General features: G+C 36.2%; 6 protein-coding genes across 13 annotated transcripts; 3 read left to right on the top strand and 3 right to left on the bottom strand.

The window, feature by feature from the left end:
- Positions 1-8,042: 8,042 nt before the first annotated feature.
- On the bottom strand, positions 8,043-18,907 carry RNF112 (ring finger protein 112). The gene is made up of 14 exons (XM_074281724.1): positions 18,789-18,907; positions 17,735-17,778; positions 16,757-17,063; positions 16,277-16,492; positions 15,917-16,051; positions 15,557-15,661; positions 14,762-14,812; positions 14,047-14,103; positions 13,859-13,945; positions 13,057-13,174; positions 12,768-12,898; positions 12,621-12,677; positions 11,765-11,839; positions 8,043-10,360 (listed from the first exon to the last, which is right to left on the bottom strand). The coding sequence occupies exons 2-14, from the start codon at positions 17,755-17,757 to the stop codon at positions 9,869-9,871; spliced, it is 1,854 nt and encodes a 617-aa protein (XP_074137825.1). The 5' UTR covers positions 17,758-17,778; positions 18,789-18,907; the 3' UTR covers positions 8,043-9,868.
- A 57,636-nt stretch (positions 18,908-76,543) lies between these two features.
- Positions 76,544-80,663, top strand: MFAP4 (microfibril associated protein 4). Its single transcript, XM_074281723.1, has 6 exons — positions 76,544-76,659; positions 77,078-77,153; positions 77,558-77,712; positions 78,059-78,155; positions 78,299-78,481; positions 78,965-80,663. Exons 1-6 carry the CDS (start codon positions 76,654-76,656, stop codon positions 79,210-79,212), a joined length of 765 nt encoding a protein of 254 aa, XP_074137824.1. The 5' UTR covers positions 76,544-76,653; the 3' UTR covers positions 79,213-80,663.
- Positions 80,664-80,802: 139 nt separating this feature from the next.
- On the bottom strand, positions 80,803-88,500 carry MAPK7 (mitogen-activated protein kinase 7). 3 transcript variants are annotated; one of them, XM_074281721.1, is made up of 7 exons: positions 88,362-88,500; positions 87,542-87,797; positions 86,237-86,402; positions 84,783-85,861; positions 84,069-84,637; positions 83,628-83,761; positions 80,803-81,295 (listed from the first exon to the last, which is right to left on the bottom strand). In XM_074281721.1, the coding sequence occupies exons 2-7, from the start codon at positions 87,777-87,779 to the stop codon at positions 81,142-81,144; spliced, it is 2,340 nt and encodes a 779-aa protein (XP_074137822.1). In that variant the 5' UTR covers positions 87,780-87,797; positions 88,362-88,500; the 3' UTR covers positions 80,803-81,141. The 3 variants fall into 3 exon arrangements, with proteins under 3 accessions (XP_074137822.1, XP_074137821.1, XP_074137823.1); XM_074281720.1 differs by lacking the exon at positions 88,362-88,500 and adding an exon at positions 88,116-88,351; XM_074281722.1 differs by lacking the exon at positions 88,362-88,500 and adding an exon at positions 88,094-88,135.
- A 29,851-nt stretch (positions 88,501-118,351) lies between these two features.
- On the top strand, positions 118,352-125,954 carry LOC141550756 (serine protease 33-like). Its single transcript, XM_074281712.1, has 5 exons — positions 118,352-118,506; positions 121,716-121,863; positions 123,065-123,324; positions 124,487-124,653; positions 124,799-125,954. Exons 1-5 carry the CDS (start codon positions 118,449-118,451, stop codon positions 124,997-124,999), a joined length of 834 nt encoding a protein of 277 aa, XP_074137813.1. The 5' UTR covers positions 118,352-118,448; the 3' UTR covers positions 125,000-125,954.
- Positions 125,955-128,759: 2,805 nt separating this feature from the next.
- Positions 128,760-169,776, top strand: B9D1 (B9 domain containing 1). 2 transcript variants are annotated; one of them, XM_074281719.1, is made up of 8 exons: positions 128,760-130,525; positions 132,304-132,372; positions 134,247-134,358; positions 138,104-138,200; positions 142,946-143,008; positions 154,993-155,060; positions 167,898-167,970; positions 169,352-169,776. In XM_074281719.1, exons 1-8 carry the CDS (start codon positions 130,463-130,465, stop codon positions 169,410-169,412), a joined length of 606 nt encoding a protein of 201 aa, XP_074137820.1. In that variant the 5' UTR covers positions 128,760-130,462; the 3' UTR covers positions 169,413-169,776. The 2 variants fall into 2 exon arrangements, with proteins under 2 accessions (XP_074137820.1, XP_074137819.1); XM_074281718.1 differs by lacking the exons at positions 167,898-167,970; positions 169,352-169,776 and adding an exon at positions 158,801-159,156.
- Positions 169,777-173,797: 4,021 nt separating this feature from the next.
- On the bottom strand, positions 173,798-258,149 carry EPN2 (epsin 2). Of its 5 annotated transcripts, none has more exons than XM_074281713.1 (10): positions 257,945-258,149; positions 230,843-231,600; positions 228,855-229,028; positions 204,208-204,320; positions 201,496-201,588; positions 200,965-201,127; positions 187,938-188,111; positions 187,125-187,211; positions 184,127-184,342; positions 173,798-177,893 (listed from the first exon to the last, which is right to left on the bottom strand). In XM_074281713.1, the coding sequence occupies exons 2-10, from the start codon at positions 231,435-231,437 to the stop codon at positions 177,568-177,570; spliced, it is 1,941 nt and encodes a 646-aa protein (XP_074137814.1). In that variant the 5' UTR covers positions 231,438-231,600; positions 257,945-258,149; the 3' UTR covers positions 173,798-177,567. The 5 variants fall into 5 exon arrangements, with proteins under 5 accessions (XP_074137814.1, XP_074137815.1, XP_074137816.1 ...); XM_074281714.1 differs by lacking the exon at positions 257,945-258,149 and adding an exon at positions 257,318-257,904; XM_074281715.1 differs by lacking the exon at positions 228,855-229,028 and having other exon boundaries at positions 257,945-258,147.
- Positions 258,150-258,417: the final 268 nt, after the last annotated feature.

The raw sequence follows: 258,417 nt of genomic DNA, 5'->3' as shown, positions 1-258,417 counted from the left end.
TAACACTTTACCTTTTCATCCTTATTTAGCAACATTCTCCTTCATGTACTCCATATTCCAAAGGCAAGGAAGTATTATCTGCTCCCTGGGCTGAAGATGTGTCTTTGCTTTGATCTGTTTCCTCTATTTGTTTAGAGTAGGAATGTCCTCCCACTACTTCTTGACATATTGAATTTCTACCAACCCCTTAAACCCAACTCAAACATTGCCTCACCTGGGATCCACAAGTCTATAAAGACCTTATTCCTTGGCTCAATGGTGAGTACTTTGAGAACAGACACTGGGGGTTGAGCTTTTTTTTTTTTTTTTTTTTTTTGTATTCTTGCTGCTTATCATAGTGTCAGACACATGATGGGCACTTAATAAATGCTTGTTGCTTTATTGAAAATTTTCATTTTGTATCTCTCTAATGTACTTGCTATTCCATGATTTGACAATTGCCTACCTTTCCAGATGTTTCGTATCACTCTCTTTCATTTACATTATAATAACAGAGAGCAAGAAGAGAGAGATGGGGAAAAGAATAACAGGCCAAGGGCAAAGTCCAGAGGAGGACCATCTGGCATTTACACATTGTAGAAGGATGTCCAAGAGACTCGAAAGGTAGGTAAAAGAGGAGAAAGATTAGTCTAAATGGGAAATGTCCAAGAAGAAAGTTGATAACAGAAAAGCAAAAGAAAAGATGAAGTTAGCGAAGAGGAAGTGAGAGAGCTTACCGGTTAACATAGGGCTCCCTAAGATGAGAGGGTGTCATATTCCATATGACCACTAGATGGTAAAGGAAGACCATGGTTGAACTCTCAGACAGCCACTCTGGGAAGACAAATCATGAATCTTCATAGAAACTTAATAGAAACTAATAGGAAATCTAAAGATTATATATTCCAGTGTTTCTCAAATTATGGTCCAAAGAATCCTGGGGAGGGAGGGAGATCTCTGAAATCTTTTCAGAGGGTCTACAAGTTCAAAATTAAATTTTATTTCTAATAGTTTAAGTTTCCCTCAAGAGTTTGAATCCAATCTTACCTTTGTATCTATAAAGCCTAGGACAGTACCTGTACTTAACATATATTTAATACATATTGAATTAAGCTGGTCATCAACTTTTTTTTTTTTTTAGCTCTTTACTCATTTCCTTTCTCTATAATTAGGGGAACATAATAGGCTCTTTTCACCGAATTCAACTGAACTCAGTTAAATTGGATAAACATTTTTTAAACTCTTACCATATGCCAGGTGCTATGCTAGATCCTGAGAATACAAAAAGAAAAATGAGATGGGAGCTTATGTTTTCCTGAATCTCCTGAACCTGACATCCCCTTGCATCCCACTGCTTTCCTTTGGCTTTTCCCCACTACCCACTTCAGAACCCCTGACAACAAAGTCATTTGCATCCCCTCTGCTTCCTTCACAGTTCCCTCTTTCTTTGCCATCAGTATGGCACATTGGACTTTCCTTGGCAAGAACCCCTTGGTCATGTGAGACAGGGATGAAGAAGAGAGTATTGCAGTGGTGTGAAATGAAGCAGGGAGAATAGGGAGCTCTTTGCAAATGATCTCAATATTTTTTCAGTGAAGTGAAAGCTGAGAAGGTGGAGGGGGCGAAGAGAAGTCATGGAAGATTTGAGAATGGATGAAAAGTTTTGGAAAAGCTACTGTGGTGAATGGAATACTGATTCAATCAAGGAGGCTTATATAAAAGAATTGTCTTGTTACAGTGTGGTCTCAGTTGATATAATGTAACAAATTTGTAGTTGGACTCAGTCAGCTGGAGAAGGAAATGGAAAATCACAGCAATATCTTTGCCAAGAAAACCACAAATGGAGTCTCAAAGAGTTGGATATGACAAAACAAAAACAGTCAGCATAGCTTTGTGATTTTCTCCAGTTTAATTGTTCAGTCATGTCCAGTTCCTCATTCGGGGTTTCTCAGAAAAGATACTTTGCTGTATGGTTTGCCATTTCCTTTTCCAGCTCATTTTACAGATGAGGAAACTGAGGCAAACAAGTTAGGTGACTTCCCAGCGAGGGACAAAGGCAGAAAATTGTGGGAGTTATTCAAGGCTAAGGTTTTGTAAGTCAAAATCAGTGATAGGATGAAGGGGGCAAGGGACTTGAGAGAAGAAAATAGTCTGGAGTTGAATTGATCCATTAAGATGTCAATAGGAGGATTGGAGGAAATATGGCTAATTCATGAGTGATAGTACAGTAAAGAATTGAGAGGTAAAAGGATTGGAGGTCATGGTGAGAATGAAAAATAATTTGGGATTACAATGAAGAGGGAGAAGGGTTTTGACAACAGATTTCCAGCAAATAAGGGAATTTCAGAGTTCATGAACATGAAAGTAGACCCCAAACACTTGTGGGTAGTTTTCTAAGGCTCAGCAAACTTGGGGAAAATTTATATTTTAAAGTTCATTAATTTCTAACTGGAATTTAATTCTTTCCTTCAAATATGATTTTTTAATAAGTTATTTTGAGAAAAAGTTTTCATTAGATAACCAAAGCAATTCATGACATACAAAAGGGAAAAAGCCCATGCTTTTGGATCTGGAGACTGGTTCAGGAGATTTGAAGTGAATCAAAATTCAGGCCATGAAGAAACTTTAATACTTTTGCTCCTTGTGTGAGCTCATGATTATCTGTGGAGAAGTTTCTCATTATCCAATAGAAGCCATGAGAGTTAACTTTGGTCTCTATCTTTATGAGAACAGATCCAAAATCAGGCATGGAAGTAAATCAGATTGTCTTCCCCTTTCCTTTTCTCTCCTTTGCTTCCTAATCCAATTACAATGTTAAAAGATGGCAAAACATAGGCCTAGAATCAGACATAATGTGTAATGACTTGATTTTCCATCAAATACATTTTGGTGTCTCTAATATAGTCCAATTTACCAAAGATAGTGCCTCTTCTATATAGTAGGGGGAAGATAGAAAACCATCTTTGTGAACTGCAACACTCTGCCACCCCAATTTCCCCCCCCATACTCATTGTAATGAATACAGACTTGGAAATTTGCAGAATCCCTGTTTCTACACCTAAAAATAGGAGACCATAGGTTGGCTATTTAAAAAAATAACTTTAAGTGAAATGAGTGGGTTGAACTAGTTAGCTTCTTGGGTCCCTCCCAAATCTATATTTGTGATCTCATTTGGATAAATAAGTTTTGTGTGTCAGATCTTTGTCCTTTTCCAGAAACATTCACTTGGAGAGGTATTTGCCACCAAATATAGGAATTAAAATGAACAGAACTTAACCAATTCTTCTGTTCCTTTTATGCATAGTATCCCTTTTAAAGAAATCAGACAGTTGCAATTCAGACAAACTTGGCTAGCTTTTGGGTTCAAGTTGGCATTGAGAAACATAATGATGATCAAAGACTTGACTTTGAGGGTGCTTGAGAATGAAGCAATAGGGGAGAGTGCAGCATCCCAGTGGGTGTCTTCCTCATGCTGAACTTTTCCATACTTTGAGCTATTGGCCAGTGGCTTTTCCTCAATAATAGGGGAGCCAGAAGATCTGGATCAGAGGATCTGGAAATTCCAGCATCTTTCTAAGATGTAAGATCAGAATTTGTTGATGAGGTTGACTTGGAATTTTCAAGCACAGGCATACACACACACACACACACACACACACACACACACACACATTTCCCAATCTTATAGGGAGAAGTTCACTCCCTGATCGTTCATTTCAACTGCTCTCTGTCTTAACTGATCCCTTATGTAAAAGATGGGACAAAATGGAAATCAACCATTTGTCTCTTTTTCCAATAAATCCCTTTGCTGAGAGGACTCCTTCCTTCCAATAGAACTCTAATTTCTTTACATAGTATTGTTTTAAGATTTTTCAGTGTTCATGAGAAACTATATTAATGTGAGGAAAAGTGCCCCAGTGAGACTTCAGCAAAATCTCAAGGCCTAGGGAGGGTAAAAGATATATTTTGGAAGGTAAAAAAGAAAGCTTTCTGTTACAAAATAAATATTTCCCATGCTAGAAAGAGTCTGAGAGGTCAACAAGAAAATGAATCCACATCTAGGGCAGGGGTTAGAAAACTATGATCAAGAGACAATTAGGTTCTTTTATACCTATTATTTTTGTACAGCTCACAAGCCACTATTTTTTACATTTTAAAATATAACAAAACTTTACTCACCTCTTTGTCTCTTAATACACACACACACACACACACACACTCACACACACACACACACACACGATTTTCAAAGACAGCTAAGAGGTAAAAAATGACAAATTAAAACTAATTACCCTAAAGCATCTTAGAATGGCATAAAAGGGAATGAAATTTTGAGAAGGAAGGATTTGCCAAAAGGAGAGGCAAGCTTCTCTCATCTTTTCTGCATGGAGATGACAAACAGTTTTAAATCTGAGGCTCTGAGAGAGGCAAATGAAAGAAATCTCTCTCAGTTCCTTACTAAGAGTGACTGCCCTAGCTGAAAGATATAAGTAACACTCCAACTAAAGAGAGCACAATCTCTCCACCAGCTTAGTGACTGAAGGGAAAGTTGTTCCTTGAAAAACAAGCCTCCATGTGCTTTGTGAGGACCCTCTGAAAAGAGAAAGGAGATAAAAGCCTTGTAATATTGCAGTCATGAATTGGTTTGGTCCTATTCATCCACTCTATGTAATGCCTCACTTAACATTGTACTTTTAAATTTAGACCCACTCTTGCCAGTATTGGTCTCTAAGTGAGTTTATGGGAGAATATGTTTTTGGGGTAAATGCTTTATAACTACAGGGTTTGTTAAGGCCCCTAGATAAAAATGCAAAAGAATTAAACCTACTGGCTAATTAAGAGAAAGTCTTTGAGTTGCGGCTGGAAAGCTAATGTTTAGCAAGATAGTTACCCACAGAGTTAGGCCAAATCAAATATGTATTAGTTCTGCTCATTTAAATGTGAAGGGTGAGATTGAGTGAGGTGGAGAACAAACAGAGAAAGAAAGCTGATTTAAATTATAGAAGCCTTATTCTCCAATTGATAAATGGTCAAAGGATATGAACAAATTTTCAGATGAAGAAATTAAAATTATTTGTAGTCATGAAAAAATACTCTAAATCACTATTGATCAGAAAAATGTAAATTAAGACAACTCTGAGGTACCACTACACACTTCTATGATTGGCTAAGAAGACAGGAAAAGATAATGATGAATATTGGAGGGGATGTGGGAAAACTGGGACACTGATGCATTGTTGGTATAGTTATGAACTGATTCAACCATTCTGGAGATCAATATGGAACTGTACCCAAAAGGTTATCAAATTGTGCATACTCTTTGATCCAGCAGTGTCTCTATTGGGCTTGTATTCTAAAGAGATTATAGAGAAGAAAAAAAGAGACCCACATGTGCAAAAATGTTTGTAGTAGCTCTTTTTGTAGTATCAAGGAACTGAAAACTGAGTGGATACCCATCATTTGGAGAATGGCTGAATAAGTTATGGCATATGAATGTTATGGAATATTATTGTTCTGTAAGAAATGATCAGGAGGATGATTTCAAAGAGGACTTGAGAGACTTACATGAACTGATGCTAAGTGAACTGAGTAGAACCAAGAAAATATTGCTCACAGCAACAACAAGATTATACAATAATCAGTTCTGATGAATATGGCTCTTTTCAACAATGAAATGATTCAGGCCAGTTCCAAAGATCTTGTGATGGAGAGAGCCATCTTGCACCCAGAGAGGGGATTGTGGGAACTGAGTATGGATCACAACATAATACTTTTACTTTTTTGGTTATTGTTTGCTTGCATTTTGTTTTTTCTCATTTTTGTCCTTTTTTTCTCAAAAAGGATTTTTATTGTGCAGCATGATAATTGTGGAACTATGTATAGAAGAACTGCACATGTTTAACATATATTGGCTTACTTATTGTCTAGGGGAGAAGAGAGGAAGAAGGTCTTGCAAAGGTAAATGTTGAACATTATCTATGCATATGTTTTGAAAATAAAAAGCTTTTAACAATAAAAAATTTAAATAAAATAAACTATAGAGACTTTATTAACTCATTTTGAATGACCAATTAAAACTTTTATGAAGTAGGAACTTTTTAATTAATACATTTAGAAGAAAAGAAAATGTTCAGGGACAGATTCCTTAAAGACAAGAGTCTGATAAAAAGCCTTCAGCAATGAAATGTAGGTGAAATGGTTATGTAGGTGAAATGCAGTTTTTACTTTCCTTTTCAAATCTTAGAGCTATGCTTAAGGGAGGAATGGAAATAGAAGGAAAACAAAGTTCTCCCAACTCCTCTCTTTTGGAGCTGGAGTGAGTTAATGGGAAAAGTAAAGCAAAGAACTTGAAATAGAAACTAACTGAGAGTCAGGCCTCAATCTAGGGAGGTGAAAGGTTCTTTTTTGCCTAATAGGTAAGCCTATCTTGCTCACTTGGGCCAACCAGTCAGCCTACATAAAGATGAAAAAACTAATGGGAAATTCTATCCCTTTATAATAGAGTCATTTTGGTTATTGGAAAGGAGGAAGAAAATTAACATTTGTGTGAAGAACAAAATTTGCTTGAGAAGAAACAAAGATCTGGAGCAGCTAGGTGGTGTAATGGCTAGAGTACCAGCCCTGAAATCAGGAGGAGCTGAATTCACATCTGGTCTCAGACACTTTTTTTTTTTTTTTTTTGCGGAGGCTGGGGTTAAGTGACTTGCCCAGGGTCACACAGCTAGGAAGTGTTAAGTTTCTGAGACTAGATTTGAACTCTGGTCCTCCCGAGTTCAAGCCTGGCACTCTATCCACTGCGCCACCTAGCTGCCCCATGGCCTCAGACACTTAACACTTCCTAGCTGTGTGACCCTGGGCAAGTCATTTAACTCCAATTGCCTCAGCAAACAAACAAGGAAAAAAAAGAAAAGGAAAGGAAAAAGAGAAGAAATAAAGATTTGAGGAAGACACAGACTTGTCTAAGGATTTGAAAGACACTGGTTTTATTTATTTCACTGTGCATCAGTCCATGTAAGTTTTTTCTAAGTGTTTCTGGAATCCATTTGCTTGTTATTTTTTATAGCACAGAAATGTTCTATTAAATTCCCAACTTGTTCATCCATTCCCCAATCGATGGACATCTCAACTTCCAACTCTTTGCTACCACAAAAAGAGCTGCTATAAATATTTTAGTACATGTAGGATCTCTTCTTTTTTTTGTGATCTCTTTAGAACACAGACCTAGAGTGGTATTGTATGCACAATTAGATTGCTCTTTGGGCATAGTTCCAAATAGCTCTCCAAAATGGTTGGATCAGTTCATAGCACCATCAGCTGCTTTAGAACTATTTTTTAGGAACTGTGCAGATATTTTTGCTAAACAAGCATACTACTTGTGAAATCCTGTCGAATTTGATCATGTGCCAAAAGAATGTGACACAGCTTCAGTGACCCATGAGAAGCAAAGAAGTAACTGCCCAGCAGAATAGTTGTGAAGAATAAAAAGGGAACAGCTAGGAGAGAAATGATTTTGGTTTTATTCAGGAGGTATTGGGTTAGTGCACTATTCCCTAAAGAGATATAGGTGATCAAAGCCCCAGCTATAAGTTGCCCATGCATATAAGCTCATCTATATAAATATGTGCCAACTCCCACTGTGGACACTATTTGCATTGGTTGGAGAGGATCATCCAGGTTAAAAGGTAGACTATTATATTTGGCTTACTCTTGCTGTTGATTTTTAAAATAAATGTTATGATTATTGTTACTCTTGCTTTCTCATTTAGTAAATATCTCATGTTTAATAACCAAGAGTTATTTTGTGCAAATGAAAAGAACATTAGTGGGGGCTAAGGAACTTTAATGATGAATGAACATGAGCGTCTTTACTGTATACCAAAGTTACTCTTAGTTTCCTTTCCCTGAAAGTGAACCTAGCAATGTAGTGGAGGCCATGGCTAGCCTTCTCATTTTGGGAAAACAAAACAAATCTGCCAGTATGAAAGCATATTGGGAAGAGTGAGCAAGCACAGAGAAAGTGTGAATGCCAGTACACTGAGAATCTAAAGAAATAGCACTAATTCTTTTTTTTTAAAGCTTTACCAATATTTATTTTTTAAAATAGTATATTATTTTAAAATAGCATATTATTTTTCCATATACAAAGAAAGGTAATTTTTCAACATTCTTTTTTATAAGACTTTGTTTCCAAAATTTTCCCCTCCTTTCCTTCCCCAAAACAGCAAATACGTTGACATGGTTTAAATATATGCAATCCTTTTAAAAAATATTTCCAAACTTGTCATGTTGAGTAGCACTAATTATTTTTTTGCTTTTTGCTGAGGCAATTGGGATTAAGTGACTTGCCTAGGATCACACAGTTAGGAAGTGTCTGAGACCAGAATTAAACTCAGGTCTTCCTGGTTTCAGGGATGGTGCTCTATCCACTGTGCCACCTAGCTGCCTCAGTAGGACTAATTCTTGACACTATAGCCTATTTCAATAAATGCAAGCCTTTCTTGCTTTTCTGTTTCTAATCCTAAAACATAGCACAGCATTTTGCATGTAATAAGTACTGCTTTTAAATTTATTCATTCATATCATAGACATCCAGTTCAATGTTGAATATAGAATAAAAGATCTAGAGTTGGAAGGAATCTTAGAAAGCCGTCTATCCCAATCTCTTAATTTTACTATTAAGAAAATTTAGAGAAGTCAAATAACTCTTGCTAAAATTACAGATAAGTATCAGAAGTGGAATTTGATCTCAGATCTCTTGAATCCAAAGTCATCTTTTCCCCCTACTGTATCATTTTGTTTCTATTTATATTTAACACACAAATTACTTATCAATTCCTTGCAGATCAAAACTCAGTCCATTATTCTTTGATCTCTAATACCGGCCAATAGCTATTGTTCCTAGTTGAATTAACCCCAACCTGAAAAATCCACCAAAGTGGATTTGACACTTCCTTAGAATGCTACAGTTTATAAAGCTCTTTCATATTTGTTCTTTACAATAGTCTTGTGAAGCAGATAAGAGAAGGATCCTCATTTGTCATTTAAGAAAAATAAAGAGCTTTGTTCAAAGTCACACAGTTGATTAATGACAAAGATGGGATTTGAAACCAAGGATTTTAGCCTCCCTATGTGCTACTTTAATGCTAAGGAGAAGGAGCTGGAATGGTCCTCTGGCAGTTACTATGTAGGAGGAGGCACCCTCTCTCTATAATTTGGCCCATCATTTTTGTCTTTCCTCTCTCTTAAATAGACATCCCACTTTAGTCCATTGTAGGTTTCATTCACTCTTCAGTGAGCTAAATGCTATAGATTCCCTGATCCCTCAGCAATGAAATTTAGATTGGGGATTTTATCTGATCTAGGCTAATGGTGATCAGTAAATTTCCCTGGGATTTGGGGGCTAGTCTCTATCTTGTACTTTTAGGAATCATTCAGCTCAGACCAAGCTCATCCAGCTGGATGTCAGGTGGACCATTCATACATTCCTGTTTCAGTCAAGACCTATCTGGCCTCAGGGAGTCAAGTTGATACAGGACAATGTTCTGTGGTCAGTTTCTGAGGAGAGGTGAACTCGTCTCCTGAGTTTGGAGGAGGAAGGATCAATTATCAGTAAATAATAGGAGGGGAGACCAAGGAAGACCAAATCTAGAAGTCATAAAATCAGTGACAGACCACGCAGGCCCATGAAATGGGCCCTAAAACTATCTTATCTTATGTGGCCTAAGCACTGCTTCCTTCTGCTATGTCATTAAAACTGGGTCCACTTCTTATTTGCTGATTCAAATACCCAAAAGTACCTTAGACACCATCCCATTTCCCTAATTCTATTAAACAAGATACTGCATTGCTCGCTCTCTCTCCCTCCTTTCTTCTATCTGGTTTTCAGGGTTCATTCATCATCATCCTTGAGAAGAAGATCTTTCTCTTCCTCTTCAGGAGCTATTCCCCTACCCTCGGCCTTACCCACAGCAGCCCCAATGCCAGCCCCTATGCCACCTCCAGCCACTGTGGCACCTACAGTGGCTCCTGTGGCCACAGCTGCAGCCTCCACACTCAAAACACTGGCTGCCACACCAACTCCCACTATACCACCAGCCAATGCCAAAATTCCAGCCCCCACAAGTCCACCCAGGGCAGTAGTATGCCCACAGAAACGCTTTTTATAGGAATCCTGGAAATCCTTGACTTTCTTCTGAATCTCTTCCTCAAAGTTTTTTAAAACTTGACTCTTTGCTGGGCTTTTCAAAGTTTCTTTGAGATTATCCAAGATTGTATTTTTCTTAGTTGAGAGGCGTTTCCACATCATTGTAGGAAGAGTCTTTACAGAAGCAAACATGCGCTTTGTGAAGAATCCTGAAAGTGAAAGAGGAAACTGAGACTGCTGGCTAAGCACCCAGATTCTTCAAGTCTTTGCTATTCATACCTCTGATTCTGAGAATTCGGGTAACCTTTACCCTCTGCCAGTCCAGATGAACTCAACTATGCTTTTAAAAAAATTTTTGTTATATATATATGTATGTAAATATACATATATAATATATACATATATGTGTATAAACACACATGTATATATATGTGTGTATACACACACAAACATATATGTCTCACTTCTTTTTACAAGTATGCCCTTCTCCTGAAACCCAACACATCAATTTTATTAGATAATTTATGCAATATCCCACACCTATACTTCCAATGTCTTCAATGAAAGGTAGAAGCCAAGTTTGGTCATTACAACTGTAGACAAGAATTCAGTCTAGGTGGGTAGAAGCCACCGATTTTGTGTCCCTTTTTTTTTTTTTCCCCTTTTTCTGAGGCTGGGGTTAAGTGACTTGCCCAGGGTCACACAGCTAGGAAGTGTTAAGTGTCTGAGACCAAATTTGAACTCGGGTCCTCCTGAATTCAGGGTTGGTGCTCTGTCCACTGCGCCACCTAGCTGCCCCTGATTTTGTTTCTTTAGCCTGCCTTTGTTTCTGACCCAATTCATTTGAAGTGAGGTCAGAAAGGATATTGGAAGTGTATTAAACTGAATCTGAAGCTCGATAATTATCTGATAAATAATCTAGATAATTAATTATAATTACTAATTATGATTAACAGAAAACTCTGATTCCCAATCCATAAGGTCAAAAAAATAAAGACTTAGTTTTAAACAATTTTTATCTTTATAGTGAAGTCTTCTTGGCTTTTGTTACCTAGTGGCGATGGTTTGTCAAGAATCATGGCTAAATACTATCAGTCTGCTTTATGAGGCAGAAGATTAACCGTTCTACCCTATTAGACTTAATCTGAAATGGCTGAGCTGGCTCTGAAGCAATGAGGTTACCAGGGGAGACTGTGAATCTAGTAGAAAAGTGCCCATAAGGAGGAACTCTGACTCATTGAAACGAGTAGAACTCAACAGGGGGCATCAGTGATCACTTTAGAATAAATACAGAAGGGTAACTAAATGCCACTGATGCTTTAGGACCCCTGATGTCCCATGGTGAACTCATATGTAATAATAATAATAGTAGTACATGTTCACTGAGGTGAGCGTATTTGGTGTGTATATTTGTAGGATAAAATACCTTACATTCATGGAGAGAATGTTCTATTGCAAATGTTCTAATTCTATGATGTCATTAAGTATCTTTGTTTTGAACTAATTGTATCTCCTGGATGATTGGAGAAAAAGTAGAATTTATGAGTTGTGAGATGTGGATCCACAGTGTATCCTGAACTTAGAGTAGTTCTGTGGGGTAGAACATATATGGGAGGGATAATGAAAAGTTTGAGGGCTTACCTGTTCTTCAACAAAGTTCTCCAATTCTTTTCTAGCAGCTTCAATCGCCTTCATATCATGGAGCTGAGTTACTATCTGTCCAAGGAGAAGAAGATATTTGTTGTTCTTTACTCTCTCCATTTTGAAATTATGTCCCAAGCCCCATAGCTTCCTCCTTTCCTAGTCAACCCTAGTCCAATCCTGGCTTTGGCTGGTGGTATAGTGGGAGTTGGTGTGGCAGCCAGTGTTTTGAGTGTGGAGGCTGCAGCTGTGGCCACAGGAGTCACAGTAGGTGCTACAGTGGCTGGGAATGGCATTGGGTCTGGCATTGGGGCTGCTGTGGATAAGGTTGAGGGTAAGGAAATAGCTCCTGAAGAGGAAGAGGAAAATACTCTTCTCAGGGATGATGAATGAAAGTAAAAGAAAGGAGGAAGAGAGAGCAAAAAAGTTCCCTTTTTTCTCTCTTTTTTTTTCTTTCGTGTGTGTGTATGTGTGTGTGTGTGTGTGTGTGAGAGAGAGAGAGACAGAGACAGAGAGAGAGAGACAGAGAGAGAGAGAGAGAGAGACAGAGAGAGAGAGAGAGACAGAGAGACTGAGAGAGAGAGAGAGACAGAGAAAGAGAAAGAGAGAGACAGAGGCAGGGAGAAAAAGAGAGAATGAGAGACAGATAGAGACAAAGACAGAAAAAGAGAGAGAATGAGAGAGAAGGGGGGGGCAGGCAATTGGGGTTAAGTGACTTGTCCAGAGTCACACAGCTAGGAAGTGTTAAGTGTCTAAGGCTGCCCATGTTCCCTCGAAGACAGATGTTCTGACTCCCTGGGCTTGGTCCTCTACCCAAAGTCAACTTCTTTCCCAGAACTATTAGGCAGGACTGTACCGAATCATATGAGGAAGAGAATCCGAATTCTGTCTTCTTTAAGAGGTTGAAGAGTTTCTGCAGACAAATTTAAAGGGATTATGAGAGATTACAAGAGAATGGACAAATAGGTATAAGATTCAAGGAAAGTGGGGAAGTTACCCATACCGTAATGTTCTCATATAATTCTCCTCCGGTGAGAATATGTCCATCTGAATGCTTTTTCATATGCTGGGTGGCTGAACTGCAAACGTCTGTGATGTAGTCATGTAGATGGTGATAGAAATCTGGATCCATGTCTGAAAAAGAGAAAATCTGTGATCCTGGGAAATTTGAGGAGTGGGGGGATAGGGTTGCTGGAGTTTAGAAGGGAAACAGGATTTTTTTTGGGGGGGAGACAAGATTAGTTAAATTTTAAGAAGGAATTATAGGGACTTTTGGCTAGAGGAACAGTCACCTTCTGGATCTCCATTGCCTCCGCTTGCCACTTTTATCCCGGGAAATGGCAAAAGATAGCAGCACACTTGTTTATTCTTAAAAGTCTTCTGAATTCTGGGATATCTATCAGAAATTTTCTGAGAAGACAACAAGACCTCAAGACAGGTTCTACACTTCAGGTGATAGCTTCTTTCTCCCACCCAATGTTCCTGTGACCCTCTTTCACTTTGAATGTACACACTCCAGGACTACCGGTTTTTTTTCCTCCTAAACTCAGGCTTCATATCCTTTTCCCACCACCCTCCAAACAGTTGCCAAATTGATATTCTTAAAGTATAAATTCAATAAGTCAGTCCTCTGCTCAAGAAGCTTCAATGGCTTTTTATTGCCTTTGGAATGAAATATAAACTTGTTTGTTGGGTATCTACAGTCCGTCATCATAATCTGCATAATCTCCATACATTCTTATGATCCAGCCAAATTGATCTGCTATTTGCTGCTCCTTGACTTAAACGTGTCTTTCACTCCTTAACTCCAACCTCAAAGCTCATCTCAAATGACTCCTGACAAATGAATTCTTTTCTGATTCTCCCCAGTTGCTAGTGCCCTCCCCACAATTGATTTTGCAACTACTTATATGTATACACATGGGTACCTATTTATCCCCACCATCATCACCAAGAAAGAATAAGTTCTTTGAGGACAGACTGTTTTGCTTTAGACTCAGTATTCCCAGGACCTATCACAATACCTTCTCAATAGTAGGCAATTATTTAACGCTTATTAAATTAATGAATAAATCAATCAATGTTCCTACTTGCCTGGAATACATCAATCATGTGTTTTTGGCCTGCCTCCTTTCCGAATATAGCTGGGTAAAACCAATCACGAACTAAGAGATCCAGATGCTGGAAAAGAAGAAAAGGTAAGACAGTTTGACAAATGGATTCTGGGGGGGAGGGGGAGATAAGAGTGTCAGGACAAATATACTAGGCAAAAAGTGCCTCACCTGTATTGATTCCATCTTAAAATATTCTCCTATCTCTTCAGCAATGTGGAGGAACATCTGGTAAACAGATATAAGTTACGATTCTTCTTGTCATGGGACCAAGCTATTTCTGTCTCTCCCTTTCTGTCACTGTCTCTCTCTGTGTCTCTGTCTTTTTCTCTGTGTATGTGTGTATGTCTCTCTGACTCTGGTTCTTTGTCTCTCTATGTCTCTGTTTCTCTCTGTCTCTTTATCAGTCTTTCTGTCTCTATTTCTCTGTCTCTCTTGCACTGTCTCTCTGTTTATCTCTCTGTCACTGTCTCTATGTCTCTCCTCTGTCTTTGTATTTGTCTATCTCTCTGTCTTTTTCCTTCTCTCTCTTTCTCTCCTCTCTCCCTTTCTCTTCCTTCTTTTCTATCTCCTTTCCTCCCTCTCTCTCTTTCTTCTTCTCTCTCTCTCCATCTCTCTAAATCTCTCTCCCCTTCCTTTCATTCTCTATTTCTCTGTCTCTTCCCTCCCCTTCTCTATCTCTTTCTCTCTGTGTATGTCTGTCTTTCTTTCCTTTCCCTCTCTTAGTCTCTCGAAGTTCCTTACACTCTACCAGAAATTTTCCTACTAGTTCTCATGACCATACTCTGAAACCAGATGTCTTATATCCCAAACTTGTTCTTTACTTCATACCATTTCTTCTCTTCCCCCCCCCCAATCCCCAGCAGAAGTTTAAATGTCTGCTCACCTCCAGATGCTCCAAATCAGTATCCTTCAGCAACCGAGAGACATTGAGAATCTAGGGAACAAGGAGGACAGGGAACTGGAAAGGCAAACCAGGAGCAGAAGAGCCTAGGAAACTTGATCCCTCCTTTTCAGGATTATCACATTCTTATAATGGGATTATTACATTTTATGAGAGGAAGAGAACTTACTTTCCAAGGCAATATCAAGGACCTTGTGGCTAGTAGATCTTCTGACAGATCTTCTGTGCAGAAATCAAACCTAATCTAGCCTATTTAGTATTAGGGGCTAGGGTGAAGGTAGAATAAATTTTCTTACCTACTTTTAAAATATTGCTTCAGGGACTACTTAGGGATAGGAAATATTAAACACAAACATAGAAGCTAGTGAGAATTGAGTTATCATTTTTACTAAGAACACAGTAGCCAGTCCATAATCAATTTCTCAGGTATAGAAATTTCATTCATTTTAGATTTATACAGAAAACAGATCAACAAACAATGATTTAAAAATACAAATCATATGCCCTTTAAATATGACCTTACAGATTAAAAAAATAAATACTCAACATTCATTCCCAATTACAATAATATCAATAGCAGTCCCATCCTATTAAGGCAGTATATTGAGATATCTTTTTTTTTTTTTTTAAGATGATATAAGGCATTTTCATCATTCGTCTTTGGTTCCTGAGTTATAATTCAAATCTGGCCTACAAATCCTACAATAAGCTAGAAGGGAAGCTGTCTTAGAGAACCCATAGGCTAGGGAACAAAACACCTGAGTTCCAGGCTATCACCTGATGAGAGCTGAGCAGCATGCTGAGGGCAATGAGTTTGGCATTCATTTCCTTGTCCTGTTCTATACTTATGGACCCTTCTGTATCCACAAGAAACACAGCCACCTGGAGGGGAAAGAAGAAAGACGAAATATAAGGTCAAAACTTCCTTTCATCCTTCTGCCCCTTCTTCCCTTAGAACTTCCTCAATTCTTCTAACCTTTCACTGACTTAATTTCCCTCAGTTTCTCTTCTCTCTTCTTTTATTTTCTCTATTCCCCTATACTCACCCTCTTTTTTCTTTTCCATTGTCCATTCTTTGCCTCTCTGTTTTTTGCCTTCCACTTTCCAGTCTCTCTATTCCCTATTCTGCACTCTTACCTTCATCCCCTCCTTCTCCAGAACAAATGGCTGGCTCCATATCCACAGGCCCTTGGTGATGCTTTCCGCTCCTGGTTCACACTGGAACCTCTGTAAAGCTCTTCCACTTTTCATCCATTGGAGATCCTTGGCTTCCTAAAGAAGGTAGAATTAATTATTTCTTTCAGGGCCCATATATCACATATACAAAATCTCTCCTTTAGAATTTATTATTCCCTTCTCAAAATCCAGGTCTGAGCCTTCCATCACTAAACTCCCTTCAGAATCTTTTTGTCTCACCTTATTTCTCTTCTTCCACAGTTCCTGCCCTTCCCTCCCCTTCACCTGTCTAGGTCATGGAATCCCAACCCCAAGTCTTACCAGACCCTGCATTCCTCGGATTAGATAGTTGAGAAGGAAAGACTTTCCTGTTCTCTGTTCTCCCAGGACAGAGATGATACAGACTGGATTGTCCTTAGCTTGAGGGTGATTCAGACATTGATTCAGAGACTCTAGACAGAGGGTGAAATCCCTTCTGGAGTTGGTCCGAACCAGCTGCAGAGGCTTTGCCTCTGTACTGTGATCATCATAGAGTTTCTAAAGAAAAAAAAAAGAAAATGCACCATAAACTTCCTAATTTTGGATCTGATCCTGGAATACTTACCTCTATTTTGTAATGAAGGAATTCCCCATCTTTCACCCTAATCATTCTAGACTTAACCCAAAGTTCACAACCTCCTCCTGAATCAGGAAAACAATTTATTAAGTGCTTTCTATATGCTAAACACTAGGATAATCAAACCCAGAAACTGATTTTTTTTTTCCTTCTTTACATGAGACTGTGAAACCCCAATCCCTGACCTGGTTTGAGCCTGCAGTCTGCTGAAGAAAATTCATGTTCTCTGACAAACTGCGGAGTCGAGTGTCTGGAACTAGCTGCCTCCTATCACATCTCCTCCGGCACTCAGGGCAGCAAGGTGGTTGAGAACCTGGAACTCGGGAGTCCCAATGATGGGTGATACACTGAGCACAGAAGTTGTGACCACATTCAAGAGAAACAGGATCCCAGAACAGCTCCCAGCAGATGGAGCACGTAAGATCAGACGTCAATAAATCCAGTGTGTCAATTGAAGTTCTTAGTGAGGGGCTTCTTGGAACGAAGCTGGATCTAAAGATGCAAAGCAAAGTGATGGAAAGAGGGATATCTAGATCTGGGAAGGATAGAAGGAGCTAATTAGGGGAGCTAAGATCTGTTCATTTAAGAGAGGAAGAGGGTGAAAGGAATGGGAACTTGCAATTGTATATTTTGATTTAATTTCTTTTTCTAATACCTCTTTGGATTTCTCTGTTAATCACTATGGGAAGAAAAGACTGCTAAAGAAGTGGGGGGAGGGAATTTTAATTTTTTTAAATCCCAGACTGATTTGTTCATTATAAAATTTTAGAATTAGAAGGAATATTATAGATTTTCCAGGCTTTTTTGTCATCCAGTGCAGGAATGCCCTCTAGCATCACTATTTGGATACTTCCAGTGATAAGGAATTCTCTACAGGTTGAAATAGAGTGTTCTTTTGTTGGCTAAAATTAATTTTTAGGAAGTTCTTCTTTACATAGATCTTAAATCTCTGCCTTATTGTAAACTTCAGTGACTGGTAGTAATTTTGCCCTCCATAAGAGGGGCAACAAAAAACAAGATTGTTTCTTCTCCACAATATCCCTTCAGATGTCAGAAGATTAACTATCAAGTCCCCTCTTAAGTCTAGATTTTTCCAGGCTAAATATGCCCCAGTCCTTCTAACCATGACTCATGCTTGGATATTAATCATTACTTCTACTTACAAATGGTCGTTTCTGTTTTCCATCAAGAAGGATTTTTATATGTCCTTGAGAAGATGAAATAAAAAGATGACAGAGAAATGATAGAACATTGTACTGAATCTTGGCATCCCGAGCTCCCCCCATTTCTGCTCCCTTCCCATCCACTTGTCTTTCCCTCAACCGCATTTCTTTCCCCTTTTTACTGTCGTCTTTTTAGTCTTGTCCCACTCACCTTTCTTGTCCCCAATTCTATTTACCATTCACTTTCTACTAGCCAGGAAGGCTGTTTAGTAGATAGAGTACTGGGTCTGGAATCCAGTAAGACTTAAATTAAAACCCTATCTCAGACACTTACTAGTTGTGTGTGGCCTTGAATAAATCATTTAACTTCTTTCTGCCTCTGTTTTCTTAACTTAAAATGAGTTTAATAATAGTATCTACCAAGATTGTTGTGAGTCAAATTGTAAAGAGCTTAGAACAATGTCTGGCACATAGATGATGCTTAATAAACACTTGTTCCCTTCCCCCTTTACTGATTACCTTCTCCTTAATCTTAGTTCCCATTCTTTTCCACTCTGATGTGCCAATTCTATTGCTCTCTTCCTCTCACTCTCTGGTCCTATTGCTTTCCAAATCCCAGTATTGTACCTACTCAGCCCCTGGCCCTATACTTCCTACTATCTTCACTTGAGGGTCAGTTTGCTTCTAAACTATTGCCTCCCCCCGCCCAAAACCATTTCCCTCCCATCCCACAATCCTCCCTTCAACCCCATTCTCCTCCCATCTCATTGTTCTCAACCCATTCTCCTTCCTCAATCCTCCTCTCATCCCCTTTCCCCTCCCACCCCACAGTGTTTACACCATTCCCTTTTCACTATCCTCCCCCCTACTCATTTCTTTCCCTTCAAGGACAAAGTCTAGTTTGTCAGGTCCACAAATATGAAATAAACAGGATAAACAAGTTCTGTTCTTGGAAGTGACTAGATGGAGAATGGAGTTGAGGGCGGAGATGAAACCAGGAAAGAGTCAGGGATTCGAGGAGAAAGAAGACCAGAGACTAAGGGAATGTACTTACCTGCCTTAAGGATGTACCTTCACTGAGAAAGGAAACAGTGGAGGCTTTCACTTCGGTCTTCAATCAGTTTCAGTTCAAGCTGGAAAATGAAAGTACTGTAAGCTATCTTGGAGGAGGAGTCTTTAACCAGGAAATGGAAAGAAGGCAGTGACAGGCTCAACCTCCAGAGAAGGGGCAGGGAGAGCAGGCAGAAACAGGATTCAGACATAGAAAAAAGGACACTGAACAAGAAAATAAAAAGTGGAAAGATAGACTTTTTCAAGCAAATGAAACACAGCAAGTTACTGCACTTTTTCATTCAATGGACAAGCCTTTTCAATAAGAAATTAATTTAATTTTAGTAAGAAAATAATTGCTTACAATGAGGTGATTCAGGCCAATTCCAATAGACTAATGATGAAGAGAGCCATCTGCACCCTGAGATAGGCCTGTGGGACTGAGTGTGGATCACAACATAATGCTTTCACCTTTTTTGTTGTTGTTTGCTTGCTTTTTATTTTCTTTCTCATTTTCTTTCCTTTTTGATCTGATTTTTTTGTGTGCTATCATGCCACAGTTCCCTTCTAATTGTCCTGCCTCTGTTTCCGTTAATTGTTCTGCCTCAATCTCCCTGGTTGCACCACCACCATTCCCTCCTGATCATTAGAACTGATATAATTAAAATAAGAGCCCATGTGTTCCCATGAATGTGTTTACCTTAAACAGTTTGCAAAAGGCCACAATTAAAACAAAGACATTTAGATATTGGTATAATATGAACAGTTGTGATAAAATATTTGTTCCATAAACCTGGGCTATCTCTCCCCCAAATGCACACAGCATCAATGAGAAGACTGGGCACAAAGTTTTAAAGTTTTAAAAGATAAAATAGACATTAATAAATGTTTTTGGCAGGATGATGATATATTGGAGAAATGCTTCTTCCTTCTCTTAATGATTACAATTTGTTCCTAACACTGGTGATAGCAAGATGGAATTCCTCTGGTGCAAGATAAGCATTTTAATGACTCTTCCTTGTAGATAGTTCTGTTTCAAGTACTATTTGGCTAGGAAGATCACATTCTTCATTTTTAGAAAGTTAATAGTTTAATGCAGAAACCTATGCAAAGTATCCCAAAAGTCTGAGTGAAGTTTTAGCCTATCTTTAATGTCTTAAAAACAGATACAGAGATGATGAAGAACAGGCCAGAACTCAGTTGAACTCTCTCAGCATTGCCTTCCAAACAATTTTAAAATAAAATCTTTAATTAAATTGTGGAACAGCAGAGCCACCAACAGGACAGAAAGAGACATTTTTCCAGCCTAAGTCAAGCCACGGGGGAGATCTAACATACCAAGTGGGCAAGGCCAAGAGCATGGTGGCAACATCTATAGTGGGCCTTGGAGGTGCCACAGCAGGAGCACCTGAAACTCTTACCCCACAGATGATAAATGGTTGAATAACTGGTCAGAAAGAAGCATACTAGATGCTGATAGTGCTAATGGGCAATTCTATTGCCCATAAGCAGTTCTGAGTCACAATTCCAGGTCCAAGAAGAGCACTAGTATGAGTAGCACAAGGGAGTAGGAGCCTTTCTTGGGTAAATATTAAAGCACATACCAGGAGAACAGTGATTATATCTGTCCCAGAATAGGACCATCTTGGAAGCACCAAAAACTTATAGATTCCCCCTAAAACTAGCAGCATAAAAAATTCTGAAGCTTGGCATAGTGTCTCCCTAATCCCAGGTGAACAGAGCCCAACTTTAACATAAAGTACAAAGTCAAGAAATAGGAAAAAGAAAAAATAGCACAAAAAAGAATTTGACTATAAAAAGCTACTATGATGGCAGGGAAGACCAAGGCATAAACTTAGGAAAAGACAGTTACAAGCAAAGCCTCAAAGAAAAATGCTAATTGGGACTTGGGCTAACTTCTTTACTTCTTAAAAGAGTTAAAGAAAAAGATAAGAGAAGTAGAGGAAAAATTGGGAAAACAAAGGTGAGTGATGCCAGAAGATTAGGGGGAAAAGAATTAACAGATTGGTTAAAAAAAAAAATTGGCCTAATGGTAAATGAGGCATTAAAATTCACTGAAGAAAAGAATTCCTTAAAAAGCAGAACTGGTCAAATGGAAAAAAGGCACAAAAACTTAAATAATTCCTTTAAAACTAAAATTGGTCCAGGAGAAGCTAATGACTCTATGAAACTTCAATAAACAATAAAAAGTCAAAAGCATGAAAAGATAGAACATTTGAACTATCTTATCAGAACAAATAAGTTACCTAAGAAAGTTAACTAAGAAATAGATCAAGGAGAGATAATTTTTTAAAAGTCATGGTCAAAAAAAAAAAAAAAAAAAGAGCTTAGACATCAAAATTCAAAAATTATCAAAGAAAATTGCCTGAGATGATTAAGGCCAGTTCCAATGATCTTGTGATAAAGAGAGCCATCTACATCCAGAGAGAGGACTGTGGGAACTGAATGTGAATCACAACATAGCATTTTCACTCTTTTTGTTGTTTGCTTGCATTTTGTTTTCTTTCTCAATTTTTTTCCTTTTTGATCTGATTTTTCTTGTGCAGCAAAATTATTGTATAAATATGTATACATATATTGTATTTAACATATATTTTAACATGTTTAGCATATATTGGATTGCCATCTAAGGGAGAGGGTGGGGAGAAAGAAGGAAAAATTTGGAACACATGGTTTTGTAAAGTCAATGTTGAAAAATTACCATGCATGTGTTTTGAAAATAAAAAGTTTAAAAAAAAAAAAAAAGGAAATTGCCTCCAAAAATCTTAAGTCCAAAGGGTAAAATAGGAATTGGAAGAATCCACCAATCATCTTCTGAAGGATATACTGAAATGAAAATTACCAGGAATATTATAACTAAATTCCAAATCTCTCATGTCAAGGAGAAAATATTGCAAACAGCTAGAATAAAGCAATCTAAATATCATGGATCCATAGTTAGAATTACATAAACTTCCATAATAACTTCCATAATAAAAGATTGGAAGATTTGGAATATAATATTCCAGAAGGAAAATGAAATAGTATTATAATCAAAAATACCTACAAAGCAAAATTGAGTATAATCCTTCAGGGAAAGAATGGATATTGAATGAAATAGGGAAGCTTCAGGAATTCCTGATGAAGAGACCAGAGATGAATAGAAAATTTGACATTTGAACAGAAGATTCAAGAGAAGTATAAAAAGGTAAACATCAATCATCATAAGGAACTCAGTGTAGTTAAACTGTTTATATTCCTACATGGAAAGATGGCATCTGTAACTACTAAGAACTTCATCATTATTAGAGGATTTAAAAGGAGTCTGAATAGATAGAGGACATGGTTATGAATTGATTATGTTAAGAAGATCTCTAAAAGAAAATGTAGAGGTGAAAAAGAGGGATGTATTGGGATAAGGAGAAAAGAAAAGATAGAATGGGGCAAATTTTCTCATATAAAAAAGGGTGTCATTGCAAACAATGTATGTAATATAAAACTTAATTGTCCTTTGAATCATAGTTGTTCTTGTTGCAGATTTTTTTTTCTTTGAATGTCAACTCTGAATCTTGTTTATAGCATTCCTCGATATGTTCAGGATAAGATTTCTTTTAGGAGATTACTTGTGGATTTCTTTTATTTTCATTTTATTCTCTGGTATTAATTTATTTATGTTATTTTCTTCCATAGTTTCTTATAATATAATGCAATATTTTCAATAAACCTAGTAATTCTTTTTTTCTAAGTTATTTGCATTTGATAAGATATGTCTTATAGTTATTTGGAGTTGGTTTTTTTTGTTTGTTTGTTTGTTTTTTCCCAGTTGTTTGACTTAGTCCTTGAGTTCTATTTGTTGCAATCTTTTTTGACCAAGCAGCTCATTGAAAATGAGTCATGCTTTCTGCTTTCTGTTTTCCTTTTGATTTTTTCCTTCCTGATTTCTCAATTTATTTCAATCTAATTTTTTAAAAATTCCACTTAATTTCTTTCAGTCATTCCCAGAGACCATGTGGCCAAAACATTTTTTCTTCTGAGGTCCTTATATAATTGTGAGGTTACTTTGTTCTTCTGGGTTTACCTCTTGGCCCTCAATAGTGATTTTGTGTTCAGACCAGGCCCCTAGGATGCCCTCAAATGAAAAGGACTTTATATGATTGGGCCATTTTATGTCTTTAAATGATCAGGAAGTCCCCAGTAAGTCTGGGGTGAGGATGGGGGAAAAAAGAGGGGAAAACATTTGAATTGAGGCTTACATTAATAGCATTACCAGAATGATATTCCCAATTCTTAGGATAACTCCTAGCACTCTGAGAGCAAAATATAGCCAATATTTCTCTGGAAGAGTTAGTCTAAGTTAAAAGTCAGTTTGAATTAGTTTTTTTTTTTGAATGTTTGATAGCATTAACATAAATCAATTCAGTACTGGGAATTTTCTCCCTTGGGAATTCAGTTATGACTTATTAAATTTTTTTCTCCCTGATATTGGAAATCCATTTTTCTTTTGTTAATATGGGTATTTTACATTTTTTTGTAAATATTTATGCATGTTATTTGATATCAATATTGTTGGCAAATAACTGGATAAAATTGTTTCTAACAATTTCCTTTATTTTCTTTTCATTTGCTAATTGCCCTTTTTTATTTTTGATATTCATAATTTGAGTTTTCTCTTTCTTTTTACAAAATCAAATTAGTTCAAAACCCAGATTTTAGTTTTATCATTAGTTCAATTTTTTTTTTTTTGCTTTGAATTTTGTTAGTCTCTTTTTTGATTTTAAGAATTTATGTTTTTGTTTAGATGGCATTTTTTTTTATTTATTGGGGATTTTTTAGTTGCCTGCCCAATCATTTTTCTATCCTTTCTTTTGTTAATTAAACTGTTCAGTAATATGAATTTTCCCTTAAGTACTCCTTTGGTTGAGTTCCAAAAGTTTTGGTATATTGTCTCTTTGTTAACTCTTTGAAGAAATTATATTTTGTTTCTCTGATTTATTCTTTTGACTTATGTGTTCATTAGGCTTATATTATTTAATCTACATTTGAATTTGAATCCTTTCTTCAAATATTCTTTATTGATTATGCTTTTTCTTTCATTATGGTCATGAAATTATGAATTTTCTACTTCTGCTTTTTTGCATTTGTTTCTGAGATTTTTATATTCTTAGCAATTTTGGTTTTTGTTTTTTTTATGGTTCCAAGCACAACTGATCAATGTGTTTATTCTTTTATTTTTCCATTGAGTAATTCATGTTAAAGTTCAGCTCTGCTTCTGGGGTGGAGGGGGAACTATCTCAAGCTTCAAGTTTTTTGTACTTTGGGGGTCTGAAAGTTTTCAGTTTTTTCAAGGGTGTATGATATAGAGAGAGGTATGATAACTGCTCTTTTGGCCTGTGCTTTGACTCATGAGGTTTCCTTTAAGCCCCAGAACCACAACCAGGGCCCCTGTTTCCCTGTGACCACAAGAGCTCTTGCTCTATCTTGTCCTATAAATGCAATTCAAGCAAGTGATATTCCTCCTCTCTATCCTAAACTTGAGACAAGGTCCTTGACTCTCTTTTGGTGACCAGAAGCATGTCTCTTTGCCCTGGAACTGTGACCATGGCTGCTGCTCCCCTAGGCAAATACCAGAGCTAATATTCCTTTTTTATTTTGGGACTGTGATTCTTCACTATGTATGGACCATGCCATAAGGTCCTATATCAGGACTAACAAAGGGTTTCCAGTAATTCCCTTCTGATTACTGGTCCAATTCTTCTAGGGTCTGAGTGCTGAGAGCTCTCAAAGCAGCTGAGTCATTTGTCCACTCCACTAGACCCACTCCAAGACCCAGCATTTGCAACACAGACTTGCTGGGGACTACCACCACCCCAAAGAAACAAATTTTTTCCACTGATCTCAAAAGTTGTTTGGGGATGGAAAACTGTTTCATTCTGTCCTTTTGTTGATTCTACTACTCCAAAATTCAATTTCAGGTGTTATTTTAAAGTTTTTTGGAGAGGAATTTAGGAGTGTTTAAGTAAGTTGCTGCTACCCACCATTTTGGCACTATCCTCTCACCAGATTTAATAATTCAAAGAGATCTTTTATATTTATCTAAAGTTCTATTTAGGTACTTAACATCTTTCTTGTTCATTTTTTAGTTAAATTTGTCTAGATATTAGAAAGAAACATTAAAGACTCTTCTAGTTATATTTTGCTAAATCTTTCTCCCTGTAATTTGATTAACTTTGCTTTTAGATACTTAGATACAACATCATTGGGTGCATGTTCTAAGTATTGATATTTTATAGTCTATGGTGCATTCAGTGCCTTTATAAGTAATGTTATTATTTCATTATTTTATGCTTTCCCTGTTTATCACTTTTAATCATGGGGTTTTGTTTCTCCACTGTTGCCTTGTCTGAGATTATGATTAGGACCCTTGAGTTTTCCTAAAGCATAATCAATTCAATTCCAGACCTAACTTTTTTATAAAGCTTTTTATTTTCAAAACATATGCTTAGTTTTCAACATTCACCCTTGTAAACCTTGTGTTCCAAATCTTTTTCTCCCTCCCTTCCACCACTCCTCCCCTAGACAGCAAATAATCCAATATATGTTAAACATGTGCAACATATTTCCACAATCATCATGCTGCACATGAAAAATCAGATCAAAAAGGAAAAAATGAGAAAGAAAACAAAGAACAAGCAAACCACAACAAAAAGAGTGAAAATACTATGTTGTGATCCACACTCAGTCCCCACAATCCTCTCTTTGGGAGCAGATGGCTCTCTTCATCACAAGACTATTGTAACTGGCCTGAATCATCTTGACAAAAAGAACCATGTCCATCAGAATTGATCATCATATAATCTTACTGTTGACTTGTGCAATGATCTCCTGGTTCTGCTCATTTCATTCAGCATTGGTTCATGTAAATCTCTCCAGGCCTTTCTGAAGTCATCCTGCTGGTCGTTTCTTATAGAACAATAATATTCCATAATATTCATTTATCATAACTTATTCAGCCATTCCCTAAACTGATGGGCATCCACTCAATTTCCAGTTCCTTGACACTACAAAAAGGGCTGCTACAAATATTTTTGCACATGTGGGTCCTTGTCCCTTTTTTAATGATCTCTTTGGGATATAGATCCAGTAGAGACACTGCTGGATCAAAGCATATGCACTTTGATAACCCTTTGGACATAGTTCCAAATTGCTCTCCAGAATTGTTGGATCAGTTCACAACTCCACCTACAATGTATTAATGTTCAACATTCATCATTATCTTTTTTCTGTCATCTTAGCCAATCTGATAGCTGTATAGTGGTACTTCAGACTTGTCTTAATTTGTATTTCTCTAATCAATAGTAATTTAGAGAATTTTTCATATGACTAGAAAGGATTTTAATTTCTTCATCTGAAAATTGTTTATATCCTTTGACCATTTATCAATTGGAGAATGGCTTGAATTCTTATAAATTTGAGTTAATTTTCTATATATTTTAGAAATGAGGCCTTTATCAGAATCCTTGGACGTAAAAATTTTTCCCCAGTTTACTGCTTCCCTTTTAATCTTGTCTGCATTGGTTTGTTTACATAAAAACTTTTTAATTTAATATAATCAAAGTTACCCATTTTGTATTCCATAATGTACTCTTGCTCTTCTTTGGCCACAAATTCCTTCCTTCTCCCCAGATATGAGAGGCAGGCTATCTTTTTGTTCTTTTAATTTGCTTTATAACTCTTTATGTCTAAATCATGAACCCATTTTGACATTATCTTAGTATAGGGTGTTAGGTGTGGGTCAATGCCTTATTTCTGTCATACTAATTTCTAATTTTCCTAGCAATTTTTATCTAATAGTAAGTTTTTATCCCAAAAGCTGGGGTCTTTGGATTTATTAAGCACTAGATTACTATAGTCATTAAGTACTGTGGCTTGTGAATCTAACCTATTCCACTAATTGACTTCTTTATTTCTTAGCCAGTACCAAGTGGTTTTGATGACTGCCACTTTATTATAGTTATAGATCTGGTACAGCTAGGTTAGCTTCATTTGGATTTGTTTTTTTCATTAATTCTCTTGAAATTCTTGACCTTTTGTTTTTCTAGATGAACTTTCTTATTATTTTTTTCTAGCTCTGTAAAATAATTTCTTGGGAGTTTGAATGGTATCACACTGAATAAGTAGATTAGTTTAGATAGAATTGTCATTTTTACTATATTAGCTTGATCTACCCATGAGCAGTTGATATTCTTCCAATTGATAAGATCTGACTTTATGTGCAAAGTGTTTTATAATTGTGTTTATGTAGTTCCTGAGTTTGTCTTGTCAGGTAGACTCCCAAATATTTTATATTATCAGCCCTTCATCTTTTAAATTTTATTTTTTTATTTAATAGGAATTTAGTTTTTCTAATTACATGTAAAGATAGCTTTCAACTTTCATTTTTGTAAGACTTTGAGCCCCAGATTTTCTTTTCTCCTTCCCTCCCCTATCTCACTTTTCCCCAATACAGCAAACAATTTGACATAACATTCTTTCATTTTTAATTTTATGTAAAATCTTCTATTTCAAAATGCTTCTTATAAGTAACATATTGGTGAATTCTGTTTTGTAATTCATCTTGCTACTCTATACTGTTGTTTTGTGGGTGAGATCACATTTGTGGTTATGGTAGCTAACTTTATTTCCTTTTCCTTTAATCATATCCTCTTATATTCTTTTTTTTTTTCCTACCACCTCCATCTTTACATAGGTGAAGAAATCAGTGAAGATGAAAAAAGGATGTGATTAATACTAGAAGCCTTTAGCTGAAGGTAGTTAAATGCCACAGTGGATAGAGTACTGGACTTGAAGTCAGGAAGAGGTCTGAATTCAAATTGCATCTCAGACACTTGCTATGTGACTCTCTGGGCAAGTCATTTCCTGTTTGCCTCAATTTTCTCATCTGTAAAATGATCTGGAGAAGATAATGGCAAACTATTCCAGCATCTTTTTTAAAAATTTTCAATAGTGTTTTACTTTTCCAAATACATGTAAAGAGTTTTCAACATTCATTTTTGTAAGACTTTGTGTTCCAATTTTTCTCCCTCCCTTCCTTACCTCTCCTTTTTCCAGCAAGCAATCTGACATAGGTTAAATATGTGCAATTTTAAAAAATATATTTCTGTATTTGTCATGTTTTGCAAGAAAAATCAGGCCAAAAGGGGGAAAAAATTATGAGAAAAAGCGAACAAGCAAACAAAAAAAGTGAAAATACTATGCTTTCCATACTCAGAATCCATAGTTCTCTCTCTGGATGCAGAGGGCATTTTCACCCCAAGTCTGTTGTTTTCCAGTATCTTTTGCCAAGAAAACCCTAAAAAAAGCAGGTCATGAAGATTTGGACATGATTGAAATGATTTAACAACAATCTTCAACTAAAGTGCTCTGAATCTATTCCAATGCCTGTCCCTTCTTCCTCTTGTTTAGACCTCCATCAATACTCTCACATTGTGATTTTTTTTTTTTCACTCACCCCTTACAATCTATACTCAGTTGAAGTTTGTTTTTCTTCTGACTATTCCCTCCACAGCTCTACTCTTAATCTTAAATGTTTCTAGGGGCAGCTGGGTGGTGCAATAAAGAGAGGGCTGGGTCTGAAATCAGACCTGAGTTCAAATTTGACCTCAGAAACTTATTAGCTGCATGACCATGGACAAGTCTTTTAAGTGCTGCCTGACTCAGTTTCCTCATCTGTAAAATTGGGATAATAATAATATCTACAAGATTGTAGTAAGGATAGAATAGATAATAATTGTAAAGCACTTTATAGTGCTTAATATAGAACTTTATATAGTGCCTAGCACATAAGTGAGTGCTATATAAATTTTGATTATTACTATTATTATCTCTTTCTCCTCTTCCTGTTGATACCTTTTCCCCTGTTGTGTTTAAGGCATTTCTATACCAACTTCTTTGTGTATGTATTCAACCTTCTCTTTCCATTCAGATGATAATAATAGTAGTAATAATAACTAACATTTGGGCTTTTTTAGGAGCCAGGAACTATGCTAAATGCTTTACAATTATTATCTCATTTGATCCTCACAACATTTTTGTGTCATGGATTCCTCTGGAAGTCTGGGGAAATCCACGGACCTCTTCATAGAATGATATTTTAAATGCATAAAATTAAATATATAGCATTGCCAAGAAGACACTGATATTGAAACACAGCTCTGAACTTTTTTTTAAAAGTTTATGAATTTCAGGTTAAGAATCCTTGTAACAACACGATTCAGATCCATATTCCCTACTTCTCCCTCTTTCTTCAGTGTTTGTATACTTCTCTGTATACTATGCAATTAATTAAATGTTAGAGTGGATAAAGCACTCTATCCACTGAGTCCAAATCCAAGCTCAGATACTTCCTGGTTGTGTGATTTGGACACTTAACCACTGCTGGACTCATTTTCCTTAACTGTAAAATGGGGATAATAATTATAAATTTTCCACTCCTGTCCCTCATTTCTTTCCTAGTGAATTCTTTTTTTTTTTTCACTCACTTTTTTTCCTCTCTCTTAAGACCAACAAAACTCAACAAAACCATTTTTATCTTATTTAATGCCATCTTTGACTCTTGAAGACATTAGGATTCTGAAAGCACCTTGTTTCTTCTCCAGCTATTGCAATGTAATCACTTCATCATCATTTAGACCCTTCTCAAATATATTTGCCTGTTTAGGTTTCTCTTTACTACTGTGTTTACATTTCAAGGTTTCTATTCAACTCCAATCTTCTTATTAGAAAGGCTTTAAAAGAACTCTATTTCATTTAATGTCTATATTTTTCATATAGGATTCTTCTCACTCTTGCAAGCTAAATTATTCTGTTTCTATGCCTTTATTTTCTTTTGGGAAATACCATATTGTAAGATTTTTTTCTTCTTTAAAATACTCTAGTTGTAATTGATGGGGATTGAGGTCTCTTTAAGCTAGGATCTTTTGATTCACAAATCCTGGTCAAAAAACACCCTTTTGAATTCTGAAGATATCCAGGCTTTCCCCAGCCCCCACCAATCTGAGCTAACTTGGGTTTTCCCAACCCCCACAAACAGTTTCTTCCTTATCTAAAAAACTCATTGAATTCTATTCAATGCTGACCCTGGCTGAAAACCAGCCAGGAGCTTGGGACTCCACCCACCTTCAAGATTATAAAAAGGGAGCTCTGGGGCCCAGTCTCTTTGCAGGAGCCCCCCAAACATAGTATCCTTCCAGCCATGTAAGGGTTCCTGTCTTCCTGGCGACCACCTCTGGCCCTGGCATCTTTCTATCTTTACCCTTACTTCCAAACCCCAAATAAACCTTTTTTAAATCAATCTAGGTTTTCGTGCCTGTTGCGCCACCACTGGACTATCCTTGTGCCGACCCAAAAGGGGTACCCCCTTTCCTTAACTCTCATCATTATCAAGTCTTATATGATCCTGACTGTGGTCTTTTGGTACTGTACTCTTTTTTTTTTTTTTTTTTTTTTTTACTATTTGCAGTACTTTTTTTCTTTTTTTTTTCTTCCTTCCTTCCTTCCTTCCTTCCTTCCTTCCTTCCTTCCTTCCTTCCTTCCTTCCTTCCTTCCTTCCTTCCTTCCTTCCTCCCTTCCTTCTTCCCTCTCTCCCACCTTCTTTCTTTTCTTTCCTTCCTTCCTTCCTTTCTCTTTCTTTCTTTCTTTCTTTCTTTCTTTCTTTCTTTCTTTCTTTCTTTCTTTCTTTCTTTCTTTCTTTCTTTCTTTCTTTCTTTCTTTTTCAAAGTATTTTATTTTTTCAAATACATGCAAATGTAGTTTTCAATATTCACCTTTGCAAAAACCCATTGTTCCAAATTTTTCTTCCTCTGTCTTTCTCCCACTTACACCAAGATAGCAAACAATCCAATATAGGCTAAACATGTACACTTCTTCTAAACATATTATTCATCATGTTTGTAGTACTTCTGACCTGGAAGCTAGGTAATACAGTGGACAGAGTACTATATGTGGAGTCCAACGACCTGAGTTTGAATCCTGCCTCAAACACTAGCTGTTTGATTCTGGGTAAGTCACTTTATCTCCATGTGAGTTTCATTTTCCTCATATATAAAACAAGCATAACAATAGAATCTACTTCCAGAGTTATTGTGAAAATAAAATGAATTAACATTTGTAAGTCTTTGCAAACTAGCTATGATTATTATGACAATCCTTAGATTTAAATTAAAATTTCCCTCAGGGTATTACTAATGATTTTTTCTATTTTTCTTTTATCCTCTAGTTTGATTAGATCTGAACAGGTCTGGGTTTTTTTTGTTTTTGTTTTTGTTTTTTTTTAATGATTGCTTCAAATACAACAATTAACAATGGCTTTCAGGAAATTAAATGATTCTTAAACCATCTCTTTACTTAGTCCATAAAGCCACTAAATGGATCTAATAATATTACCATGAGGCCTATAACCTAAAAAAAGATATAAAATATTTATAGCTTTGTTTTGTTTTGGAAAAATATAAAAGGGTATTTATTATTTTTAAAAGAACTAAGAATGTGAGCATATAGGGTCAAATGTAAATAGATTATGAAATATTGCAGTAAGAGAAAGAAGAATAAACATTTATCCTAGGCATTAGTTTTATTCATGGCAAATTAGAAGCATGATATATAATATATAACCATCTCTGATACTATTGCGGGGAAAAAAAAGCAACATAATTATATTGACCAGTTTAATTGGATTATGAATGTTTAAAGATAGTGATACTTTTTATAGAGGCAAAGAATTGTAAATTGTGAGAGCATCCATCATTTGGGGAATGACTGAGGAATGAGATAGGAGTGCAAAGGAATATTATTGCCCCATAAGAAGTGACAAAAGGGATGGTTTTAGAGAAACCTGGGAATAATTATATGAATTAATACAGATTAAAGTGAGCAAAACAGGAGAAAAACTTAATTCAAGGACAGCAGCACTATAAAGAAAAACAACTTTAAAAAACTTAAGAATTCTGTTCAATATAATTATCAAATATAACTTTAGAGGACTGATAATGAAGCATGCTGCCTACCTGTTAACAGAGCAGGGATAGACGTAAAATACAGAATGATATATTTTTGGACATGGATAATATCAGATTTTGTTTTACTTGGCTATGTATATTTGTTACAAGGATTTTGTTTTTTGTTTGTTTATTTTGGGGGGTATTTTTTATTGTTCTTTAGTCGGTGAGGGAAAAAAGGAACTTGGGGAATTTGGGGAATAGTATTCCCCTCTGCAAAAAATGAAAAGAGGTAAGGACAAAAGCCAGAAGGATAGCTTTGGTAGTTATAATAAAAGAGTTTGATAGTTAAAATTAAGCACTACATAATAGAGAACTTCAGTGTTATGTGCAATTTTTCCCTCTGTTCTATAATGTATATGGAAATGTCCATTTTATTTGGTGTTTGTAAAGTTTAGAATTTTAAAAATAAAATGAAATTTTAAAAGTTTCTTCACCTATTTTCCTTGCCAATAATTTTAACAGACAATGCCTTACCTTTTATTCTTTTTGTTTAATCTTTTCATTTTGTTCTAATATTTCTTCTTATCTCATAGAGTCACTGAGTTCGGTTTTGCTTCTTTCTAATTTTCAAGATGTCTGCTATTTGAGGAATATATTTTTTAATCTTTTCTTCTAGGTTATTTATTTTCCTTCCACTTTTTTCCTCTCCACAGCTCTTCTTTCAGTTCTTATTTCATTTAAAAATCTCTGGCTTCATTTCTTCTTGGTACTCTTGTAGTCCTTGTGGCAGGTTAGGGGGATAAGAGAAACTAATCAGGGAATTTTGTCTTTATCCTTCCCATTATTCTCATAAAGCACGTCAGCAATTGCTAGAAGGATCTTACCCAGAAGTCTTACCTAGACAATCTGGAAAATTAATGTACCGGCTGTAGTCCAAGCACACATCCTGAATTTTAAGTTCCTAGTTTTGCCTATTCAGATGAAGTTATCCCTTCAGAGTCCTGAGTCTTTTCTCTTTTTCCTCCCATCAATCCTATGATTCCCATCTATCCCCTTCTCTTCCTGAGTCAGAATTACTGGATAATGTCCCATGTCAAAAAATTTTAAGTTCCTTACCTCTGACCTCAGAGGTCTGGATTTGGAAGAGGGAGAAATGACAGGGTTATAGTGCATATCTCATATCTAATCTTAAGTAGCAGACTCTGAGTCCTTAGTACTCAGTCTAGTTCATATTTTGGGTAACTGAGGACAGACAGTGTCTGTGATTAACATTCATGAAACATCTGCTTTGTGGAATAATGTGCTGGGCTCTAGGGGAGACCTTACACTTAGAAAAGACCCTGCCCTAGTCTAAGGATGAGAAAAATGGTTGACTTTGGGATCAGTCTAGAGAGAAATAATAGAAAAAAAAAAGTTCTGAGAATACCAGTAAAACTAGAGGTAGTGGAGAAAACTCTTAGAAGGGAATTCAGGAACAATTAAATACAGAGGAAATTGGGATTTATCAAGAAATACTTACTGATGATTTTAAAAAGACATGAAGAGACCATTGCAGACTGGAATGAATAGAGTCAGAAGAAAAATTTATATCATAACATCAATATAATGTTATGGTATAACATCAATATTCTAAAAATGAAAAAGTTTGAGAACTTTCATAAATTGATGAAGAATGAAATGAATGGGCAGCTAGGTGGCGCAGTGGATAAAGCACCAGCCCTGAATTCAGGAGGACCCGAGTTCAAATTTGATCTCAGACACTTAACACTTCCTAGCTGTGACCTTGGGCAAGTCACTTAACCCCAGCCTCAGGAAAAAAAAAAAAAAAAAAAAAAAGAATGAAATGAACAATTTACACAATAGCAATAACTCTGAATTCAACCTCTCAAAAAAACCAAATAACTTTGAAAACTGTAAAAAACTATGATATATTACAATGGACCACTTGTGATTCTAGAAGAGTAATGTTGAAACTTGCTATCCAGGATAGAAAAGTGATGGATTTAGGATTTTATAAACATCCATTGAGGGAGTTTGTTTAGCTTGAAAATGAAGATTTAATGGCATATAGGATAAGAGGAAGTTCTAGAAAATAGCTCATTCGTAATTTTTTAAATTGAGAGGTAGGGGGTTTTATAGATGTGAAATGTTTCATGTACTTGCATCACTTTTTGATGAAATCACTGTGCTGTTTTACTTTATTGCTTCACTTTGTTACAAGAGCCTTCTCAAAAGGGAAGAATGATCTAAAAATGATCTGTAAATCTGATCATTTAAGAGCAAAGTACTTCAATAAAAATTAAAAAAAAGAAATAAATATAAGTTCATTATATGTAGAGTTAGGCTTTTGTTTGTTTTTGGTTTTGTTTTTTGGTATCTGTATCCTCAGGTCTAGCACAAGGTGTGATAGGTACTTAATAATACTTGTTGATTCTGTGAATGCCTTAGCTAATTCTCAGCAATACAATGATCCATGACAGCTCCAAAGGACTGGATGAAAAGTGTGATCCACTTCCAGAGAAAGAACTGGTGGAATATAAATGCAGATTGAAGCATACTATTTTTCTTTTCTTGTTTTTTGGTCTCTTTTTCTTTTACATGATTAAAATGGAAATTTGTTTTATATAATTACACATGTATAACCTGCATCAAACTGCTTCTTTTTTCAAGGAGAAGGGAGGAGAGGGAGAGAATTTGGAAATCAAAAATTTAAAAATGAATATTAAAAAAATTTTATATGTAATTGGAAAGAATAAAATATTTTTAGAAATAATATTTGTTGACTTTGGGAGGGGGGAAAGAAATCTTTTCTGAGAGTTATATTCATGGCACTGTCCTAGACAAAGCAAGAGAAGCAAAGGTGTGCAAGCCCCAGTCCCTGTCCTCAGGAACCCTACATATGGTATCACTAAAAATACATATGAAAAGTCAACTAAAACTAGGAAAAATTATATGATAAACATAATGAGTCATAGGGTTATTCTATAGGGGACTTAGGGTAACTGGGTGAGGACTAAATACTATAGGGAAGATGACCTAAAGGGAGAATACCTGGATCTGGTCCAATCTTCCTCAGAATTTATTCTCTTCAATTAATTATGTGTTTACTCACTGGTGTATAGGTACTTGGGCAATAATTCCCCAAAAGTGCTAATATGACTTCACAGGGCACATGGTAAAGACTTTTAGGGTTTCCAAGACTTTCCAAGGAAGAAAAATCAATGTTCAAGGTGGAATAATGGTAACTGGATACATGATTCTGAAGACAGGAAAAGTGGGTGACAGTCCTGGATAAAGAAAAGAACGCTTCTCTTTCAGCAAGTTGAGTGGGAAGGAATCTGGAATAAAGAGCTAGAAGCCAGAAGGGAAAGCCTCTGGATTCTGGAGAAGAATGAAACTTGGGCTGTGAAGGAAAGTAGAATTATAGAATCATAGGCTCCCAGATGGGCAGTTAGATGGTTAAATAGTTTGAGAATTGAGTCTAGAGTAAAAAATATGAAATAAAATCTGGCCACATATAGTACCTATGTGACCCTGAGCAAGTCACTTAACTCTGCCTCAGTTTCCCCATCTGTAAAATGAGCTGAAAAAGGAAATAGCAAACCACTCCAGCATCTTTGTCAAAAAAAACCCAAATGGGGATACAAAGAGTCAGACATAACTGAACAGCAATGAAAACAAACCTTACTTCATATATAAAGTAACTGAGGCCTAGAGATATTAAGAATCCAGCCTCTGAAGCTTATTATCCAGTCAACTTTGTTCAACCAACTCACCTTCTCTGAGGCTCAGTTTCCTCATCTGTAAAAACAAAAAACAAACAAACAAACAAACAAAAAAACCCCTATACTAATTAGCCTCTGAAGACTTCTAGTTCTGTATCCATGACACCGTAAAACTATGTGCATAGGTTGTAGGTATAATAAATTTGGGGTATCAAAGGAGAGACTTAGAAGAACAGTGTTTGGATTCTGAAAGGAAAGTGGAGTCTTTTAGCCAGAGATGAGAATCACGCAATATTCACCATTTCTTTCCCTCCCACAAATGTCCAGCACAAACCAGGAAATTCTGGTATTCTTCCAAAGGAATTTGTAATTAGGGAGAGGCAAATACTGATTCAGTACTAATGGGAGAATTTCCTCTTCCTGCTTTAAAAGATTAAATCGAAGTCACTCCGCCCTGTATGATCTTCCTTCCCAAACTCAAACCTATTGTCTCCCCAAGCCAACTGCTTTCTCCTCCCAGGTTTCAGTTGCCAAGAGTTCTTTCCTCCCCATGCTTCACTTCCCTTGCTGATCTGGCTTCTGGCTAACTCTCCTTTTGACCTTTGATCCTCACTTGGCTGATGATCACTTTTGAAGTAACTGGTCTCAGAAAGAAAATATATTATTCAAAATCAGCCTCTGAGGGCTGATGTTCTCTGGGTACTAGTTACATAGATTGACAAACAGGCACTAACTTTTCCAAGACCCAATTGCCCTCAAATCTAGTCCCTTCCCAGAGCCCCACTATATGGTCTCCTAAGTCTCTTCACTTACCTTCAATCTATCACATTTCTTTTCCTTTAAAAAATCTTCATTTCTCCTTTTAGCTCCAATAAAAAGATACCTGGATGTAGAGAGAGGACTGTGGGAACTGAGTGTGGATCACAACATAGTATTTTCACTCTTTTTTTTGTTGTTTGCTTGCATTTTGTTTTCTTTCTCATGTTTCCTTTTTGATATGATTTTTATTGTGCTGCATAATATTTGTGGAAATATGTATAGAATGATTGGATTATTTGCCCATCTAGGAGAGGGGGTGAAAGGAAGGAGGGAAAAAATTTAGAACACAAGGTTTTGTAAGGGTGAATGCTGAAAATTATCCATGTATATATTTTGAAAATAAAAAGCTTTTAATTTAAAAAAAAAAAAAGAAAAGAAAAGATCCTTGGATGTGACCAAGAATCACTGGAGGGCATTACAGGAACAAAAGTCATCTGAACCACAGGGAATGATGGTGGTCAGGAAACAAGGTGCAAGAAGGAAAGGAGGCGAGAAGGTAGGACCTCATTGAGGTATGCCCATGGGAAGGGCCCAAGCTGAGATACATCTTGAGAGTCCTGATCCTAATAAATCCTATCTTAGGGAGTAGCAAAGAATGGAGCATCAGTGGAGAACATCTGTGAGACTGGTCCTGGGTACGTGTCATAGCGCCCGATTCCTTTCTTTAGAACATGAAGCCCTTGTCTGCAGAGCATCTTGGTACCTTGCCTTTTTCCCTTTTCTCTCTCCTGTTAGCATTCCCCTCGAATGTTATTTTCTTAGAAGCTGTCTTTCTCAGATCCAATTGTCAGAACTATAGTTAAGTGTTTTCAGCTCCCACAAAAAGCATGAACCATGCACCAGGTAAGGAAATGATTGTGGGAAAGGACTGTTTCATGATATTTTCCCCTTCATAGAGACCATGGTCCTTTCAATGACTACTGCTTCTCATATGGATACTAGACCCCACAATGGTTCTCCCATCAAACAAAAACAGAAATCCCCCTGGAATTCAGGTAAAGCAATGTGACTCAATTTGGAAAAGAATTGCAAATCTATAGATAAGAGTTGAAAAACAGAGAGTAGGATAGAATGGGTGTTTAGATGAGAGGACCTGGGTTTATAGGGCAGCATTTCTCTGAAGAAGAAGAGGGAAGAAAGGAGTGATTCAGCTTCTGAGGGGGAGCTCTCAAGTATGGACAAGAATGTATTTAGGTTCTGTATGTATTTGGTGCTGAATGTTGAAATGTTTAAGACCTGTCATAATTCTTCACCAAGGTCCTCCCAACTCCCCTGTGGCTAACCTTCCCTTTCTCTTCAGTTGGCTAGGGATGAGGATGCCAGGGAGGGTACATGGTTCTAGCATGCCAACCTCTGACAGTTTAAACAGCACATCTGTGGTGCCATTTTAATCTCCCACAGCTGGCTGCTCACTGCAGCTCACTGCAATTCCAGGTAAGTCCCAGAAGGAACCACTTTGGGGACATAATGATGTAGAAAGAGATGGGACTAGGAAAGGAAAATTAGAGGGGAGAAGATCCATCAAAACTGGGGATTTTAGGAACAAAAAGAAAGGACAGGGATTTTTTAGCTGTGGCAAGGAGGAAGAGTGCTAGTGCAGAAAGTCACAGGTTGTTTTTTAAATAATGGCTTTTTATATTTCAAAATACATGCAAAGATAATTTTCAGCATTCACCCTTGTAAAATCTTGTGTTCCATATTTTTCTCCCTCCCTCCCTCCTCTCCTAAATAGCAAGTAACACAAGATAGGCTAAACATGCACAATTCTTCTAAATATATTTCCACATTTATCATGCTTGAAAAATCAAACCAAAAAGGAAAAAAAAAATGAGAGAAAAAAACAAACAAACAAACAAGCAAGTAACAACAACAATAACAAAAAAGGTAAAAATACTATGCTGTGAGACACATTCATTCTCCATAGTTCTCTCTCTGGATTCAGATGGTTCTCTCTGTTAACAAGTCTATTGGAATTGGTCTAAACCATCTTATTGCTGAAAAGAGCCATGTCCATCCCAGCTGATCATCACAAAATCTTGTTGTTGGTGTGAACAATGTTCTTTTGGTTCTACTACTTCACTTCACTCATCAGTTCACATAAGTCTTTCCAGGCCTCTCTGAAATCTTCCTGCTAATCATTTCTTATAGAACAATAATATTCTATTACATTCATATACCGTAACTTATTTAGCCATTCCCCAACTGATGGGCATCCACTCAATTTCCAGTTTCTGGCCACTACAAAAAGGGCTGCTACAAACATTTTTGCACATATGGGTCCTTTTCCCTTTTCTATGAACTCTTTGGGATACAGGCCCAGTAGAGATATGCTAGATCAAAGGGTGTGCACATTTTGATAGTCCTTTGGGCATAGTTCCAAATTGTTCTCCAGAATGGTTGGATCAGTTCACAACTCCACCAAAAATGTGTTAAGGGCCCAGTCTTCCCACATCCTCTACAACATTTATTTTTATATTTTCCTGTCATGTTAGCCAATCTGAGGGGTGTGTGAAGTGGTGCCTCAGAGTTGTCTTAATTTGCATTTCTCTAATCTATAGTGATTTAGAGCATTTCTCCTAAAGTCACAGGTAATTTAAAATTTCTGGGAAACTCTTAAGGGAAGAAAAAAGCAGGAAAAGAACAGAAACTATTGGAGATTTATTTGCAATTTGGAATGAAAATTCACTCATCAGTAAATAAAGTTTGCTGAGCCTTAATCAAATGTCCAGCTTTGGTTATCTAGTTTTGATTATCTAGTTGTCTCCTTTCTCAACAACCATCTGAATCCCTCCAGGGTCACAGTCCTCCTGAGTTCTCACCACCTGGACTTCTCAAGTCCCCAGGCCTTGGAGCAGATCGTTAGGCATCCTGCATAAACCAGCCTGGATGAATCTGGTGGTGACTTAAGCTATGGTGAAACCCATCTGTCTTCCTAGAGCCTCTTCCCCAATTCCTTCTGGGACCTTGTGTTGGGTGACAGGCTAAGAAAATATTAAAGAAGGAGATAAACCTGTTAGAAGTCTAGATCACTATATGAGCTGCCTCCCCATCCTGGCCTCTCTATACATATTTTTTAGTCCAAACTCCTTTTCAGAGCTATACAACCATTACTTGTATATTAGGTATGCCCAGGTATGTCTCCAAACCCCAATCTGCTATGTATGTTCCAGGAATCTTCCCTACTAATCCATAATTCCTTTTTGTTAACTCTGAACAGACCCCAAACTCTAAACTTCATAGTCTTTCTAGTCCTCTATCAGAACTTCTTTCCTAGTCACTTCCCATTCTTGATTCTTTCCTTAGTTTCCCACTACCAGCTCCTCAAACCTTGTAGCAGGCTAATGTTTCTCTCCTGTCCTAGGAGACCCACGATCCTCTACCACCAGAACTCCCACCCAGAACTCTTAAGGTCTCTATCATTGAGCATGACATGGTCTGTGCTAACAATGCAGAGGGCACTGCAGACTTCTGCCAAGTAAATAGGAAATCTCTTAACTTTTTGCTCACTTCCCCCTAGTTTGGTTCTCTCTAGGGGTGTTGCCCTTTCCCCCAGAGCCAGTCACATGTCAACAATGTATTCTCGTTCCAGGAGGATTCTGGAGGCCCTTTATCTTGCCAAATGAAAGTTGGATGGATGCTTGGAAGTATGGTAAGCTGGGGAGAGATCTTGGAGCCCCCAACTGCCCTGACGTCTATGCCAACATAGCTCTTCACCCTTTGGATCATTACCCTTGTTCCTGAAGTACAGCAGAGCCTCATCCCCTCATCTGCCTCATTTACCGGCCATTTTGGATCATCTATTCTTATTGGTATATCCCTACTGATAGCAGAGTTTCTGTTTATAGGGCTTGTAAAAGGAAGGAAGGAGAGAGGAAAGATTCTCTCTTCTTAAAACAAAGTTGTTTAGCCTAGGAAAGACAGGTTAAAAGAAAGAATTCAACTTGATTTAATAATCATCTATAAAATATTAATTCTGTACAAGGTTTTGGAAATAAAGAAGCAAAAATAAGAGAGTTCTTGCTTACAACCCTGCACTGGAGAGAGAGAGACAGAGAGACCAAGATGGAGAGAGTTCAATATAAAAACCTCCATCAGAGGTTTATTTATTAATTGTGATACTCCTGACAAGTCATTTAATATCTGTGAGCCTCAGTTTACTCCTCTGTAAAACTGTTGTGAGACTCAAATGAGATAATGTAAATATCTTGCAAAACTTGAAGTTCTAGATGTGCCAAATGTGATCTATTATTACACTACTAAAATAAAGAGCTTTAATGGGAGGATAAATGGATTGATCCTTTATCAAGCATTTATTATGTGCCAGGCACTGTGCTTAATACTGTAGATACAAATGCAAACAAAAAGATAGTCCTGCCCTCTAGGAACTTACATTCTTTTTTTTTTTTTTTCTTTTTTTTTTTATGATTTGTTGTCTTTTTATTTATTTATTTTTTATTTTTAAGTAGCATTTCCCCCAAAATACATGGTTTTGAACATTCACCTTTGCAAAACTTTGTGTCCAAATTTTTCTCTCTCTTTTCTTCTCTTCCTCTTTCCCAAGACAGCAAACATGGGAATATAGGTTAAAATTGTGCAATTTTTCTTTCTTTTTAAAAAATTTTATTAAAGCTTTTTATTTACAAAACATATGCATAGATAATTTTTCAGCATTAACCCTTGCAAAATTTTCTGTTCCAAATTTTTCCCTCTTTCCTCCCACCCACTCCCCTAGATGACAGGTAGTCTAATACATGTTAAATATGTTAAAAATATATGTTAAATCCAATATCTATATCTATATATTTATACAGTTATGTTGCTGCACAAGAAAAATTGGGTAAAGAAGGAAAAAATACCTGAGAAAGAAAACAAAATGCAAGCAAATATAAACAGAAAAAGTAAAGATGCTATGTTGTGTTCCATAGTCAGTTCCCATAGTCCTCCCTCTGAGTGTAGATGGCTCTCTTCATTACTGACCAATTGGAACTGGCTTGAATCATCTCACTGTTGAAGAGAGACATGTCCCAAAGAATTGATCATCATATAGTTTTGTTGTTGCCATGAACAATGATCTCCTGGTTCTGCTCATTTCATTTAGCATCAGTTCATGTAAGTCTCTCCAGGCCTTTCTGAAATCATTCTGCTGGTCGTTTCTTACAGAACAATAATATTCCATAATATTCATATATCACAATTTATTCAGCCATTCTCCAATTGATGGGCATCCATTCAATTTCCAGTTTCTGGCCACTACAAAAAGGGCTGCCACAAACATGTGGGTCTCTTTCCTTCCTTTAAGATCTCTTTGGGATACAGGCCCAGTAGAGACACTGCTGGGTCAAAGGGTATCCATAGTTTAATAGCCCTTTGGGGTATATTGCTCTCCAAAATGGTTGAATCATTTCACAATCATTCCACCAACAATGCATTAATGAAGGAGCTTACATTCTAATAGGAAAAGGCAACATTTAAAAGAAGAATTGGAAAGGGAGGGGTTTCAGTGGTAGCATAGCTGGAAAGCAGGACAAGAAGTGGAAGAGAAGCCTGTCCCCCATTCACAATATAAGGTTTATTTCTCAGAGCCAAAGGACTCAAGGACAGAATCCAAGCTACCTGAAAAAAGAAAATAGAGGAATAAAGGAAATAAAGTAAATAAGGAAGGCATGGCATGGAATAGGACTAGAAAGGCTATCCTCAGAAAAGAAGTGATGGGGTACAGGTTTTAGGGGAAATAGCAGTGAGTTCAGGGACCTTAAGAGTGCTTCTGTTCTAACAATTTGCCAATGATCCTAAAGTCTTCTGACTTTAGAATCAGTGATCCTGAGGTCCCCTAATCTTAGAGTGCTGTTGTTCTAACAAACTGTCAATGATTCTAAAATCTTCTGGCCTTAAAATAGTCCTATAAACATTACTGTCAGATAGATAATCTGTTCCTGTTACTGAGTTCCATGTTCCTGAGACAATGATGAATAGACTACCCCTCAAAGCTATCTGAAAGCCATAAAATTAGCAAATAAGTCCCTTTTGAATCTCAGCATTTAGTGGCCCCATATGGGGAGAGTCTTGCCTCCTCTGGCTTGATTCCCTCCTTGTCAAAGTAAGCCTCCCTTTTTTTCTCCCTCAATTCTATCACTGGAACATCCCAAAAACCTGGAAGAAGGCTTATCTGTGTCATCGTGAATTCCACACTCAGCAGATTTCCCTTGACTGGGGATGCTCAGATTTGGAGGATGGCTTTTGGGAAAGAAAGTTTATGACCTTGTCAAAGTTTCTGTTTTATGTCATTTTGCCTGTGTCTGCATCTCTATGTAGAATGTCTGTGTCATGTTTGTTCTGTGAACTATATTTTGTAGCCTAGAAAGATTCAAAACTTACCAGAGAGAAAAAACTTCTATGTTTTAGTTAGAATGCTGGGAAAGATTTCTTTGATTCCTTGATTCCCACATTAAAAAGGTAAAAACCTAACTTTCCTGTGCACGTTTGCTCTGGCCAAGCTGGGGGCTACAGAAATCAAGTTAGCTAATTAAAATTAAAATAACATCTTAGCAGATTCTCAAAGTTTTGAGAACAATGATTAAGAAGTTTGGTTATTAGTCATTTTAAGATTGCATGAAAAATTCCTGAAACACCGAGGATAATTCTAGGAATTTACCCCATTCTGAAATAGAAAGAAAGGAAGAAAGAAAGAAAGAAAGAAAGAAAGAAAGAAAGAAAGAAAGAAAGAAAGAAAGAAAGAAAGAAAGAAAGAAAGAAAGAAAGAAAGAAAGAAAGAAAGAAAGAAAGAAAGAAAGAAAGAAAGAAAGAAAGAAAGAAAGAAAGAAAGAAAGAAAGAAAGAAAGAAAGAAAGAAAGAAAGAAAGAATAGCAACTTTTTGTTAACACTTCCTTGACTCCTATATTTTCTGGAGTTTCCTTCTGCTCCTTTGAGAAAGTACCCCAGAAGGTATTAAGGGGCCCTCTCCACTCCACTCTCTGAAGTCCTGAGTTCACCTCAGTTTTGGGGATTGCTAACAAGTTGGGGTGGGTGATAGTAAGCTCAGCCTCTTCTCTGGGGTTTCTGTCAATTCTCCGTAATTTTTAAGCTTGCCAATTTTCCTGAAACCATCAGGATAAGAAGCAAGGTGATCAGCCCTGAGAAATGAGCCTGTTTAGGATGTATAGTCCCTAAACAAGGAATGTGTTTACTGAGAATCTATAAGCTTGTTTAATGATTGATCCTTTGCACTAGGATAAATTTAAATATATAAAACTTGTTAAACAAAATCTCCTATTGTGTAAATCCTGATAAACTTTTAAAAATAATATTATCTAGCCCTAAGCTGCGATTAATAGAATTTGATATTAGAGACAAAATCTCTTGGATTGTAATTGATATATTCTTTTGAGTTTTGAATTTGATTGCCTGATCATTGTCAGCAACCCACCATTCAAGAGAAATATCATAAGTTCCTCAGAGGAATGCCTTCCTGAAATGTCATAAGTAGATGTCTTATCTGGGTAAGAGCTGGGAGGACAACCTTAGCCTCTGTATAAGGTGGGATCTTTCTGACTCAATTTCCCAGTTCTGTTTCTTTGTTTCCCACCTAATTATTCCTGAGCCTAGCTATGAGGTGGAATTGTTACTGCATGATTGGTTGTAAAACAGAGCTAAGGAAACTTTATTTTGTCTTATTGTGCTCTCAGGCTGAAACCTGAAGGACCTGTTTTGATGCTGTTATAATCATGTTCCTGCTTTTTCCTTTTATAGCAAGTTTCTATAATCAGAGCAAATGGTCAATAGCAGCCATGAGCCCAATACAAGTATTCCAGGGGGCATGATGGTTTTCTACCTTAGATCTTAAAAATGCTTTCTTTTGCATATTATTGCGTAAAGACTCACAATTTCTTTTAGCCTTTGAAGAGACAGATCCAGGAGAATATAACACCTACCAATTAACATGGACAGTCATGTCCATAGCATGGAGGTAGCTCAGGGCTTCCGTGGCACTCCCCACATGTTTGGACAGGGTCTGTCTATCCAGTATGTAGATGAAATCTTGATCTTCAGCTCCACCTGATAGGTTTCTCTGACTGCAGTCATAAAGACCATTAACTTTTTGGCTTCCTGAGGAGATATAGGTAACCCACATTACCTATCAGTCTGTTGTGTTTGGGCCATGAATTAATCCCCACCTCCCTTTTATTCACAGTGGAGAGGAAGCAATCTTATCATTGAACCTTCCTCAAAGAAACAGTGTGTACTTTCCTGAGCATACCTACAAGACTCCGACACAATTCCCCTTGAATGAAGTTCTGATCAAACCAAGATTTTTAAGACCCTGAAAGCTAATATACTCTTTTACCCCAGCCTTAACTCTGCCTAAATGCTGTATGTTGATGGAAGGTGGGATTAGGTCCTAGGGGTCTCCACTCAGTCTCTGGAACCCTATCCCAGACTCCTTACTTCTTAAAGAAACTGTGTTTTGGGACCCTCCTACCTTAAAAGTCTCTAAGTTCAATCCTAGACCAACCACTGGAGATTCTAACTCCCCACCAGGTTCAGAATCAGAGTTTTAGAAGTGAAGAAAAGAATGAGAGTGACTCCAAATATGCCTTTCATGTTTTGAATGCTCATGGGGGTTATATAAAAAGAAAGGGGACTTTTGACAACAAAAGCAAATAAATAAATAATTCCCCCATTAAATATATGCAGAGGTAATTCTACAATTATTGCAAGCTGTCCATGAGGTTTCTGTTATGTTTTGTAAAAGATACCATAAGGGGGATTCACTTAAGGCCAAGGGAAACAGTCTTGCAGATTCACTTGCCCATGCTTCTGCCTGTTTGCCCCCCGCCATGGCACCTTTATTCTCCAACTCCCTAACTCCTACACTCCCTCATAGCTCCCAGAAACAAGCCTTTGTTTAAAAAGGGGGTACACTCTTTCTCCTCTGGAAGGTTTCAAACACCTTCAGGCCAATTTCTAATCCCAGGTGCCAGCCAGTGTAAACTTTTCTTTGGCCCAGACTAAGCTACTCACTTGGGAAAACATGCTCTCCAATCCCTTGTGAAACTTATTTTCACTGGTCACAAGCTAGGAGAAACAGGTCTGTCAGGCCTGCCCAGTAGGTGCCCAAGTTAATTCTGAAAGGGCTATTAAACCCCCCATCCTGCAGCCTATCTGGAGGAGGGGTACATACTTAGGGGAGGACTGGCAGATGGATTTTATGCATATGCCGTCTTGCAGGGGCTTCAAACTGCTTTTGGTTTTCGTTGACACTTTTATTAATTGGGTAAAAGCCTTCTCTTGTAAGACTGAAAAGACTCAGAGGTTTTTGCTAAAGGAGAAAAAAAAATTAAATTATTATCTCCACTCTGCAAGTAATCCTCTCTACCCAAGGCTTAATGCCTTTTAAAAATTATGGTTCTTGTACCCTAGGTCACCTGAGCATTCCTTTCACTGTGTAAAATGATACTGTTCTACCCATTTTCCTTACTCCTTTGAGGAGACAAAAGCAGGGATTTGGGGGAAATGTTCTTTGGTTTTTATCCTAGGAAAAGCTGTCTGGATGTGAGACATTAATAATACCCCCCCACCCCAAGTGTTCCTCTGGGTGGGGTTCCTGGTTACTATTCTTAGTAACTCCCATACTAACTCCACTTTTAATTATTCTTTTTTTGCTCATATTTGGCCCCTGCATTTTTAACCTGCTTATGAGATTTGTGTCCTCCAGACTCCAAGCTATGAATTTTCAACTACTTGTTCAACCTGAATACCATGGGCTAACTGATTCTGACACTCAGCACTCCCACAAATCTGCTCCCACTAGATTCAAATTATGTCTGAACACCACTAGGCAGGGAGAGCTCTATATCCCTTATCAGCATGAAGCAGCGGCAGAAGATGAGATGTTTGTCCCTTTGTCCCAAATGAATTTTGGGTTCAAACCACCTAAGAGCGGGAAAATGATGGGGTACAGCTTCTAGGGGAAACATAGCAGTGAAAAGGTCCCCTAACCTTAAAGTGCTTCTGTTCTAACAATCTGTCTCAATGATTTTAAAATCTTCTAGTCTTAAAATAGTTCTATAACATTACTGACTATCAGATAATCTGTTGGTCAGTGATAATCAAGTTCAAATAGTGACTAGACCACCCTGCAAACATACCTGTAAGCCATAAAATTAGCAAATAAGTAATATGAAACGCTGGTCTAACTCTGTCCTATAAATCTATCTTCTTTCTCTTGGTCCCTTGCTAAATTCTTTTGGAACTTAGCCCACTTCAATTGGCATTACAATTACATTAAACTTTGCCCCTTGACTTGGATATGGGTTCAAGCCTGCAAATTCTTTTGAGATACCTCATGACAGCAGTCTGAGACCCCCAACCCTTTGGGGTCCCTTCTGAACCTCAACAGAAGTACTTATTAACATCAATCCCTCATTCCTAGCTTCTCTGCAACTTCTCTCAATTTGATGATTATTTGAAGGACAGAGGTACAGAGGCACACACACACACACACACACACACACACACACACACACACACACACACAATTTCTCTCTTCAATAAATTAAGAGAAATTGGGCTGAATTATTTCTAATGTCCTTTACTACTACTAATGTCCTCTATGGTTCCATGAATGTCACTTTTGCCATGAAGCCTTCTCAGATCCCTGTTGTTGTTCAGTTGTTTTTCAGTCATGGCCCCATTCTTAATCCCATTTGGAGTTTCCTTGGCAAAGATACTGGAGTGATTTGTTGTTTCCTTCTACATCTATTTTACAGATAAGAAAACTAAGGCAAGCAGGATTAAGTGATTTGCCTAAAGTCACACAGCTTGTAAATATTTGAAACCAGATTTCAACTCAAGAAGTCTTCCTGACTGTAATGCAGGAACCCTTTTCCCCAAGATCCCTTAGCTAAAAGTATTTATCCTGCCTATGGACTGACATAATTCATTGGACCATAAGTTTAGAACTAGAAGAGACCTTAGAAATAATTTGTCCAGGGGTTCTTAAAACCTTTTGAAATCTATAGATTACTCAGAATTATGTTTTTAATTGCATCAAATAAAATATATGGGATTACAAAACTAAATTTCCTTAAGGGCATCTTTGACCTCTTCACAGTCAAGATTAAACACCTTGCAGGCATTTAATAAAGGTCTATAAACTGAAGGAGTTAAGTAGATCTTATGCAGAGAACAGTGGTAAATTAGGGTCCAGAACCTCAGTCTTGAAAACCCCCAGGCCAGTTTTCTCTCCTGTTGCACCACACTGCCATTTTGGAATTAGAGCCTAGATTGGAGGTGGTTCCTTCTTAGAGTGTTCAAACAGTCTATTGATATTTTAAAAATTAAATTCCATAGAATAGAGAACTAAAATGATATGGAGAAATGTAGAGGCAAAAGTAACTAGTCTTTGATGAATCAATGAATTATTAATTAATCAACAATTATTTCTTAATCTTAATTATTTCTTAAGAGCCTATTATGTTCCAGTCACTGTACTAGGCTCTGGGGCAGTAGTGTAAATAGAAACAGGAATCTCCAAATCATATACTGTTATGGGCTGTTAATTGATTTAGAAAATCACATTTATTTATGCATTCATTCATTTATTTGGGGAAGAGCAAGGTAATTGGAATTAAGTGACTTACCCAAGATCACACAGCTAGTAGGTATTGTGTCTGAGGGAAGATTTGAACTCAGTTTCTCCTGACTCCTGGACTGATGCTCTATTCTCTCTGCCATCTACCTGTCCTTTTATTTTTTTATTAATACATCAACAGACTAAAATAATATACATTTTAATTTGGCTCAAGTTGCACTAAAAATATTGGGGGTCTCTTGCATACAGGTCTATAAATATAGTTACAAAGAACATTGCTTTCTCTGGATATGGATAGCATTTACTATCATAAGTATTTTTGCTATTGTCCTAGATTATTTTATTTTATTTTTTTTGGTAGCCTTTTATTTTTTTATTTTATTTTATTTTATTTTATTTTTTATTTTTTATTTTTTTTTTAATTTTTATTTTATTTTATAATTATAACATTTTTTTGACAGTACATATGCATGGGTAATTTTTTACAACATTATCCCTTGCACTTACTTCTATTCAGATTTTTTCCCTTCCTCCCCCAACCCCCTCCCCCAGATGGCAAGCAGTCTTATATATGTTAAATATATTACAGTATATTCTAGATACAATATATGTGTGTAGAACCGAATTTTTTGTTGCACAGGAAGAATTGGATTCAGAAGGTAAAAATAACAGTTTACACTCATTTCCCAGTGTTCCTTTTCTGGATGCAGCTGGTTCTGTCCATCATTAATCAATTGGAATTGGATTAGCTCTTCTCTATGTTGAAGAAATCCACTTCCATCAGCATACATCCTCATACAGTATCATTGTTGAAGTGTATAATGATCTTCTGGTTCTGCTCGTTTCACTCAGCATCAGTTGATGTAAGTCTCTCCAAGCCTCTCTGTATTTCTCCTGTTGGTCATTTCTTATAGAACAATAATATTCCATAACATTCATATACCATAGTTTACCCAACCATTCTCCAATTGATGGACATCCATTCATCTTCCAGCTTCTAGCCACTATGAAAAGGGCTGCCACAAACATCCTAGCACATACAGGTCCCTTTCCCTTCTTTAGCAGTTCCTTGGGGTATAAGCCCAGTAGTAGTATGGCTGGGTCAAAGGGTATGCACATTTTGATAACTTTTTGGGCATAATTCCAGATTGCTCTCCAGAATAGTTGGATTCTTTCACAACTCCACCAACAATGCATCAGTGTCCCAGTTTTCCCACAACCCCTCCAACATTCATCGTTATTTGTTCCTGTCATCTTAGCCAATCTGACAGGTGTGTAATGATACCTCAGAGTTGTCTTAATTTGCATTTCTCTGATCAATAGTGATTTGGAACACTCTTTCATATGAGTGGAAATAGTTTTAATTTCATCATCTGAAAATTGTCTGTTCATATCCTTTGACCATTTATCAATTGGAGAATGGCTTGATTTCTTATAAATTAAAGTCAATTCTCTGTATATTTTGGAGATGAGGCCTTTATCAGAACCTTTAACTGTAAAAATTTTTTCCCAATTTGTTACTTCCCTTCTAATCTTGTTTGCATTAGTTTTGTTTGTGCAGAAACTTTTTAATTTGGTGTAATCAAAATGTTCTATTTTGTGATCAATAATGGTCTCTAGTTCTCCCTTGGACACAAACTCCTTCCTCCTCCACAAGTCTGAGAGGTAAACCATCCCATGTTCCTCCAATTTATTTATGATTTCGTTCTTTATGCCTAAATCTTGGACCCATTTTGATCTAATCTTAGTATGTGGTGTTAAATGTGGGTCCATGCCTAGTTTCTGCCATACTAATTTCCAGTTTTCCCAGCAGTTTTTGTCAAATAATGAATTCTTATCCCAAAATTTGGGATCTTTGGGTTTGTCAAAGATTAAATTGCTATTTTTATTCACTATCTTGCCCTGTGAACCTAACCTATGCCACTGATCAACTAGTCTATTTCTTAGCCAATAACAAATGGTTTTGGTGACTGTTGCTTTATAATATAGCTTTAAATCAGGTACACTTAGACCACTTTCCTCTGACTTTTTTTTTCATTAGTTCCCTTGCAATTCTCGACCTTTTATTCTTCCATATGAATTTTGTTGTTATTTTTTCTAGGTCATTAAAATAGTTTCTTGGGAGTCTGATTGGTATAGCACTAAATAAATAGATTAGTTTGGGGAGTATTGTCATCTTTATTATATTCGCTTGGCCTATCCAAGAACACTGAATGTCTTTCCAATTATTTAAATCTGACTTTATTTTTGTGGCAAGTGTTTTGTAATTTTGCTCATATAATTCCTGACTCTCCTTTGGTAGATATATTCCCAAATATTTTATACTATCGACTGTTATTTTGAATGGAATTTCTCTTTGTATCTCTTGCTGTTGGATTGTGTTGGTAATGTATAAAAATCCTGAGGATTTATGTGGATTTATTTTGTATCCTGCGACTTTGCTAAAATTCTGAATTATTTCTAATAGCTTTTTAGCAGAGTCTTTGGGGTTCTCTAAGTATACCATCATGTCATCTGCGAAAAGTGATAATTTGATTTCTTCATTTCCTACTCTAATTCCTTGAATCTCTTTCTCGGCTCTTATTGCCGAGGCTAGAGTTTCTAGTACTATATTGAATAGTAATGGTGATAGTGGGCAACCTTGTTTCACTCCTGATCTTACAGGGAAAGGTTCTAGTTTATCACCATTACATATGATGTTTACTGAAGGTTTTAAATATATGCTCCTTATTATTTTAAGGAATAGTCCATTTATTCCTATACTCTCAAGCGTTTTTAGTAGGAATGGATGTTGGATTTTATCAAATGCTTTTTCTGCATCTATTGAGATGATCATATGGTTTTTATTAATTTGATTATTAATATGGTCAATTATACTAATAGTTTTCCTAATATTAAACCAGCCCTGCATTCCTGGTATAAATCCCACTTGGTCATAGTGTATTATCCTGGGGATGATTTTCTGAAGTCTATTTGCTAATATCTTATTTAAGATTTTAGCATCAATATTCATTAAGGAAATTGGTCTATAGTTTTCTTTCTCAGTTTTCGATCTACCTGGTTTAGGTATCAGTACCATGTCTGTGTCATAGAAGGAATTTGGTAGGATTCCTTCAATCCCTATTTTTTCAAATAGTTTACATAGCATTGGAGTTAGTTGTTCTTTAAATGTTTGGTAGAATTCACCTGTAAATCCATCTGGTCCTGGGGACTTTTTCTTAGGAAGTTGGTTAATAGCTTGGTCTATTTCTTTTTCTGAGATGGGATTATTTAGACTACTTACTTCTTCCTCTGTTAATCTGGGCAAGCTATATTTTTGAAGGTATTCTTCCATTTCATTTAAGTTATCGAATTTATCGGCATAAAGTTGAGCAAAGTAGCTCCTAACTATTGTTCTAATTTCCTCTTCATTAGTGGTGAGTTCACCCTTTTCATTTTCAAGACTATCAATTTGCTTTTTCTCTTTCCTTTTTTTAATCAGGTTTACTAAGGGTTTGTCTATTTTGTTGGTTTTTTCATAAAACCAACTCTTAGTTTTATTAATTAATTCAATAGTTTTTTTACTTTCAATTTTATTAATCTCACCTTTTATTTTTTGAATTTCAAGTTTTGTGTTTGTCTGGGGGTTTTTAATTTGTTCTTTTTCTAGCAATTTTAGTTGTAAGCCCAATTCGTTGGCCCTCTCTTTCTCTATTTTATGCAAGTAGGCCTGTAGAGATATAAAACTTCCCCTTATTACTGCTTTGGCTGTATCCCACACATTTTGGTATGATGTCTCATTATTGTCATTTTCTTGGGTGAAGTTATTAATTATGTCTATGATTTGCTGTTTTACCCAATCATTCTTTAGTATAAGATTATTTAGTTTCCAATTATTTTTTGGTCTATTTTCCCCTGGCTTTTTATTAAATGTTATTTTGATTGCATTATGGTCTGAAAAGGATGCATTTACTATTTCTGCCTTACTGCATTTGATTTTGAGGTTTTTATGCCCTAGTATATGATCAATTTTTGTATAGGTTCCATGAACTGCTGAGAAGAAAGTATATTCCTTTCTGTCTCCATTTAGCTTTCGCCAAAGATCTATCATATCAAACTTTTCTAGTATTCTATTTATCTCTTTGACTTCTTTCTTATTTATTTTGTGGTTTGATTTATCTAATTCTGAGAGTGCAAGGTTGAGATCTCCCGCTATTATAGTTTTGCTATCTATTTCCTCTTGCAGCTCTCTTAATTTCTCTTTTAAGAATTTAGATGCTGCACCACTTGGTGCATATATATTTAATATTGATACTGCTTCACTATTGATGCTTCCCTTTAGCAGGATATAATGCCCTTCCTTATCTCTTTTAATTAGATCAATTTTTGTTTTTGCTTGGTCTGAGATGAGGATGGCTACTCCTGCTTTTTTGGTTTTGCCTGAAGCATAATAGATTCTGCTCCACCCTTTTACTTTTAGTTTGAATGTCTCACCCTGTTTCAGGTGTGTTTCCTGTAAACAACATATAGTAGGATTCTGACTTTTAATCCAGTCTGCTAACTGCTTCCTCTTTATGAGGCAGTTTGCCCCATTCACATTTATGGTTAGAAGGACTAATTCTATATTGCTTGCCATCCTATTAACCCCTGCTTATGCTTTTCCCCTTTCCTTCCCTTTTACCCTCCTACCCAGTATTAAACTGGTGAACACCACTTGCTTTTCACAGCCCTCCCTTTTTAGGATCCCTCCCCCACCTTAAAGATCCTCCCCTTATTTTACCCCTTTTCCTCCAAATTTCTGTATTCCCTTCCCCTTAGCTTACTCCTTCCCTTTCACTTTTCAATGAAGTGGAAGAAATTTCACCATAAATCGAATATGTGTATTGATACACGCTATGTTCATCTCCCTCCTTTCTTTCTCTCAGATACAATAGGTTACCTTTGCCTCTTCATGAGATGTAGTACCACCACTTTACACTTTTTTATGATATAATCTCCTTTCCACCTCTAGTTTCTAAGACAAATTGTACATATGTTCTTTACATATTTTTTTGACAGAAGTATAGTTCTCAAGATTTCTTTTTACCTTTTTAGAAATCTCTTGAGTTCTGTATTTGGAGATCAAACCTTTTATGTAGGTCTGGTTTTTTCATCAAAAATAGATGGAATTAATTTATTTCGTTAAATGTCCATCTTCTTCCCTGGAAAACGATGCTCATTCTTGCTGGGTAAGTTATTCTTGGCTGCATACCAAGTTCCTTAGCCTTTCGGAATATCATGTTCCAGGCCCTTCGTTCTTTTAATGTGGACGCTGCTAGATCCTGTGTTATCCTTATTGTGGATCCTCCATATCTGAATTGCTTTTTTCTAGCAGCTTCCAATATCTTTTCCTTTGTCTGATGGTTCTTGAACTTGGCCACTATATTTCTTGGCGTTTTGATTTTAGGGTCCCTTTCAGTAGGTGATCGATGAATTTTTTCAATGTCTGTTTTACCCTCTGTTTCCAGAATGTCTGGGCAGTTCTCTTTGATAATTTCCTCAAAAATGGTGTCCAAGCTCTTTTTTTCCTCCCATTTTTCAGGGAGTCTGATTATTCTCAAATTGTCTCTCCTGGATCTGTTTTCCAGGTCTGTTGTCTTTCTGGTAAAGTACTTGACATTCTTTTCAATTGTTTCATTTCTCTGGTTTTGCTTGACTCCCTCTTGGTTTCTCCTTGAGTCATTCATTTCTACTTGTTCCAGTCTAATTTTCAATGATGTATTTTCTTCACTCACTTTTTTTATATCTCTTTGTAATTGTCCAATTGAGTTTTTATCTTCTATGGAATTTTTTTCCATTGTATCCATTTTATTTTTTAGAGAGCTGTTTTCTTTTTCCAGCTTACTAATCCTGTTTTCCTTGGAGTTGTTTACCTTTTTCAGCTCACTAATCCTGTTTTCCTTGGAGTTGTTTACCTTTTCCAGCTCACTAATCCTGTTTTCCTTGGAGTTGTTTACCTTTTCCAGCTCACTAATCTTGTTTCTCCATGATTTGATTTCTTTATCCATTCTGTCTTTGAATGCATGGGATGACTTCTCCAGGCTCTCTTGCCAAGCTTCCCTTTCCTTTTCCCATTTCTCTTCCAGCTCTCTTGTGAGAGCCTTTTTGATTTCCTCTATGAGGTTCTTTTGTATTGAGGAGCAGCTTATATCCCTCCCAGGGGATACATCTGGGGACAATCTGTTCCTAGTCTCCTCAGCATTTGAAGTCTGCTCCCTCTCCACACAGAAGCTGTCAATGGTTAGAGCCCTTTTGAATTTTTTGTTCATTTTGTCAGAGTAGGAATCAAAGAAAACAATCTGACAAGAGAAACAATTGGTCTGTTTTGCGGGGGATGGGGCTGGATGGTATTAATGGGCTTCCTCTACAGATGGGGGTAGGGCAGCAAAGAGCTACTAACAGAACAGCAATGACTGTACTGAGTCTGCGCTCTGAGGCTCTGAGAACGCACCGAGTCAGTCCAGGTGGGGGTTGGGGGTGGCCGGGCTCTGAGAGACGCTGGCTTTCTGGGGTTTTAATCTTCACCTCCGGTGTTTACACCCTCTCCGCTGCTCCTGGCTTGCTGCCAAGACAGAGCAGAAACGGCAGAGATCACACCCCTCCCCCTCCGGTCTGAGCTGCGTTAGCTGCCTGTCTTGCTCTGGCTGCCTGCCCTCAGTCTGCGCCCAGTCTGATTGACCCTCCCCCGAGCAAACACAGACCTTTTCTGGTGACTTTCAAGGATGTCTTCTCTTGGTGATAATTTGTGGATTTCTTTCTAGGTCAAGCATTAAGTCAGAGGCTTGTGATGAAGTAAGTTCTGAGAGAAAACGAGGAGCTCAAGCAGCTGTCTGCCTCCACGCCGCCATCTTGGCCGGAAGTCCCTAGATTATTTTATTGCTGAGAAGAAAAAAGTTTATCAAAATTGATCATTGTACTTTGTTGCTGTTACTGTATACAATGTTCTCTTGGTTCTGCTAACTTCATTTAGCATCAGTTCATGTAACATCTTTCCAGGTTTTTCTGAAGTCAGCCTGCTCATCATTTCTTATAGAACAATAGCATTACCTTACATTCATAAACCACAATTTGTTCAGCCATTTCCCAATTGATGGGCATCCCCTCACTTTCCAATTCTTTGCCACCACAAGAGAACTGCTATAAATATTTTTGTACATGTGGGCCCTTTGCTCTTTTTTTTGATGTCTTCAAGATGCCGACCTAGTAGTGGTATTGCTGGGTCAAAAAGTACACACAGCTTTGTATTTTTGGACTTAGTTCCAAACTGCTCTCCAGAATGGTTGGGTCAGTTCACAAGTCCATCAACAAAGCATCAGTGTTCCAATTTTCCCATATTACTCTCTAACCTTTATCATCTTCTTTTTGTGTCATATTAACCAATCCCCAAAAAAAGCCCAACAGGGCCTTTAAAATCTATATGTATCTTCCTTCTGATTGGCTTGACTGTATAATATTTGGATCACACCTGGCAAAAATCCCCAGTGGACATTTTTATGAGGAAATGAGCTAATAGTTCAGGAGGGGGAAGGAGGCAGAATTAATCCTCAGGTGAAAGCATTAGTCTGCAGGCCCTCCATATGAAGAAGTGTTGCTTTCAGAGAAAGGAAAAGAGAGGGAAATGTGCTGGCTTTAAGAGGCAGATGATTATACCCCCTCTCTTACATTTAAGGAATGCTAGGTTATGACACCCAGATGCCTCTACCAGCTCCCTCTTGTGAGCCAGGTTTCCCCCAACTTTGACGAAGGAAAAGTAAGGACAAGGGATATATCCCCTGAGGAGGGACTATCTCAGTTAGCTTTTTTATTTCATGGTAAACAAAATCAAGGGTTCCATTTGGGCCCAGCCCAAGCTGGTTAGTAACAGATGTCTTGATCCAGAAGTGCTCACAGGATTTGATCACCCCTTCAGAAACTGCCTGCCTTTCAGAAATGAAGTCTACCAAAATTAGAAAAAAGATGGATCAGAATGATATTGGTTATTAAATAATACAGCATGATATTAATTTTCCTCAGATCTCAACAATCCCAAACTCCTTTCCAAGACTAGCTTGGGAAATGTTCTGATGATACTAATCTTATCTCCTCAGTATATCAGTATATAACATCAGAGTCTTATTTCATGGCTAAACGTACTTGTGACCCGGCACAAAGATCACCAACTAAAGCAAATAGCATAAAGTAACTCCTTAAATTGAGTTAATAATTCATGATGTGAAAATAATACAAAAAGGAATTAAGGTAAATTCAGGTGGATGACAAGGAGAATCAGTTTCTCTAGTAGTTTAGAGGATAGACTCTCAAAGTTGCAAAGGATGTCAGAGTCCAGCTGACAGAAAAAGGAATTTCATACTCATTGCGAGAAAAGTCTCTTTGATGCTTTTTCCCACATTTCTGGAGAGAGGGAAGGTAGCCATGTGTTACTTGCCCCCCATGTGAAGAAGTATTGCTTTCAGAGAGAGGGAAAGTAGGAAAGAGGTTGGTTCATCTCAAAAGGACAGAGAAAAGTGGATGATGCAATATAGGGTTGGAGAAATTAAAGGGTTTCTTTATGGGAGGGAGAAAACAAAGAGACTGCATGGATTAGATTTTATTCTGATGAAATACTCTTTCACTATGCTCTATTGCCCTCAGGAGGCAGCTGGGTACCACAGTAGATAAAATGCTGGGCCTGAAGTCCAAAAGATTTGAGTTCAAATCCAATCTCAGATACTTCCTAACTATGTGATCCTGAGAAAGTCACCCAAACTTTATATTTTTCTTAATTGTAAAATGGGAATAATACAATTTACCATCAAGGGATATTATGAGGATAAAATGAGATAATATTTGTATAAAGTGCTTAGCATAGTGCCTGGCATTTAGTTGGTGTTATATAAATTTTTATTTTCTCTTTCCCCTTTCCTTTTTAGAGCAAGAAGTTTCTCTTTAAAGTGCTGGAGTTATGGCAGGAATGGGGATTGGATTTCCTACTATTTATAGAATATGAGAGCCAAAAGGTACAAAATCATCATTCTTAAAGATGAAAAGGACCCAGAGACCCAGAATGGGAAAGTGATTTTACCTAAGGCCACCTAACCCAAAAGCTTAAACTTTTTCTACTCATTCACCAAAGAAATTGTTTTCACCCCTGGTATGTAGGAATATAAAATAGGTATATAAATCAAACATTTACTAATAATAAATCACAATTTCATGACTTCCACATTCAATTACAAGACCCCATATGGAATCTTGACCCACAAAAGATGAAGCTAGGATCTAGCCAGTGATGAGGTAAACCAGGATTAAACCAGGATTCAAATGGATCTACTGTTCTTTCTTACTACTACATCTTTTTCTTTTTCTTTTTCTTTTTTTTTTTTGAGGGACAAGTTTCTTGAGATTTTCTTTTCAAGGTATGAGATTAGCTAAAATATAAAATAGCTTGCTTGATTACTAATTGAAAGTCATTTCTCCAGTCCAATCATATTACCTCCATTTTTAATATGGATATCTCTGCTTTACCATCCCATTTAAATAACATGTCCTCTGTGCTTGGGACCCAACAAAGAAGAAATGTCCTCCAAGGATAGTTGGTAGCTGAGAGAGGTTCGACTTTAGGTATATAAGATAAGGGGAGGAGTCATTTGACAGTGAAAGGGAGAAGGAGAGCCAGCGATTTAATCAGTACACAGGGTCCCAGGCCAAAATTCACCAGGGACAAGCAAACTCTTGGGAAAACAGCCAAGACAAGTTTCCATTAGGTCTTTAGAGAGCTCACAAGGCATTGAAACAAGAAATTCTTCAGCTAAATTCCAAGTCCAGGTAAACCACCACAAGTTAGCAACAACATTTGCAGACCTCCCTCTTTTTTTCAAACAAAGGGGAAAATGGGTGTGGTATATTGCCTGTCCTATTAGCCATTGTTGATGTGTTGCTTGCAAAATTGCCTTTTTCCCACTCTTTTTAAATTTTCATTACACCAGATAAGGAGGGAAAGACATACTTGGAAAGGAAGATAATGTAAAAACAAAAGAAATCAATGAAATATTTTTTTAGGAAAAGAAAAAGAGAACATAACAGAGAGTTATGTTTAAAGGGTGGAGGATCACTGAATTCAGTAATTTTGGTTATCACCAGGACCTAGACTGAACTAGTGACAGAGCTTCTAATCACCATTGTTCTTTAATTTCTCTTCTCAATATGATGACCTTTAGCTGGGATATACTAAACTAGATGTTTTGTTTTTTCTCCTCCAAATCAGTTGGATGAATTTTTAATCAAATCAATTAAATTAAAGGACATTTATTAAGCATTTACTGTGTGTAAATGCTAAGCCCTGGGGAGATATAAAATTCAAGTAAAACAAAGTCATTGACTTAATGAAACCTAGAAAACTAACCATATTATTTTGAGCTTCAGTTTACTCACCTGGATTGTGGGAAAATAGCTCTTCCTCATTCAACATATATTAGGGGGAAATATCCAGAAATAAAATGGACTTCCTTAGGAGATAATGAGGTGTTCAAAAAGGGGCTGGAGGACCACTTGTAGGGAATATTGGGGATGAAAAGGTGAGAGAGGTTTTGGAGGGAAGATGAGTTCAGTTTAGAATCTGTTGAGTTTGAAGTCTTGGTGCAATAAGCAGGAGGAAAGCTTCAGGAGGTAGTTGAAAATAAAAGATGGGGAGTGGTTGGATGTAGGTACATAGGCTAGGAAACATCTGATAAAAACCATAATTAAAATCTTAAGAATGGATGAGTTTATTGAAGGAGGGAGCACAGAAGGGGAAAAAAATAGGACTAAGGAGACAGAACCTGTCCCCTCCTGAATTGTCTCTTCCTTCTTTCTGACTTCAAAGACACCATGCTCTCTCTCTTGTTGAGTATATATAGTTTGACAGAGGAAAGGTGAGGGGTTCCATGTCTCTTTAAGAGTTTCTTCTCAGTGTCCTTTGCTGGCTTCTTAATTGATCTATAATTTCTTAAGGTGAATATTCTTCAAGGTTCTATCCATTGCTTTCTTCTCTTCTCCTTGTAGACTCTCTCCCTTGTTAATTCTCACTCTCATGGCTTCAGCTGACATCTTTGTACAGATAACTACCAAGTAAACCTGGAAAAACTTTATGAATTGATGCAAAGTAAAATGAACAGAATTAGGAAGTCATTGTATACAATCACAGTAATAATGTAAAGATAAACATTTTTCAAAGACTTAGGACCTCTGATCAATACAATCACCAGCCACAATTCCAAAAGACTCATGAAATATTCTATCTACCTTCAGAAAGAAAACTAAAGGACTCAGTGCAGATTCAAGCAGAATTACTTTTCTTTTTTTTTACATGGCAAATGTGGAAATTTGGTTTGTTTGATTATACATAATTGTAATGAAGTGCTTTTTTTTTTTTTTTTGCTTTGTTAATGAATGTGGGAGAGAGAAGTAGAAAATACAAAACTGAAGAGAAAGTTTTAAAGTTGAATTTTAAAAAACAGATGACCACCATATAGAGATATTTAACCCCAACTTTTATTTTGAATTCTAGATCTGTTTCCTACCACCTATAGGTCATCTCCACTGGTACCTCAGATTCAACAGACTATGGGGATTATAATTGCCCAATTTGCTAGAAAAATCACTGAGATAGAGCTCTGAAACAATGGCACTTTATTAAAAGGTCCATGATCCCTTCTAACAAAGGAGACTTAAGATCTTCCTCATGATCTGAGATGTCCCCTTCCTCTAGGGACTTACTTTTATAAAGTTTGATACTAGGTTTGAAACCTGAACACTCTAGAAGGGGGCTACACAAAATATAGAATCCCATTGGTTGATAGACCTTGCCGTTAGGGGCAAAAACAATATATCAGCAAATAAATGATATTTCAGCAAGGAGTCGCAGGTTGGGCAAAGAATGGGCATCTCCACTGACTAAGTGGTCATAACATGGTCATAAGATGTTCACCTGCTCATGTTGGATAAGAGGAAGTGAAGCAGGTTGTGGTCCCTTTAAGAAACTGTATTTCCTATTGATTTGTGATTCCTTTCAGATTATTCTCAGCCCCTCCTGAGGCATTATCAGTTCAGGAAGCCAGGACCTTTGATTCACAAATCCTGGACAAAAGCACCCCTTTGAATTCCAATAGGAGATCCAGGCTTGTCTCAGCCCCCATCAGATCTGAGCCAACTTGAGACTCCACACACAGGTCCCCTTTAGCTAAATCTCTCATTATAAAAAGAGCCAAACTAAAATCTCTCTTTGCAGAGGTTCCAAAAATGCTATCTATACAATGCTTGGCATCCCAAGGAGCCTCTGCCCACTGAATACTCTTTTCCAGTGCCATCCTCTATTTATCCTCACCTATTTCCCTAAATAGACTTTAACCTTACTTCCAATCCCCATAATAAACCTCTTTTATCAATCTAGATGGTTTTCAGGTCTGTAAATTCCTTTATAGAGAACTTCTTGTGCCACCAGAAGGGGATTTCCCCAAAACTCCCTACCCTTGTGCTGAATCCCAAGGGGTACAAGGGAACCAAACCTACCCTGAACCCCTAACCTGCCACTAGACCTCATTTAACTCCCTGACCACCAAAAACTCTAATTTCATTTCAGTTCCCCAAATCTAAACCTCATCACAAGTGGCCCAGAGGTACAAAAATAAGTTGAGGGACTTTCCAAGAATGGAGATATCCGTCAGCATTCTTATGGTTATATAAGTGAGTTTTATAACTGGTAAATAAGTATTACATTACATTAAAATTTGAGGTCTGCTCTAAAAATTGACTATAAGAACTTATTTTACCTAATTATCTATATATGATTTACATAACCTATCAAACTGATTAATACCGATTCAAATAGAGTAAGGGTCTTAATGAATCATCTCTCACAAAACACAACATGAAATTCAGCATCTTATCTCCTAAACTTGTTCTTTAGACTGATTTCACTTTCTGCCTATGACATCATTATTCATTCAGCCTCCTACATTTATTATGTAGACTCTCTTCTCCCTCAACTCTCACCCAATCTTTTGCTTGTGATTTTGTTGAGTCTTGGTCTTCAAAATCTCTTGAAATCATCACCTGGTACAGGGCCTTATGTCACTCACCTTGATTATCATAATAGATTCCTTTTTTTTTTTTTTTTTTTAACATTCACTTTAAAATTTTGAGTTCTAAATTCTCCGTCCCTCCAGCCATTTCCCTATCCATTGAAGCGGCAAGCAATATTACATTTACATTATATGCCATAGAAGCCATAGAAAACATTCTAATTTTTGATAAATGGTCAAAGGATATGAACAGACAATTTTCAGATGATGAAATTAAAACTATTTCCACTCATATGAAAGAGTGTTCCAAATCACTATTGATCTGAGAAATGCAAATTAAGACAACTCTGAGATATCATTACACACCTGTCAGATTGGCTAAGATGACAGAACAAATAATGATGAATGTTGGAGGGCTGTGGGAAAACTGGCACACTAATACATTGTTGGTGGAGTTGTGAAAGAATCCAACCATTCTGGAGAGCAATCTGGAATTATGCCCAAAAAGTTATCAAAATGTGCATACCCTTTGACCCAGCCATACTACTACTGGGCTTATATCCCAAGGAAATACTAAAGAGGGGAAAGGGATCTGTATGTGCCAAAATGTTTGTGGCAGCCCTTTTTGTAGTGGCTAGAAGCTGGAAAATGAATGGATGTCCATCAATTGGAGAATGGTTGGGTAAATTATGGCATATGAATGTTATGGAATATTATTGTTCAGTAAGAAATGACCAACTGGAGGAATACAGAGAGGCTTGGAGAGACTTACATCAACTGATGCTGAGTGAAATGAGCAGAACTAGGAGATCATTATACACTTCAACAATGATACTGTACCAGGATGTATGCTGATGGAAGTGGATATCTTCAACATAGGGAAGAGCTAATCCAATTCCAATTGATCAATGATGGACAGAATCAGCTACATCCAGAAAAGGAACACTCGGAAATGAGTGTAAACTGTGAGCATTTTTTTGTTTTGTTTTGTTTTGTTTCTCTTCCCAGATTATTTTTACCTTCCGAATACAATTCTTCCTTTGCAACAACAACAACAAAATTCCGTTCTGCACATATATATTGTACCTAGGATATACTATAAGATATTTAATATGTATGGGAATGCCTGCCATCTAGGGGAGGGGGTGGAGGGAAGGAGGGGAAAAACTCAGAACAGAAGGGAATACAAGGGATAATGTTGTAAAAAAAAAAAAAAAAAAACTACCTATACATATGTACTGTCAAAGAAAATGTTATAATAATAAAAATTAATTAAAAAAAAGAAAAAAAAGAAAACATTCTAATTTTGTTTTTCATTTACCTATTTGTTTATCTAATAAATTCTTAATAGGTGAGTTCTCATTTTCACTCTTTTCCTACTTTACTCTTATTTACTTATAATGAAAGGCATTATACTGCTGATTTAAATAAAAAAACAAAACAAAAACCAGTTCCTGTCCTCTTGTCACTGAGAAGATACAACAAAGAAACAGATAATTAAAAACATGAAAACTTGAGGAGGGAAAGAGTCCTAACAACTAAAGAGATAAGGAAGAGCTTCCCATAAAAGATGACACATCTATTGAACCTAGAAGGAAACCAGAGATTACAAGAAAGAAGAGAATTTATTCCAATTTTGAAGGACAACCTCTATGAAAGTATGGAGGAGTTAGGAGATAGAGAAACAGGGAACAATGTTAGGTAGCTGGCTTCAATCATAGAGCACATAAGAGAGAGGGATAGGGAATAAATTTGAAAAACCAGGATAGGGCCAAGTTGTGAAAGGCTTTAAATGTCAATGTGAGGAAATTGGTTTTCTAGGCCATATAAACGGAATAAAGTCTCTTGGTGATCAATTATTGTGTTTAAGGATCATGTATATGTAAATGACCTCTTTTGGACTCCTCCACTGAATGTCCTGACAAAATCTCAAGTACATTCAAAACATAGCTCATTATCTTTCTCTCTAAGCTGGCCTTCTTCCAAACTTCTCTATTTCTTCCTGCATCCAATCAGTTGCTATAGCATATCCATTCTGCCCCATTAGCATCACTCACATTTGTCCCCCTTTTTCCACTTGTTTGACACACCACTTTAGTACAAGTACCTTTTACCTGGACTATTGCAACAGTTAAATAGAGCATCCATCCATTCCTTCTTTTGTTCTGTGGAGCATCCAGGTGATTCAGCTAGGCCTGGACCCAAGAAGACTTGAATTCAAATTCAGGCTTAGATACTAGTTCTGTGACCCTAGGCAAGTCATTTAACTTCTTCCTCTCTCAGTTTTCTCAACTGTAAAATAGGAATAATAATAGTACCAACACCTCAGGGTTGTTGTGGGAATAAAAGGAGATAATAACTGCAAATTAGCTTAGTGTCTGGCACATAGTAGGCACTTAAAATCAATTCCTTCTTTCTTTTTTTTTCTTACTTCCTTCCTGTCCAATATGCCCTTCACAGAGTTGCCAAAACAATCTTTCTAAAGCACAAATCTGACTATGCTATTCCCTGGCATTTTCAGTGCCAAGAAATTTCAATTGCCTCCAAGCTGAAATGCATGCTCCTCAACTTGGCCAAATTAATCATTAGTATGTATAGCTATAGTAATGTTACTACTTTGATCAAAAATTTGGCTACTTATTTGGCTCTCTAGCAAATTTCAAAGGCTGTGAAGAATTCTGATGGAATTTGGAACATCCCCAGCTCTACTTAATAATTTCAGAATCATTGTATACAAACATGAAACTAAGCAGAATTTATACAATTCATTTATTTTAGAGCCAAATAGCATTAGCAAGTCTTTTTTTTTTAATTTAAGCCAAGTCATTATATTATTATTATTGTTGTTATTATTAAAGCTTTTTATTTTCAAAACATATGCAAAGAAATTTTTCAATATTCACCCTTGCAAAACCTTGTGTTGCAAATTTTTCTCCCTCCTTTCCCTCCATCCTCTCTCCTAGATGGCAAGTAATCTATGTTAACATGTGCAATTCTTCTATACATATTTCCACAATTATCATAGTGCACAAGAAAAATCAGATCAAAAAGGAAAAAACGAGAAAGAAAACAAAGAACAAGCAAACAACAACAAAAAGAGTGAAAATGCTATGTTGTGATCCACACATTCCCCACAGTCAGTCTCTGGGTGCAGATGGCTTTCATCACCACAAGACCATTGGAACTGGCCTTAATCATCTCACTGTTGAAAAGAGCCACATCCATCAGAATTGATCATTGTATAGTCTTATTGTTTTTGTGTACAATGATCTCCTGGTTCTGCTCATTTCACTCAGCATCAGTTCATGTAAGTCTCTCCAGGCGTCTTTGAAATCACCCTGTTGGTGTTTCTTACAAAACAATAATATTCCATAACATTCATAGACCATAACTTATTTAGCCATTCTCCAATTGATGGGCATCCACTTAGTCTCCAGTTTCTTGCCAAGCCCTTTTTTAAAAAAAAAAACCTCTTATTCCTCAAGATTGAGTAGTGCCTGAAATCACAGAAAGGAAGACTCATTTTTTTTATGCTAAAAGAATCAAACCAGACTGACCTAGTAAAGAAATTGTCATACATAAATTGCCCTTATTTTTTTTCTAGACCTGTCATATTACTGTGGGAAGACCTCCTGGTAAGGAAAGTCCTTCCACTGATGCAGATGTTCTATAATCTATAATTTTAGACAGTTGCTTGGTGGGCACTGGGAGGTTAAGAAATTTTACTAAGGTCAACACAACTTTGATTGCTGCAATGAATTCCATAATGTCTTATCTCTCTGTTTATGATATATAACAATAATTCACGTCTACTATTTAGGATTTTTGTAGTCTCAGATTTTATGAGTCAACCAACAATAAATTTAAATGAATTGGTGTAAATTTATAGGAAATACGTATCATATACATCTCTATATAGCTATATTGTCAAATTGAGATCTTTTCTCCTTACTATTAGAATCTTGGTGATGTCTCTTCCTCCCCTTGCCCAGATCAGTATTTATATATAGAATCCAAAGAGAAAGTTCTAAGCAAAGGCTCCATTGTTCACTGCCTCTGATTATGCCTCCTACTCATTTCCCTTGGCAGTGGAAAGGGATATTTAGAAAGAAAAGAAAACTCAAGATTATTCAATTATTAACTATGTGTTTTACTCCAATTTCATTATTTGACCCTATGCTTCTAAATTATTGGGAAGATCTGTTCCTGCTTCCAAAACTGTGATAGTGTTGAGCTCAACGCATATGAAATAGGATGTTTTGTTGTGTTTCTTTTTTGTTTTGTTTTATGGAGGGTTATAGGACTTTTTGGTAGCATTTTCATATCTGTAGATAACAAATCCTAAGTAGAGAAGCTTTTGATTATAGGATTTCCATCCCATTCAATCAATAACTGCCAGAGCATCCTTAGGAACTATAAAACAAAAACATTCTTCAAGTTTTTCAGAGACCTAAGACTAATGGAGGCATGGGTACTCTGAGATTTGTCCAGATAGATGAAAAAACAAGACCACCTGACAGCTACCTAAGGAGCACAGAGTATAGGCTCCAGCCTTCCTGAACCCTCCAATAGCAGCAAAGAATATTCCCAAAAATAATCCTCTGTAGATCAAGAAAGTTCATAGGTTCATAGGATAATAGATTTATAGTTGATAAATGTGGAAATATGCTTAGAAGAATTGTACATGTTTAACCTATAGTTGTCTAGGGAAGAGGGGTAGGAGGAAGGAAGGGAGAAAAATTTGGAACACAAGGTTTTGCAAGGGTGAATATTGAAATCTATCTTTGCATGTATTTTGAAAATAAAAAACTATTATTAAAATACCTTTTATTTAAGCATGATGTTAGAGTATTATTAATGAAGATTGTTTACCACCTGGTTAAGGAGATAATATTCAATATAAAGAATGAGACATGCATTTTGTGTCCAATGTAAGACCTCCTGTGCTTGACTATGAACATTTGTTAAAAGAGTTTTGCTTTTCTTTTTTCAAAAGAGAAGGAGATAGGAAGAAAACAAAATAAATATTTGTAATATTTGTAAAGTGCTTAATACAATACCTGGTACAGAGTAGATGTTCAATAAATGCTTATTTTCTTCCCCAACTTGTCAATTAGGGGAAAAAAAAAGAAAGAAAAGAAACCTCAGCAAATTTTATTTAGAAATAAAAATACATACTTTATTGGTTGGTTCATTAAAAAAATAGATTCACAGCTGGAAGGAATAGTAGAGATCATCAAGTCCAGCAGCAGCTCCTCACCTCCCCATTTTACAACTGGGAAAATTGAGGCATAGGTAGGTCAAGTGACTTGTCCAGGGTCATAAAGCTAGAAAGTGTTTGGGTAGGATTTTAACCCAGGTCCCCTTAACTCTAAGTTTCTTGCCCTCTGCCCTGGGTCCCGTCTCTATCTGTATACCTGTTTGCTTCTTCCCTGCATGTGGCAATTAGCTTATCGCAAAAATATTCATTTAGAAGGTAATTGCCCTAATGAAGTAATATAATTGAAGCATTTGATCAGTTCCTCTTTTCAATTATTTTCTGACACACCAAAAGTAATTGTGACTTGATTAGAAAAAAGAGTAGGATATCAAAACAGTGTTTTGTCCAGAGTTACAGAGCTTTCTATACATCATGCCATCTGCTTCTCACATTAGTCTCAGATGAGGGAATATGATGAGATTTTAATTTGTCTTAGAAAGAGATAGTGTCTTAGAGGAAGGAAGTCTGAATTTGGAAACACAAAAGTAAATCTGAGAATCTGTTCAATCGAGGAATTAGGGAAAGCCATTTCCCTTCTTCCTCATTTATAAAAGAAGGACAGCAGATTAGCTCATCGATAAGATTCTTATAATCTTGACATTCTATAATTCTAAGAATTATAACAATGACAAACTCTACCTGAAGCCACATTTGAACTCAGGTCTTTGTAATTCCAGGCTTGGTGGTCTACCTACTGTGTCCTCTAGCTGATATAAAAATATATATAAAACCAGGGGCAGCTAGGTGGCGCAGTGGATAGAGCACCAACCTTGAATTCATGAGGACCAGAGTTCAAATCTAGTCTCAGACACTTAACACTTCCTAGCTGTGTGATCCTGGGCAAGTCACTTAACCCCAGCCTCAGAAAGAAAGAAAAAAAAATTACATATATATATATAAATTTATATAAACTATAAACTATCAAGAATGTATTAGAAAACAAAGCAAACCATCCTTTATCAATTTTAAGGGAGAAAGAAAGGGCAAAAGATATCTCTCAGGAGGATTCCTGTAATGAGATAATACAAGCAGAATATGATATTTTAAAAATAACCTTCCCCTAATCCTTCTACACTGTGAGCCATTAGACCAGGTCTCTATTTCTTCAGTATCTCAAATCCTTGCCTTTTCCCCTCTAGAGCTAGAGACTATGAAGAGTAGATTTGATCTTATCTTGGAAGCTTCTGCAAGCTTTGCTGGTTATTTAGCTGGTACAGTGCCTCATAGCCCTAGGCTGCACACTAAAAGGGCTTCCATTTGCCAAGAGAGGATCATTAGAGGCTATATCCTAGCAGAAGGTAATAAAGAAAAGAAGGAGGCTCTGAAGAAGCCGCAGGTGGTAGCAGAAGGCAGCCTGGTAAATACAAAACTTGCAAAAAAATCTAGAGAGAGGACATGATGTCCAGTGATGGAGAAGAAATGTAATACATGACACACCCAGCAGAGAGCAGCATGATGATATCATTAGATAATATCAGCAGTTCTGTAGCATTGGAGGGATGAGGAACCCCAATCATATGTAAAATCTGATTATATGTCTCTCCACATATATTCTCCATGGTTCCTAGCCCATGTTTCCTAGCCACATATTTCTCAAGGATCCTTCCATGTGTATCCCTTGTTCAATCTGTAATCTTCCTCATTCATGGTATGGCAAATCATGGGAATATATACAATGGGTATGCATATGGAAAAAAAATTTTTGTCACTGAATTTTTGAGGGGTTTTGTTTGTTTTTGCTTTGAACTTTTTGCTTTGGACTTAAGTGTCTGGTTGGCTGATAAAAGGACATGATGAGGGCTTTGAGGGCCATGTTTTAAGGGATCCTTGGGTGGTATACTTCCTTTGAAAAAATTTTATTTTATTTATATTTATTTATTTTTGGTGGTATATTTCTTTATGCATAAATATGATGTCTCTCTTCAAAAACTCCATTCACTAAATAAAAGTTCAGATTCTACATGCACCTTCAAGTTCACTAATGTTTATCTACATGAATTTTGGAAAACTGCAGGACTATGAATGAAAGCTCAGCTTCCCCTACAATCTTTTTTTTTTTTAGAATTACAATCTATAATTTTTATTTTACCCTTTGCAACTAATACAGTGCTATGCTTTGATGACTTGTAAAACTTGTCCTTGGTATAGAGGGAAATCCTAATATTAAAAAAGGATTTTCAGAGGTCAATCAAGTTGAATTTCATTTTATAGATCAGGGCTTCTTAACTTTTTTGCACTCAAGATTCATTTTTACCTGAGAAATTTTTATGTGATTTCGAGTATATAAGTATATACAATAGGCATTCAAATCAAATATTCACTGATAATATACGATAACTTCACAACCCCCACATTTTCATGACCCCATGTGGAGTTGTGAACTACAATTTAAGAAGTTTTGTTATAGGTGATAAAACAGGTTCTGAGAGATTTGGTATCTTTCCTGAAGTTATTCAGCCTGTACAATTAAGTGGCAGTCAATCCTTAAAATCAATCTCATCTTACCCAAATCCAGGTAGATGATTTCATGATTTATATCACAATAATAATATCAGTGACATACAAAGGGTAAGTTTAGAAAAAACAAGATTCTCATAATTAACAAGCTTCATAATCTAGTATTTAGAATTTAGATCTAGAACATAGAATTTAGTATTGGAATGTGCCTTTAAACAGTAGAGAAAGATAGGGAGGTATTATGTTGATAGAAGATAGAATATGGATGGACACTATTCAAGTGCCACTTGGATGACTTTTCTACTTGGCCCCAGAGGTTACCTTAGGAGAAGAGAGTAGAGATTACCCTAAGTATAAAGAAGGAAATTTAGGTGTTATGTAAAGACATACTTCCCAAGAATCAGAGCTCTCCACATTGCCTACTAAGATCATGAGTTGCCTATCATTCATTTTCTTTAAGCAACAATTAAATGACCACTTGTCAGGTTTGATGTAGAAAGGAATGTAGTGGTTTGTTCATCATTTGAAATCTTTGGATTTATCAGTGATTACCATTAGTTGTGGAAAGCAATCTTATTCAAGTATACTTTTCAAGTAGGGACTTAGGGGGTTGCCTCCAAGTTTGAGTTTCTGCCTTAGGGTACAACCTGAGAAGACTCCCTATTTTGTCAGCAATTTTCTTTTCTAGAAAGCTACTGTCCCTCTTCTATTTTAATGGAAAAAGATCAAGAGACCACTCAGAAGAATGGCATCAGAAAAAGTGAGTTGATTCAAGCAATGTTTGTGAGTGGCATGTGAGTACATGACCACTTCTCATTTTTAAAATATATGGAGAATTGACTCAAATTTATAAGAATACAATCCATTCCCCAAATGATAAATCCCCAAAGGATATGAACAGACTATTTTCAGGTGAAATTAAAGCCATCAATGGTCATGAAAAAAAATGCTCTAAATCACTATTGATTAGAAAAATGCAAATTCACACCTCTCAAATTGACTAAAGTGACAGGAAAAGATAATAAAAAATATTTGAGGAGATATGGAAAAACTGGGACACTAATGGATTCTTGGTGGAATTGTGAAATAATACAACCATGCTGTAGAGTAATTTGGAACTGTGCCCAAAGGGCTATAAAATTGTGCATACCTTTTGATCCAGCAGTTTCTGTTGAATCTATAATCCAAAGAGATCATGAAAAAGGGAAAAGGACCCACATGTACAAAAATGTTTGTGACAGTCCTTTTTGTAGTGGCAAGGAACAGCCCATCAATTGGGGAATGGCTAAAAAAGTTATGGGATATGAATGTAATAGAATATTATTGTTCTGTAAGAAATGACCAGCAGGATGATGTCAGAAAGGTCTGGAAAGACTCACATGAACTGATGCTAAGTGAAGTGAGTAGACCCAAAGGAACACTGTAGAGAGCAACAAGAATGTGATGATCAACTCTAATGGATTTGGCTCTTTTCAACAGTGAGGTAGCCAACTTCAATAGACATATGATGGAGAGGATTGTAGGGACTGAATGTGGATCACATTTTTGTTAGATGACTTTTTTGTTGTTTGTTTGCTTTTTTTTCTTTCTCATTTTTTTTCCTATTTGGTCTGGTTATTCTTGTACATCATGATAAATGTGGAGATATGTTTAGAAGAATTGCACATGTTTAATCTATATTGAATTACTAGCTATTGAGGGAAAGGAGTGGAGGAAGGGGAAGGAGAAAAATTTGGAAAACAAGGTTTTACAAAGATGAAATGTTGAAATTTTTATTTGTATGTATTTAGGAAAATATTATTTTTAAAAAAGCACTTGGCCATTGCAAAACAAAAAACTACATTCTCAGATGGTAAGTGGAGATAAAGAATCATTTATCAGTTTATACCATAATGTAAAACCCAGCATATTAGATTAAAGGGACAAACAGAGAAGGAATGAGAAAGAGCTTGCTCAGCACTGTTGCTTCAATAGGGGTAAGATAAAAAGACTGTAGCCAAGCCAGACAAGACTATTGGGAGTCAACAAAGTGTAGCTGTCCCCATTGGTTGAGAATTATGATGCCGCACTGGGACAACATGTATCTATTCCGAAATTTATCTCTGCTTCTTTAGAGTCTATTTTGTATTTCTTTCCACCTGGTGAATAGAATATTAAGATAAAACTATGATTAACTCAATGCATTCCTGATGTGTATTTCATTAGCTCCAAGGAAGAAAAGACTATAAGATACACAAAGGAGACTCTCTTTCCAATGGATGTCTAATTTTTCTCTTGGATTCCTAACACCTAGAGACTCAAAATAGCCCAAAGAACTTTTGGGTTTTTTGGGGTTTTTTTAAGTGATAGCACTTTATTAACCACCCCATCCTCCAAAGAAGGTATCAAAATAAATCAAAATTACCCTGAGCACAAATGAAACTAGGATGTTGGGAGGAGGTTTAGTAAATAGAAGCCAGGATAAGCTTCCATTGTTCTCTTCAAACCAGACAACAAGCCCCATTCTTCTCCAATACTTCCTCTCAAACCCAGGAACACTTTAAGATATGATATAGGAAAAAATTAGCCTTCCTAACAGGAGGGTGAGAGGCAGATGGAAAGGGAGTATCTAATTTTACTCAGATGACTACATACTGCTTCTGTTAGATGAATCAAGTTCAAACTATTTTGACATCCAAGTCCTTCCATAATTTGCATTTTTAGCTTTGTCTCACAACCTATGCTCCATTCTCAGCATGGAGGTAAAGAATCATCTTCCAGTTTCTACCATAGCGTAAAAACTCAGCCTTGAAAGGACGAACTGAGAAAGAAGAGAGAGGGAAAAAGGTTACTCACATTATTGTCCTTAGGGCTCCTATGCTCCAACCAGAATGGACCATTTGCTGTTCTCTATTTGTTTGACTTCTTTGACTTAATTCAGCCTATTCCCTCTATTTCCACTTTTGTCTCCTATTCTACCTATCCTTTAAGGTGCAGCTCAAATTTCATTTCTTTCATGAAGCTTTTTCTCATCTCCCCACCTTTCATCTTTCAGCACTCCACAGCGCTGGTTTTTCATTTCACATCTACTGATCCTATCTCATTTTGTATCACAATTTATGTATATGCCTTGTCTCTATTAGATTGTGAGTTCCATTAGGGTAGGAACTATTACTTATTTAATTATATCTTTCTCAGCACCTAGCACAATGTTCTGCCAATAGGAGATGCTTAATAAATGTTTGTTGAAGTAAAAGGAGACAGAAAAGGGAGAGTTAGGAGTGGGAAAATGAAGAATTAGAAAAAAAGAAAGGAAAATAAGAATAAGAACTAAAGAAAAACCTCAGAGATTACCTAATTTAATTTACATATTTTGTGGTTGGGGAAACTGAGGCAAAGATTATGACAATCCAGATCATCCAATATTAAGTGAAAGAGCTAAGATTCAAACTTGAGTTTTCTGACTTCAAATCCAGTGTCTTTCCCTTTAAGAAAGAAAAGAAAGAGGAGGTAAGGATATAAGGGATAAGAGAGATAGCCAGCATAACTATGTTTCCATATATTAAATTATTCTCTCCTTCTTCAGAACAACATTTACATCTGCTTCTTTAGAGTCTATTTTCTGTCCACCTAGTCTCTAAAACTGAGTACTAAGAGAAAACTGTGGTTAACTCAATGCATTATTGATCTGTATTTCCTTTGCTCAAAGGTAAGAGAGGAAGACTATGGAAAACTACATAAAAGAGAAACTTTTCTGTAACTTGGATTTCTAACAACTGGAGGGTTCAAGATAACCTGAAGTTTTGTTTTCATAATTTTTTTGATAGAATATTGTTAAATTCTCCCAAAGCAAGTATCAAAATGAATGTGAACCATCTGGTTTTCTGCCTCAGCCCCTAATCCCATCTTCCCTGGCACACATGTAAACAGAAGCAATTGGAAGAGATCTCATTTGTGTAGAGCTTCTAGGGTCAGGGACCAAAAATCAGTATTTTTGTGATGATCCTCTTCAAATTTATGTGGGCTAGTCCTTGAACAATGAACATATAGTGGTCTCAAAAGACTTAGTGTGGTTTTAAACTTTTGTTGTTTAGTAGTTTTTCAGTCATGTCCAACTCTTTGTGAGGAAGAGGAGGAAATTGAAGCAAACAAAGTTAAGGGATCTGTCCAGAATCACACACTAGTAAGAGTCTGAGGCTGGATTTGAATCCAGGTTTTCCTGACTTCAAAGGTGGATGCTTTATCCACTGTAACACCTAGCTGTGGTTTTAAGCTACTAAAACTAAAAACTGCATTAAGCTTGCCAAAGTTTAAAACCATACCAAGACTTCTGAGGACATGTTCTATTATCAATCTCAAAGCTTTTAAAGAGATTTATCAAACCACAGCACTCTCTGGGAATAGCTTTCCCCTCCCAAACTGTCTCTCTCTCTCCCTCCTTTTCCTCTCCCTTCCTTGAGAAGGCAAGCAACTTGATATAGATTAAACATATGCAGTCAGGTAAAACATATTTCCCTATTAACTATGTTTTGAAAGAAAACAAAGACAAAAAAAAGTGAGTTTCAACTGTATTCAGAGTCCATCAGTTCTTTCTCTGGAGATGAACAGCATTTTTCATCATAAGTCCTTTGGAATTGTCGTGCATTATTGTGTATTACTGAGAATAGTTAAGTTATTCAGTTATTGAATAGCCTAAGAACCCAAGGTCACTGATGAGAAATCCAGATTAAGAATAGGACTTTAGAGGAGAAACAGTGGTTCAAATGATTCCAAATAGGCAAGAGTTCAAAAGTCTTTCATGGCTGAGTTTTAGAATGTATAATGTTTTGAGCAGTAGCTTACCTTCCTAATTGTGTTTTCTTAGATTTGCACTAAACTTAGCCTGCATTTCCGGAATCTAGAACAATTAATATTGAAAAAATATCATCCTGAATATTCAGACACAGATTAACATGGAGAAATTACACACTATCTTATAAGTCCAGATAGAAAAGGCCAAGGAAAGATAGATTTCTGGGTATGAGAAGACCTCCATTTTCATCCCTCTCATTTCCTGAAGCCAGTTTAATCACATTTAGCTTTTGGCATACCAATACCACAATAATTTCCCAAGTATATCCAGATTCAAGTATGCATCCAATGGTTTCAGAAAAATTTGTAAAGTATGTGACTAATACAAAATGAATGAGCAGAACCAGGAAAACATTGTATACAGTAACAGCAATGACCGATTGTGAAAAAATTAATTGTTTTCAGTAATACAATGATCCAAGACACTGCCTAAGGTCTTATAATAAAAAATGTTATCCCCTTCAGAGTAAGAACTGACAGAATCTAAATGCAGATAGAAGCATGCTTTTTAAACCTTTTTTCCCCCTTTATTAAAGCTTTTTAATTTTCAAACATATAGCATGGACAATTCTTCCACATTAGCCTTTGCAAAATCTTATGTTCCAATTTTCCCCCCTTCCCCCATGCCCTTCCCTAGATAGCAAGTAGTCCAATAAATGTTAAACATGGTAGAAATGCATGTTAAGTCCAATATATGCATACATATTTATACAATTATTGTGCTGCACAAGAAAAATCAAATCAAACCAGTAAAAAAAAAAAAAAGAAAAAGAGAGAGAGAGAGAGAGAGAGAGAGAGAGAAGCAAAATAAATGCAAGCAAACAACAACAAAAAAAAGTGAAAATGCTATGTTGTGAACCATATTCAGTTCACACAGTCCTCTCTCTGGGTGTAAAGGGCTGTCTTTGTCACGAGTTTGAATCATCTCATTGCTGAAGAGAGACACATCCATCAGAATTGATCATTGTATAGTCTTGTTGTTGTCATGTATCATGATCTCCTAGTTCTGCTCATTTCACTCAGCATCAGTTCATTTAAGTCTCTCCAGGCCTTTCTGAAATCATCCTGCTGGTCATTTCTTACAGAACAATAATATTCCATATTATTCATAGACCACAATTTATTCAGACATTCTCCAATGGGCATCCATGTAGTTTCCAGTTCCTTGCCACTACAAAGAGGGCTGCCACAAACATTTTTGCACATAAAAGTCCCTTTCCCTTCTTTAAGATCTCTTTGGGATATAAGCCCAGTAGTTAACACTGCTGGATCATAGATTATGCACAATTTGATAATTTTTGAGCATAGTTCCAAACTGCTCTCCATAATGGTTGGATCCGTTCACAGTTCCACCAACAATGTATTAGTGTCCCACTAGAAGCATGCCTTAAAAAAACAAAAACAAAAACAAAACCACTTTTTTGTTTGTTTGTTTTTGTTTTTGTTTATTTTGGTCTGTTTTTTCTTTCACAACTTGGCTAACATGGAGATATTTTGCATGATTGTATACATATAATCTATATAAAATTACTTTCCTTCTCAAAGAAGGAGGAGGAGAGAGAGGGAGAGAGAATTTGAAGTTCAAATTTTTTTAGAAAACAAATGTTAAAAATTTAGTTTACATGTAACTGGAAAATCAAGTATGCTTCTAGGGCACAATTATTGCAGAATGCAGCCCTGTGTTTCCAGGCGTTTTCCTGGAGTGGATTGCTTTGATTTCCAATCCTACACTTCAGTGCCTTTCCCGGAATGATTCTGCTCACCACCAGACCTGCCTTGAATTTCTGCAGTGGGAGTTCCAAAGTAGGTTCTTGTTTGGCCTCGATGACCCTAGTTCTGTTTTGGGACCAGTTTTATACAAAGCCAACCTTTCTTTTTCTGCTATCTTCATCTCAATCTCTCACACAGCTCTGCAAACTTGAGACTGACCTTGCTGTTCAGGTGTCCTCACACATCCTTGCCATATACCATCCCCTCTGTCATTTTGCCCTTCAAAAGGCAAAAGTTCCTGAAAGCTATGGGGAAGAATTTCTCTGAAAGAAGAAATCCTCTTTAAAGTAATTTAGAGAAACCAAGAGACTGAGAAAAAACACAGGAGAGACTAAGACTGATACTGATCTGAGGTAACAAGACATCATTATGTATAGAAATGGAGGAATCATGTGAACTGGGATTGACTGGGATAAACTGAGTGAAAAGCCGTGAGAAAGAGACTGGGCACAAAAAGGAGACGGAGGTGGGGGTGCTGCTGGCTCAAACTGGGGACAGACAGAGAGGCTGGAGTGGGGACAGAGTCTGTGCTCACAGCTCAGAAATGTCCCAGCTTAGCCAGCAAACACGACTCAGCCCCCTTTACCCCTCCTCACTCACCCTCTAACCTCCGGCAATCTGTTCCCCCTCACGACATCCTTACTAGATTCCCAAGAGACAGAGTTAAGTCCTAAGACAGGGATTCACAAATTAGGTATCTTGTCTTTTTCCAATCTCCACTCCCCTCATATAACCTTGGCACCTTGCCTTCCACTCTCCAATTGTTTTCCCTTTTTAGAATTCAGGCATACTACCTCAAAACCCTCATTTCTCCCTATTGGACTCCATTCCCTTCCAACTCCCCCCCCCCCCGGGGGGGGGGATGACTGATTAAATGCAGATCAGAAAAAAAGAAGAGAAAATAAACAGATGTCTGTAAGGGGAACCATTGGGAAAAGGAATATGGAGAGGACTAAAATAGGGTAGCCGAGAGCAAGAGAAGAAAGTGGGAACTGCAATGATAAGCTGAGAACAAGATCAGAGCATCTCTAACTTGAGAGGGAAGTAGAGTCTCACAAGGGAACACATAGGTTGGGGGGCTAGATCGCTGGGTCCAGCAATGAGTTAACGTCTGCTGTGGTTTTTCTCAGACAGCCTGTAATGAGAGCCAGGTGTCCCACTGGCCCTATTCCCATTCACCCCCACCCCTGACCCCCTCCTCCTTCTAGTGTAAACTGATCCTGTTTCAGTAAGGGAAGGGGGAGGGGGAGATTGCAGACAAGGGGATGGGGGGAGGGATCTGGGAAGACCTGGCTGGTGCTCAGACAAATAACTCTGTCCTGTCCCAGCACTGCAGAGAGAGAACAGCCTCCGAGCTGAGCGGACAACATGAAGGTATTGGGAGAAAACTTGGCCCCAGACAGGAATCTCCTACCACACAGGCCACTATTACGGCCTAGCATGAATCTGTCACCCAAGGGAGACTCTTACACAATTAGAAATGACTACCTTTTTATGTGGGTACAATAAACTGAGAGGATGCAGAGGATGCTGGAGGGAGATAAAACTAAGGAATGGAAAGTAGTTGTTTTCCATTATGATTTGGGATGGAAGGAGGCCTTATCATGTAGGGGCACTATTAAGTTGGTCAGGGGTATTAGATTTTTGGAAATTAGTCAAAGGAAGGAAATTTGGGGGGGGGGATTCTAAAATACTGTCTCTCAAGTAAGAATCTTAATACACCAAATTGACTTTAGGGCTGATGTTGGAAACTTCCGGGGATCTGTATATGTGACTCTCTTATGCTCTCCAGGTCGCTCTGTTGCTATTCTTCCTCTTCCTTCATACTCCCTGCTGCTCCTCTCAGTCTTCTGGAATCCGGGGAGACGGTAAGTTCATTCACACCCCAATCCCTTGACAGAAGGGGCTAAGGTGATGCCGGGAAAAGCATTCCTTTGAATCAGAGGGATAGGATGGGTGGAGAGAGTTCTGAACCAAGGACATCAAAAGCATCTAGTTAGGGGTAGAGAGGTTAGTTGTGAGAATAGAGAGATAGTGCACTAAACAGGCAATCAGGAGACGTAAATGCAAATCCCAGTTCTGTCCCTGACTTGCTGAGGAACTTTGTACCTCGGTATGTCAGCAAAATGGCAAGTTTGGAAAACATGATCTCTTTTAGCTTCTTGGATCTATAAAACAGCAAGATTTCCCACCCCTGTAGAAAATCAGGATGGGAGTCGAGAATTCATTCACCCCAGAGAATAACTGATGTTCCTTCTTCTCTTTCTCTTAGCTCTGGAAAAACCCTGCGCTCAGCAGCCCCTGGACTGTGATGACATCTATGCGCAAGGTTACCGAGCTGATGGGGTTTACCTTATCTATCCGTCAGGACCTAGTGTTCCCGTGCCAGTCTTCTGTGATATGAACACTGATGAGGGCAAATGGACGGTAAGACACATAAGAGTGCTACTAAGCAGTCGCAAGGCAGGGAGACTAGACAGCCATCTAAGCTGTATGATTGATTGCTTTAGATCCCTATGCCTCCATCTATAAAATGAGTATTGTACTAGATGAGCTCTAAGATCACTTTTGGTTGACTTTTGGATTCTATAAAAAGGAGGATCAGAGAAAGTGGGTAACAAGAACATGCTGATTGAGGAGAGACTAGTAAGTGAAGGAAAACCTGAAAACAAAAATTGATTCAAGGGATACCAGGATCAATTTCAAACAAAACTCATACTCTCTACCTCCATCAGGCTTTACCCAGTTCAGTTTCCTACTTTCTTGGCTCTAGGTTTTCCAGAAGAGATTCAATGGTTCTGTCAGCTTCTTCAGAGGCTGGAATGACTACAAGCTGGGTTTTGGTCGAGCTGATGGGGAGTACTGGCTAGGTAAGGTGAAAGGAACCGGGGCCTGGAGGGCAGACGTCTAGCAAGGGTGTGGAGGCTGAGAGACAGCCAGGGACTGATGACTTGAATTCTGGGGTGGGAGCATTGGGAGACTGACGGGCTCCTAACCTCCCTTGGCCTTCTAGGGCTGCAGAATATCCACCTCCTCACTCTGAAGCAAAAGTATGAGCTGCGTGTAGACTTGGAAGACTTTGAGAACAATACAGCCCATGCCAAGTACACAGAATTCTCTATTTCCCCCAATGCTATCAACGCAGAGGAAGATGGCTACACTCTCTATGTAACTGGTTTTGAAGATGGGGGAGCAGGTAATACTCCACTCTGTCTCCATTCCTCTTGGCTATTTCCCCGCCATTCACCAGTTTTGGTCATTTGGAGATGAGGGCCCTGGGGAAGGAGAGGTGATTAGACGCTGGCACTACCAGACTGGTCCCCAAGCCTGAGGCCCTCACATTCCCTCTGAGGTCCCACCCACCTTCCCCTCCCACATCTGGCAGAATCCACAGCTGAAGCAGGGCCAAACTTCAGCCTCAGCCTTGGCACCAAAAGGAAGCTAGTCCGTTTTGCTCCAAGTCTTCAGCTTCCCTCTCCCCATCACAGATGTTTCCCTTAATTTCAGAAGCACATTTGTCTAACATCTGGCAAGGGTGGGGGAGGCAGCTATCTTCCCTTGCCCGCAATGTGCCATATAGTTCTGGTCATATTCTACTGCAGTCACTCTCCACCCACAGCCATTCAATCTTTACAATCAATTCTCCAACCTGTACTCTCCTCTCTTCCCTTCTTCCCAGGTGACTCTCTTTCCTACCACAGTGGCCAGAAATTCTCCACCTTTGACCAGGACCAGGACCAATTTGTGCAGAACTGTGCAGTACTCTCATCTGGAGCCTTCTGGTTCCGGAGTTGTCACTTTGCCAATCTCAATGGCTTCTATTTGGGGGGGAACCATGTTTCCTATGCCAATGGTATCAACTGGGCCCAGTGGAAAGGATTCTATTATTCCCTTAAGCGTACTGAGATGAAAATTCGTCGTATCTGAGAGTAGCATCCCTTTATATAACGATTATAATCCTCGTTCTTTTCTTTCACCTGGCTATTTAGCTACTGACTTGTGTGGCTATTCATTTTTCTATCAACTCCCTTGTCTTTGTATTTTTGTTATTTGTCAGCTAACACTTATTCCTGGATCCTGAGCTAATGACCTTTGGCTTTACTCAGCTAGTATCTATCCCACCTAGTTCTAATTCATTTTTATGCCCAGATAACACTGAGGAAAGTGGTATACTGGATACAAGGCAGCCTTGGAGTTAGGACGAACTGGATGCAAGTTCTCCAATACAGATTACTTAAACTATGCTAGTGACATCATGTAATCTGTGTCCAATGACAACTACAGATAAATTATCTGACCTACAGGAATGGGATTTTTTTTACACGAAATTTCCCTTATCAATTAAATCACTCATCTAAACCAAACAAAAAACCCAAACCCAACAAAACTTTGCTATTATTTAGTTGTTAAATGCCTTACCCCAGATCTAATTTATTTTTATGTCCAGTAATACCACTATCTCCAACCTAAAGCCAAATTACATAGTGTTTCTCTTTCCCTAAAGAGGCTAAATGAACCATTAACCTCTGTCATCCGAGTAGAGATGCTTCCTAACTGTGCTCCTGGATTTTATAATGAGCTGTGCCCTTAGACTACCCAAGGAATCAGCTTAGTTTGGCTATCATACTCAGCTGCAAACTACATACTCACTCCTGAAATGGTTGGTTTGCCACATATGATTATGATTGTCATTGGATCACCAAAGAGTCAGTAGTTCATTAACTGTGGTCTCTTAAATTCCAACCTGGAGCCAGCTGCCTTTGGCCGTCTTCCTCAGTTGTCAATTCTTTACTCCAGGGCCTAATATCGTGCTGTTGCAATGAGCTGTTGCTATGTCCCACTGCAGATCCAACTCCACTCTAATGTTTATCTATAATGGCTGCCAATTCTCCTACCCTAGAACTCTACTAGTGTCATCATATCCTTTCCTGAAACCTCATTCTACTTCAGAGGTGAGTATAAGAAATGGCCACACTCCAATACCAGCTGTTCCTAACCTTTATTACTTCCAAAGCTAGTTAGTTGCTTTCTGTTCTATTTCCCAGTTTATATTGTATACTATGTATTAGATCCAGTCACCCCACCCCATCCAATCAAGTACATTTTAGTGGCAAGTATAAGGAAAGGTGGAAGGGAAATGATTCGTTGATGGGATAAAACTATCTTACTACAGTACCTTAAGTCTACTCCTAGTCAGCAGAAACTACATTCCTTCAGATTGAGTTCTTCAGGAAAGAAAACAGAACCCATCACTACAGCAGTTTACTGGGAGCATGAAGTAGAGAAGAAATAGGATGAAGAGTAGACCAGCTAAGAACACAGCAAAGTGAAAACCACAATTTGTCAATAAACCTAAAGGAATACCTAATCTAAAGAAACCGTTTCTTCTGTTGACAGCTTGAAAGAACTTGGCTATAGACTTTCAAATGACTCATAACACTAGGCAACCTGCTCTCTCAATGTTCTCCCTTTCAAATGTTTCCCTCAATTCCCAAAATGACACTTTAGAGACAGAAGTAAGGATCATCTTATATTTCACTGTTCCCACAACAATAGGAATATAAAAACAAACAAACAATTCAATACTGGAAGTGGCAGCTCTGAGAGGTGATAGGGAACAGAATTTCCTGAAGACCTCTTAATTTCCCCAGAGTTTTATAGATACTGAGGTTTCCACCTAAGGTTGCAGGGTGAATTTGAGATGAACCTGAAGAATACATTGATGCTCTTATTCTCCCGATCAAAACATGGATTCTCAGTCTTTTGAAGCTTCCTTTCTAGACCTTGTCTTTGACCTAAAATGAAGAATCTAGTTCCCCTGTCCCCAGTTTGAGCCTGGTTTGTAATATCTTGTCCTCAAGGCTCCTGAAGGTCAGGGAGATCAGCCAGCAGCATAGGAGAGTCCATCTGGATCTCACGTTGTAGAGACTCGATATCAGCTGGATTCATCCCATGCCCTTCTAACCAATCAGTAAGCAGAGAGGCTGATAGTGGGGCTGAGTCAGTTTGGCTACAGGAAGAGAAAAGAACAGAGAAGGGAAAAGAACGTTAATTAATCAGCAAGGTCAAATTGTATCCCATGACTTAAGAGTAAGGGTCCTTAACCTGGGATCAGTGAACATTTTTTTTTTTTACATGTTGATAATTATCAATATAATTGGTTTCCTTTGTAACATATTTTTACTTTATGTACAAACAGTTCTCACTGATGGAGGTAGATTGTTCCATAGATCTCTATGTAAATTGATTTTTAGGTAATGTGAATTTGCCCCAGCCACCCAAATCACTTAACCTACATAACAAAGAAATACATAAATACCTTTACAAATGTCATAAAATGAATACATATTAAATACTGCACCAAGATAATAAACAGAATTATGAAATGAAAGGTAAAGATCATAAAGTATGCACAGAATTATACTGTAAAATTAACATAACTATTCAGTCTGCTGCTCCTTCCCTACCCACTGCACTTAGCTTTATCACTAGTGGCTGTTCAACCTTTTTTATGAAGCTATCAAGATATTTGAATAGTGGATCTCTTTATTTCCTTGTATACTGACAATAGTCAAGTACTATTCTCTTCAACAGGTCTTTGAACTTTTAAAAATCTTGACGTATCTTTTCAATATAAGAAAAAAATTCACTCAAATAATGAAATGTTTCTGCCAACAAATTCAGTTGGCAATTGGCAACAGGTTAGACTTCTTTTCTTCTATAATAGTTGCAGCTAGTAGCTCAATCATATTCTCAATTGACAGTTCTCCATGAAACTCAACAAACAGGAATGCCCAACTCCTTATCATATACATCCACTTCTAGCTCCAATTCTTGTGCTTATTTTATAATCCTATTTCTCACTTCTTCAAATTCACAAAAATCAGGAAATGAATTATAGTCACGCTTTTTCCAAACTCTCTTCATACATATTTCTGTTATATCTTACCTGCAATATTCATGCAATAATAAATATTATAGGACTCCCAGAAATCTCTCCTTGTCAAATCCCAATCCATATCCAAAGTTTTAATTGCTTGGGTAAAATTTAAATTTAAATCAATTAGATGGGAAGGATGACCTAGGGCATTATCCAAAATAAGGAGAATCTTGAAAGAAAGTATTGTTATCATTATATAACTTGACTTAGAGAATGAAACAGTATATAAACAATTATTCAAAGATGATAGGGATTATATTGTTTAGGTCTAGTGAAATAATGCACAGTTGATGTTGCTTAGCTAATTTCTCTTAATGTTCTGGGATATTCTGAGTAGTACACAAGAAGAGGTTTTAATTTGCAATTCCCAGATGTATTCAATCCAAGCATAAGAGTTACTCTATTTTTCAAAGTTCTATGCCTCAGCATCATTTTTCCTCCATCAAAATGTAGGTTCAAAATGGCATTCTTTGATAAAATAAACCAGTTTATGTATAATAAAGATTTGCTTCATGCAAGTAGAGTCTTCATTCATTATTTTTTGCAAGAGCTTTGGGACCTTCTTTGCTTCTTCAGTATCTGCACTAGCAGCTACTTCTGACACATGAACATTATGAAATTCTACAATTGTGCAAACAAGCCACTACTTACTGCAAATGCCTATGATCCTTCAGGTTACTTTACCTTTAAATCTTCAAAAAAGCATCTAGTCTTAGCATGAATTTTTATTGAGTCTGGTCTTCTATCCACAGTTAAATTTCTCCATTTCTAGAATAGCACCTTCTTTTTGTTTTGATAGACATGTCAACTTAATGCAAAGCACCTTTTTTGTGTTCCTTTATTGGAAAGCAGCTTTAACAATGATGTTCACACACACACACTGCATGACTAAGTTCATATGCTATTGATGACAATTTTTGTCCCCTTTCATATTTTCTAGTTATTCTCATTCTATATCTATTGGCTTACATTTATAAGATGGCTCATTCTTTCCCTCAAGGGTATGTTTACTGCCAGCTGTGGGAAACATAGGGAGCATTGAGCATAGGCCTAAAGGCACAGTATCACTTAACTCTTGGCAGATTTAAGTCAGGAACTGACTTAAAGATGCTTCTCAGCTCCCCACTACAATTTATGTTGCCCATAACATACAGTATCTAATTGTACGGCATCTGTTTTGCATAGGGTATTTTTATAATTTTTGGAATGCAAATTTCTTTCAGAATTTTTATAAGTTGAATTTGTATAATATGAATATATATAAGGCAAGACCTAATTATATCGAAAACCTTATTCCAAAAAGGTGGTCTGTGCACAAAACAGATTAAGAATCTTTGCCACCAAGATTCCTTCTCTTAGCTTTGTTCCCTTCAATTCTCTCTTAAGCCACATCATCACTCACCTGTCATGAGATCCATCAGCCACACCCATATCAAAAGACTGATTGAGGAATTCTTCCAAATCAAAGCCAACTCCATACCCAGCACCACTGCCCTTCGGGGTTCCCGAGAAAACAGGGGGCAATAGATCATCCACCTGTGGAATGGGAGACAGAATGGTTATAATTCAGGTGGTTATTATAAACTATTCTCTTTTTAAGAGTAGTGTGAAGAGTACATGTCCATCTCTATTCCTGAACTAACTAGAATATATGAATCTCTATAGACATTCCCAGTGAATCTTCCTTTATCTTCACTGTAACTTTCCAAAAAACCCCAAAGGACCCCTAAATCCTACCTTTAAATTTATTCTCTTTCTACTAGGCTTAAATAACACTCAAGGTGTGACTTAGCTGCCATGGCCTTAACCAAGATACTTCCACGTACAAAATCTTTCTCCTCACCTGTGACTTAGATAGCTGTTGTGTCACCAGGTTCACATCCGGTGACTCTGAAGTGGGAGCCTGATGGGATCCCCCTAGATCTGATGGGGGTGGACCAGATGGAAAGTAAGGCAAGGTTCCTGTAGGGGGGGGACCAGGAAGGCTAGGAGGTAGAACCAATGATTGGGGGACTGGAAGAGGTGTAACTGGGGCCTGGAGGGCAGATGAAATAGTAGCTGGGAGTTGTGAGGGTCCAGTAAGTTGAGGGGCAGGTCCAGGAGGAGGAGCAGGAGGTGGCGGGGTAGGTGCTGCTGGTCCAGGGGGTGGAGCTGGAGGCTGGGCCATTCGAGTCCAACGTTCTAATAAGCTTCTGTCATTGTCACTCAACACCAGCCCAGCCAGGGGATCACCAGAGGGACCACCCCCTGCCAATACACCCCTTTCTTTGCGTTCTCTCTCCTTCTGTCTTTTCTCTCTCTCCTTGGCTCGCTCCTGCCGCCGCCTTCTCTTCTCTTCCCGCTCCCTCTGCCGCTCTTGAGCTGTAACTGGCTTCCGTGGTTCAGGGGCCTCCAGGGGTGCACTGGGACCATCTGCATGAGAGTAGGGGAAAAGATAAGGAGTTTGATGCACCTAGCTGTACCTAATACCACCACCAAATTCTGCAGCTGATTCTCCTGCCCCTTTGCTTATTTTTATTCAATCACCCTCCTTCTACCCATGCTTTCCTACTTTCACCTTTAAGCCGATTCCTTAGGGACTTGAGCAAGGCAGCCTTGAGAGCAGCTTTGGTATTGTCTGAGATGGCCCCTTCTTTTTTAGGTGGGGCTGGATCTCCAGTGGGTACAGAAGGCTGAGAGGAGGTCAAGTCTATGGTGTTGGATGTAGGTCCAGGGGGAGGTAGGGCTGGAGGTGGTGACTCCATGGCACAATCCGAACCAGGTCCTCGGGGACTGGGCATCTCAACATCAGGGCAACATTGTTCTCCAGCCACAGGCTGCAATATAGGCTGGAAACGGATCTGCTGGCGAATTCCCTCACGTCGGGCATGAAAGTCACCTATCTCAGCCACAATGGCCTCTTTGATTCGTTCACGAGTTAGGGCCTCCCGGTCAAAGGCAAAATCAAAAGGTGGGGCACAGTCTGGCTCATCATCAGGGTCATGGTACTTGGCTAAAAAGGGATGGCGCAAGGCAGCTGCAGCTGAGATTCGAGCACCAGGCTCAAAGCGCAGCATGGAGCCTAGAAGTGACAGTGCTTGCCTATCAGCCCCTGGGTATACTGTCTCCCAGGGCACTGGTTGGCGTGGAGGCAAACTCTGGATGTAGGCACGTACCCGCTCCGCTCCTACAGCCTGGATCACAGATGGTGATGGAGTCCCCAACACTGTCATGATCAGCTGAAGCTGATGGACATAGTTCTTGCCTGGAAAAAGCTGTCGTCGAGCGAGCATCTCTCCAAAGATGCATCCCACAGACCACAGGTCAATGGCCTGTGTGTACTCATGCAGGGAGAGCATGAGCTCAGGGGCACGGTACCAGCGTGTAGCAACATATTCTGTCATGAAGTACTGATGCTCAGCTGGAGAAGTACAAAGGCCCCGTGCCATGCCAAAGTCACCGATTTTCAGCTCACAGTTTTCATTCACCAGCAGGTTGGAGGGCTTGAGGTCACGATGGATCACCTGGGCTGAGTGCATATATTTAAGTCCTCTAAGTAGCTGGTATAAGAAGTAGCGTACATGCTCCAAGGTGAGTGGCTGGGAGGAGTGGATAATCTGGTGTAGGTCACTCTCCATCAAGTCCAGGACAACATAACTGAGATAGAGAGTAAAAAGACTTAGGCAGAACAGCACTTAGCTCCCCTTTCCCAATCCATCATTCTACCTCAGGCCTTATCCCCAGGATCTCTGATTCCCCCAAGAGCAACTGGCTATTTTCTCAATGGACTTGTAGTAGGATCTACATTAACTCTTCCTAGGACCATCAGGAACTTGTTTCCTTGGAAAATGCCTCACAGGCTATCATAGGAATCTCTCTCCTTCAACTATCATTTGTTGTGTTAAGGTGATCTGACAACCCGTACTCCATGAAACTCATCTATTCATTTATAACTCAGGTGCTACCATCCCACTTCAGGACACTACATTGACTCTACCCTCAAAAAGCCACACTACTGATTCTATTCCTTACACAGATTTGAATTCCCCATACGGCACAGTGGGCTTCAGAATGTCCTTGATGGCAATGATATTGTCATGCTTAAAGTGTTTAAGGATCTTCAGCTCCCTCAGGGTCCGCTTGGCATTGGTTACTACATCAAAAGCATTGGGGATCTTCTTGATGGCTACCTGCTGGCCTTGAGAGAAAAAAAAAAGAAAAATCAACTATACTGCTTTCAAATAAAGTCTGATTTATCTATAGAGAAGAGGCTAGAGTTTTCCAACAATATAACTCCATCCAGTGACTCAGCTTATCTCTGTTGAGTTACTAACTTTTTTTTCAGCCAGGTAGTACAACAGATTGAGCACTGAACCTGGAGTTAAAACCTCCTTTCAAATCCAGCCTTAAATACTTGTTAGCTGCCACCCTATGCAAGTCACATAATTCCTGCCTGCTTCAGTTTCTTCAACTGACAAAAATATCTACAAAAGGCTCAGCACAATGGCCAGCCCAGAACAGACGCTTAATAAGTGCTTGTCTTCTTCCTTCCTTCCTTTTCCTAGGTTCCCACTTTCTCCAGTGATTTACACCCTAGTGTAAGGGTTAGGAGGCTTGTTCCTGAGCTGCCATTTACTAGACATGATCTCCAGACAAGTCACATTTCTCTGGAAATCAACTTCCCACCTAGGGAAAGATATTTATATGTATATATACACATCATATTAGATATAAGTATGTGTGCATACACACATGTATATAGAAATATATGTATGCATTTGTATATACTACATAAACACACATATCTTACTTATTTCAAAGGAAATTGTGAAGAAAGAAATCTCGGAGAAGCAGAAAGAGCTAAATAAGTTGGCCAAGAATAAATCTGTGATTTCATTGGTCCATTCTACGAGCACTTACTACTCACAAAGCAGAGTAGGCATGGGGGGGAGGGGGATAGAGAAAGTACAGTAACAGATACAAAAGGATCCCCGGCTCTCCAGGACCTCACATTCTGAAAGTTAGAGTTCTCATAGAACTGTTGGGAGATTGAAGGTAGAGGAATCCCTCCCCAGGGATGAATGAATGAAGGAATGGATAGACGGACGGATAGACGGCAGGCTGGCCGGCGGAGGATGTTTGGGTAGACAGCTGGACAGGTGATGGATGACTGGGTGATTAGGTGGATGAGGGATGGGTGGACAGACCTGCTGGATTGGTGATGGATGGATGGATACATGGATAGGGGAATGGATAGATGGGCAGGTGGATGAATGGACGATGGGGGATGAGCAACTGGCCAAGGCGGCGCCGGGCGTCACAGGTAACAGAGCTCACCTGTGAGGCGGCGGCGGGCAGAAGAGACCACCCCATAGGCTCCGGTACCGATGGTCTCGATGATCTCGTATTCATCCCCCACCTCAAAAGTCACGTCGAAGGAGCGGGCTTTGAGCAGCGCCAGATTCTTGGCCACCACTGAGGCTGCGGGGTTGGGGGGCTCTGCCTTCCCGGCCTCAGGGCGACCCCCGGTGCCCCCTTCCTCATCGTCGTCCTCCTCCTTTCGGGGCTCGGCCATGGCGGCCGGGGGTCAGGGCTGAAGAGAAGCAGGGAAGATAAGAAGGGGGAGGCTGGGGCGGGGACGCCCCGGGTATCGGTCCAGAGCAGAGGTGGGGGTCGAGCCCGATGCGGAAGGGCGTTCTCCGGAGAGGGGCAAAATCATCAGGGACTGAGGGGAGGGAGCTCCCATAGGCTGCCCTCCCCACCTCCGGCTGCCCTCACGCGCGGTACAGGCCATCTCCACGCCCTCCCCTGGGACCTAAAATACCGAGCAGTCCCATATCGTCAAATAAAAGGGGAAAATGGAGGTGGGAAGGTGGGGAAAAGGTTCACCTGGGGTCACCCGCACACTTACTCACAGCAGCCGCCACCTCAAGGCTGCGCTCCTTCCCCACCCCCTCTGGCCACGCCCATTGCCTAAAACCCAATCGAAGACCTGTCCTCTCCAAGTCCCCTCCTACTCAGTTCGCTTTATCCTATCGGAGGCCGGCAGAGGAAAGGGAAGTGGGGCGGAGAACTTAGCTCCTGGAGCGGGCTGAGGGATCCGCCCAAGGGGTTCACGCAGCTTCGAATGGGCGCGCGCACCCCCAAGACTACCCACCTCAGAGATCTGCACGAGCTGCTCTGGGCCCACGAATGAGAAACGTCTCAGGAAGATGTAGCTCGAGCTTCTAACAGCCAATCAGAGCTTGTTCTTGGGGCCAGAGAAAAGGGAAGGTTGAGGAGGAGGGAAATTGAACAATGTGGTCAGTCTGTCAATCACAGTCCTGGAGACTGGAGCCGCTGGGAAGACGCGACGCAAAGCTAAGCTAAGCCAATCACAAACTGCTCCCAGAGGCGGATGGGCGGGGCATTAAGGAAGGACCCAAGGGGCGCTCAATCCGTTTCCTTAGTTACAGTTAAGAAGCCCCGCCTCCTGCTTCTTGTGGACCTATCAGAACCTCTGCTTTGCGCAGCCACTCAACGAGAGTTGGAGAGCTTGGGGGCGGGGCGAAAGTGAATGAAAAAGCCCGGCTAGTTGTGGAATTAGGAAGAAAGAGGAAAGGAGTCGGGCAGGAAGGGAGTAGGCGTGAATGGAGAAGGGAAAGGAAGGGAAGGGTGAGCTTGTTTTTCCGCCTGAGCTTGCGCATGCTCTGAGTTGCTCGAATTCTCAGCAGCTGGAGTGGTGCTTGCAGTGTGCTGCGCGGAGAGGGGTTTTTTTAGTAGAGTGGTTCGCAGTGAAGGTTCAGATCGGAACCAGGGTTCTGGAGTTGAGTTCGTCCTGGACCATTTCTTCTGTTTCAACTTCTCCCTAATATGAGATGCTAATTGCTAATTATGTGAGAAATGAAATGGGAGAATATTGGTGGCTGGCCCAGTCCATAGAGGATCATTCGATCTAGATCCATCATTTTACAGAGGAAGCCCCAAGACAACGTGTGACAGTCGCATAACTGCATTAGAACGTAGATCTATTTGACTCTCAGATCAACGCCATGGGAGGTACAGCACGTTTCTCTCTCTGTACTTCCGTAGTGTACGGGTGCGTTAGCATCAGTAACAGTGTGTGATAGCTGAGATAGGCATCCAAAAGGCAGTGGTGTAGCCCGCAGCCTCCCGAATGTGGGCGGGATGGAAAACCTAAATAAGAATAGTTTCTCTCAGTCTTAAATATTTCTCCTTTCCCTGAAGTTGTTAGTGGGCTCCTCTGTTAGCATTGGGATTCTTGCTCGTAGTGAAAGAGGGTATTTCTTAAGGGGCCTGGGAAATTAGCTTAGGAATATAAAGCATTTGTTTAGGCATTGATTTAGAACAGGGGTCCTCAAACTACGGCCGGCCTGCTGAGGACATTTATGTGGCCCACCCGGTTATGGCAAAATCAGACCGGAAGTGATGTTGAAGCACACTTCCAGTGCTGGGCTGAGAGGGCGGAGACAGTGTGAGGCGCTCCCACTGTCTGAGGCCCCCTATTTAAAAAGTTTGAGGACCACTGATTTAGAAGGTAAATTCTCTTGGGGAAGAAAAAGAGAGCAATTACCCCAAGAATAAGATATTTGGTATATCAAGGAAATTCCCCTCGGTACATTTGAATTTTTCTTTCCTTCCAAGGAACCGAAAGGAAGCAAATTCTGTGAGTGGGGGAACAGAAATATAATGGGCATTTTTTTTTTTTTGAAACTTTATCCATGAAAGCCTTGGGAGTAGAGAAAGAGGCAGTTATAAGAAGGTAGATACCCTAGAGCCCAGCTTCTTAAAACTGCAGTTCATCATCCCATATGAGGTCTTGTAACAGACTGTAGGGATTAGGAAGTTATTATTTATTATCAGTAAATGTTTGATTTGTAAACCTGTTTTGTATACCTTTATCCCCAGAATTATGTAAAAATTTCCAAGGCAAAAAAAAAAAAGCCCTTCCCTAGATCAGGACATTTAGGATTATAGCTCCTTGGGTGGGGCAAAAGGATATATTCTTTGGAGGAAAGAAACGAATGTAGAGTCAAGTAGAGAGCTAGCTATTAGCTCATTTTTAACTGATCTGGCATTTAGTGAGAAAAGAAAGAGAGGGAAAGACCTAGATTCTGAATCTAACTAATGTCAATAGACAGATCCTACACATACCAAAATAAATACAAGTGGGTCCTCCATGGTGACCTCTCCCAAATGTCCTTCATTTCCCCAAATTCCTTTACCTATTAAAATCTTGTCATTATATGTCTTGTCTTTTCATTAGACTGTCAGATATACTGCTCTGACCCCCCACTTTCCCTCTCTCCATCGGATATGTATAACCTGAAGAGGGAGTAGAGAAGAAGTTGAATTGACTGGCAGTGTCCTTCATAAATTCTTTAAAGAGAGGTAGATTTTGAAAGAAGATTCTGAAGGGTATGAGGGTTTCAAGAAGGAAAATAAAAGATGCCAGAAAATCCAGGAAAAGAGGAAAAATCACATGATTGAAGAAGAGAGCAAGACTGTAAGAAATGACCAGCAGGAGGAATACAGAGAGGCTTGGAGAGACTTACATCAACTGATGCTGAGTGAAATGAGCAGAACCAGGAGATCGCTGTACAATTCAACGCTGTATGAAGAGGTATTCTGATGGAAGTGGATATCTTCAACATAAAGAAGATTCAACTCACTTCCAGTTGATCAATGATGGACAGAATCAGCTACACCCAGAGAAGGAACACTGGGAAGTGAATGTAAACTGTTTGTACTACTGTCTTTCTACCCAGGTTACTTATACCTTCGGAATCTAATACTTAATGTGCAACAAGAAATTCGGTTCTGCACACATATATTGTATCTAGGATATGCTGTAACACATTTAACATATATGGGATTGCCTGTCACCTAGGGGAGGGAGTAGAGGGAGGGAGGGGAAAATTTAAGAAGTGAATACAAGGCATAGTGTAAAAAAATTACCCATGCATATGTACTGTCAAAAAAAAATTATAAAATTAATTTTTAAAAAATAGGACAAAAAAAAACCACTATAAAAAAAAAAGGGGGAGCAAGAGATGTAACAAACTTTGAAAGAACCTTTGAGTACATTTTGGGGGGGTTATAGGGGGAACCCTGAAACTGTCCTCCCTGATTATGGGGGGAAGCCATAGGGATGAACTCTTAGAAACTCCTCTGGGAGAGGCCCGCCTCTGGGACAAGATAAAGTGGTTTCATTCTGTTATCTTGGTGGTGACTAGCTGCACCCTCTATTGAGTTGAAAATTAGTCCAGGACTACTCCTACTTAGCTTGAACTTGTGGTCTCATTCAACTGAAAATCTAGGCCTGGGGGCAGTGACAACATTGAAGGAATCTCATTCAATTGAAACCCCAGTCTCAGATCTCTTATTAAAAAGGCAATTTTAAACTCATTTTCTTGCAGAACGTCAGAAGCAGGATTATGCCTAGTCAAGTAACCTCTCTCCTTGGCATAGCTGCCTGCCAGGACTCCTGCCCGCTGTGAAGAGACCCTCTTCTCAGTAAACCTTTTGTTATTTTTCTGCCAGAACTTTGTCACTGAGGAAGTCAGTCTTCCTAGCAAAGCTGACTCCTCAATGCCAATAAAACTTCCCTTTGCTGTTCAAACTTTTCAGGTACGTGAATTCTCTTCACGTTCTTTACAAGTCCGATCAAAGAAGGGGATTTTCACAACTCTTTGCACTGTCACTAACCACATCAGATTGAGGTTCTGAGTAAGATATGGAGTGGACTGAGCTTGGCATTCAGCAGCAGAAACTGATTCCAGAAGATCTTGAACGTTTTCTTAAGTTTAGCACTAGGATGGTAGATGCATGCATAGAAAGAAAAAAGATGATAACAAATGTTGGGCAGTGAAATCAGCAAGATGTAGCAACTGTATGGATATGGTGGATGAGGAAAAAGGAACAAGGATGATTTTTGTGTTTATGTAACTCAACCAAAAGGATTGTAGTTTCTCTAGAATGCAAGGGGTTTAGTGAAAAGACAAATGGTTCTATTTTGGACTGCAAGAAAGACATATTCAGTACATACTTGATGAAATGTAATTACAACACAGAAAAATTGATGCTGGATATAGAGATTTGGGGATTATTTGTAGAGATATTATAAGCCTAAGGAAACCAGAGAAGTATCAAAAAGAAAAAAAAGTAAAATCTTAGTGAATACCACACTAAGGGAGAAGGACATTTATGTGAGGGACCTCACATTGGATGACTTCTGTCTTCTCAGTAAATAATGAGCACATCTGAGTTAAAGAGATGTGAGGGAGGCATTATACACTTTTTGAGAAGAGAAGAAAAGGTTCGGAAAAACCATTGAGAGTCAGATGGGCAATGAAGAAAAAATAAGTTTTTCCTGTAACAATGAAGTACCCAGTTGAAATGAGATAATATTCATTAATAGTTGAACAGGTCCCCACAATAACATGACTTCCTTTAATAATTTAGGAGAAAGAGCACAGAACTTATTCAAATTTGAAGATTATCTGGACAAGAATGATGATTGGAGGAGAGAATCAAGGATCAAAGACAGATATATAGTTATATATAACTATATGGTCAAGACTGAAGAAAGGAAAGTCAGGGCAAAGCAGAGATGATAATCTGTTAGAATAGGGAGAAATAGAGGAACTGAAGGTCACAGTGAGGACAGAAAATTGATTTAAGAGTGCATCAATGGAAAACATGGAAGAGCTTGTTTATGGTCATAAAAGGAAATTTCAAAGTATAAGATCATAAAATTGGAATAATTCTTGATAATGATGAAGTCTAATGTATAACTATTCCTGGGTGGCTAAGATAGAATAAGCCATAATAAGTCATGGGACTTGAAGAGGTTGATAAATTGGAAGTCAGAGCATTAACAGAGACATCAGTCCCAAAATATAAAACTAAGGATTGGATTAGAAAGCCTAGGTGCTGTCTTAGATACAAAACTCCTTTAAAAGAGAGGGAGATCAACCTTGAAGCCAGTAGACTAGCATCAAGGATCTCACTCAGATAATGTAGATTGAATGAGTTCAAGGAAGAAAGGGATGGGGATAGAGAAATTATCTGGAAATATTGATGGAGAGCAAGAGATATGCCTACTGCTACTTTTGGCCCATATGTGATCATAGGATCATAGAGTTAAACCTAGAAGAGCTTTAGGTCATTGAGACTAACCTCATTTTAGTAATGAGAAAAATCATTCAAGTTTAGTGCCTTGCCAGGGTCTCACAACTAGTAAGTATCTGAGAGAGAATTCAGATTTAGGAGTTACTGGCTTCAAATCCAGTACCCTATAACTTCCTGTCATGCTGATTTATATTTGAAATTTAAAGGCAAACTGAAAGACAATGGGCTGAGCTTGATCAATATATTAGTTTGGCTAGAAATAACCAATAGAATGGGTCAATGACTTCTCTCAATGATCAAAGTCCAAGAGGTAAAACTTATTAGCCTTTATACAGTTTTGGAAAGTATGAGAGAACAAAGAATGGAGTTGGGTAGGAGGGGAAAACAATGTGATTGCTTTCAGATTATTTTACAAGCTTATAGATTGCTTACATGGGAATGGAGACAACATGATTGTTTGGAAATTGGGAATAAGGAGCTAGCTACAACTTCCTTTTTCCATTCTGTAACTAAGAATCATTGCTTGAATTGTTTGAATCTACATTCAAGGTTGGAGATAGTAGCCTGGACTTCTTTGGATACCAAACTAGACATCCTTGAAGGATAGCTTGGTGATAGGAAGATACAAGACCATCCTCCCTAATGTCTACCTGCACCCCTTAATAGTAATGGATTTCTTTGACACAAAAATAGTACAGTGATTAACAAGTGAATTGGATTTCTAAACTTTAGTCATTATAAAACAGCTGAATTTCTTAACTAAGTTCAGAATCTAAAGAATCTTGACTTAGGGAGTTGCAGGACAAAAACAATTAATTGTAAATAGGATCAATTTGAGAAAAAAAAAAACAGAATCTGATAAATTCAAACCCAAATTACTTTGTCTCCCAGTATTTCTGCACTGTATAATTCCTGATAATTCCACATCTGTCTCCTCTGCAAAGATGCAAGCCTAGCCCTACCCCCATCTGCCATCTGGTGGCCCAGATATAACACAGCACTCTTGGACTGAGCTCTGCAGCATCTTCTGGACAAAGGGCACAGTATCTGATGGAGACCTACTTTTTCAGGGAGTGGTACACAGCAGGCATTGGACAGCTGTAAAAGAATGGAATAGAACAACAAAGAATAGCACAGGTCTGGACTTGGGGCACCCATTTTTTTGAGTATAAAGCCTAACGTTGGAAATGTAAGGGGTCTGATACTCTGAGCAACTCCCTTTGGTCTCCACCAGTGAGGTCCTTAACATAAGCCAGTTGTCATGGGGGCATAACCAGCAATCTGAAATGACTACCTGGAGCCTCCTCCTTTATTTGCTTGAGGAATAAGGAAGCCCATTCTCTTTCTGTTGCAAGTTGTCTATAATTAGTTTTTGGAGATCATACAACTCAGTCCCTCCTGATTCAGACTATAGTACAGAGGTAAATGACACTGCTAATTGGACATTTTTATATTTCACCCTGGCTTAGCACTATATATTCCAATAGCCAAGTTTGGGTCAGTCTTACAATGGCTGCTTTCTGATGTAGAAACTTCCCTTGCTGCTAGCCTATTCCTACTGATGCTGAACCATAATTAACTGCTCCAGTGGACCCTGGGCTCAGAGAACTTCAGCTTCTATGCCTATTCTCATAGCCCTTTTGAATTCACAAACTTACTTACACAAGGAAAAGAAACAGAAAAGAAGGGAAGTCCAATACCAACCTCATATTTGCATAGGCTGGATATGTGATCATGGTCACATGGAAACCAAGGGCAATCTTTTCCTTACTTGATACTTTATATGCAGTTCAAAAACAATTCTCTAAAGAAGGAAAACAAGAGAGCTGGAGAGGCAGGTCAATCATTTTTGTTAGTCCACTGAATTATCAGCTCCTCTAGCTCAGCAGACAATTAGAGAACTCCTAATGTCTGAGATTAAGCTTGTTAGCCCTGAGTCATAGATGGCCAGAAGCCATCTTCAGAATTCCTTTGTGGTCAAACAGAAGCAAATAGAGAATCTCTGTGAATATTCTGTAAAGTCCAAGTTACATTAGCATTCAAGGTCCTCCTAGATCTGACTTTTATTTATTCAATGCTATTTCTCACTATTCTCCAGTGTTTAGCTCATTGCTTGTAAGATGCAGAAGAACAGAGACCTGCTGCATGTTCAGAGACCTCAGTAAAATTCAGATGTTCGCAGTGACAGTGGCGAAAAGGGCTGCCACAAACATTTTTGCACATGTGGGTCCCTTTCCCTTCTTTAAGATCTCTTTGGGATAGAAGACCAGTAGAAACACTGCTGGGTCAAAAGATATACACAGTTTGATAACTTTTTAAGCATAGTTCCAATTTGCTCTCCAGAATGGTTGGATTTGTTCACAGTTCCAACAACAATGTATCAGTGTCCCAATTTTCCCACATCCCCTCCAACATTCGTTATTATCATCTAAGCCAATCTGAGAGGTGCTGTGGTATCTCAGGGTTGTCTTAATTTGCATTTCTCTGATCAATAATGATTTGGAACACCTTTTCATATGACTAGATATAGTTTCAATTTCTTCATCTGAAAATTATCTGTTCATATCCTTTGACCATTTATCAATTGGAGAATGGCTTGATTTCTTATAAATTTGAGTCAATTCTCCATCTATTTTAGAAATGAGGCCTTTATCAGATCCTTTGGATGTAAAAATATTTTCCCAGTTTATTGCTTCCCTTCTAATCTTGTCTGTATTAGTTTGGTTTGTACAAAAACTTTTTAACTTAATATAATCAAAATTATCTATTTTGTGATCAATAATGATCTCTAGTTCTTCTTTGATCTCAAATTCCTTTCTCCTCCAAATTCCTCATCTGAAAGATAAACTGTCCTATGTTCTTCTAATTTATTTATACTATCATTCTTTATGTCTAGATTATGAACCCATTTTGACCTTATCTTGGTATACAGTGTTAAGTGTAAGTCAATGCCTAGTTTCTGCCATACTAGTTTCCAATTTTCCCAGCAGTTTTTGTCAAACAGTGAAGGTGGTGTCTTTAGCTTTGTCAAATACTAGGTTGCTATAGTTATTGACTATTTTGTCCTGTGAACTTAACCTATTCCACTGATCAACTAGTCTATTTCTTAGCCAGTACCAAGTGGTTTTGATGACCACTGCTTTATAATATAATTTAAAATCTGGTCCAGCCAGATCACCTTCATTTGATTTTTTTTCTCATTAGTTCCCTTAAAATTCTTGACCTTTTGTTCTTCCAAATGAATTTTGATGTTATTTTTTTCTAGGTCAGTAAAATAGTTTTTTGGGGAATTTGATTGGTATAGCACTAAATAAATAGATTAGTTTAGGTAGTATTGTCATCTTTATTATATTCTCTTGACCTGTGCAAGAACACTTGATATTTTTCCAGTTGTTTAGATCTGAATTTATTTGTGTGGAAAGTGTTTTGTAGTTTCGCTCATATAGTTCCTGACTTTCCCTTGGCAGATAGAATCCCAAATATTTTATACTATCAACAGTTATTTTAAATGGAATTTCTCTTTGTATCTCTTGCTGTTGGATTTTGTTAATGATTATAAAAATGCTGAGGATTTATGTGGATTTATTTTGTATCCTGCAACTTTGATAAAGTTGTAGATTATTTATAATAGCTTTTTTAGTTGATTCTTTGGAGTTCTCTAAGTATACCACTATATCATCTGCAAAGAGTGATTCCTTTCATCTCTTTCATCTTTTATTGCCAAAGGTAGCATTTCCAATACAATATTGAATAATAATGGTGATAGTGGGCAACCTTGTTTCACTCCTGATCTTATTGGTTATTATCTTAATGGTTCCAGTTTATCCCCATTACATATGATGCTTATTGATAGTCTGACAGTGATATTTGAAAGGATGGAATAAGGGAGGAATTGGGAGCAAGAAGATGAGTTAGAAGAAAAGCTATTAAAGTAGTCTAGGAAAGAGGAAATGAGGTACTAAAGTTATAGCAGTGAGAAAGCAAAGGAAAAAAGAATATGAGAAAAATAGTACGAAGAAAGAATCAACTGAACTTGAATAGAAATTGGAATAGCAGAATAAAAAGGAGAGTGGGAAGAGTCAAAGATGACTGAGATTTTGAGCAAAAATGACTGGAAGAAAGAAGGAGCATCTTATATCATCAACCCTCTGACTTTCAAATAGTTACCTATTTAGAATGAAAGGTCAGATTCTAATACAATACAGTCTTTTGCCTCATGTTCACACTACAGGTTTTTTCCCAAGGAGTATTGACTAGATCTCCACAACAAAAGATAAAAGATTTGAATCCCCTTCAAGCATTCAGATTAACAATAAACCAAACAGAATGGTTTTTAAATGCAGATTCATTCTGGAACCTTCTAACAGCCAAGACAACCCTCCAACCCTCTTTGATGGGTTTCACTCTCCCTAAACACCTAAATAACTATGTGTTTTTATGTTCTTTCTCTGAGATTAAGGCTCACCTTCAAGAGTTGAAAGAAAATGCTTGAACTAGCTAAAGCCAAGAAACTCACTGCTTCATTGAGCCTTCCTTCTCCCAAGAGTGCTCTAGATTTAATTGAAATCTCCTTGCAAGAAGAAAGTGTTCATGGCATCATCAATATTGTAGGTGATCAATTCTGATGAACATGACTCTTTCCAACAATGAGATGATTAATTCTAGTTCCAATGATCTTGTAAACAGAGAGCCATCTACACCCAGAGAGATCTGAATGTGGATCACAACATAACGTTCTCATTCTTTTTGTTGTTATTTACTTGCATTTTGTTTTCTTACTCATTTACTTTCCTTTTTGATCTGCTTTTTCTTGTGCAGCAAGAGAATTGTATAAATATGTTTACACATATTAGATTTAACACATTTTAACATGTATAACATTTTGGATTGCTTGCCATTTAGGGGGAGGGGTAGGGAAAAGGAGGGAAAAATCTGAAACACAAGACTATGCAAAGGTCAGTGTTGAAAATTATCTGTGCATATATTTTGAAAATAAAAAGCTTTTAAAAAAAAAAGAGAAAGAAAAAATGTTCAGCATTTATCTGCACAGATTAAGTAATTCACAGTACCAGTGAATAGAATGTTCTAGGTTGGCTCCTCCACACTGTGGTTCAATTCCTTGCTATTCTTCTATCCTGGCTCCCATTCAGTCCCCCCCCACAGCTGCTATTTCTCCACTGTTACTATACTGCTTCTTCTCCTGAGATAAGATGTTTCCTAGAAAGAGATAAATAGGCTCTCCTTCCAAGGAATTAATCTGAATCTGTGTAAAGTCCTTCCTCTCACTCCATGTCTCTCAACTTTGGTTCTATCCATCAATCTCTCTCTGGAGACCATGTCTAAAGGGTGGAGCTCAGGGTGGACTATGAGTAAATTAGTCATCCTAAATGTGATGTTAAAGGAGCAAGGGAAGAAAGCAGGGCCAGGTCAATTTGATGAGAGTTACAGAAGGGGGGAACCCCCTTTGGGTTGGCACAAAGATAGTCTCGTGATGGTGCAGAGTCCCCTGTAAAAGGAATTTACAGGCCAAAAAACCTAGATTGATAAAAAGGTTTATTGTAGGGATTTGGAAGTAAAATTAAAGGTGGAAAGACGCCAGGGCCAAAGGTAGTCGCTGGGAGGGCAGAAACCCTTACATGGCTGGAAAGATACCATGTTTGTGGGGAAGGCTCCTGCAAAGAGAGATTTCCAGTTTGACTCTTTTATACCTAAAGGGGCTTGTGGGTAGAGTCGAAGGCTCCTGGAGGATTTTCAGCCAGGGTCAGCATTGAATAGAATTCAATGGGTTTAAACTGTGGGGGTTGGGAAAACTCAAATTAGTTCAGATCTGGTGGGGGATGGAGAAAACCCACTGACTAGGATTTGTAAATCAAAGGTCAGCCATGGGGGCAGCTAGGTGGCGAAGTGGATAGAGCACCAAGCTTGAATTCAGGAGGACCAGAATTCAAATCTGGTCTCAGACACTTAACACTTCCTAGCTGTGTGACCCTGGGCAAGTCACTTAACCTCAGCCTCAGGGGAAAAAAAAAAAAAAAAGGTCAGCCATGGTGGGGGGAGGTTCTTAAAGGGACCTCAATCCCCATCAAATTCATAGTTTATTAAAGAACTAACCTTATGAAAGGAAATTAATGCTGCTTTAAGAGAAGGAAAAAGGGGGATTAGTTCTAAGTAAAACAAATTTAAGGATATGCAAAAATATCTACAACTTCTTAAGAGATGACAAAGAATGGGAATGTGAGAAGTGCCTACAAATTGGGGAACAGTTAAACATATTATAGTATGTAATACTATTGTGCTAAACTCTTTGAACTCTTATCAACATAATGAACAATTAGGATTCCAGAAGATTAATGATGAACCACAATGCTCATCATCTGTTAAAGAGGTAAAGGTTCCAGCTTGCAGAATGAGACAAATATTTTTGGACATAGCCAATGTGAACATTTGTATTGGTTGACTATATGTGTTTGCAGTGGTTGGTTTTCTCGTGTTCTCAATTTCAGAAAGAGATTGGGGCAAGATTGGAATGGAAGGTTGAGAAAGTAAATCTTTCTGATTAAACAAAAATGTGTGTGTGTGTGTGTGTTTATGGAGACAAGGGAAATTCATAAGGGTCTTACCAGTGGTTATACCTAGCACAGAAATATAAAGATTGGACTGGAACCCCTATTCCATTGTAATTAAAGCCCAAATTAGGTAATGATTAGGTTTAGAGTGGTCTAGATTCCTGGTGGTCTAGAGGTTAGTGACTATAAGATAGTTATTAAGAATCCCCTTTAAATTGGTCGCAGGTTTTAGGAGTGAAAGAATTCACTCATTCCCGAATATTAGTTGCAAAATGAAAATTTATTGTTAGATAGAAATCAGTTTAAGCAGAGACTGATTTCTATAATGGCAGATCTATGAAAAATGGAGTTTTGCACTGAGAATGCAATTCTCATTAGACAGAAAGTCCTGGCAGCAAAAAGGGAGCTACCAAGATCCATCTGCACAGACTTTAGTTGATGGAAGCTTATTATATTGAGTGTCTTAGTGGGGGTTGGGAAGCCCAAGCAGATCAGAACCAGTCAGCGCTGGGCAGACCAAGCAAGTCAGAATGGAGGCTGGGACAAACCCCTGGAATGACCCCTTTCACATATAGTCAGTGAACTTGATCCCACTTTTCCCCTGAACTCTATATATTTGTGGAAGAGGGTATCAAACTTTTAGGGTTACTTATCCCAACTATTCTTGTTGTGCTAATTTACTAAATATTCCTTATTTAAAGCTAATTGACTAAAGTTTATTTTCAAATGGTAATGTTAGAGGATTAAGCACCCAGGTAGGAATTCAAGCCAATGGCTTTAATCACCCCCTATCTCTTAAGATTGCCCTCTTAGAACCTTTGGGGGGGAAGTGTACATAGTCAAACTCTTAATACCTGACTTATCAGTGGAATTAAGAATTAAGGTACAGATACTCAGCTATATACTATATATCTAATCCTCAAGTATCACTATCTAAAGATATTGATCTATCTCCCTGATCTCTATAAGCTTTAGAACATGGAGTTTAGATACCAGATTTTTAAAAAGTGATAATTTATTTTTGTCTAGGAAATATAAGGCGTTACAGTAAAGTCAAAAACACATGGGGCAGGGGGTAGTGGTGAAGAGGAGATTTGGGAAAAGATCCAAATCTTACATCAGCAGAAGGATCAGGATTAGAAGAACTATCTGTTCCTTTCATCTCTCCTTGTTTTGTATATTGTTCTAGGAATGGGGAGGTGGTGCTGTGGTTTCTGTCGGAGGGTGGGGTGGCAAGAGAAGAACAATTGTGCAACAAGCAGTTTGTCTTCAACACCACCATCACCACCACCCTTTTCAGCACCCTAACTCCTCAGGCATCCAGGGCCCTCATGTTCCTGGCTTTATTCCCAGATTCCCAGGATCTCCCACTGGGAATGTTTTGGGGCCTCTCCTCCTGAACAGTGCCTCCTGCTTTGGACCTTTCTTGATTCATTCCCCTCATCAAAACTTTGAATTATAAAAGACCCTTTAGACGCCATCAATCCATCTTACAAAATTCTGCAAAGAAGGAACCAGAAACCCAGAAAAGATTTCCCCAATATCACATAGCTAGTTGTAATCTTGGTCAAGTTATTTAGCCTCTAAACTCCAGTGGTATTATGGAAATGTGGGTTAGATCCATGCCTGAATCAGAGGAGGTACTTAAAAATGCTTGTGTACTGGCTGTTGGAATGGCTAAGTGGCACAGTGGATAGAGCCAAATTTGGAGTCGTTGAAATCTGACCTTAAACCCTTACTAGCTGACCCTGGACACATAACTTCACCCTGTTTGCCTCAATTTCCTCATCTGTAAAAAGCTGTAAAAAATGGCAAATCCCTCCAGTATTTCTACCCAGAAAATCCCAAATGAGGTCACAAAGACTACAACATAACTGAAATAACCGAATAACCACAGTATTATCTAGTATATGACTACGGACAAATGCTATATAAAAGTCAGCTATCATTATTATGTAGCAGAACTGAAACTAGGAACTTAATATCCAGTCTCATGATCTTACATGTTCTGTGACCCATTTTCTTAGGAACTTGTAAAGTAACAGAATCAAATCTGAGAAACTAATTCTAAATGATAAGTGTTAGTGCATTGCTATAGCATCTTTTTGGTAAGATAGAGATGGGAACAACTAGGATAGGAACAAAACCTGTGCTTTAATTGGTGTAGTAAGCTTCTGATGAGAAACCACATCTAACAATACAGGTGAATAGTTTCTCTGATATTTATATTTATAGCCTTTGAAAGTTGCTTTGTGGGACAGCTAGGTGGCACAGTGGATAGAACACCAGCCCTGAAGTCAGGAGGACCTGAGTTCAAATGTGATCTCTTAGCACTTAGCACTTCCTAGCTGTGTGACCCTGGGCAAGTCACTTAACCCCAATTACCTCAGGGAAAAACAAACAAACAAAAAAAGTTGCTTTGAGCACTGAAATGACTTGTCCAGCTTCACATAGTCTATATATTATTAGAGGTTGGATCTGAACCTAATTCCTAACTCCATCTATATCCCACACTGCCTAAAGTTCTCTTTAGGAACTTCCTGAAGACATCTTGTCCTCTGTGGAGAAATTACTTTATATACATTTTGAATATTATTATGTTCTATTTTAAATGGTTATGTAATTAAAATGTTGCTTTCAGGACAACTGTAAAAGTAACATTGAATTTATGATATGCTTTTTAAATAATAACAATAATAGCTTTTATTTTTCAAAATACATGCAAAGATAGTTTTCATCATTCACTCCTGCAAAATCTTGTGTTTCAAATTTTTCTTCCTCCCTTTCCTCCTACACAGCAAGTAATACAATATAGATTAAACATGTGCAATTCTTCTAAACATATTTCCATATTTACCATGCTGCACAAGAAAAATCAGATTTAAAAAAAAAAACCCACAAAAATATACTTAAAAAAAAAAAAAGGCAATCTCTATGGTAATAGAGTTTGGGCAGATAGGTGGCACAGTGGATAGTGCTCTGTCCTGGAATCAGAAAGACCTGAATTCAAGTCTTGACCTTAGACACTTACTAGCTATGCAACCCTGGGCAAATCAATTCACTCTATTTGCCTTAGTTTCCTCAACTGTAAACTGAGTTGGAAAAGAAAATACCAAACACTTCAGTTCTTTGCCAAGAAAACTCCAAATGGGATCACAAAGAATCACACATACTAAAACAACTGAACAACAAAATTATTATAGATGTTTGTGTTTTCATGCACAATCCTTTTCTATTTTATTTTGTATAAAGGTTTTTAAATCTTCATTAAATTAAGAATAAAAATTGGAAAAATATTGTATTGTGTATCATGTCTATACATATTAATTTCTCTCTGATAAATGCTATGCTTTAATAGAGTTCTGTTTGAGGAGAAAAAAAACTTAAAATGAAATTTAGATAACTCTTTCAACTTCTCAGGAATTCAATTTTCCCATGAGAAAATTGAACTAGATGAGTTCAAAATCACTCTAACATTCAATGCTACTATTTCAGTTAAATACTCTGGACTTTGTTCTCCCAGTCCACATGGAAAATAGCAGGTTATTTCACCAGATTCTGACTACATCTTCTGTTTAAGATTCTAGGGATGAGTAGCTAGTTTGCACATTGGATACAGCATTGATCTTTCAAATCTAGCCTAAAACACTTGACATTTACTAGGCACACTTAACTCTGATTAACTTGAAAAAAAATATTCTAGGAGTACTCCAAGGGACAGTAAGGTTTTCTTTAATGCCAATGTTAATTGCTAATGATTAGTGCCCTGATATCTTTTCATTCTAGATAGCATCAATTAATTTTTACAAAAGGAAATTTACTGAGAAGGTATAACATGAAGAATACAAATCATTCCCCTGGACTGGAGGCACATTTTACTCCCTATCAATCACCTCTATTTCTGGTAAGAGTGGATTCAATTTTAAAGCAATTCCTACAAGTCATTTGCCCCCTCAAGTTCACAGTCTGAATGTAGTATAGGGGCTTGGTGAGTAGTATCCTTGCCTACCTTTGTGCTCCTGTTACTGGCACCTTATCCAGATTAAATGCTAATAAAAACTGGCCTGGATTCTGGATTCTGAGCTTTTAACAACTTGTCATTATAACCTTTTGAAGCACACAAGGTTATAGTGATTTCTAAGATTTTTTTTTTCCATCTAAAATGAAAAATCAGAAGCAGAAAAGAGCCCTGTATGCAGGAGTCACATGTTGCCCCAGTTGTGTAGGCCCTGAGGCCTCTCTAGTTACTCAGAAGTTTATAGCACATTTTTCTCACTTGAAACAGTCAGGGAAAACGGGGAAAGAGGCTTACTTTAGACACTTAGTACCTTTTGAGTGGACTTTAGTTCTAATTCAGTAGCCACTCAAAAGTCCATTCTTTTATCACATGGTTAGTGGACCAAAAATAGTTAAAAAAAATGTTTGTGTATTTTACAAAGTCCTCTTGGGAATTGCATCTGCCAATGCTCATAAGGGTTGGGTTTGGTATGTCTCTTATTACGCTATGCTTTTTTTTTCCAACTAAATACACATATGGAAAGCAGAGCTGTTTGGATCATGAAACTGTAGCCCAGACACTTGTTTACCAGGTGACAGATAACCTAGACTGGGCAAAGAACCGTGAATAAAATACCAGAAATAATTACCTTGAAAATCTGAAGTGATAAATCATGCTTGTTTGCCAAAGCTACACACCTAGTTTGGTGGCTAATGCTTATTTTGTATTTTTTCCCCCAAGTATTCAACTTACTTGTACACCTTAAGAATGGCTAAATATGATGGGATGAATTGTGGTATTTTGTTTAGGAGAAGCACTTCACTATAGTGGAAAGAGCAATTGCTGACTTGTTTACTTTTTTAATACTTAGGGGAAACTTCATATCTTTAAACATTTGCATCATCAAAAAAAGAGGAAAAAGAGCAAAAAGTAGGCAAGCAACTAAAAAAGTTTAGAAAACCAATAAACAAAAAGAGAAACAGATAAAAGAAAAAACAGAAATTTTAAGTGAGCCATCAACTAGGAGTTTCTAACAACAAAAAGACATGTACTGGTATAAGGACTCACTAATTTTTTTTTTAACTTCTAGGAAAACTGGAGGATAGTTTGGCAGAAATTAGATACAGACCAAGATCTCACACAATCTACCACAATAAGGCTAAGTAGATACACATCCTAGATAGAAAAGATTAAATCATAAACAAATTAGAGGGAGTAAGAAAGAAAATGAATTCTTCAGCTATGGATAATGGAAGAGTTTGTGACTAAAGAAGGGATAGGAAGACTCACAAAAAAGAAAATTTATTGTTTTGATTACTTAAATTGAAAAGTACTATAAAAATTAATGTAATTAAAATTAGAAGGAAAAAGGCTAAATGAAGGGGAAATTTCTGCAGCAAATCTCTGTGATAAAGACCTGATATCCAAGAGATATAAAGAATTGATCCAAATATTCAGGATATTTTAAAAGTCTTAGTGAAGATTTAAACTATTAAAGGTTTTTAAAATTTCATTTTTATTTTCAGTTCCACATTTTCTCTCTCCTTCCACCCTGCCAACCCACTGAAAAAAGCAAGAAATATGATAACCACTATATATATGAAGTTACAGAAAACATATTTTGGTATTCTGAAAAAGACCAAAAAACAAGGAAAGAAAAAATCCTCTTCAGTCTGTACTCTGACTCCATTACTTTTCTGTCTGGAGATGGATAGCATTTTACATTATGATTCTTTTGAAATTGAGGTAGATCACTGTATTAATTAAAGTTACTAAGTCCTTCACAGTTAATTATTTTCACAATATTATTGTTATTCTATAGATTATTCTCCTGGTTCTGCTCACTTCACTTTTCATCAGTAATTTAAGTCTTCTCAAGTTTTTCTAAAACTATCCATTTTATCATTTCTTACAGCACAATAAGTATTCCATCCTAATTCATATACCATAATTTGTTTAATTATTCCCTAATTGATGAACATCTCCTCAATTTCCAATTCTTTGCCACCACAAAAAGAGCTGCTATAGATGATATATATGGGTATTTTTTTTCCCTTTTTTTATTGTTCTTCTTGAGGAATTGTAGTTAGGAGATAGTATTAAGAGATAGTTGTCCTAGTAGTGGTATTGCTGGGTCAAAGGGTATGCATAGTTTTATTGCACTTTGGGCATAGTTCTGAATCATTCTCCAGAATGGTTTATCACTCTATCAACAGCTCTTCTTTTCCCTTATCTCCTCCAACACTTATCATTTCTTTTCTGTCATGTTAGCCAATCTGATGTGAGTGAGGGGATAATTCAGATAAGCTTTTTGAAAAATAGCTTTTATTTTCAAAACACATGCAAAGATAGTATTCAACATTCACCCTTGCAAAACTTTGTGTTCCAAATTTTTCTCCCTGCCCCTCCCCTTCCCCCTTAAATAGCAAATAATCCAATATATTTTAATCATGTGCAATTCTTCCATACATATTTCCACATTTATTATGCTACATAAGAAAAATCAGATAAAAAAGAAAAAAATGAGAAGAAAAAAAAAGGCAAGCAAACAATAACAACAAAAGTGAAAATACTATTCACATTCATTCCCCAGTTTCTCTATACAGATGGCTCTCTACCTCTACCTATTGGAATTGGTCTGAATCACCTTATTGTTGAAAAGAACTACATCCATCAGAGTTGATCAGAAAAACTTTTAAAGCTTAAATCTACACTAAGACTTTTGAACCATTACACAAAAAAAGAGAGCCATTCTCCAATAAATAAGTGGTCAAAAGATATGAATAGGCAGTTCTCAAAAAAGGGAACCCAACAGTCATAAGAAAAATGCTCAAAATCTAATTAAAAAAAAATAAATAAAACAATTCTGAGGTCAAGCTTCATATCCATCAGATTGACAAAGATAACCAAAAAGAAAAGTGACAATCATTGGAGGAACTGTGAAAATATAGGCACATAGGCACATTATTAATAGAATTGTGAATTGGTCCCAACTTGAATCATTGATTGGCCTGCATCAAGTGTGATCTACAATATTAATAGGATTTTAAGTCTGGTATTTCTGGTCTTCATTCTCCTGACATTTCTTCAGGGGACAAGTGCACTGCTTTTGTTTGTTTGTTTGTTTGTTTGTTTGTTTGTTTGTTTGTTTGTTTGTTTTTGCTGTTTAGGAAGGGGAAGTGTTAATTGACTGGTTGGTTAACTTGCTTCAGTTTTTTTTCCCCTATCTCTTACAGTGCTGTTTATCCTAGGCTTTTCACATCCTCAGTTCAGGGTTATCCAGTAATCGTTCTGAGATAATTAAGAAATGGAAGATTTTCTAGAAGATCTCTAGAATATTGTTGCAAAGGACCAATGTATCATAGAAGAATCATCTACCCCATATAGATTAGGATAGTTTTTTCAAAGGACTAAGATTCAAACCACTGATATAACTTTTCAGTTGCCTAAGTGTAAAAGTCATCATGGGGTAATGAACAGATGAGATGATGAAGAGTCAGTAGCCTCCTTCAGGCTTCACAAAAGCCTCTGTGGCCAACATAAAAGTAGAAAAGCTGCACTCAAATAAATCAAACTGCCTTCTGGGAAATGACTAAGTACTTTTTGTTGACTGTTAGATGATCTAAAAGTATCTCCTTTTATTCCAAATCAGAACCTGTATCATAGGGCTGGTCTGATTCAGTCATGGCCTACTGCCGAGAGCATTATTGAACTTTTTTCCAGTGGGAGATAACCTACATGTAGCTTCACATTGCTCAGGAAACTCTTCTTATATTTACACTATTAAACATAAGTGAAGTATTATTGTTAATGGTGGAAATTCAAGTGTTTAAAACAGTCTGGTTGTTAATATCTTCAGTCAATCCCAAAGACCTCTCATTTTTAGTCTTCCAAATGCCTCTCATTTTGCACAAGGCCAATCCTTCAGTTTATACATAATGTAAATGATGTTTTCTTTCTACCATCAGATGGCTGCAAATCAGTGTTTCAACCATTATCTGTCCTATCTGCCACCCAAACCAGCAACACAAGAAGTGCTTCTACAATTAGGACTTTTTGGAGACTGCATGTAAATTAACACATGCTATGTTTATTTTTTTTTCCTTTCTCTTCTGTTTTTATTTTCTCTCATGATTTTTCCCTTTTGTTCTGATTTTTCATCCAATGTGATTCATAAAGAAGTGTGTATTTAAAATTTTTAATGTACATGTATAACCAGGGGAAAGAAAGAAAACAATAAAAAAAAAAAAAACAATGAGGACTTCTGGGATAATCATTTGATGAGGTGAATTGCAGAATTTCCACTGTAATCATAACCATCCTTGGCTGGGATTAAGGAGACTTAAGAGTTTAATTTTGATTTGCGCCTAAAAGGTTATATGGCATTAGGTAAGTCTCTTATTTTCTCTGAAACTCAGTTTTTTCATCTATTAAGTGAGATGGAAAAGGAAATGGCAAATCACTACAGTATCTTTGCCAAGAAAACAGCAAATTGGGTCATGAAAAGTTGGACACAACTGAAATTTAGAACAACAATTTAGAAATAGCTAGGTAGTACAGTGAACAAAGTGCTGAGCTTAAAATGAGGAAGATTCATTTTCTTGAATCTAAATCTGTCCTCAAAGAATTATTAGCTTGTGACCCTGGGCAAATCACTTAACCCTATTTGTCTTAGTTTCTTCATCTACAAAATGAGCTGGAGAAGGAAATGGCAAACTACTCAGTATTTTTTGCCAAAAAAAACCCAAAAACAAAAAAACCCACCCAAATGAGGTCAGGAAGAGTCCAACAAGATTGAAATGACCAAACAACAACAACAAAATGGGGATAATTAGTTATTTACCTTTTTTTAAAGAAAATTGGAGTTAAGTGACTTGCCTAGGGTTACACAACTAGCAAGCATGGTAGGCTAGATTTGAACTCAGATTCTCTTGATTCCAGAGTTGGCACTCTGTCCATAGTACCACCTACTGTCCCTATTAGCTATTTACCTAAACAGGTTTTCTAAGGGTTATATGAAATAATTTGTGTAAATTTGTAACAGTGGAATGACAGAAATGATGAGTTGGTATTTGAATTTCAGTGATATAGCGACTAAAGAAATATAAATGGAAATTTTTTTTGTAAGAGAAAATTGATGTTGTTTAATTTTAACTAAGCTTGGTCTTAAAGAAGAGATGAAATAAATGCTTCTTGTAGTGTTGGGGAAACATTGGAATACTGCTTATATTTCAGAATTAGTTGATGCTTTGGTTAGTTTTGTTTAATTCCTTTGTTCCCTTTTTTGTTTAAAAACAGATTTTCTTAATCTCTTTTATTTTTATATAACTTATACTTCCCCCTATATCCTTCCCCTCTTTCCTTCAAAGATTTGTCCCTTATAACAAAGACATTTGAGAGAGAGAGAGAGAGAGAGAGAGAGAGAGAGAGAGAGAGAGAGAGAGAGAGAGAGAGAGAGAGAGAGAGAGAGAGAGAGAGAGAGAGAGAGAGAGAGAGAAGAGGGAAGGAAATAGGAGGGATAAAGGGAGGGAGGAAGGGAGATTGGGGAGAAATCAATAAAAATCAATCAACACTTTGGAAAAATTTAATGTTATATAAGCTGTTCCATACTCATGAATCTCAGCCTCTGACAAAGGAAGAAAGTTGAGATAGGAAAAGTGTCTTCTTAGATATTTTCTGTATAATTTAACAACATTGACTTTAAGTTGCTTTGTAGTAGTTGTTCTTTTCATCCACATTGTTTTACTTATTATGTATATTGTTTTCCTCACTCTGCTTGCCTCATTTTTTATCATTTCATGTGTTTCTATGTTTCTTTGAATTCTTTATGTTCATTTCTTACAGTACGGTAAAATCCTTACAATACAGTAATAAGATACCACAATTATTTGGTCATTCCCCAATCTCTTCTTGTTTTATTTCCTTGTTTCAAAGGATGGTTTGCTGTATAGGGGAGTGGGAAGGGTCATATTTAGAAATGAAGATAATATAGAAATAAAATATATCAATAAAATTTTTTTTAAAAAGAATGTCAAAGACAATAATCATGTCATCTATTTAATGGACCCATAGCTGGGAACATAGAAAATTGTCTTAAAAAAAAATCTTGCTGATTGTTATATCGTAGTAACATCTGGGCTAGCTTATTTGATTCACTTCCCCTCAGAGACACCAGCTGAAGCCCCTTGCCACACATTGGCTGAGTTGTGTCTTTTGTGGTAGAGTGGGTACATTAAGGATCCTGACCAGGAAATGTTTTTTGTCTGCATCTATGAACACTGGGTGTGGTCAGCTGATCTCAGAGCCAGATGGCTCAGGTTTGAGCACCATTTGTGTTTTCCTCCATGTCCCTCCCCTCCTTTTCCTTTAATAAGCACCAGCTTTAGTTGTGGGAAGAACCAATATTGTATGGTTTTGAAAGGTGCCAAAAGTTTGTCCAGTCTCCACCCAAAATTGTCTCCCCCACTTCCTGTCATGGTGCTTGAGATTTCACCACTAGATCTGCCAGAAAAAAGTCCAAAAGGCTTTTCAGCTCCCTAGAATTTTTTGTTATAATAATACAAAAACACCTTGAGCTATCAGTTAAAATTCATCTAATAAACATTAACTAGATTTGTCATGCATTCATTGAATAGCTGCTATGATGCTGTTAGCTCACCTGTGGATGGGCAGATTATAGAATAAAAGACTGAAATAAAGAGTAAGGACTTGAAAAGCCAAAAGTTATCCACTTGGTTAGGAGCAGAGCCAAGACTGGATAAAATCCAGATCTCTTGACTCAATTTTTTTTCTGAAACTCAACACTCCTAAAGAACTGATAGAGTTAAGGTGATTGTTGACCTTAATGTTTCTTCTCCCAGTCACTGCCTTCAGGCACTCCACAACCCCTCAGCCATGTCCACTTTATTTTTGAAATTCTAACCAAAGAATCTGGTTTGCTGGCTAGGACTCAATTTTATTTCATTCTCTTCAAGTGTCAGCTATTGAAAAATTTACCTGATTCAGTCAGGAGGTTTTTTCTTACATGACTGAGAGACATAGTGATGCTTTGGATAGAGTATCGAACTCAAAGTCAGGAAGACCTGGATTCAAATCCTTATGTCCAAAAGTTATAACCATGAACAAATTACTAAAATTCTCTTCATGTATGAAATGGAGGAGAAATACCTTCCTTGTAAGTTATAAATAAAATTATGTACATTAAATACTTTGCAAATTTAAATTTAAATCTATATATCAGTTATTATTATGAAGCAGATATATAACCTTAGGCAAGTGACTTCATATTTCTGAAGCTTGGTTTCCTCATTTTTAAATGAGGCAAGTAGATTAGATGTTCCACATAACCAATCTGAACTGACAATGCACAGGACACCTCAGGCTTCAAACAGGGCCACACGTAGGGCCAAATCAGGGAATAAAGTCAGGAAATGTCATACTCTGAAACTGAAGCTAATAAGAATGAACAAAAAAGAATGGGATTAGCCAACCATAGAAACAACCCACTCTTGGAGATGTTTGTGAATAGCGATAAGAATAGGGTGCTTTCCAAATGTAGGGTGTCAGCTAAACCCCACCAAGAATTAGATACCAATTTGCATTTATATTAAGTATATAAAACAAAATGTAATCTTGGAAAGAATGATGTGTGAAAAATAACAACAGGAAAAGAGGGGGTGTGGTTGGATAGCAAGTAGTCTGGAAGAAAGAAAGTCAAAGAATAAGAATTTGTTAGTGTATATCTAACATTGTTCAGGGAACATCGTGCTCTTGTTCTAGAGACATGAGAGCTAATTATCTAAACACAAAGAATGGAAACCTGGATTTGAATCTTTCCTCTATTTAGCATGTGACTATGGGATAGCTACTCAACCCTTTCCATAGCTTCAGTCTCTTCTGTAAAATGGATTCCAACGTTACTTCTAGTCTGGTGGTGGGTGGGTAGAGAAAGTAGGGGGTTACTAAGGAGAACTTGTTGACTCCTTTTGTATGTGAGAGGGATATGATATGGTTGTAAGTCTCTTTAGGAGTGTTGATGATCTTTCTCCAGAAATCAGCTGGAAGCCATTTGAATCACCCTGGCTAGAACCATGACTATCTGGATCTGCCATTCAGGTTCTTCACTTGTCTCTGGTTTAGTATTTCCTCCCTTATTCTGTTTCAGTTCTAAACATCAAGCTATCAGAGCTTCACTTGACAACATGCCCAGAGAACAGGAGCTAAAGATAACTGTCAGCTGTAGCTATGGTATTTCCCAGTCCCCAACACTTGGCACAGGACCTAACACTTATTATTTCATAAATACTTGTTGCTTGAATGAATGAGTGAGTGAATAAGTGCAGGAAAGTCCTGTCATTTTTTTCATTGATTGCTAGTCCTCAGTCTTGACCTGACCTGATGACAAGGTCCTAAGATGTGTCTTATATATACAAAGGCTGATAGATGGTTGCTGATGTTGTGTGGTTTGAAAAAGGACAACACCTGGGGATATTTCTCTCTCTTTTTTTTTTCTTTTTTTCTTTTTTTTTCTCCTGAGGCTGGGGTTAAGTGACTTGCCCAGGGTCACACAGCTAGTTAAGTGTCTGAGACCAGATTTGAACTGGGGTCCTCCTGAATTCAGGGCTGGTGCTCTATCCACTGCGCCACCTAGTTGCCCCCTGGGGATATTTCTCATCTCAGTTTACTACAATGCCTGAAATTCTATCATTTATTGTTCATTTCTCACCATTTTAAAGCCATTTCTCTCCAAAAGATTGTGAGAGGCAGGTTAGAGACAGAACTTTATCTTTTTTTAGCTAAAATTTGAGAAAGGGATATTATTTAATAAATACCTGAAAGCAAGATCTGAAAAAAATAACTCAAGATGGTGAAGAGCAAGTAACTACAGTGTGAGGAGGATTTGAAATGAGAGGCAAATAATTTAATTTCTCAGTCCAATATTAGATCACCCAAAGGTTAATCAATGACCTCTGGTTCTTTTCTAGAATCCTACCAACCAGTTGGTATGTTACTTAATGGAGTACTAAGGAAAGATATTCTCAAATAATTATCCTGATGTCAAATAGTTAATATAATTATTGACATGGCCCCATGGTCCCATGTATGTCTAGGATCAGAGAGAAGGATGAGAAAAAGTATATATACAAAAATGGTGGAAGGACTCCCTTTTGAGAGACAGTCCCATCTAGATAATCAGACTTCACTATGAGTTTGGGTAGCATGAAAACACATTGCATGTATTTACCCAAAATCACCCAGGATAAAAACATGATTGAAAGAAACTAGGCCTAGCAAAATGATATAAATTTCCCTGATACTTCACATATCAGAATCTGAAAGAATGTAATATTCAAAATGTCTTTGTGATGTGTCCTTGTTTCTTTCCATACATTAAATTCCTCTGATCCTCAGAGAAAGTACAAAGCTACTCAATAATTCTGATGACAATCGTCTTCAAACCAAACACTAGATTACCTGGTCTAAGAATTTTTCTTTTAAATGTTGAACCAACAGGGGGCAAAGAGAACAGTCCTTTTAACTCAAACAAAGCTGCTGGTCCTATCTTGAGCACTGAGAGAGTCATTGGAACTGGAGCTTAGTGCATTTGTGCTCTCTACTTCTTTAATCTCTGCTTTCCTTCCCCTGGTTCCCTCCCTTGCCCTATCCCTACCACATTCTTGCCAGGCATTTCTTTCAGGTAACCAAGCAGCTTTTCTTGGCTTCATGGAATGACTTTCCATACTCATCATCTGAAGGTATTTCTATGAGTTTCAGATGGTGACTTTGCAAGGTTTATGTAAACCTTGTAAAGTTTATGGAAAATAAAATTAGCTTTCTTTCTCCCTCTTTCTCTCTTTCCCTTTTTCTTCTCCTCATCCTCTCTTTTCCTCCTTCTCCTTTTCCCTCTTCTCTCCCCTTCCTCCCTTCCCTGCTCCCTTCCCACTTAGTCAGATTTCATTGAAATATTTCCCTTCTTTAGGAATGGAATCCCCCTCTTTCATTGTCTCTTCAAATATTTAATAGCCCTAACTGGTCAGAAAGTTGTTTATAAATAATTTATTAAAGAACATAAAATTAAAGGAGGACTTTAAAAATCAGTTTTGGATGAAACAGACAAGAAGAGGCAAAGGGTAAAGATATTGATGAGGAGTAAACTGAGGGTTTAAACCGAGATGGGTCAGTTCCTTTCAGGATGTTTAATAATTTCTCTCCTTCCCAAAGTCCCAATGGGTGGGTCCTTTAGCGAATGAATTTCGCTACTCAAGGCTGTGTAGAAACAAAGTCTTTATTGATTAGAATGGATACACTGGAGAGTCGGTGGGCAAAATGGCTGCAAGGTACAAGGCCAATTTTGCAAAGAATACATTTTTGAGGACTCTGTTTTATACAAAAGCACAATCATTCAGATGCAGTGATGTAAGGAGGTTCCGAGGAGTGATGTAAATAAGATAAGGATTCTCTTGTTATCTTGTGGGTAGAGACAGAAGTCTCTTCCCCAAAAAGGAATTTCCTGCTGGCATTTGGTCTGTTTGAGCAGATTAGAATGGGGGGGCTGTAAAACCCTGGCCAGCTCAGATAGCCCAAACTAGTTTGACCAGATCTTGTATCAAAGGTCCAAGTCCCAAAGGAAGTTGGAGATCAAACAAGGAATATCAAGGGGCTACCGCCCCCATCAATATGATAAGGAAAGAATTAGCCAAAAAACAGTACTCTTGACTTCTTTTCCCTAGGGAAAGGAAAGAAGGTAACAATTTTACTCATGATTGGTCCCCAGTACAGCTGCAGTACAAACCCTAACTCATACTCTAAATGCCTCCATAGTACCCAAATCCATGCTAGTCTGACTCTTTGTTAGCTCTGAGGGCTTCTACTTCAGCTACCAACAATATTTTCTCCTCCTTTGTCCCAGAAATCTATCAGGGTCAAAGTGAGGGGTAAGAACACGAAATCTGGAGAATCTAACAACCTGGTTAGTAAGCAAGTCTCTTTTCCCTCAAGGATTCCATGATCATGCCAAAAAGTGGGCTACATTCTCCCTAATGAGAGATAAAACAGTGTTTGTTTCTATAAATTCAGAGTAGTAGTTAGTAGAAGGACTAGATAAAATGTAACTGGTTCTGTCCTCTTCAAGGATAGGAGATACTTGAGTAAAGATTAAGCTCATGCTCATGCTCATGCTCATGCTCAATTAGCTTATAAATACTAACTTCTCCTCCCCTGGAGGAGCTTAGGCTCATTTTAATGGTCATGCAATGTATATAATGGGAAAGGGAACATATTTAGAGATAAGCATGTAATAGGCTTATTGGCAAGTTGCAACCTCTGGAGTTGGAGAATGGGCAGTATGTAGTAAGGAAAGGATTTTGTGTCAGGGAATAGAGCTACAATGTTTAATCTTCCTCTCTCCTAGTTTGTGCCTATTCTCTTCTGGAGATGGGTAATAGACATTAAATTTAATTTCATCCTTTTCTAAGTGCAAGAGGTTTATTTCTCACACTTAAGGCTAGAAATGTTGAAGTTCCTTGAGAAACTGACCAAAGTATAACTGAAATCTGCAAATATGTGAAACAAGCATCAACATGTTCAACAACATTTAAAATAACAAGAGTTATTATAGCCCCACTATTATTCTCATAATGCCATTCACAAATAATATACATCATAGTGTTATGCCACAGTCTCCTTGAGCTGTTCTACCTCAGTTTCCCTGCACTAGTTTCCCTCATTGTCCTGACTGAATTTCCCTGAATTGTTCTATCTCAGTTTCCTTAACTGTTCTGCCTCAGTCCTTAAGTCATAAAACCCCCTCGTTCATTAAGACTGAGGACCATTTGCTCTAAGGTTATAAATTGTCAATGGGAGATGAGGAGCAAATCAGACTTCCTGACTCCTAGTTCCTTCTGCCTCCAAGAATTTATGACACTGTCCCTCTAAAATATTCCAAAGATAAGACTATCTCGGATACTTCACTGACATCTTTACTTCTGTTATTCAAACATCCTGACTCTGGCTTTTAGTAAAAAGTTACAACTCCCCCTCCCCCATCCTGATTTTCCCGCTCTTTTTCCTTCCCTTTGTCTGAAGAGCTATAAAAGTGTTTATTGTTCCCCCATTCATTACTGGATACTTTGAGACAAGAGTCCTGTCCAGTCAATTAAACTCTCCAATTAATAAAATATTAAAAAAAACCTCTCTTATCTCTATCTTGCCTCAGTTTCTCTGGCATTACATTAGCACACGGTAAAGCTCCTGTTACTACCTCTTAACTGTATGCACTATATGCATATCAAACAGTGCCTGCATATTCATATACAAAACACATATGCATCATGGCAAAAAAAAAATGCAAACTGTAATACAATGCAATACTACATTGATAGGTCTATAAAAGGTATAAAACTTATCATATTTACAAATAGCAATACGATGCATAACTAGTGGAGTGATGTGACTATAGTTATTATTGTTTAGTCACTTCTGACTCTTCATGACCCCATCTGACAACCAATCTAACATTTTTACTTTATAGGTAAGGAAACGTCTAAGGGAGGATTTGAATCCAGTGCTCTGACTCCAGAGTCAGTGCTCAAAGCTGTGATAAGGAAGACTTTATTGATTAGGAAAGAACACCAAGATGTCTTGGCGGGTAATATCAGCTTCAAGAGAGAAGCAATATTGCCAAGAACCATAATTTGAAAACTTTATTTTATACAAAAACAGAATAATAGAACAGAATAGGTAAGAATACCTAAGTTTGTATCTGAATAGACTTTTCTGCTTCCAGAGGATCTGGAGAAGTTTTTATAAACAAAGGAGTTTCTCCAGAGACTGTAAGTCTTTTTAAGAAAGGAATTTTTCTCCAAAGGATGTAAGATTTTGTTGGTCATTTACATACTGGGCTGTCTGGTTTCTCCCTCATCATAATCATGCATCTCATAGGAGACCATACAGCAGTCATCAACTAATCTCCAATAAGAGGGAACCAATTTGCTTTCTGGTATTGATGAGGGAAACTGAGGTTGGAGACCCTAAAAAGTCACTTTCCACATTAACCTTATGACCTAGAAGTCAGCTAACCCCACCTCTGTTAAGTACCACTAATTTACCTTTCTATAGAGTTCAACTGACACTACCCAAGTTTTCTATAGAGCTGAACTAAAGCTAAGTACCCATACTTAACTTTCAATAGAACTGAATTCACGTTAAGTACCTCCACTTAAGCTCTATATAATTTGAACTATCACTAATCAAACTTTCTATAGCCTTACTGAAGCCTATTTAAACCCAAAAGCTCTGTATTGTCTCAAATCCTATATAAGAGGGTGGGAAGAATGGGCAGGTGAGCAGAACGACAGAACTCAAATTCCATCGGAGAGTTCTGCTCCACTGAGATCTCTCGATGATTTAAAATAAACTTCTACTTTTACTTTTAATTTAGTAAATTATTTTACTTCACCCGAGCCTTGTCTCACAAATCAAAAGCCTGGAAATCCCCAACAGTGTGGTCCATTCCACTTTTGGACAACCCTAATTTTTCTTTATGATGAGTTAATGAATCTCTATGTTCCATGGGCCCTTTGTTCCATCCTAGTTCTAACCTCTGGAGCCCAAGAAAACAAGTTTAGTCCTGCATCTTTCCTATTTAGTCCTATGAGCATCTTTCTAATTCTTGAAGAATAGGATCAGGTCACAACAAAGTCTTCCCACTCCAACTGAAATACCCTTAATTCTTTTTCTTGATACACATTACATAGCTTCTAATTCCCTCACATAATTCTGTCATTCTATAAATTACAATCCTATTTTCAAAGAAGGATCAATCTAGTGAAAATTGTTGAGCAAAATCTGCTTAGATGGATAAACTTAAAGGATCTAAATCATGAGATTCTTTGAATATGCTTAGGAGAAATACATCTTCATGAAAGGTAACTCAGTGATGAGTCTTATGGACAGCTAGGTGGCAGAGTAGATAGAATGCCAGGGCTAAAGTTAGGAAGATTCATCTTCCTGAGTTCAAATGTGGCTTTAGACATTTATTAGTTGTGTGACCCTGGGCAAGTCACTTAACCCTAACTGCCTCAGTTTCCTTATCTGTAAAGTAAGCTGGAGAAGGAAATGGCAAACCACTCTAGTGTCTTTGCCAAGAAAACTTCAAATAGGATCATGAAGAGTCAAACATGATTGAAATAACTGTATAGCAAATAAGGCTTGTGATAGAGGTAAGAGGACAAGACTTCCATGAGTTCCATTTTTACTACTGACATTTTGTGTAACTTTGGACAATTCTTCAGGCCTCAGATTTCTCATCTATATAATAAAACTGACCAAATGGTCTCAAAGATCTCTTTCACCTTCTTTATAATTCTATGACCTCCCCCACAGGAAAGTGATTTTTCTTTTCTTTTAAAAGAGTTTCTCAGTTCTCCTTTTTGTTTCTCCTAGTGACGCAGATTGTGTGTGCTCAGGGGAAGATGGGTAGGGTAATAGAAAGGATTGGAGAGTAGTCATTTCCAAAAAAGAGGCAAAATTTGTGGTGAAACAGAGAGATATGGGAGCTGTACTATATGTACTCCTGTTGTCGCTGCTGCTGTTGTTGCTGTTGCCAGGTATGGGAGGTTGGGTGATGAGTATGGGACCCTGAGGGACAAGATACAGGAGCTCTTAGAAGCGAAATTGTGTACAGCAGAAAGCTGATGCTAATGATCCTGCCAGGATTATAATGGATGGATTATAATGGAAGTGCTGAAGGCCTTAGGGTCAGAACCCCAGAGTTTGCAATCTTATTTGAGAATCAGATTCACATTTAAATTGGGAATTAATTCAATTTCCTTTTGGAGTCCTGCAAGAGTAATAAGGTAGAAAAATAGAGATAACAAAGTACAAAAGTACTTAAGGACCTAAGTAATGCAGAAAACAGAATACTGGACATGAAAGCAAGAAGACCTAAATTAAAAACTGACCTTAGAATAGGCAGATTGAGTGCACCACTTTATCCCTATTTGCCTCAATTTTTTTTCATAAAGATAATATATATTTTTTTTCAGGATTATTATGAGGATCAAATGGGAAAGAAAGAGGGAGGGAAGGGAAGAAGGAAGGAGAAAGAGAGAGAGGGAGAAAAAGAAGGAGGGAGGAAAACAGAGAGAGAGAGTGTAATGCCAGAGAAACTGAGGCAAGATAGAGATTAGAGAGTTTTTTTTAATATTTTATTAATTGGAGAGTTTAATTGACTGGACAGGACTCTCGTCTCAAAGTATCCAGTAATGAATGGGGGAACAATAAACACTTTTATAGCTCTTCAGACAAAGGAAAGGAAAAAGATCGGGAAAATTAGAAGCCTTTTCAGGATGGGGGTGGGGGGGGGGAAAGGATGTTGTAAATTTTTACTAAAAGCCAGAGTCAGAATGTTTGAATAACAGAAGTAAAGATGTCAGTGAAGTATCCGAGATAGACTTATCTTTTGGAATATTTTAGAGGGGCAGTGTCATAAATTCTTGGAGGCAGAAGGAACTAGGAGTCAGGAAGTCTGATCTGCTCCTCATCTCCCATGGACAATTTATAACCTTAGAGCAAATGGTCCTCAGTCTTAATGAACCAGGGGGGTTTTATGACTTAGGGGACTGAGGCAGAACAGTTAAGGAAACTGAGATAGAACAATTCAGGGAAACTCAGTCAGGACAATGAGGGAAACTAGTGCAGGGAAACTGAGGTAGAACAGCTCAAGGAGACTGTGGCATAACGAGAGAGAGAGAGAGAGAGAGAGAGAGAGAGAGAGAGAGAGAGAGAGAGAGAGAGAGAGAGAGAGAGAGAGAGAGTGCTAAGAAGAACACTGGTGGTCTTAAAGTTGGAAGAAGTGATCTATAAATGTGACTTCTCATCAAAGGGTAGAAAGAGAGGAAAAGCAGAAATTGTTTATGTTATAATGGAAGAAATTAGCTATGATTCTAAGATTTCTGTCTGAGGAGATTGGTAGAATAGCAAATTCCAGAGTTTTGTGCAACGTAATTCCATACAATTCCACAGACATTCTCAGGGATTTCTGATTTCTTTAGAGTATATATATTTGCTTGGAATGTTTTAGTCCTGGTCCTATATCCCTTCTCCATGATCACTTTTCTATTACAGTACTAGATACTTATATTCATACAGTGTTTTACAATTTACAAATTAGTTTCCTAACAACAGTCCTGAAAATAGGTAGTGCAAGTATTAAAAACAAAGAAACCAAAACAACCAAAACTCAGAGGGAAAATAATTCCCAAAATTTTCATAATCTAAAGCCTAGTGAAGAATTCAGATGAAGACTGAGATTTTTATTTATTTATTTTTGACATATTTAACATGGGAATTTCTTTGTTTGAGTATATATATTTATCAAAAGGGTTTTGTTTTCTCTGTTTTTCCATGAGGGGTTGGGAAGAGGTGGAAAGGAGAGAAGGTGGATTTCCTTAGTTTAAAAAAAAAAAAAAAAAGTTTAGAAAATGAGAAAAAAAAAATTTAAAAACACCAAAAAAGAAAATTGAAAATTCTGTCAAAACAATTTAATACCTAGATTTTTGCCATAAATCTCCTTTTTGCTCTTGCTATCTCCAGTGTCTCTTACCTCTTTCTCATTTTTACCAACCTCAACCTTATTACTGAATGAATGTCTGAAAGAACTATGATTTTGTTTTAGGAAACTGTCTAAAGGCAATTTGGGGATTAAGTAATTTACCCAAGGTCACAAAATAGAGATGGTATTTGAAATCAGGCCTTCTTGATTCCATGGTCAATATTCTATCCGTTGCAGAATAATTACCACCAGATAAATTCTCCTAAAATGTGGTTCATCATTCTCAGTTGAATAAAATCTAAATGCTTCATTCTGTCACTCAAGGTCTTCTTCCTATGAAAATATTCTGTTTCAGCAAGTTATTCCTCAGTCTTAAAGCACATCTTCTGATTTCTTCCTCTATGCCTTGCCTCATATTCTTCTCATTAAAATACTTTCCTCTTCTTTCCCCATCTCCACATATAGAAATTCTATATCCTCACACGTTTGTATTAAATTCCCTACTTTTTTTTCCCTAAGGCAATTGGGATTAAGTGACTTGCCCATGGTCACACAGCTAGGAAATGTGAAGTGTCTGAGGGCACATTTGAATTCAGGTCCTACTGACTTCAGAGTTGGTGCCCTAACTATTGTGCCATCTAGCTGTCACAAGTTCCCTACTTTTTTATGAAGTTTTCTTGACTGTCCTAGCCCAAAATCATTTGACCTCATGATCTATAATGTGTGTACTCTTCATTTGCCCCCATTTGAATTTTAATTGCATTTATACCTTCTGTGCCCTATCTACCTAAGTATATTACATATTCTTAAAGGCAAGGATATGTCTTATACAATTGTATTCCCTATAGCACTTGCATGGGGGTGTGCAGCATAGATGCTTATAGAATGTTTGAATTTATTGTTAAGGAATAAATTAATTAACAAATAAAAGAATGATAAATATTTGAAGATTAACAAAAGAATGATGCATAAACGAATGAATGATATGCCATGATGAAAAAGGCAGGGTATTGTGGGGAGATACAGTCCCCTCTCGTCCCAAGAAATTACATTTGTCTTCATGATATAACTATATATGAACTTTGCTCTCCCAAGGCCTTTGGACCGGACCTCAGATGTTTCTCTCCTCAAGTGACCAAGACCCCAACCCCCCCCCCCCCCCAAAGCTTTACTTTTAAAGCAGCCTGAGGATAACTTTCCTGAAGCTCTCTCCTCAAGTACCTAAGCAATAGATCCCCTAATGCTTTGTTCTTTCTGGATTAGGATATGGTTCCACTGAAGTCCTTACCAACAAAGCCATTCCTAGTTCATGGCCCTGGCTAGCCAGTATTTTCCTGGATGATAGGTATCGCTGTGAAGGAGCTCTCATCTCTTCAGAGTGTGTGATAACTATAAGCGATTGCTTTGGAAGGTGAGTGCCAAGGAAATAGTTAGAAAAGGAAGCCTGGTAGGAATATTCATTTAGTTGATCACAATTGCTCCCACCAACAGTCAGCTACAACAGCAATTTTGATTCTAGTATCAAGTCTTATCACAGAATGCTCTGCATCTAAATGGAAGGAAGGAAGGAAGGAAGGAAGGAAGGAAGGAAGGAAGGAAGGAAGGAAGGAAGGAAGGAAGGAAGGAAGGAAGGAAGGAAGGAAGGAAGGAAGGAAGGAAGGAAGGAGAGTCTGATGTCCCCAATAATAGGCCTCAGATTCTTTGAGATAATTTAGATCAGTTAATTAGCATGATTTATTATTACACATTGTTATGTGCTGAGTGCTGTGTGTTACCCAGAGAAAAGCAGTTCCATTCCCTACCCTTTCCCCCTTAAGGAACATACATTCTATTGATGGGACCATGTATACAGATAAAATAAATACAAAACTGTGTAGTAATTGGGGATGGAATCTCTAATAATTGGGGATTAGAAAAGGATCTGTAAAAAAGCTGGTATTTGGTAGAATCTTGCATGTAGCTAGGGATTCCAAAAAATCAATGTCAGGAAGGAGAGCATTGGTGATTTGGAAAAGAGATTGTTGAAAAGTTTAGAAAGGATATCAAGTATGAGGAATCTACATCAGATGCCATTTGAGGATCAGTCTGAGTGAAATATATAGACTACTTAAGAATAATGTGCAGAAATCGAGGAAAAAAACTAAAACCAGCTTATAAAGGGCTTTAAATGACAAACAAGAATTTGTGTTTTATTTTAAAGACCCCGGGGGAGCCCCTGAAGCTTTAGGGATATCCATTTGTCAGCTATGTGAAGGATGAATTAGAAAAGGGAGAAAATAGATCAAGGGAGAGCCAATTAAAAGATTATTCCCAATAATTCACAGGAAGCAAAGATGATGAGCACCTGAACCAGTGCCATGAGTAAAAAGGAGACATGCAAGAGATATCAGGAAAATGAAATAGGCAATACTGAGACTGACTGTGTAAGAGGGACGGAGTTTAAGAGTGGAAAGTGGAGGATATATGGTTAGGATCCTACATGATTGGAAGAATGGTAATATCCTCAACAGAAGTCAGGAAATCAGGAGGAGGGGTGAGCTTAGGGGGGTTTGGACAGCATCACTGTTCTGTTTGTTAATCTGCCTTTCTCACTATCTGCCTCTTCCTGACAGCTTTCCTCTTTCCCATTTCACTGTGAGCATGGGTCAGCGACGGCTGAATCTGAACTATGCTGAAGCCTTGTCTGTTGTTGAGGAGCTGATCCCAGTTCCCAGGAGCCTTGTGGATAATAGGCCTGGAAGTCTGGTTCTGGTGAAGTTAACACAGCCCCCTTCTATCAGCAACTCTATCTACCCCACATCCCTCATCAAGGGCCCCGATTTTTTCCCTTGGAAGAGGATCTGCTGGGCTCAGGGATTTAAAGCAGATTTTGGTAAGGACAATTGATGAGGTCAGGAGATCACATGACTGAGACGTTAGAGTTGGAGTTGGATTGCAGGGGTTGGGACCACACTGGGACCCCAGAAGGGAGGTTGGTTGATTCTTGTTCTTCATTCTTTAAGAGGACCAAAATGACATCATAGTGTGTCTGACTATGACTAATCGGACCAATATGAGCTCGGAATGCTCTGCCACAGGTTGGACACAAATCGACCATATGAACATTTGGGGTGGCTTCTCTTATTTTACTCATCTCTCATTTCTTTTGGGCTAAGAGTGTAAGGGGAAGATACAGTTGGTTCTTGGCAAGTTTCACAGACACAGGAGGTTGTTATAGAACACTAGATGAGGTATTGGGAGACATGGATTCTTGTCCCCTCTGCCTTTACTAATTCACTGTGCAACTTCAAGTAAATGATTTGTCATTTCTGGGTTTCCGTTTCTTTATCTTTAAGATGTGGTTATTGAACTAGATAATCTTTAGCCTCGTTTGTCCTTTAGCAAATCTCTCATAGGCCTTAGCTTTTTCTGAAAATAAGAATAAATGCTTTACAGAAATGTTATGAAAATTAAATGAGATAATGGATGGGAAGTACTTTGAAAAAGTATAAAATATGTTATGAACAGGGGTGGCATTATTTTTAGAGACCTTAGTGAAGGCACAAGATATAGAAATTGAAGCCAGAAGTAAGGGAGCAATGGTCTAAAGAAGGTATACTCAATTTTTTCTTTTTCTTTTTTTTTTTCTTCCTGTTTTTTTAAGTAAAATAATTTTTTTTTTTTTTTAAAGGAAGTGCACTCATTAACTTCAAAATGGAGGTGGAACTCAAGCTGGTGAGATGTTGCTGTCACAGTGGAAGTTAATGTCACTCAGTGGGGACTTTTAGATCACACCCTCCTCTTTTGACCAGCCTATCCCTATACTGTGAATGGAGAAGGGTAGAAGCTAAATAACCCAAGGCCTTCTCAGAGGTGTTCCTGACCAATATAGAAGTGAAGGATTATTCAACTTTTTTCTCTCTCCAAGATTTTTCTATCTCTCCTTAAAGCTACTGAGAACTGGACTTGAGGATGGGAGCTGAAATCATTTTTTTTCTCCTTGTACATCCCTTCCAACCCTGACCCTGTGCTTCTCTTCTCTTACCTTTCCCCAGACCCTAACATCCCACCTGATGAGCTGTGGAGTGCTAAAATGCCTCTCATATCTCCAACCAATTGTCAAGTCATCTTCCAACTTCAGCCTGACTGCCCCAGTCCAGAGATAAGCATGCCAAATGGGACTCAGTGCACTGGCCCTCCTCTTGGTTCTTCAGAGATCACGGTTAGGACTCATTGCCTAGAGCTGTCTCCCCTCTGCTCATGCAGGCTCAAAGCCTGTCCCCCAATTTGTTTTGATCTCCCCTTCCTCCCCACTTCTCCCCATGCATGCTGCACATTGACTCAGTGACTCTCCTCTCTCTTTTTAGGTGGCAGATGGTAGTCCTCTCCTTTGCGTATATGCTGGTCAGTGGGTGCTACTAGGGGTCATCACCTGGGGACCTTGCTCTTCTAATGGCCTCCCTGAAGTTTACATCCCAATCCATCCCATCAGCACCTGGATCCAGGACAAATTTCCTAGTGTCAGAGTTGTCAAGGATTTTTCTAAAGCCAACTTGAAAAGCAAGTGAAGGTTTTAGTGACCTTTCTCTTTGGTCCACTCTCCCTCATGCTCCCCCTCATATTGCCATATTGTACTGCCCCTTTGGGTTTGCCCTTCTATTCTATGCTTTTTCTTCCTGATGTCACCCAAGCTTTGTTATTGCAAAGTTCTACTTTCCCCCAATTTAAATCTTCAAAACTCCAAACTCATCATCCTACTATTCTTGGTAGAATCCTAGAACCATTTCATGAAACAAATATCTGAAGCCAGGTCTTTCTGTGCCTCTGGCACTTGCTAGTTATATAAATATAGGCAATGTTATCTTATCTAAGGAGCACAATCATTATCTATTTAATCTGATCAATTAATCCATGCTAGTGGGAATCATGGGAAAAAGCTGGAGGTTCTTGATCCTTTCTAGTTCACAAAAGTACATTTTTCCCTTTAAAAAAAGTTTATATCTTTGCTATATGATCATATGGTTACTCTGATCTGAAAATTTCCAGCTATTTAGTAAGGTAGGGTGGTCTCTAACCTCTATAATGTGGTTGGCCTCTCATACCTGTGTATCGTGACATACTGAGACTTATCAGTCTTCAAGTTTGCTTGGTTTTCTGCTTACCTTTGAAAGCTCCTAGATGCCTAAAGACAGGATCCCAGAAAAGCTGGAGGCATCAGAAGATTTTGAGCTATTCATCAGTCTCCATTCTGAATGAGATTGAGGATTCTGCCTCAATTTAATCAAATGACATCACTTTCTTGATCTCATAGGTCGTTCTGGAGAAAGTCGGGGGACACTGAAATAATTCTTTTTGCACATCCCTTCTAACCCTGACCCTAGGCTAAAGGAAAAAGGGGTGATGAAAAACAATACCCCCCATTCCAACTATTCACCCCAAATGTTACTTCCCCCCAATATAAGAGGAAACCTGCATCTCTACATCTATATTTATTCATGCAAATAAAAACATCTGGTTCACTGGTACATTATTTGAAAAATCTGTGGGAAAAAAAGGATTGACATAAATAACTCAGCATAGTTAAAAAAATATCACACTGACCTCAAAACAGGAAGTATCAAGAGATCACTGATATTTTCCTAAGCTCAAGATAAATCTCAAAGTAATAGAGCTATAGAATCACATACTTCAGATGAATATAACTTAGAACCATGGAAATTTTGGGTTTTTTAAAAATAAAATTATTTTCAATTAACAAATATTTTCTTTCCTTTCCTTCTCCCCCATTGGAAAGGAAAAAAAGAAAAACAAATTCCATACATATAATCAGAAATCTATAATAGACCCTGCCGGCAAGGTTTGGGGTGGATTTCCTTGCTAGGTGGTACCATAGTTATGAAAAGTGCTAAGTCTGAAGACAGGAAGACCTGAATTCAAATCCAACTTCAGACCCTTCTATCTGACTCTAGACAAATCACTTAAACTTTGTTTCCCTTATTTTCCTCATCAGTAAAACAGACAATAATAGAACCTTCCTCACAGTTGTAAGGATCAAATGTACAGAACTTAGCATAATATCTGGCACAGAGTAAGCTATTATTATTGCCTCAATTCTTGGTCTTCTAATCATCATGCTGTTTACTTTGGAGAGGCAGCATGGTATGGCAAAAAAAAGCATAGGATTATGTGAATTTGCTTTAATTGTATATATTTGTCACAAGGAAGGGGTTTAATTTGAGGGAAATGGAGAGAAGTGGATGAGTAGTGATGATGATGCAAAAAAAGAAGCAAATAAAGAGTATCAATTAAAAATTACACAGAAAAAACAGAAGGAAGTTTACAAGAATCCACAGTTAAGCAGGACAGAGATGGTACTTTCATGTTAAATTTAATATACAGGGTATCCCAAAAAACTGTACATTTTGTAACTTAAAACTATATTCAGCCTCTTGGGACATCCTGTAAACTTAAAAAAAAAATCAATCTGTATATGTAATAGATTCATAGATTAATGTACAATCGCTTTTTCTGTACCTTATATATTAAAATGTTCATTATTGTTGATATCTACTAAATTCATGATTAATAAAAGAAAAATTAAAAGAAAGATTAAGTATTAAATTTGGAGGTCAAGGATATATTTTAAAATCCTGGCTTTACTCTTTATAACATAGACAAGGTATTTCATCCCTTTGGGCTTTAATTTCTCAAATTTAAAATGAGGGGGATTCATTTACTCAATAAGAATATATCAAAACCTTACACTACATGCTAGGAAATAAAAAGAATGTAAAAATATATATTTACTGCTTTCAAGGAGTTTGTATTCTATTTGAAGAAAGCAACATATGCACAGAAAAAGCAGACACAAAAAATATACTCAAAGTCATTTGGGGAGAGAAGGCATTAGAAACTAAGAGTATAATTTAGTTTCTTAGTTCTTTAATCAAATGGGTTAGGTTTCTTTTTGAGATTGATAGGGGTTGAGGTCCCTTTAAGCTAGGATCTTTTGATTCACAAATCCTGGTCCCCTAGCCTCCACAGGATCTGAGCCAACTTGGGATACCATCCACAAGCCCCTTTAGATATAAAAGAGCCAAAATGGAGCTCTTTCTTTGCAGGAGCCCTTCCCCCCAAACATGGTATCCTTCTGGCCATGTAAGGGTTCCTGCCTGTCCAGCAACCATCTCTGGCCCTGATGTCTTTCTACATTAAACTTTACTTCCAAATCCCTACAATAAACCTTTTTATCAATCTAGGTTTTCGGGCCTGTAAATTCCTTTTATAGGGGACTCTGGGCTGTCATGCAACTATCATGCGACCCAAAAGAGTGTTCCCCTTCCATAACTCTCATCAGAATTAATTGAAAAGGGGATATGCTCTGATTCATCCATATTACTTTCTGGCTTTAGAAACTAAATAAAGAATTTTGTAATAAACTAACTTTAACATGAAAGAAGGAAGGAAAAGAGGAAGGAAAGGAGGGAAGGAAGGAGAGAAGGAAGGAGAGAAGGAAGGAAGGAAGGAAGGAAGGAAGGAAGGAAGGAAGGAAGGAAGGAAGGAAGGAAGGAAGGAAGGAAGGAAGGAAGGAAGGAAGGAAGGAAGGAAGGAAGGAAGGAAGGAAGGAAGGGAAAGAAAAAAATGAGTAATTGCTTCCTATGTGCCAAACACTATGCTAAATACAGGAGACACAAACAGAAAAAAAAACAAAAAGAATATTTTTTTTGCTCTCAAAGATCTTAAACTCTAATTGGAAGAGACAATACATTTAGGAAAGTTTGGCTGCAGGACAGATCAAGGACAAAAGAGATTCTAATGAGTTCATAATAAGGCCAATTGGCAAGGTGGCCAGTATCCTTGAAGGTAGATAGTGAGGCTGCTGACTTTGTTTAGCTCTGCCCCTCTTAAATCCAATTCACATGCAAGTGAAGACATTGTGATATCTTTGGTCCTCTTGGAGGAATGAAGGATCAACAAGGATGGAAGTTCTTTGAGAGCAGGAATTATTTCATATCCTTATACTTAGATTCCTGGTAACTCTATTGCAGGTCATAGTATACAGTAGGTACTTATTTATTAAATATTTGTTAATTGATTGGTATGTGAATGTATCAAATTCTCTGACAAGTAAAGCATCCCTTTGGGGCTCAATCTCCAAATTCTCATCATATAGGCTTATGGTGTCCCCAGAGTGGAGATGGCGAGTTTCCCTCTCAAGATTCTATCTTTGGATATCATTGAGGGGTTGAGGTATTATAATACTACTATTCAAATCCCCTATTGGATGTGTTTCCCCAATTCCAATGAATCAGTCGATAGCAGTTAACTTTTACAAAATTTGCTTTTACTGAGGAGATACAGCAAGGATAGAAGTTACAAAAAACATCTTCTAAGTGGGGAGAAAGGAACACACTTTCTCTTCAGCACAAATTTGGTCCCTGAGGAGAGTGGGCTCAAGCTTGAAACACAAAAGTATTGAAACATTCATGTTGAGAACATCTTGGGAATGTGAAATTTCTGGTCCTGGAAGCCCTTTCCTTTCATCAAGTTAATTGCAGATGTAAGAAGCACTTCTCTTGCTCAGCTGGCCTCGCTCCTTACAGGATGTGGTGTCTTGGCTAAAGATGTGTCAGCCCACTTGCTAAGTCTGGTCTAGCAGGGTGCTTGGTGGCCCTGTAAGTTCCTCACCAGACTCAGTTAACGCTGACTCCAGGTCTCATGTTGCTGATAGGATCACAGACGATTTTGATACATCTGGTGTCGCCTTTTCCCTGGTATCTGATAGTTCAGGGTAGTCAATCCTTCCCACTTGAAATTCACCAGAATATAGTGACACATTTCTTAGTGATTCTTTTCTATTCAATAGTCAATTAAAAAGTTTTTTTGTTACCTCGCAATAAATAGAGTATTTGTGAGTACTCTGAAGTCAGACAAAGGGCCCCTACATTTATGCATGCCTGAGAACAAGAGGCAGAGAATGTTGTTCATTTATCATCTACCAGGAATGCAGTTCTAAGGACTGGGACCCTAGACCAATCTCCAATTATACAAGCGAGATCAGTCCATTTACATTCACAGAAAAAGGATTTCATTTTCGGTTCCAAAAGCCTTAAATAGCCAGTATATCCTTCTATGCATTATGGAAAAGTTGGTGTGAACTAGACCTTGTGGAATGCATCCTGGCAGCCAAAGTTTAGCTGGCACTAACACAGGGTATCAGGATGGACCACTGGCTAGATGCTGGGTTCAGGATGGAGTTAAAGCTTCTACGGTTTGAGAGTGAGAAGGGAGTTCATCCTAGGCCAGAAGGATAGCTCTTGCAGACCCAGAGGCAGGGTATGAACTCCCAACGTTCTGAATAAGCCTGTTTGATTAGAACAGAGGCTGCATAAAGGAGCACAAAGGACAAAATATTTATAAAAATAAAATGGACCCGGGTAATTAACGATTTTAAAATTCCAAAAAGACAGTTTGTATTTTGTCCTAAAGGAAAGAGGAAGGTTCGAGGACAGAGAAAACTAGTATGGTCAGATCTGTAGTTAGGAATAGCAAGTGTGGCTCTGAGAGGTAGTGAAGGGAGTGGCAAAAGCAGTTCTAGAAACCACTTCTAGATGGGTTAAGAAGTTTCAGCAGACTGCCCAAAAGGCTCAGATTACAACAAAAATTAAGCATCCTGTGGCTCTAGCAGTGGTCCTCACACTTTTTAAATAGGGAGCCAGTTCACTGTCCCTCAGACTGTTGGAGGGCCGGACTATAGTGTCTCTGCCCCTCACCCCTTTTGCCATAACCCGGCCTTAGTAGAGCCTGGACCCCGTACTCTTCTCCTTCTTTTCCAAACGCCCACTTCGCGTTCCACCGCTCACTCAAACCAAGCAATCACGCATGCTCCCGCAAGGTCCTTGCCAACTAGGCAGCCGCGAGAGCATCTGCAGGCGCGAAGGCTCCGTTCCAAGGAAGTGTGTCCCACCCAGCGCACCGTCATCTCTAAGGGGCGTTCTAGAGACTTTTAGCAACGCGGCCCTCGCAGAGACATGGCTACAGCCAACCCCACGGTCTTCCTGTTGATGGTCAATGGGCAAGTGGAGAGCGCCCAGGTGAGGGGGAACCCCGATCGGCTGCGGAGCGGGCCTAGAGGAGAGGGGGGAGGGAACAGGGAGGAGAGGGGACGAAGGAATGCGAGGCGTCGGCCACGCCCCCACGCCTCGCGGGAGGAGTTTTCGTCACAGCTTCGGCCGGAGCCCCACCCCACCCCATCTCCGTCTCATTTACATCCACACAGGAGCCCCAAGTACGCGAACATGTATATACTCACACAAGTGTCTCACACACACCCCCTCCCTGCTGAGAGAGACTTCCTAACGTAAATCACATCACCTCGACCTCCTCCCTTCCCCCCCAAGTTGTAAGGGACCCTCTTGTCTTTTCCTCTCGTCTCTCTGGGGAACTTGCCCCCCCCCCCCTCTAAGCACCCCCTCCGACGGACGGGATCCATCTCCTTAAACAGGAGCAGTGATAGGATCATAGATGTGAGCTGGAAAGAGCCCTGGAGGGCAGCTAGACCGACGCCCCCGTGTTACTGAGATGCGGAAAGTGAATTGGAGCGGACTGGAATCTGCGCCCTTTGACTGAAGTCTGTACTTTCTGTTGTCCCATGCTGCCCCCTTGAGGAGGCAGGAGAGACTGAAGGCCCGCTCCCACCCACCCAAACCCGGCTGTTCTCTTCCAAGGACCCAGGTTGGACTTGCCAGCCTGGGAATGAGGAGACCCGGATTTTATTCTCAGCTTTGCATTGCCTAGTCTTGGAGAAATCACTTAATCTCTTGAAAAAACGGTCTCTTATATATAAATATATATATATATATAAATATATATATATATATATATATATATATATATATATATATTTTCTCTCGGTCCTCTTTCTCCAAACTCCACGGAGGAATATGTTCCTCTTATGCAGAGACCATTATATAGTTACTGCAGCGCAGAGAGGAGAGAGTATCTAAAGCAAAGGTAGTCGTCGGCATCAAATACTTCCGAGTCAAGGAAGATAAAGATTGAAAAAAAGACGATCAAATTTGGCAATTAAATATGGGACTGCCTGCCATCTAGGAGAGGGGGTGGAGGGAAGGAGGGGAAAATTCAGAACAGAAGTGCAAGGGATAATGTTGTAAAAAATTGATCACCCATATGTATTGTCAAAAAAAAAAGTTACAAAATAAATAAATAAATAAAAATTTTAAAACATTTGCCAATTAAGGGATTATTGGTAACTTTGAAGACGGCAGTTTTACACAGAGTCAGGGATAAAGAGATTGGTGACCTGATACCCTGGAAAGATGAAAAAATAGGAAAGTTTGTAAATAGGTGATTTTGAGGGGAGTGGAGTTATATTATTGCAAATCATTGATGCCTATTTATCCTATGCTACTTTCTTTCCAACTAATAAATGAAAAGTAAAGAACGGGATGAGTTACTCCCTAGTCACTGTTCCTGAACCACAGTATTTACTGGGCTTAGGTCAGATTGTACTCCCTCAGTGACACACAACCCAGGAGTTCCTTAGGAGATTTGTCAATAGGAGATGGCCCAATAGAGCAATGTGGAAAGAAGCTGGATGGTTGTATTAGAGAGAAGTCCAAGACTGATCCCACACCTTTTAGGCTAAGGCCCCTTTAGAACCATTCCACAACCCTCATTTTGGAAACACTAGAAGAGGCTATATGTGTGACTCTGAGCTAGGTGATCTAAAAACCTCTCAACTTCATTTAATTCAATAATCAGTGCTTTCTTTGTCCACCTTGTTGGTGATGCACTTAATATAGGAAGGAAGTGTTGGACCGAAATAAAGCAACTATTTTTCTTTTTAAAGTTTCCTGAATTTGATGACCTCTACTGCAAGTATTGTTTCGTTTATGGCCAAGACTGGGCACCAACATCTGTAAGTCGAAATGTAAAACTTTTTTCAATTCTCTTGTTTTTTACACTTTCCCCTCTTCTCATTTCCCTCTACCCTTTCTTTCTCCCCACCTTGTAAAGAGATAAAACATCCAATTTCAGTGTCCTAACATGACATGATAAAAATGGACTATTTGTAAACAGGTAATATTTATTAAAGGAGAAGTTAGGTGGCACAGTGGATAGAGTGCCAAGTCTGAAGGTGGGAAGCCTCCTCTTCCTTTGTTTAAATATAACCTAATTTCCAGAAAATTAACTGTGTGCCCCTGGACAACTTTGCCTCAGTTTCTCCATCTGTAAAATGATCTGGAGAAGGAAATGGCAAATCACTTCACTATGTTTGCCAAGAAAACACAAATTGAATGACAGAAACCAACATGACTGAAATGACATAACAAATATTTATTAGACATCCTTATGCTTAAGGCTCTGTTCATGAACAACCAGAAATAGTGAACCTCTCACCCACAGATCTTATCTATCCAGATTAATTTCAACTCAGTGCAAGTACTAAGAATTGTTATTCCATTTATCCTAGAATTATAAAAATGCATTGTAATTTTAAAATTTCTTTTTATTGGTGTCTTTGTATCACTTCCAATAGATATATTCTTTTAAGGAAACTATAAGAAAATAAGTTTTGTAAAACAAACTTGACACACTGAACATGTCTAACATTTGCAGTGTGTACTTCTGTAATAAAATACCTTCTCATATAATTTTGAGGCCAACTAGGTCATTGTAATTTCACAGCATTTTAAAAAAATTCTTTTATTGTTAATGTTCTTTCCATATATTGTATTCTTATAGTCATTATATTATTTTCTTGGTTTTGCTTACTTTATATTAGTTCACATGGACATTCATGTGCTTCTATATATTCATTACATTGTTCTGATTTATAGCACAATGACAGTATTTTACATTCCTGGACCAAACTTACATGGCCATTCTACATGCTATTATAAATATTTTGCATATGAGGCCTTTGTTTTTATCACTGACCTTGAAATATATTCCTACCAACAGAATCTCTGGGCTAAGGAGTAGGGATATTTTGTTTCTTCTTTACCATAAATCCAAATTGCTTTCCAAAATGGTTGACAATTTATTTCTGCCTCTAATGCCTTATGTGCATGTCTTTCCAATATTGACTTTTATTACCTCTTCTAGTTTGCTGTATGTAAGGTAGAATTTCAAACTTTAAAATTTTTTTTACATTTCTTTTCTCAGTGATTGTTAGATGATCTTTAATATTCAGGTTGTGTCTCCATTTTGAGCTTAGTTTTTGAAATGGTATAAGATGTTGGTCTAAAATTAATTTCTCCAATCTTAATTTTCTAATAATTTTTGTCAAATAAGGAGTTCTTCCATTTTTGAAAGTTTACTGAACTGAACCCTAAGCTATCCAGTTCAGTTATTTAATATTTTTTCTTTGTGTTCCACTAATCCATGCCTATTGTTTGGGTCTGGTCATTTAGCCATGTTTTATCATGACCTAGCTCATAGTTTTCCACCTTTTCCTCAAGAAAAATATATGAGGCTTTGTTAAAAATCTAGGGAGATTTGCATCTCTAATCTTCCAATTTAGATTTTAAAAAGGCAATAAGATTAATTTTGCATGGCTTTTTAAAATTAGTACCAAAGTTTTATAGTTTCCAATTTATAAGAAAATTAGAGGTGTAGAAACGCTATATTTTTCCTCTTTATTTTTACTTATTTTCATTGTTTCCTATGATGTTCTAGATCTGTATTTCTCCAAATGAAGGTTCATTTTATTTTGACTATTTCTGTAAAGTATCCCCTTGGTAGTTTGGAATAGCACTAAGTTTGTAAATTGCTATTTTTTTCCCCTAGGGCTTAGAAGAGGGAATATCCCAAATTACTTCTAAAAGTGCAGATGTACAGCACAGCTTGGTGTGGAACTTCCCTATTGATATCACCTTTAAAAGTACCAATCCTTTTGGCTGTAAGTAAAGTTGGAATTGAAGCAAGATATTAAAATTTGCTTTGGAATGTAAAATTTTAAAATTTTAGACTAACACCCGCAAGTGAAGTCTGGAATGACATAGGCTTAAACTGGACAAGATTTTGCCATGTCTTAAGACCTCTTATTTTCAAAAACTAATGTATAAGAAACAGGAGCTCAGAACTGTGACTCTAGAAGGAAGAATATTGACTGATAGGAATTTTCCTTAAAATGTCATCATTCCATTACTAAAAAAAAAAAAAAAAAAAAAAAAAAGGTTGAGTTGGGGCCATACGTGGAAAGTTCCCAGTTTTGCCTATTCAGTCCAGTATTCTTAGATGTATTGGATAAATCAGTATTAAATTGTATTTGTTTGTTTGTTTTTTAATAACAAAAGCAAAGTAGTCTAATGAGAATAAAACTGGACTAAGAGTCTAGTGGAGTTATTTAGTTCTGTTATGTCTGTCTGTGTCTTGGACAAGTCACTCAGATTCTATGGCTTTCAATTTCCTCACCTATAAAAATGGAACTAAAAATAACTTATGTCTTATCTGCCATCTTGTGATAATCAAATGGAATAATGTATGCAGAAACATTTTATATACTATAAAATGCTATGCAAATGTGTGTAAATTAGGATAATAATTATAATCTTTTGTAGTATGCTTTTTCTCCAGTGATGTTAATTAGTTTGCTAATTTTAATATTTCTCATGAAATAGTTTGGAGATGTTTTGTTATAGTTGGTATTTTTTAAAAATGAAACAATAGAATTTGTGACCTTAAGGTTCTTTTGGGAGCTATATATGTATAGAATCTATTAATTTTCCTTAGAATATTTCTCTAAAACCAATGGGCATATCTTAGAACTTAATAAAAGGCAGCTTAAAGTATCATTATTTTTATACTAGGTTAAGTTAACATTTTATTTAACTTGTAATATTTTTTTTTATAATGTAGTTGGGGAATCTCCAATCTTTAGCTTCAATTTATTCTTGTTCTGCTGGACAAACAGTAAAAAGTGGCATGTGTAGTTGGGAAAAGTTTTCAGAATTTTTAGTGGCAGTGTTCTAAAAGTCCACAAGATGGGGATGTTGTATGAAAATCTGTTTTGGGGGGCAGGGGCATGTCTGTGTCACTATTTTTCTGTCTCTTTTGTGTCTCTCACTCTTATTTCATACCACATTTCTCTTTATTCTTTATTTATTTCTCTTTATATACGTTAGTATGCCTCTTTGTCCTTGTGTATATCTCTGTTTCTTCTGTTTTTGTCTAAATATCTCTCTGGGTTGTTCTTTGTTTCTGTGTCTGAGGAAGTGTCTTTAAATTTCTGCCTTTTTAACTTACTACCTATGTGACTGAGCAAGTCTCACTCTGGGCCTCAACTTTCTCATCTGTAAAATGAAAGGGTTGGACTAGAGAGCAGGAGGTCCTCTCACCTTTCAGTCTGTGATCCTAAGAATGATGTGATCATGTCATCTTCTAAGAGTTGAATTGAATCATCAAATAATGAAGAATAGGGATACACAGATAATTAACATTGCTTGAACATAGTATCCATTAAGGGTAGAGTACATCACTCTCAGTAGCAGGTTAGACTAGACACAAGGTATAGTTAGTTCAGCAAGGAACTAGGCCATCTAGGATCCAAAGTCAGAAACTTTCCAAACTATCAAGGAGAGCTTTGTGGGGGGATCAGAGGTGTCACTGCGCAAAAAAAAAAAAAGAGAGAGAGAGAGAGTTGCTTTGACCATGAAGCTTTGAAATCATTAGCTTACTCTTTGATGCTATCAGCTATCTCTACCTCTCCCCTACCATGAAGCTAAAGCTTCTCATCTTAAAGGCTTCTCATCTTAAAAAAGCATTTTATAGCTGCTATAAAAGTCAAGACTCTTTAAAGGGACATAGTCCTCTTAAAAAACAAACAAACAAACAAACAAAAACAACTAGAGTGAGGGTTTAGCAGAGGTGTCTAAGAGTTGACTGTAGAAGGTGAACATCTGAAATGGTTCATTGGAGGGTGATCACTCTTCTCTGTGACCTATTAGCTTTGTAGGGAAGGAATACTACTAGAGGTAGAGAACACTAAGCCATTAACAACTGTATTAACAAAGGCCATAGGAGATAATACTTGAGAATTTTTAAAATCCAAAGTTGATCGTGGCTGCTGGAGGCTTTGGGCAATCTGAGGGACCAATTTAAGTAAGAAGATTTTAAATCTTTTTCATAGAGTTGCGAGCCAAGATTTGGTTAACTAGTGCTTGATAATAAGCAAAGCTTAGAGAAAATGTGTTCATATTTCTTTAAGTGTTGTTTTAAGTGGCTTTTTCTCATAAATATTCATGAAGATCTCAGTAAGATAGATTTGATTTGATTAGAAAAAAATATATTCAAGTGTGGAAATGTGGGGCAGTTATCTGTGCTTGAAGAGTCTGGTAACAAATCAAGAGTCTATAAGTCAAGACATCAACATATATACCTGAATATATTAACTTGTTTAGTAGGATGTGAGCTTCTTATGGTCAAGAATCGTTTCAGGTTTTGCTTTTGTTACCCCAGCACCTAGTGTAGTACTTTTTTGTGCTGCTTAGTAAGTGTTATTTTATGGCAGGTACTATTCACAGAAGGAAAACCATCAATTAAGAAGCATTGCCTTGAACAATATTATTCAAAAACAGTCATTTCTTTCTCCTTTATCATGTATATATTATTACATATATAGCTATAAGTATATGTATGTATTTATGTGGCTATATATATATAATGTTAACTTTAAAATAATTATTTATCTGAAGTTTATACTTTTCGTTTAATTTTTAAAAATAGAACACTGTTTTATATTTTTCTTCTCTAGTTATCCCCAAATCAAACCAAAAAAAATTAAATTTCATATGACTTGACAAAGGCCTTTAGATTGGCAAAATTTTTTTTAACTGTGCTTCAGTGACTTTCAATAGAAAAAGGCTTCTTTTTTCCTACTTTATAGCCTTTGCTAAATCCTCTATCTGCTGATGGGCTTGTCATGATTTGATTGATAGTTGTTGGTACTATGGCTGTTATAAAGGTACTGTCATATTTACACCATCTTCCATAGCTGCACTTTCTTTGAGGCCAACTTCATGTCATCAACCAAACCAGAAGCGGCCTCTAACCTGTAAGTGGCTGGAGTGGAAAAAAGCAGGCCAGAGCCAGGAAAGTCAGGGATCAAAGAGAAGCTTAATTAGTTTCAGAATGAGGGACAGGCTTGCAAGTGGAAGTCCTTCTGAGGAGGAGGGCAAAGCCAGGTCTTGTATCCATGAAAACCACAAGTGGGCTTGCTATAACAGTCATTCTTAGGTCTTAACCAGCAGTTCTCACAGCAGTCTCCTGAGTCCTCAGACATTCCTGGGGCCTGTGACAACAGTCTTCAAGTTGATTTTCTCACAGTGAGGTACAGAACCACAGTGTGGCGGGAACAAGAGTGCAGTATCTGGTTCAGTTCACTTGGTGTTACCAAAAACAGGGATTGTGAGCATGTCATGAGGGGTGATGGGTGACTCTGAGGTCCCGGGAAATAAGGAGTTCTCCCTTAGCGAACACTTTGTTCGAGGGTGAAGTCATCCAGAGCGTAAAGCATGGTTATTAGGCCATGTTCAGGGCACAGCCTGCTTGCTCTGGGAAACAGGTCCCTCCAAAATATTTTGACAATAGACTTAACAAAATATACTTCTTTTTACTTAATGGCTAACTATTGTGTTCTTTTCAAGGGCCACAAATAGTGATAAGTGTGTATGGACCTGACGTTTTTGGAAATGATGTGGTTCGAGGTTATGGAGCTGTACATGTGCCTTTTATTCCTGGCCGGTAAAGTCTCTTTGTTACGTTTATTCACTTGTATGTCAGCCTTTTTTTTTTTTTTTTTTTCCTGGAAGGAACTTCATTTCTATTATTTCAGTAGTATATTTCTTAAGACCTGTGCTAGCCCAATTTCATACTTTCTCAATTTTACAGTGTCACATTGGCAGAAGAATAGTAGCAAGATATGTATACATATATTGTATTTAACATGCATTAACATATGTAACATGTATTGGTCTACCTGACATCTGGGGGAGGGGGTGGGGAGAAGGAGGAGAAAAATCGGAACAAAAGGTTTTGCAGTTGTCAATGCTGAAAAATTACCCATGCATATATCTTGTAAATAAAAGCTGTAATAAAAAAGAAAAAAAAATAGTCGAAAAAAATTGTATCAAGAGTCTTATTACCCTCTCAATTTGAAAGCCTCCACTATTTAAACTAAATGCTGCAAGGGTGGCCCCATGCAATATAGTTTTGATTGGTATAGCTGTCTTTGGGTAGAACAGGGAACTGAGCAAATTTTGTCTTTTAAGTCCTTATACTTTCTGTATCAGTGCCTCCCCATCCCTTTTAAAAACAAACAAATAAATTGAAACTTTCTTTCATCTCTCTTTCTAATACCACCTCCCAAAGAAGGGAATGAATGCCACATCTGCCTGCCTCAGAGCAAATAGAAATTTGTCATATCACCTCTGAAAACTAGCAAATCCTTAATTTAAACCATGTGGCACATTCATTGATTTTGATTGTTGTGGAATAAAGACTACTGCCCAATAGCAGATGAAGATTGCTCAGAATTTGTATTAAACAGCCAGTTAGTTGAAAGACAGCTTCTTCAAAACTGTTTAGAATATTTGAGTAAAACAAGATCTCATGAGTATGAAAATTCTAACAGTTTCTGAAAATACAGGGGAAAGAAGTAGGCAGTTTTATAGTTTTTGTAGACTGAGGCAAAGATAGATACTTAAAGGTTATTTGAGGATCATTTAGGCAGTTTCATACAACTGGGTAACCATTCCTTATGCAGAGAAAAGCAGAGCAGTTTATAATTACCACAAAAAAAATGAAGCAGTTTGTGATTATAGAGGCAAGGGAGACTATATATGCTCTCCAGATTATATAGTCTTATCTTTTTTTCATGTTTTAATATTTTTATTTTCCCCAGTTACATGTAAGACATTTTTTTACATTTGTTTTTAAAATTTTGAGTTCCAGATTCTCTGTTACTCTTCATACTCCCCCTTTGAGAAGGCATATGTGAAGTTACACAAAACATTTCCATAAAAGCCACGTTGCAAAAGAAAACATAGATTTCCGCCCCCCCCCCAAAAAAAACTCTCAAGAGAAAAACTTTTTTAAAAAAGTATGCTATAGTCTGTAATCAGATATATCAGTCCTTTTTCTAAGTATGGTTAACATTTTTCCATAAGTCTTTAAGAGCAGTTTTGAATCATTGTATTGCTGTATATTCCCTCTTTTCAAATTAATGGAGGACAATTTTAAAGATAGAAGTCCTTAATCTTAATCTATGATTCTACATGATGCTATAGGAACAGTGGATTTTAGTGATTGAAATTTCCAGATTTCTTATGGGATGAGATTCTTATGAGATGCAGCTACGGCTTATATAGATCTCTTGATTTAAAAAAAATTTTTTTAAAATACTAGATTTGTGATTTCATACATTGGAAACTTTCTTTACCAATTCAGATTGGTACCTTCTCTGCAATTTAAATCATTAGATATTTGCCTGGCACAGTAAGAAATTAAATAATTTGCTAAGGTTTACATCATCAGTATGACCTATCTTCTGTGGTAAAATACTTCTGTGGATGGAAATATATCCTCAATAATGTAAATTTTGTACCATTAGGTTTGAAACATAATCTCATGGTTTTTGGTATTTCATAAATTTTCTGTTCTAAAGATAAGAGATTAAGGGGAGAGGGGCCATAGATTGTTCTAATTAGAATGTAACAATCTATAGGCTTTCAGTACTTCCTACTTTAAGATCCTAGCTCTGTATTCATTCAGACCAATTTCAGTTCTGATTTTTAAAAAGAGCTATCAGGCATTTTTCTCCTTGTTGTCTCTGCTAGCTAATTACATCCTCATATATTTTGAACAAAACTTAGGTTTAGAACATATCCAAATTCTCTCCAAAAGGGGTTAATGGTCCCTACTAGAAAAATATTCAATATACAAAGTAGATTTGGTATAGAACTGCTATTGACTTACTTTACTACAAAAGAAAGTCTTAAAAAGTAAAAGATTCATTGATAAATACTTAAAACATGAAAAATTTCCTATAATTTCAATTATACTCTTCTGGCAAGTTGATTCTTCCTGAAGATTATTCATTTCCTAAAACTCCACCCCTCATCTAAGCTAGACTAATTTTTCTCTAAAAAGTATTGAAATAATTTCAAGACTTAATTGGCTCAGGGGACTAAAGATTTAAGCAGTTGACATACCTTCCTGGTAGATTAGATTAAAAAAAAAAAAAAAAGCTCCTTCCTCTGCCTCCTGATTAGTGGATGATTTTTGATAGATCCCCTCTCTCTTCATACAAAGTTATAAAAAGACAGGATGCAAGAACAACTAAATAATGCAATGGAGAGAATGCCAGGCTGGAGTCAGAAAGCTTCTTCTTCCTGAGTTGAGATCTAGCCTTAGACACTTCCTGGCTATGTGACTCTGGATAAGTCACTTTACCCTGTTTACCTCAGTTTCCTCATCCATAAAATGAGTTGCAGAATGAAATGCCAAACCACTCCAGTGTTTTTGCCAAGAAAACTTCAAATGGGGTCACAAAGAATCTGCTGTAAATGAACAGCAACAAAAACTAAGAAAAAGAAAAAGAAAAGAAAAACCTCCTCCCTTTCAGAAGAAAAGTCTAGTCCCAAATGAACTCCTGGGACAACCACAAGGATTCAGGACCAAAAAATACCTCCTCCCCCTCATCTCCTGGTGAGAAATGAAACTGCCTCCTTGTGAAAATTCTATAGGTCCTTATTGCTTTTAGAGCAACCTAGAAGAAAGTCCAGATAAAATCTCTGCAGGGTTCCTATAGCATTCCCCACTTTTTTCTAATGAGTTAATTGCTCTATAAAAAGCACTTCAAATGGACATCTGAACTTAACTGATGAGAGGATGAACAAGCTTAGTTCAAAAGAAGGCAAATTCAGTTGAGAATACTATGTGGGGCTCCTCAAGAAGCATTAAGCACTAAGAGTTAATTAGAATTATGCCCTAGCATACTCCAAGATAAGTATCTTGAATGAATTATTCAAACAATAGAGAACAAGGTAAAAATGTCTATTCAGCAATCTCCCAATATGTTTCATTACTTGTCTAGGGAGTATAGTGGAAGTTATAGATTGTTTTAAGTATTTGTTATTGTATGTTTAAAGTTCTTTGTGTTTTCTTTCACAGTGAAAAAAATAAATAACTGTCTTATACCTGATTTCCTTTACATTCTGAGTGCTTTTTTAGATGGGATCATACTAATTCTTTTTTTTTTTTTTAAACTCTAGAGATGAGCCACTTGTAAACTTAGTTTAATTATACTTCTCAAAAATTCTCCTCTGATAAGGAAGTACATTTCAATAAAGACAATTTAAAAAAAAAATCTTGTCCCTTTCTCTTTAGAGCTGAACCTGGTCTAAATGAGTTCAGAAAAAAAGAGGCCTCATTGCAAAATGTCACTTTTGGCCTTTTGGCCATAGATAACAATCTATCTAGATAACAATTTAACAAGAAATAAGAATATTGCAGTTTTAATGTCATCCTTCTTTCTAATTAATCCATTTAGGATTAGTGGTACTAGAAGACAAAGTATCTATGAGACTGCTGCTAGGGTAAGCATAGACTGGCCAAATAGAAGGTTTGGGTAGAATTCATCCTAAGGAAGAGAGAGAAAAGCTGTCATCTGGTAGTTTTATTTTGTTGAAGGCCTGAAAGTATCGACCTAGGCCTCATTTTTAGAGGAAAAGGAGGATAGCATTTGGCCTGTATCCCTTCCATCCTTATCAAGAATGCTTTAATTAGCACTATTTCACTTATAAATGGGACCTTTTGTATAATGGTTTCCAACATGAAAGCCTAGATTCTCCCTTATATAAAACCAATTGAGTTGATATAATACTTTGGTGAACTAATGGTTTTCTGTTTATGCAGAATTTTGTTGTATAGATATTATAAATTATAATCTATTTGTGTTGCCCCTAGAGTATAACTGTGAAGTAGGAGGTTAGGTTTCTTGGTAGAATGGGAAAAGTTCCAGATTTAGAGGAATACTTAAATTTTGAATCCCAGTTCTTCAACTTGCTGGTAAAATTGTACTTTTTATGTGCCTCAATTTCCTCACCTTTAAAATAATGAGATTAGCAGTTTAGTAGACCTTTAGGCTCCCTTTCAGTTCCAAAATCCTTTGAGCCTAGATCTTTATAGATGTAATGCTATGTCTCTCTTCCTAACTGTTCTTCCCTTGTTAAAAACCTGGCCACTGAGTGTTATTCCTTTCAGGTATATTTGCTTTTTAAAAATTCTTTAGGGCTTAAGATGAAAATTCCAGGCCTAGTGCCCGATTATTTGAATGTTAAAAAGTAGAATAGGATCTTCTGGGCTTCTCTTCCCCTCTCTCCCCCCATCTACCCTGATCACATAACATACTTGTATATTTCTCTGATTGTGATTTCTTTTTGTGTTTGTTATACAATTCCTAATTTGTGTTCAAATGTATATTTCAGACACAAAAGGACTATCCCGATGTTTGTACCAGAATCAACATCTAAACTGCAAAAGTTGACAAGGTAATTGCAACACACTTCACAGAAACAGGAGTTTTAAACCTGGAATTCATGAGCTTTAAAAAAATATATTTTGATAATTATATTTTAATATGATTGATTTCCCTTGTATTCTTAGACATTTTATTTTATGCATTTTAAAACATTCTGAGAAAAGATCTTTAGATTATACTGGAGTGACAAAAACTTTAAGATTTGTTTTAGAAGATAGGATTAGCAACCTTGACCCCAGAGGAATTAAGAAAATGAATCTTTCTTGCTTCTGGGTGTGGGAGGAGAAAATATAAGTGTGGAACAGTGTATATACTGCCACACTCAATTGATGTTTTGGTTCACTTTGCTGAACTTTTTTTTCTTTTTTTCTTCTTTGTTTCAACAAATGGCTCATGGCTTACTTGATAAGGAGGGAGGAAAGGATATATTTGGAATTGAAGTAATACAAAAAATATATCGTTAAAAATTTTTAAAAAGAGAGGCAGCTAGGTGGCGCAGCGGATAGAGCACCAGCCTTGAGTTCAGGAGGATCCCAAGTTCAAATGTGATCTCAGGCACTTAATACTTCCTAGCTGTGTGACCCTAGGCAAATCACTTAACCTCAGCCTCAGGAAAAAAAAATAAAATAATAGATAAAAAATTCACCTTCCACTTTTTTTTTTTCCATAAATTTGCAAAGTATTTTAAGGCAACAATCCTGTGAGGGTTATAATAGTTCAAGTATTATAATGTCTGTTAGTAAATGGGTCACATAGGCTTAAATGCTATAATATATGTAAAATTACTTTTTAGACCTTAAATGTTAAGTAAGAGTTAGCTATTTTATCCATATTATATATGAGGAAATTGAGACTTAGAAAGTTTAAATTATGCTCCTAGTCACACAAGTTAACAAGTTGTGTGTGCTCCAAAGTCTCAATACAGTTTTAAGCTATTTAAAAACTAAGGCTTTTTGAATATTATGTATAAGAGGCAGAATTGAACCTCTGTCTAACTGACTTTAAATTCAGTGTGCTATGATATTTGTTTTCTGAACCAAATAGAAAACAAAAAGTTGAACAAAGCATATCTTTATAATATTCAGCTTTCTTTTAGTGGCAGAATGTTTTAATGAAAAGAACACTGGGTTGGGGAATAGCAAATCTGGTTTCTAGTTTCATTTCTATAATACCTTGGAGCTAGACTAGATATTCTATTAAGTTTCATATTATGTGTTTAACTTTCTGGGAAAGTTACTTGACTTCTTGGATCTCTGATCTAGTTTTTTTGTATGAAAAGAATTTGGACAGATTAACTTGAAAGTTTCTTTCTAGTCCCAAAATTTGACAATTCAGCAAAATCACAGAGTTGTTTCTGAACATCTTCACTCACAAAGCTTATTTGTAGCAAGATAATTAAAACCTCACTTTGCAAATACATTTACAAACTAGTTAGACTTGCTTTGCCTTCCAATATACAGTTATGACAGCTTGATAATTTTTAATGTACTAACTCCATGAAAAGAATAATTGGAGGCAATGAGACTAAATATTTTATTTTCATAATCTTTCTCTTATTTATGTCTACTAAACATCTCTGCCACATTTCTTACTTAGCTTTAATTACTGAGTGAGTGTTGCCTCAGACAATCTGAGACCAGATAAAGACTTTATCTTAAAAAGGCCAGGTCTACAGTGGGATCCAGGGCTATCTTCTATCATGCTGATCTATATCTGACCACTGGACCCAGATGGCTCTGGAGGGAAAAGTGAGGCAGGTGACCTTGCTCAGCCCTCCCTCATTTCAATCCAATTCATTTGCATGTCATAGTATCACCTCCCTAATGTTCATGCTCCTCTTCGAGAATAAAGGACAAACAACAACAATCTCAACATAAAATTGTTATCTCCAAACTATTTTGCTTAAAATTTTGCTGTCTAAAAGCTAATCTAATATGATTTTTAAAAGTAATTTTGGGGATCAGTTATGATATAATTCCATATATGTCAACTGAATATTTTTAATAAATATTTTTCTATATTACTGAATGAAAATGTCACCCAGCACTCTGCCACAACTCTTATTTTCTGCCATTTAGTGTTTTTATTATTGAAATGGAGAGAGGGAGAGAGTATTCTTTTTTTTTTTTAATTTTTATTTTATTTTATAATTATAACTTTTTTTTTTGACAGTACATATGCATGGGTAATTTTTTACAACATTATCCCTTGCACTTACTTCTGTTCAGATTTTTTCCTTTCCTCCCCCAACCCCCTCCTCCAGATGGCAGGCAGTCTTATAAATGTTAAATATGTTACAATATATTCTAGATACACTATATGTGTGTAGAACCGAATTTCTTGTTGCACAGGAAGAATTGGATTCAGAAGGTAAAGATAACAGTTTACACTCATTTCCCAGTGTTCCTTTTCTGGATGTAGCTGATTCTGTCCATCATTAATCAATTGGAATTGGATTAGCTCTTCTCTATGTTGAAGATATCCACTTCCATCAGAATACATCCTCGTACAGTATCATTGTTGAAGTGTATAATGATCTTCTGCTTCTGCTCGTTTCACTCAGCATCAGTTGATGTAAGTCTCTCCAAGCTTCTCTGTATTTCTCCTGTTGGTCATTTCTTACAGAACAATAATATTCCATAACCTTCATATACCATAATTTACCCAACCATTCTCCAATTGATGGACATCCATTCATCTTCCAGTTTCTAGCCACTACAAAAAGATCTGCCACAAACATTTTGGCACATACAGGTCCCTTTCCCTTCTTTAGTATTTCCTTGGGATATAAGCCCAGTAGTAGTATGGCTGGATCAAACGGTATGCACATTTTGATAACTTTTTGGGCATAATTCCAGATTGCTGGGAGAGAGTATTCTTAAAATTTTTTAAGTGGGACTAATGTAGAATGTATGACTGGTATGTTTTGGTGGTCAAATCAAGGGAAAGGAAGAGTGGTGCAACAAGACTTAGGGATCATAGGATTTAAGATGGAAGAAATCCTCTCATTATATAGACGACAAAATTGAGACCCTGTGAGATTAGGTTATTTGCTTAAAGTCATACAGAAATAAGTTAGCATTGCATATCCTCTGACTCTATAACAAGATAGCGTGATAGCACAGTGCATAGAATATGAGACCTGAAGTCAGGAAGACATCTCCCTGAGTTCAAATGTGACCTAATATATCCTGGACAAATCACTTAACCCTATTTATCTTGGTTCCATTTGTAAAATGAGCAGGAGAAAGAAATGGCAAAATGCTCCAGTGTTTTTGCCAAGAAGCCCCCAAAGGGGATCGCGAAAAGTTGGATATGACTCAAACACGGTCTTCAGATATTTGAAGGACTAGTATGTGGAAGAGAGAAGAGGCAGTCTGTGATGCAGACCAAGTTGCAGGGAGACATATTTAAGATAAAGATAAGGAAGAATTTTATAAGAATTAGAATTTTTATAAGAACTTCTCAAAAAGGAACAATTAATTCCCTGTTACTGGCTGCATTTAAGGACAGAGACTGGGTGACCATTTATGAGAGGTGTTGTAAAGAATGCCTGTTTTGTACCCAGACTAGATGGTCTCTGCTGTCCTTTCCAGCTCTTTGACTCAATGAGATACCACTTAAAAGATGACTGCAAAAACAAAGCAAAACCAAAACCAAACAAACCAAACCTCTTTAATATTTTGGAGTTTCCAAAAAGAGAGAAAAATTGTTAAACTTCTGTGTAGAAATCAGAATGATATCCATTTCTTTTGTGCCCAAATACTTGCAAGAATATTTTTTTGTATAAACTGCTTAAGGAATTAACTGTGAGATGATTGTTATTAAGGGTATAACAATGGGGAAAACAAAATGAGACTGTAGTAAAAATGTAGTGTAATAGTAAAAAGATCATCTGGAGTCAGAAGGATCTTGATTTTGAATCCTATTTACTATTTACATTTACTAGCTTTGTAGACCTGGACAAGTTTTTTCACCTCTAATTCTTAATTTCCTTACTCTTAAAATGAGGATAATAACATCTGTACTACCTTTCTTTTTCTTTTCTTTTTTTTTCTTTCTTTTTTTTTTTGAGGCAATTGGGGTTAAGTGACTTGCCCAGGGTCACACAGCTAGGAAGTGTTAAGTGTCTGAGACCAGATTTGAACTCAGGTCCTCCTGACTTCAGGGCTAGTGCTCTATCTACTGCACTAGCTAGCTGCCTCTGTACTACCTTTCATAGAGGGTTGTCATAGAGAAAGTATCTTAAACCTTGGAAGTGCTATATAAGTTATCATAATTATTAACAGTTAAAAAATGAGTGAAAACTTTTAAAATGACAGTGTTACTTTCCATATATGAATATCCTCAATAATAATAATAATAATAGCATCTTTTAACTAAACTAACCCATTATATGTACTCAGCACAGTATTCTACTACCCTAGCTTTTCACCTTTGCAAAGAAGGGTTAGAATGCAATCAAATTAAACTTGAAACTGAAGATTAAAGTCTATACAGGTGGTATTTACTGTGAAATGTAGTATATCCCAAAAATCTTAGTGCATTTTTAAGTTATTAAAGCCTAAATCAAATATTGTTCAGTCTGGTTTATAGACTTGTGAAATCCAATTTTTTTTTTTTTTTTTTACTAAGTACTATAATCAAGGGAAAATATTTAAACAATTAGCCTGTAAAGTAGAAGACTAAAAAGACAGTCCTACAAGCACACAGAGGTTTAAGATCCCATAGCCAGTAAAAAAAAATGCTGAACAGTTTCATTGAGGGAGAAATATAAAAAAGGGGAAGATGGAAGTATGTGTTCTAGGGACCTGGGTATAACACCTTGATAAAATCTGGCGAATTGTTGTTATAGGATTATCTAGGTTAGTGGAACTCGGGCATTAGTGGGAGGCAAAGAAAAGCTTGAACCTGGGGACTGGTACTGATTTAGGGGAAGGGGGAGGTCAACTAATTAATATTCAGACTCCTTACCCATGGGAAAAGGCAATTTTACTCATTACTAAGCCTTATATTGACAGGATGATTTGGGATATTAGCTTCCTGCCATTTTCCTTATTGGGGTGGAAGAATAAGTCTTTTTTTTATATAGCTTTTTATTGACAAAACATATGAATGATTAATTTTTCAACATTGACACTTGCAAAAACTTCTGTTCCAACTTTTCCCCTCCTTCCCTCCACCTCCTCTCCTAGATGGCAGGTAGTCCCATACATGTTAAATATGTTAAAGTATATGTTAAATACAATATATGTATATATATTTATACATACTAAGTCTTTAAACAGAGTTAATGAACTTCTTAATAGTTCTGCTTTATTTGGTTTTGTGATTCAAGTTAAGGCAAATACTTGCATTTGGGAATTTCTAGAAAATTGGTACCTAAGGAAAGAATAATAATCACAAACTATTATTATGGAGTGCAATAAACAGGGAAAGCAAGTGTATACATACACACACGCACACACACACACACACACACACATACATTCACACACAGAGGGAATATAAACAGCAGTTCATTCCCACAGATGCAAAAAACTCTGCATAAGAGGAGATGGATCATTCAGAAAATATTCCCCAAATTGGGGTTCAGGTGACAAAATTATATATTCTTAGAATGGACTTAAGAATAGGTAATCAATCAGTGTTAGATGTAAGAAGAGGTATTCTTAATCAGAGCCTATTGTGATAGAAAAGTTCTTGGAGTCCCTTATAAATTATAGGTAGAAGGAATTTTTTTATTGGTAGCACAAACCAGTGAATCTGAGACAGTAAAAGGAAAATGACTCAGAAAGAGTTCATCCATTCAGAAAACTGTTAGCCTTCAGAAATATATTAAGAGTGGAAAAGCACAAACTGTCTATTTTGCCTATCTGTCTCTATGGTCATTAGGGTCACTCAGCATAAGTGACTTCTTATTGGAGTTCTATCATTATGACTAAAACTTCAAATTATAATATCAAACTATATAAAATTTAAAATGATCACAACTTCATACATAATACATATTAGCTAATGTTTAGTCTTCATATGTATATATTCTGTTCTGTATTTAACACCAAAAAGATACACATTTTCATAAAGTGTAGCAGAAAAGGTTATGTGAAAGTGGATCTCTATAATATTCTTTTTAAATGGTATATAATAAATGTTACTGTAAGAGCTATTCTATTCTTCTATGTTTACTTTTGAATTTCTTAATTATTTACATTTTTTAAAATGTGATTGATTTTTCTTAACTTATTCTTTTTGGGGACAGTGTTATTGCTAATTGATACTATATATTTTTCCTTGTTTCTGTTCATTTCATTTTGCATCAATTCATATAGTTCTTTCCAAGTTTCTTTGAAATTGTTCTTTTTATCATTTCCTATGGGACAATAAATTCCATTACATTTATATCACTATAGTGTTTTTGGTTATTCCCCAGTTGATGAGTACTTCCTTTGTTTCCATTTCTTTGCCTCAGTAAAATTGCTGCTGTATATATTTTTGTGCATAAATGACCTTTTCCTCCTCCTTTGATTTCTTTGTAATTGTATGGCTTAGTCAAAGGATATGCAGAGTTTAGTGACTTTTTGGTAAAAGTTCCATATTGCTTTCTAGAATAGCCTCGAAGCAGTGCACAATTCCATGAACAGTAACCAGTGTGCCTTTCTTCCCTTTTTTAAACCATCTTTGCTATTATGATAGATAGGAAATGGATTCTTAAAGTTCTTTTAATTTGCATTTTATTAATTATTGGTGATTTGGAGCATTTTTATTTGGCTGGTGATAGTTTGGATCTTTTCCTTTTTTCTGTTAATATTCTTTGACTACCTATCAGAGAATAACATTCATATATATATTTAGTCAGTTTTCTCTATATTTTGACTTCCTTTGGTCTAGCAGTGGAATCTGTAGAACTCAGAATTTGCATGTTTTGGTCATTCTTACCATAATTCCAGATTAATTGCCACAATGGTTGGACCAAGTCATAGGCCTGCCAACAATGCACTAAGTATGCCTGTCTTTCCACAACTCTTCCAATATTGACTATTCCCATCTTTGATATCTGGTAGGTTGCTATTATTATTTCAGTTTTATAGATAAGGAAATTAAGGCTTATGTGAGATGGGATTTGAACCAAAGTTTTCCTGATTTCAAGTCCAGAACTTTATTCACTATATCAGAAAACCTTTATATAGGCAGTTCTGTACAGAAGATAATCACAGGATTAATGTTAACAAATCTTCAAGTCATCTTTGACTTTTTCTCCCCAATATAATTTAATTACCAAGGCCTGTCAGTTTTATCTCAGTAGTATTTCTTTCATCTGTCTCTTTCATTTCCATTCCCACCATTATAATAGCTGCCCAACTAGTGTTCATCCTTTATTCTCTTTCTTCTCTAGATACTGCCAGATCACTTTCCTTATTTACACTTTTGATCACATTATCCTTCCATCATCTTTTTATTTTCAAATAAAATCCTAAGCTTTTCCTTTTTCTATCATTTCAAGCTCTGTATGGCCCCATTCTGCCTTTATCTACCGCTATGCTGTATGTAGCCCAGATTCTAATTAAATTGGATTACTTTTTTCCCCTAAGTATTGTTCATGATGGGCAGGATTCTGTGTTGCAGATGCCTTTTCCCCTCTACACTAATACCTGTTTAATTCCTACCTGTCTTTTAAAGCCCATTTTAAATGCTACAACCTCTATGAAGTCTTCTGTCTCCATGATCTACAGATCTTTTTCTTTTAGAATTCTTTACATTTCTCTTGTGACTTATAAAAACATTTTTCTATTCTGAATTGAAATTATTTTTGTACTTGTTTGTACTAGATTTAAACTCTTTAAGGGTAGGCAAGGAATGCATCTTTTTCAAGTTTGTACCTTTCTTGACAGATAATAATACTATGCTTTTCACATAATAAGCCCTTGATATGAATGTTTATTGAATTTGAGTGATCCTTTTTGTAGTGTGAAAGTGAATAAAGAGTTGCTTTGTATTGACAAAAAATGTTTCTTTTGCTTTTCCCTTCAGGTTTACTCCTCCAGCTAGTACATTTTCTTTTGTCATTGTAGGAATAGGAATGGCCTGTTTTGTTATTTGAAAATCCTTTCTAGTCATCCTTGATTATTAACACTAAAGTATGATTTATCTAAAATGGTATGTAATCAAAATATCAAGTATATTTGGAGTTTGAAATGTGTATTTGAATTTAGTTGTGTATGATGTTTTGGGAATTAAAGCAAAACACTGAAGTTGTGGTTAACCCTTCATTCAGAAGGAGCCAAGAATGGTTTCTCTATCTGCTTCTGGTTTATTATTCCCTAATTAAGCTAGTTAATGTAGACAGGGAAAGATAATGCAGAATGTTGGAGGGGATGTGGGAAAACAGGGACACTGATACATTGTTGGTGGAAATTATGAATACATCCAGCCATTCTGAAGAGCAGTTTGGAACTATGCTCAAAAAGTTATCAAACTGTGCATACCCTTTGATCCAGCAGTGTTACTACTGGGCTTATATCCCAAAGAGATCTTAAAGAAGGGAAAGGGACCTGTATGTACAGGAATGTTTGTGGCAGCCCTCTTTGTGGTGGCCAGAAACTGGAAATTGAATGGATGCCCATCAATTGGAGAATGGCTGAATAAATTGTGGTATATGAATGTTATGGAATATTATTGTTCTGTAAGAAATGACCAACAGGATGATTTCAGAAAGGCCTGGAGAGACTTACATGAACTAATGCTAAGTGAAATGAGCAGGACCAGGAGATCATTATATACTTCAACAACAATACTATATGATGATCAATTCTGATGGACATGGCCCTCTTCAACAATGAGATGAACCAAAGCAGTTCCAATAGAGCAGTAATGAACTGAACCAGCTACACCCAGCGAAAGCACTCTGAGAGATGACTATGAACCACTACGTAGAATTCCCAATCTCTTTATTTTTGTCTGCCTGCATTTTGGATTTCCTTCACAGGCTAATTGTACACTATTTCAAAGTCCGATTCTTTTTGTACAGCAAAACAACTGTTTGGACATGTATACATATATTGTATTTAATTTATACTTTAACATATTTAGCATATATTGGTCAAGCTGCCATCTGGGAGGAGGAGGAGAGGAAAAATTAGAATAAAAGGTTTGGCAATTATCAATGTTATAAAATTACCCATGCATATATCTAGTAAATAAAAACTATTAGATAAAAAAAAAAAAGGTAGTAAAAGTCGTGGAGGGTGCATGTAAAGCCTTTCATAGAAGAGTGTCAGGGCATCGAGGTGGCACAGGGGGCAGTCAGGTAGCACAGTGGATAGAACACCAGCTCTTAAAGTCAGGAGAACCTGAGTTCAAATCTGATGTCAGTCACTTAATACTTCGTGTGTGACCTTGGGCAAATCACTTAACCCTAATTGCTTCAGCCCAAAAAAAAAAAAAAAAATTGTTCATAAAGCACATAATGTGCCAAAACTCAAAGCTTGATTTAAATTTAAATCAAGACTAACTTTCCCATTCTTTGTAAGAAAGAATTGAATTCTTATTGGACATTTTCCCTTCTAGAACTCTGCAGTCTTGAATATCAGAAAAAGAAGACATAACAGTGAACTATTTTTGCCTCAAAGGAGGTGTCATTACAACTTGGAAATTCTTGTTGAAACTTAATCACCATTAAAATCTTCCTTTCTTCTTACTTTCAAGTAAGCATCTAGAAATATAAAATTTCCCCTAATAACCACTTTGGCTGCAATCCTACAAATTTTGGTATGTTGTCTCATCATTGTCATTCTCTTAGAATTAAATTATTAATTGTGTCTATGATTTGCTGTTTCATTCTTTAGGGTCAGATTATTTAATTTCCAATTAATTTTTGGTCTTTTTTCTCTGGCTCTTTATTACATATAATTCTTATTGCATCATGATCTGAAAAAGATGCATTTACTATTTCTGCCTTTTTGCATTTAATTGTGAGATTTTTATGTCCTAAAACATGGTTAGTTTTTGTATAAGTTCCATGAACCTCTGAGGAAAAAAAAAGTATATTCCTTTCTGTCTCCATGCAATTTTCTCCAAAAATTTATTTCCAAAGAACTTCTCTAGGAATTTGAATGCTATACCACTTGGTACATATGTGTTAAGTATTGATATTACTTCATTACCCATGGTACATTTTAGTAGGATGTAGTTTCCTTCCTTATCTCTTTTAATTAGATCTATTTTTGCTTTTGCTTGATCTGAGATCAGGATCTCTACCCCTGCTTTTTTTTTTTTTTTTTTTTTAACTTCACTTGAAGCATAATAGATTGTGCTCCAGCCCTTTACCTTTACTCTGAATGTATCACTCTGCTTTAAATGTGTTTCTTATAAACAACATATTGTGGAATTCTGGCTTTTTTTAATCCAGTCACTTCCATTTCATGGAAGAGTTCATGGCATTCACATTCATAGTTATAATGACTAATTCTTATTTGCCCCAAGTTATGCTTTTCTCTTTCCTTTTCCCCTTTCCCTCCCCCTCAGTATTTTGCTTTTGATCCCCACCTTCTTCAAATAGCCCTTCCTCCTTACATCCCCTGCCCTTTTCTTATACCTTTCCCTTACTACTTCTGTTTTCTCTTCTACTAGTCTTTTCCCCTTTCCCCTCCTACTTCCCTATAGCATGAGACAAGTTTCTCTGGGAAGCTAAATATGTCTTATATTCTCTCTTTGAGACAAATCTGATGGGAGTAAGATTCACACAATGTTAATCCCCTTTCCTTCTTTCCCTCAATTATAATAGATTTTCTTTACTTCTTCATGAGATATAATTTACCTCATTTTACCTCTATTTTCCTCTTCTTCAGTACAACCTTTCCCCCTCTAGTTTCTTTTTTATATTATCACGATAAAATTAAATTATACCTGCAGTCTGTAAACAAGAGATACAATTCTCAAGAGTTCTTTCTTTTTTACCTTTTTATGCTTCTCTAGAGTTCTGTTTGGAGATCATATTTTCTATTCATCTCTTGTCTTTTCATCAAAAATAGATGACATTCACCTGTTTCATTAAATATCCATCTTTTGAAAGATGATGCTCAGTTTTGCTGGATAGTTGATTCTTGGCTGTCTTCCAGATCCTTCCCCTTTTGGAATATCATATTCTAGGCCCTTTGATCCTTTAAGGTGAAAGCTGCTAGGTCCTAGGTAATCTGATTGTGGCTCCTCCATATTTGAATTGTTTCTTTCTGAATACTTGCAATATTTTTTCCTTGGTCTGATAATTCTGACACTTGGCTACAATATTCCTTAGTGCTTTCCTTCTACTTTCGTTCTCCAGTTTCCTGAATTTCCATTACAGATCAGGCTAAGACCACCCAAAATTGCCATCTGCTTTAGTAAATATTCTCAAAGAATTATTGAACATTGCTTCACACACACACACACACACACACACACACACACACACACACACACCACCACACACCCCTTCACACTTGAATGGCAGTTCGTTTGGAAAAACAGTTCTTTAGATGATTATAGAGAAAGAAGCTTTATAAATGTGTGTTATTCCAGAAGAGACTTTAAAGGTGTGACAGAAAGAATTTATTTTACTTGTATGTCAGCCTCAGGTCTAGATGATTTCATTGGCAGAGAGAACTCTAGACTACTCCTGCCACTTGGGCAGAGCCTTAGGGGAGCGACTGTAACACAGAGAGGTTGTATGACTTGCTCTGTGTCACCCAGCCAGATGGGTTGAGGCAGGATTTGAATCTGGGTCTTCCTGGTCTCAAGACTGGCTCTCTGTCAGCCATTACATGCTGCCTCTCATTTCACTCATACCAATTTTAATTTTCCTCTGGATACTTTTGAAGAAGAAAGAGTATTTTTGTTTGTTTTAAATCAGGAAGTATCTACAAATTCATTATGATGAAATTTCTTTACTTCAGAATGTAAGACTTAAGCATGTGTTTAATGAGTCATTTTACTTCTTTTATTCCTTTGTTTTTCTAGCTGGTTCATGGGACGAAGGCCTGAATACACAGACCCTAAGCTAATAGCTCAGGGAGAAGGAAGAGAAGGTAAAATTTAGGCTCTTTAACAAGCAAAATTAGCAAGTTTACTTATTTTACAGTCAGATTTCATTCCACGTGTATACAGTAAATGTTTCATTTAAAAATTTGTATATAAAAATACAATATATACTAACAAGTAACTAAAAGAACCTATAGAAATGTCATTCAAATAAAGCATTAAAATAACAAATATGCCAGACTATACATCTCCAAAGAGCTGACTGACAAATTGTCCAAGAGAATGACAATGTTTGTCAAAACTTTGGACAAAGAATATTTTTGATATCAGATATAGACTGAGCTTTGAGAAGAGAGTGAATGAAAAAGTCAAATATCCAAGAGAATAGAAAATCTTCCATTGTATACTTGGGCTTTTCATGTTATAAGAGTCTGACCCAAGGGTTATATTTTTTAAGTTTTTCTCACATCTCTTGGCTCGTAGCTTCTTCTAGGAAACCTGGGGAGAAATATAAGCAAGTTCTTATCAATCTGGGAAGGGGGAATGACTTGGAAGCATATAGTTTGTGGTTTTTTTAAGAGAAGGAAAACAAATTTGAGATCCTTGAATTAGGCCTAAAATTGTATGTAGATCATAATTCTAGTCCCAAATATGAGGCTTAGAAAAGACCTTAAAAATCAATAGAACTCTAATTCCATTTTGTAGATGAGGAATCAGAGCTCAAGCCAGGGTTTGAACCCAGGTCATCTGACTAAAAAATCCTCATGACAATGATGGTACAGAGTATAGGGGTTGTTCTTTCCTCTTCCATTTCCTGTCCTTTCTTCATGGTTTTCTACAGCTCTTTTGCAGTGTTCAGACAAGACAAAAACAAGTCTCTTAAGTTTCTCCAGACTTTAGATGCTATGTGACTGATATAAGGTTAAAGCAATACCCTATTTCTTTTGTCTGGTTCCACCAATCCACCTTTCTTCAGCATTTCCCCCCATTCATTGTCTATCATTACAACCTCACCGATTACCATGCCTGATAGGGAAAATGAAAAAAAACTGTCTTAGCAACCATTTAAAAATGGTTTCAAAGTAGCAATTACCTTTTAAAAGGAATAATCATTGACTCAGTCAGAATATAATTTCCTTTCTTACTTTGCTGTCTGTTTTCAAGTCTTCTTAAAAGAGAAAGTAATTATTATAAACAGCAAGCAGGTTATTTGTAGATGACAATTAATTCATTTATTATGATGGGCTAAGTTAAGTATACATGAATAGCCTAAATTTCTTTAGAAATATTTTTTATTAATTATGATTAGGCAATAGAATGTTCTATCTAGAGAATAAAGCAAGTATTTTAAGTGAATTATGTTTGTTGGAAACTATACTTGACATTGTAAACAGTGTATGGAGTCTTCAGTTTACATCACTGGGGGAAATGTATAAATTTTCTCTTGAACAGCAAGAATCTGTTTAATAGCTTTCAAAATAATTCATAGCCCTAAAACAAATACAACAAAAATACAACAAAACAAGATACTCAATTTTGCTTTGTGAAGCTAATAAATTAGAGAATAAATCAACCATATATGAAGTTAATTTTATAGAATTTTAAAACTACCCTAAAACTTTACTGTTCTTATAAGAGTTTATATTTTAAATCTTATCTGCCTATTTGGCAGATAAGTGACGATGGATAAAGTACTGGACCTGGAATTAGCAAAACTTAACTTCACATATGACCTCAACACTTACTAGCTATATGATCCTGGCAAGTTTGTTTATCTGATTTTCCTCACATATAAAAGGGGAATCATTATAGCATCTACTTCCCAAGGTTATTGTGAGGCTCAAATAAAATAATATTTTTAAAGTGCTAAGCACAGTGCCTGTCATATAGTAAATATTTAATAAATGTTTCTTTCTTCTTTTTTTTCTACTTTGGGCTCTGCCATAAACCAGGCCAAAAAAAATATTCATCATGAGCAGCTGATATAAAGCCACCTCTTTTTTCCAAAGACAAAAGGAAAATTTCAGAATGGTTGCTTAGAATAGCAAAATAACTTTTAAAAATGTTTTTCAGAATAGTGGACATATGTCTTCCTTTTTTACAGAGAGGATGTAGGCAGGGAATGGTTAAGAGGCTTATCATATGCCACATAGCCTCTAAAATACGAATAATTGAATTGCCTAAGATTAAAAAAAAAAAAACAAACTTAATATCACCAGGAGTCATTAAATCATTTTGAATTAAGGGAAGAGGGAGGAAAGTCTATGTGTATTATTTCCTTTAGGGCAGATCTAATCAGCTTATATCCCTGAAAAGGCAGAACTCAGGAAAAATGTTATAACTCTCCCCTTCTCCCTCCTTAAAAAAGCTTTTCCAGTCCATTTTTCCTCTGAATTCCTGCCTGATAGTTCTATACTTTATTAAAACTCAGTCTCTGCCAGCCTGGGTAGAAATATGGAAACTAATGGCCTTTTAGGCAGAGGCATCCATAATTTTGTAATCATCATATTCCTCTGTCCCTTTTAAATGCTTAGGGACAGTAAATGGAAACAATAAAAATATACAATTCTTTTATAATAAAGTACAATATTTAGTAAGGAGGCAATAGAAGGTAATCTGACATTAATTTGAGAGTCTGCCATTAGTGCTGGGAAGGAAGGAGCTTTATTATTTTTTCCCTTCCTCCCCCACCCTTTTGAAAATTAACTGTCAGTGAGATGCTTTGTGACCCACCATTTGTTGGTTGAATGTTGTAAAAACCTTTTTTGTTTGGTGAGATGCTTTGCTTTTGGTTGAATAAATTTTACATTCCACAAGGTTTCTAGAAAACCAGAAGGGCACAGTAGGAACTGTTATGAGCCCAGAAGCATTTTTTTAGCAGAGTGAGAAGTATTATCTGAAGACTTGGGAGGGCCAGACAGACCATGTGCTAGGTGACTGTTCAGGCCTCTGCCTCCTCATAACACTGGCCATTCCACAGAGCTTGAAGAGAGGGCTAAACTGGAACAGTCTGTGGTCTTTGCATTACCCAGGACAGAGATGGTAGCTTTATCCGGTTCAAACAAAAAGATGCGATGGGAAGAAATTTACAATATTAGATCAGGAAAACAAAAAACAACTTATCTCTGGCCTTCTAATTATCCCTAATAAATGAAGTCAAAAAATAATTTAATTTGGATTCATCCCAAATAAAGCTTCAAAGAACACGTTCACTTTTTAAGATGGTCTTCAAGAAACAATTTCTTATTTCATTCATTTAGTTCATTGATTCATTTATATTTTTTATTTTCTGCTAAGCCAACCTCTGAATAAGACACAATTCCTGCCTTCAAAATAGGTTATAAGCTAGAAGTCACTTTTTTTGAAGCCAGAAAACAATAGAAAATTTCCTGCGGTTTGTTACATTCTTGATAGGAATTGTGGGGTTTGAATCTTGTTTGTGAGCTAGAACTTTTCATCAAATCTCATTTCCTTCTTGAGGTCAAATGGGAGTTATTGGTGGTGGTGTTTCAATTATGATGCAGCTACCAGCTCTGATTTCTTGCTTCTTGAACTACAAAAGTGCTGTATTCAGCTCATTGCTTAAAAGTTATGTAAACATGGATCTAACTAGCAGACCCAAAAATGTGAAAATAGTCTTCAGGCAGCATTTGTGGCTTAAGCATAGTGAATAGAAAGACCATCCTGGGCTTCTGGAGACTGCAGGATTTGAAGCTTCATTCTGAGTGATGTTCTGAAAGTTTCCATTTCCCTATGGGCTAATGCTGTGGTTTCTTCCCACTTATAGTTACAAGGGTTCGCTCCCAGGGATTTGTTACCCTTTTGTTGAATGTGGTAACGAAGGACATGAAGAAACTAGGCTATGATACCAGCACTTTGGATATGCAGACCTCTTCAGTAATAGATATGTCAGAAGGCATTCTGAAGTGATTATGAAATATGACCCATATCCTTTAATTTAAGTAACGTTTACCTTTCAATATGTTTATATCCAATTTCTTTTAAAGCCAAACTACCGATGTATTCTAAATTTTACTGTTGTTTTATTTATTTACTTAAGTGTCATTTTATCTATGTCACTTTGAAGCAACAGCATCTGTAACCAAATACTTTTATATAATAAATGATTTTATTATTGAAGAACTAAGTATTTTCATAGTTGTTTTTCTAAAGTCAGCATTTTCAATACCTTGAAACTTTGGTGCAAGCTTAAAACAAATTCCCTTTATTTTAATAATGGCAGTTAGGACTATAAATCAGGACCCATTTTACATATTTTTCAGACTGTTTTGCACAAGATTAGTTTTGGGGTTTTTGTTTTTTATAGAAAATGTAATGAGCACTAGACTAGGAGTCAAGAGCCTTAGATTCTAGAGCCATTTATGACAGTATTTAACTATGTGATCTTGAGCAATTGTTAAGGTTCCTTTCATTCATTAAGTTGTTTCTGCATGTGCATTATGTTGGACATTGAGGATTTAGTAAGATTAAATAAGGAATAATCTCTGCCTTTATAAAGTGTGTTCTAGTAAGGAAATATGAAACACTGACAAATAATTATCATAATATATAGCAACTTATGATAAGTATACAAAAGAAAGTCCACAAAAGTCTGGTGCTTTCTTGTAATATGGAACCAATCCCCAGTTTTCAAAGGCTTGCCAGTAGAGCACAAGTTCTAAGAAAGTTTAGCATGCAAGAAAAACTTTGAGTACAACCCCAGCAACAAGCTATGTTTATTCTCTGAAAATCAGCCTCAGTATTAAGTGGCTCCTTAGTTGTTGCTTGGCCACTGTGTGATGAATTCTATAGTTGTGACAGCCCATGAAACAGATCCTTAGTGGTTCCATTCCACTTCTGTAGCAATTTTGTCAAAGTACCTAAAAAAGCAGACAGAGTGCTAAGAATCACTGTTTTTATATTGTTATAAATACTAATTGTTGGTATTCTAAATGTAAGATCTTTGTGAGATCTTTTAGTCAACATACTGTAGGGGCAGCAAAAAATAAAATTATAAAACATGACAAAATCCGGAAACTAAAAAGGTCAAAAGTTCATAGACTATATTGACGTCTAGCTCCTGCATATTAATAATTTTTAAAAATAAGATAGTTGGGAGGTGCCAGACCTGGTGAATAACATCATGTAAAATGACATTGACTATATCTTGATGGTTGGAAGCAATTTGTTATTGATAGATTTGAGATTTATTTCTGAATTGTCACATCATCAATTAATAAGACCAAAGTTTAAAATCAAGCCCCAAACCACTATCCAAGTGGATGAAAAATGACTTATTATCTAAATCTTACTATAATATAATAAATGGATATTCCATCCATGGAGTTAGTCCAGTAGTACTTTTATCTTGGACTTAAATTACAATGGACCATGAACTAGGGAGTTGAGGAGGAAGAGGATTCACATTTAGTAAACTGATTAATGATTTCTACCTTCAGAGTGTCCCTGTCACCCCTTTCTCACATAGGGGCCCGCACCCCGGTAAAATGGTCTCGGCAGGTGGGCTAAACCAGGTCGAGGAACTTCAACAGGCCTTGAACTCGTCTGTGAGTTAAAGGGAAGTCTGCTTGTGAAGACTTTCCCTGGAAAAATGGGGAGGGGCAATCAGAATATTTTATTCAGATGACATGAAGGCAGCCCAAGCAGGCTGGGTGGAGCCTCCAGAGCCGGATCAGTGACAGATGCCACTGCACCCTAGGCCATCTCCAGTGGTCCTGACTCTCCTGCACTTGGATGATGCTGGTGGAGACTGCCAGGCTGACAACCTCGAGCCATTCTGCCTCACTTCTATCCCATTCCAGCATAAGTGGAGAGCACCCTGTGATGCCATTGGGCTTCTTTGAAAACAAAGGAAAAATAACAATAACAACAATAACAATTTTGCAAACTGGATGGACTCCTTCTGGAGAACCTTCAAGAGGATATTGTACATGCAAAGTATAAGAAGGCATGGGGAGATTATAATCTGCACTGCTGGAGAAATGACCCCAGGAGTGAGGAGACCACGACTACATTAAGTATGAGAGACTCAGAGGACAAGGCTGAGGATCATGGAATTTAGAATTAGAAAGCATCTTACAGATGATCATCTCCAACACTCTCATTTTACAGAAGGGGAAAGTGAGGGTCTTAAAGATAAGTTGCTCAGGGTCATTGCAGGGGAGCCAGTGCCTCTCATCTAGTTTTCTCCATAGGTATAAACTGTGTGTGTAAGAGTGGGACACCAGCGGCCAGGCCAGAGATGTACTCCTGTACAAGGGGAATGAGGGCATAGTCCTGTTGCAAATTGGAACCGAGGGCACTTGGTGCTTGCCCTTCTCTGAGGCCTTTGCCCAATGATCTATCAGATCTTAATAGCAACCTTTGACTGCTTCTGGTTTTGAATAGCACTTCATTGAACAGGGTGAATAGACTTAGCTGCCAGATCCAACAGGGAGTAGTACCACGGTTCTTGGTCCTGAAAGTCTTTTTTTTTGGTCACCACAGTTATGTCTTGACACCTGTGTTACCATCTCTTCTCTTGCTGTCTTCCTAGCACAGAAGAGTTGGGAAGCTTAGATTTGAGAATCATAAAATGTGTGTAAAAATTTTCTTCAAATTTTTAAACAGTATCTCTAGTCACCATGGAAGCATTAGTGGCTTTATGCATTTTCATTAACAGAGCTTTTTCTGAAGACACACCAGCCCTGAGTTCAAATCCAGCCTCAGGCATTTAACACTTTCTAGGTGTGTGACCCTTGGCAAGTCATTTAACCCCAATTGTCTTGCTAAAAAAATAAAGAATTCTGGGATATTTTTGCACAGATTGGGACTTTCTGAAGACCGCTTAGATTATTCCATCAAAACTGTTACCCAGGCATTATTCTTCAAAAGAGAGACTGAGGGTTGGGGAGAGAGAGCCCTACATACTTGCATACACAGTCACAAGGAACAGTTCCTAGGGGATGGGGTCAGCCACTTTCACTGACTGGAGGGAGTCCTTAGCTTTTATCTCCTCCCATTTGTGATTGGGACAAGAAGACCAAAATTTCTTACTCCTAAGTAGAGAATCTTGAATTTCTAGGCTTTCTGATAGAAGGTTATATATTTAGGGGCCAGAAGGATCTAGCTTTAAACAAGATAGATATTGCATGGTGGCTTTTGGTATTTGTGGAGAAATCATTTCTTCAAAAGATAGACTAGACTGAAAACAGAAACTAGTTCAATATACTTTAAGGGAATTCTTTGGAGAATATAACCTTATTAACAAGTAACTAGGGAACTGAGTCTGTTTGGGAACATTTTTAGTTTTAGTTTAGTTTTTTTTTTTTTTTTTTAATTTAATACTGTCACCCGGGGGACTTCCATAGCTGCCATCCACTGCCTGGTATTTCACATAATCACAGAATTAGGAAGGCCCTTGGAGACCATTTGGTTCAACCTGTTTGTGAACAGGAAAGCAGCATCTGCAACAAATGATAATCCAACATTTTCTTGAGCATATCTTTTTTTTTTTTTTTTTGTATTTTCCTTTTTTTAAAATTAATTTTATAATTATAAATTTTTTTGACAGTATATATGCATGAGTAATTTTTTATAACATTATCCCTTGTATTCATTTTTCCAAAATTTCCCCTTCTTCCCTCTACTCCCTCCCCTAGATGACTGGCAATCCCATACATTTTACATATGTTACAATATAACCTAGATACAATATATGTGTGTAAATATCATTTTCTTGTTGCATGTTAAGTATTGGTTTCCGAAGGTATAAGTAACCTGGGTAGATAGACAGTAGTGCTAATATTTTATTTTCAATTCTCAGTGTTCCTTCTCTGGGTGTAGTTGTTTCTGTCCATCATTAATTAGCTGGAAGTGAGTTGGATCTTCTCTATATTGAAGATATCCACTTCCATCAGAATATATCTTCAAATAGTATTGTTGTTGAAGTGTACAGCGATCTTCTGGTTCCGCTCATTTCACTCAGCATCAGTTCATGCAAGTCTCTCCAAGCCTTTCCGAATTCATCCTGTCTGAGCATATCTTAATGAAGAGAAACCCTTGACCTACCAAGATAGCTTATTCTACTTTTAGGTGGCTCTAATTATAAGGAAAATTTTCCTTACATCTAGCCTAATATTTTCCTCCTTACAGTTTTCATCTATTATCCTTAATTTCCACTGTTCTCCCCCAAGTCTTCTCTGAGCCATATCCATCTCAGTTCCTGTAATTTATATTGATATGATGTAGTCTTAATTTCCCCAACCATATTAATATCTCTTTTGGACATGAGATTGTCAAAGTCCTTCCTGTAATATCCAGAACTGAACACAATAACTCAGATATGGTCTGACCAGAACAGAGCATAGTAGTGCTCCTCATTTTAGATACTATAATGCAGGTCAAGATAGCATTATTTCTTTTGGCTGTCATCTTACACAACTGACTGATCATTTAACCTGCAAGTTCACTGAAGCACATGTAAGAACTGCTATCTAGCCATGTTTTTTGTATCCTATATTTAACAATTGATTTCTCACACCAAAGTTTAGAAGATGCTTACTAATTCAATACATTAGCCTTTTGGAATATTTTTTATCCATATTAATTATATCTAACTGTATCACCTGCAGATTTCATAATTATCACATTTATACCTTAGAGTAAGTCATTGATAAACATTTGAATAGCACACAACCCAAAAGAGACCTGGAATATCCCTCTAGAATTCTCCCTTCAAACTGATATTGGTCCATTAATTATTGCTCTCTGTAGTCAAAGAAAATAATGGATATAAAGTTGTAAAGTACTGTAAAAATATCAGATGTAATTATTACCATTTAAGTCCAATCATTTGACCAGTTCTGAATCTACCACTTACTGTTATCTAGCCCATTTCTCTCCATGCTATATAGATTCAAGAAGAGCATAAGAGACTTTGTCAAATGTTTTGCTTAAATCTTAGCATACTATATCTATGACATATCAATTTAGTTACTGTCAAATAAGAATATGAAAGAAATCTGGCATGATTTAGTTTTGATAAATCCCTGCTAACTCTTATTGATCAATACTTTTTAAATACTGTAAAATTTTAGGGATTTAATTTAATTCTAGGAATTTAAATCAAATATATTATCCCATAGTTTGCACATTCCACCTTCTCTTTCTTTGAACATTAGGATACTTACCAGTCTCCAACAGTATTTCTTCAGTTATTTTCAGAAATCATCAAGAATGGCTGAGGAGATACTTCCACAAGTTCTTTCAGGACCCTGGGATGCAGTCCATCTCACTAAATCGCAAGCCCTTTTAACTCCTCCTTGTGGATATTTTTGGTTCCAATTCCCTATTAGCAATTTTTATTCTGTCTTTCTCAGTCTAAAGCCTATTCCCCTTGATAGATAAAAGTGAAATAAATGTCAAATTCTCTACTATCAATTACTAATTCCTCTATCCTATCATCTAATGCAAAGCTTCTTAAAATGTGGGTTGCCATTCTATATGGAATCATGTAACAAAGTGGGGATCGTTGAAAATTTGCCAAATGTAAAAGGTATCAAAGATTCTACCAAGGTTTAATTTTTTTTTAAAAAAATAACCAAGCACATAAATTTTATTAGTATGCAAATTTACCTTTGTCTTTAATAAATGGTAAAATTATATGTATACCAGAGAATTGTCTTAACTTTCAATAAATGATTTATATACCTATTTTATATACTTGTATACCCAGGATCACATAAAAATTTCTCAGGTGAAAAGGGGTCGTTTAAGAAGCCCTGATATAAAGGCCTTTTACTAATTTTTTTGAAAAATAATGAGAAAACACTTATTAATTAATTACTAATGCTAACTAAGTGACAAACATTGTGCTAAAGCTAGAGCTGCAAATGCAAAAGAGAAGTAGTAACTTTCCTTGAGAAGCTTATATTCTTTATTATTATTATTATAGCTTTTTATTTACAAGATATATGCATGGGTAATTTTACAACACTGACTTTTGTTCCAAGAAACATATATTTTAACCAGAGGAAAAAACACATTGAAGAGAGTAGTGGGTGTCTTGATCTATGGGGCAGTCCATAGACCTGCCCTTCCAGAAGCTATTGTATTGTCAGTCTCAATCACTCAATATATTGGATGATTCTGCCAAACTGCTTTTTAATGGGAAAGTATTATGGGGAAGAAGCTATTGGTGGTGTATTGATTATAGTTCCCAAAGCAAGAGAAATGTATAAACCCCTAGTAGGCAGGGGGCACAGGCAAGCTGGAAATGAGGATCAGGGAGTGCTGAGCTGAGCAGCACAGCTGCCCTTGGTCTTGATCTCTCTGGTGTGGAGAGTGGAGCAAAAGTAATAGTAGTAAGGCAGTAAATCGCCAAGAGGAAAATGAGGGTGACTGGTCCCAGGGAATACAAATGCCAAATCCCTCTCTTCCTCTCCCCCATTTGTCTAAAACCGTTTTTGTTATACTTAATATTGCCAAGCAGAGCTTAGTAGTTGCTACTGATGCTATTCTTTTCTGTTCTTTTTCTTACTGATGATTTTCATTACCATTCATTTCCAAAAATAATTCTCCCCTACCAGCAAGCCATTGACAAACAAGTTTGAAGAATGGAAAAAAAAAAAACAAAAAACCGACATTGACCCTATTTGACAATATGCAACATTCCACTCCCATAAGCCCCACTTTTTCAGTGAAATAAAGTACATTTTCTCAACTCCGAAGTCAGTTCAGTCGTTATAATTATTGCCACTGGGTTTCATTTTATTGGTTTTTTCCTTTTATATTACAGTGGTTAGTTATTCTGCTGACTTCACTCTTTTTTATTATTCTTATAGGATCATGTTACTCTTATAGTCATCTTCAGTTCCTATTTTTGGCCCTCTGTCTTAAAAATCGCAGAGATGGTGATTTCCTTGTGCTTCCATGCTGATCTCTTTAAATAGTTCTCTCTCTCTCTCTCTTTTTTTTTTTTTTTAAGCTACATTTTTCTTTGACACAAAAAGTCCTTTCCAGCTAGTAACTCTTCCCCATAATACTTTCCCATTAAAAAGCAGTTAGGCAGAATCATCCAATATATTGAGTGATTGAGACTGACTATACAAATAACTTTATGCTTATTGTTACATAACAAAAAGAAAGTGTCTTTTAATGCCAGTTATCTAAAAACAACTTTAGCTTTTGTGTTATATCTGAATTCTATTGTCATATAATAATGTGTTCATTTACATTAGTATAGTCATTATATATATTATTTTGGTTCTTTTTCATTCTGTAAAGTTCTCTAAATTGTCCATATTTGTCATTCCTTGCAGCACAGTAAAATTCTATTACATTTATATGATAATAACAATAGTAGCTAACATTTATATAGCATTTACAATAATGCTAGGCACTGTGGTAAGTGTTTTACAATTTTTATCTCATTTTATCCTCACAGCTCTGGGAAGTAGGTGCTGTTGTCCTCATTTTATAGATAAGGAAACTAAGTGACTTGCCTGGAGTACATAACTAGTGACTAAGATTGGATTTAAACTCAGGTCTTCAGTTTTTTTGCTATCACAAAGAGCTGCTATGAAAATATTTGTATATAAGGATTTTTATTTGTTTTTCTTCTCCATTAGAAACTTTACTGCATATCTCTACTGGGTCTGTATCCCAAAGAGATCATAAAAAAGGGGAAAAGACCCACATGTGCAAAAATGTTTGGGGCAGTCATCTTTGTAGTGGCAAGAAACTGGAAACTGAATGGATGCTCATCAGTAGGAGAACGGCTGACTAAGTTATGGTATATGAATGTTATAGAATATTATTATTCTACAAGAAATGATCAGCAGGATGATTTCAGAGAGGCCTAGAGAGACTTACGTGAACTTATGCTGAGTGAAATGAGTAGAACCAGGAGGTCATTATACATGGCAACAGCAAGATTATATGATGTTCAATTCTGATGGATGTGGCCCTCTTCAACAATAAGATGATTGAGACCAGTTTAAATAGACTTTTGATAGAGAGAGCCATCCACACCCAGAGAGAGGACTATGGGAACTGAGTATGGATCACAAGATAATATTTTCACTGTTTTTGTTGTTTTTTGCTTGAATTTTGTTTTCTTTATCATTTTCCTTTTTGATCTGATTTTTCTTGTGCAGCGTGATAATTGAATAAATAAATATAGAAGAATCGCACATGTTTTAAGACATATTAGATTGCTGTCTAGGGGCAAGAAGGAAGAAAAAATTTGGAACATGGTTTTATTGAACACTAAGCTGCTATGCTTCCCCTTGCTTTTAGAGCTCATCTATCTAATCTCTACTTTTCTATTTTTTTAATCATTTATGAAATTTATTGTGGTAATTCCTTTTTTATAATATAAGTACTAGTAATGATAGGTAGCCTTGATCCCTACTTTACAAAAATTATCTCCATTGAAGTTTTTGACTTGTTCTTCTTAATTTTTCTTATTTTCTATATAAAATAACTTGTTGATCTTTTGATTGTTATAACACTAAATCTACATATTAATTTAATAGTTATTTAGTAATATTATCAATTTTGTTGTATTGGTATAGTCCATTGAGTTTCTTGAAAGGTCTTCTTTAATTTCTGTAAATTCTGTTTTATAATTGCATTATAGAAATCCTGTATAGCTCTCATCATTTTAAATCCCCGATACTTTTGCATTTTATATTTATTTGAAATGGAATTTTCTCTATTTTTCCTTTTGACTTTGGTTAGTAAAATAGATATATTGATGAATTCTTGTGGGTTTTTTGTATACTGTTATTTTGTTGGATCTAATTATTATCTTATTTATAATTTTACTTTTTTGCTGATATTTATTCCATTAATTTCTTTTACTTATTTTATTGCTTTAGCTGCTGTTTCTATTACTGCATCAAATAATAGTGGAAAGAGGGATTATCATCGCTTTTGCCCTGAAATATTTGTGTAAGCTTCTAGTATCTCTTAGATATTTTAGTTCTTGGTTTTAGCTAAATTCTTTTTTTTTTCTTTTGCTGAGGCAATTAGGGTTAAGTGATTTGCTCAGGGTCATTCTCTTGAGCATATTAAAAGCAAAATCTCAAAAGATTCTTGTACATGATGATAGAAACAGTACAAATACTGACTGAGTTTTGAGACTGAAAGTGTAAGGGAAAGGGAGGGATGCCTACTCTCTCCTTTGGTCCCCACCCTAGGAATTTTGGCTCTCAGGGGTAGATCCTACCACTCCTTTCTTCTCCCATAAGAAAATTCCCATTCCATTGTTCCTGCCCTTACTCCACCCCAAAGAAAGGATGTTTTGTGCATTCACAGAAAGTAAAATAAAAGACCACTTGACCAAGCACATCCGTTACCCTAACCAGGCAATAGTGGATATTTTTAGGCTAAAAAGCCTGAAGAAAAGGAAAACTGTGGATCCAGCTTTACTTAGCTTTAGAAAGTTTAGTAAATAGCAATAACTCAATTTCTTGATTTGCTTAGAGTTCCCAGTGAGTATAATATTTTTTTAAACCTCCAACAATTGAGAAACAAGTAGAATTATGCTGGATCCAGCTCAGACTGGCTCACAAAAGCCAAATGTTAAATTTTGATAATGTTTTGGTTTTGGTCCTTTCACTCAGCATCAGTTCATGTAAGTCTCTCCAGGCCTTTCTGAAATCATCCTGCTAATTATTTCTTATAGAACAATAATATTCCATAATATTCATATACCATAATTTACTCAGCCATTCTCCAATTGATGGGCATCCATTTAGTTTCCAGTTTCTTACTACAAAAAGGGCTGCCACAAACATTTTTGCACATGTGGGTCCCTTTTTCTCCTTTAAGTTCTCTGGGAAACAAGCCCAATAGAAACACAGCTGTATCAAAGGGTATGCCCAGGTTGATAGCTCTTTGGGCATAGTTCTAAATTGCTCTCTAGAATGGTTGAATCAGTTCACAACTCTTACTTACTAACAATATATTGTGTCCCAGTTTTCCCATAACTTCTCCAACATTTGCCATGATCTTTTCCTGTTGTTTTAGCCAATCTGAGAGGTGTGTACTAGTATCTCAGTTATCTTAATTTGCATTTTTCTGACTAATAATGATTTAGAGCATCTTTTCATATGACTAGAAATGGTTTTAATTTCTTCATATGAAAATTGCCTGGTCATATTCTTTGACAATTTATCAATTGGAGAATGGCTTGAATTCTTATAAATTTGAGTGAATTTTCTCTATCTTTTAGAAATGAGGCTTTTAACAGAATCCTTGAATATAAAAATGTTTTCCCAGTTTATTGCTTCCCTTCTAATCTTGTCTGTATTGGTTTTGTTTCTACAAGGCCCAGAAATCATTTAACCAGAAAACATCTGACCTTGGGGAGAGCTTTGCAAAATATGTAAGGGCCATGATGATAGAAAATTATGAGCAGTATCATCTCACAGATAAATGTAGTGAGGGGGGAAGAAGCTTTCACAGAGGTAGGTATGAAACCCAACTAAATCATAACATTTTGAAACATCTGTAGATTATGCTGGCAATAAATAGAGATGAAATGGAAGTACCTTATCTTCTGGTATTGCTATCTTTTTAGTGACAACAGTAGCATCCCCAAATTGAGACTTTGTTCCCTCAGGACCCAGTAGCATGAAGAAAGTAGCACTGGCATTAAATAGATCAAGTCTATTTCCTTTTTTCAGTCAACAGATTGTTTAAGTTAGGCCTGTTATAACTATTTCCCACTGTTTTTTTTCCCTGCAAAATCACCTAATATCTATTTTGTATATACGTATACAGCACACCACACACACACACACACACAGAGTTCTCCTTAATAGAATGTAAATTTGAGAGCAGGAACTGTTTAACATACATTTTTATATATCCAGGATCTAGTACAGTCCCTGGCACATATTAGATGCTTAATAAATGTTTGTTGATTGGTTTATTGACTAAGATGGTTAAAAACACACTATGATCTCAGAAGGATCAAAAACAACTGATTCATGGTAGACATAAAAGCAGCTATACATATTGCCAATGACTTTCATATGAGAAGGTCCATAAAATATTGTCAAGGACATGTATGTTTGGAAAAGGAAGTTTGCCCATCATGTAGTAAAAATAAAGCATAACAGATGGACAATCGGTCATGATATGAATATTATGGAATATTATTGTTCTGTAAGAAATGACCAGCAGGATGATTTCAGAGAGGCCTGGAGAGACTTACATGAACTGATGCTGAGTGAAATGAGAAGAACCAGGAGATCATTGTACACACAGCAACAACATTATATAAAGATCAATTCTGATAGATGTGGCTCTTTTCAAGAATGAGATGATTGAGATGAGTTCCAATGATCTGGTGATGAAGAGAGCCATCCATACCCAGAGAAAGGACTGTGGGGACTGAGTGGAGATCACAACATAACATTTTCACTCTTTGTGTTCTTTGCTTGGATTTTTCTTTCTCATTTTTTTCTCTTTTTGATCTAATTTTTCTTGTGCAGCAAGATAATTGTATGAATATGTATGTACATATTGATTGGATTTAACATATTTTTGCCACGTTTAACATATGTTGAATTACTTGCTATGTAGGGGAGGGGATGGGAAGAAGGGGCGGGAAATTGGAACACAAGGGTTTATTTACAAAGGTTAATGTTGAAAAATTATCCATGCATATCTTTTGAAAATTAAAAAAAAATTTTAAAAACCCAAATTATTAAAAAATAAAATAAAATTACCACAATTCAAGTCCTGTTTCTGGTCTTCTGGGACCTGGAGCTGAGCTGTTCAGGAAATGCCCTTTGTGCTTTCTTGCTTAATGAACTTTTACAGCATCCTAGTGGTACAACAGAAAGGATTCAGTAGACCTAGTGGAGCTATTCTTGGCTCCACCAATTGATAGTTAAATGAAGTTGAAAAAGTCACACTTTTGTAGGCCTCAATTTTCATCTGTAAATGTTAATGAGGATCAAGTAGGGTGAACAGCAATAGCTAGCAATGTTAGAATACTTTGAGATTTGTAAAAGACTTTATAAATATCTCATTTTATTCTCCCAACAATCCAGGATCCCTTCCTGGTACTCTTTATTACCCCCATTTTACAGAAGAGATTAAAGCAAATAGAGGCTAAGTGACCTGCCCAGGTCACAGCTAGTAAGTGTCTAAGGCAGAATTTGTTCCATATCTAGTGCTCTAATTCATCTCATCACCTAGATGCCTAAAGGCTGTGAAAGCCCCTTAAAACTAATCTACAAATGTAAGGTATTTACTAGTAGGATACCATTCTGTGACAGTGAGAGGAACACTAAAGTCAAAAGACTAGGTTCTAATTCTGGCCCTCCACTGGTGAAGTAACCAAGTTTAACAGAGATTTATCTGCAATTAGATAAACATCTTTATTTGCATTAGATAATGCAAGATAATAATTAGATAATATCTAATGCATTATGTGCATTAGATAAACATTAGTAACATCCTGCCAACCTCATAGGAGAATTAAGAATAACATGTAGAAGTGCTGTGTGACATAAAACCATAAGGCCCTAACAAGTATGAATTGTTACTAGGATCCCAGAACAATAAAGCTAGGAGATGGAGGACCTTGGAGATCTTCTGGTCCAATCCTTCATTTCACATGTGGGCTCACAGTGGAAAGTTTACTTGCCCACACAGACAGACAATAATAATGAGATAATCAGAGATTTTTAGAACTGTCAACACAGATCAAGTTTATCTATCTTACAAGAAATTTTCATCTATGGGAGTGCTCTCTAGATATCAGTCAGGGCAGCTAGATGGTGAGGTGCATAGAGCACCAGCCCTGAAGTCAGGAGGATCTGAGTTCAAATCTGAACTCGCTCATTCAGACACCTAACATTTCCTAGCTGTGTGACCCTGTGCAAGTCACTTAACCCCATTGCCTCAGGGGAAAAAATCATCAGCCTTGTTGATTTAAAATAAGAATAATAGCGTTCAACTAGCACCTTCTAAGTAAATACTAAGCATTGTGATAAATGCTTTGTAAGTATTCTCTCATTTGATGCCCCTAGCAACTCTGGGAAGCAGGCTATTATGCCCATTTTACAGTTGATAAAACTGAGAGACAGACAAGTTAGTCTAGGAAATGCCTAAGGCAGGTTTTTCAGACTTTGGACCCAGTACCCTACTAACTGCATCACCTAGCTGCAAGACCTACATGCATCCAGTATAAAAACCAGAATGGAGAGGATTAATGTTACATACAAATTGGTTCTTTTGGCTTAAGCATCTCTAAGGAGCATGGGCAGGAGTAACCAAAACTAGTTGTTTTTAACTCCACTTCATAATAGTGCTGGGCTCAGAGAGTGCAGTCTTCCCAAGCTGAACAGAAGAATCAATCCCATTTAGTGATGGCATAAATTTAATACCCAGGCAACTGCATAAATCTAGGCACAGAGAATCTATTTGCTTGCTTAATACTATTTAAATGCTACTTCTGCCTTGTAAGACAGACAGAGGCAGGGTAGTTTAAGGGAAATAAGGGTTGACTACCCTTCAAACCAGGATTACTCCTATTCAAGTTCTACCTGTGGCACATACTAGCTCTGTGGCTTACTGAATCAATCCCTCCATCAATTTTAAGACTTAAGTTGCAAGACTAGGTCTGTAATGACTCTGCTTCATCAAGGAGTTCCTTCTACACAAAATCCTAGGTCTGACCTCCCCTTGAAACCCTCCCTAGAGTGTAGGTCCTGGATTGGGAAGTGGGGAATCTACTCCCACAGAACCAGAATCTCTAAAACTAATCATTCCTGATTAAAAGGAGACATGTCACTCAATTCACTGCTGGCTCAGGATTGTACCCAACTACTAAATACTCAGAGGAAAATGGTCATCAGTTAATTACATACCATAAGTAGAAGAGCTAAGGAATTCTAGTCTTTAATTTGCCATTAATTCTGAGCCAGTTTCCTCTGCTGTATATAAAGATTAGGATTAGGTTATCTCTAATGTCTCTTCTAGCAATTAAGTTCTATGATTCTATCTTTTTCCTTTCCATGGCTACTTCACTGGCCTGGATTCAGAGCACTTTGTATCTAATAATTAACATGTCATTAGGGGAAAATAAGGCTGTCTATAATGGAGAAAATCAGTTTTTTGTTCAAATGATATTAAACATCTTTAACTCAAGCAAGGATTACAGTTCAGAAGAATTTTTTTTTTTTTCTGGTTTCTCCACTGTTTATGCTCCTACCCATCCTCCCTTTACACAGGCAACAAGATGACCTTTCATCATAGAATTCCCTTGCTTGGAAACTAGTAATGATAATAATAATAATAGCATTTATATAGCACCTATTATATTGCCACACACTGTGCTACAATTATCTCATTTGATCCTTACAACCGCCTTGGGAGATAGGTGCTGTTGTTATCCCCACTTTACAATGAAAGAAACCAAAGTTAGTTATTTGTCCAAGGTCACACATTTAGTAAGAATCTGAGGATGGCTTTGAACTCAGATCTCTCTGATTCTGGGTATAGCCTTCTGTACCACCTGGCTGCCTAGATTTAAAAGCTGGAATAGATTGATCCTCTTCATTTTGCAGATGAGGAAATAAGGACCTAGCAAAGGTAACTGATTTGCCCACAATCACACAACTGATAAGTGACAAGAGGTGGGATGATTATGCCCGTCATCTTGAGAGCTCATACATTTAATAAGATTTAAGGACAACTGCAAAATAGGTCCTAAGCTCCAACACCTGCAGATGACAAAGGCAACATCACTCAGCAATGTAAGCAATACAGTTTTAATTCTGACCAGTGCAGCTACAGGCCCTCTTCTTTCCATCGTTCTGCTGGCATTAAACATGTCAGTATGACATCTTCAGGGTAAAAAAAAAATGACACAAAGAGATACATAACATTATGATACAAATGATAAATTATATTTATACAGTAAATAGTGTCAATAGTCAGCACAAATTCAAAAAAGCAGCCTGCTCCAGGATTATGAAAACAGTTTGGTAAATATTTCAGTTGTAACACTTGTAAAAAGTAAGCAAGGTTTGTGTGAGATTCCACTTGTGAAAAATAAACCATATAATTTTTCCACAATCTGTGCAATATTAATACATACAGTACACATTAGAAATAGTAACAGCAAAAGGGAAGATGGAGAATATCATGAGCTGTACTTTGTGTGAGCTCAGAAGGACTGTAAACAGCACAAGATGGAACCCACCCACCCAAAACCCCTACCCCCGACCGGCAGGGTTCCCCTTCCCTTTCCCCCTCCTGTCCTAGGTCTCTTCCAGCACATACTATGGTTTCTAGAGAGTATAAAACTGACCGAATAAATAACTGACCACACTTTAGGGTTCAAAGTCATACCAAGATTTTTTTTTTTTTGCTTTTTGTTTGTTTTATACAAAAGAATTGCTAACACTATTTGAACTTGGGTCAATTTGACCAGTAAGGCTATTTTTGGGTCCCTAACATATCTGACCAAAGCACCTTATTGGGAAAGTTAAAATCCAAGAGGGGAAAGAGACAAACAAAACAAAAATTACTTTTAATAAAAAAAAAAAAGGGGTGGGAAGGGGGTTAAAGGAGAGGAAAAGGGAGAACTCACATGATGGCCCATCAGAGGAGAGTAGCATATGATCCTGAAATGGCTTTAAAACTTGAACACGATGGACCTTTTTATCAGCTAAAGCTGCCCAGGTCTGCCACCTTTGGCAAATACTAAACAAGCATATAAGCTGAATCTTTTCCACAGACTTAGTTCATAACAGCCAGAGGTTGCTCCAGGCTAGAAATGAAACCAGGGTCCTAAAACCTGTAGGGAGAATCTTGTTTCCCCTTTACCCTCACCCAAAATTGGCTTCTGAGTTGCTCACAAACACTGCCTAACATAATTGCTTAAGTAATTAAGAAGTGTGATTTTTGTTTTCCTAAGAGAGAAAGAAAGTGTGTAGAGAGTATTTAAAGTGGCTTGGTTGAATGGTTTAAATAAGAGCATGCAAATTATTCTCCCAGATTCACAGCCTTTTATTCACACCTCCATGATGGTGTTTCCTAGTTTCAGCTGTAAAAATCAGTTACTCTCCCTGATCCCAAGAAAAAAAAAAATTGCCTAATACTCTTACGTGACTAAAATCCACCGAACCTGTAATGACAACTTTGTATTTGTAATTAAAACTTTGTATATACTAGCGGAATTTTTTTAAATGGGAAATTTATTTATTAATAATCAAACCCAAAAAATAACTAGGGCAAACCTTCTTCCCACAGTTCAACTGGAAAGTGCATTTTTCATATGCCAGTATCAAAGCCTAGAAAATTCCTACTCTTAGAAATGAGATGCTTCTGGACTACAATACCTAACTTAAAAAAAATTAATATTGAAGTGGGGATAGTAGGACAGGGCATAAGTAACATTAATGCGTTCTTTGTTGATAACAATGTTTTTCAGGGGGGAAACATCTATAACATCTCAGATGAGCATTCTTAAATCTGTCTTCATAAATTCAAAATTAATAGAGGAATGAGCATATGTTAACATTCAAATTTTTAGTATTTTGAGGACTCTGAAGTTAATTTAACTTCAACCTGCATGGCTGACATCAGAGATGATAGTAAAGTTTGGACTATTTTCCGAACCTTGACTAAAGGGCACAACTCAATCCCTTATGTGTCATGCTATTTTAGTTATTTCAATATATACAGTTAAGAGCACAGCTGAGAATCTAGTTCTGACATCCCCCTGCCTCCCTTCCCAACACTGATATTTAGTTCATCAATGTTCTGACAAAAAGACTTAATTGGGGTCAGAACTCTTATTCATGCACCTTTGAGTGTAACTTGTGGAGTTTTGGAAGGTGTTGAGTGAAAATAAAATCATTAGGGGAAAAAAAAGGCTACCAAGAGTAAAGAAAGCCAATTTTGTGTACAAATGATATTAAATCATCTTTAACTCAAGCAAGGATTAATTAAAATAGATCAAATCAAAATCATGCAGAGTTAAAGATGTGTTGTTCAATTTACAATTCAAGTTGTAAAGAGAACTAACCTAATTGTTAACCTGGAAAGTGCCTTTTGTAAAAAATAATTAGTTGATAAAAATTTAGTCACATTCATACATTAGAATTTTTAAAATTTCAAGATGTGGATACTACAGTAAGAAAAATAGCCTCTCTCATGATCTACCTACAAAGGCTAAAAGTCGGTTCGTTTTGGAAAGCTACCAAAAAAGGGGAGGAAAGGAAAAGGCAACTTGAGGCTGTTTTTTTTTTTTTAAATGCCATTTTAGTAAATGTAATCACATCTTTTTTTTTTTTTTTTTTGTATAAAGTCTCAAGAATTTGCTTTCATTTTTCATTGTGAATTGTTGTCCAAAGTTTTTTTTTTTAGTGTTTTTCTTTCCTTTAAAATTCCCTTACAGAAACAGAGCTAAAAACCATAAATAAGAGAGCATTTTAAACCATAAAAATGACACATGCCAATATTTTAATTCAGCCAGACCTGATAAAATTCTATCAAAACTAGACAGTTAAATAAGAATCACATTATAAAAATGTTAGCAAAAAGGACTATTTGATAATTTTGCAAACTCAAATATGAAACTGTACTAAAAACAAAATATGTGCAAAAGTATACAAGAATAACTGCATATAGCAAGGTTAAGCCTGAATTAGTTTTAAAACTTGCCCTAGTGAATTTAATTCAAAAGTTGTTCCACTGCATTTTTTCTTTCAACTTATGTGGTAAGTCAAATAAAAATAAAATGCACACAATAATTTTTAAAAAAAAAAAAAGTCACTACTGGACAAGCACAGAGCAGAAGCCTCATTTAACACGAGTGTAGCATGCCATCCCCAGAAAGGTCACTAAGAGTCCCCATATAGTAGTGTATAAGATTAACACTGCAGACATCACATCTTATGCTTGACAGTGTAAGAACTCTCAAGTGAAGTTTTGGAGCAAACCTGCTTTCTGCATCCAAAGTTATGAGAAGAAAGTGGCGTGATTTTGTGTTGCAAGTTTTGACGTGTAAATCTGGTCTTCTGTATGCCCAACTATTCTCCTAAGAATAAGGACTATGGGTGAACCAACAGTCAGGAACTGTATAGTTATGTGCAAAAAGCAGTCACTAGCACTCTGTCTTATATCTCCAATGACTAAGAGAAATGCCTAATGCAGGGACAATTTTAGAATACAGAACATTGTTCTGAAATCTGCAAAAGATTATGGAGGGACCTGAAATGGCAGGCTTCTCCCTAAAGGGTACTGATAATCAATACAGATAGACCAATTTCACTTCTGGGTCATCAGAACATTTTAAGAAATGCCTAATAACTGAAGTTAGGGACCATCTGCCAAGACTAGAGTTAGGTGAACCAGTAGAAGCCAACTCTTCTCAAAGTCATGACTGTAAACCACAAATTTATGTTCAAATCTCTTGCACATCATTCAGTCCAAACAGAGTTTTGTTCATTTTACTCCAATGAAGACTTCAATCTGCAAAATGTTCTGGAAAGGAAGCTCTGTTCATTTGGGATGTTATAAAAGGAAAGGGTTGGTTGTACTTGTGGACTGGGATGCAGGTGGAGGAACTCCTGTACTATGAAGAGGTTGGGACATAGATCCTGAAATGGTGATCCCTTGGCCCATTCTAGTCAGAGATGTCACACTGCCCAAAGATGGTATTGGCGCCATTCCAACAGCTACTGGTGCCATGGAAGACAGAGGTATTGGCTCCATGCTCATTGATGTACTGAAAGAAGGACTTGTTCCCATGATGGGGCTTGCTCTCATCTGGTTTAATGTCAGGGGCTGAGGCTGATTCACCTGGAAAGGATTGATCGGAGTTGGTGCTGTGGAAGAACCTATTAAAATGGAAGAAGTCCATGATTAATAACTTTAAAACAATGTACTAACCATTACAGAGATTTGGATAAAAAAATATAACTTTCTTGGAGAAGGAGGAACTATGTCTTGGGAGAAAATATATACAAGATCTTTCACAAAAATGTATGACATTCCCTACTACTAGGAAGGCTAAAGTGGTTGCTTGAATTTGAGAGTTCTGAATGCAGAACTCTAATCTGACTCCACTATGGTGAGGCCATGGTAAATAGATTAGAGGCTCCCATGTCAATCAGCATTGGGATCAGACCCAGATAGAAATCATTATATTTCTAGTTTAAAAAAGGGAGAGTCTCCTCCCCAAAAAACCAACACACACACACACACACACACACACACTCACACACACTCTCTCTCTCTCTCTCTCTCTCTCTCTCTCTCTCTCTCTCTCTCTCTCTCTCTCTCTCTCTCTCTCTCTCTCTCTCTCTCTCTCTCTCTCTCTCTCTCTCTCTCTCTCCCCCTCTCTCTCTCTCTCCCTCTCCTCTCCTCTCCTCTTTCCTCTCCTCTCCTCTCCTCTCCTCTTTCCTCTCCTCTCCTCTCCTCTCCTCTTTCCTCTCCTCTCCTCTCCTCTTTCCTCTCCTCTCCCCCCTTACCCCAAAATAAGTTTTATTCTTTAAAGAAAACACCTTAGATGTACATGTACACCAGGTTCATAAACCTGGAATTGGGTAGGGACCTCAAAGGCCATTTATAGTTCCTTGAACCTTATCAAATCCTCTAAATTTCTACTTGATTATTTAAAAATTAGTTTACAAGTCAGAAGAAAAGCTTTTTATTTTATACTTACATTTGTGGGGGTGGGGGGGGAAGGCATATTCAGAGAAGAAAGGAAGGGAGAAGAGGCAGAACATGAGCCATTTTTAATGAGAAAAAAATCAGGTAGGTGGCATGGAGGAGTTTGTCCTACTGGCAAATGAGGATATCCCATACTATTACAGAGTAGGGCAAAGGAGGAATGATGACATAAAAGTGCTGCAACTGCCCCAGGGATCCTTCTGGACAGATTAGTGGCAAACTTAGAAAGCACAGGGTTTAGAATCCTTATCAAATAAAAATTGTCTGAAAGAATTGGGTATGACATGTGTGTCCTAGAGAATACTAGAGGAAATGGAAAATAGCTGTATTCAAGTACATGAAAGCCTGTCCTGTGGAAGAGCAATCAGACTTTTTTGTTTGACCATAAAGATTAGAACCAGAGAAGTAAATGAGTGAAAGTGGAAAAGTAGAACTTTTAAAGTAGATGTCAGGAAAATCTTAATCAAATTGGTCCAAAAGTGGAATGGGCTGCTTTGAGAAGTGGTGGGTTCCTTGTTCTGGAAGGCTGGATATAATCTGTCAGTTATGTTATAGTAGGGATTCCTTTTGTCAATGGGTTGAGCTAAACTTTTGCTGAACTCTCAATTCTCAAAATTCTACAACCCCATGATGTAGGATTCCCCTGACCTGACCTCCAGCATTGTCTTAAAAAGGCTTTTGGCTTTTTGAAAAATATCTATTCTCAAGACAACCAAAAACAGATCTACTGAGGACAGTTGGCATAATGTACCAGACTTTTCTTTGAGTATCTCAAATTATGAAAAGCCTAGCTTAGGCCCCCACCAGCACTGTTTCAGTTGCTTAACTAATATCTCTGTTCTTTTTGTATCTCTCATCTATCCTCCATAGAGCTACCAAAGATTCTTCTGAAACTACAGGTACCATGCCATTTTGGCCTGAAAACTTTCAGTGTCTCTCTACTTCTGACAGAATAAAGCATAAACTTCTGGCTTATACAGTCTAACCAAACTTTCTAGCTTAATTTCACATTACTTTCCTTTTACATACTCTTATGTTCTCAATGAACTATATATATTACTGGCTGTTCCTTGACAATTCACCTTCCACTTCTATACATTTCCATAGGCCAACTCCCATGTGTAGAATGGGAGTCTTTATCTTTAAAATAAACTCAAGATGACTTGTGAAACCCCCTTTCTCCCAATGATTAGGGCACTCTTCTTCCTCAAACTTTCTTGTATGTGCTATGTATTCCTATGTTATGTGCTGAACATTCTAGTATAACTTTAGTTCTTAAAAGGCAGAGACTGAGTTACTCTGATTTTAGATATCTCTAGCACTTACCATAGTATCTTACACAAAGAATGCCAAAAAAATTATTTGACTTAAAAACTATGTCATTATCAAATATGAGATGCACCTATGAAAAAATCAAGCTGAGAAAATAGATTGTCTGCTTCACATCTTTTCTTGCATTTGTTAAAGTAACCAGAGGAAATAAAGGGCACAAGCAGAGATTGTCAAAAGAACCAGAAGGAAACTGAGATAATTTGCCTGAAAGTGTTTGTTTGTTGTTTTTTTTTAAATAGAAAGTAACCTACAAACACTATGAAGTGATTCTAAACATTTCAGTATTTACAGTGCCTTACACATAATAGGTATTTTCAATAAATGGTTTATTCAATGACTGATGTCTTTTAATCCAAATCAGGTATTTTAAGCATTTGCTCAATTTTTACATATTATTAGAATATGATTATTGCTATAAAATAAATAAAATATATGTGTGTGTGTATGTGTATGTATTTCTAGATACATGTAAAATATTTTTTTACATTTGTTTTTAAAATTTTGAGTTCTAGGTTCTCTCCCTTCCTCCTCTCCACCCCATAATTGACAAGGCACATGTGAAGCTATGCAAAACATTCCCATAAAAATCCCCATAAAAATCATGTTGTGTGGGGCAGCTAGGTGGCACAGTGGATAGAGTAAGCAGCCCTGAAGTCAGGAGGAAATGAGTTCAAATCTAGTCTCAGACACTTAACACTTCCTAGCTGTGTGACCCTGGGCAAGTCACTTACCTCCAATTGCCTTCAGCCAAAACAAAAAAAAAATGTTTCGAAAGAAAACAGATTTTTTCCAACTCCTCCCCATAAAAGCTTTAAGAAAAATAAAGTTTAAAAAAAAAAAAAAAGATGCTTCAATCTGTATTCAGACACAAGCAGTTCTTTCGGAGTATGGATAGCATTTTTTTATCATAAGTTCTTCAGACTAGTCTTGGATCATTGTATTATTGAGAATAGCAAAGTCATTCACAGCTGATCAAATACACAGCATTGCTACTACTTTGAACACAATATATTTCATCTTGCATGAGCTCATGGAGTACTTTCCAGGTTTTCCTGAGAGCATCCTACTCATTATTTCTTATAGAACAATAATATTCCATCATAATCACATACCATAATTTATTCAGCCATTGTTGGGCACTCCCTCAATTTCCAATTCTTTGCCTGGGAAAAGAGCTGCTATAAATATTTTTTGTGCATATAGTTCCTTTTCCTTTTTTAAAAATCTCTTTTGGATTCATGCCTGGTAGTGGTATTACTAGGTCAAAGGTTATGCATAATTTTATAGCCTTTTGAGCATAGTTCATATCTTTTGATCATTATCAGTTGGGGAATGGGTCTTGTTTGTTTTTTTTTTTTTAATTTGATTCAGTTCCCTATACATTTGAGAAATGAGGTCTTTATCAGATAAACTTGCTAAAATACTTATTAGATGTATAAGCCTAGGCAAGTCACTTAAGCTTTGTTTGCAATATTAGTTTAATGATTTCTGTCTTAACCTTTACTCCATAAGAACAGAAGCCAAGTTAACAGATTTGAGGCAGAGTTATAGTGTTACCTCCCTTAGGAGGATTTTGTTTTGTTTTGAGGCTGGGGTTAAGTGACTTGCCCAGGGTCACACAGCTAGGACATGTTAAGTGTTTGAGAGCAGATTTGAACTCGGGTCTTCCTGAATTCAGGACTGGTGCTCTATCCACTGCACCACCTAGCTGCTCCTGTCCTCAAAATCTTAAACCTTTTGGAACCTCCTATATTTTAGGATTCATGATTAAATTTCAGATGATTGAAGTTCCTGGAAATCTGTGCTATATAAGGGTAACAATGTTTTTATTTTTTCAGATTATTGATTTCAAAAAGATGTGATTTGTTTCTCCCTATACTCCATATGCCTAATACAATACTATGCACTCAAAAATGATTAATGAATGAAATGAAATAAAAATGAAACCAAGACAAGAAATGCTAGATAATAGCTTGCCCTATTTTTCCCCCCACAGATAGATTTATCTTTAAAATAAGCTCAAGCAATACAATATCGTATAGATAGAAAAGTGGTCTTAGATTCAAGTCCCCACCACCACCAGACCCATCCTAGCTATGAAAAAAATCTTTTCATGCCCAAAGCATCCTGCAATGTCTGTTAAGTAGTAGAATATTTGTCAATAAGAAGTTTCCTTACTAGCAGTTCTTTATGTTAATAAGCTGAGCTCTGCCCCCAAACCATGGGGAGTTGCTCTAAATACTAATCGACATATGTTGACAAATATGGAAATGTTTAGAAGAATTACAAATATTTAATCTATATTAGATTATTTGCTGTTTAGGGAAGGGGAAAGGGGAAAAGAGGGAGAAAAATCTGGAACACAAGGTTTTGCAAGGTTGAATGTTTAAAACTATCCTTGTGTATTTGGAAAAATAAAATACTGTTAAAGAGAAGAATTTTTATTGAACTGTTTTATGCTTATTGAATTGAATAATTCCAGTAGTTCAATACTGCCTGAATTCTGAAACTGTTAATAAAACTAACTACTCATGTATAGTCATTTTACAATCTTAAATTTGAGCTTCAAACTGCCACTAGAGAAGTGCAGACCAAACTTACAATGGGTATCTGGAAACTCAGGGAACTTAAGCTTGTTTACAAGAAGGATAAATCATAGTATCATCACAAGAAGGAATAAAAGAATTATATTTCTCTTAAGTCTTGCCCATTAGCTCATGAAACTCAGCTTATTCTCAGCAATACAATGATCTAAGGCAATTATAAAAGACTCATAAAAAATATGCTATTCATCTCCAGAGACAGAACTAATAGAATCTAAATGCTGATCAAATACTGTTTTTAATTTTCTTTATTTTTCATTTTTTTTGTGTTTTCTTTCATAATATGACTAATATGGAAATATGTTTTGCATAAATATACATGTATAATCTTTATTATTAAATATCTTACTGACTCAGGGAGGGAGGAGGAAGAAGGAGGAGAAAGAATTTGGAACTCAAAATTTCTAAAAATGAATGTAAAAATTTTTACATGCACCTGAGTAAAAAGTAAAATATTACTAAAAAAAAAAAAAAAAAAAAAAAAAAGGGCAAGCATTTCAGCTTTAATGCCTTAGCTTGCTAATATATTTTCACACAATTAGCAATGATTAATGTCTTTCTTAGGATTTCTTTAAGAATGCCTTATAAAAAGATTTGCTTCACTTTAACTCAGGAAATAGTTCTCATTGATACAACTAATTGAATTAGGAGAACAAATCTAGTAATGTGTGGCTCTTAAGCAACCAAGATTGTAACATATTTGAGGAAGAGATGCAAAAATTCATGGCTGAAAAGCAAGAGTAGGGAACTATGATCTAAATTTCATGTGACCTTAAATACAATTAGTATCTATATCCAGTTCATCTTTAACAGTAATATACCAAAAGGCCTCCAGATGGGGGTGTGACTCCATCAAGGCATAACCTTTTCTATGGGGGAAAAAAAGAGATCTCAGAGATTACCTAACTCAAGTTCCTCATTTTTAAAGATGTGGAAACTGAAATTCTGAGAAGTGAAGTTACTTGCCCCAAATTAGGAGAACTGAGATTCAAATTCAGATCTTCTGGTCTCAACCTAGTACTTATTTCACTGCATCTGAGAATGGTGAGCTAATTTTTTAAAGGATGAAAAGATCTGAACAAAGTATGTTTCTGAATTTCAAGTAGGAATTAAAACACTTTATTTTTAGCAATTGTTGTCTATTTAAAATAAATCTTAAGATTTCCAAATAATTTCTCTTAAAACACATTACATGAAGCTTAAAAAGTACTATTATCATATGATTCCAAAGTTATAGATCATGATAGAAAAACAGATTTCTCATCTATGAAAATTAAAATTTTGTTTGCTCTTGAGCAGCTGATAACAAAGGAATGTTGAGTTGGCAGGCTCATTTTTTAGGACCAAAGTAATAAGGTAAGGGAAAAGTCCACCAGGTTAATAAGGAAATATATTTGAAAAGCTAGATTCAAAAGCAACTATCCTTTGATATATTTGTTATTTAAGAGTTAAGACATACATACCTGGAGCTAAGAATGGATTTAGTGAAGGAACAGGTTGTGATGGCTTAGTTATTAGAGAGTCCAGATTCACTAAGGCTGCATTGGGGCCCAAGAAGGACTCTGGTGTTTTCCGAGCTCCACTATGTTTATTTGAGGCCAAATTCACTGGTTGAGAATCAAAGAGATCTGGACTTGATGTACCGTTGTTTTGGGATGGTATAGGAGAAATGGATTCAGCTAAAAAGGACAAAGAAAAATTGGAATGCTTAGGCATTAACATACACCTGCACACATATACACACACACCCCTTAAAGATATCTATAAAACATAGGCAATATTACTTTCAGAAGCTTCATAAAGTTAAAAAAAAAAAGACAAATGGCTCCCATGCAAAAACATATCAAAATTAAAAATGATGCTATAATAGAGATTTTAATCTAGTTTTTCATCACTTCACATTCAAGTTTAATAAGGGCACATAGACCTTTTATTTAGCTTGAAATTGGCCTAGAAAGAAAAACACTTGAAATATCTTTTAAAATACATCCCTCCCACTTTTCAAAGCTCACAAAGAGCAGAATTTCCATATAAATAACCTAATTTATCCTAACTGTATAAACTCTAGTTTATGAAACAGCTTCATGGAGATTTCATAATCAACTAAGTTGCAGTCCTCAAACTATTAGATGTTTCTGATTACCCCTCTTACCATTCCTTAGACCAAGGATAATACTTAAAATGTTTTGCTAGCATGGAGGAAGTGGAGGAAAGAGAGAAGGAAAAACACATAAAGAAAGGAGAAAGAAAATGAAGTTAAGGAGATGGGGATTGAAAGGATAGACACACACAGATACAGAAAAATAGGAAAAAAAAGACCACCAGGTGGGAAGAGTTAAGGATTTGTTACAACATCATGGTACTTCAGATGCCATACAATGGCAATTGTCCTTAGTTATCTATTCCTATTGGGTGGCCTATTAATCACTTTAATCTTTATGGATTCCATTTGCCAAAAGAGGCCAATAGAGGCATATTTCCAGGAGTACCATAAGAAAAACTGAGATATCTTTTATCAGCTTCTTTTCTGAAGTTAGACACTAATTACTCAAAATTATGTAAGAAACCTTTGGATTTTCTGAGTTTCTACTTTATTATCTGTGTGCTTACTAAGGTCTTCATTTTTTCTTCTTTAACTTCTTTATGCTATCCTCTCTTCCCCCTTTCACTTTCTCCCTTTTTTTCAAACTTACCTGCTACTATAGACATATCTACTTTCCCTGTTACACAGGGACATGGATCTTCCTTCTTTGCCCAACCCTACTGTAGGCAAGAGTGGCTCCTGTCCCTCTCTTATGAGAAATGATGGCCTTGGGTCAACAAAAAAAAAAGGTACTTCAGTCTCAGTTCATATTAGGAAGTAGCTACATGAAAGTGTTAACTGGGCCAGTATGATCCTTGGGCAACACAAGGTCAAAGGTGGCAGGAATATGTTATATCCATGGGCAGAAGAAAGTCATGGAAACCACAGCAAGTTAATTTTTGAAAATTTTATTTTCAAACATTTAGAACCCAAGTAAGTGTTAAGTCTTCTGTTAAAACCCAAACCATTTTCTTTTTTAAAACAGAAGCTATGGAAGGAGGGAAACAAGTTAGGATTTCTAACTGAGCCACTATTTGCCAAAGTAGTCTTGTAGGTATTGTAGAAGGTCTTGGTGGCAGCCAACAATTTTGAGTTAAAAGGGAACACCTCTAGAGAAAGGCTTGTTCAAGTCTCAATGATTTAGGGTAGTTAACAAGGCCTTGGTACATGTGGGCAAGGAGCTTCTACAATATTAGAAGAAAAAGTCCATTGCTGGGCACAAGGGAGAGCATGACATCCATTTCCAGGTGGGTTTGGGTTACTGCAATCATAATTGGGAAAGGGGAAGAAGAAAGAAATAAGGGCCAGGGCAGGAAACAGAGAAATTCAGTAAGTAATCTTCCCTGTCCTTTTTTACTTTGACTATGTGTTTTATTGGGTGGCCTATTAATCACTTTAATCTTTATGGATTCCATTTGCCAAAAGAGGCCAATAGAGGCATATTTCCAGGAGTACCATAAGACAAGTGATGGAACAGATGAGAGAAATGGCACTATTATATAAAGTGGGTTCAGGGCCTGCTGAGATTAAGTATGACCTGTATTTTGATCTCAGGAAAAGAGGGGAGGAAAAACTAAACAATGTTTCCTTAAGCTGGAGCTCATACCTCTTGAAAACACTGAATACAAGTCAGGCAATTCTTGCTGAGCAGAAGGCTGAGTGACTGAGATGGAAAAAAAAATCTTTTGGTATCTAAAATTGGCAATTTTACTCGAACAGGTAAGAATAGTAAGCAATAATACATTAATGTAGCACTTTAAAGTTTGTAAAGAGCTTTCTTTATAAAAATTCAGTAAAATGGGTAGTATAACTATTATTACAAAGTATGAAAAATAAGTTTAATGATTAAATAATTTATCCCTTGCTACAAAGTATTAGAACCAAGAGTATTTGTATCACATTAAGCAATTTCTCAATTAAAAAAAATCATCTCAGGTATGTGGTCTAAACAAGAATCAAAAAAGTCTTTGGTGCACTTGTCATAGTGTCAAACTAGAGAAGAAAAAGAAGTAATTTCTGAGAGATAATGCAAGACTTGAAGTGTCATTTGGAGATTAAAGATTCTTCAAAAGCATCAAAGAATAGAGAAATAAATTCAGATGCAAATAGTGTAACTGTGACTTGTTAATATAAAGCCATCAAAAGCATAATAATATTATATTCCATACACTTCTGAGACAATGTATATGTCTTTCTAGAATTAGAAGATTCATAAACCCTCAAGACATAATTGTGAATTATACAAAGTTAAAAAGTTTGAAGTACTTCCTTCTGAACCTTGAAACTTATTTCCGTAAGCATAAATGAAATTAGTTATTGAATAAATATCATCGGGGGAGGAGGAAAAAATTATCACTGTGTCCATCACTATTACATACCTGTCTTTTTTGCAGTTCGAAGGTTGTCAAATTCAGAAAAGTCATCTTTAAGTGTACCATTCAAGTTACTGAAGAGATCAAAAGATCCTATATTAAGGAAAAGAAACTGATAACTAAATATACAACAATGGAGCAATTACTTTACTTTTTTCTATGTCTCTGTTTCTTAAAGACTTTTATCTATTAGCTCAAGACTGATTTTGCCTATGAGCAAATTACACGGTATGCTTTAATAGCATTAGAAAATCCTTACCCCAAATACTGCCCTGCCATCAATTCCTATAAGTAAAGCACTTGGGTATTGGGGAGAGAAGAGTGTTTATAAAGAGATAAAGGGACATAAGACTCTACTATATGCAGCCAAAAGGAACAACAAAAGCAATGGATTCCTAGAAAAAGTGAAGGACAACCTTACAAACTGCCTATGAGCCCAATTTTAGGTAGAGTTATCAATACATGCCTTTGTTCCTTTTTTCCTTTGGATGTTGAAAGAATGAGAATATTTATGAAACATACTGAGTTTCTGAGAAACAAAGTACTATATAACATAAAGGGTGGTGATATTACTATAAATGAGTGCTGAAATGTGACAAGTTGTGAAAGACAGACATGGAATCTGCTTTTCTATGTTATAATGCCATTCAATGTATAAATGCTAAACAGGTGAAATCAACTGTGTTTAGACTTCAAGGAATAAATAAAATAAAAAACATGAACAACTCGAATTTATATTTATCATTAAATTATCTTTCTTAACATTTCAATTTGGCAGCTGTGTGGTAAAACAAGCCAAATACAAACATAAAGTCTTACCAGAAGTGGAAATAGTTTTGTTAGAAGATGTTGGTCCCCAAGGATCTGTGGTAGATTTTGCTATTCCACTACTTGACTGGGAAGGTACCCATGGATCTGTGTTCTTTGGAAGTGACTGAGTAGAAGACGTAGTAGATGCTCTCCATGGATCAACAGGAACAGCAGGATTGGCACCTATAGAAAGAAAACACTGCCACAGTTCAGAGAGTCTTCTCTATGAAAACTAAGGTGGAGCTGTATAACTAAATCTCTGTTCAATGTTGTGAATAAAATAACATATTCGAAAACTGTCACAAAAAAAATAATAAGATTATTAGAAACTGATTATCAAGAGAGCCATTGTCTCTTCCACTGGCATCTAAGCTGTTTGAGGGCAGGGGTTGTTTTTACCTTTGCCTACCCTACAACTTAAGTACAATTTCTGGAACATAATAAGTGCTTAACGCCTGTTGCCTGAATGACATTACCATATTATACTAACTACCAAAAACAAACACGCAAAATCTACAATGATCTTGAAGATTTCCTAATTCTAGCATCAGCTTGTGAAACTTTTAAAAAATCAAGTTATTTCTCATATTGCCTGGTCTGATGTTTTGAAATGAGAGCAGTAGTTTCAAATCCTATCACACATGTGACTTTGAGTAAATTGCTTAGCTTTCCTGGGCTTCAGTTAACTCAGGTTTGACATGAGGGAATTGGATTACAAGGCTTCTAACATCTCTTGAAGCTCTACATCTAAGATCATCTCAGGAAGCAATTCAGTGCACTTATACAAAATCCACCTGAGAAAAGTCTTTTGGGACAATAAAATTATAGCATGTTCAAATTTACAAGGGAAAAATATTTGCTAAAGCAATTAACAAAGGTCTTCATTTATTTAGAATAAGGAGAGGAAGAATAGGGTTATCATGATAGTAGCAACTTATTTCAGTCCCTGAGAAGCCCAGATAGTTTCCTAAGTTTTGGGCTTGTAGCCATATAACAAACAGGAAGGAGAAGCACTGGCACAGGTGCCTTTCTCCGCATATCTTAGAAACATCCACATCACTGCCTCTCTTCTCAATACCCTTGGGGTCATGAAGTTATTATGACATCAAAAAGATGCTGTCTCTGAAACAATCAAATGCAGCAAGGAAGGAATTGGTATCCCTTACATTTTTGTCAGCTGGTTCTTAATTATCCATGTGGGTATCTCAGTAGCAACTGATAATCAGCTGAAAGCAAAAATAGGACAAGGAATAAATATGTATTCATGGTGGAGAGGAAAAAGCAGAAGGAAGAAAGGTGGCCTGAGTGTAATTAAAGTTCAAAGGCAAATGTTCACTTGTGATTTTGCCCATTTTTGCCACTTCTGGCATACTTGTACCAATCTATAAGTAAAAGAAAATATCACATAGGAATTAGAAATGGGCTAGCAGAGAAACACTTCCTTGGCTTAAAAATGAACCAAAAATATATTTCACTTATTTCCTGCATCAAAAATACATCCTTAAAAAAATTTTAAATACCTATGCAATCTTTAAGTTTAGTTCCCTTTACTCTTACTATAAAATCCTATTTATCCTCATAAGCAAAAAGAAATAGTAGTTTTATCTTTGATGCTTTTCTGCTTTATTATATCTTTTGAAACTCTTCTAAATTCTTTAAAATCTTTCCATCTGGTTCTTCCAGAGCCCTCCCTTCAGAAATATTATTGTCTTTCAAGGTCAAGAATTTTTTCCAATTCCCTCTGGTACAATAAAAACAAAACCAAAAATGTTCAGAGTTTCAGAATTCTTAAAACCACAATTCCATACCATAAAATCTATTTGAGCCTATTTACTATATTTTAAATGTACTATTTAAATAAATGTCAAACAAAAAGTACAATGATATAACTGACAGAGTACTGGAGTAATTAGGTGGAAACTTGGATTTTAATTTCAACTCATCATTGATTTGCTTTGTGACCTAGGAAAAGTAGTTTCATTAAGTTTCCTTAGCTGTTGGTCATGAAGTTTAAAACTCACTTTTCAATTTCAATATGCTAAGTAAGAAACTTCATATTAAGTTTTCCTTGGATTCATAGAGCCCAGACTTAAATACTCTCTGGAATTCTTTATTCAATAAAATGTTTTCCTAAACAAAGAATAAAGCCACATTTCCCTATATCAGCCTCAGAATTTCTCTCCAGAGAATCATAAAATCTCAAAAGTTGGAAAGGACCCTTAGAAGTCATCTAGTACAACTTTCTACATAGCACAGAAATCCTTAAACATGTTTGAGCTTAACCAAGATTTTGTTGTTGTTGTTGGATCTTTGATTTCATTGAAATAGGAAGCAGCTATCAATACTGATCTGTATTTACTTACACGTTAATCTTACAAATTAGGGGGCACTCAGAACTGATCTGCCTTAGGGTCTTATGGAGAGTACCTACTGGAGGTGAGATTAGAACCCAGATCTTTCTGGCCTTGAGGCAAATTTGTCACATTCCAACTACTATAACAAATCTAAAGAAATGTTTAATTTCAAGACCAAATGAACCTAATCTTATGTAATGGAAAAGATTATATAACTAGGAACTCTTGAATTTCATAATTTTAATGCTTAGAGATTTGCCTTCCAATTGCTAGTCACTGGGGTATAATTTCAATATTCAAGACTTACCTTACAATATACTACTACTGGTCATTCCAGTTTTTTTAATCCCCTCCTTCCTTCATTTTTAGCACTTATGTCCACAATATGGTGCGCTGGAAAGAACACTGGACATGGAGCAAGGAAGAATTGGTTCAAATGTTTTTTTTTTTTCTTTTTAAAAATTATCTATATTGTATTTTTATTTATTTTATTTAACATTTCCCAAATACATTTAATATGGTTTACAGCACTGAGGCTGAATTAGATAACTCTGGATTGAATTATATATTCTAGGTGATATACAGATAGGCAGATTTGAAACTAGTTTAATGATTAGATCCAGAGAGCATACATTTATGATCTGATGTTAATTTAGAGGGAGGTTTCAAGTCTTAACCATATGTTAAAATGACTCTGGAATGTAAGGACCTGGGTTCAAATTCCCCTCCAATGATGACTAATTGGCTCCCAGTTTCCTCATCTTTAATATGAGGAACTTGAATTAAATGATCTCTAAGGTCCCTTCCAGCTCTAGATGTGATTTTACATAGGAAGAGTCAAAGATAAAAGAAGGGTAGCCTAAGTTTCTGCAATCAACATTTACATGTTAAAAATCCTAGAAAAAGCACACTATAAAAAGTTAAATGGAATTATGGGAAAGAGGCAATACTCACATAGATTAAGATCATGAATCCACCTAACCATGAATTATATAATTAATATACTTTGGTCAAGCAAGGTGATTTCTAAATTAAAGTTCTACTTAAGGAGGATTTATCTGGCAGTATACTTGGGACAGATTAAGAAATCCATCAAGTCCAACTGGACACTAGGTAAGAACTTTTAACAAAAACACCTGACAAGAGATTCAAATCTGGATTGATTTCCCAGTCCTGCCACTAATTCACAGGATAGCCTCGAGCAAATTACTCCTAAATTTGTTTTCTCACTTTTAAAAGGGAAGTTAGCACAGATCAGGATTTCTTCATCCTTTTTGTCAGTCTGGTGAAGTCTAAGGAACTTTTCTCCAAATAATATGCTCCATTTCAGTTAGAGAAGGATGAAGGAACACAGACATACACACATACATACTAGCTTTGCATGGCTGGAAATAAAGTGTAAAGTACTTGAGAGTTTTACTTACTCCTTACATTTTCACTACACCTCCATCCATACCCCCTGGGAGATAAAACAAGGCTAGGATTATAGGATTCAGAATTGAAATCCACTTTAGGGATTCTCTCCAAGTTACAGAAGAAACTGAGGTTTAAGGAAAGAGAAGTGAGTAGCTTACACTTATGCTTTGCTTATAACAAGCATGCTTCTAAGTTCAAAGAAGCATGGGTAGGCCTGGTGGCTTCCCAGATCCTGCCCATTTTACAGATAATGTAAATGAGGCTGAGAGAGGTGAAGTTTGACAACCAGCAGATGGGCATAGTGCATGGTTCTGGAAGGATGTGGCCCCCTTCCCACCAGCTGAACTCAGCATAAGTTTGACATTTTGAGCTACTACCATATGATTTTGGTTAAGTCATCTCTTCTCTGAGCTTCAGTCAAATGATACTTTCAGCGGGTCTATTTTTCTATACAATTTCCTGTGTAGTAATTCTTAAAGTGCTTCTATAAGGTGACAAGGTAAGTAATAGTGCTGGACTTGGGAATCAGCAACTGTTTTAAAACCCATCTCAAGACACTTAACTGCCTTCTTTCCAGTCTTCTTATATCTTACTTCCCAATGCATCTTTGATCCAGCGATGCTGTCTCTTGGCTATTCTACACCCAACCTACTCCATTTCTCAGCTTCAGGCAGTCCCTCTAGCTGTCCTCCATGCCTAAACACTCTCTCTTCCATCTAACTATCAAACTCACTGGCTCCCTTAAGTTCCAACTAAAGTCCAATCTTCTTCAGTCCTTCTGAATGAGATGAGGTGAAATCTCTTAAGACAGTTGTGAAAATCAAGTAAGGCTTCATCTGCTTCAGAGTTGGAGTAGGCCTGAAGGTGCTTGAGCATTGACTCAAGGACATACCTAAATTCCTTTCCTGCTATACTCCCATGACATCATTTTCTTGCTACTTCAATCAAATACGGGCAACTATGTACTTATTGGTCAAGTTCAATTTCTTGGGTAGTTCTCGAGTTTAGAATGTTAAGATCCTCAACCAATGAGGAAGATGGTCAGTAGTGGGAAGGGTATTTAAGTTAGGGACTATTTGAAGTGTAAAAGTATCCCAAAAGGTGCCTCCTCCTTTCGATTGCTTGCTCGCTGGGAGGAATGCCCGCTTCTTGCAAGAACGTACAATAAACTTTTGTTTTGCTCTTAAGACCTCTCTCCAGCTTTTTAATTAAATGGTGACCCCCTCACAATTCTGAGCCACACACTTCTGAAGTGTAAACAGTCTCTCGGTTAACTAACTCTTCCTTAACCTGTACCTTTTTCTTGTCTCTCCCATTAGATAATGAGCACCTTGAGGACAGGAATGAATTCTGCCTTTTTTTTTTCTTTTTTTTTTTTTTTTTTTCCTATTCCCAGTGCTAAACACAGTACCTGGCACAAAACAGATACTTAATGCTTACCAACTGAGTCACTAAGACTATGACCTGGACAAATTACATAAGCCTCTCGCCCTAATATCATTTGTAAAATGGGACAACAACCAACTACCTTACAACAAGGTTACAGAGAAGATCAAATGAAATAAAATGTTACATTCTGCAAACTGTAAGATGAATCTTAAAGATAACACACAAAAATTTTTGGCTAATATTATGCACAAACACCCAATCTCATCTATCCTTTTTAACCTCTTGTAATCTAAGGTTGCTGGGTAAAACATGAATAACCAAACTTATGAAAATCCAATTAAGCTTGATTTTACAAGCAATAAAAACGAAGTACAGAGGCTTTATAACTTCCTCAAAAAATGCCTCTTTCAATTCTCACTCCTTTATATACTTCCGTATTATATCCTCAGAACTTAAATGATTTTCATTAATTTTGGCTGGAATTTGAGTCCACATCTCTCCCCCAGGGTTTGCGACAAGCTTCCCCAAACACCCATTAACTTCAGGTTCATTGCTGAGTTTCAGGTGATTTAAGTAGCTGAAAATATGGGTGCTAGAAAAGTATGAAATGATTTTTTTAGGCAGTCTCTGAATTCCAAAGGCTGAGAATGGCAAAATGATCTGCTTTTGTATCTTCTGCAGAAGTCAGCTTACACACACACACACACACACACACACACACACACACACACACACACACACACACACACACACACACACACACAATATTTACTGAGGAAAAGTAAATGAGGATAGAACCAAAGTTAGAAATAGCAAATTATATTCAATCATACTATTTGGTGGTGAGGCGCAACATGGTACAGTGGATAAAGTTGGTCATAGTGATGAGATCTATATTTTGGGGTTCCCTTTGGTCAAGGAACCAAATGATGAGATTAGATTCAGGGAACCAAAATGAGATTAGGGTTTCTGGTGGTCAGGGAGTTAAATAATGAGGTTAGTGGCAGGTTCAGGTTTCAGGGAACCAAATGAAAAAGTTTGACTACCCTAATTCCCTTGGGATTCAGCACATGGGTAGGGAGTTTTGGGAACCCCCCCTTCTGGTGGTGCAGAGGTCCCTCATAAAGGAATTTACAAACCCGAAAAGCTAGACTGATAAAAAGAAGTTTATTATAGGCATTTGGAAGTCAGCCTTTGCTATGCATGAATAGAAAGGCTGAATTCCTTAGTGGCAAAGTCCTGACAGAGAGATATAAAGTCTCGTTAGGGAAATAATTGAGGATAAAGAGAGGGTATGCTGATAGAGAATATCATCCCAGCAGGCAGAGTATTCTAATATGCCAGGAAGAGAGTTTCCTTGGCATGGTATATTAGCTCCTCTGCAAGGATTGGGTTTAAAATTGCTGTTTTTTATAATAGAATCCTTTGGCTACAAGCTGAGGCCTGCTCCTCCTCCCTATGAGGCTGGTGGGTGGAGTTTGAGCTGGAATTGAATAGAAAATCTTTAATTGGATAGGGTTGGGATCTCCAACTTCTGACTCAACTAGTCCCACCTAGATAACAGAATGAAGATGTTTATCTTGTTTCCCTTGAATGGGGTCCCACAGAGGCAGGGTCCAAGGAGAATCTCTCCTTCAAGAAGTTTTAGAGTTTCGGGGCTCCCTTCAATCGAACCAGGAGAATCTTGGGATAAAGTTCTGCCTACTACAGATATAATACAGGTATATCACTATCAGTCATATCACTTAATCTCACAATGTCCCAGACAACTCTTTTTTATACTTTTCCTTAAATTACAATTGATTTCCAATGTACATTACTGTAGAGAAAGCAAGTTTCCACAGAGTGGGAGTTTTCTCTAAGGATGAACCTTTAGTCTGGACAAAACAACCAAACAATTCTCCAAAATCAGCAGTAATCTATTCATAAGAGAATTTGTTTTTTTCTCTTTTGCATCTCCTTTTGCCCCATCTATTATCTTTACAATTATATATTTGTGAAGCCAAAGAAGGGAATGAGAAAGAGAGAATGTTAAAAGCAGGAGAAACTTACAGGAAGCAGTAAGTCAAAAGAATGTGAATCAGTGCAAGAGGTCATTAACGAGAAAATAGGACCACCTGCTGCACACTAGGCTGAAAATGGCCCTCTGTGCTCTTTTCTTGAAACAGGATGGTCAGGCAAGGGGGAGGGGACAGATGAGAAATGGGAAGAAATTCATGTGTTTTCTTCAACAGGAAGGACGACCGGAACTCACCAAAGGACCTTCTGAATCACTATGTTGTTAGCTCACTTAACAGCTGGCGGTTTTGCATTTCCAGAATAGAAAAGGAAATGCCACAATGACCCCGGCTGACTCTGACTTCCCTTATTCCAATCCTTAAAATTTCTTTCAATTGCATTTGAGCTAAGTTATCTTCAATGATGTAATACAAAAAAATGCTAATGATATTCCTTGTCACAAATGGTAGCTTTCAAAACATCTTTTGTTCTTTCATGAATAGAGAGAAAAGACAGCATAGTACAACTAAAATCATTTAGGAAGAAGAATCCCACTAATCTTTAAAATTTATTGTACCACAGAGAAATGAAGAGCGCTAAAAAAAAAAAAAAAAAAAAAAAAAAAAAGCTCAGTGGTGGAATTTGTCATCATTTAGACTCAGAAATCCAACATCACAACTCTTAGGTCACTTAACATAACTGATAAGAGGGTACAAAAGATTATTATGTGTTATTAATGAAGTTGGGAAGTGTTATGACAACTAACTTTGATGATTTTTACTACTTTAAGGCTTTGATGTATTGTCCCATTTAAAAAAATAAGATTTTAAAATTAGTCCTAAAATTCCACAACTTGCATAACCTTAATTAATTAAAATTCAGAAGCAGTTTGGCATAGTGAAATGCACACTGGGTACTGGTGTGCTATTACTTGTTATGTGACCATGGGAAAGTAGCCTCTCTGCCTGGGTCTTAAGTCTCTCCATCTGTAATAATGGAAATAAATGATAATGAGAATATCCAAAGACAGAAAGCCACAGTTTAAGAACAATGATAGGCTGGAAAAGTACACTGAAGAGGGCAACAACCTTAGCTTTAAGTATACCACTATGACTACTGTCTTTGTGTATCTGAAATCATAGGGGGTTGTCAGACTTGTTCTCTTTGGACCAAGAGGACAGATGCAAGTAGTAGTGGATAAAAACTATAAAGAAACAAATTTAGGCTTGATGTCATGAAAATCTCCTAATAAGAAATGTGGAATAGACTACTTCAGGAGATGGTAGTTTTCTTTTCAAAAGAAATCTTCAGGTAAAGGCTGAATGACTGATCTTTAGCTATGTTATACTGAGAGATTCCTCTTGGGTATAGGTTAAAGTAGGTGGCTACTGAAGTCCTTTTCAACTAAAATCCTGTGACTCTTATCTCTTTACTTTGTGTTTATTTAAATGCACACCTGATTATCCCAAAAGAACGTAAGCTCCTTTCAGACATTGTTTTAGTTTTGTCTATCTCTAGCTCAATAGCTGGCACACAGTAATTGGTTAATGAGTGCTTACTTGATAAAATGCTCAAATGAGAGCTTTAAAATGTAATTTTACAATTTGTAAAATATAAATTGTTATATATTTTGTAAAACTGAAAAGAATTGAGGATGGAATTTTATGAAGATACTCAAGATTAAGTAAATGTTAAAATTACTCTGTACTATGCAAAGTATACGATAAACTGGGTACATTATTCTCGCTAAGTACATGCGTCTATGATGTCAGCTGTAAACTCTGAAGTCTTAGTGTATTTTTAATTTAAAGTATCTGTCCTAGGCCCTCTGGTGGAACCCAAGTGAATTCCTGTGAGAGATGGGATATCCTTTCTTAAATTTTTAAAAAAAGAGTTCTTATCTGAGTCTAAGCAGTACCAGACCACCCAGACAAGGGAGTGAGCTTAAACTGATGCCTAATCATTTCATATTAGTAAAGAAAGACTTCCAGGAATTGGAAATTAGTAATATTCAGCCTCTCCCTTATCAGGAAAAAGTTAGGAGACTTCAATACTGTCAGAGTGATTTACCTTCTCTAGCAGAATTTTTTGAGCTTTTCTAGACTTCTTCATTTGGTGGGATAGGGAAGTAATTAGGATCATAACAATAGACATAGTAACTAATAATAACTTCTAGTTATATAATGTTTTAAGGTTTTACAAAGTACTTTTCTCACAATAGCTATATGAGGTAGGAAACACAAGTGTTATTATCCCTCTTGTACAGATAAGAAAAACAAAATTCTGAAAAATTTACTGCTCAGGTCTTATGATTCAAGATTCAAAATTCTAACCCTTATACCATATAGACTTTTTCTATAGGCCTCCCTCCTAGGGCAGTCTTTTGACTGCCACAGGCCATCTTTCCAGAATGCCACTAATTTTGTTCAATTAATTTTCTTTTTGCCTTTTGTATTTTTATTCTGTCAATTCTTTCCTCCCCTCCTCACTCCTAAGAATCTATTATTTTGGCTAATGTCTGTCCTTAAATTATCCATCTTCCTGTTACACTGACTGATTTCTTCCTTCAAAGCTCTAATTTCTGGGTTTGTTTTTTTGTTTGTTTGTTTTTTTTTCCCTGAGGCAAAGAAAAGAGTAAGTTAAAGAAATTCTGCCCCCTTAGGTACAAACTCCTAAGAAAACTGGTGCTTTCTGAAGATACAAATGCAATTTAATGAAATCACAGAATTTTGGTGCTTAAGAGCAATTATTTAATATTTCCCCTATGTATGACTTTCCTGCTCACCATACCTGATGGAAGGACATTTAATTTTTTCTGGACATTTCTACTGACATGAAGGGAGCTATTTTGTAAGGCAGTTCAATCTGTGATTAAATAGTTCTGTTAATAGTTCTTTCTTGTGATATTTTAATTTTTATTATATACATGAGGAAATTGAGGTTCAGAGACATTGAGTAACTACCCAAATGGTTACTAACAGATGTTGCTGGGACTTTAACTCAGGTATTGCAACTACTTGTGCAATGTTTTTTGTATTACACATATACCAAATTGCGTAAATTTTATTAGCAGTCATAGGATACTACTGATTTCATAATGAACTTGGAGTCAACTAAATTCCCCAGATCTTTTTTATATGAATTATCATATGAGTGTTTCTCTCAATCTGTATTTTACTTGTGCTATTGTTTTTCCTTTACATTATTACTGTTTTGCAGCTTTATAGTAATCTTTATAAAATTTTATTTTGTTAGTTTTTGTTAGTTTGTTAGTTAGTCTTAGATTGACAAGATATTATTTGCAAATATGACTTTTGGCTTTCTAGATCTTTATCCAAGTTTGTAATAAAAATGTTCAACAGTTCAGGATAAAAGACAAAATTTTATGTTGTGTCATTAGAGAAATTTCTATCATTTCTAGGAACAAAGATAAAGTCTTGTATTTGGCTTTTAAATCCCTTAATAGCTTTGCCCCTTCCCATTTCTCCAGTCTTCTTAGACCCTACTCCTTCCCCCTATACACCGCCCCCCTCCCACAAAATTTTTGATTCAGTGACAATGGCCTTCTGGCTTCTAGCACATCATTTTCTCAATTCTAGGTATTTATATTGGCTGCTCCCCTTCCTGGAACTCTCCTCCTTTACCATCTTCTGGCTTCTTCCAGGTTTTGCTAAATCCTATCTTCTCCAAGAAATCTTTTCTCATCCTCCTGAAACTTAGTGTCTTCTCTTTGATTATCTTTAAGTTATCTTGTGTGTATATACATATGTATATATATATATATATTTTTTTTTTATTTGTACCATTACATATGTGTTGTCTTCCTTATTAGTGTGTGAGCTCTTGAGACCAGGAACTGGATTTTCTTTTGTTTTTTTTTGTTTTGCCTTCTTCAGTATTCTCAGCACTTAAATCAGTGTCTAGTACATAAAGACTACTTAATAAATGTTTGTTGGTTTGATAACACCTAAAAGTTGACAATGACCATTAATACCTGAGTACGGCTGTTGAATTAGCAAAATGAACAATGTTCATAATTTTTTTATTGCATCCATAAGGACTTCATGAGAAATTTAGTCATGTATTTTGTGGAAAGTAAAATCTAATTTATTCAGAAAGTTCTGATGGCTCAGTAGAGAGAACACTGAGCATGAGGTCAGGAAGACCTGAGTTCAAATTTGGCCTTATTAGCTCTGATCCAGAGCAAATACCTTAATCTGTTTGTCTCCATTTTCTCAACTGTAAAATAAGAATAATAGTAGCACCTACTTTGCAAAATTATTCTGAAGATAAATAAGATAATACTTAGTACTGGTAGATACAACATAAATGTCTTTTCAAAAATTTTCCAAATTATGTTTACTGACTGGTCGAGTCCAATAACTATTATCAAAAGGGGAAACAAGGTTAGGTTATCATATCTTCTTGATGTACCTATGCTGGTGTGTATGTAGTGATTTCCCACCTCTTTTTGCTTCAATGTTTGTTTACAAACTATTTAGTCATCTTTTTAAAAAAATATTTAAGATTCATGATGCACTCTGTCAACCACAACAACAAAAAATCATTTTTCATGTTTAAAACAGAATAATAGCATTCAGGTTGAAAGGCCACTTGAAAGAAAAGATACTTCTTTTATTTCAGGGTAGATCAAAAACATAGCTAATAATTTCATGATACTGCCATTAATACCTAAGTATAATACAACTAACTGTATAATGCTTTGTATAAATCCTGGGTAATCATTCTAGTAAAATGTAAAAATTTATACACAAAGGTTATGTTAAAAAAAACAAAAATAACAACAACAACAAAAAATACAGGTCTTAGATTAGCTCTGAGTCCAAGAGAATACCTGTGAAAAGAAGGAATTAAAGAATTCAACTAACTATGTGTTCTACATTCTTGGGGCTTAGTATAACCATCTTACCATGAGGAAACCATCTTTCTTGTAAGAAAGAAACTTTTTTCTTATCTGAAATAGGAAAATTAGGTAATATAATTTCTATAGTGAATGAGAAGCAAGTCTTATGATGATAATAATTATCAAAGATAAAGGTGAATAAAATGCTGTTGCTAAGAACTATACAGCTTATAAAGAAAATACTACAAATGTTTACCTTTATAAAGTTCCAGGATACTATATTTGATGTCTAAAAATACACAATAGGGCATCTAGATGTAACAGTAGATAAAACAATGGCCCTGAAATCAAGAGAACCTAAGTTCAACTTTAACCTCAGATATTTAATACTTAATAGTTGTGTGACCCTGGGAAAGTCATTTACCCTAAATGCTTCACACATACACACACACACACACACACACACACACACACACACACACACACACACACACACACACTATATTGTTTCCAAACCAGATCTTAAACATAACTTTTAAAACTAATTAAACTGACTGAATATTGCTTTTAACAATAAGGAAAAATTAGAGCAAATATGTCTCTACTCATTAGTAGTAATGTTAAGTACATGATTTTCAGCAAACCACAGCAATGATTCAGATGCCTATTACTATTACAATTTATTTATCTAAATTTATCTAAACAGTTGAGACAGATAAGACAGGATGGAAGCAATGGAAAAGAATTATAGACTAAGCCATCACTTTCTTTTATCTATGGTACACAAATAACTAAAAGACCATTAAAAATGTAAAAAAATAAGTATTGAAAATTGCAGTAAATATCATTAGTTTTTTTTTTTTAATTTCAAAGTAAGTGATCAGATCATTCCTAAAACACTAATTATGAACCACTAAGAAATCATAAACAAACCAAGACAAATAAAAAATAAGAGCTAAAAACCCAAGCCCTTTTCACTGTACAATTAACAAATATAATTAAAGATCTTTTTTACCAAATGATTGCCAAGGATCAGAAGTAGTTGATGTAGTTGCAGTTCCTCCCCAGGGGTCAGTCTGATTAGTTGCAGTTGATGATGTTGTTCCCCATGGTTCTTCCTTCTGGGGAGCAGCAGCTGAATTGGGTAGGGCATCCATCAAATCCAACAGAGTATTATGCTATAGGGGAAAGGAAGCAATGTTTTTAGATTAAACAAACCAAAAAAACCCCACAAAAAATAAGCAAAAGACCAAATAAAACAAAACAAAAATAATCTTCCCCAAACCAACCCTATTTCCCCATGTTAGTAGAGCTTTTGCTAGTTCCAAACTCCATTAAAATAGATGACACTTGCTTACAATTTTTTGAATGAAGACAATACCATAATACCTAAAATGAAATTCTACTAAAACCCAATGCACTATCAAGATACTTTAGGAAACAATCATGCAACTTAGATAAATAAATGTTAAGATAAAATGAGAACGCATGAAAAAGATTTTGCAAGCATTATTATTATTGTATTGTTATAACATGTTATTTTTACCTCTTTCTTTCTTGGAATTTTAACAGTGTCTCTACGACTCTCTTCAAGGGCCATTTGTAACCTTAGATCATCTCCACGTCTGAGACGCTCTTCCTAAAATGGAAAGAGCATTTGGAACAGATTTTATTACAATAAGAAGTACTAACATTTTAGTAAAAAAAAAAAACAAAACAAAACAAAAAAAAAAACAACTTAAGTATTTACATGAAGTTCCATTTGTGTATTATTTCAAAATAAGAGTCAGGAAAAAGATATTTCCTTTGCAAAGAGAAGAACCATGGCTTTTTGCCCCATTCAATTATAATGCCTTAGAAAGAGCTTGGATGTTCATTGTGATAGCTCTATCATCAGCAACTTTGATTCCACTAGTGCCGGGATAGCTCTAGGGAATATTAAAATAGGTTAACTTTGTTTTGTCATCCTCTTGCCTTCTTTTTTTTTTTTTAACCTCTGCTCCTCACACCTATTCCACCTAACTTCCTCATACAGACTCTGTGTCTGATTTGACAGAGCTTACTCTCAGATATAGTTGAAAAGGTTTTTGGCTAAGGATCAATTAAATATAGAAAGCAACTCTCTTATAGGAGAATTAATAAGTGCTTATCTGATAAGATGCCATAAACATTATCTGGTGCTATTAAATGACCAATACATTGGACAGCATTCTCTCCCAGATTGGCTAAGATGGCAGGAAAAGATCAAATGTTGTAGGGGATATGGGAAAACTGGGACATTAATACATTGTTGGTGTAGCTATGAAATGATCCAATCATTATGGAGAGCAATATGGAACTATGCCCAAAGGGCTATCAAACTGTGCATACCCTTGACCCAGCAGTGCCACTATTGGATCTGTATCCTAAAGACAAAAAAGGGAAAAGGACCCACATGTGCAAAAATGTTTATAATAACTTTTTGAGGTGGCAAGGAACTGGAAACTTCCATCAGTTGGAGAATAGCTGAATAAATTGTGGTATATGAATGTTATAGAATATTAATATTCAACAAGAAATGATCAGTAGGATGATTTCAGAGAGACTTGGAAAGACTTACATGAACATATGCTAAGTGAAGTGAGTAGAACCAAGAGAACATTATACACAGCAATAGATTACACAATAATTAATTGTGATGGACTTGGCTCTTTTCAATAATGAGGTGATTCAGAGCAATTCCAATAGACTTGTGATGGAGAGAGCCATCTGCATCCAGAGAGACGACTACAGGATTCACAATCTAGTATTTTCACCTTTTTTGTTTCTGTTTCCTTGCTTGTTTTTTTTCTTTCTCATTTTTTCCCCTTTTGATCTGATTTTTCTTGTGCATGATAAAGGTGGAAATATACTTAGAAGAAATGCACTTGTTTAGCCTATATTGGATTACTTGTGGTCTATGGGAGGGGATAAGAGGGAGAAAATTTTTGATCCCTGCTGGATCAAAAAGTATGTATACACAGCTTTATACCTCTTTAAGCATAGTTCAAGATTGCTCTCCAGAATAGTTGGATCATTTAACAACTCCACCAACAATGTCCCAGTTTTCCCACATTCCCTTCAATATTTGTCATTATCTTTTCCTGTCATTTTAGCCAATCTGAGAGAGGTATGGAGTACTGACTACCACCATATTCTAAATGAGTGCTGTCTAGTACACTGGTCATTGAATAGCACAATAGAATGTTCATGGCATTTCATCAGCATCTATTAGTTCTCCTGTAAGAATTACTTTCTGTATTTAGTTGATCCTTAGCCAGGAAAACTTTTCATCTATATCTGAGAGTGATCTCTGTCAAATAGAACATAAGGGTCTATGTGAGGAAAGGGTGAATGTTGAAAATTATCTTTGCATGTATTATGGAAAAAAAACACAAAAACTTATTTTTTAAAAAAAGAATGTGGTCCAATTGGTCAATGATGGACAGAATCAACTACACCCATAGAAGGAACATTGGAAAATAAGTGTGAACTGTTTGCATTTTTGTTTTTCTTCCCAGGTTATTTTTACCTTCTGAATCCAATTCTTCTTGTGCAACAAGAGAACGGTACAGTTCTGTACACATATATTGTATCTAGAATTTCTATAACATATTTAATACATATAAGACTGTCTGCCATCTAGGGGAGGGGATGAAGGGAGGGAAGGGAAAAGTCGGAACAGAAGTGAGTGCAAGGGATAATGCAATAAATTACTCATATATATGTTCTGTTAATAAAAAGTTATAATAATAATAGAAAAAAAAGAATGTAGTCAGAGACAGTATTAATGTTATAACTCTATCTTAAAATATACCTAAAATTTTTAATAAATTTAACTAAAGAATGATTCATTTAATGAGGCTACCCTCTAATTTTCTATCCTTTTACAGGAGAAATTAAAAATACTTAATAACCAAGTAACTTTTTTTTTTGGGGAAAATAATTTCAACTGCTTTTCTGTCTTTCCTCACTTTGGGCTTACTTACAATTCTCATCTATATGCTATTTCCCCTCCAGACAATTCTCATACAGTGGGGCTATGGAAGATTCCTGACAAAAATTAACTAGCTCCTAACAAAGTCCTAAAACTCCTGCAGAATAGAAACTGTGTTGGCTCCTTCCTTTGAAATCTCACATTGCCTAAAATATTCTAAATGTGTTCAAAAAGCACTTAATAAAAGCTTTAGAGTGATTCTAGTAGGGCTGCTGCATAAATACAACTACCCAGATAACTAACCTGCTCTGCAACTTCTCTGCTCATTGCTAATGCAAGCTGTAGCTGAAGTTCCTCTTCTCCACTTGTCTGTGGTCGGGCCTGTTCCAGCTCTGAAGAAACACGAGGAGAGGTAGCTGTTGAAGCAACAAGACAAACTCATCATATGCAAAAGGCCATAAGACAATTTAATCCAACCTATTATTGTCCCCATGCCAAGAAATTTTCTAAATCTTACAATATAAATAACATTTATAAAGAAAGTTATAATGGATCTTAAAAGGTAAAAAATACACATAACAGATGAATATGAGTATATGTAAAATATCTAGCAAAGGATGAAACGAACAATTATTCTGTGTTTACAATACATAACAGCTACATGGGATGGAAGGGAATCTTCACAATTTCAAAAAAGTTAAGTACATTAACTTTAATAAAATATATTCCCTGAAAGGATGAACAAAATAACCAAGCAAACAACAAGCACTCATAAAAATCATCGATTATATGCAAGGAATTACTTTATACTCTGAGAATACAAAGGCAAAATTTGAATATTTTCTGCTCTCAATGAGCTTACATTCTATAAGATGAGATATGGTATATATAATATATGCATATATTATAATATACATGTTATATATAAAAACCATGAATATTAATTATAATTATATATATACATAAGAAAGAAAAAAACATGAAATAAATAGAAAGTTATTTAAGTAGAAAGGGCAGTAGGTAGAGGGGGGGATTATCAGAAAAATATTTATGTAGAAAGGGAAACCTGATTTGAATCTTGAAGAAAACAAGGTATTCTATGAAACACAGGGAGAAGTATATTTTAGGCAAGTGGGACAGATAATGAAAAGGCAAGGATAGGACATGGAGTATTGTAAGAAGCAGCAAGAAAGGCAACGTAGTTAAGACTGAAGAGTGTAGGAAGAAAAGAAATATATATCATATAAAGAGGCTGAAAAAGTAGGTTGGGATCAAATTGTTGTGTCAAATATATGTGTGTGTGTGTGTGTGTGTGTGTGTGTGTGTGTGTGTGTATGTATGTATATATATGTGCCAAATAGAATTTATATTTTCTCCTAGAAGCAATATGGAGTTGTCAGAATTTATTGAGTAAGTCACATGGTGAGATCACACTTAAGGAAAATCACTTTGGCAGCTGTAAGGATACCTGATGGCTTAGCATAAGGAGAGATGAGAAAACGTAAGGGTCCAATTAAAAGGCAACTACAAGAGTTCAGAATATTAGAGGTGATAAGAATCCCAAGTAATGATAAGTTTTATGAGTAGTGAGAAGGCAATGGTTACCAGAAGTGTTTCGGACAACAAAATTTGGGCATGTGGTAATGAGAAAAAGCTGAAGAAAATACTGAGACCATATCCTGGGACAATGGCATAATGATGATACTCTTTTAAAAAAATTCAGAAGTGAGGTGAATTTAGAGTAAAAGATAAATTTTTATTTATATATATATATATATATATATGTATATATATATATATATGAGAAGGGAGAGGAGGGGGAGATATTTAAAAGGCATATAGTTCTATAGTCTGGAATGTTCTTATTAGACAGCAGCTCAGTGGATCAGACTTACATATACAGATCTGTCAGTCACTTGCCCAGAGATAACTAAATCCACAGGAGCTGATGAGATCACTAAGTAAGAGTATAAAAAAGGAGAAAAAAAAGTTAGGGAAAAAGTCTTGGGATGCACCCATATTTAGAAGGCAGAGTCAGCAAAAGAGTATTTAAGAGGTCAGTCACATAGGAACATAATTAGGAAAGAGGGAATATGACAAACCTCAGAAAAGAGGGATATAACCAGAAAGAGAGTGGTCAATAGTGTCAAATGCATCAGAAAAGTCAAAGATGACTGAGAAGAGACCACCAGATTCAGTAATTAAGATCATAAATAATACTGGGCACAACAATTTCACTTGAGTGATAAATAAGATTGGAAGTCAAATTATAAAGCATTGATAAATTTTATTTAAATATACATATGGCACTCAAGAAACAAGAACAATGCAAATATATATACACACACAAATTTTTTTTTTAAAACACCATTACATACTTCTCAACATACATACATATGTAGGTACATATGGGGAGGGTGTTTCTGTTATAACTTCTTGGATAACTTAAGTAATCCTCTTTATATAGTACTTAATAATACTTCTACATAAATGCTGCTCTTATTAACATCATTGTCCTGGACTGAAGATAAAAGTATAGTCTCCTACATATTCCTATTGGATTGGAAAGTGAATTAAATTTGTACCAATTTCAAGGCATAACCCAGAAGATCTTTTTATTGTTATTGTTAAACACTAAGTTCTTGATTTGAGATTATTTACTATGATTTTTTTTATGATAATATGTCAAAATAATTCTGGCGAATGGAGTGTCAAATAAATCAAAGTTTTCCCATAAATATTATCTGGTAAAGAAATAATAAACAGAAAATAAATTATCCATTCACAAGATAAAGTATAAAAACACTATAAAATAATCTTCCTTGTGCCTCCTAAATGTATGCATCTTGAAAGATGTAGTCTTTTATCTTCTGATGCTCTTTCTGTTAGCCTAGCTCAGCTGAAGAAACAAGATAGTGACAGGAACAAAAGGTAAAATGTTTTTGATAGGATAACACTATTACTTCACATTCTCTTTAATTTATGTGGGTGTAGTTCAAAACTATATTCACCCAAATCCTACAAAATTATAGTACTTCCTAGGTAATCAACTCCACTTTCAATTTAGTCCAGCAACCAGCAATGCCTTTCAAGTCACAACTGGACAAGTGCAACTCTGCAAGTATTGCAGATCCCTCTTCAATAGCTCAGCTATTATTATTCCTATTAAAGCTATTTTTCCTATTAAACTGGTAAATGGATCAACATCATGGTTTTATCAATAGAAATTATACTAAAAAAGATGCATTATCATTTGCCTTTCTACTGCCTAAGACCACTAGGCCCTTTCCATCTGCCCCATAGCTGAATCCTAATATATTATCTCCATTAGAATATGAGCTCCAAAAGCAGGAACTAAGCAGGAACTATTTTGCTTTTCCAATCATAACCCCAACACTTGGCACAGTATTTTATAAACATTGTAATCCTATAGAGAATTCATATGTTTTCTGTTTTCAAAAATGACCTCTACTGTCAACAACTCTCAAATCTTAATCTCTAGGATTTACTCCTTAAGCCCAATTTATAACAAGTGATAGAACTTCTTCAATTTGGATATCCTACAATCATGTCATATTCAATATTGCTCAAATCACTTATTTTCCTAATAAACGATAACTCACAAACTAAGCTAAAGTAACCATTTTTCTGTTATCACCATTCTTTGACTTTCTTCCCTACGAAAACAAACTTTTTATACTTTCCTTGATTGTTTGTAATTACTAAGTCACATTCATTCATGTGAAATGTTTCATGAAATAATCTATACAATTGTGAACTACACCTTACTATGAATGGTCTCAACTTAAACTCAACTCAGATTATAGCAACATCCTAAATTATCTGCCATCATTCTACTTCCTCTACTTTAGTTGATTTATCACTGCTGAAAAGACTGTATCTTGTCTTCTGTTTAAGGTACCTAATTGCCTAAATTCTTTTCTTCTCTTAATGGTCCTCAAGCATAGACTTTTTAATCAAATCAAACTGCTCTTACTAGCTCTCAACAATCTTTCAATATACAATTTTTTCTTCTCTTTGCTTATTCTACTTTTCTTATCATGAAAGGAATGTTAGAAACCAAAACCAAGTTTTGAATCCTACCTCTGACACTTACCAGTTGTATGATCATGTAACTTAATCTTAACTGTGCAAATACAAATGTTATACTTTTTCCAAGGTTCAGGTAAAGACCTTCCATAAAATTTCCCAAGCTAACCCAATAGCTACAATTTGTTGGTTATTTTTTGCCTCTCACAGTTGGATATCCCACCTCAAAGAAGCTATATGTTGTGATAAATCAATACTAATCTAAAAAAGTGAAAGACATTCTACTCCATAGGTTTCTTACACCTAGAATACAGGAAGATTTACTTGAGAAAGGTGGTGTACTTTTAGAAGGCTCTGTACTACTTGGGAAAATGGTTCAGCTTTCCCTTAATTGGCAAGTCTACTCCCCCCCTCCAGCTCCGGAGAACCTCCTAGAAAAGACTTGGCGAAGCAATGGTTGGAATTATTGGGAGGTACAACTGCCTTTGAATAATCAAGAGAATGTTAACTCACCTAGAAAAAAAAAAGTTCATTAGTTAATTTTGTGGAAGAACTTCATCTTAGGATGAAGATAAAGAGTAGTCTTCATCAGATCCTCAAATTAGAGAGAAGCAGAAGAGAACTCAAAAAGGGCAACAATTTGATGTCATTTCCTTGATAGGGGTCCCAGGAAAAGGAAGTCTTGGCTGGTGAACTAGCTAATGGGTAAAGTATCAGTAAGGGATGAGTCTCAGGAAAAACAAATCCAAGCAAAGGTTGCAGGTAAAAGACATATCTCTCTTAGCTACCTATTACAAATGACCCTGACCTTTGATGGCGATTTGTGACTATCAATAGTTACTATTGGTAACTAGTCTGTGTCATTACTGCCATTGCCCAGATGTTGTTCTTGTTCTCTGTTGCTGTTTGAGTTGAAAGACTTACTATAGACTTCGCCAGATATTATCCTACTTCAGTACAGAGGCATTTTTTTTCTAACAGATTTTAATTTTTATAATATCTAACTACCAATTATACTGCTTTTGAACATCTTCATCATGTATACCCTACCAATTATTTCCTAGTTGATTTCCTAATAACATCATTGGAGATGCCTTCCTAAATCAGACCTATGGTACACCTAGTCTAAGATATTGCTTCCAATAAAGGTTCACAACTTTGGTTACATTTGGCATCTCTCTCCCTTATCCATCTGTGATTTTGTTTGGTTTGGACTCCAGGGAACATCATACCTTCCCCCAGGATGGAAGTGATCACTTGAAATTTTATCATCATGAAGACTAACTTAGCTTTTGATATTCAACATCTTTTCAACTCTTTCAGTTGCTTGACGGGAGAAAGGCTAGAATCTTTCTTTAAAGAGTGCTGAGGACTTTCTGGATAATTTTCCGTCAGTGAAACTACTTAGTTTGGAAAACATAAAACATCATGCCCCCTTGCAAAATACCCCTTAAAAGTGGCCTCTGGCCTCTTCCCTCCCCTTCTCTTTAGTATCCTTTTGTGTATTGTCTAATCCAATTTGATTGTAAGATTCTTGAGGACAGGAACTGTCTTCTTTTCCTTATTCGTATATGCAGCACCTAGCACAATGCCTTTGCATCCCTATAATTAATAGAAATGTTTTATTTACTGACTAATTCAGTATTGTTACCTTGGTAAATATAGCAGAGCTAGTAATATCTACTGTATTTTTAGTAACTTCATCTTTTTAAATCCTTTTATATCTAAGGTATTTTTATTGAATTTTTCTGGACAATGAATATTTTATTTAATTGCTTCCCAACCCCAAGACTGAATTACTGGTCTGAATTAGATCTAGCCCAGAATAGAGCTTTATAAAGACTGTCTTCTATTTATTTGTTCTCCCTCAAAGCATCTGAAAAGCTCAGGACACAAAGTTATTATTTTTGTAAATGCTTTTTTGGCAAATGAATAAAAATCTATCTATGCAAACTATGTGCTATTTAATTCAAATAAATATGCTATCAATGCCAGAATTTATATCAAACATTATACAATTTCTTCCCTTTTCATTGATGGAATTTTTCACTACTTATTTATTTGGGGAAGAGATAGTAAGAGGTCCCGATTGTACAGCAATTCTTTAACATGGATCACAGAAGAACAAAACAACCACACCCTGCACATTGGCAAAGATGACAAAAGACAGGAAGTCATTGGTGAAGATGTTGTAGAAAGATTGGTAAATCAGTGAAGTTCTAATAATCATTTTGGAAAGAAATTTGGAATTATGCAAATAAAGTAACTAGAACATTCATATCTTTCACCTGGAGATTCTATTATTCCCAAAGTAATGGAATTATTATTCCTTACATCCCAAGGAGGTCACTGACAAAAGAGTTCCCATAACACCAAAGTACTAAGCACAGCACTTTTGTGGTTAGCAAAGAAACAAAGTAGAGGCCATTAATTCAGGGACAGTTTTAAAAATTACGGTACATGAATACAAGAGAAAAATGTAAAAAAATGATGAATACAGAGAAGCATGGAAAGATCTACATGAACCAATACAGAGTGAGGTAAACAGAGCCAAGAAAACAATATACACAATGGCTATAATAATGTAAACAGAAAGAATGACCACGTTATTGCCTGTGAAAAATGCAAACTTATAAAGAATAAGCATGGCTTGAAAGAATAGATATTAAAAGACATAGTCCTACACTTTTGGTTGAAGACATAATAGGTCCACAAATGTATGCTGAACATATTTTCAAACTTTTTTGATCTACTAACTGATCAATTACACTGATTCTCCTTCCCCCTTTTTTCCTTAAAAAAAAAAAAAAAAAAAAAGTCAGGCAGCTAGGTGGCACAGTGGATAGAGCATCACCCCATAAGTCAGGAGGAACTGAGTTCAAATCTGACCTCAGACACTTAACACTTCCTAGCTGTGTGACCCTGGGGAAGTCACTTAAACCCAATTGCCTCAGCCCCCCCCCCAAAAAAAAGGAAAAAAATATTGTCATATGGGATGGCTCTCTGGGAGGAAGATGAGAAGAGATATCAAGGGAAATCACAGTGACACCAAAAAAAATTAATAAAAAATTATTTTAAAACATTAACAATAGGGAAACTAAGTGGATGGTACACTCACACTTCTATAATTCTTCTTACTGGAAAAATTAAGGCACCAAGTTGGTGGTGATCCCCCTCCCCCCCAAAAAAAGGGAAAAGTAGGGAGTGAGGAGGGTATCAGACTAAGGAAGAATGAAGTCATACAGATCAGAAATTGAGTTCAAAATTTGGGTCTATATCAGCAGTGCAGTGAAGACCATGAATGGCTGATGCACTTCTTATATAGGAAGACCCAGTCTTTAAAGGAAAAAAGGAGGCAGGGAGAAAAGAGGCAGAGTCAAGAAAACGGAAAAGAGGTTAAGAGGGAGAGCAAAGTTAGGAAAGAAATAGTCACAGAAATTTTTAGCTATGGAAGACAGATTAGAAAGGGAGCATTAAAAGAAGGAAAGGCTAAGACAATAATTGAAATCTGAGGTAAGTAAAGAAAGGAAGGGCAAAAGGGTAGGAGTAGACTATTAAAAGTAATAGTAATTCTAAATTCTTTTACCACTTTTTTTTTTTTAGTAATTTGAGGAAGGATAGAGGGAGAATGAAAAAAAATTGTAATTTACAAAAACACAACTATTTCAATAAACATTAACTGTGAATGTGAATAGGATGAATTCATCTCTAAAATGGAGGATGAGAGACTAGAATCCAACAACATGCCATTTATAAGAAACCTACTTGAAACATAAAGACTCAGAGTTAATTAAGATAAGGTACTAGAAGAGAATCTATGAAATTTCAGTTCAATCCTAAAATAACTAAATATGATAACTAAAATCTCAGATAAGACAATAGTGAAATATATGGAAAAAAGAGCTAGGCAGAGAAACTACATTATGTTTAAAGATCCCATGAATAGCAAAATAAAGTCAATATTAAATATAAGTATGTATGTGTACATACACACATATTGTTTTTGTTATTTGAACTTTGGTTTTGAAGAGGACCACAGTATCAGGAAGATGATGGCATGGTATCCCAAGTGAACTAGATTTAAGTGAGGGAGGGCTGTGTAAAGTAACCAGCCTTACATTCTCCTTCAGAGCCATCTGAGTCCAATGACTAGATATCAGGACAATTGGAAATGGCTCTGGAACCCATTGGAGCTTGGCTTTTAAGATAAAATTCTTTAACAGGTCTCAGTTTGACTGAGGCAATGCCCAATCATTGATTAAAGTTAGGTAAAAAATGAGGCAGAGAATGATGGCCTCTTTTACCTAATCTGTCTATCTTTCTATCTATATCTATCTATATCGGAGAAAGGAAGACTCTAGGGTTTCTGGCCAAAATAGAAACAATTGCTATTTACATTCATTCTGAATCAATGAATATTAAATATGTGTGTGTGAGATACACAGGGGAAAAATAGACTTTAAAATATTAGTCTTCTTAACATGCCCCTTTCAGATTTAATTAAATCTAATCAAGGAGTCAAAGTGCTTACTTTGTGCCAGGTACTGTGCTAGATAAATTCCAACTTAAATGAAGTCGAAATAGTGTAATACTATGTGAGTTACAGAACAAATTATAAAAACAAGAAAAATTGTTACAAAAAAATGACAATGAATCAAAACTTGTTGAAGTCAAAGCAATACTTAGACATGAATTTCTCTCTGAAAATGATTTTCAACATGAAAGAAGTAACAGATTAACAAATTCTCCATGAAACTTAAAAAGAAAAAAGGAAAAAATGTCAACAAATCAAAAAGCCCTAAAATAATAGAAATTGAAATGCTAAAAAGAAGCAAAAAACTAAGTTAATAAATAAAACCAGAAGTTGTTTTTTAAGGACTAATAAAATAAGCAAACTATTAGCTAATTTCATTTAAAAAAACAAACAAAATGAAAACAGAAATCATTAACAGATGAAGGAGCAAAAAAGACATGAAGAATTAAGTAGAGCTTTATGTTATTTTAAGAAAATTAAAAAAAACAAAAAAAGGGGAAGTGGAATTTTTACAGAAAAGGACTAAAATATCAGTTTTACTCCTAGGGGCCTTGAAAAATTATGATTGTTTTTTTCCTCCAGGAAATAAATTACTTCACTGTTCCCTACTGTAACTAGCATTCAGCAATATCATTATTTGTTAGGTTATTTGTACATGGTTCTAAATAGAAATATACCAGGCAAACAAATTAGACCTCTTTAGTCTTCTAGGCTTATCAAAAATCTTGAACTTATTTTCAGTGGTCTATTATTGATAACACAGTGGATTACTTAAAAGATGCTCAGAACTATATCATAAATGGCATATTATAACATTAGTTAAAAGAAAGCAGTTCTCATCATTACTGTCTTAGTAAATTAATATATAACTTTAGATTTCACTGCTAATCAGTAATCATAGCTATCAATGCTTGTATTATCAGCTAAGCATTATACAATACTTACTTGCAAAGATTTAGCATAAAGGTTATTGCCTTAGTAACAGTATCTTTTATTACACAAAGAATCTCTTATATCATTGCACATGACAGTTAACTCAGATGTTTATGTAAGATGGGTCTGAATAAATCAATTCTGACCTATTAAGCTCAGCTTTGTAACTGCTTTAAAAAAATTTAAGATTCATTACTCTCTAGACCACATGGAAAGAATAATCTGGGACAGTTGGCTACTGCTGTGATAAATGATATTGGCCTGATCTCTCCTTAAGCCACTCTTTAAGAAGTAAAGAATAATTTCCAACTTCACTGAAGTATTCCAATCCTCTAATCTCTTTCTGCTACTAGATGTCTTTTATATACTTTTTACTGATAATATATTTTGGCATGATGCAAAATCAAATGGAAAATGTTAAGATTTCAATTTCTACAGTTAAAGAATTATATATTTTTAAAAAATACATCACTTTGAGTATTTACAGCTAAAAAATTCAAAGAAAACAACTAAAAACCTAACTTTTCCACAAACAATTTATTCATCAAAATTACACCAGACATTTTTTGTGTTCAGGAATGTTTTTTCTTTCTGACCTCTGATCAGGTTCGAGACAGACAGAGCCTTCATATTATCTTTGAGTTACTTTTACTTGCCTAAACATACATAGATATTTACTTCCAGGATTTATAAATTCTTCTTTTTTGTCTGCTACAACAAAAAGAACTTTACGTAAAAATGATTTTTTGACAGACATGGGTACATGGAAAAACTTTTTCCCCCCCTTTTTAAAAATTAATTTTATAATTATAACTTTTTTTTTTTGACAGTACATATGCATGGGTAATTTTTTACAACATTATCCCTAGCACTCCCTTCTGTTCCGAATTTTCCCCTCCTTCCCTCCACCCTCTCCCCTAGATGGCAGGCTTTCTCATACATGTTAAATATGTTATAGTATATCTTAGATATAGGTATGCAGAACTGAATTTTTTTGTGGCACAGGAAGAATTGAATTCAGAAGGTAAAAATAATCTGGGAATAAAAACAAAAATGAGTGTAAACACTCATTATGGAAAAACTCTTTAGTTTGGCTATGTATGGAAATGAAAAACAATAACTGAAATATTACAAAACTCTAAACATTAATAATGCACTGGCAAACAAAATGGACTTAACCCAAAATGAATCTTAAACCTCTTCTAATTAATTTCTTTAAGAATATTTACCTTCTATCTCTTTATAGGAGAAAAGTGATTAAATATTGCTAATATAAACTTTATATAAAGGATACATACTTATACTAGTTCATGAAAATCTTATCTGAGTTTTTTTTTAAACCCTGATATAGACTGGGGTTCTTTATTTTGAAGAGAAAGTTACTATTCATTATTGAAAATATTGCATACATTGATAAAAGTATAATCCTCTATGCCTTAGTTTTTTCCCTCTAAATCTTGGATGTTTTGTGAGCTGATGGGCAGATCAGATAAAATAAATGTATATATGTGCATTCATGTAATTATTTTTCTGATTTGGTGAAAGAGGTCATTCTTTGCTTCAATCCTTACCTAGACTTAATCACTGAATGGGTATTCAGTCAAACTGAGACCTGTTAAGGATGCTAGTTTAAAAAAGCCAAGGTCTACTATTACATCCAGGGCCATCTCCAATTGGCCCAATCTGTATCTGGTCACCGGACTCAAAAGTCTCTGGAGGGGGAAAGTGAGGCAGGTTACCTTGCCCAGCCTTCCCTCACTTAAAACCAATTCATTGCATATCATGGCATCATCTCCCTGATATCATGGTCTTCTTCAAAAACTAAGGAGAAACAATACCACATGTGTGTATGTATACACACAAATATATACAGATATTGATATAAATATAGATAGATCATCTGATGATAACTACCTGGTGGCTAGATAATAAGCTTCTACGGATTTGGCTAAACTGATCAACAAATGACTCATCACTGAGCCTGTACTTGGAACTTTTTTGAGCTTTGCTAGAACCCAGTAGAACTTGTGTTTTGCTGACAAAAACTTTTGAAAATCCAGGATTATCTCTATTCCCAAAAAATGAAACACTGGGATGGGAATTCAATGAAATTCAAAGAACATTTAAAGACTATTAGTCTTATGGAATGAATCTTATATTCTTACAAAGGATAACTTCTCTGCTTATTCAAGTAATTCCTTTTCTTCCAACAGATGGCTCCCTCTTCTCATCTTCATTTTTTCACTTATTTTCAATCTCTCCCTCTCTGTGGGATCATTTCCTGTCATCTACAAATATACTTATATCTTCCCCATCTTGAAAAAGACCCTTTGCTTGATTCCACCAATCCTACTAACTATATAGTCCTATATCTCTTCTACTCTCTGTAGCTAAACTTCTCCAAAAGCTCATTTCTATTTCATATGCTCACTTTCCCTCTTCTTAATTTCTTACAATCTAGCTGTTCATTTTATTCCACTGAAACTGCTCTTTCCAGATTACTGGTCAAATAAACTTTTTCAATCAATTCTCATTTCCCTTCATCTTTCTTCTATATTTAAAACACTGGAGAGCTGATCATTTTTTTTTCTTAATATTCTCTTCTGACTATTTCTTCAGTCTAATTTGTGGATCCTCTTCCCAATCATATTTTTTTACATAGGTGTTCCTCAAGGTTCCGTCCTGGGTCCTCTTTTCTTCTCTTTCTATTCCACTTCACTTGGTGATCTTATCAGCTTTAATTATCATGTCTATGCTGATGATTCTCAAGTCTACAAATCCTGCCTCATAACCTTTGCTGACCTTCAAAATCTCACATCTCCAATAGACTTTCAGTCTTGAACTGAATGTCCAATAGATATCTTAAATTCACTATGTCCAAAATGGACATTAATTTCATTTTTGCAACATCTCTTATATGCACCCCTTTCTCTCCTGACACTGGCCCCATTCTAGAATAAGCCCTTATCACCTCATGCCTGAATTATTGCAATAGTCTGCTGATAGGGCTGCCTGCCTCAAGTCTCTACTCTAAACCATGCTCTATTGGACCACTACAGTGATTTTCTTAGTTATTAGTAATTGAAGCTAGAATCTAGATCCAGGTTTTCATACTTCAAATTTACTGCCCTTTTACTTTGTCGTGCTGATTCTTAGTTTCTCTCTATGGTATGTTTTTAATCAATTTTTTCTAATTTTCCCACAGCATAGTTAACCACCAACACTTCTTAGCTGTAACATTCATGTAACATTAAAGAGGATAAGTGAGGATGTGACTTCAGCATCCAGATACTGTACCTTTCCCAGTACCTAGAATTGTGCTCCACACACAGCAATTCCTTAATAAATGAATAAATGTGTACTAAGTTGAAAAATTAATAAATTTTGAAGGAAAATGCTTCTATTAAAATGAACCTATAGTTAATTTTTTTTTAACTGAGGCAACTAGGGTTAAGTTACTTGCCCAGGGTCACACAGCTAAGAAGTGTTAAGTGTCTTGAGACCAGATCTGAACTCAGGTCCTCATGACTAAAAGGGCTGGTGCTGTATCCACTGCACCACCTAGCTACTCCACTTATAGTTCATTTTTAAACAAACTTTAAGTAAAAAGCCACATGAATTCAGTAAAACAACATTATAAATGCATGTGAAATCCAAAATATAAAATATTTTTATATGAAAATAATTTTAAAAATATTTCCAAGTTATAAAACCTGTTATCTATCTATCTATCTATCTATCTATCTATCTATCTATCTATCTATCTATCTATCTATCTCTAGACCTCCCTCTAATCTGTGCTCCAATAAAGTGATGCTGTAGAATACATTTTTAAAAATCTTTATGAAATCAAAGATAAGAAGAATTTTAAAAGTTTAAATCTAATTTATTGAAAAATTAACAGCAATACCAGTACCACACAGATAAGAGGTCAGAGGATATGAACAAATAGTTTTCAGAGGAAGAATTGTATTCACAACCTAAAAGAACCAAATCACCAACAACCAGATAAATACAAATCAAAGTTATCCTGATGTTTCACCTCATACTCTACAAATAGTCAACAGTCAGTGTTAGAACAGTTGTGGAATGATTAGGAACATTGATATGTCATTAGTGGAGTCATGAAATGGTATAAAACCATTTTGACCAACAAGCCACTTTATTTGCTTAATCCCAAACTACTTTCCAAAATGACTGACCTTTGAACCAGATACCCAACACCTGGATTTATATCCCAAGAAACCCAGTGACATGAAAAAAGTCCCTTAGATACACCAAAGTATTTATACCAGCACTTTGGGTGATAGCTAAGAATTTGAAACAAAGCATAAGTCCATCAAATGAAAAATGGCAAAAATAAACTGGGCTACCTGAATGTAATGGAATATTACTGTACTATAAGAAATTAAGCATATGATAAATACAGAGAAGCATATTAAGATCTCTATGAAATGATGCAGACTGAAATGTAGTCAAGAAAAAAATTCATAGTAACTACAATCAGAAAATATCAACAAAAAACTTTAAAAATACAATATAACAATTCAATCCAATTAAAAAGTTAGGGAGAGAATTTTCCTAATATGTATTACTTGTTTTTTTTTCTCCTTCCTTTTCTCCAGTATGTTTTATTAGGCTCTTAGATGAGCTATTGCAGCTAAAATGTTAAACATCTCTATTATATTTAAGAAGCAGACATGACTTTGTAGAGAACAATTTCAATAGAATGATATGGTTGGGAGATGAATTGTAAGGGATTAAAAAGATAGAAGCCTTTGATATTACATTTTTATATGGGCGATTTTTAAAACTTCAAATAGTAAAGCTCCACTAATTTGTAATAAGAATAAATTTGGGAATTAAAAATACAGTTAAAATATTACTTTACTTTTTTGATGGCACTTGATAGTGTGATGGTCACACAGTCAGTATATAACTGAGAAAGTACTTTTAATCCCAAGTTTTCCTGATTCTGAAGTCAACTGCCTTTCTTAAAATGTTTAAAGAGATGACCAGATGACCTCTAAGATCTCTTCTAGCTCTAGAGCAATGATCAATAATTTGCTTGAATGTCCCATTATTATTATTACAAAGCTACAAGGCCAAATTTGAAGCTTCCCTGTCTCAGTAAAAAATAATTCAGATCTTCAACATAAAGAAGATCCAACTCACTTCCAGTTGATCAATGATGGACAGAGGTAGATACACCCAGAGAAGAAACACTGGGAGGGGAATGTAAATTGTTAGCACTAATATCTGTCTGCCCAGGTTGCATGTACCTTCGGATTCTAATGTTTATTGTGCAACAAGAAAATGATATTCACACACATGTATTGTACTTAGACTATATTGTAACACATGTAAAATGTATGGTATTGCCTGTCGTCGGGGGGAGGGAATAAGGGAGGGGGGGTAATTTGGAAAAATGAATACAAGGGATAATATTATAAAATATATATATATAATAAAAAAAAATAATAATTCAGTTAAAACATTAAATACCCACTGCATCCAAGGCTCTGTGGTTAGGGAGGAGAGGTAGTGTGCTATAGTAGAAAGTACAATGAGCCTGGAGTCAGGACCTTTGAAATTTACCTGTGTGACCTTAGGCTATCACTTAATTTCCCTGGGTTTTAACTGGCTCCTCCATAAAAGGTAGAAACTCTACTGGATGGCCTTGGAGATTCCTTCCAGTTATACCACAATCACACTGCTCTCAGACTGGAAAACTATCTGTGACTTTTCTTGCAACCCAGATTTACCCTTTCTAGGACATTCCTATTGCCAGCATCCTAATCTTAGTGCTAAGTAAAACAGTTTTCTACTCTTTTCTCCAAATTCCTCTATTACTGACTCTTAAGATTGATTTCCCTTAATTAGCCCTCTCACCATGATTTCAAGCCAAACTCCCTGGGTTATGCTTTTAAAATCTATTATCTTACCCAGCCTTAAAAATCCAATCCTGCTTCTTTCTAATCCCCATCCATCATTGGTCCCAATGGAAACATATTCATTTCTAATTCTGTGTTAGATAATTAGTTTAATAAGAGACCATTAGGTTCACCTAATAAACCCACACCTAAGAATTCTTTTTTACCCATTCAATGCTCATCTAGTCTCTGGCTGAAAACTTCAATGAGGAGAAACTCACTTCTTTTTGAAGCAATCCATTTCATTTTAGTCCATACCTATAATTTTTGGAAGTTGTTCCTCACAACAAGCCTAAAACTGCTTCTTTGCAAATTCAACTCAGTCCTTTGAGTTCTGCCCTTTGGTGCCAAGCACAAGTCTAATTGTTATTCCAAAGGGCAGCTCTTCACATACTTGTTCATTTTAAATTATTTTTCTAATTTCCTTTACCAAACCATTGAGCACCTGTCGGGCTCTTACTACATTAGCAATCCTGTTCTGGGCACTCTCCAGCTAGTCTCTTTCCTAAAGTGTAGTGCTCAAAAAGTGTGGAACACTGGGAAGTACTCTAGATGTGGACAAGCACAGTTTTGTCCTATTATCTTCTTTGTCCTATACACTTAGGTTTCTAAATTCAGTCTAGGTTAAAATTGGCTTCTTTTGTCTTCCATATCATACTGACTTCTCATTTGACTCAACCAAATCCCTAGACCATTTTTTATGCATTCCTTCTATGTAACAAAGCCAACAAATTTGATCTGAGACCAGTTACCTCCTGAATTTTATACTTCTATTAAATGTCATTTTATTCAATTCAGTCTTTCATCAGTTCAATAAATCTATTGGGATTTGGGGTGCTTTTTTATCTTTTTTGGGATCTGGACTGTACCATCCATTTTATTAGCTATTCCTCCAATTTTTACTATGGATGCATAATTGTCAAACAAGCTATCTATGCCTGTATGCAGTGAGATCTGTTGAAGACATTAGCTTAAAAAGCCAAGATCTCCCATTATATTCAGGACTATCTCTGGATGATTAGACTGACCACTAGACTCAAATGGAGAAGAAAGTTAGGAAGGTGACTTTGCACAATACCCCCTCTCACTTAAATGCAATTCACTTGCCAGTATCACTTCCCAGAAGATCCAGTCCACTTTGAGAACAAATATCAAACAACAAACAACACACCCTAAGGCAATCTCCTGGAAGACCACTTTCCCAGAAAGACAATGAAGGACTGACTACTCTTTAGATCTAAGTCATCAATCAACAACATTTATTAAGCATCTACTATGTGTAAGGAAGATCTCCTGGGTAGTCCTACACCTGAGTTCAAATCCAGCCTCAGATAGCTTAAATCTATGTGATTCTGGGCAATCATTTAACCCTATCAGTTTCAGTCACATCATCTGTAAATAAGCTAGAGAAAGAAATGGCAAACAATTCCAGTATCTGCCTAGAAAACTCCAAAAGGAATCACAAAGAGTCAGCCACTATTGAAAAATGACAATTTTTTAAAATTAACATACAACTGTACTTAACTTACATTTCATATTTTCCCACATTTCTTGCCCACAAGAAATTTTCCCATTCCTTACTTCCTAATTTCCCATTTCTTACAGGAAAGATTTTGCTTCAATCTAATTGTACTTTTTTTTTTTTTTTTTTTTAACAGTAATGGTGTCAAACTTAATAGAAATAAGTTCCCAGCCCAGTTGCATACTGATTTACATCACAATTTAACATTATCTATATTGTTAAATATTTCTCAATTACTAATCTGGTTAGGCTACTATTGACCTCTGTTCTCCAGCATTCCTCAGATATAGAGTCTGTGGCTCTCTCTATTCATACTTGTGATTTCACTGGTATAAAACAAGTGCTGATGAGAAAAATTCCCTCTACTAAGGCAGATCAGCACCTTCTCTGAAACTGAAGGTCTTAAGATCATTGCCTAGCATACTGAGACTTACCTAGAGACATTCAACCAGTCTGTAAGAAGGGAGGACCCGAACCTGACCAAATCTTCCTGCGAAGCCAGTTTTCTATGTACCATGCCACACTGTCTCTTACCAAGTTAGTTGTCCTATAAATAAATTAGCTTAGCCTAATGGCTTATTTTTCTTTAAGTCTTGATAGATTTTAGTGATTAATGCTCATAAATCCACCTTCTTAATATTTAGAAATCTGACAGAAATAAAAATCAAATTCACTGGTCTATAGCTTATAGATTCTACCAATTTCCCTTTAAAAAAAATTTAGGGCAACATTTACCCTTCTCCATCCAGTTCTGTGGCATTTCTCCCATTTTCTAAGATCTTTCAAAGATCATGAACAATAGCTTAGAAAATCACATTGGCTAGTTCTTTCAGGACTTTAGGATGTAGGTCACCTGAGACTGGCGGGTGACTTGAATTCACTAAGGGCAGTTAGATGCTGACATTCTCTTGATCTATCTTGGTTTTTGCTACCTATTAACCATTCTGTTTGTCTCTTTTCAACCCAAAGATTATTCTATTTGGAAAAGATAGTAGCAAAATAAGAAAGCATAATGAAGTCTTCCTGCCACTGTATTCCATCTACTTTGAGCAATAGTCCTAATTCCCTCTTGGAGCTTCTTCTTCTCCCTCTTGTAGCTTAAAAAAATTACAAACTTTTTTTTGGTCATCCTTAGCATTTAACAAGAGCTTCAGCATTCTGCTTTTTAGAGTTCCTAACATAATTCTTGCAGTAGGTTGCTATTCTCTTACTTTCATTCTCGATTACTGTTTAGGTTCAATCTTCTATATTTGTATTTTTAAAATCTGTTTCCAAATGAGTTTCCTGTGCCTCAATCGCTACGATCGTTTTTTTTGTTGTTGTTTTTTTTTCCTCTTCACTGGAATCACTGTTGCTTCTGTTTCAAAATATCATTCCTGAAAGCTTCCTATTCTTCTTGAGCCAACTTTCCCTGAAAAATACTAAAGTAACTTGATGCTTATCATTCTTTCTTTGATTTCTTAGGAAATAGGCTCTGCTAAATGAAAGATATGTCAGGCCACACTCTCTCCTCTATTATACACTCTATGATGGAGTAATTATTTGCTCCTAAAGTTCCCAATGTTTCTTTTTTATAATCAGCAACCCCTCATTTGTCAGAATCAAGTCTAGAACAGCATTTTTCTAGTTATTTTCTTCACCTTTTAAAGGATTTAAACTAACATGAAGGGATAAATAATATATTCATATCATATTTAGCTTTATTTTTGTATCCAAAGCATTTAGTACAGAAAGTGCTTAATAACTACCTTTTCATTAATTTATTAATTTATTCATTATAGGCTCTTTCAGGGAAAAGTGCCAGCAGATTGTGTGGAAAGTAACAGCTAAAATTAATATAATAAGGCTTTGATATCTATAAATGTTACCTCATTTGAACTACACAGCAACCCTGGAAAGTAGATACCAGTATATTTCCATTTTACATGAGGAAACTGAAGTAGACAAGGTTAGTGATTTGGCCAGGGTGATATACCTAGTAGGTGGCCGAGGTCACATTTGAACTTGGGTTCTCCTGAGTCCAGTGATATGTCACTACTATGACATGTCACTAGATAGATGGGAGTCCTTTATCTATAATATCACTGCCTCCCTATCAAGTTTCTCATGTTTCCCAAAACTCATCTAATGTGGAGTTGGAACACTTTTTAGTATTCCAGTAATCATGTAAGGAACCTCTAGGTGATACAACAGAAAGAAGGGCCTTGGAGTCAAGATAATCTTAGTCAAAATCCATTCTCACTCATTTACTAGCTGTGTGACCCTAATCAAGTCATTTAACCTGTTTTCCTGTTTCCTCATCTGTAAAATGGGGATAATTATAATACCCCCCTTCCAATGTTGTTGTGAAGATAAAATATTTGTAAAGTGCTTAGCCTGATTCCAAGCACCTAGCAGCACTATAAAATGCTAGCTATAAGCTTAATTTTACAATTTAAGGCCCCGAAAGTTCAAACTGATGTCCAGCATCAGACAGTTAGTAGCAAAACCAGTGATCTCTTTATGATTATTTCCCTGCTCTACACCACCAACTTTTCCTTCTATTTGAATTCTATCCATCCTTAAGGCCATAATCAAGTTCTTTACTATCTAGAAGAAAACTTTCCTAGAAAAAATCAATTGTCCCTTCTCTAAATGATTTTTGAGTAAAAACAGTCTGATCCACAGAAAGTTTTAAATACAATGACACTATCATTATTTACTGCTCTCAAAATGGCTGTTTTATAGCTCTGAAACTGAAGCTTTCTACTTCGCATGTCCATCCAAAGTGCCTTGCGATGCTGATACTCAATGAAATAACTGCTTAACTGTCAAAGACAAAGTTCATTCCCTGTCTCTGGACTATCTATATACGCCAAACTGAAATTTCAATCTTTATTTCCTGGTCAAGTCAAGGGCTTGTCATCTTCAGGGAGCAGTAAAATTAAAATCACTGTGACACACTGAATTATCAAAATTTCCCACTTAGTAGAATCTAATTTGATTTTATTACAGTGTTAAAAACTAATATTACAATAATAAAAGAAAACTACAGCAACTTGTTTTAGGTTAATTTTCACAAAATCTTAAATAATAAAAAAGATAAACAGGAATACTTGGTGTACAAACATTTAAGTACTTACAAATTCAAATTCAAACTGACTTTTTAAGAATATTCTGAAATGCTAAAGGAAAAAAAAAGACCTAATCTTTACCCACTTCTTAATGATTTTGCAAGCTTTTGAAAATACACTTAAGAGTCAATAAAATTTTCTTTTTTTAAATTGTATTTTATATTGGGAGAAGATTGGGTGTCTTCCCTACACAAAGACTGGAGATAAGTTGAGTGGCTACTCAACTGTCTCACTACCAGCTCATGATCAGCATGAGTTTTGACCTGTTGCACTCCCTATATGGGTTAAGTTTAAACGTGTTGGGCAGCATGGCAAACCCTTGGAGGCTCACTATAGTGGTGCCATGTATGTGATTGTTTCTATATTTCCCCCTCTGAAATGTTTGAGCACAGGGAGTATTTTTACCTTTCTTTTACTTTTTTTTTTTTTTTTAACCTTACACTAAGCACAGTGCTTGACTTATAGCAACTTTTTTTGAGGGGGGTGGGATGGAGTGAGGCAATTGGGCATAAGTGACTTGCCCAGGGTCATACAGCTAGTATATATCAAATGTCTGAGATTGCATTTGAATTAAGGTCCTCCTGACTCCAGGATCAGTACTGTCCTATCTAACTACCCCTATAGTAACTTCTTAATATTTGTTGACTGACAGCATTTATTATTTTTCTTTTCTATGAATAATTATGCTTGTTTATATTTCTTTCAAAATTTTGTCTTGTTTTGATACCTTCTTACTTTTACACTGAATTAATTTCTTAATATACTTATTTATATATTCCTTTTTAACAAAGTCTGTTTTACCAAAGTATATAACAATATATAATACCTGATGACAAAGATTTAAAAATAAAAGAGAAAAAAAGCAATTTGGTAAAACCAAGTAACATTCATATTGTCATACATATGTGATATATATTTTTTTAAAAGTGCTGCTTTCCCTAAGAACTCTCAGATAACAAAGAAATGCAGTTAAGCAAAACCAACACATTGGTCCTGTCTGACAGCATATGCTTCATTGCATATCTGTATGCATTATTATTATGAGTCCTCTGGAGTAAAGCCTGTCTTAATTCATAGTTTCCATTTATGGTTCCCCTTGATTCTAATTCTTTTGTTTTAAAAATAATTTCCTTTATATTTTTGTGTTCATTGTTACTACCTATCTATTGTTCTTTTAATTCTCTTTGAGTTGCAGACAGCTTCTCAAGAAACACTTTATTTTATCTACCTTGAGAAGTACAGAGCTATTGTGTTGTGAAGTTGATGTAATCTTCCAACAGAAATTTTTATTTTTCATTGTCATTGTTGACAGTGAATGTTGAAATGTCAGTGTAAACATTTCATAGAATTTGAGCTGGAAAGGACATCAGAGGTCATTGTTTGCAAAACCTTTTAATTTGATGATGATTTTATTAAGAATTCCAAAATAATATTTATATCAACAACTCCAAGTAATTTAAAAGTAATTTCAATATTGTTATAAGTTATGAAATTGGTATTTATTTACATCATTTAGATTTGTGACTCTTTTCCATAGAAAAAAATAGTAATGATACTTTTCCCTTGAAATAAAAATAAAAAGTATCTTAAGCACATATTTAAGTTAATACTTAATTTGAAATTCAGGACTTGCACAAAGAAAAACTGATTCTCGATTTGCCCATTTCCCTTCCATCAGGAAGAGCTAAGTGAAACTAGATGGTAAGTTTCTCCTTTTCTCTTCTTTAAGGGAATCCTATTAATTAGACTGTGAACTCATTGAGATCAGGGATTGTTTTTCTCTTTTTTTTATATCCTCAGTGCCTGGCACAGTAGTAGATGCTAATTAAATATGTTTTGACTTGACTTTGGCATTTGAAACTCTTCACAACTTGGTTACTTCCCATCTTCCCACACATTACTACCATTTGTATCTACTATATGGTCTAACACTATTGTTCTATTTGCTTTTCTATCTTATTCCTCTTTCTTAAGATGTTCTCCTCCTCTACCTCTTAGAATTGATGACTCCTTGGGAGCCTTCTCTATCATTGTATTCTCAGCTATTTGCACAGCTCCTTGCATATCATAAGCTTTTAATACATGCTTATTGATTGATTGTTTGATTTTCCAGAGGAGATAGTAAATTTATATAAAATATAATTACTCATGAAACTTACCAAAAAAAGTGCTAAGTGAGATCCACAAGGAAAGATAGTTATCAAAAGAAGGTTTCATATAAATAAACTTTGGCATTTGAACTGAACTAAAAAGGTGTGATAGAATTCCAAAGGCAGTAAGATGGAGAGAAAAGAGGTCATTAGGTGTAATAGAATGTCAAAGGCAGTAGGATGGAGAGAAAGGGATATCAAAAGCAAAGGTGAGAATAAGGAAAGCAGAAAGTAAAATGTTTTGAGATTGTAGATAAGGGAAAAAGAAACAAAATAGTCCATTTTGGTTGATGCATGGGAGCACATGCAGTAAAATATGAGATACATTTAGAACAGTAGTGACACCAGATGTTGGGAGGGGGTCTTAAAAACCAAGCAAACAAGTTTGAACCTAACTTGGTATTCATCGAAAAAAAGCACAGAAGATTTATATTTATATAACTAGAATGATGTATGAAGATTATTTGGCATTTTGTAAGAAGGACAAATTGATGGAAGATCAATTCTCGCCTCACCCCAAAATCTTCAACTTTGTCCCAGTGATCCTATTTCTATTTTGGAGCATTAATATTGGCCACATTCCATAAGATATGTCAAAAAACATCCTCAAACAAATGCTGGATACTAAATGTGTTAAGTGATTAGAGTAGTTTATCAAATTGTAATATATCAAAATGTACTGGAATACTCTTGTTACATAAGGAACAATGAACATGAGGAAACATCCAGAGAAAAATTGTAAGAAGTGATATATCAAATAGACTGCAGAGCCAAAAGAACTATATACAATGGTAAACTGAGAAAATTCAATGGCAATAAAATAGTGAATACAATGGATCATAGGGCACTAGAATAAGAGTACATATCTTTTACATAATGAAATTTCTCTACTACATAAATTAATTACATAAATCCAATAATATATGCCTTTCCATTTAATGAACCTATGCTTCTGAGTGAGGTTGAAATGAGAGACAGGTAATCCTCTATATTTCATATGCCTCTCACTTCTTATAAGTAAAATGGAGTAACAATTAACATTTGCTAAATGTCAGCTATTTACCAGGCATTGTGCTAAGCACTAGGGATACAAAAAGAGGCAGAGGACAGTTCCTTGCCCTCAAGGAGCTTACCATCTAATGGGGGAGACAACTTGATCAAATATGCACAAAACAAGCTATCTGGGATAAATAGAAAATAATTAACAGAAGGAGAAGGGAAAGCACTGGAATCTAGAGAGGTTGAGGAAGCCTTTTTATAGAAAATGGGATTTTAGTTGGGATTTAAAGGAAGCCTTGGAGGAATGATGAAATCAATAAGTGAAATAAAGAGGGAAAAGAAAAGATGATGACATATATATATATATATATATATATATATATATATATATATATATATATATATATATATATATATATATATACACATACATACATACAGGAAATTTTGTGAAGGAAAAGCTTTGTAAACTTCAAAGTGTTATTTAAAGGTAGTCATTACTGAGAATGTGTTAGATAACTTTTTTTAATTGAGGTTATCTTTATCAAGAAGGGTTCATGAGTAATCAAAATAAATGGAGAAATGTACTGAAGGAAAAGTAGTTAGGTACTCAGGAAAGGTAGTGGTATGGTGAAAAAATATTTCAGAGCTAAAAACATGGAGCACTGGGTATGAATCAAACAAATTAGATATATCAATAAACTGGAGCTGTCTTTAGAACTGAATAAATATTTGCTATCTAATATTTGCATGAAAAATTCTTCTTTTGTACTATCTTCCAATACTAAGAGAACGTGAGGCATTTTTATCTTTAGTAGTAACTGGAATATGGCAAAGTATATCAAAAGATTCTTCTAAGTTTAGTAGACAACAGTGAAAATTATCACATTTTAATGTAACCCATTAGGTTCAGACAAAGATGTATTTTTTCCATTAGTTGGTCAAAAGAAGAGATACATTTGTCAGCAACTGACACTATCTTTAATGAAAATGACCTAGAATTTTTAGTATAGCAAACTCTCAATTATTCAGTGGGTAATTAAAAACCACAACTAAAAAACACTAATTTTATCTTCACAAAGCTATTCTTAACAGAAATTACAATAAGCATTTAAAGTCCATCTACTATATATACCTACACCATAGTTGTATGAAATCTAAACTTCACATTTCCTGTTTAAAAATAATTCAATTGTTTGAAATGCCGAAGTTCACACTGGTTTCTGGAAAACACAGTATTTTAGAAGTGGACAGAACCCTAAAGATGAAGTTCAAACCCCCCAAACAGAAGTTAGGAAACATATACATGGTTACACAGCATCCAGTGACAAAAATGGGACTAGAAACTAGGTCCTACTCTATTCCTGAAAAACAATATAATAGCTTCTATTTTTCCATAGTAATGGAAGACAGAGACAATGTGAATAAACAAAATGTATGTATGCCCAATCCAAACTGTTCCCCAAGCTTTTTACCAGAACTTTACAAGTAATATCTAATTATGTTTCACTATATTTTCCAATAGCAATGCTAACAATTAACAAAATAACCAAATCCAGAGGCAGCAGGAAAAAAGCAAAGCAAAAAGGGCCCAGATAATTACCAAACCACACATTCTATCTCTGAAAAATAGAGCTGGCTGTACTTGAAAGATATGCAGAAGACTTGAAAATGTGCTGATCATTTTTACTGAACAAGTAAAGTTAACAGCCATACCACGTTGGGCTGTGAGATCACAAGTTAAGCAGGATTGGGGCCAGTCATTATTTGGTTGGGAGGAAAACCCAAAGTGCTGCAGGAAGTGATGGTGATGATTCAGTTGATGAAGCTCTTCACTTTGATTCAATAGGGCACCTGCACGGTGCTGGGGACACAGTGCAGCTTCAGGTGCTGTCATTCAGTTCACACACACACACACACACAGATATAAAGAGAAAAATGTGATTAGTGATCCCATTGCAGCTCTTGCAAAAGAAGGGAATTCATGGTTGGCCAATTAGACTTAAACCTAAACTCACTCCAACTTGTAATTCATTTGCAAACTCTGTTTTAAGATCAATTAAGTATAGTTAACCTCCATAAAATAACAGTTTAATTTGTGGTTAATCAAATCATCTTAAAACTAGAAATATCCTCAAAAATCATCTAGTTCAATTCCTTTTATTTTGTATGTGAGGAAACTAAGAGAGAATGATGCTATCTCTTTTTAATTATGATCTATATAGGAAGCACAAATTTTTTGATGTTTTCATTTTATGTCTTATGACTCTTATGACTTATGACAGCCACGGAAAATGCTAACTGTGTGAGATCTACCAGAAATGCACATAAGTCAACCTCATTTAATAATTAAGAATAAATGAGGACTCTTGGGGGTAATCTCAAGACAGAGGGAAAAATACAAAGGGTTTCTGCTTCTTATTATCTTTAATTTTTAGATAAAGGTTTATATGTGAATATTGTAGTAAAGATAAGCAGAAAATTTTCAAGTGGTTAATAAGCTATTTCTTTTGCTTAAATACCAATGTTCAAATTATACAAGAAAAAAAATTGTAGTACTTGAAAATAAGATATATAACAAGATTTAAGTGTTAACTCAAGATTCCTAAATATATGAATAGAAAATGTTTCTACATCCAAACAACCCCCTTTATATGAGGTAAAGGAACTGCATTAGTGACATAATGCAATATAGATATAAACATTTATACATCATCTAATTACATATATTTATGCAAACTAGTACTCTTTATTAGAGTTGTCTCAAAGCAACTTAATTCTATCACATTTATTTCTACCTTCATTCTTTCTGTATTCTATTTATAAAGGAACACCATGTTAGCAGGAACAGGTATAAAGCCAAACTAATTCAAATGGGCAAAATGAGAAAACATTTCAGTGTTCATATTTCAAATCCAGAAATTAAAATTGCCAAAATATTTTCAATACAGAAAAAACTTTTCTTCTAAAACAATATGTTTACTCATTTATGATGAAAAATTGTACAGAAAGCATTTGTCCATTTTGACAATGAAACAATTTAGAGGCATCAAGGAAAGGTATTATATATTCACCGATTAGAAAAGTTCTAACTCCATTCAAAAATTAAAGAAATATACTAAAACCTAGCAATTTTCTCCATAACTACAAAAAAAGTAGATTTGTAATATCCCTGGGGAGGGAGACTATCCATTTCCTTGGGGCAAACCCATTTTGTGGGAACTGGAATGCCAGGCTTTCAATTTCTGTTGACATTACCACTACTTTTGTTTACTTCTGATTCTAAAATAAACTAGAAAAGAAGTTCTGCTCATAATTAAGTTTCAGAAAAAGGCTTTTAAACAAAAAACAACATATTGCCTGCCCAAGAGAATTTATGAACTAGATCTAGTCACAACACGTTTAGCAAAAACAGGAATAGCTATACTCAGATTGATGGTATGTAACAACACTTTTAGAGATATTATATACCCCTAGAAAAAGAGTGAAGAGCAAAAAACTAGGGTAAAATAAAAAAGTCCCACATTCTCCTAATTCCACCACAATCAATTCTTCAATGTACTATGACTATTCAGTGTTATGAACGTATGGATTATCTTTACAAAACAAATCTTAAATAAGATATAAACAGTATATATACTACTTTGGATGATTGTCACTTCATTTAACATACATTCTTTAATGAAACAGACTATGGTACTTACAGCCATGATAAGATGCTGGGGAACCTCCAGACTTTCCATATTCTTGCTCCGAGTAACTAGTTGATAGATTAGGCTGACTAGAACCTCTACCAAAAGTAATCTGGTTACTACCAACCCCAGTGGCCACTTGAGCCATTCGTTCTTTGGTCTTCAGGGCTTGCGCCCTCTCAATTTTAAGTCGCTCATCATCCTTCAGAAGGGATACCAGCTGTTTAGACTTCTCCCTTACATTAATACCTTGATCTTTACCATCTCGATCAATGTATTGGAAATCTTTTAGTGTCTGGATAGCAAATATATTTTCCTTACACTGCTGTGCTACTCGTTCTGAGCCAGTTTTAATCAGGTAATCCAAGAGGGTCAGGGCCTTATACACATGTCTCCAGTTTTTCCCATGGTCATTTAGCCGTTTCCAGATCATACTCATGATTTCAGAAAATGCCACCACATTGTAAGTCAGATCTGCTATTTCAGTCATTAAAGAGCTAGAAGGACCCCAAGGGTCATTGGAAGTTGCTTCTCGAACTTTAATTTCAGCCTCTGAATAATTGTTCACAATGTTTTTCATCTGTCGTCTTATAGAGGAAGTCGTCATTTTTATTTTCTATTATATTTTTAAAGCCCTTCAAAAAGATGCAATTTGGTAGTCAGCAAGTTTATGTCCTATGAAAGTTTTATTTCAGTGAATGATCTGAAGCAAAGACCTTATAAAATCATTTTCTTCTGAGTCTCAAAGGCAAAAAACTGGAAGCCATAACCTAGAGAAAGAATCAAAATTATTAAATATTTAACATTTCTGTAATAGCTAACAATCTTTTTTACTAACATTTTAAACAAGTACTAAGTGCTTATACATGTCATTCTTTTCAGCTTCATTCAAAGTCACTTAAGATAACATGTACAATATCAGCAGTATAACACAAGTGGAAAGAGTATTGGCTCCAAAGTAAAAAGACCTACCTAGATTCAAATCTGACCTTTGATGCTTGCAACTTTTGTGACCTGAGGCCAATAAGTTAACCTCCCCTAAGTTTTTTTATCCCTCAGTTTTCTAATCTGTATAAATAGGAGTTTTGGACTAGTGGTTCTGGCAAGCATAGATGCCTAAGGCACTATACCAGAAACATTTTTCCACCTATTAACTAGTATTTTGATCCAGTCACTGACCTTGTTCTAAGTTTTTTACTAATTACTATCATTTAACCTACACTTTTCTCTATCTTGTCCAAAACAAGGATAGAATGAGCCACTGGCAAATACTTTGCTTAAATCTCTGTAAAAAAATCTATCTACATCTATCCCTAGACCTATACCTATCCATCTATTTCCACATCTCTTCATAACTGAAAATTTGGCCATTTTCAGTCCTATGCCATCTTTCCTGTTCTCTGCTATCTCTTAAAGCTCAATTACTCAACCACATGATTACCCTGCAATCTAGTTCATCTAGACCTGATTACCTGAACTCATTATAGTTAGGTGCACTTTTAGTTCCTTTCTTATCATCCAGGGTTTCAATTCTTTATTTCCTTTTGTGTTCTGCCTTTTCCAATTTAATTATTATTCTCTTTATCAGAAAAAAAATGGAAACAAAATAAAAGAGTAATTATGTTATCTACCTAATAATCCTCTCTTTGTTAATTACTACTTTTCCCAAAAATAAGTGTCTTATGCAACATTTTCACATTCAGCCTCTATACTGTTATAAAAAAAAAAATCAAAATTGATTGTCAAGTTCATTATGCATTCAACATTTCTCTTTTTAGACAATTCTCCTTTCTCCTTACAGGAATTACGTTCCTGTTTATGTCTTTAGAACATAGTCCTTAGAGTTCTTCAATCTTCCTGGGATGACTTTTCCTAAAGAATTTTGGAGAACTAGAACCAATCTATTGTTTCTCTGAACCCCTTGATATCTTTTCTCCACAGATATTTATCAAATTATGGCTGGCTTTTCTTTCTCTATCACAAATTCTAAGATTCAATACTCCCAACATTTCTTCTACCTGACCAATTAGTTCCTCACCTTTGGTCAAAATCAGATCCAGAATATCAAGGTTTTTTTTTTTTGTTTTTTTTTTTTTTTTCCCCCATTTCCCACAACCTTTTAAGGAATGAAATTATCACTACCCCAAGCCAAGATTTTAGCCTTTTTGCTTTTTGGCAGACAAAAAGAGTTATAGAACATGTGTCCTCTCATCATTATTATTGTATCATTTCTCCATGTTAGATTTATCTATTTCTGAACTTATTTTTATCTCTTCCTGTTCATCACTTCTCTTTTTCCCCTTACTGATGTTACTCTAAATATTCCTCCATATGGTTGCTGGATTTTCTTATATGAATTTATAATTTTAACATATGATGCTAATCTACCCTCTTCTTTTCATCAGTATTTGAAGAAATATTCTGCCTCCATCCCCAAGAGGCTTTTTCCAGGTTTAAGGTTTATCTGACCAAGACCCAGTGATAACTATGAAAGTCAAGATTTACCAAGATTTAATAGTTCACCTTGCTTTTTTGCATTGTATATTTTTACATTACATTGTATAGTTGTGCTTAAATAGCTTTGAGGTTATTACTAAAATTTAATTACTGACTCTTTCCTTGGATCTTTTTTCTTCCCTTTGATTTACTGAGTTTTTCTACTGATATTCTTCCCTCACTGGAACCACTCTGTGAGATTTAGTTTGGTGGATTCACAATTTCACCTCTTTTCCTTTTCACTTTAATGCCCACTTGGATCAGGCTTGTAATACCAGGACAAATATATTTTTTATTATCCCTTATTAGGTTCACTCTACCTGTAGCCAAGAATCCAGCATTCCTATATTTTAGGTAGCAGTATGAAAACTGAAATCCTGTTCTCAGAAACCAATTTATCAATAAGACTCTATTAAACACTTAACCTGTGAGGAACATAGTGTATCTTTGAAAGATCTTGTATCTTTGAAATACAAAGACAGAAGTGAAATTCCTTGCCTTCAAGGAATATACATTCTAATGGAGGAGACAATGTGTACACATAAAAGTATATACAAAATGAATCACAGGTAGTTTGGGGAGGGATATGACAACAACTGGGGGGAATCAGGAAAAGTGAAGCTTTCCCAGAAGGAAATTAAAGAGAGGCTAAAGAATAGAGAAGATGAGAAGGAATTTCATATATGGAAGACAGCTTTTCCAAAGGCACAAAGATAGAGCATTGGGAACAATAAGTAGGCCAGTCCTCTGTAATCCAATTGATTAGATCATAGACTAGAGGAAAGTAAAATATTAAACAACTAAAAAAGGTAGGAAGAAGGTACTAGGTTGTGAAGACTTTTAGATGTCAAAGGAGCTTATATTTAGATAGCTAGGTAGCACAGTGAAAAGAGCACTGGCCCTAAAATCAGACTTTTCACTTCAATCAGCTCAGCCTCAGAAATTCACTAGCTGTATGATCCTGGACAAGTCATTTTTGTCTCTCTGCCTGTTTCTTCATCTAGAAAATGGAGATAATAGCAGCATCTACCTTAAAGGGTTTTTGTAAAGATTAAATGAGAATGACTGTAAAGCAAGTGTCCAATACATAGCTAGAACTATGTAACTGCTAGCTATTATTTGATCATTAACAGCATTAAGAACTCCATCTGGTATTAAGGTTGGGGGGGAAGAGAAGAAAGATTAGATCAAAACTGCACTTTGGGAAATTTTCTTTGTAGAATATGAATTAGGACAGGGAAAGGCTTAGGGCAGAGAGCCTAAACAGCTATTAAAATAGTAGTGGAGTAAGATGCTAAGAAGCTGTGGAGCATACATAAGCTGAGAGAATGGGATATGTGAGAGATTTGTATAATTTGAATTTTGGCATGTTGAGTTTGAGATGTCTATTGGATATCCAGTTTGAAATTTTGGTTAGCAGCCTATAATGTGGTACTGAATTTAATATGGTAATGAGTTTAGCAGAGTGACTAGGCCTGGGAGCCATCTACATATTATACATAAGTGAACCCATGAGACCTGATGAAATCACTCAGAGGAATAAAGAGAAAAGAAAAAAAAGGCCTAAGATGGAGAACATGGACATCCAATTAGAAGACATGCTATGGATGATGAAAATTAGCCAGGAGCAGTCAGACAAAATGAACTGGGAGAAAGGAGAAAGCAGCATCCTGAAAATCCAGAGGGGAGAGAATATATCCAGGAGAAAGTAGTCAACAATATCAAATGCAGCAAAGAGGATAAAGATTTTCTTAACCAGTTATTCACTTCCCCAAATTGACAAATCTTTTTTCTTTAATACCCAATGGTGAAGACAAATATTACAAATGACCATTAATAATGTTTTCTAGAGGTCTTCTCATAACATTTGTCCCTTACTTCCCTTTTCCAGGACTGAATTTCCTCATCTTGTAAAATGAGTGGGTTGATCTAGATCAAGGATTCTTAACCTTTTTTGTATCATGAGCTCCTCTTAGCAGTCTAGGAAATCTATAGATCCTTTCTTAGAATAATTATTTAAATATATGAAATAAAATATACAGGATTACAAAGGAAACCAAATATATTAAAATAATTATCAAAATATTTTCAAGTTGTGATGTAGTGATATATAAAAGGTTTGCACACTAAATAAGATATACTTAAAATATTAGCAAATTAAATATAAAATTTTATTTTTTAGAAAAAATGTGAAGACTTTTGTGTAGCTTTAATAAGAACATTACATTTCAGAATTTTTGACAATGTAATATATATCATAGATATCACATCAATTTTCAACTGTAGTTGATATGAAAATATAACTATTACTGGTGACAGAAGTCACAAGTATTATGAATATTATTGATTATGGTTTATTGTCTATATTCATCATATAAGGAAATGCTAAATTTCAGGTGGGAAATTAAGATGTAATTTTTTCTGACAATCAAGTTCACAGAATCCTGAAAATCTATTTATATGACTTCTTGTCTTCTGAATCTATGTGATTCTCTAACACTCCTTTCAGTTCTAAAATTCTAATTCATCTGCTTTGTCCATACTTTTTTCTTGAGAATTCTAAGACCAGCAATGACTTAAAAAGCTCAAAAAATCTTGGGGGAGGGCCAAAGGTTCTTTCAACTCCATACTCACACACATTAAAACCACCCTTTTTGTAGCTGCATTCCTTTCTGAATTAGAAATAGCTTAAATTCATGATTCTAAGACATCTTTGTCCTCACAAGGTTTCTTTCCTCTCTCACTTAAAGAAGCCTCCATTTTTCCTAAACCTAAATAATAGAATTAGAATTCTCTCACCCCCAGCAATTATATTTCAAATGACTTGAAATAATGTATGTACAGACTGACAGAACTAGTGAAAAAGCAATCAAAACATACACTAATACCTAATACTAAAGTAAATTGGGGAATCACATTATTAGTTCTTTAGAAATAAGACCCTATTATTTGATGACTTTTAAGTTCCCTTCCAATTCTAAGATACTGTCATATTTATTTTCACTATCTAAAGCTTGATCTTCCTTGGATCACTATTTCCAATGTTAGGCAAAAAGCAAATGAACATCATAAGAGTGCTAATGGAACAGGCATCATCAATTCAATTCAAACATTTACTAAGAAAGTGCTCTGTTTAAAGCACAGTTTTAGATAAGGTACAATCTTTAATCTCATAAAACTTATATTCTAATAGGAGGCTAAGATATTCTACTAATGACCAAGGAAATCATTTCATTCTCTCTGAACCTCATCTTTTTTAAAATCTGTTAAAAAAAAAAAAGGGGGGGTGGGGGGAGGGCATTGCATTGTTGGTGGAGTTGTGAACTGATCCAACCACTCTGGAGAGCAATTTGGAATTATGCCACAACGCTATGAAACTGTGCATACCCTTTGATCCAGCAGTGTCCCTACTGAGTCTGTATCCCAAAAAGATCATAAAAAAGGGGAAAGGACTCATGTGCAAAACTGTGGTAGCCCTTTTTGTAGTGGCAAGGAACTGGAAGATGAGTGGATGCCCATCAACTGTAGAATGTCTGAATAAGTTATGGTGTGTTAATGTAATAGAATGCTATTTTTCTATATGAAATGATGAACAGACTGATTTCAGAAAAGCCTGGAAAGATTTACAAGAACAAATGCACAGTGAAATGAGTGAAACCAGCACAACATTGTATACAGCAACAAGATTATTTGATGATTAGTGTAGTGGATTTGGCTCTTTTCAACAATGAGGTGATTCAAGGCAATTCCAAATGACTTTGAATGGAAAATGCCATCCACAAGTCGAGAAATATGGAGATTGAATGTGGATTGAAGCATAGTATTTTCATCCTTTGTTTTTGTTTTTGCTTGCGATTCCTTTCTCTTAGCTGTTCCCCTTTGGTCTGACTTTTTTTTTTTTTTTTTTAACAATAAGACAAATATGGAAACATGTTTGAAAGGATTATTCATGTATCATCTATATCAGATTGCTTGCTGTCTTGAGGAAGGGGAAAGTAAGGGAGGGAGAGAAAGAAAATTTGGAATACAAAATTTTGCACAAATTAATGTTGTAAACTATAAAAAAGAGGGCACCAGATTAAATTATATCTTAAATTACTTCTAACTCTAGATACTTTGATTCTATGCCAATTCATTAGCAAGTTACCAAAATGATACATGAAGAACTGGGATAAAAGTCATTACTGACTGGAAGAACTCTAGAAGACTCATGAAGGGAATGGTATCTGAGTTGGGTTTTGAGGAATAAATAGAAAGTCAAGAGATAAACTGAGGGAGGGCATGGCAGGCATAAAGCAATGTGAGCAAAGATTGAAAGTAAGATTTTAAACATGGGAGATAGAGTTTATAGTGGCAGTATTGATAAAAACAGGGAAGTCAGAAGAAAGAGCAACTTCTGAAGAAATATAATAATCTTTTAAAATCCGAGTAATATGGTTGGTACTATTGGAACAAAGGTAGAAAAAGAAAAAAGGAAGTTGAGAATCCGTTATGCAGGATTAATTACTGGAGACTCTAACATAATGGAAATGGCATGAGCTTAGGAGTCAGAAAACCAAACTACTACTCCTAAACAGTGCCATTGGACAGTCATGTGACTATGGACAAATTGTTTTCCTTCTGTGAGCTTGGTGGCCTCTGTTCAGTCATCATCCTTCCTGACCTCTCTATTAACATGACATCATAGACCATTTCTTCCTGGATATTGTCTTCTCTCTAGGATTTAGGGAGACAGCACTTTCTCTCTCTGTCTCTCTCTATTTTCCTTCTACCTATCTGAATAGGTTGCCAAATCTTTCCATTTCTACCTCCATAATCTCTCATATACATCCATTTCTCAATTCACATTCTAGTGCAGATCCTCATTTGTTCTCATGTAACTAATTAATTTCTCTGCTTCAGATCTCCCCCCAACTTTAAGCTAGCCTCTTTTAAGCTACTTCAATCAAAAGGATTTTTGCTATTATTCAGTTCTGACTATACAATTCTACCCTTCTACTCAATAAACTCTAGTAGTTTCCTATTACAACCTGACATTCAGAATTTTTTACAGCCTGGTTTCAACTTATCTTCTCATATTTCTAATATATTACTTCTCTCAATGAACTCTAAAAGTTTAGCTATACTGGACGTTTCAATGTTCTTCAAAATGGACACTCCATTTCCTGTCTCCATAATTTTGAACTGGCTGTCCCCATGCCTCAAATGCATATCCCTCTTACTACTGACTCTTAGAATCAATTTCTAATTGACTTCAAGACTTAGCTCAAGTATCACCTTCTACACATCAAGTCATAAGTCAATAAACATTTATTAAGCATCTTCTATGTACTAGGTATGTCCTAAACACTGAAAATACAAGAAAGGTTAAAAACAGTCTCTGTACTCAATGAGCTCACAATCTAATGAAAAGTTCATAATTGAATGCAAGCCTTTCCTAAAATCCCTAACTACTAGTACATTTCTCAAAAAATTGCCTTGTGGTTATTTCATGTAAATCTATACCTGTACATGTTTGCTTTCCCTAGTGGAATGTAAATTCCTAGAGAGAAAGATTTGATTATCTTTTATCTCTAAAACCTAAGCCTAGCTCCTATCAGTGTAAATGCTTAGTGATTAAAACTATATGTAAAATGAAAGATAATAGATTTCTTAGGTCCCTTCAATTTCTAAAATTCTTTGAATATGGAATTCTCCCTCTGTATCAAACACTCCTCAAAGATGACAAGCTAAGTAAGATATTTAAAAGCATATCAATATTTTCACCTAAAATAACACATCAACTCTTCTAGAGAGAAGAAAAATAAGCACTACTAGCTTCTGCTAAAAGTACTCTTTTGCTTTAGAAAATATAATAAATAGCTACCAATTGCTATTTTATTATCATTAATACCTAGCAACATTTATTGAGTGTCTTTTGTACATATAATCCTCTAAAAGGTGCTGTTTTGTCCCCAAATAATTAAATCCATTAAGCAATAGTTTTTGCTCTTCAAAAATGCTAACTTGATAATTTAATCACCTTCTAGCTTAAAAAAAGGAGATATCAATAATTTAAATCAGCAGCACCTACAAATTCTGTTTTCCAATAAAATATAGTACTTAATTGTAATTATTCCTAAAAGGTCTCTAAACTTAATGTATTCATCTGGGCAACATAGCTGCTTGAACAAAAGTCAAACAACAGATTTCCCGTTTATAAATTACAATGAAAACTCTTAGCAAATAATGATGAAGAAATCCAGTGGTGAAGACAGCTAGATAGCAAAGTGGACAGAGCAACAGACCCTGGGATCAGAAGGACCTGATTTCAAATATAGCCTGAAACACTTAACATTTACTAATTGTAAGACCCTGGACAAGTTTCTTCATAAACATCTGCCTTTTTCTTCCAGCCTCTACCATTTCTACTTACACAAGGCACTTGATCTAAGTATCAGCCAGAAACCAAAGGATAATAGCAAAGGGGAAGCCCGCCAACTTCCCAGTGGGACATGGATGGTCAGTAAGGTTCCTTGTTTACAAGCATCAACAGCAAGAGGGGGTGCCCTGAGAAAGTCCTTGGGCAGGTACTTTCGAAGCATCGGGGGAATGGCAGTCCGCTGAAGTCTCCACAGCTTCAGACCAGTATAATTCAAGGCCTAGAAGCTTTGAGGCCCATATTGCTATCCTGAGAAGCAGAGAAAGCCCAGGAGACTCAGCACTTTGGAACTCAACGAAACAAGGGATCTTAGCCTGGGAGAAGGAAATCAATGCAGAACTTAGGAAATCCCAGGAAAGACCATGTAAAAGTGGCACAAAAGCTTAATTCAGGAAATAAAGCTGAAGAGATGAGTAAATCACATATCACTATCAAAATGAAGCAAGAGATAAAAAATGAAATAAAAACTCTGGAGGAAAACTGAAAGGAGAAATAGTTTAAAAAGAGGTAAACAGTACCTAAGAAATGGCCTCCTTTGAAAATAATAAACCATATAGAACTCGATGAACGTCATCAGAAGTAGTTGAACAAAATCAAAACACTGAAAAAATAGAAGAAAATAAAGCTAACTCCTCAAAAAAACCCAAATGATCTAGAAAACAGGTAAAGAAAGATAACTTAAGGAATGCTGAATTCCCTTGAAAACCATAATAAGAATTCTGAAAATTTATTTCAAGAAATCATATATAAAAACTGCCTTTATTTTAGAACCAGAAGGGGAAGATAGGAATCCACAAAAAAATCTTGAAAGGAACCCCAAAAGTTCCATGAATATCAGCCAAAATCAAGATTTTTCACATCAAATTAAAAAATATTTAATATTATTTGCAAAGGAATTATGATTATAGAAATTATTTTTTAAAAGAAATTGCAATATAGATGTAATGGAAAATTATTATGCTATAAGAAATGACAAAAGTATTTTAGATAATCTTACATAGAATTGACTTATGCAAAGCGATGGCTATCAAAACAATTTATAAAAGGCTAGCAAATACTATAAAGGAAAACAACTTTGAAAGTGCCTTATCAATAGAAAAGCCAATCATTTTTCCAGATGAAGCAATTTCTGATAGGGAAGTGATAAGACAAAAAGTGGAGAGGTGTCTTTAATGTGTCCATTATGTAGATTGGTTTGACTTGACTAGCTTGTTACATGAGTTTGTTTTGTTCCTTTTCAAAAAACAAAATATCAAAAATAAAGTCACCACGTAACAAGTTTCTACTATATGACTAGCACTATGATAGATTCAAAAATAGAGAAAAGTACATTTTCTCTTCAGGGACAAGTTTGGTTATTATAATTATGGTGTTCAGTTCCATATTTTTGTTTTTTGTATTTATAATTATAGTGTTAGTTTTTTTTAATCTTTATATTAATACACAGCTGCAGTCATTTGTGCATTTTGTCTTCTTCACTCTTTGTAATAGTGGAGAGATCCAGAAGTACAGAACATTGAATATACCATTAAATTTGGTTATTAATTAATTTTACTGAACTGCTTTTCCCACTTTTTCATTTTTTGTTACAAGTAATAGGTAGGAGAGCAGGGAATGATCTATTCTGAAATGAAGGCTACAGAGAAATAAATCATGTCAATAAAATTGTTTAAAATAATTTGAACTAAAAAACTAGATGAAACAAATATCAAAACAACTAAATCAAGCAAGCACTTCATTTCAGAACCTAGAGTTCAGTATTACCCAATTCATTAAACATTTATTAAACACTTACTATGTGAAAATGTTTCTAAATGCTAAGAATACAAAGAGAGATTAAAGAAATCTTGCTCTCCATCTACAATTTGATGACTGAAGAAGCAGGGGAGAAGAATCAGAACTTCCCATTAATGCTGAGGAGGAGTTTGGGTTCCCTGAGAAGATTGTACAGTTTTGATGAAAATAAGGCAGACAAAAGAGATTAATGTGTTAGCATAGTAAAGTCAATAAGCATTTTAAAAACTTCATTAAGTTGTATTAACTTATACTATAAAATGTTATGATTTATTGTCCCCCAAATGTCATGACAATTTAGAGCAGACTGTAATATGGATAGGTTAAAATTAATCTTAGACAATAGGATAATATTGAATAAAATGGGTGATCAACAGATCAAAAACTACGACACTGGGCTATGCAAACAGCTTTCATTTTTGTAATCGCATCTTTCTGGATTAACCTCAAAAAATGAGGATAAAGTATTACTTCTGTTTGAGTTGAACTATGTTATATAATCCCTTAGGTTTGTGTAACCCATGGCCCCAAAACTCAGATCTCACGTAATATGATCACTACCCAAACTTGAGGACTTTCTTATGAATATATACTTTCACTCAAGGTTTTCATTAGGAATATCAAAATTTGTTTCCTGTATCATAGATCTCCATAATTAAAGAAAGGGATCTTCTCATGTACATTGCAGGCTAATAATGAGTAAAACAATTTTTATGTAACCCAGAAAAAAAAAATTAAAGGATATTCCCCAAGGACTCAAAGTAGTCAAAATAACTCTTTTTCTCTATCTAGTGAACCTCTCCTCCCAAAAGATCTATGTTAAATCTTCCAAACTAAAAGAAATACTACTCGAAGGTTGAGGTGTTCTCCCAAAAGACAGACAGAACTAGAGGATAGTTGGAAAGTAAGAGTTCTTTTTGAAGACCAATAGAGTTCACATTATTTACATTAGTCAAAGCCAAAAGTTCAGTTTGCTCTTCTAACATAATAGATCTGTATCATGGTATTCCTCTAATCAAATTTCTACTTTATCCATGGACTTGATCCAACAGTTCCTGGTTCACTGTGTCACTCTACAGCTACCTTCATTGACTACAATATCTGAGTTCATCTCATTCCCTGAATAGATCCTCAAAAATGCACACTTGCCCAAGATCCACAGCTTATCAGCTGTCTCTTCAATCCCTGTATTTTTAACTTTAAAGTCGAAGTCCACGAGTTTATCTCAATTTTATGAACTAGTCTTGCATAGCATCAATCTTTTTCACATGCTACTGAATGGAGCTCAAGAAAATTCCCAGAACAGAGATGACTGGTTTACTACAAATTGATGTTACTTAAATTTCAAGTAAGCTGTTACTATGACAAAACTGCCCTTTAACACCTCTCTAATCAATTCACTATCCAACTCATTGGTGCCTTTTCTAAATCTTTCTCTCTCTTCAAACTTCCTACAGCTCTTCCTTCCTTAACCCCCCTAAAAGCAGCATGCTTCATTTTTACTGAAAAAAAAAAAAAAAAAAAAAAAAAAAAAAAACCCTGAGGCTTTAGTCAAGGCTCCCTATTTTCCCCTCCTCCTATATCACATCACTCAAATGATTTCTGGCACTATCTTTTCACACAAAAAGATGATCCTTTTCCTTAGTAAGACAAAACCATTCCACAGGTACAAGTGATTCAATTCCATCCCATCATCTCTAGCAGATTAATGCTAATGGGGAAAATACAGGATATAATCTCAAATCTCTCCCTTTCTACTATAAACTTTTCTGATACCTACAAATAGACCCATTTCTTTCCCATCCTTAAAAACTCTCACTTGATCCATGCAATTCCAATAGCTATAATTCTCTATCTTTCTTTTGTGGCTAAACTCCTTTTAGGAAAACTGACTACAATGAATGCCCTCCCATTCTATTCCTTTTATTCTTTTAACTCTTGAGTCTGGCTTTTGACCTCATTATTCAACTGGAATTATTCTTTCCCAGAATTATCAATGATTTCTGAATTGCCAAATCTAATCACTTTTTCTCAAACCTCACCCTTTCTTAACTTCTCTGTAGTTTCTGACATTCTTTTTTCCTTGATACTCTTTTCAAGACTGCTTTCTCCTGATTTACTTCCTACCTGCAAGATTGTTCTTTCTCGGTATCCTTTGCTGGCTTTTTAATCAGGTATTGCCTGGGTGTCTCAATGGGTTTAGTTCTAATACTTCTATTTTATTTTGCTTGGTGATTTTATCAGATCCTGTGGATTCAATTATCATCCTTATGAAGATGGTTCTTTTATATATTTATTCAGCCTCAATCTCTCTGTTGATCTCCATACAATTTCACTCCTCCAACTATTTCTTGAATTGGTTATCCTTAAGACATCTTAAACTCAACATGTCAAAAACTAAACTCATTAACTTCTCTCCCAAACCTACTGCTCTTCCTGACTTCCCTATTACTGCTGAGATAACTTATCCTGCAAATCTTATCCTTGACTCTTCATTTTATCTCACTTCCTATATCCAAATCTGTTGCCATATCCTGTTAATTCTATCTTTGTAAAATCTCTTGTTTACATCCCCTTCTCTCCTCTGACATTGTAAGTATAGTATAGTATAGTATAGTATAGTATAGTATAGTATAGTATAGTATAGTATAGTATAGTATAGTATAGTATAGTATAGTATAGTATAGTATAGTATAGTAAGGTGATTACCTTACTATAGGCCAGCATCATCTCAAGCTTGGACTATTACTTCAACCTTATTTTCAGCTCTATGCTTCAAATCTCTCCTAACTCCAGTCAATTCAGCTTTTAATGATCTTCCAAAAGATCCTTCCCTTACTCAGTAAACTAAAGTAGCTCCCTATTTCCTCCAGCATTACATATAAATCATTCTATTTGGCTTTCAAAGAACATACTTCCTTAATAACTTGGCCCCTTCCTGATTCTCTGGTCTTCTTTTATTCCTTACTATTCTCCTATGAATAACTATATGATTCAGTGACACTTGGCCCTTGGCTATTTCTAATAAAGTACAATCCAACTCCAGACTGTCCACTTTCATTGATTGTCCCCCATAACTGGAATGTTCCCCCTCCAACTTCTGTAAGTTCTATAAGAAGCCTTTCCTGTGTACTTCCATCCCCCAATGCTAGTCCCTTCCGAGATTACCTTCCATCTTCTTGTATGGGATGTAAATAGTTTTTATGTAATAGTTGTTCCAATGTTTTCTTCCCCCATCAAACTGTGAGCTACTTGAGAACAGAGACTAGGGATTTTTAAAAAACCTTTATTTGTGTTTGGACATGTATACATATATTGTATTTAACTTATACTTTAACATATTTAACATGTATTGGTCAACCTATCATCTGGGGGAAGGGGTGGGAGGGAAGGAGGGGAAAAGTTGAAATAAAAGGTTTTGCAACTGTCAATGCTGGAAAATTACCTATGCATAAAATTTTTGTAAAAATTAAATTAATTTTAAAAACCCTTTATTTGTATCCTTAGCACTAAGCATAGCAAACTGGTACTGTACTAGCCACTTAGTAGAATTGTTTTGACTTTGTATTTATTACAAGGCCAAGATCATTCACATTTCATCAAACAACTGGCATTGTCGGAGGAGTTTAACAACTCCTTAAGGAGGGATTCAGAAGGGATCCCTAGAAAATACCCTCTATGTTTCTTAGATATCTGTCATTACTTATAAAAGGCATACAATAATACTTCTAATAACAAAGAAGACTATAATATAGTTCTCTGTGACAAACTTCATTATGAAGGCTATGTTATATTTTAAAAACAGGAATATATGTCTCCAACAAGAGAGAGAAAACACTATAGGATTCCTTAAATTTAAAAAGTATTGCTTAAACTAGACAATTTCAGGGTGTTATTAGAGTTGGAAAAGGTCTTAAAAGTTATCTATTCTGGCAACTCAAAAAAAACTTGGAAGGCTATTCAACTATACATAAGGATTCCTATGCTATGTTCCATTGAGTTTTTATTTATTTTGTCATATATTTCTGGAGGCACTTAGGATTATTCACTTGTTTGATACCTCTAATCAAGTCCAGCTTCCCATTTTTTCAGATAAAAATGACTTATGTGAAAGACTTTTAAAAAAAAGAGAGAAAAAGTATGTTACATGAACTAATGCAAGAAAGAGAAAGGGAATGGTAAAACAACAGTGTTATGGGGCAGAGCTAGTTACACTGATCCATACTAGAATAGAAAGTCTTCCAAATTTTGAAAGATTTTAATCAAATTGAGAAGACAAACTTTTCTAACCCCAGAAGCTTCTGAAGTGGATCTCCATTCAAGGTCCCAGAAATAATCACTAATATTATTCATAACTAAGGCGTAAGTTGCTGGCATGTTCATCCTGGATAAGTGGGGTACAGAAGGGGAAGTATAGAATGACTTGAAAACAAGTACAAATGACTGACACCAGATTTTTATTTTCTCTCTTGATCAGGTCAAGATGACAGAAAAGCAATGATGCCTAAAATGGTAGACAGTTTTACACTCAGCTAGGAGCAGAGCAAAGAGAGGTGATTTGAATAATTAAGACAATTGTCAAACTTTCCACTTCTGCTTAAAGATTAGTCCTCCTTTCCATTACAAAGGAGCAAATCTTATCTTTTCACAAAGGTAATTTTTGATGTGTGAAGTTCCAGTTAACAGGAATACTACAATTGAGGCATATGCAATACCAACTCTGCTTCAAATGCTTTAAAAAAAGAAAATCCCACTACTAACAATTTCATAAAGAAGTCCTAAAGAGGAGATAGTATCAAAAAGGAAGGAAAAGTCAAGTGTCAAATGCTACAGAAACGCAAAAAGAATGAAGGGGGGAGAGAGAATTGGATTTAGTAATAAGAAGTTCCTTATTGAGTGTAAAAAGAGTAGTTTCAGTAGTGATGGGGGTAGAAAGAAGATTGTAAAGACCTGAGTAAAGAATGAATGGTGAGAAAATGGAACAAAAGAAAGAAAACTACTTTTTTCTAGAAGTTTGGCAGTGAAGGAAAGATGAGAGATAGGCACTAACAATTCAACAAGTATATTTTGTTAACCAAGATTCCTTTGTGATAGGGGCCTTAGTCTTCACTTCTAGGTCAGAGGAAACTAGAATGTGAGAAACAGACTAGTAAGTAATCGATATATACACTGCCTGGCTCTTTAGATTGTAGCATAGTGAAATACTCAACAATAGATTAGGCTTCGGGAAACCTGATTTTTGGTCCCCATTTTTCATAGGGTCATAGCTAGAAGCCATCTCAGAGGCCATCTGGTCAAATTCCCTTAATTTAGATTTGAGGAAAGTGAGATCAATGATGGTTAAGTGACCTGCCAAAGGCCATATGTATATTAAATATAGAATGCAAGATTTGAAACCTGGTCCTCAGAATCCAGAATCAATGATCATACCACTGATTAAATAGCTATGTTGGCTTTGGCAAAATACTTAATATTGTTATCTCTATTTCTTCATCCATAAAATGGTGATAATTCCTATCCTATTTAGTTTTCTGCAATTTTGCTATCTTACATACACTATTTCAAGAATCAAATGAGAGTACTTTGCTCTCACTCATATTTTAAAAAGCATTTTAGGTATCTGCTGAAATAAAATATCACCACCAATTGCATTAATTTATTTTTACATCCTGTTTATTAAAAAAAAATGTTTACAAAGTATTAATGAGGTTTAGCCTTCATACTCCAATAATGGGAAAATATCAAATTAATGAAGTTTTAAGTACACTTCTCAGTGAAGTATATAAGTAACACCACTAATATTCTATACAAATTGAATAGTAATTAATAAGCATTTGAAACTTAGGCATTTTCTGTTTGCAAGCAAATGAGGCTTTATTCTGTCATTTTCAAATGCTTTGAAAATATGTGCAACTACTTTAAAAAGAGAGAGAGAGAAAAGAAGATCTTATATCTCTGACAGCTATGGATAGAAGATATTTCCTGGTTAAGGGGACAGGTACAAAGATAGACATGAAAATGAAAAACAACCCTTATCCTGATTAAGTTCACATTCTACTGGAAGATTCAAACAAATAAGTAAATACAAGTTAATTTAAGTTTAAGGAGGCAGAGAGCATGAACAACTAGGAAATGTGTTGGGGAGGGAGAGGGTTAAGAAAGGAAGAGGTAGCACTTTAAGTCTTAAAGCAAGCTAAAGATTCTAAAAGACACAAGTAATAAGAATACAAATCCAGGCAAAAGCCAGAGGCAAAAGATGGAATGCTCACCAAGCTGGGGAAAGAGCAAGTAAATCATTCTGGCTAGAACAGACTCTAGAAGAGGAGTAATGCCAATAAAGTTTAGAAAACCAAATTGTGAAGGCTTTACAAGAAAAGTTGAGGAGTCCATGGTTTACCTTAGAGGCAACTAGGAGGTGATAAAAGGGAAGTGTGATGATATGATCAGACCTGCCAGTCACCACAGACAAGAAAAGCGAATGCATCCTTACTATATTCAGAAAAGCATAGGATATAGAATTAGGAAGGTGATAGATAGTCCCTTAGCCCAAGTCAAACCACATCGGGAATAATGAATTCAATTTGAGGGGCTCAGGAATTAGAAAAGGCATAGACACATAAACTGGAGCATTTCCTGAAGCAGCAACCAGATTAGTAAATGGCTTTGATATCACTGGCCTTAACGTGCAGAATTTCAGAGGATATTATTATAGCTGTCCTCAAGAGGCAAAGTGATTGGCTTTTTCTACTTGAGCCCATAAGACAGTATTAGGAATAAGGAAAGTTAAAAAGAAGCAAATTTAGACCAGTCCTGAGAAAAACAGTCTTATTAATTAGAATTAATCAAAAGTGGCAAGAGCTTCCTCTAAAGAGGCAGAAAGTAGTATGGGCTGTCTAAGGATGTATTAAGTTTTCCCTTACTGAAGATCTTTAAGTAAAGGCTGAAAAATAAATTTCTCAAGTGTATGTACACAGGAAGAGATTCCTGTTCTGATACTAGTTAGACTGGATAGTTTCTGAGGTTTCTTTCAATCCTGAGATTCAATAGGCCTTGCTCCCATAACCATCTCTCTTCTTTGTAGCCATGTTCAATTGATCCTTCTGTTTCCAAACATTTTTTCAGGGCTCTAATATTGAAAATAAATAAAATTGGTTGACATCTTATTCCTTCTAACTACCATCCAACTTCCTTTCTTTATTTCAATGTCAGACTTATCAAACATGGTCTACCCTGCCTGTTTCTACCTTCCATCTACACATTTCTTTTCTTAACTTTCTGCAGTATGGTTTCTGTTCACATTACTTGGATTGAGGTCTTAGGTTCCATTCTAACCTCTTGTCATTTTCCTACCCGTATGATTTTAGGCAAATAAATCTCTTAATCTTTCAGGATCTATTTTCTTCCTCATTTTACATGAGGATGTTGGAATAAATGTTCTCTATGGCTTCTTCCAATTCTAAATTTAGAATTACATGTGCACATTCCCCAAGGCTTATTAGTCTCCCATCTTCACCTCTCAACTCTCTCTGCTTCCATGGATTCATGGTTTCAATGATAACCTCTAGGTTTCCCAAATCTGTACCTGTAATTTTATACCTATACTACAGTCCTGTATTTTCACCTGCCAAAAGACCATACTCCAAATTGTATCGTCCTGGTACCCAAAATTCATCATTTCCTGATTTGAATTTTATTCTTAGTTACTTCACTCCTGCTAACAGTACCACCATTCTTCCAGTCTCCTAGAATGAAAATTTTGAAGTCACGTTAATGCTGCCTCATCTCCCACACCACCAAGTAATCTAGCACCAAATTCTGTAATTTCTTCCTCTGAAAAACAATATTTGATTTTACTTTTTTTTCCTCTACATTTTTTACTGCAAAACTTTTAATATCTTATGCTTAAAAACACAGCATCCTAGTTGATTAACCCTAACCCTATGCCTGCCCCCCAATAAATTTTTCATTTAGTTACCAATGGTTCCTAAAACACCATCTTCGTTATTTGGACTCTCTACTCAATTCTTGTGTTGACTGAAAAGTCCAACTTTTGGGTTTTTTTACATTTTATTTATTCTTTTACACCACTGTCATTTCCCAATGATTCTGCTCCACCAAAAGATCCTCCCTAAGAACAAATAAATATTATCAGGCAAAACATATGAACACAGATATTAGCCACGTTTGAAAATTTGTGCCTTATTCTGAACCTATAAGATCATCAATTTTCTAACTATAAGCACCACTTTTCAATATCCATCAATATCTATCCCTATTCCATTGAAACAACTAAGTATTCAGCAAGCATTGTGATTCCAAACTAGAGTTTAGAGAAGAGATAAGGTTGGATGGTTAGATTTGTGAGTCTTGTGTAGATATAATCAGTGGACTGAGGGGAACTGATGTGATCATCAGGACAGCGGAAATAGAAGAGAAAAGCTTTGATATGGTAAGTTATAGATGTCAGAGCAAAGTAGATGATCTAACAAAGGAAATTAAAGCATCAGTGCATACCATCAGTAAATAAAAAGAGAATCTGGAAATAACAACATTACAAGGAAGAAGAGATTCCAGAAGGAAGTGATGATCAAAATAAGTCAAATGTTTTAGTAATCAAGAAAGATAAGGGCTGAGAAAAAACTATGGGATTTAGCAATTAAGAGAACTATATATAGATAACCTTAAAGAAATCAATTTTAATCTAGTGCTAGAGTCAGTATGCAAAGAGTTAAAAAATGAAGATTAAGGGGAAAAGTGGAGGCTAACAATAGGACAGCCAAAAAAAAAAAAAAAAAAAAAGAGTCACTGAGACAACTTGGATACAGTCCATTTAAATTTAGTATATATTCAAAAGGAAAAACATGTTTTATATTTAAAAGATTCAGTTTTGTGTACAGTCCTCTTGTTCTGTTATACTTTGTGTATGGAAATGTTTGATGGTTCTTAAATTCAGATTTTTTAAAAATAATTTTTTTAAGAAAGGCTTTTTTTTTTTTTTAGAAGTTTGGTTTTGTCGTTCCCCCCCCCCCCCAACCAGGCTGGGGTTAAGTGACTTGCCCAGGGTCACACAGCTAGGACATGTTAAGTGTCTGAGACCAAATTTGAACTCGGGACCTCCTGAATTCAGGGCTGGTGCTCTATCCACTGCGCTGGAAGTTTGGTTTCAAAAGGGATGAGATACAGGATGGTAGCTTTGAGAATATGCCAGAGACAAATCAACTGATTTGGTTTGTTTTTTTTTTAAAGGAGGGAAATGTAGACCTGTTTGTAGACCGGAGGAAAGGCACCAGTGGATAAAGATGCAGGGGAAGGGGAGGTGTTACATCAAATGAACAAAAGGGTAAATAAATTCCAAGGGAGGGGATTAACAGGCACAACAGGGTTGGTCTAGACAAAAAGAAAGTTCACCTCTTCCCCAGAGAATGGAGAAAATGAGAGAATAAAAATTGTTAGAGGAAATTGGAAATACAGAATGAGGAAGAAAGGTAAAGACAGATAACCTCCACCTAATTAATTAACTATGATGAGGAAGCCAGACAGTGGTCTACATCAGGGCTACCTAAATTTTTTCCATTCACAACCCCTTTTTGCCCAATAAATTTTTACGTGATCCCAGGTACATAAATATATAAAATAAGTATGCAAACATTTACTAACAATAAATCATTATTCCCTGACTTCCTTTCAGTTACCAGACCCCATATGGGGTTTCGAATCACAGTTTAAGAAACTGAGGTCTAGATGATTTGATAAAAGAGGTTTGGAACACAGTCTCTATTAGGAGAGATAGTGAGTTTTTTCTCATTAACCAGACTGTAAGCTTTTTGAGGGTAGAAATCACTATCTTGGTCTTCTATTATGAAATCAACACAAAACTGAAACAGTATTAACAGGCACTCAAATACTTGCTGTTTAAAAAATATTGGGTTTAGTTTTGTCAATTTCTTTTTCTTCTTCTTCTTTTTTTTTTTTTGCTGAGGCAATGGGGTTAAGTGACTTGCCTAGGGTCACAAAGCTAGGAAGTATTGTGTGTCTGAGGCCAATTTGGTCCTTCTGACTTCAGGGCTGGTGCTTTATCCACTGCACCATCTAGCTACCCCAGTTTTGTCAATTTCTAGTCCCTACTATTATTTCTCCTTCATGTAATGCTTAACTTTTTTACTTTCACCTATTTATTTTCCTCTGAGTTTTTGAAGAGGTTATAAAATTAAAATGGCTTTTGCTATAGGGTAATGGTAATTATTAAATGGCTATTTATATACCTTTATCAATTATTTATTTGCCTTTAGGCAACTTTCTGTGTAAAGGTAATCATATTCCAATTACTTTCAATTAATTATTTCAATTGCTAGCCAAAACTAACAATATATTCAATATTTTCATTTTCTGATATTAAAAAAAAACCTAATTTTAGCATTAGTTTGATAAAACAATTACAACAGCATTCAAGATTAATCCTTAAAAAAGCATGGGCATAATATGTTAAGCAAAGGAAAGCACATATCTGACCTTAAATTATCATACAACAGCAAGTACACGATTGTTTTAAAATGAATAAAACTTTCTACCAATCACCTGTCAATATTTCACTTCATGCTATCTGTAGCATTTTTAGCAGGTACTATTTATTATTTGGGAAAAAAAAAAGAAAACCAAACACTTACCACTAAAAATGATGTCAATCTAGACTATAGAAGAATGAGATTTCAATCACTATTATTTGTACTTAAGAGTTCCTAGATTACCTGCATTATGAACTAATTGCTATACTCTAACTCAAGCCTCCACAATAGAGGTCTACACTTCACACATAAATCATTTGCTCCAAGAAAAACATCCATACAAGTTTTAAAATGAATCTTTTTTTAATTTATTCAGTCAATTATTTATAAATGTTATTAATCCTATTTAATTTATTCCAGCCACTGTATAGCTACAACTATATTACATATTTAGTTGACAGCTGATTAGGGAACATAATTCAAATAAGAACTCTAGAAAATTGAAAAATACTTCAAGACTTTACTTTTCAATTTGCAAAATTATCTTTATGAGAATCATGAATTCTGATTTCAACATAGTTTTGCATAAGGTCATCTTTAAAGGGCATAGGCTTCAAACAATTTTCTTCACTAAATCAAATTAAAAGAAAAACACAAGAACCTACCTTAATACTTGTGACCAGTGAAAATTATAAGAAAATGCCAAAAGTAAATCTCTTTTGTGAAATCAAATTTCATTCCTGAATTTATCAATTTCAGAGTAATAATTAGAAGTTTTTAATAATTATATTTTTACTATTCCATACTTATCATTGCAATGTTGGCTTTGGAACAAGCAGAGAAAGAACCTGCACTCAAAAGCAACTGCAGCTTAATTATAGACAGTTTCAAATATGCAGCATTCCCAATAACCAATAATCTCTCAGGATGGAGCTGATTTTGCCCTTATCTATTGTTAGTGTAATCTCAAAAAGAAGCATTACATTTATAAAAGTCATTCCTTGAAGAGTGAAGGCTACTAGGTAATCCAATAGATTAGTGCTAGACTTGGACTGAGAAAGACCTGAGTTCAAACTTCACCTCAGAAAGTTACTTAGCTTTAAATTTGAGAAATTAATCTTTCCCAGCCTCAATTTCCACATTTTCACTTACTTCACAGGGTTTTGCTTTTTTTTTTTAGACTCACCCTTACTAACGTCAATACTAATATCTAATACTTATATAATGTTTACTGTGTGCCAGGCACTGGGCTAAATAAACATTTTACAATTATATACAATTAAATTTACAATTTACAAAAATTCTCACAGCAACTTTTAGAGTTGGACACTATTTTTACCCATATTTTACAGATGAGAAAACTAAAACAGATTAAGTTAATCTGCCCAGGTTCATATAGCTAGTAAGCATCAGAAATTAAATTTTAATTTAGATCTTCTTATAGATGCTCTATGCACTTTACAACCTGCCTAGTTCACATAACAAGCCAGTACAGGCAAATAAAAACTGTTTTAACTGCTAGATGGCATAGCAAATAGAATTAGAAGTGTCTAAACTTAAATCCTATTCATGACATTTACCAAATAGTGAACCAGAGAGAAGTCTTTAACCACTCTCAGCCTTGGTTTATCTGTAAAATAGGGATAATGATAAAAACTTTTACAGAGTTGTGCAAAAACAAAAGAGGTGGGGGCAGCTACATGGCAGAGTACTCTATGTACCACAATCCCTGGAGTCAGAAGTTCCTGAATTCAAATTTGACATCAGACACTTAACACTTACTAGTGGTGTAACCTTAGGCAAATCACTTAATCCCAACTACTTTACCCTTCCCCTCCCCCAATCAAATGAGGAAAGAGCTGTAAAATGCTTTGCAGACCTTAAAATGCTACAAAAAAACAGCAACAATTATTGTTCTATATGACTCACTGAAAAAAAAAATAAGGCAATGTTATTAGTTTTTTTAGCACTGAGTACAGATCTGGACTGAAAGAGACTGGTATGCTACTAGAATTTCTGGAACTAAATCCGAAAAGTTTTAAGATTTTTCTGGTTTTGGTCCACACCTGTGGACCACAGGAGGAAATTTCTTTCATAAATTCAAATCAACCATTGTTGTGCAATTTGCTATTTTATGGAGGGGTCTAGGGTAAGGAGAAGTTAAGTGACTTCCTGAGTGGTACAGGGAACATTTATGTGTCCACTGTTAATACCCGAACTTGATCTTTTTAACTCTGCAGCCTATCAGCTTGCTTGCTGCTCCCTATCCACTCTACCATGCTGCAGCTCCTCAAAATTATTTTAAAATCATTTAGAAGACTGTTCAATATTAGGCTGACTGCTTCTGATAGTCTCATTTGTCTGTCAGCTGGCAGGAACCCATTTAATCCTAATCACACAATTCACAATTGATGATCCTAAACTACTACCTTTTTTTTTTTTTTTTCCCCTGAGGCAATTGGGATTAAGTGACTTGCCCAGGCTCACACAGCTAAAATGTGTTAAGTGTCTGAGGCCAGATTTGAAATCAGAGCCTCCTGACTTTAGGACTGGTGCTCTATCCACTGCATCATCTCGCTGCCCCAATTCTAAACTTCTAAACAAGCATGAATATTATCACTGAAATCAGAACTGTATAGTATAGAAGTATGAATCTAATTTTGTTTTTGCTAATATCTGTATGACCTTGGACAAGTTACTTAACTTCAATTTTTTTCATCAGTTAAATTAAAGGATTGGACCTATATTGCCTCTAAGGTCATTTTCATTTCTAAAACTATGATCCCATGATCTATTTGAACAATTCTTCAAATTTTAAATAAATTTTTGTAATTTCTAGATCAAATTTTAAAGTGAAAAGCCTATTCTATCATTAGGATACCACTAGGTTTTCTTCAATATATTCAAGAAAAATTCAGCCTTTTAAAAAGCTATGCATTAAAAGGCTAATACGTAATATTATATAAAGAGAACACAATCAAATAATTCCATAAACAAAAAGTGCCCATGTTTGTTTACTTAATTTCAATGAGTCTTTCTCAAGCAAACGTGTATTTTGTTTTAAAAAATACACTTGTTTGTGGTGGCTTCAGAATATGAGAGGCAGTAAAATGATTAAGTGGATAGAGTAGTGGATCTGGTGTCAGAGAGACCTTAATTCAAATCTAGACAATTATTAGCTCTGTAACATGTCACTTAAATCTCTGCTTTAATTTACTAGAGAAGGAAATGGCAAAACACTTTTAGTACCTTTGCTAAGAAAACGAAGTATGGTCCATGCGATCATGAAGTATCAAGACACAACTGAACAACATGGGGAAAATGACAAGATAAATTACAGAATGTGTTTGAAAGTACATCTATTTTTAAATAATACAATCTAAGAGAAACAAAATAGATTTTATCCAAAACCATCTATCTAAAACAATGTAAATTATATTCAGTATAGTATTTCTAAATTTATATGGAACAAAACAAGTACAATAAGATATATTTCCTGGACCTTTTGGCGAGAGTGGGGCTTCAGATTAAAGTTCTCAGAAATGTTTTATCTATGGAGCTAGAGGAATTTCGACTATGAAATAGCTTATTACTAAATTTGTTTTAGAATTTAAAATTCTACATTTGAAGAAGTGTGGTACAAAAAAAAAAAACCAAAAAACTATGGGGTCACCAATCCTGGGTGTCAGTTCTAGCACTGTCCCTATCTATATAGTCCTCATTTATAATATGAAGGAATTAGAGAAACTCTCAAGATGCCTTCCAAGTCTAAAATTATTTCTCTAAGGTCCCTTTGGACGCTTGAAAGACAGCCTTAAACACTAAATAAACTAGTAACCAGGAAAAATCATTTGCCCTAAGCAACACTCAGAAGCTAAATTAGAGGAGTTTTGGATTTTGATTATTTCTGAGTGAAGCAAATTCTCTATACTACATGAAATCAAAAGATCCCAAGAGGGATAGAGCTGAAGACAGAAGGGGTTAGTACACTCATTTAGTTCCTTACTTTACAGAAGGACTGAGGCACAGAGGTTAAGTAATTTGATCTCAGAGAAAAAACTCCAGTTCTCTCTACCCAGTATCATAAGGCAGACTATCCACAGGTGCAGACCTTCCTACTCCCTCCACCATCAAAACAAAATGGATAGAGCCTTTGTAAATTGAAATCTATGGTTCCCCTTAAGAAATGTTTAAATGCTTCAAGTTAGAAAAGCAAAGTGTTTAATCTAATAATCAAGTGAAAAAACTATTCGAACTATTTTTCATTACATTAAATGAAGTCATATTACAAAAGAAACATTGGATTTGCCCTGGAAGACAATGTTACATATAAACATACTAAATAACTCTTTGCCACTGAATGAAAGTAATGCCCCATTTGTCAATGGAACAGAAAATAAAAACCTTAAAAGCTAAACAGCTCTTTACAACTCTACCAAAAACTCTAAAATGAAAATTTTATCCAGTAGACTCAATTCATGACATATGTGATAAAATCCCAAATATAATAGCAAGTTACTGCATTCAATGGCTTATGGGTTGTCATCAGATTCTTTTGGACGAATAAGAGTTTAGAGAAAATTTGAGAAACAATATTTAAACCAGGTCAACATTCAAATACAGATTAAAATTTAATTATCAAAACAAAACAAAAAATACACATATTTTTCGTGTAATACGGATCCCATTTATCACTGAGGTAGCTAGAAATTTCTGCCAAACCTGTTTTCTGGCGGTAAATGGGGAAGCAGAGATTGTATAACGCCCTCTCACCTCCATTAAGATTCCAAGCTTCACTTAACCAATAGTTTCCTCCTTTGTAGCCTAGAACTTTAAACAGACGAAAACCATGGGTTTTCATATTTTCCTATGCACTTTTGGTGGAACTGCTAAAAACACTTGGACATAATCATTCCCTGAACAAGAATCTCGCATAAAACACACGCAGAAAACACAAGCATAGTAGTAACAGCCAATTATTTACACAGTACTTTTACAGGTTTGCAAAGCACTTTACATCTTTTATCATTTGATCTGGAACACTAAAACAATTAGTACGAGGTACCAATTCCCAAGACTGCCGTGTGGCCGTCATCTATCAGCCTGGATGAGGAAGAATTTACTTGGAAAGAACTGTGGAGACGGAAGAGCCACATACAGAAAAACTTTGGACAGGGAAACACTCAAAAAAGGGGGTTAAAAAAAACCTGTTGGCACCTCTTCCGCTCTACAGTACACTGACCAGCCAGCCTTCTCAAACAAGTTTTAGCTCACCTTAGAGCCTGAACTGCCATGATCTGAAGGTAGCTGGTGATCTGCCAAAATGGGAAGGAAAACAGAGCCCCGGGGTTACTTAGGGGGATCCGGGAGGAGAGTGGGGGAGAGGTCAACCCGGAGATGATTAAGCCGAACGCGGGGGTGCAGCGCTCAAAACCCACACCCGGGCAGGCACTCCGGGACCCCCGACCCAACTCGCTCTCACACCCACATAAGGAACAAAAGGCAGGCTCAACCCTGGAGCTGGAGGGTGACTCTCAGCGTAGGGGAGGGGTCAGGGCTGGGGAAGCAGCCGTGGGAGCAGCAACAGCGGCAGCCCGGCCTGGGAGCTACGGGGCTGCAAGGGGAGGGAATGAAAGGGGGGGAGGAATCTCGGAAGGAGGGGCACCCTCCCACGCCCCCACCGTCGCCCGCGTGGGGGGAGGGGCTCGGGCCTGCCGTGTTACCCCTTTCTCCCCACCCTGAACTAGGTTAAGGGCGTCGGTGGCTCCTCGAGCCTATGCCGCTGCAGCCGCCGCCGGTCAAGCTCTGGCTCCAAGGCTCGGCTCCCGAGCCGCTCCCAGAGGAAGGAGAGAGCCGAAAACCTCCCCGCCTCCCCCTCCTCCATCGTCGCCCAAAGCTCACCTTCTTCTTCTCTTCTCCTCCTCCTCCGGTCCCCCCCCGCGCCGGAAGCCCAGGGGCCCTCAAGTACAGGGCGCAGGGGGAGGAGGGGACGAAGGGAAGGAGCCGGAGCCTAGTGGGGGGCCACCCGCCCAGCTCGCTCGCAGCCACCGCGTCTGCCTAGGTTTGACACCCACACACCATCCAACATGGCGGCCGGGAGGGGGCGCGCCTGCTTGCGTGCGCGCATCCGTGCATTCCGCGCCCCCTCCCTCTCGCCTCCCCCGCTTCCCACCCGCCCCCTCGAGCAAAGTAAGTCAAGCAGACTCGCGCGCCGGAACATAAGCGCGCCTGTGCGAGAACGCGCTCCCTTCCCCCCGCCTCCAGGTCTCCTAACCCCAACCGCCTCCGTCTGGCCCCCTCCTCCTCCTCGCGGGGGGCGCCGCGTGCACGGGAGCCCCGCCTCCCTCCCGCCCTGTGTACTTCCCCAAACCCCA

Source organism: Sminthopsis crassicaudata, chromosome 1 (genome assembly GCF_048593235.1).
Source record: "Sminthopsis crassicaudata isolate SCR6 chromosome 1, ASM4859323v1, whole genome shotgun sequence".
Lineage (NCBI taxonomy): Eukaryota > Metazoa > Chordata > Mammalia > Dasyuromorphia > Dasyuridae > Sminthopsis > Sminthopsis crassicaudata.
Note: the sequence above shows the minus strand (reverse complement) of the source record. Positions and strands in the feature narration are given on the sequence as shown.

Bases quoted from the DNA above. Each gene is read 5' to 3' on its own strand.
- EPN2 (XM_074281713.1), bottom strand. From the start codon at position 231,437: ATGACGACTTCCTCTATAAGACGACAGATGAAAAACATTGTGAACAAT. The intron at 229,029-230,842 runs GTAAGTACCATA...ACTGAATGACAG, and splicing joins CCCAGCATCTTATCATGGCT to CACCTGAAGCTGCACTGTGT. The intron at 201,589-204,207 runs GTTAGTTATCTG...TTTCCATTTTAG, and splicing joins GCAGAGAAGTTGCAGAGCAG to GAAGAGCGTCTCAGACGTGG.
- LOC141550756 (XM_074281712.1), top strand. From the start codon at position 118,449: ATGGGAGCTGTACTATATGTACTCCTGTTGTCGCTGCTGCTGTTGTTG. The intron at 118,507-121,715 runs GTATGGGAGGTT...TTTCTGGATTAG, and splicing joins GCTGTTGTTGCTGTTGCCAG to GATATGGTTCCACTGAAGTC. The intron at 124,654-124,798 runs GTTAGGACTCAT...CTCTCTTTTTAG, and splicing joins TTGGTTCTTCAGAGATCACG to GTGGCAGATGGTAGTCCTCT.
- MAPK7 (XM_074281721.1), bottom strand. From the start codon at position 87,779: ATGGCCGAGCCCCGAAAGGAGGAGGACGACGATGAGGAAGGGGGCACC. The intron at 84,638-84,782 runs GTGAAAGTAGGA...ACTCTCATGCAG, and splicing joins CCTAAGGAATCGGCTTAAAG to ATGGTCCCAGTGCACCCCTG. The intron at 83,762-84,068 runs GTGAGGAGAAAG...CCCATTCCACAG, and splicing joins AACAGCTATCTAAGTCACAG to GTGGATGATCTATTGCCCCC.
- B9D1 (XM_074281718.1), top strand. From the start codon at position 130,463: ATGGCTACAGCCAACCCCACGGTCTTCCTGTTGATGGTCAATGGGCAA. The intron at 130,526-132,303 runs GTGAGGGGGAAC...TTCTTTTTAAAG, and splicing joins GGCAAGTGGAGAGCGCCCAG to TTTCCTGAATTTGATGACCT. The intron at 155,061-158,800 runs GTAAAATTTAGG...TCCCACTTATAG, and splicing joins TCAGGGAGAAGGAAGAGAAG to TTACAAGGGTTCGCTCCCAG.
- MFAP4 (XM_074281723.1), top strand. The intron at 77,154-77,557 runs GTAAGTTCATTC...TCTTTCTCTTAG, and splicing joins TTCTGGAATCCGGGGAGACG to CTCTGGAAAAACCCTGCGCT. The intron at 78,482-78,964 runs GTAATACTCCAC...CCTTCTTCCCAG, and splicing joins TTTTGAAGATGGGGGAGCAG to GTGACTCTCTTTCCTACCAC.
- RNF112 (XM_074281724.1), bottom strand. From the start codon at position 17,757: ATGGAAAACAGAAACGACCATTT. The intron at 16,052-16,276 runs GTAAGACTTGGG...TACCTTCTTTAG, and splicing joins TCCGAGGAATGCAGGGTCTG to GAAGCCAAGGATCTCCAATG. The intron at 13,175-13,858 runs GCAAGTAGGAAC...TTGTCTTCTCAG, and splicing joins ACATGATTGATGTATTCCAG to AAAATTTCTGATAGATATCC.